This window comes from Podarcis bocagei, assembly GCF_964188305.1.
Source record: "Podarcis bocagei genome assembly, chromosome: 11".
Taxonomy (NCBI): Eukaryota; Metazoa; Chordata; class Lepidosauria; order Squamata; family Lacertidae; genus Podarcis; species Podarcis bocagei.
Window position 1 is genome coordinate 20,262,317 of NC_138136.1, and position 243,793 is coordinate 20,506,109.

Below are 243,793 nucleotides of genomic sequence, written 5' to 3' on the forward strand. Positions count from 1 at the left end.
AATAATAATTAACAATACAGTAAAGTGGTAACATATGATTATGTTGTACATCAAATTAGGTCATCTACCTCAATGCCCTAACAGAACTACAATTCCCAGAGATCCCTGGGGAGAGGGATTGATTGTTAAACCACACAGGAAATTGTTAGCTCAGTGAGTCTCCTAACAACCCTCAGGGCACTTAACCAACTACAGTTCCCAGAATTCTTGGGAGGAATCCATGACTGTATAAAGTGATACGATGTTGCTTTAAATGTATAACACAGATAGGGCCTGAGATAGGTCCAATAATTTCAGTAGGCCTACTCTGAGTGACACTTAGTAGAACACCATATTTTCAATGAAAGTGCAGTTTATAAATATTTAAATAATAATATAATAAAGCAGAAACATACTTACCTGGTGTCTAAATGCTGTAAAGTAGGCACCAGGTGCATCTTCTCAGAAAGTGTTGTAGTGGCATCCCTCAGAAAGCCCTTTCCTTGGTGGTTTCTGCAAGGAAAACACTGGGACCTAATTTGAACAGTATAATGTCTGGCATCTGGTGGGTGAGGCTTTTGTGTTAGTCTCTGGAATCGGCCCCTGCTTTCGGGTGTTCAGCTAAGTTCTATTAGAGAGTACAATTATCATTCTTGCCTCGTGGTGTTGTTTTAGTTTCTCTCAGATAGTACATTATTGTGTTACAGTTTTCTTTATTATTATTATTAAAGCTTCGTTTGACAGTTACCCCCCCCCATCCTCCACAACAGTTTCATAATCTACGTACAATAAGGGAAACACTTGGAGCAAGGCCTCAGTTGAAGATCATAAAACAGTGGTAGGCTGATGAGGGGTTTGTGGGATGTGCTGGTGAGCTGGTGAGAGAGCTATAGGTGGGTGAGCTGCATTTTGTTGAAACGAGACCAAAGGCTGGTTGAGAGCAGCTGGCAGCCATGGCTATAGGACTAGGACCAAGGAGGTCACAGAGATCCTCATGGGATGCATAGAGAAGAGATACCAGTCCCAGTGGCTCCAAATGTTTTTAGTGGCGGAAATCAAATGTCACAATGCCAAAACACTTGTGCTTCATTACTTAAGCTTCATCATTGCTATGTTGTTGTCGTCGTCATTTCTTGCCTGAATTAATTACCACAACTGGTATTGGCAGTTTTTCCAGAGACTCATCAGAAAGATGTGGCCTTTGATGTAACCAGAAGTGAAAGCACTGCAGCCAATAACAAATGGTCACAGTGCTGGACCAAGAGGATTATGGCAGTTTTGTCTGAGAGGCTTTACATCTGTCCATTATAGGGTTGACATAAACCCTCTTTTTCATGGGTATGTAAAATGAGAGTCGTTGTAACGATCCATAGTTAAAAGTCGGCAGATGTGTCCTCCTTTTTGCTCTTCAGAATATGGCAACCCTAATTTACAGCTTCATTACCAAATAAGAAACCTGACCCGGTGGCACTCAATGAATCAATTTCAGAATCAAAGCAAAGGAATGGCAAAAGAATTCTCAATAAAACTGAAATGTGTTTTCATGGCAGTCAGCCAACAATAACTCTTTGTTTGTTTTACCTGTTCTCTTTGTTCAGGGGCTGTTTATAGGTTTTTCTTCTTTGTAGAAAAATAATTATTACGTAGGTGGAAACGCTACTCTAAAAGAGCATGCTTTTCGGCAAATGTCAAAGCAGAAGTTACCAAAGTGTGACTTACAAATTCTGTGTGAATGACAAAGTACAGGAGAGAGTAGCTAATTAAGAAGTGAGGATAACACAAATCAATTTTCTCCCATTTATTTGGTGGCCTTATAGTCCTTTGTCATATTTCCTGGTGCTGCATTGATACGATTTTGCTTTAAACAAAAAAATAATCAGCTACTTGAGTCTATTTCCCTACGCTCATTAACTATATAATATATACTCACTGGATCATGGACAGGAAGCCTGTGCCCCACCCCCGACGTTATTCCCCATCAGTCCCAGCCAGCATGGCCCAATGGTCAGGGATGAAGGAAGTTGAAATCTAGCAACTTCTAGAGGGTCACAAGTTCCTCTCCCTGCACTAGATTTAATAATATGCATGATGATCCATATGTGTGTACAGTGGTACCTCAGGTTAAGTATTTAATTCATTCCGGAGGTCTGTACTTAACCTGAAACTGTACTTAACCTGAAGCACCACTTTAGCTAATGGGGCCGCGCCGCCGGAGCACAATTTCTGTTCTCATCCTGAAGTAAAGTTCTTAACCTGAAGCAATATTTCTGGGTTAATGGAGTCTGTAACCTGAAGCGTATATAACCTGAAGCATATGTAACCCGAGGTATACCACTGTGTGTGTGTGTGTGTGTGTGTGTGTGTATTGGTTTAAAATACAAACATACAACAAAGGTAAGTATTTCAGAGTTAAATACAAAAAGAAAAGAAAAGAAAAGAAAAGAAAAGAAAAGAAAAGAAAAGAAAAGAAAAGAAAAGAAAAGAAAGGGGGGGATGAAAATTTTGAAGCAAAGACAAAGAATTGATTAAAAGGGGGGAAAAGACCAAAGATTTATATGACATTATATCTAGCAAAAAAAAAATTTTTTTTGCAAAAAACTTCCAATCTTTCTCGTTACACTTTTTCTGTTGTCATGGTATTATCGTGCAGTTTTGTTTTATATCCTTTTTCATACATTCCACTAGGATCCATATTTTAAGGGTTTGCTTAATGATCCAAACCGTCGTGTGTGCTTTTGTAGTTGTTGTCACAATGGCGACAAAGCTGTGCAGTTTTGCCTCATTTCCTATTAGCCAAATTCAAGCCATAGGCTTGTAACCAGTGGCATGTAGTGAGGTTTTTTGTAGGGGAAGTTAGGGCCAGAGTCATCAGCTTGTGAGGGCAATTGGGTGAGGGTCTGACGTCGCACACGTGAGCATCCCACCTACCACCCTAAGCTGGGCAGAAGCTTCCTGGGCTTTGGGAAGGAGGTGCCAGGCCTCTGGCAGAATGCTGGAGCCCTGCTGCCTCCTTCCCAAAGCCAGACGGGCATTGGAAAGGTGGCAGGAGGGCTCTTGGACCCTTTAGGGAACTAGCCTACTCCTTCTAGTCCACTGAGGGCAGGAAATCACAAAGGCAAAAGGGCTACTTAGAGATGCCATTCAGGCCTATATCAACTCCTCCACACGTTCATTAAATGTTAGAAGGTAAGAGTGGGGCGATGCCTGCCGCCCCCAGTCTCAGTATTAATATGCTTGTTGGCTCCACCCCTCTGACCTGTGTGTGTTAACTAGGACTTCCGCAATGGGAATCTGGAATCGTATTGAATTTGCAGTCGCATGGAGGAGACTATGTGCATACAGCTGTATGGAGACTTCTAATGTCTACAAATCAAACTGCTTAAAATAATAGAGTAAACTTTTATTTTAAAAGCAGATAAAGGTCCTGGTTGTATTTTTTTAAAAAAAAAATACTTCACAGATTGCTTCCAGATTAAATTAGTTTCGCTCAGACTCCCACCAAAATCAATGGAACAAGTTCATCACAACTCAAGCGCCATTGATTTGGGTTAGTCAGTCAAGACTGTGCAATCGGCTATTAGGAGACCTTCCGGTTAATACTGAAATAAGTCCACCTGGATATGTTTCAAGCAGTTCTCTATTCAGAAATGTGCAATCTGTCATCTTCCCCATCTGCACACCTGGGAATCTTTTCCCAGCTGCTACCTTACCTGATTTTGTTTTGTGTCTTTCATAGCTGATCTTGGAGACCTGATCTCAGTGTTTTCTCAAGACGTTTCAAGCACGCTGCCTGAGTGACTTTTGGACTTCCCAGCTTTGTGCACCCATCTATGCATCACATCATCTCCTCCTTTCATACAGATCACAAGGAAGGTTAGGTATTCTATATCAACATCTCACTCATCAACCATTTCCTCTAATTTCTTCTTTCTTTCTCTCAATTTAGTTTACCAGCTTCCCCTAATTTCCGAATATGGTGAAGTATCTCTGTGCAATTTTTCTTGGCTGAAGGTTGTCTCCTCTCTCTCTCTCTCTCTCTCTCTCTCTCTCTCTCTCTCTCTCTCCACTGCTAATGGAAAGTCCTATCCCTGAGAAACTGTTGGAGAAATTCTCATTCCTCTAAAGAAAGTTGGTGAACTGCTCTTCCCAATTTCTCTGCATCCAAATAGGGATTTTAAGACTCCATTGCCACCCAGCTCTAAAACCAACTGAGGCTTACACATAAAAGTTGCATATACTTGTGCTTTAGCAAATTTTCAAGCACTTTGCCAGCTAGTCTCACCTAAAGCCAATGGAACGTCTGCTCTGAGTTTGTGTAAAAAGTGCTGCTCTAGCCAACTTTAATATTTTGGAGATGTGTGCCAAGTTATTGGGGTTATAACATCATCAGTCATATCACCTGTTGCTTCAGTTCTGTTTATTAAAGAAACTGCACAATGCCAACTGAAGGGTAGCAAAGGAAAGCGGCAAAATAGTACACCAAAAGTCATTGACAGTCTATATGGGGTGGGGAAGGAGCTACATTTTAGCATACTTTGTTTCTGGCAAAGGTTAACACTTCTCTCAGTTTTACAAAGTGCTGAACTGCTGAATAGATCCAGCCATTGTCTCAAAGAATACTGAACTGAATATTAAATGCAAGATCTAAGACCGAGCATCAAAAGGCAGAAGCGTAACCAAACATTTCAAACTAGGACACGGGAGTCTCTAGAGTTCTATGCGACTGTTTGATTTCACAACAACATGAACCTGATCCTTTGAACATTTGCTACAGAAAAAAATATATATTAATGGGTCCCTTTGAAAGTGTGACTATAATTTGCTCCTAATTGTCTTTTTAATTGAATTACCATAGGCCAGCCAAATAGAATTGTATTTTAATACCATATCATCAAAATTGCTATTTGGAAAGAGGCGCTGATTGGAAGCAGTTGGCATGGTCCAGAGGTTAATCCTGGTGGCCTCCGACTGTTTGTGTGGTTGAACTGACAACCAGACTGCCCTATGCTATATATGCATATATGCCTATTTATTTAGGGGGAGACTGCATGCTGTGTTCCTTTGCAGTGTGGTGTAGTGGTTAAGAGTGATGGACTCGTAATCTGGTGAACCGGGTTCGCGTCTCCGCTCCTCCACATGCAGCTGCTGGGTGACCTTGGGCCAGTCACACTTCTCTGAAGTCTCTCAGCCCCACTCACCTCACAGAGTGTTTGTTGTGGGGGAGGAAGGGAAAGGAGATTGAGACTCCTTCGGGTAGTGATAAAGCGGGATATCAAATCCAAATCTTCTTCTTCTCAAGTCCATTTTGAGAGTTATACATTATGTGAAGACACAAGAGAGGACTTTGCCCCCTTGTTATGGAATACCCTCCCATCAGTGGTTCAGCAGGTGAAAAACTGGGTGCTTACAATGGTGTTTGGGTCACATTGAATCTGTCCAGTAATTGTCTAGAACCTGTCTAGTAATTGATTATGGTTATGTTTTGTTGTACTGTATTCACTCACTGGCCCTGATATCACTTGATATAAAAATGGAAATATTTCATTAAGTAAATTAATGCACCTTGAAAGAGCAAGAGAGCAGGCGCCATTCAGCCCAAGTGAAACACTTTCAAGCACCAGTGAATTCAATGGGAGAGAATTATGTGCGTAACATTGCCATTTACAGTGGTGCCCCGCAAGACGAATGCCTCGCAAGACGAAAAACTTGCTAGACGAAAGGATTTTTCGGTTTTGCGTTGCTTCGCTAGACGAATTTCCCTATGGGCTTGCTTCGCAAGACGAAAACGTCTTGCGCTTTTTTTTAAAGCCGCTTGAAGAGGCGCAGTTGCGACGGACCGTGCTTCGCAAGACGAAAAACATCGCAAGACGAAAAGACTCGCGGAACGAATTACTTTCGTCTTGCGAGACACCACTGTAAATGCATGGGACTTAAAAAGTGTTACATTTTCTCTGAATTGTACCTGAGGCCTTCTTTCTTATACTTACTCCACAATGCAGATTCATAAGGCTCCTTGTCAAGAGATGGATCAGAGTCGTCCCCTCTCCTCCTAGTTGTTGGATTCGATTCTAAAAGGATTTGGGAGGGAGGGAGGGAAGATAGGCCCCTGTATCTGCCTTCTCCTCTCACTTAGCATGCAGACTGTGTTGCACGTTGTTATGAAGTGTTAAGTAGAGGGTGCTATACTTTCTATGTGCAAAGAAGCAACATTGCATCGTACATCTGCCGGTTTGTAGCTACCGAGGACTTTTAATGATTGATGAGAACTTTGCCCTAGTTTCTGTTTGGAGAGGCTATCTTTGAACCAGGGGGAGAAGCACAAAGAGAAGAGACTTGCATAGTAGGCCAGTCTCCCCTAATCCCCTTCCCCAAGACTCCTCAAGGAAGCAAAACAAGGAGTCGCTTGTAAACCTTCCAATGACAAGCCTGTTGTTTAATGTATTCAGTTACTTATTAGTAGACCAATATAAATCTAGCAGAACTGTGTGCAAAGTCAGCAGGGGGCCCTGAATCCTGATGTTATTTTTTCCCCTACGACTGAATAAATGATTCCTACCACAAGCTTCAGAAACTCATCCTCATTAGTATGTATGAAATGAGCGGAATAAGAACCAGGAGATTGATATTGTTCTATATTCAATTTAATTAATAAGGAGACGGTGCTGATTTCTGGGGGTGAAAGAGCCAGTGTCCATGGATTCCTCTACATCTTTCATTGTAATTAGTGATATAAATCTAACACAGCATGGAGACTTTAAAAGGTGCCCTTATCATTCACATTGTCCCAATATTCATTAGCTGGGCATTTTCAACCACCTCCTTCTTATTATGTGACACCATCACTCGGTGAAGTAGAGTTTTCATTACGAACCCCTTGCTTCTAGGAGTTTAAAACTCTCCGCAGGAACATTTTAGGACACAAGCAGACTACCAAGAAGTATTTTTTAATGGGATACATTCTTTGAAGAATCATTGCCTCGGCTTTTCTAAATTCCAGAGAAATAACAAGGAAAGGGGCAAAAGAAGAAAGAGATATAAGCCATTCCTATGAGTGGCTTTACAGTTGTTCTGTTTTATAATTCATAGATGAAGAAATCAACTGGTCTGAACGCTGCTGGTGCTTTTTACATTACTTAGAACCACCAGCTTAAACACACAGTGGTTCATAGCTGGGCTCATGATATTTATTTGCTATTTGTTAAGCTCAAAACAGCTACGTCATTGACCCTGCGCAGTTGCCCCACATCCTTCACAAGACACAATCCAAAATCAATGGGATGTTTTCTCTCTGTTTATCAAGGTGCACAGTTACACTCCAGCACTGCAAAACCTGCCCAGAAAAGCTCCCTATTTAGCAAGGGTGTAATGGACAGTGGGAATCAATCTGTTACGTGAGGGTAGGAGAAAGAGGAAAGAAGGAGATAGCACCGATATAGGGTGGGGTCCGCAACAAAGCACTTTGCTGGGGAGCACCCAAGCCTGGAGTGACAGTGCCCTTCAAAGTGAGCCATGACTAAGGTGGTTTTGCATCCTACTTTACAGAGGGAAGTCTTTTATTTGAAGTCAGTCTCTTAAGGGGCTGACCAGTCTAAATTTAAAGATAAAAACCGTAACAAGGGGAAATCAGAGACCTTGAAGCTGCCAATCAACAATGAGCCCCTGAACAGCAGACCTGAACAGGCACCCAGCTCATTGCCTGCTCACAGCTTCCCCCACTGTGGTTTCGATTTCATTTCTATTTAAATCACAGTATTCTTTTTTTCACAGCTATGTATATATGCATAGTTGTGCCCTCTTTTGTACTATTTTAATAGGTTTTAACAAACAATACGAGGGAAAAAATATCTAGCGAAAAGAGACAAACCGAGTAGCAGGGCAGGAAGCAGACTATTAACTTAATAAGAAATAGCTGACACATAGGAAGACAGCCAAATTTCACAAGAAGGCATGGACAGTTTTGCATATCTGAGTTCAAGGTGTATAAAATGAAGTCCCACAAGATGGTGTAGAATTGTTCTGGGTTCTCCATATCCCTAGCAACACACAGTTTATATGTTGTTGTTTTCAGAGATAGCCACATATTTTTATACCACAGGGAAAGCTGTAAATCTTGTAATGTTTTCTGTGCTATTGAGATCCCAGCTGTGGCCAACATCCAGGTTTAAAGTTCCTTAGATCAAAAAAGTTTTCATTTGGTCATCCCAATAGCTCAACAGAGAGAATAGTAGAGAGGCTTGGATAGGATGTTTCAATATACTTTGTAGGTAAAAAGGTAAAGGACCCCTGGACGGTTAAGTCCAGTCAAAGGCGACTGTGGGGTTGCGGCCCTCATCTTGGTTTCAGGCTGAGGGGGCTGGTGTTTGTCTACAGACAGCTTTCCAGGTCATGTGGCCAGCATGACTAAACCACTTCTGCCGCAACGGAACACCGTGATGGAAACCAGAGCGCACGGAAACACTGTTTATCATCCCGCCACAGTGATACCTATTTATTTACTTGCACTGGCGTGCTTTCAAACTGCTAGGTTGTCAGGAGCCAGGACAGAGCAACAGGAGCTCATCCCGTCATGGGGATTCAAACCGCTGACCTTTCAACCAGCAAGCCCAAGAGGCTCAGTGGTTTAGATGACAGCGTCACCCACGTCCCTAACATACTATATATTTCCTGATAACACCACAGTCTCTTTAGCCCTTTCTTATGGTGATGTGCAAGTGGTCACCCTAGCCAGGAGACAGAGTACTGGTCACGCCGCATCTTCTGTGTGTTATATGAGCAACAAATAAAGCATGCAGAAAACATTCATCCATTTTACAGGTGGGGAATGGTAAAGGTAAAGGGACCCCCAACCATTAGGTCCAGTCGTGGCCGACTCTGGGGTTGCGGCGCTCATCTCGCTTTATTGGCCAAGGGAGCTGGCATACAGCTTCCTGGTCATGTGGCCAGCATGACTAAGCTGCTTCTGGCGAACCAGAGCAGCGCACGGAAACGCCGTTTACCTTCCAGCCGGAGCAGTACCTATTTATCTACTTGCACTTTCACGTGCTTTCGAACTGCTAGGTTGGCAGGAGCAGGGACCAAGCAACGGGAGCTCACCCCATCACGGGGATTCAAACCGCCGACCTTCTGATCAGCAAGTCATAGGCTCTGTGGTTTAACCCACAGCGCCACCCATGTCCCTAGTGGGGAATGGAGCATGACATAAAAGCCTTAGAGAGGATCACTGCAGCCTTCTCTGTTTCTCTCCAACACCAAAACAGACTCATACAACCACACAAGACACACAGCTATTTTCTTCCATTCTCTGAATACTAGATGCTGAGGCCAATCGAAAGGGAAGGGCTTGCCCTGAGCCCCACTTGAAATCTTTCCATGGGTGTTTGGCTGGACTCTATCGCAAACAGAGTGCTGCACCAGAAGAGTCAAGTAACTTGTCCATGGCCACAAATTCGGTCCAAAGTCAGATGCGTGAATTCCAGAACACCAAACATTTCCTTGACTCCTACAGCACAACACAACATCTCCTTCATGGAAGGGAAACAATGAAGCTGAGACATTAGATTAGTAGCATGTCCAGGAAGCTGAGTGTACTAGGCAGAGCTGTGATCAAAATCCTGAGCCAATCTTTTGATTCCCACCCCTTCTAAAGGACCTTTGGGGATACTCTAGGGGTTTGAGGTTTTAATAGCTTTCCGCCACAAATAATAATTTTTATTAATAATGATGATAATAATTTTCTTATTTATACCCCGCCCATCTGGCTGGGTTGCCCCAGCTACTCTGGGAGGCTTCCAACACATACGAAAACATAACAAAGTGCCAAACATTAAAAACTTTCTGACTGGCCTGCCTGCAGATGTCTTCTAAAAGTTGTCTAGTTCTTTGACATCTGATGGGAGGGCATTCCACAGGGATGGCGCTACTGTCGAGAAGGCCCTCTGCCTGGTTCCCTGTAACTTCACTTCTTGCAGTGATGGAACCGCCTGAAGGCCCTCAGAGCTGGACCACAATAGGGATAGAGATGTTCCTTCATGTATACAGGGCCAAGGTCATTTAAGCCTTTAAAGGTTGCCACCAATACTCGGAGCCAGTGTAGATCCTTTAGGACCAGTGTTATATGGCCCCGGCAGCCACTCCCAGTCACCAGTCTAGTAGCCACTGGTCAGTTTCCTCCTGTTCCATATTTCCACGAGCCATATGCAAGAACAGAACAACTTCCAAGGAAGGTCACAGAAGGAGGAGAAAGCCACTCTTTCCATATATAATTCATATGTCTAAAGGCCAATCACCAATCATATAAGTGATGCCGTTCCAAACAATGCATTTTCAGAATTAATAAAACATGTCACTCACTCTGCAGTACAGCTATGGATAAGAAGCAATCAAAAATACATTTTATCTCCAATACCACAGCGAAAGACAGTTCTATATTCAGTGAAGAGTGCATAGAGAGCATCTAAGAGCCCAGTAGTTAGTTCTGTTGCTAGATCACAGCAGTAGCCAGAAGGCAGCATCAGTTACTGAACTTCAAGGTGGTATACAAAAAGATAAAATGCAAAAGACTACAGACTCAGTAAACTAAAAGCAAGGAGGAATCCATTTCTAAAATTGTTTTAGGAATGTGTGTTCAGATCTGCTTTTGCGTCACCAATATGCACAGAAGCCTCTTTTGCCACACAGGAGCAAAAGAGTATAAGCCATTTGAGGCTTCAACTAACTATGAGTAAGACTCAACTGGAACTGTGGCATTCACTCACTGGATTCACTCAAGTCCCTATCATTGCTTTAAGAAGTATCATCGGTAGAACAGGGCTGCAGGTACGTACCTTTAGCCCCACCAGCAAGGTCCTACAAATGTTATGGGCCCCTCACATGGTCAAAGTTAGCATCCATGGATAAACAAGGCTTCCCACTGCAGAGGTTATCTGCAACTGTGAATGCAGGAAGATAAGGTTTCTCAATTATGGGAGGAGCTTCCATGGAAACGTAAGATTTGCTTTAATCATGGCAGGAGCTGGGAGGAGTCACATGGCCCCATATGCAGCACTAAACATAACCCACACACACATACACACACCCTGCTCTACCCATGTTGTCTTTTAAGGGTGATAACACCAAATGAAGGCTTGAGATTAATGATGACTTCATTAATTTGAGCATCATTTCATGTTTTAAAATGTGCTGCTTATCAACTCACATTCTACTGATGGTTGTGGAAGGTTAACCCAAGTCGCGATTATTGCTCAATGAAAACGTTTATTGTGGAAGGGTCTTCAGAAATGTGGTACGCTCCCTGACAATACATGAAGGTCTTCTGTAAAGCAATCTGCCTAGGAAAAGAAATGCATAAGATACTACTGTACTTATTTAAATGTTGCTGAGAAACAGGAGTGTTGTGACTGTGAAATACTTATATTCATATTATGTGAAGCATATGTGCTTTCTCCATATGCCGTTTGAGTCTTTGGTTTTATGCTTAACACCGAAAGTGATTCGTTAACTGGAAACTTGTTGCACTCTCTCCAAACTCTTTGTCATATCTTCCAACGCGTGCCCAGTTACGCCTTTATTTCGCAGCAGGTCATAAAGTGTGCTTGACATTTAATTTCTTCTGCAAAAGCATTCAGGGTGGATTGCACTTCATGGAAAAACTCCATCACTTTCCCCGTTTTTATACCATTAAGATCTACTGAGTGATCTCCACTAAAATGGATGGCAGAGCACTGGGCCTCTCTAAAACCAAATGACATTTGTAAGGAATATACAGGGGTCATTGTTGTTTTTATTTGATACTTCTGCAAAGTGTTTCAATGCAGTATTTTCTTCCTTTGTTAGTTTCCTTTGTGTCTCTGCTATCTCTGTTCCATGCTAGTTGAGTGTTGCTGTGCTTTCTTGCTATTTCCTGAGTTCTAATCTCAGCCGCCTCCCCTCAATTGAAGAGACTCTTTCTTGAATTATCTCTCTTATTCCTCTTTCCTTCTTATTCTCCCCTGCCCCAATTTCTTTCTCTTATTTCCATCAAGAAGGTGATGAAAAATAACATCACAGTGTGAGTTTCAGTGTCATGAACTAAAGGTGCTGAAGATGGAAGGAAACCTTATCCACTTTCTTTCAACTACCGTACTGAATTATTATTACTATTATTATCATCATCACCACCAACACCACCACTACTACACCCCACATTTCTATTCTCTTATATTGTTTATGAAGCTACATAAACAATATTGCAATGTGTACACCACTTTCCTAAGCAGTGAAAAATTCAAGGGGCATATTTGAGTTATCTAGGTTTGGAAGGTGGTATCACCAGAGACTTAAGATATTTTAGTTACAGATAGGTAGCCATGTTGGTCTGTCATAGTCAAAATAAAAAAATTCCTTCCAGTAGCACCTTAAAGACCAACTAAGTTAGTTCTTGGTATGAGCTTTCGTGTGCATGCACACTTCTTCAGATACACTGAAACAGAAGTTGCCAGATCCTTCTATATAGTGAGAAGGTGGGGAGGGGTAACCTCTCCTGGACAATGACAGTTCTCTTTCTCAAGCTCTGGGAGGAAGACCTTTCATTACCTACAGACAGCCACCCAATCTTAAACAACTCCTAACCCACAATAATACCACAACCAGACTTAACACGGACACTGGCACCAGAGCCTGCAATAAACCCAGATGCCAACTTTGCTGCCACATACACCCGGACAACACCATTACTGGCCCCAACAACATCACACATACCATCTTGGGACTATTTAACTGCTCATCGTCTAACATTGTGTATGCCATCAAATGCCAACAGTGTCCTTCAGCTCTCTATATTGGACAAACAGGCCAAACCTTACGCCAAAGAATAAACGGACATAAATCTGACATCAAGAATCACAAAACAGAGAAACCAGTAGGAGAACACTTCAATCTCCCAGGACATTCTATACAAGATCTCAAAGTAGCTGTTTTACTACAAAGGAATTTCAGAAATAGACTGGAAAGAGAAGTTGCTGAATTGCAACTCATTACCAAACTTAAAACCATGGAGAGACCTGGTCTGAACAAAGACATTGGATTCTTATCTCATTATACATGACTAAGCCATTTTTCACCTTCTCACCCCTTGCCTTTTCCTGGAAGACCTATTGCAGTCGTTAAGAGTCGTCAACAGGCTCATCTCAGCTATCTGCCAATCTCCCATTCCCACCACCCTTCTGAGTAATACCCCTCCCCACCTTCTCACTATATAGAAGGATCTGGCAACTTCTGTTTCACTGTATCTGAAGAAGTGTGCATGCACACGAAAGCTCATACCAAGAACCAACTTAGTTGGTCTTTAAGGTGCTACTGGAAGGAATTTTTTTATTTAAGATATTTTGTCATATTTGAATTTATTTACAAATATACAGATTGATCATAGGTGGAGGCAGAACTTAAACACTGTAGTAGACAGCCCAATTTACTACCCCACACCAGCCCTCCAGAGAGATCTTACAGAGTCCCAGCTTGACTTCTCTGCATCCCTCTCAAAAACTCCTGCCTGTGTCCTTCATCCCGTTTAAGTGAAACATACCTGTCAGGTGCTGTTGCGGTTGCTCGAGAGTAACCAGGCAGGACTCTGACCTGTCTTTTACAGGCTTTATTTTGGTGCAAACTATTTACAGTGAAGAGCATCATGAGTTCATGTCTGGCTCAATCGCTAGCAGAATCCGGGAGTGGTCTGTTTTTGTACCTCCCCCAACATAAAAGTTTCGTCACCCACAGCCTTTTCAGCCCCTCCCTGTGCCTCAAACTACTGCGCATGATGGGCGATGGCAGGGGTGTGCTTCCCTCCTCTCCAGCTTGCTCAGGCGCGGTGTTAAGGCTCTTACTAGCATTCTCCGGTCCTTGCACCTCTTCTCCACTGGAGGTGGGATTTTCCTCCTCGCCGGAAGAGGAGCTGCTTTGCAAGATTTTCGGAGGCTCCCTGTAACACAACTGCCCCTCTATCTCTCACCTCTGAGCTGATGGCAGTTCCCTGACAATACCCACAGCCTTAGATTGGATCATCCTAAATCAGATTGGTGGGAGAAATGCACGTTCTCATTCAGGATCTTCTAAGTAATTCCTAGCCATTCAAAAAGCACCCACAGGCCATTTATCCAGCAGTATCTCTCAGAATAACCTAGACAGCATCTTAAAAAGCAGAGACATCACCTTGCCAACAAAGGTCCGTATAGTTAAAGCTATGGTTTTCCCAGTAGTGATGTATGGAAGTGAGAGCTGGACCATAGAGGACTTCCGGGTTGGCGCGATTTGGAAATGGCGGATTCCCTCCGAGCTGCGGAGGGAATCGGCTCAACCGAGGACGGGTCTTTGCCGCGCCGGCGACGCGGGGACCCTTAAAAACCGCAGGCGCGGAAGCCTGCGGACTGAAGACTCGGCGGGTGCCTTAAGCGCCCCCCCGATCCACGAAGAGCCTTTTTAAAGGCTGCGGAGAGGATACGGAGGGCGGCGTGGCACTGAGAGTCGATCGCTACCTCGGTGGAGTGAAGCCGCGAGCCATGACCAGAGAGCGCTGACTTCCTTCCTTGAAATTTGGACTGAAAAGAAAGAACCCGTGAGTAAGACGGAACTGGATCTTAAAAACATTACCCTGAATTGGAGACGACCGGGGGGGGTGCTAAAAGGAAGTCCGCACCCCCCCCCTTGCAGACGATCTAAGCAACGACAAAGTGCTAAGCTGGAGAGCCTACCCTTGGAGGGGTGAGTTAAAAAGGACACTAACTTCCAAGATTTAGTTAAAAGAAATTTTGAGCTGGAGAGTGGAGACTGGGAAGCCTTCTTTTTGCTTTAAACAACCCCCCCTCCCGGGCCCGGGAGCGTCCTGTCTCTGTGCCTGTGTAAGAGCTGCGGAGTTTGACAGCTGTCAAAGCTGTCAAGCGGGCAGTTTAGAGTGGAAAAATTGCTATTTAAGATCCCTCTGGACTAAGATGAGCTACAATTGAACCAAGATTGTTGGAAACAAAGTAATAAAAATAAGTTAAAGGATTGTTGGAGAAAAGACTAATAAGTAACCAGATTCCCCCTAGGGGGAATTCTGTGAAACTACAATGGATACAATGGCTGTGGATGGAAAGTTACTAGTGGAAATCGAAAGGATGTTTCAATTGGTGGGAATTCTACAAGAGCAGAGCTTAGCTATGAATAAACAACTTATGACCTTGACTTCTGGAACAGGCAGCTCTGCTGTATGTATTGAGGACCTGAATGAGAAAGAATCCACAGCTGAATGGGAACTGATATCTGAAGAGGTGGAAGAGACTAAACAAGAAAAAGAGAAAGTAAAGCTGGGAAGTAATAACCAAAAGCCGACATCTGTGGAATACAAGCAAGGAGATTTTTGGATTACATCTACCACAAGTCTGCGAAAGATGAAGAAGATGAAGGAGGAGGCCCCGGGAGTCTATGGAACACAGGAACTTAAAACAAAGAAATATGATTGGGGCCTCCATTCTGACTTTGACTTTGAAGATGCAGGATTTGTGGAAACTTTTCAGCAGTGGCTTTCAAATGTCCTTGTGGGAAGAGAATATGGTTTGATGGCGAAAGAACTTTTTCCAGACTTGATGACCGACATAAAGGACTACCAACAAGACCGGCGGAGAGGGACTGAAAGAGACTTGAAAGCCTCGGACGTGAGGAACCCAGGCTAAGAACTGCTATTCTGGATATGTATTGGGAAGGGACAAAAACCAGGGATGGGAGGGAGGGAAGAAGAGAATCTTAAAAACACTCAAGACCTTTAGGTTTAGTTAATATGACTTTTAATTAAGACAAAATGAGAAATCGACGGAAGAGAACTTGAGTCCAACTTAGGAAAAATCTATATTTTCTTTATAAAAAAGGTAATAAGATGGTTAAGAGGAGAAACACCAAATTGCTGACACAATCTTGGGAATTGGGATGCACGAGGGGGGGTGGGGGGAAGTCTGGGAATAGGGTTAGGAAACTAGGATTTTCGGAATTTATACATGTTCTTGTCTTGTGTCTTTTTTGTGTGTGTTTTGTCTTTATAAAAGTGGAAAAACCAATAAAAATTTAAAAAAAGAGAGAGAGCTGGACCATAAAGAAGGCTGATCGCTGAAGAATTGATGCTTTTGAATTATGGTGCTGGAGGAGACTCTTGAGAGTCCTATGGACTGCAAGAAGATCAAACCTATCCATTCTGAAGGAAATCAGCCCTGAGTGCTCACTGGAAGGACAGATCCTGAAGCTGAGACTCCAGTACTTTGGCCACCTCATGAGAAGAGAAGACTCCCTGGAAAAGACCCTGATGTTGGGAAAGATGGAGGGCACAAGGAGAAGGGGACAACAGAGGACGAGATGGTTGGATAGTGTTCTCGAAGCTGCCAGCATGAGTTTGACTAAACTGCGGGGGGCAGTGGAAGACAGGAGTGCCTGGAGTGCTCTGGTCCATGGGGTCACGAAGAGTCGGACACCACTAAACGACTAAACAACAACAAATCTCTCAGAATAGACGTGCCTGGCAACTGAAGATTGCCACTGATGAACATTTGCAGTGATTCTGGTCTCCTTAATCCTCTCCTGCCCAACCCCCCCACCCCATGCTGATTTCTTTGCAAGATTTATATCCCTCCCCTTTGTCATTTCATTTCACTTTTCATTTCCACTTTTCATTTGTATACTGCCTTTCTACATTACTATACACTGTTTACAGCAACAAAATATACAACAAAGAACACGCACCTTATAATAATCTGATCCAACGCAAAAAGACGTAATAAAACATAACTTAGTATTCAATACTCGATTGGAATATAATAGAATATGGAATATAATAGAACACAATAAAATCCATTCTCAAAACATTAGCAAATAATAATTCAACAGAAATTCACTCTCAACAATTACAATAAATAATGACTAAACTATGATCAATAAAAATAACTGCAAGTCACAATGCATAACATACCACAATACATACAAAACCATGTATAAGGGTCAAATTGAGAAACAAAGGGAAGCTAACAATGGAGAATGGTAGCTTTCCATACCTGAACATAGGCGCCGACTCCATGGGGCTTGAGGGGGCCCGAGCCCCCTCAAAAATTCGTTTGGGGGGGCTCAGCCCCCCCAATAATCTCGGGCGGCGGTGGGCGCGTCGGCGGCTTTTATAGGGCGCCCGGCGCGCACCAGCTCGATAACGGGCACCGGCGCGGCGGGGGGCGCCGGGCCGGGGGAGGAGGGCGGCCGGCCTGTCTCCTTGGCAACCCCATTGAGCAGCGCCGGCTCCCCCGGGAGGGCCATCCCCCCGCGCCGCCGATCGCCAACACCGCCGACGCTGTGGCTGCCCGAGCCTGAGCCTGAGCCTGAGCCCGACCCGGAGCCCGAGCCCGACCCGGAGCCCGAGCCTGAGCCCGAGCCCAAGCCCGTCAGTCAGTCAGTCAGGAAGGAAGGAGAAATGGGGAGGGAGACGAGGGAGGAAAATTGCGCGCAGGGTGAAGAAAGGAGAAGGGCGAACGAGACGAGCTTCCAACCCAAAAAAGGGCTGGAAGACTGGGAGGATGAAGGATCGGGAAAGAAAGCGACGCCTTCCCCGCCCGCGACGTCGCCCGCTTGTCATTGGCAGCGCAGCGGGCGCCCAGAGGGGCTGGGCACCGGCGCAGGGCCGCTCCACAGCCGCGGAGGACAGTTGCGCGGCTAGCAAGGTGTGCCGCGTAGAGCGCGGCCCTTGTGTGGCCCGGTGGCCAGGCAAGCTTGGGCGGGGACCCCCATGCAAATCTAAGACGGGAGAAGAGGGCAGAGCAAAGGGGGTCCCTTCCCCAACCTCCGGCTCTGAGACTTCCCTGAGCCCCAGAAAAGCGAAAGGATTTTCTCTTCTTTTTTTATAAATATTTTATTAAGGTTTCAAATACAAAGTTAGAAACATACACTGAAGAAAAAAGTAAAAGAACAAGAAAAAGAAAAAAAGAAAAAGAAGAAAAGAAAACCAACCATTCAACACATTTTTTATATAACTAACTGGACTTCCTCGCATCTCCCTTACCCTGCATTCTTTATAATAAAGATATCAGCAAATTATTACCTTGTTTCGTACCTTATTTTGTACTTTTCAAATACTATACCTCTAAATTTAACATACTTTTCATCAGTTACTTATATCTTAAATTAAACATAGTATTACCTTAGATTTTGACCTTTTCTTACTTAAAATATAATTTCCTGTTTCCCAAATCTAATTGCTGAAGCTATAGTTTCCGAATCGTGTAAATTTTTAACATTCATACAACTTATATTGTTTTTGTAAATAGTCCTTAAATTTTTCCCAGTCCTCTTCCGTTGTTTCTTCTCCCAAATCTCGGATTCTGCCAGTCATTTCAGCCAGTTCCATGTAGTCCATCAATTGCGTCTGCCACTCTTCCAGTGTGGGCAAATCTTGTGTCTTCCAATATTTTGCGATAAGTATTCTTGCTGCTGTAGTTGCATACATAAAGAAAGTTCTATCCTTCTTTAACACTTTCTGGCCAACAATGCCCAAGAGGAAGGCCTCTGGTTTCTTGGGAAAGGTATACTTAAATACCTTTTTTAACTCATTATAGATCATTTCCCAGAAGGCCTTCACTTTTGGACAAGTCCACCAGAGGTGAAAGAATGTCCCTTCAGCCTCCTTACATTTCCAACATTTATTATCAGACAGGTGATATATTTTTGCAAGCTTGACTGGGGTCATGTACCACCTATAAATCATTTTCATAATATTTTCCTTCAAGGCATTACATGCCGTGAATTTCATTCCGGTGGTCCATAACCTTTCCCAGTCCTCAAACATGATGTTATACCCAATATCCTGAGCCCATTTTATCATGGCTGATTTGACTGTCTCATCCTGAGTGATTTTCTCTTCAACCTGCCCTCCATCCTCTTGCAGAAAACTCTTTGTCTGCCCTGCCCGTATCTCGTTTTTGCTTTTTAATTCCACACACGCACCCTTCGGACTTCGTGGCAATCGGGCGCGCGGGTGCGTTTCCTAAGAGAGTGAGGACCCCCGCCTCCTCCCCACCTGCTCCCTTGCCAGCCAGCCAGCCGCGCGCCCTAGCCGGAGAGCCCCGGCTGTCCCCGTCGTGCAATCGGCTGGATCTCCCTTCAGCAGGCCGTGCTCACAACTCGGCCCAGGGACCCCCAGCAGCGGATCTCCGGCTCAGCTGAAGAATCCGGCAACAAGCCCCCTCCTCCCCAATCGCTCCGCCGAAATACGCTCCAAAACCCCCCAGATAGGCCGCCGGCTGCCAAGTCTAGTGGCGCCCTGAGCGAGGGTCTCTCCCCAACACCGCCACCTCGAACTGCGTTCTCCCGGCTACCCGAGCGAACCAGCGGCAGGACCCCGGTATGGGCCCCCCCAATATTTTTTATAAGTCGGCGCCCCTGTACCTGAATGCTCCTGAGATGGCCACAGGACAGGTAACAATGAATCAAAAGCATAAAACAACTTACAGTGTTACCTCAGGTTACATTTGCTTCAGGTTACATACGCTTCAGGTTACAGACTCCGCTAACCCAGAAATAGTGCTTCAGGTTAAGAACTTTGCTTCAGGATGAGACCAGAAATCGTGCTCCGGCGGCATGGCAGCAGGAGGAGTCCCCATTACCTAAAGTGGTGATTCAGGTTAAGAACAGTTTCAGGTTAAGAACGGACCTCCGGAACGAATTAAGTACTTAACTTGAGGTACCACTGTATAGGGTTCAATCTAAGCAATACTACTACTACTGCAGGAACAACAACATACAGGCAAATGTTTCATAACTCAAGAGGCCTGGAGGAAAAGGAAGTTTTCAGCTGACACCGAAAGATGGGAAAGCCAACGTTAGGTTGAGGATCATGAATTGGTCTCAGTGGCAAACAACAAATCAGGGCAGGTCTTTTAAGGGCGGGTGTTATATGGTCCTTTACAGACAGCCCCATTACTTCTAGAAAGAGCAATTAAATATGCATATAAATCAACCATAATTCACAATAAAAGTACACTCAGCAATGTGTAACAATTCTAAACATTATAAACAGCTTAGGACTCTCTCTCTTTTCAGTTTCTCAGACAGTAAGAGCAGTTTTTACTTAATCTGGCTAAGTTTGGTTCCATGGTTTTAAATAGGACCTGCTCTCGTTTTGATTCTGTAATGGCATTTACAGCCATCTTATTATCATGCAGACCTCTTGCAATCCTCTCTATTCAATTATAATAATTCCACATACTCTTGGCTCCCCACAGCTGGATTTAAAATGCTGGTTGCTATTTTGAGATGCGAAATCAGTAATGGTCTCCTTGGATCATGTTAGAGATGCTATTATCATAAACACATTTCTCTGCCACCTTCTTTCCTCAGATGAAATCTTTATTGATTCCTTGATTTGACAAAGTCCCACACAGACAGCTTTGTTCGAAGGCACAACCAAGGAACCTACGCAGCTCACGGTGTAGGCACATTCTTACAAAGTGTTTCCTTCCTAAAACTCTGCTCATATTTGATCCACGTTATGGTAAGCTGTGGCAGGTAAGGGATGTGGGTGGCGCTGTGGGTTAAAACCACAGAGCCTAGGACTTGCTGATCAGAAGGTCGGCGGTTCGAATCCCCACAACGGGGTGAGCTCCCGTTGCTCAGTCCCTGCTCCTGCCAACCTAGCAGTTCGAAAGCACGTCAAAGTGCAAGTAGATCAATAGGTCCCACTCCGGCAGGAAGGTAAACGGCGTTTCCGTGCGCTGCTCTGGTTCACCAGAAGCGGCTTAGTCATGCTGGCCACATGACCCGAAAAACTGTCTGCAGACAAATGTCGGCTCCCTCGACCAGTAAAGCAAGATGAGCGCTGCCACCCCAGAGTCGTCTGCGACTGGACCTAATGGTCAGGGGTCCCTTTACCTTTATTTTATGGTAAGCTATGGTTTTCAGCACCAGCCTACCCATGAGGCAAGGTGAAGTGACCACCTCACAGAGGCACAAAGTTGAAGAAAATATTGAAGAAACAATGTCAGAGGTTTTTGCCCAAGGCTAGTTTCCTTGCCGTCTAGAAATGCTTTTCCAAGTTCCTTTACGGGGCTTGTTGGGAAATGAAGTCAAAACATGAAAAAGAAAGAAAGACAGCAATGCCCATCAACTTTGGGGGGGGGCTCAAATATTTTATTGGGGGCAAAGGGACCTGTGCCCCTAGGAGTTCGCGCCTATGCCACCTCAAGCGGCCACCTCAGGCAGGCTCCATACAGACAGCAGATCCTAATGCTGATCTTTATTCCCCCTTTGTTCTTAATGTAGATCTGCACTCACTCCTTTTTCCCTGGTGGGGAGGGAGGTGCCATTTTGTAGTTCATCTTAAGTGCCAAATTGTCTTGGGCCAGCCCAGGTGATTTTGTATATAAAAAAACACCCCTAACAGTTTATGCAATATACCGTATTGGCCCAAATATACGCCGCACCGAAATATAAGCTGCACCTTTAAAACTGGAGGGGGAGAGGGGAAAAAGAAAAAATACCTGAATATAAGCAGCTCCCTTCCTTGCTGCTCCTGGCTGCATACTGGGTGGGGAGACATACAGCGTTGCCAGCAGCCTTTCCCCTTCCTTCCTCGCTCTCTCCCTTCCCGGCCTTGGGGGAGAGGATGGGGAACTACACACGGGGCAGGTGCCATTTTGCCGCGCTCCTGGTGCTGTGTGCCCTGCGCTCTTGGCTGCACACCATAAGGTTGCGAATATAAGCCGCACTTTAATTTTTCACAGTTGGAATTTGGGGGGGAAGTGAGGCTTATATTCAGGCCAATATGGTAATTTAGTTTTCTCATTCTAAAAGGCTGTAGAATTGAACATAAAAATGCTGAATGAAGAGAGTACACATATAATGAAATAGCTGGGCAATAGCATACCACTTACTCAAGTACATCCCATGAGAGATGGGGAAGCCAGTTACATTGGTACAGTGGTACCTCGGGTTACAGACGCTTCAGGTTACAGGCTCCGCTAACCCAGAAAGAGTACCTCGGGTTAAGAACTTTGCTTCAGGATGAGAACAGAAATTGTGCTCCGGCGGCGCGGCAGCAGCGGGAGGCCCCATTAGCTAAAGTGGTGCTTCAGGTTAAGAACAGTTTCAGGTTAAGTACAGACCTCTGGAACGAATTAAGTACTTAACCCAAGGTACCACTGTATTATTTTTCAAAACTCCCACTAATTTGTTACTCCAGATTCTAATTTGCTCCAATAGCTATTTTCCGACAAGATTTTAGATGAGCAGGCCGGAATGCCTCATTAGAAGATGGGATCTTATGAACATACACAAGGGAATTTATAGCCTACATGCCAGTATTTCCAATTCCAAGACCTAGAATTCATATACCATATATTAGATGAGGTTTTTTGACTCAAAAATCATGTCAAAAAACTGGGGTTGTCCTATATACGGATAGTAGGGGGGGGGGAGCTGTGTGCCAACAGCCAGCTGGCTGGCAGCCCACACTCTAGGGAGCTCCCCACCCTCAGTGGCATGGGGGGGGGAGCGGCTGCCCACTTTGCCAACTCCCAGCAAAGGCACTGCTGGGGTGATGGCACATGTGCAATTCCCCCTTTAAAAAGCTGGACAACTTTGGGCCATCTCCCCTCATTTTCTTTAAATTTAGTCCCCAATTTAGTCTTCTACATGGGGGCGTCTTATACACGGAAAAATACGGTAACTCAGGAAGTTAAATCCAATTTAACTGTGAGAAAGAGTATCTTACAAGTACACTTTCGGATCTATTGTAAAGGTGAGTTCATTCACATTGGTGAACTGTTGTCGCAAGATCTGATAAGATTTGAAGAAAATTTCTAGCCTAAAATGAAAAAATGAATGTGGCTAGTCCTCCTCAAATGCAGAACTCATCTCCCTCTCTTTTTCCTACATGAATGCATAATGCTGCAAAATGCCTTAGCACAAATACTTGAATGTGTATTTACACAAGTCTAGAAGTGGAAAAAAGTTTGTTGCATTTCCTGGGCAAGCGTTGGAGCTCATCTATTCCATGCTAGAAGCTGCTTATTTCCAAATCTGGTGAACATCCTGTGGTATAACTGGTTCTTATATAAGTAAATTCCTGCTCCATGCAATTCCAGGAACACAGCCTTGTAGAGGAAGCAGTGTCTGATTTTGCTCATCCCCAGATTTTGTTGCCAGTTCCCTGCAACAAATTTGTGTGAACGCAGCAACACATTTTCCAGCCAATTTACGCAAATCGCTCCACCAGGGAGTGGCAGCTGTATCTGGTTATGCACCAGGTCAGATGTTACTTCCTTTCCATGGCTGCAGCTCCAGGAATGAAAGGGCCAATCCATGTGGAAGAAATTCACTCTCACATCTGAAATGGCCATAAACCAACTTTGGTGGAACTCCTACAGATTATGTACTTCTTTGAATTGCACCCTGCCCTTCCTCTGAGCAGCATTTCAGCCTCACAGCAACCCTGAGAAGCAGATGAGGCTGAGAGGCAGTGACTTCCCAAAGGCCCCAGTGAGTTTCGCAGCGGACTGGGGCTTTTAACTTGGGTTTGCTACATTCCAGTCCTGCACTCTGTCCACAACACCATATTAGCTCTAAGTGGTTTGGGAATTATGCCCTGAGATACTGATAATATTTCTTTTCTGTTGGAAGGAATGCAACATTAATATTATTGATGGTAACATTCTTCCCATAAGTACTGGGATTTTCAGAATTGCTTTGCATTTTCTCCCTAGTGGTAATAATCTTAATTTTCTTCAGGTGTTAATGCCTGAACAGCCAATTCCCAAAACAGGAGGTATTTAGGCGCACAGCCCTGCCCGCAATGTTCTCTGGTGCTCTTCAAAGCACACTTGAGTGAATGTGCTGAGAATCCTCCACACTGCAGACCCAGGATAGCATGTGAATATTCATAGAATGTATGTCTAACAAACCATGCTTGGAGTAAATATAGGAGAGTAAACTGGCTGCAACAAAATCATAGCTGAAACCAGTTAGAATTCACAAGACAAGCAGAAGTGAAGCTTGGCATATTAAAGAGTAAATATGCTTGGGTCAGACACCAGACCATTAGTGAAAGAATGGATGAAGATCGGTTTTTAGCATCAAATATGCTTAGGTCAGGCCATTAGATAAAGAGTCGCTGACAAATGTCAAGATTAATACAAAATCTAGAGATGGCGCAATGTGTTGTGTTATGGAAAATGTAGCAACGGCAGGACAAGAAGCAAGTCCCGTGACCCCAAAATTTTGGAACTCCGCCAAACGGATGCCAACGTTTTGTGCTAGTTTTATGCCATTTGTGCCGCAAACCCCACATTTTGTGCCACACCCCAAACTGAGTAATTAACACTCAAACCAGGGTCACAAGTTAATGCTCAAAAACTCAACCTTGTCCAATTGACTCTGAAGCTATCAGAAAGTTATCATCAGGGGAGGTTGAAGGAAACAGTCAGAAAAGAGACTTCCAAAAGTGAATGAGGAAAGCCAATGTGGATGAAATAATAATAATAATAATAATAATAATAATAATAATAATAATAATTTATTATTTATACCCCTCCCATCTGGCTGGGTTTCTGGATGAAAGGCTGTTGTCTCATGGACCTAAGAGAGGGATGAAAGAGGAGGAAGCAGAGCAACACCACCTGGAAAAGGACACTTGACGTACGTGTGGGTTTTTGTGTCAGTGTCATTTGTGCAGGTTCTCTTGGCCCCCTCCACCTCTTCTCCCCTTTTGTCTTTCTAATGTAACCCTAATGTCTCAACAAATGAAACTGACCTATGGAAAATGTAACTTGAAAAAAGAGACATTGTGCATACCTTTGTAAACCAAGAAAACTTCAATAAAATATTATTTAAAAAGAAAAGGACACTTGAGGCAGTCAGATGCCACCCCTACTTGCAAGCTAAGATATCATTACACATAAGAACAAATATCTTCATATATGGCCCTTATTATTTTTCGCATTGTAGATGTACATTAATAAAGCTTTAAAATGGTTTGAATTTGCGCTTATCTATCTCTACCTGTTTCAGCTGGTTGGCGGACACCTATGGATTCAGAAATGCATGCCTTCAAGCAGGGTGATAAGCTCCCTACAAAAAGGTGCTGGGGTCAAATTTTAAATAATTTCACCGCAAAATCCTGCAACGTGAACAGGAACCCGACACTGTTAGTTCCCCCCAACACAGTCACACTTAGAAACCCCCTTCAGACCTCCTGGCTCAGTGCAGGGTGGTTGAAGTTGGGGTTTGAATGTGCAGACCTGCTTCTCCCATCATGACTTCAGGCAATGATGCCTGAGTAGGACTTCAATGTAAGGGAGAAAAATCACTAACTTTCCCCCCTCCTGCTCAGAAATTAAAATTTAAAGTGCTAAATATCTCTTAGGTGAACCTTCAAGCCAAAAGAATTTAGGCATGAGAATTCAGTTTTATTAATAAGATAAATATTTTCTGAAGTTTTTTTAAAACCCCACTCTCCTTTATAATTGTATTGGTGGGAGAGTCTCTTAGATAGGTCAAAATGTCTTTAAGAAAACATGCCATTGGGAAATAGCTAGCTGCTGTAAATTGATGTTATCTACACTTATATCAACAGAGCTCTGTGATTTGTTCCAGATGAGGATCTGAGCCCAGATATATGTAGGATTACTTCTAACAATTTCTCATCTACATGAAACTACTAGGTGAGTTCATCTGGGGATTTGAATGATACTTGGCTCCATTTCTCCTTTGTTTCTCATCCCGCTGAGGCAGTGGATACCTTGAAAAAGGTGCCTGCGGTCAGTAGAGAGATAAACTGAAACTTGGTCCAGATAAGACTTCTGTCAGTTAGACGCTTGCAACCCATTCCTAGAAAACCGTGAACATTCCCTTTTTGGGAGAAAAGTGTCCCCTGTCCTGTTCGGACTTCAAACGGGGGCGTCTTTTTTATTTTATTTTTTTAAGTATTTGAGCTCATCCTCATCCTCCTCAAAACTGCATGGGTTGATGGTGGGTCCAGTAGGAGGAGAGCCAAGAATGAGAGCGAGAATTATCACGGGATAAAGCCAGAGATTGAAGTGGAGTTGGAAGGAGGAATTTGAGAGAGTTTTGTGCCGGTGGATTGCAGAAAGCGAGAGAAGGGGGTTGGAGTGTACAGGCCTGCTACACTGGTCTCAGGTTTTGCACAGGCAGGGGGTGGCAGATGGGTTGGAGAGTGAGGAGGGTTGCACAGCCATGGTGAAGAGTAGGAGGAAAGAGAGTTTTTGAGCAGGCAGAGGTAGATGGGTCAGAGATGGAGACTCAGAATCAGAGAGCAAGAGAGAGGGAGTTTGCACGGTCCTGTTCCCCCCCCCCCCATTAAATAAACCGCTGTACAGTGGTACCTCAGGTTAAGAATTTAATTCATTCCGGAGGTCTGTTCTTAACCTGACACTGTTCTTAACCTGAAGCACCATTTTAACTAACGGGGCCTCCTGCTGCCGCCGCACCACCGAAGCACGATTTTTGTTCTCATCCTGAAGCAAAATTCTTAACCCGAGGTACTATTTCTGGGTTAGCGGAGTCTGTAACCTGAAGCGTCTGTAACCTGAAGCGTTTGTAACCTGAGGTACCACTGTAAACCCAATGTGTCATTGTAATGGATTGCTTTGAAGTTATTTTTGGACCAGGTAAAGTAATTTTTAGCCCCTCAATACCAATCCCGTATTTCGGCCAATCTGTCCTTTATTTTGCCTGACCAAAGGGGGCAACCCTAGCTGGCTGGTGGCACAGCTGGGGCCTTAGAGATAGGACATGGCCTCAGCCTTTCCCACTGTGCTAAGGCCCTAATCATGTCTCCAAGCTCCTATTACCATGGAGGGCAAAACATACAGACATAATACACAGGCCTGTATGCTTTCCCCTTCTTCAGTTAATAGCAGCTTTGTTGGGCGGGGGTGTGGCGTCAGGAGTGTGTCACAGACCCCTCTCTCCCCGCAACACAAGCCCAGTCCAAATCTCCACCTCAAACAAACACACCTCCTTTGAGAAGCTATAAATAATGTTGGCCGATCTAATCATAGATCTCCCATGTAGCTCTTAGTATATGCTGGCTTTGGTATCTATTGCTTTAGTATTTATTGCTTTTTGCATGAATTATTAATTGTTTTATTACTATTTACAGTGGTACCTCAAGTTAAAAACTTAATTCATTCTGGAGGTCCATTCTTAACCTGAAACTGTTCTTAACCTGAGGTACCACTTTAGCTAATGGGGCCTCCCGCAGCCGCCGTGCAATTTCTGTTCTCATCCTGAAGCAAAGTTCTTAACCCGAGGTACTATTTCTGGGTTAGCGGAGTCTTTAACCTGAAGCGTCTGTAACCTGAAGGCTCTGAAACCCGAGGTACCACTGTAATTCTACTTTGTAATCCCCCTTGGGAACCTTGTACAGAATGACAGGGCAGAAATTAGACAGACAGATAACAAGGATCGTAGTGATGATCATGTAACACAAATGTCCTTAAATCACAATTTCTCTCTCTCTCTCTCTCCTGTTGCTTAACTAGGACTTAGAACTTCCACAAGATGTCAGATGATGGGATCATAGCAGTATGTGATGGTCATTAAAACAATGTTTTGACCTCTAGAGACACCTATTAGCTTCAACTCTTTGTGCCCGAAATGTTTCCACGTGGATCTGCTCCATTTAATTGCACTTCAAAAATTAGATGTTGATTTCTATCATGTGCTCCAGGCCTTCTTATAAGCGTATCTGACAAGCTTGTGTGCTAGTAAACACTTGTGAACATCTGTTGATTTAAATCTGGCAAACATGCCCCTTGGTAGGCAGCGATGCACTCTGCATGAAGTGTTCTCCTTTGGCCCTTCTCCCTTTCCATTACTTCTTTCAGCCAAAGTAAACAGAGCTGGCACAGCAAAGCCATGCTGGGGAAGCAGTCTGCACTGGCATGGATCCTGAATGCCGTCCTACCTTTTCTGTATAGCCCCTCTGAACCCTCATCCACGAACCAGCCTGCCCTGTCTAAAACAAAGGGAACAAATGACGATCACGAAATGGTCTTAATATAAATATTTGTTCCCTGGTTTGAAGTTTATAATAAGTAAAGCTCATCAAATAGAAAATACAATTTTTTTTCTCAAGAAAGTCATTTTTGAAGGTCTGGAAAATAATTACTCTCTTACAAAGATAAGAAGCTTCCAGAGGAAATTTTTTTTATATATAAAACCAGCCCTTCTTTTAGAATGCATTAGGAGACAGCAGCTCACTATTCGATCAGCAGATAATGAATCCTGATAATTACCATTTCTAGCAGAAATAACTGGGCAAACATTTAACATCGCGAGTCAATACCAAAATCGTTGCTTGACTAAGGAGGCTGTGAGAGCTGTGACAGAATAAGAATGTCTATGGAAATATCATTCTTTTGGGAAGATTTGCTTCTAGGAAGATTGCCCTGCGCTTGGATTTTTACAGGCCCTGAACCGTTTCTATCTGACCTACAAACATGGCCCCACTGCTGATCTTCCACATGGCGAAATCAGATTTTCTAACATCCCAAAGCAGCCCTGTTTAGGGAAGTTTTTAATGTTTGATCTTTTATTGTGTTTTTAATATTCTGTTAGGAGCCGCCCAGGAATCAGGACCATAGTGAGAGGCAAAAGGTTTAAGCGCACCCCACTCCCATGCTTGGGTCCCATTCCAGATTGGGGCAGGATCTGTACTCTTAAGGGCACAGATATAGAGCTAACACATTGTCTGGTTTGGTCCTTAGGTCCAAATGCTGACTTTAATGATGCTGGAAAGATCTTGGGCAAGATAATGACAGTGTCGGTTCTTCTCCTCTAATAGTTATAGTAACACTAAAGGGTTGCTGTGAGGCTCCATGAGATAAAGAACTCCAGCTACAAGAGCATTATTATACTTTCCCAGAATGTGTACTTTATACAAGACAAATACACACTTCCAGGTGGTTGCTCTGCTGGTGCACCAGAAACAGCATGCGCCAACAGAGCAACCACCTGGAAGTGTATATTTGTCTTGTATAAAGTATACAGTATATGTTTGCTGATCCATTTTTTTTATCCGACGGCTGGTAGAACTATCAGAATTGGGGGGGGGGGGGTGATCAGCGTTAAGGCTCAATATGTCTAGGATGCAGTGGTAATAAGTGTAGTTGTGACTTAGGAAATGCACATTGCCTTAGATTTATAACAATTGTGGAAATACTTTATATGTGCTTTTATTGCTAAATTGCTGTAAGGTGTTTCATAGGCTGTGATTCATAAATGGAATGAAATAAATAAATAAATAAATGCTTCTGCCTAGTTGGACACTGGCTTCTGCTAATCACAAATAAAGATGAGTTCACAATATTCAGTGGTTGGCATTCAACTGACTTCGTTGAATACCAATCCATACCCTCCAAGTGTCCCGGAATTATAGTCGCGGAATAACGAAAGCCATCCTAGATTCTGATTTGGTCCCAGAATGTCCTCATTTCTCCAGCGCCAGCACCACTGATCTCAGGAAGGAGGACGAGCCGTTGCATGTTCTGGGAAGCAGCGGCCGTGAGGGAGCACCCCATGGCCTCTCCATGGCCGCTGCTGCCAGCCTCCTCCCTTGGGCAGCTTGTAGTGGCTGCTGGAGAGCGGATCATGAGGAGAAGAGTGCCACCACCGAGGCACATGATGTGCTGGCTCTGAGGGGCAGGCAGAGGGCAGGGCTGCCCTGGGCAGGAATAAGGGGGGAGTGGATTGGAGTGCAATGAGTCTTGATATATATATATATATATATATATATTTAAAAAGCTTTGTGAGTCCGCATCTAATTCTGCCTCTTTCTAAAAGTGGGTAATGGTGGCAGTGCTTGACCTTCCTCTGATAGGAAATGCTCTGTGTGGGGTGGGGGGATGCTGACAAAAAGTGGGGGACCGAGGAGGGTCAGTTCGGAAGGGAGTGAAAAAAGTCTCTATTTTCATCTGCGGAATATTGGGGGATATGCTCAACATCACCCTAAGTCAGTGGTGTCCAAACTTTTTTCAAAGAGGGCCAGATTTGAAGGGCCGTGAGGGCCAACCAGAAGGCTGCCAAAGTTGCTAACCTTTTTTTTAGGATTGAAGTTGTTGAGAGTTTTTGGGGGGGTTTTACCCCAGGAAATAAACTGCGACAGGGGCCGGATTACACTGACCAGCGGGCCGGATTAGGCCCCCGAATCGGACTTTGGACATGCCTGCCCTAATTGCTATCCATGCTGAAGCTCAAGCTCTGCCAAAAGGACATTTCTGGACCACCTCTGTTTTGGGGTGGAATTGATTAAATAACAGGTTCAATCCCTGTATGGGGCAGCTACATATCCCTGCTTTGCAATGGGTTGAACTAAATGATCCTCAGGGTCCCTCTCAACTCTATAATTCTATGATGATTCTATGAAATTCAGGTTGCTCCACAGAGGCGCTTCTCCAAAAGCATGGGTGTCTTGCGATAAGCAAAGCAGCCTGGAAAGTGTGGGATAATACGTGCTTTGACACAACCTCCTCCAACCTCCCAACAGACAAAAAAGAATAAATGCTCATTCAACACCCAGTGTTTTCTTTTTTTCCCCTTCAAATTTTTTTATCAAGTTTCACAAAATTATACACAAACAAGACACACAAACAAACAAACAAAAATTATATCCTTATTAAAATTACTTTTATTGACATTGTTAAGTGACTTCCTCGCTTCCCCTTGGTTGAATTTCCATGCATATCCTTATAACAGCTTTCCAAATCATAATTCTTATAAACTTAACTTAGTCCATTAACATCCTTATAACTTTTCAATTCGAAATTGTGCATGTTAAACATCACTTAACTTATATAAATTCCTAAGCCAATCTGTTGCCTGCAAGGTATTTCCAATTAGTTTAACTTTACAAATTTAGCTACGTAATCGTTAAATTTTGTCCATTCTTCCTGATACTCCTCCTCCTTCTGGTCGCGGACTCTTCCGGTTAGGTCGGCTAGCTTCTGAGAGCAAGTACCTCTAGGTGGGGACCCTCAGGCAGGTGGTAACAATTAGGGCCCCAAATGTGCTGGGGCTGGCTGGTTGCAAACATCCTCCAGCCCCTATAAATCTTCAAGTTAACCTTCAAGTTTATTAGACTTATTGTTTGACGTCCTGTAACTTATGCCAAGGAAGAAGCCAATAAAGCTCAATGCCTGTGTGTAATTGGTTAGTAGCCTGAAGGGAGGAATGGGGGTGACAAGCCCCACCCTGCATAATCAATCACAAGATACAGCACATACACCCCATTTGAATGGCAATGCCCATCAACTGTCAGGGAACGGCAGCCCCCTCAAATATTTTATTGGGGGGCAAAAGGGACATTGGCCCCTAGGAGTTGGCTCCTCTGCTTCTCAGTCAGCAAGCACAGGATTGCAGCCTCAGAAAGACGACAAGAGAGCTGAAATGTAAGAGAAAAGATTTAAAAAAAAATAAGGTCGTGTATTGGTTCTCAGACGCTGAAAATGTGATGGCATTGTGATTGGTGAACAAAAAAAGGTGAGTAAAGTTTAGTCTCAATTGTGGGTTGGAGCAGAATGGAACATTTTAATGGGAAAGTTGGAGAGGAAAAATGATTCAGTGCAAGTTTGGAGAGCCAGAGATAAAAGAAAGGGATAGAAAATGGATGAGGAGCGGATTATAAAAGTGCCTTAGCAATATAACCTCTCCAGGAATAATATTTTTCAGGAAATAAGGAAATAGTTCTTTCAGTTGGGGTTTCTTTTTCGGTGTGGGGTTTTTTTTTGTGCTTTCTTCTGAAATACTCCTAAAAGCTGGTCTATATTGAAGAGGACTGTCTGTTAAAAAAAAATCCTACTGAACCTGATTTTACCAAGGCAAAGAGAGCAAAGGGTAAGTCAAGCTTCCAACATTTCAAAAACATGTTTGTAAAAGGTATGCAAAGGGTCAATATTTAAATACCTGTGCACTGTTGCCCTATGTTCATTTTGGTGCCTTGGAAGAATTAAAAGTTCATGGTAAGACAAACAACACCATATTCATCAGTTTCCTCCAATTTCTCACCCAGCCATCGCCTCTAGTTTCATTCTCTTAGAAATGGCTTTAAGCATCGGAGAAATAACTACCCAAGATAAAGAACCGACCACCAAACTCTGGGTTTCCCTTCCTTCTGTGAAATTAATGAGGGCTACATGAGTGTCATAAGTGGCCATCGAAGGTTCCCCAACTCTGCTCTGTTTGAATAGCAGCAATGCATGTGGCAAGTAAACGTTATGGTTGGAATATTTATTTGTTTAAGTAATGTTTACAGTACTCCACTTTTGGTAGGGGTCATTGGGGGGCAGTTTTTGGAATTCATGGAAAAGGTGTCAAGAGCAGAGTATTTAAAGGAGTATTGATAGGTCTGACAGAGGCACAAAAGCATCAACACTGGCCAAAAGGCAAGAGCTGGGAACTGTAGATAAACTGGGTCCTCCCTTAAAGAGTATTGCAGTGAGACCTGGAAACCGACATCCTGTGTTGTGGGTGGGTATGATTGGTCAGCCACAACACCCGATTGGTAGGTCCCTCGAAGCTGGGTGCAATCTGGCCAATGGGACGCAGTCCAAATGGTTTGAGGGACCTATTTATACCCATGCATGTGACCCAGAGCTTCCTCTTTTGGCGCATGGATTCGGAACACTTGCCCACCTCTTCCTACTTTTAGGCCTTTGCGCTTGACCTTGCTATGCTGTTGTGTGTCATCTGTCATTGGGACAGGGGCAGGGCAGGAATTTTCCGCACTTGGCTGATTGGCTGTTGCCATTTGGGATTTGGTGTAGCAAATCGTCACAACTTGATGGGAGAACGCTCTCACCATCCCTATGTGAAGGGTATTCCATTAAAGGAATCCAGGGACTCAGTGGTTTGGTCAACCCCTGAGAGGGGTGTGTGCCCGTGCCTGAGTCCAGGGGGGACATTTGGGTGGTGGAGATAGCCTGTTCCTGGCTTTCTGCTTATCCAGGTGTTCACCCTTGGCTGACCTATGCTGGAACCCTGGGTCAGCGCTACCTGCATGGCAGGGAGCTAGTCGAACCAGAGCCTATGCAACCAGTCACTTTCTGTAATCAATAAAGTTGTGGCCGAAATTCTGCCAAAAACCAAAACAAAAATTTGTGTCAAGTATGAATTTATTTAGGGGGGAGGTTTCTGGGTCTGAACATTCAAATGACAAGGAATTAGAGGACAAAACAAGGGTCAGAAGGAATATCCCCAAGCTAACTACAGATCCATACAAGATTTTATAGGCTGAGCACATTCTAGCTGTAGGGATGAATAATAGAATCATAGACTCACAGAATTGTGGAGTTGGAAGGGATCTCAAGGGTCATCTAGTCGAACCCCCTGCAAAGCAAGAATCTCAGCTCAAGCATCCATGACAGATGGCCACCCAACCTCTGCTTAAAAACCTTCAAGGAAGGAGAGTTCACAACTTCTCGTGGGAGTCTGTTCCACTGTCGAACAGCTCTTACTGTCAGAAAGTTTTTCCTGATGTTTAGTTGAAATCTCTTTTCTTGTAACTTGAAGCTATTGGTTTGAGTCCTACCCTCAGAGCAGGAGAAAACAAGCTTGCTGCATCTTCCATGTGCCAGCCCTTGAGATATTTGAATTTGAATAGTAGACCATCGCTGTTTAAGTAGCTAAAGAAGAAAAAGATATGATGAAATTAGCGCATGCTAAATTTTTGCTCCGAGTCCCCCCCAAAAGGGGAATGCGAAAAGCTTTTCAAACTAAAATTGTCTCTGTGCATTCCCAACCCACCCGCCACATCTAAGTGCTCTTGCTAACAAAATGCATCCGTCCTCAACAACAATTATCCTTTTTTTGTAACTTCTGTTTAAAATTTCCAATCAAAAGTAATATAAACAGTATATGCGTTCTCAGCTCCTTTGGTTGGCAAATTACATTGCGTACATATTGAGTTTAAAGTGTCTCGAGGAGAAAACATTTGCTTGATCCAAGAAGAAAGCTTTTCCTTGTAATCTAACATACTAGGAAGTGAATGAATTTGTGTGTAGTTTAGATTGGGAAATCAAAGCAACTCCAAATTCCAGCAGCCCTTTCATTATCTAAAAGTAAAAGGCAGACAAACAGCACCATGTAATTATTTTAATGTTAATGCCATGCTTCGTGTAGCCACACAGTAAATCTCCCGAATGTACTCAATCTTTTCACTTATCTGGATCCGAAAATATAAATCATCTGAAGGCAATTGTACTTGTGAATGAATCCACTGGAAAATAGGTACCTTCCAAGCTGAAATGAATTGGTGGCTTGGAACACAGGTCAGCCAAGAATGGCAAGATGAGAAATGCTACTCAAAACACGGGGAGAGCCTTTGCCCATATTACACATCTGAAGGCACCAGGGAAATGAGGAAAGTCACAAAACTAAAGGGCTTTTCTTTCTTTCTTTCTTTCTTTCTTTCTTTCTTTCTTTCTTTCTTTCTTTCTTTTTCTAAAAAAGGTACTCTGATTTATATCGTCTCCTTCCATCCCAATATCATTTTAAATTTTCCCCAATGAAAATTTCATATCAAAAGTGAATAGTGCCAAAAGGAATAAGGCGAAGGATTTAACGAAGTACAGTAGAATGATTGTTGAATACAAAGGACAACAGAGTGCTGAGGAGCTATTCATGGGACAGTGATACAGTGAGCGCCCTGTTTGGAAACACTTGCACATTAGTGCAAGCAAAACAGGAGGGAGATGGTCTGCTTTTGTCCCATATGAATTCAGGTTATAGTTGAGCTCCTTCCCAGGACTTTAGAGGTTATGTTTTCTATCCCAATTTAAAATCGTTGAGAAGTCTCCATGTGTTGCTCTGAACTGAGTTTCTTTCACTGTCGTTTGAATTGCTCCATCCTTGTCAGTGATGCTTTGTTTTAAGCTGGGGACACCAGCTAACAAATGGGTTCCAACGCAGTCCTGCTCCAGAGTTTCTGCTCCCCATAATTTCTACAGTTTAACTAGCTAAGAGGCATGGGTCCCAAGCACATGCATGTTTACTGAGAGGTAACTCCCACTTAGTTCAATGGGGCTTACTAGTACCAAGTAAGTGTGTGTAAGATTTCGGTCCAAGGATTACCGTATTTTTCGCTCTATAAGATGTACCAGACCATAAGACACACCTAGTTTTTGGAGGAGGAAAACAAGAAAAAAAATATTCTGAATCTCAGAAGCCAGAACATCAAGAGGGATCGCTGTGCAGTGAAAGCAGCAATCCCTCTTGCTCTTCTGGCTTCTGGGATAGCTGCGCAGCCTGCATTCACTCCATAAGACGCACACACATTTCCCCTTACTTTTTAGGAGGGGGAAAGTGAGTCTTATAGAGCAAAAAATACGGTAATCAAAAATTAAAGAAGGAATGGGAATGCATAGATGAATACATGGTAAAACGATGTTCCAAAAGTAATTCATTGATATGTTTAGACTGAAATCCACAAAGTTAAGAGCAGAAAAAAGGGTACGAGACTTCATGGTTAACACTAAAAATTATACTGCTTAAACACGATTTAAAGGATACCGTATTAAAGTGAATGATGCCAATCATGGGTGGAGGGAAGTCACAGGGAAATAAATAATCATATTTGGATATATGTATATAGAATGTAATGTTACGGTTTTCTTTTGACTGTATCACTATAGCTGTGTAAGAATGAAATAAAATAAAAAAATTAAAAAATAAATAATGGGTCTAAGGACTGTAGTACAAAACACATGTAAGTGGCAATTCTACAAATTATCATCATCATCATCATCATCATCATCATCATCATCATCATCATAGATTTGTTAATCACCTTCTAAACCAGCAACTCAGGGTGATTTACTCCTAAAATCATTAAAAACAGTTAGAAACACAGCAGGAACAATAAATGCATTTAAAATAAACCAAAACCCTAACAAGTAGACACTCATGGTAAATACCCATTTATCCAGCTCAGAAAACTTGTCGAAACAAAAGTGTCCTTGTATACATCTCCAAACAATGGATAAAACAAACACCATTAGATGTACTGCTGGATAAGTGTTTAATGGTTTTTACATTTGTTTTTTTAAAAAGCATTTAAAATTTTGTTGCAAAAACCAAAAGTGTACTCAATTGTTTCTGAAAAATGCAGATAGTGCGCCCTCTCATATCGCCACAGGAATGCTGTTCCACAGAACAAGAGCATCCACACTGCGAGTCCTGGTCTAAGTTACATACCCAGCAATAAGTCCATTAAACTCAGCAGAGCCGACTTCCAAGTAAATATGCATTTCGTTGTCACTAGGCAGAAAGTCACACAGAGCTTAGCAAGGCTTACTTGTGAGCGAACATGCTTAGCATTGCACTGCACAGCTGCAATCCTATCACACTGTTTTAACCCACTGTGCAGAGTGAGAATTACTGCGGGTGGCACTGTGGGTTAAACCATAGAGCCTAGGAGTTGCCGATCAGAAGGTCGGCAGTTCGAATCCCTGCGACGGAGTGAGCTCCCATTGCTCAGGCCCTGCTCCTGCCAACCTAGCAGTTCAAAAGCACGTCAAGTGCAAGTAGATAAATTGGTACCACTCCAGCAGGAAGGTAAACGGCGTTTTCATGCGCTGCTCTGGTTCGCCAGAAGCGGCTTAGTCATGCTGGCCACATGACCCGGAAGCTCCCTCGACCAATAAAGCGAGATGAGCGCTGCACCCCAGAGTCAGTCACGACTGGACCTAATGGTCAGGGGTCCCTTTACCTTTAAACATGCATCAAGGTTGGTGTCTACCGTAGTAACCATTGAAAACTGGGATACCTAAAAGGTTGTCCCATATCCCTTCCGTTGCTTCACTGTGTTCTGAAGAAGAGGCTATCAGGAAGTCCATCTTACACAATGTTGAAATGGAGACTTTAATGAGGTGGCACCTATGCTTTGTACCTCCCCTCCTATTATATATTAGACAGGTGCCATCTCTATTGCCTTTTTGGCACTTGTTAAAAAAGTTCCTCTTTCAACAAGCCTTCTAAGACCTTTATCCCAGTTAGTATCCAGATTTGAACTGATTTTATGCATGTGCTGTTGTTGTTTTTATTTTATTTTTTAAACTGTATATGTGTGTGTGTGTGTGTGTGTGTGTGTGGCTGTTTTATATTCATTATTATACTGTATTTTGAATTTGAAGCCGCTCTGAGCCCAGCCTTGGCTGGGGAGGGCGGGGTATAAATAAAAATTTATTATTATTATTATTATTATTAATTGTCTCAGGGTGCCTCATGGCAAATGGTTCACAAATGAAATAAATAATATACATTTGGATAAAATTCACACACATATATATGGGTTGCCATATTTCGAAAAGTGAAAATTCGGGCACAAAAGTTGTTGAGCTTATTTTTAAGAAAATTTGCCAAATTCTACACTTCCGACATAGGTCTGGATTTTCCCGGACATTACAGAGATCTCTGCCCCGACCTTGTTTCCGATAGCCAAATCCTGGCTATGTCCGGAAAGTTCCAGACGTATGACGACCCTAATATATTATCACATAATTGCAAAGTTGGAAGGGAACACACAGGAATGGATGACCTGTGTGGTCCCTTCCAACTTTGGAGTTATATGATTCTGGTATATACTTGTATATTATCCAAATGTATATATGGATACAATATAATAAAGCAGAATGGGGAAATAGATCAAACTCCCTACTACAAATACAGCATTTGGTATAATTTCCCACGACATGAAAACATAATCTGCAATGTTGCTTTTGCAGTGTTTTGTGCCATGAAATGATGTTGTGATGTTTGTCTTTTTTTCTGCATTGTATTTGTGTCACCAGCACTACATCTCATGCTAACAGTAATGCTGTTGTTGTTGAAGCAAATTGTATGAGTGCGCTATAATACATGTAGATTCACCGAGGTTTGAAAAGGGCAAGTTAAACCCGTGCTTTGAATCAGCAGATAGATTTATTCGCCTCGGAAATCAGAGAAGCAGATCCAAATCAGAAAAAGAGGTGAAATATAACTCTTCATTCATTACTTTGGCAGCTAGCACAATTGCCCAGTAAAGAGCCCTTAGATCCAAGACAGTTGGTTTCCTCATAGCCTGTAATGCAATTTCATGTAATCACAGAGACCCAAAACCAAACGGTTTTAAAAGATACCTGAATGTGTAGTGCAGCTGCATTTGGGAAATCCTAAGCAAGCTGCCTAACAAGAATGGGTACATAAGAGGGGAGGAGGGACTTGTGTTTTGAAATTATATGCATGTATGTGGTACCAACACAAAACTTGCAGTACCCAGTGGCGTAGCGTGGGGGGTGCCAGGGGTGCCGGCCGCACCGGGCGCAACATTTGGGGGGGGGCGCGTTTGGCCGGCCCTCCTCGAGGAAGCAGGAACCCCACTGTCCTCGGACCTCCTCCGAAGCCTGGTGGTGGGGCGGAGAGACCTTCTCCTCGCACCAGCCTTCGGAAGGCTGCTCCGAAGCCTGGCGGTGCGGCGGGGAGACCTTCTCCCTGCGCTAGCCTTCGGATGGCTGTCCTGAAGACTTGTGGTGGGAGCAGTGGCGTAGCATGGGGGGTGCAGGGGGCGCAACATTGGGGGGGCGCGGAAGAGACTCAAGTGCTAAAATCCACGGGTTAGGGGGCGCAAATTACTTGCCTTGCCCCGGGTGCTGAGAACCCACGCTACGCCACTGGCAGTACCGAGTGCTCCTTTTTAGGATACCAGCCAGCCATTTCTTTTCCCAGGATATGCAATTCCATCCCACATTCCCCCTAGTTTTCCATTGCCCCACACCAGTTTATCAGCATTCTGTGCCCACTGAGCATGCTAAGAGTGTTTCCATCATGACAGGATTGGGGGGGCAGAAGTTTAGGGTCCCACTGTGCAGGAAGCATAGGTGCCAACTCTCTGCGGCCCCGGGTACCTGAGCACCCATAAAATTCCCCAGGGAGGGGGCCGGGCACCCACAAATTTTGGTGCCAGGGCCATGCACCCATGGTTGCGGGGCCTAGTTGGCACTCCTAGCAGGAAGGTACCAAATACAGCAGGGCTGACTGACCATTGAAGAAATTGAAATGATGTGTATTACAGTGGTACCTCGGGTTACATACGCTTCAGGTTACACACTCCACTAACCCAGAAATAGTGCTTCAGGTTAAGAACTTTGCTTCAGGATAAGAACAGAAATCGGGCTCCGGCAGCACAGCGGCAGCGGGAGGCCCCATTAGCTAAAGTGGTGCTTCAGGTTAAGAACAGTTTCAGGTTAAGAACGGACCTCCGGAATGAATTAAGTACTTAACCCGAGGTACCACTGTACTATCTAGAGAATGATATTACTATTAAGCCCATAATCTAAAATTTCCAAATTCCATCACTGCATGCTCACTTCTCATTGGATAGTTTTTTTGGGGGGGGTCCCCTCACCCTCAACATTTTGTATTTCTGCAAACCTTTGGATTTCTCAGACCTGTTGCTATCTCCCTCTTGTGCATGGCTGGCACTGTTTCAGTGACATGATCCACCCTCAAATGAGTTTGCCAATACAGTGGTACCTCGGGTTAAGTACTTAATCTGTTCCGGAGGTCCGTTCTTAACCTGAAACTGTTCTTAACTTGAAGCACCACTTTAGCTAATGGGGCCTCCTGCTGCTGCCGCTGCGCCGCCGCTACACGATTTCTGTTCTCATCCTGAAGCAAAGTTCTTAACCCGAGGTACTATTTCTGGGTTAGCGGAGTCTGTAACCTGAAGCGTATGTAACCTGAAGAGTATGTAACCCGAGGTACCACTGTAATCGAGTCTCTTAAAAATAGAACACAATCGCCAGCTCCTCCCTCTTTCCCTGTATAGAGCTCAGTGTGTGATGGAGTCCAGTCAGTGACTGCTTAATCTAATGCTCATTTCTCAGTTCATGTTTATTACATGGCACAGCTGCTGAGGAGGCGGGCTGACGAATTGAACTTTTACAGAAGACCTTTTGGGGTGTTCTTAATGCCACGGGAAGCCATGGGGATGAGCATGTTAGCTCCACCCCTATGGCTGTGCCAGTCACTCTGCCATTTGTGAAGGGTCTGAAGCTGTACTTGTGGAGAGACGTACAGGAAGCTCCCCGCTTCAGGCAGTTGCCCTCCAAAAGCTTGAAGGCAGGTGGAGTAGCAACGGGAGTGTGAGAATAATGCACTCATCCCTGTGGCCCATGCCCGTATGTTTACTGCACATTTAAGTAGAGGGCGATCGCCTTGCACTTTGTTGAGAACCAAAATAGCATCCCCACAACTCTCCCCCCCCCCCCCCGCTTTCAATGGCACGCACAAATCGAGGCTGGAGAGGCAGGGAAACAGCATGCCTCTGGGAATCTGACGCTCATCAAAGCAACCGCTTCATGCCGAAGCTTGCAAATGTGGGTTGACTTGCAGTCCAGGTTTACGAGCAATCATATGAAGATGTTAGCAAGAAGCCAATGTAATTTTGGGCTGGGCTAGTCTCTCCCTCCCTCCCACTTGAAGCTGAGGCTCCAATACTTTGGCCACCTCATGAGAAGAGAAGACTCCCTGGAAAAGACCCTGATGTTAGGAAAGATGGAGGGCCCAAGGAGAAGGGGAAGACAGAGGACGAGATGGTTGGATGGTGTTCTCAAAGCTACCAGCATGAGTTTGACCAAACTGCGGGAGGCAGTGGAAGACAGGAGTGCCTGGCATACTCTGGCCCATGGGGTCATGAGGAGTTGGACACAACTAAACGACTAAACAACAACAGTCTCTCCCTCCCTCCCACTTGAATAATATAGGGGAGGCATTTGCCCCACAAAATCAATCACAAAATGTCGTGCTGACACACCATTTGAATGGTAATGCCCATAAACTTGGGGGGGGGCTATAAAAATTGGGGTAGTGAAAGGACCTCAGCCCCTAGGAGTTGGCTGCTATGCTAACAACAACAACCATTTTATTATTTATACCCCGCCTCTCTGGTTGGGTTTCCCCAGCCACTCTGGGCGGCTTATAGAGTTGTCATGAGGGTAAGGGAGGTCAAATCCTGCATGTCACCTTGAGTTCCTTGAAGTGAAGGGGGAATACATATGTAGAAAATAAATTGCTGATCCAGTCCCACTGTGGCTGCATGAATGGATCCTTATTCATAGAAGGGACAGTGAAGGTCATATGGTCCAACTTGCTTCTCACAGTGCATCTGTAATGCAGGATGCAACCAAACCCTAACAGATGGCCTTAACAGAAGATGCTTAGAGACCTTCAGATGACTTCCTGGCCAATTAAACACCCAGAATATCAAGGCTTGGCCAATAAAATCTATATACCATCAGTGCACGAACGTTTCCTTGTCTTTCTTTCTTTCTTCAGTTTAAAAGGTGTTTGCAAGTCCTTGCCCTCTCTCTTCAACTCCACGGATCTGGGAAACAATGAGAAGGAAAGTTTTATTCATATTAAAAGAAGAATAAGGGAGGAGCGGGGGGGGGGAGAAACCACCTCCCCTAACTTTCCAAAAAGTCAGTGTGTCTAACATTCAAATATAGCCACCGAGCAAACAAGACAGCTTAATTGTTTGCTTCTCTAAGGGAAGGAGCTAAACCCGGAATTAATTTGGCTCAGCTTGTGAAGCAATCCGTTTGCTCTGCTTAATTCTGGCAATTAAAGAAGTTTTCTCAGACACAATTAACATGCAAATCAGCCGCGGAATGAGGGGTGCGCGGAGGGGATGCGGGGGGCAGGCTGGGGGGAAACAAGGAGTAAGCTAAGGCGATTGGCCGCGTGGGGGGGGGGGAGACTCCTTCCTCGTGCACTGCGCCGCCTTGGCCGCTGGGGGCGCTGGTGGCCCTCTCCTAGTTATCTAAGTAGCAGCATTAGGATTAGCGGCAGCCAGTCGCTTTCCCAGGCGGGAGGGGCCTGGGAAGCAGGAGGATTAATTTATTAGCGCTGCTACTGCTCTTCCCTGGGCTGATTGGCTCCGAGACAGGGACGGATTAACCCAGCCAGTAGCTCTCGGGCTGGGATTTGGGGGAAAGGGAGGGCGGGAGAGGAAGAAAGGCGAGCGGATGGGAAGGACCGTGCCAAAGATCTCCCCCGAGGTAGCATCGCAACGCGCTGCCCAGCCCGGGGGATGTCCGATTAGCATTCTCCGCGCACGCAGCTCCAGCAATTTATTTGTTTTCGCCCGGAGCCCTGGAAACTCGAGCAAAGCGGGACGGGCGCGCAGGTTGCATGCGAGAGCATGCGCGCATCCCGAGGAGGGACCGGGCTCGTCTCCGCACCCGCTGCAAGGCGCCTAGGTTTTAGGAGGGTTTAGTCAGAGGCGGGGAACTGGGCCAATGCCCAGTTGCAGCCGGAGCCCTGTTACCTTAACGGGCCCGATCCTGTTACCCAAAAACAAGGAGTGGTGATAGCGCGCTGTTCTTGCAACGCTTTGGAGTGGGATCGCGGTGGGCGACCAAACTTTTCGTAAATTTGATCAGCCCTTGCTCCGCTGTGACTTTCTTCTTTAGAAAAGGGGGGAAAGGGGAAAAACTTTACTGGTGAAGCGTCCCCTTCTGGCCAAAGAGACGAACAGCAAGAAGCGAATCCCCAGCTGTTACACGACTCCTCTCCCTTAGCTATAGACCCCTAGCCGTTACGCAGAAGGGAAATACTGTGCGCGCTGTAAAACTCAGAGCCATTCGGGAGGCGTGCTGGCTTAAGGATCGCCGGCCTCGCCTGGCATTTCGGCTGCTGCGGTTCCGTCTCCCGGTAACGCTCCCTTTTCTTTCGTACACAGGCACACATGGGCCCGCTTTATTAATTCCTTCCCCATTTTTTCTTTTCTCCAGGGCTACAAAAAGAATCCATATTATGCAGTCCTTCTTTCCACGCCCCCCCCCCAGCAAAGCTATGTTGGTCTCCTCTTTCGCCGTCTTTACGGGCAGAATCCGTGGAAGTTTGATCCGAATCATAAAAACTAAATAAACTACAGGGCGATTAGACAAGGGCAGCTGGACTGTCAAGTCAACTTAAATGGCTTGGTCTCACAAGGTGTCACAAGACGCTTGCTAATTTTGCTGCTTAGGAAAGGACACTAAGGTTGGGGAAGAAAGAGAAACGACTTTTTTTGCTAACTTTGGGCATGGTTCCCATATCTATCCACCTATATATTTTAACACAGGCATTGTTTTTTTTTTCTTTGCCAAGATAAAGTTCGAGGAAGAAGGAATATGGGTACAACGTTGAAGTAGATCCCCAAGAGTTTGATTTTAAACACACACATACGCTTTCTATATTGGAAAAACTAAAATCTCCTTATTGTGGGTAAGTCCAAAAAGGACAGATCAGAATACAGACGAGAGGTGGCTTTGGTTTGAAGTCCTGCCCCCATTATTGATTAGAGTGCAGCTGTTGTCAATGAGGACATTAGCGCGTTTGTGGGGGTGAAAGATTCTGGAAGTAGGTGGCAATCCTCTTTAAAAAAAACTTATGCTAGGCTCGTTCCAAAAGATTATTCTTAAATTGTGAGCAGAGTTCCTTTTGCGCACGCCTTCCGCTGGCAACGCTTTGTTGCAGTGGGAAAATCATCCCCGGTATCGCCGTTTGAATAAGGAGGACTTAACACATCGCTTTAAAGTTTAAACTTTTCAATTTTTAAAAAATCGATGAACAAATCCTTTCTCGCAGCTCGTCTCTGGTAGTGTTTCTTCGCAGGCTTTCTTCCTCCTCTTCTTTTCAAACAAATCTCTTTTTTTATTTAATTAGGCAGAAGAAACTTTCTCCATGTTCCCGGGTTTCCCATCAGAATCCCCATCAGTTACATCGAATGTATGCACAGAAGAGAGCGCGGAATAAAGGGAGGGCTCCCGATTTCTCTTTTTTCTGTGGGTGTGTTGGCACTTTGCCCGCACCCACCCACCCTTCCCCCATTCCCTCCTCGCCCCCCCCCCACAAAAAACCCACACACACATTCATGGGCTGGCTGTTTGAGAAGTGGGTGAAGGTGGATGTCATGCTCGGGGCAGTCCGTTTCCGCGGAATCCAGCCCGGGATTTGACTCCACCTCCAGCCAAGCTGCTTCCCAGTGACAGAAGAGTTGGGACGGAGACTCGCAGTGGGAAGAGAGGCAGGGCGCGGGGAGATCGGGAGAGAAAGAGAGAGAGCGAGAGAGGCTGCTGCGAAGTCCTCCCCAAACACACACTTCAATGACCAGGCGAGCTGGGGCGAAGCGCGCTCTCCTGCCGGGGCACAAGCAGCTCTGCCTGCCGACGAGGAGTTCCCCCCAAGACGCCTCGCCCGCCGGGAGCACTTTTTCGGAGGGGCAGCGCAAGACCCTGAAAGGACTTCTCCTCTCCCACGACCCGTCGGAAGGGGACTTACTGGAGTGGCAGCGCGAGTGGCCTCGGGAAGAGGAGTAACCGGAGCTCTTTGATTTCCCCCTCCCCACACCCAACCCTTTCCCCCTTTCCCCCCACCCTCCGTGGAGATGGACACATCGCAGCCCCCAAAGTCGAAATATTGAATCTTTCCCACCCCACCACCCAAAACCTCCACACGCCGCCGCCCCACGCGCGCACACATACACACACACGCCCCGCTCCCCCTAGGACGCACGCCGGTAATAATGACAAAGGATTGCAAAGGCGAGAGTGGATCGAGTTTCGCGGAGCGATCCCCTTAAATGGATTACTAAATGGGACACTCCATCAGCTAGTCCTGTCCTCGTAAGCCTCCCAGATACATGCACCGACGAGGTACGTGAACTCCTTTTTCCGCTCTCTTCTCTCTTCCCCCCCCCCCCATCCCCATGCACTGCGCTGCTGCTTCTCTGCGCTCCGGGATATGCACGAGGGCATTGTTCCGGGCTGCGTTTGCAAGCGCGGGGAGCTTGCAGCGCCAGGTCCTGCAGGACAGCAGAAGGATGGTGAAGCGGTGGCGGCTGCAGAGCCAGGAGACGGCGAGGACTGCTCGGGCACGCTCCATGCTGGAGCCACTTTCTCTCCCCTGACCCGGGTCCGTGTTAGTGTGTGTGTGTGTGCACGCGCGCAGCACAGTTTCCCGGGGAGGGGAGAACGCCTGATTTCTCTTGCCCTGCTCTTAATCTTGCACGAACTGGGCGCGTTTGTTTTGTTGCAAAAGCGCCCTCCCTCCGCCCCGCGCCCTCGCTTTCGCGGTTCGGGGACACTTTGCCCGGGAGCTGCCCGCTTGCTTGGCCGCCGCGGGGAGGGGCGGCTGCCGGGCTGTGAAGCCGCGCCACACACACACACACCCCGCCTCGGTGGCAGGCAGTGCAGCCGCGCCGCTCCGAGCCCGGCTTTTCCCCGTCGCTCCGCACGAGGCTTCCTTGGGGGGCGAGCGGGATGGGCGTGGAGTCTTTGTTTCGGAGACAATGTGACGGCGGAGGAGAAGCGGCGGCGAGCGGCGAGGGCAGGTGGGCTGGCGAAGCCGTCGGGCCAGGAGGGAAACTTGGGGCTGAGGGAGAGGCGGACCCCCTTGTCCCCCCCACCCCCGAGCTCGCCTTCCCCTACCGGGGCCAACGCCTCTCCTCCGCCCTCGGCGCAGTGACCGGTGCCCACCCTGGTCCCTTGGGGGGGGAGCAGCGTGTGTGACGGCGCCGCCCGTCTCCGGCTTTGTTTGCAAGATTGGGGACGGGGCTTGGCGCGGGCGGAGGGCTGCTGCTCCTCTCTCTTCCCCCTGTTGCACCCCGCGGTTGAGGGGAGGGGCAGCTGTCGAGTCGGTTTCTCTCTGGAGAACTGACGGGAGAAAGCGAAGCAGGAGAGGCGTTTGGTGTCTGGGGGGAGAGCGGAGCCTCTTCGGAGCCGCGCAGGGCAAGGTTCCTGCCGCCGTTGCTCCCTTTTTTCTGAGGGGGGGGAAGAGGAGCAGGAGTGGCGCGGTCGCGGGTTCCTCTCTCTCGCCTCAAGTCCCTCCTGCAGCCTCCGCGGAAGGGAGGAGTTAATAACGGGGCTCCTTCCCTTTCTCTTGCCGCTTGTGTGTGTGCAGGCAACTCCTGGGGGGCCGAGGTACCTCTGCTCCCTCCCCCAAATACAATATCTGAGGGGGCCGCCGCCTCCCCAAGTTGATGGGCATCGCCATGCAAACATGTCTTGTGATCAATTATGCGAGGCGAAGCTAAACTGCCCCCCCCCAATATTTTATTTAAGTTGGCACCCGTGTGGTTTTCTGTGTGCGCACCTCCTTCACCCCCTTATGGTGGTCACTCCCTTGACCACCGAAAGCATGGGAGATTTCTCTAGACCTAGAAGTGGAGAGGACAATGGGGCTTACATGACACCTTCGAGGGGAACTTAGGAAGGTGTAGCTGAAGGTTTCTTGCCCCTTGCTCTGGGCAAAAGAGGGGAGAGGACGCTCCCGTGTGATCCTGCACAGGTATTAATGAACATTACCTGAGGGGGAATGCTAGAGAAGGAGAAAGGGAAGCGCTAGAGAAAGGGCCAGGCAACGTGGTCCCTTGCAAAACAGAACTCCTTGTGCTATTAAGTCCTTTGTATATTATAGTATTGTATATTATAGTATTGGGAGACTGACCTGTTCCTGAGGCACTGGGGTGACATGTTAATAAGTTATTGTGATGCATATTGTGAAGCCATGGGCACTTCTGTGCATACCACCCTCTGCTTGGCTAGCAGGGATTAATTTGAGCCAGGGATTAGCTGACAAACCCTTTTTCAACGTATTACTTTCTGTAATAGTGAAGGGGTGTGCCTTTGAGCATGTGCGGAGTGTCTTTGCCTCGCCACTTTAATAACCACAGCCAGCTCCCCTGTTTGGGGTTAAGGGAATAGGATTTGGGGGGCACACAGTAGTACAGTTTCTATGCAGCCCCCCGAAACCAAGTACCTCTTATTTTAGAAACTATAATTGCCCCCCAAACATCATGTTTCAGTTGTTCTCCCCTAACTTCCCTTTGACACTAGGGAATGGTGTGAACGTGGAAAGTCCTTGGGCAGAAATTTTTGTTCCCTCAAAACTGCTGACTGGATGAAGATAATGCCCAAAGACTGGAGAAGAAAGGAGTCAATGGGAGTTCCCCACTCACTGGGGAAGGAGGTGCAGCTCATGGGAAGCTGCTAGGCCCCCTCCCAGCACTGCCCAGACTTCTTTGGAATAATAATAAAAAAGAGGTCAGTGGGAGATTCTCTCAGTATTACCACCTTAAGTCAGCCCAGCAACTGAAGGGAGAGCAGAGGCTGTTGGCTGGTGCTGGTGGTGTGTTAGCTGTTAAGGTGTGCTGGCTACATGAGCCTGGAAAGCTCTGGGCTGAGAGTAATGTGCATTAAGTGCTCTGGCTGTGAATTTGCATGAGTGAAAGTAGGAAGCCTACAAATCCCCATGTGTTGTTTTCCCTGCCTGCTGGTCTGTTGGAGAAGTGGAGCAGAACTGAGGCAGCTCAGGGGAGTTGTGGGGGGGGGGGAGGCTGGGAACTGCTGGCTTGGTTTCCCTGGAGCATCATTCGGCAGAACAGCTCGCAGCAATCTAGGCAAAGGGTTCTGGATCCAGACCCTGGGAAATCCAGTTTGGGTATTGTCGGGTTCCAGGAACTATTGCTGGAACAAGTTTCAAGGTTTTCTTAGAGAAGGGGGGCGGGGACTTGTAGAGATGATGGCTGGTTCACACAGTGTTTTGTTTTGCAGAAGTTTCATGGAAAGAGAAGTGAAAATCTGCTTGGTTGTGGTGACTGAAAAGCAGAGTTCAAGGCTGAATGTAAAAATAAATAAATCACAATCTCTCTTGAGTTTTCATTCAGTTTTCAAAGTGAAAAATGGAGTGCTGTGGTTTATGGATATAGTTATCTGGGACCAGTGAATTTCTGTAGCTGGCTTCGTTGTGCAATGCTTATTGTTTTCTTAGCATTTGTGTTCCTAAACCCTGTATGCATATTTTTGTATATCTGCTCCCATTTTTGTGAAGGAAACTATTATTTCCCCAGGAGTGGGTTCTTATAAATATAATTGAAAACCTGTAGATTTAAGATTGTTCAAATAGGAAACAATCAGTTTGGTTTGTTTGTGATGGGAATATTTTGTCATCCACAACACAATGGAAGTTAAATCATCATGAATGCATCAAGCAATTTCTATTAAACCGAAGTTACCAACACACATCATAATTCAGAACCAAGGTTAATTATTAACCTAACATTAAATAAAAGTGGCAGAATTCTGTCTCCAACTATTGTTCTTTTATATTCTACTATTTTTGTGAAAGACAATGTTGTTTTTGTATTGTGACCTTTGTTTTAAAAAGCAGACGAACCAGTTGAGACTGTTGGAATGTCACGTTTTTGGTCTTGATTCTGCCATCCTTGTTTCCTGGACTTACTGCTTTTCTAGGAATATATTTCTGTAGGGTAGAGGGAGGTGTTTTAAGAAAGCTTGCAGGATGGCTCTGTTGATACCTAGAAATATTACTTTCCAAAACCCCACAGAGTTTGTAGTTTTTTTCTGCTTTAATTAACTGCTCCACAGAGCATATCCTATCCATGTGTACTCGGAAGAAAGATCTACTGAGTTTAGTGGGACTCTCAGGCTGCAATTCTAAAAAGACTTACCATGGAAGCAAGTCCCATGGAAATCAATAAGGTTTACTTATGAGTAGAAATGCATAGGATTTCATTGTGTCGCTTCACAATGTTTACTGAAAAAGTGGAGAATAGGGAAGAACTAGGCTCATTAGACCTTTATTTTTAAGTAACAACTGCATATATTGTTCAGTGCATGAGATGACTGGGACTTTTCTTTAAGTGAAAGTACACTGCCGAGATATTTCTCTATGTGATATAATTTCTCATGGTATTGGCATGATCCCATTTAAACACTGATAGTTTATAAAACTTAATCTGGATCTTCCGGACAACTATATATAGGCCTTCGTCCTTTCTTACTTGGGAAAATCTACTGACTTTAATAAGAGCTTAACATAAGGAGGAACTGAAAACTGGTACATGCTGTCTGCAAATGCTGAAACACTGTATAGAGGGGAGGGGAGTGGCTGCAGGGAATACAATAGATAGGAGATAGATGGTTGGTTGGTTTGTTCGTTTGCTTTATACAAAAAGTCAAAGATTATCTGAACCATGAGTAAAAAGAATCCAATTTTCACATATGTTCCCCATACTTTCCATTAGTTAACATCATAGTGCTTATTTTTCTGATAATTAAAGAGACCTACTTCATGTGCTAAACCAAGCTTCCTGAAAGGGAAAGTAACTGGGCACTCAAATGGATAAAGGACACTTCTACTTAACATCCCCAGCTATTTCATGGTAACAAAAGCAGATGCTAGAGCCATAGCCCTTTTCCACAGGTTGTAATTTGAGGAGTGAAGCTAGTGCAGCTGGAGTCTGGAAAAAAGGGCAGCAGGGGTTAAGGGCAAGGAACTGCTTTCATTGATAAAAAAGAGAGCAAATTAATGATCTGTGATAAATCCAAAATAGAACTGTGCTCGTTAAAAGGAAGTCGGCAGTTGTAAACTTGTTTGTGTGCTTGTTTGGTAAAGGAAAGGGGAGATTTGTCACCTCCACAAGAGCAAGAAGAACTAAACATAAATGCATATGAAAGGCGCTCACATGGTTTAAGGCAATAAAGGCATAAAAGGATTAAATTGACCTCACCTAAAAAATGCATTGCATCTTTGCTTATTTGCAAGAATACATTGCTGTGCTATCTAGAGCAGTGTTTCCCAACCTTTTTTGGGCAAAGGCACACTTGTTTCATGAAAAAAATATTGAGGCACACCACCATTACAGCCCCGTGACGTCAGCGCGCAGCGTCACGCCGGGAGGGACATGAATTGCTAGCAAATTACATAATCACCTCCTTGAGGGCTGGCTCATCTTCTCCGAAGGCAGAACCCCATTAATTAACAGCACAGACTCACACCATAGCCAAGACGAGGGGGGAAAACCTCAGTCATGCACAGTCATGCACGTGTGGGGGCTAAATGAGGACGAAGACCGGGCAGAGAGCAGGGTTCAAATCACCCCACCTGGCCAGGACAATCCCTGGGTGCTCCCTTGGGCCACTCGCCTGACCCACCTCGCAGGGCTGTTGTTGCGAGGATAACACGGGGAGAACCACGCGCGCCCCCGGGAGCTCCTTGGAGGAGAAAGCGGGCGATGAATGCAATGCACGAAATATATGAGAGGCGACCAGGTTTTGCAGGTGAGGGGGCCCCGCCAGCCTCCGCTTCCAACACCCGGCGCAACGACGCTGAAGTTTCCCCCCGGGCTCGGCTCGGGGAGCAGCGCTGCTCCCCCCCGGCTCCCCTTCGCCCTCCCGGCTCTCTTTGCCGCCCACTGGGGACCCCCCTCACCTGCCAAGTCCGGAGCGCCGGTGGAAGTTGCATGCATGCATGCAGGGCGCCGTGTTGCCATTGCATTGCACTGCACTCCATGCAACGCCTGCACGCATGCATTGCCTTGCACGCCCGCCAAGGGGTCTCCCCACGGTCCGATGCGTCCCCTCCGGCGCGGATGCAGCATTGCAAAAATAAAAAACCCCCGACGCAGCCCTACCTGGGGGGCAGCCTCCGCCTCCCCGCCTCCGCGGGGATCCCCAGGCTCCATCCTGCCGCCCAATCTCCGCGGGGGCACAGGCAGGCTGCGCGGGGTCTGCGCGGAAGAGCCCCTGCCCGCCCGCCCGCCCGCCGCCGCTGCGCTCATTCCATGGCCGGGAGAAGAGCGCTTCAAACAAAACGCCCGGCCCGCCAGGCCACGCTGGGAAACGTAGTTCGCGCACCCCGCGCGGGCGCGGAGCCCAAGGGCGAGGGGACTACGGATCCCGGCAGCCCCCGCGCCGGGGACGGAGGGGGAGAGGCCGGGTGCAGGGATGGAGGGACGGGTGGGTGAGCGAGTGAGTGGCAGCCGCCAAGCCTTGGCCGAGAGCCAGGAAGGGCCTCCCCGGAGGAGGAGGAGGAGGAGGAGGGAGGCGCAGAGCGGGAGGGAGGGAGGGAACCCCAGGGGTCATCTAGTGACGGCGCCCCAATCGAAAATTTGACTTTTAAAAAAAAAAATCTTTCGGATTTTTTAATTTTTCCCGCGGCACACCAGGCAACATCTCGCGGCACACTAGTGTGCCGCGGAACAGTGGTTGGGAAACACTGATCTAGAGGAATGTCCGGTGTGTTCTGTAGAAATCTATCACTCATTAACCTGACAGGTTACAGACCAAGAGCAGTTAGACAATGGGATTTCAAGTGCACTCACCAACGTTTTAAATTCTTGAGGCGGATTATATGCTGTTAGAGGGAGGAGAACATGGCATAGGAACAAAAGTGGTGCCTTTATTACCTCTTTTTCTATATGACATAATTCAATATCTCAAAGACCAAAACAGATGGGATTATTCAACAAAGTTAATTTGGTTGAAATAAGACAAAATCTGCACAATTTAGGGCTTCAGTAAATGCATTCATATACAGTCTTACCTTGGATCTCAAACGCCTTGACTCCCGAACAATCGAGACCCGGAAATGAGTGTTCTGGTTTTTTAACATTCTTTTGGAAGCCAAACGTCCGACGGGGTTTCTGCGGCTTCTGATTGGCTACAGGAGCGTCCTGCAGCCAGTAATAAGCTGTGCTTTGGTTTTCAAACGTTTTGGAAGTCGAATTAAATTCCAGAACAGATTCCATTCTACTTCCAAGGTAGAAACAATGGGGAACCTGTTGCCTTTCAGATAACTTGCATCATCCTTGACTGTAGGCCGGTCCAGCAACACCAGGAGGACCATAGGTTCCTCATCCCTGACATATGTTGAGTCAGAGAATGCTGATATTTAGTGGATCATATCATGGAGAAGAAGAAGAAGAAGAAGAAGAAGAAGAAGAAGAAGAAGAAGAAGAAGAAGAGTTTGGATTTGATATCCCGCCTTTCACTCCCCTTCAGGAGTCTCAAAGCGGCTAACATTCTCCTTTCCCTTCCTCCCCTACAACAAACACTCTGTGAGGTGAGTGGGGCTGAGAGACTTCAGAGAAGTGTGACTAGCCCAAGGTCACCCAGCAGCTGCATGTGGAGGAGCGGAGACGCGAACGCGGTTCCCCAGATTACGAGACTACCGCTCTTAACCACTACACCACACTGGAGGAAAAACTGACAACTCGTATATTCTGAGTATTCCAACCCCAATGCAATCTTGGTAAAAGTAACCACATAGTTAATTAAAACCAACCAGGCATGAGTAAAACATGTTAAGTAACCTATTGGATATGATCTCAGCCAAAGAAGGACTTCTAATGTAAATGCCCTTCTCTGTGGAGTGGACGACTTCACAATTATTTGCAGCTCAGGACATAGTTTCCGCCTCATCACCTGGCTAGGGAAACGTAACTTTTGCTGTTCATGGCACTAATGTAATTCAGAAAATTGGTAGCCTTTTCAGAACATAGAACGTAACTTTTTCTGTAGCTGAAAAAACCTTAAGAAGAGGGAATGACAAAGGCTCAATTTGTGGGTGTCTGCATACTCATGTAATTATTTAGTCAAGTCTACACTGACAAGACTTGTCATTGTCATTGGTGAGATTGATGCTCAACCCAGAACACTGATTACAGAAGATCTCGCCCAACTTTTAATTCGACTCTTTTCTCCAGACTTTACATCTGCATCTTCTTCCAAGTGGTTTCCAGTGTTTCCTCCATCCCAGAGAAGCAAGCCAGAAGCTAGTATTTCTTCTGTAATGTCTTAATTGGTGGTCGTGAAGTGCCTCTTGTAATTAACTAAGTACATTTCAAAGCATCACAGTTAGATGGGTAAGAGATATACAGCGATCAGGTCACCTGACAGAGAGGATGCTGCTGTCTGTGGGTTGGCAGCTGCTGTTTTCACTCCACGGTCGCAATAGGACAGTAGCAACAGGAATCCGGTTTGTAAGCCTAGAACTTGTAGCTGCCTGGATTCTGTCTTTAATATGTTTTTATTCCAATGTGTTTTCAACGCCTTGCTTTCAACACTTTTACCAGTTCTTAGCTGGTACCATTTTCCATATCCATCCTGAAACCTCAACTTGGCAGGTTCTAAAATAGTGACCCATGTGCCTTGCCTTTTTGTGTGTGCAGTTAAATGCCACAAAGCAAATGTGGTGTTATTTTGTCAATGAGCCCTTTCCCAAAGCAATTTGCAACTAAACTTGCAATCCCAAGCACAATTATGAGAGAGCAAGTTTTAATTATCTCCTGTGAAGTCGTGCTTGTGCAGAACATCCCTGCTATCTTCTCTCCCATATGCCCCCCAACTGCTGCTGGGATTCACCCAAGCCTCTGCAGCAAATTCTGGGGGGTGGTAGGAGAATAATCTATTCTTGGAGAATAATCCATTCTTAAGGAAATCAGCCCTGAGTGCTTACTGGAAGGACAGATCCTGAAGCTGAGGCTCCAGTACTTTGGCCACCTCATGAGAAGACTTGACTCCCTGGAAAAGACCCTGATGTTGGGAAAGATGGCGGGCACAAGGAGAAGGGGATGACAGAGGACGAGATGGTTGGACAGTGTTCTCGAAGCTGCTAACAACATGAGTTTGACCAAACTGTGGGAGGCGTGCTCTGGTCCATGGGGTCACGAAGAGTCAGACACGACTAAACAACAACAGCAACAAAGGAGAAGAAGAGTAGGATAGTGCCATTGTGTGAACTTAAGTTATTCTGAGAGCACAATGACTTTGTTGGATGCAAACCCATGAGCAATTATACTTAAGATAGCACTTGACTGGTCACTGCCCATAATCATAAACATTTGGTTTGAATATTGCACCTAAATATGCTATTAGCCTGTCTCCCCTAGCCTCAGACTAAGGTTTTGAACTGAGGAGTTGCATGGCCAGTGGCTTACATCATGACTACTGCAGACTCGCCCATTTGGTACTGACTAAGCTCAGCAGTGTGTGGCATTTGTGGATTTCTAATAGCTTCCATTGCCTGGTAAGCAATGGACTATTGCATCTTTGTGGACAAGCATGGGATAAAAAACAAACGGCATTGTCGGTAGCTAAGAAAGTTCATGTGTTGTGATCTCACCTTGGGACACTGGAGAAGATTCTAATCACATTGGTAGTGCTCAGAGTTGGCTTTATGCAAACTTTTCACAGGCTGGCTATTTGATGTCAATTCAGTTAGCATAACTAAATTTGCTCAATTGATAGGTCGACTTAATGCTTCATAAAATAAGCTAAAATAACTGGCTTTAAGAAGAGTTAGTACAGTCAATTTCAGAGGGACTAACTTGGCTTAAATCCAAGAACTTTGGCAGCTTGTGCTGAAAGATAGGTCATGAGTACTTAATTACTTGATCCGGAATTTGTCCTGAACCATGAATTAACACCTCTACTTTTATTATGGTTAAGCCAGTCTTGAGGTGAGAAAATGAGACAAATTTATGGAATCTTGAATGAGAATTTCCAGTAGTTTTGTTTTGGTTTTTAATCTATTTGCATAGAGTTCTGTGTAGTTATCCAGTGGAATCCTGCCCAACTTTTGTGAGTTATTACATTTAACTCCTTAAATACAATGATACCCTCTTCTGAATTATCTGTAGTGTACAGTGGTACCTTGGTTTACAACCATAATCTATTCCGGAGGTCCGGTTGTAAACCAAAACAGGTTGTAACCCAAGATGTGCTTTCGCCAATGGGGCCTCCAAAAAAATGAGTTGTAATCCAAAAAAAGGGACACGCACTTCCGGGTTTGACATGGTTGTAATCCAAAACGGTTGCAAACCAAGGTACCACTGTACTAGACGAATACTAGTATGTTGCTATTTTATTTATATCCTCCCTTGAAGCCAAAGTTGACACCCAAAGCAAACATTTGTTACAGTCACAGAGCTATAGTATGAGCCTGATAGATTGGCGCCTGAACTGCAGGGGACACAGCCTCATGATTTGAGTACTTACCAATATTTTGAATGCCAGTGAGAATAGTAACATAGCAGTCAAGGAAAAGCATTTTCCCTTCCATCTAGTTTTCTGCAGGGTTTTTGTTCTGTAGGAAGAAGCAAGCATTCAGGAACTCCCACGATTGAAGTAGTAACAGACCAGAGTTAGATTTTCCACCTCAATTAAACCAAGCCATTAAACAGTGGTTCTAAGCTTCCAAAACCTGCTGTGGGAAACTGAAAATTACATTGGTGGAATTAAACATTTTAAATATTTAGGCTGCCAGAGAATAGCTTATTTTAAATAAATATATATAGAAACTGTTTACTATTCATGACAGTTAAGAAGCATAAAAGCAGCTAATGTTAAATAGAGAGGCATAGGATGAACGGGAAGAAATTGTACAGCAAACAAACAAACAAATCTCACCTCACTGCATATCAGTAAATGCATGTAATCGATAACAAAAAATGAAGTTTCTAAGTAAAATATATTCATGTCTAAAATTTGATTCAAGGTTTAATCAAAAGGGACGCGGGTGGTGCTGTGGGTTAAACCACAGAGCCTAGGACTTGCTGATCAGAAAGTCAGCGGTTTGAATCCCCGCAACAGGATGAGCTCCCGTTGCTCAGTCCCTGCTCCTGAGCCAACCTAGCAGTTCGAAAGTACCTCAGAGTGCAAGTAGATAAATAGGTACCGCTCCAGCGGAAAGGTAAACGGCGTTTCCGTGCGCTGCTCTGGTTCGCCAGAAGCGACTTAGTCATGCTGGCCACATGACCTGGAAGCTGTCTGTGGACAAATGCCGGCTCCCTCGGCCTATAGAGCGAGATGAGCGTGCAACCCCAGAGTCGGTCATGACTGGACCTAATGGTCAGGATTCCCTTTACCCTTAAAGTTTAATCAGCTCTTATGTTAAGCGTATTGGGATGCTGCCATATGGAATCATGTTATGTTATTTTGTTTCTGAATGTTACCAACTCCACGAAAGTATTTGTTCAGTGTATAAAAAGACTACAAGTTCCTTTTTGTCTGAATGGGCTTTTCAAAATAAAATCCCAAAGTGTATCTGTAGAGACTGAAGCATGGATGGAAAATGATAAGCCAGCTATTAACAGAACTGCCAGTTGCCGCATCTCAAGAGGGAAGACATATGGTAACTCACTACGTTCAGTACTGACCTTTCCCTTTAAAAGTATTTTTTTTTAATAATAGCAATTACTATATACAGTGTTTTAGTGCAGAGACTTGGAATTCGCTGTGAATATATTGGTCCTCACAATTCTATTCTGTAGCTACCGAGCAAAACATGTACAGAAAGGAATCAGGCATACTATGTTGAAATCTGTGGTATTTTTATTTTTGCCTACATCCTAGACTGCAGGATGAAGCTGTTGGCAAAAGTTGTTTGGGGGGGGCGGGGAAATACTCCATTACGCCTATGGATTCTATATCCAGCTGCCTTCAATGGAAACCAAATACTCATGGCATCAGGAGCAAATGGATGATTTTATGACATGGAATTCAGCCATAGTCTGGGCCCAGCGTATAAAAGCTAGACATTTTCCTGGAGTGGGATTGTGATTGCCATATTGATTATGCACTTTCCCCTCCCAGTATTTATACCATGTGCTTTTTGTCAATATTGCTTAGCCACAAAAACCTCACAAGAATCTTTCAGTAATTAAAAGGAGAGCATCTCCTTATGCAGCTAGTGAAAGTGAAGTCTTGTTTCTGACTCTCTAGCAAAATCTACATCTTAACTCCAGGAAAAGTTTCTGGTAAAATAGCAGATAATCTCTTTTAAGTAGCCAACCGTGCTTCATTATAGAGGATTTCTCTCTCTCGCTACTTGAATGGGATACATGTTTTCAGGAAAAGAGAAAAGAGGAAGCAGATAATTTGCTGCATTTTATGAGTTTTTTAATAAAATGAAAACCATTGATACCTGTCAACATCTTCTGTTTAGTGCCAGTCTGACATGGTTCTGTGCTAATTCCTTTCCCATTCTTGAGTTATGGCCTAGCTTGACACTGTCCTTGGCCTCTTCATCTATTAATCATGGAAGCTGCTTTCTTATTCGGTTGCCATAGTTTCAGTGCCTCAGATAGTGTTGGGGTGCCTTGGGAAAGGCTTGAGATATACTAGGACTTGCAAGCCTTGCAGTTATTCTGGCACTTGCATAGCTCTGAAAGAACAGAAAACAGCTCCAACATAATTTCAACATAAGAGGAAACTTCTGGATGTGTCTCTCTGGACCTTGTTATGTTCACACCCAGCTGATATTTTCTCCAGGATTTTCTTCTTCCTGGGGAAAAAAACACACCCAAGAACTTGCAGTTCAGAGACTAATGGCTGCTTTTATCTACTGCAAGGAAAGGAAAGGGTTTTCTGTTGATGAATGGTTGAGAAAATTAGGGCATTTGGCAATACAGGTAATTTTTTGGTTCTTAGCTGCACATGGCATGATGTTATGTTTTTGATAAAGCCATATTTTGTACTTGCCATTCTCAAGCTGATATTAACTTTTCTTTAATTGTGATTGCAAGCTGATGAACTTTTGTGTCTGAAAACTAGCTATTTCATGTGTTGAGCTTGAAATAAAGGAAAACTGAAGTTTGGTTATCCAAAGAACCATAGCCATTTCACGTTGATTGGAAACATTACCTGTTCATCCATCCACCCTTTTCAGTGTTTTTGTTCTCAAGTTTTACACTTAAATGTTTATAAATGCAGAGTTATGTCTTCCTAGGAAAATATATACATGCGAGAACAATGACTAGCTTCTCAGAAAAAATGCTAATCAACTTGAGGGACTAAAACACAAGGCAGTCATCCCTGAACTTAGAGCAAGCAGCAGATTTTCTTGATGCAAATTTCAGTAGAAGTCAAATCACACTGGACAATAGCAATTCCATGAGTTTCTACACATAGCCGATCCGGTCATGTAGAAAGCAGGGTGGTGAGATCCAATTCTGGCAGCAAAAGGGATTCTGTCCACCTTCTCCTTCCATACATAGCTTGCCTCTCTGCAGAGCCTCCCTTTGAACACCTTGCTCTTCAGCAAGGTCCCAGTATCAGAAGTGAACTTGGCAGGATTAAAAGTGCTGGTAGGGTGAGGAGTTATGTGGAGGTAAGTAGCAGGTCCAGGGAGGGTATATTGTCATGCTCCTTTTATTGTTAAAATTGGACCACCACCCCCACAACTCTGTATGAAATGGGCCTGTCTAACTTCACCTTGATTACACCATAATCATAGAATTGTAGAGTTGGAAGGGACCCCAAGGGCCATCGAGTCTAATCCCCTGCAATACAGGACAACATGGGGCTTGAACTCACAACCCTGAAATTTAGAGTCTCTTTCTCTACCGCAGACATAGGCAAACCCTGGCCCTCCAGATGTTTGAGACTACAATTCCCACCATCCATAGCTAACAGGACCAGTGGTCAGGGATGATGGGAATTGTAGTCCCAAACGTCTGGAGGGCCAGAGTTTGCCTATGCCTGCTCTACCAACTGAGCTGATAAAACATTCACAGTGCAGTCCTATGTGCGCCTTCTCTGAAGGAATCTCCATTGAGTTCAATGAAACTTGCTTCCAAGCAAGTGTCCATAGGATTGTTGGCTAAATTTTAATATCACGAAGGGTGGTGCGTGTACGGCATCCTTCTACATAAGGTTTTTCAAAAATATTGTAGAGTTTTGTCACTGGAGAAGTTGTGGTGGACCTGCTCTTCTCATTGGAGTGTTAGCATGAGCAGGTTCCGGTTTAGGGTAGTCACCCAGATGCAAAAGAGGACAGGGCACCTGTAGAGAGGCAGTGTGGTTTAGTGGTTAGAGTGTCAGACTGGGCCGTGAAGCTCTTTGGGTGACCTTGAGCCAGTCATTACCTCCCAGCCTAACCTACCTCACATGGTGGTTGTGCGGATTAAATGAGAAGTGGGAGAAGCATGTGCACTTACCTTGAGCTCCTTGGAGAAAAAGATGGGATATCAATGCAATGCAGTGTAATAAAAATAGTTGAATAGAAGACACGATTTCAACAGGTATAGCTTCAGCAGGCTACATCTGAATTTTTCACACAGTGGTGTAGAAAGTGGAAGAGTCCTGTCTTCTTTTTCACCTGCCACTCCAGTTCACTGTGGGATTGTAATCGACTTCCCCCAGAGACAAATGCATTCATTTATTTTTAAAAACCATTTGTTGGCTACTTTCCCCAGCATTCAGAGTGCCATACCATAACAAAACAAATTCAACAAAATGAGCAAGCAAACCGAAATCAGCAGATCAAGCCAACTGAATCAGAGGCCAAATGGAATAGATGCATTTTTTGCACCACTCCCAAGACCAATAGAGAAAGGGGGATTTGGGCTATTGGGGCAGGGAGTCCAGAGGTGCTTGATGTAAGAACTGCTTCTCACCAGAACCGTTCTTGCATTCCACGGAGTTGGACTTTGAAGCACAGTCTGAGGATGATCTAAGCTAGTACAGGAGGAATATAAGGAAAGATTCCCTCTCTGAAACATGTGGGACCCAGCTATGAACTTTTCCAGCAGCTTCAATAAGATTAATTTGATAAATTTTAAGAAGCATTTAATGTTCAAGAAAATAACATTGGGGGAAAACAGTTTTATATTAAGCAAACCATTTTAGTCAAAGCTATACCAGGGGATTATGTGCTGCTTGTAAGTTTGTCAGATGTGGAACCTGTCTGAAGACATAGTGACATTTGAAATTATAAATAAGCTACTTTTCATTCAGGGATGAATATCAGAACTTCAAGCATGTCATTTCAGCAGCCTGAATAACACGCTTTTGCAGACTATCAACTATTGCCTCCTCTGAAGTAGTTTCTGATTGAGGTTTCATAACATGAAATAGATAAAAGGATAAGTGTTTATATGATGCTAGATGTGTCAAGTTTCTGGGGATCAGGAGCTCTAGTTGTAAACCTTTGCTCTTGTGATGGCACAGGAGTTTGGAAATGAAATATATTGTTGTGCCCCAATCTCCAAGCGGTGCGAGATTCTGGGGTTCCAGGCACTTATCTGGGGTTCATGTGTCTTTAGGATATATGGTTTATTTATGCAGGTATACAACCTGAGCCCATGATGGAGGGGTTCACAGCATTAACACCCAAAAAGGGCCTTGTTTCTCCCATAGCCACAGTCTTGGATTCATACAGAAGTCAAATATTGCTCTCGGACGTTGCTCTGACTTCAGCTTGCTGCTTTCCTTCTAACTCACATCGCTGCCACTCTAAACTAAGGCTTTGACCTTCTAACCATATCTCAGTTGAGGGAGGGATTACACCCATTTACTGTTTCAAACAGAGCTCCCTTTTCTTTGTTCTATTAATGGCCCATCACCCAGGCAATCACCTCAACACCACAATGCTAACCTGTCTTATATTTTAACACCTGTTAGATCCAGGGATTAGAAAAATCTTGCATACAGCCTACTTCCCCCTGCTCCAACTCATAACAACCATATATTTTTTCCTAAGGGCATCACAACGAGATTCTGGAATCATTTCTCACTAAGTAAAGAGCATGTCAGTTAATCTATATAATCTTGTGATGGCTCAGTTGTTTGACAGTGACAATAGATGTCCTGATCACAGTACAATACTCATTTGGGTGGAAGCTGGTTTGTTTCAAGGGAAAAGTGATACTAGGGAAGGCATATCATAGACCCAAGGGATGCAGGTGGCGCTGTGGGTTAAACCACAGAGCCTAGGACTTGCCGATCAGAGGGTTGGCAGTTCAAATCCCCACGACGGGGTGAGCTCCCGTTGCTCAGTCCCTGCTCCTGCCAACCTAGTGAGGCATCTGTTTACAATAGCAGTTCGAAAGCACATCAAAGTGCAAGTAGATAAATAGGTACTGCTCCGGCAGGAAGGTAAATGGCGTTTCCGTGCGCTGCTCTGGTTCGCCAGAAGCGGCTTAGTCACACTGGCCACATGACCCAGAAGCTGTACGCCAGCTCCCTTGGCCAATAAAGCGAGATGAGCGCCGCAACCCCAGAGTTGGTCACGACTGGACCTAATGGTCAGGGGTCCCTTTACCTTTTATCATAGATCCAAGGCTGAAAAGGTATCTTAAACAAATTCATTTGTGTTCCCAGAAGTTGTTCTGGGTTAGTCAAGTTAGATAGGGACACAACCAAGCTCTTTTAAGACAGTTCGCATCTCTTGTATAAAAGGTAGCGCATAATGTGGGGTTTAACATTTATGTTTAACCTGGTGTTTTCCAGTTATGATTTATCTGCAAAAGAAGATTAAGGACTTGATTATATTACTACCAAAAAATGGGGATCCAAGACTATTTAAATATTTTAAAATCCAGTTAAAAAACTTTTTAAAATGACGCTTTTAGGCACATGCATTGGGCATTCTGTGGTGTGGTTGCTCTAGAGTGTAGCACAAAGTAAGCACAGGCGGCAGCCATTTTGCATGGGGGTTCTGTTCCTGGCCCCCACGTGCATTGTTGGAGTGCGCATAAGCCTGCTCCATCCTGCCCTCTTCTGGCTCCCCAACAACCCGTGTACCAGTTGGATGCATGGCAAATGGTCTCTGTCTGTATTGCATAACAATCATATGTATGATATTAGCAAATCGTGTTTTTTTGTTAGTATTATTTGGTGACTTTGGCTCATACCACAACATGTAATCTAGATTTTGGGCTTTGTGTATTTGTGGCTGTGATGCCTTGGTCACATAGCTGTCAACTTACAGATTTGAAAATAAGGGACCAGCAGCCTCGAAAATAAGGAATCAGCAGCCAAAATAAGGGATTTTCCGGGCACAGGTATGTTCGACTTCTGAGCCCCTCCGAGCCAAAGGCAGAAAGCCCAGCCAGCAGCCAAACGAAGCCTCAAGCGGTGGTTAACACAGCGCAGCAACCCGGCAAAGGGGATGCAGCAAGGAAAACCACCGTCACCTCTTCACTGGGAAGCGCTGAGCAAAGGCGAGTCCCCAGGCAACGCGGCCGGGCGCAAGGCATGCAAGCTCCACCCCCCAGTCGTTCTTAGACTCCTTATTGGGTGAGCAGCCAAGCAACACAGTTGGAGCCTCCCTCCTCCCTGGCCAGCAGGGAGGGAGGGAGAGGAGCTGCTTCCTTTGAAACCTGGAAAATTTAAGGGACATCATCAATCCGGGACAGCGGCAGGACACGGCGCTGGGATAAGGGAGTTTCCCGCCAAATAAGGGACGGTTGACATCTATGCTTGGACAGCATAAAGTTTCTGAACCCTTTCTAGTTCTTTAAGATGCTGTTGAACTTAGGCCTCCAGGTCTGCAAGGCAAGCAAGGTCTGTCAAGTCCTTGACTCAACCTCACAATCTTACTTCTGGCCACAACATATTTGCATATGTAAATTTATTTAAATATTTACACACTTTTAGATTTTCCACTGTCTAGCATTTAGGCTGGCCTAAGATTAAACCGTTGTGTAAGCTCAAACCTGGTTGAATCATTGTAAAATCAGTCAGTTGAGACATATAGCATATGTTGTATGTTGTACATTATGATGGGATGAGATTATGGCCAGGATCAACAAGACAAAGCCAGAAGAAAGTATCACAGTTAAATTGTTTCATGTGCAGACGTAGTTGGAACCTGCCAAAAGAGGATTCTACTTTGGCTAACTTCCAATATAGAACTATTCTACAGGTTGAATTAAAGACTTCAGACATGTCCACATCCATCCGTATAGTACATAGAGTTAAGGATTTTAAGTGTACTCCTTTTCAGGAATGAATTTGCCCATTTTTAATGTTTTTATTTGCCTATTTTGAGTATATATAGACACAATCTCAGGTGAGGACTGTACCGTTTCACCTATGTTTAAATTGGCCCTGTACCTCTTGTAAGTGTGCACAAAATTTAATGAACTTTTCAGAGGAATATAACACAAGTATATATATTTTTTACAAATGCAAAGCAACCTTATCATGTATATTTATTCAGAAATATACTTCCCGGAAAATGTGCCTATGATATTGCAGTTTGGAGATGTTATTATCGAACTGTCTCAGTATTTGATTCACTTCGCTTTCCATTTGTTCTTCAAAACATTACTTACTTGAAATGCATTTCATATCACTTGAAGAACAGATTTCTTAATAAATGTGCAATGCATCATATTAAAACCATTTTTACATTAGGATTTTTAAAAGATGATGATCATGTATCTTAAATAAAGCTCTGGTTGTATTCAGCTCACTGGTGGTGTAGTAGAATAATTTGTACTTATTAATTATAAATGGTGAGCTTTTGCAGTTCAGACTTATTGATCTTTAACCATCTTAATGAGAAATTACCTAAATTAAATTGATTTAATATTCGCGGTAATGTGTTCTAGGAAAGTGATAATGTAACATAACTCCAGAACTGTATCCCATCGAGCAAAAATGGCCTTTCATGCAAATAAATTCTTACTGTATTTTTTCAGGCAGGGATTCGAATAAAACGAGAAAATAAATCTAGTTCTTAGAACAGCAATAAAAAGATATAATATTTTTGGTGTATCTCTTTGGGTCTAGGTCTGAGCTAGAGAAATGGGAAATCTACAAATTACTGTGGGTTGGATCTATTCTAGACTAACAGAGCAATCCAAACCACCCCACTTTTTACCTGACCCAAGACTATGTTTGGATTAGATGGATGCGTCCCCCTTTCCAGCTCAGCCACTTTCCCACCAGCCATGACTGAGCTCCCTCTTCCATGCACACCAAATGTGTGAGCAGGAACCATTGGAAAGCCCCAAAAATGATGTACTCTGAGGGTGGGGAGCAAGTAGGGCTGAGATGGTCCAACTCCTTTCACGCAATGACACCAGGCACAATTTTGGGCCTGTTGCTATGCCTTTGGAGCCAATTGTCCTGCCCACTTTCTGCAGCAGATGACATGAGCACAGTAGGGCTATGGATGTGGCAGTGGCTTTGCCGCTCTGCCAAACCACGCTAGCAGGAGGGGGTAGTTTGGGTTGTTGAAGTGAGAATGGCAAAAACACACCTAAGAAGCTTAGATCATATATATGACTAACACCCTTCTTTGGAAATTAAACCCATGTCCAGACTTTTAACATTCAAAAACTTTACTTGCAGAAACATAATATTTATAGCCACACACTTCTCCAAACATGGTAGTACAGTCTCTTCTTCTAGCTTATGAACAACTGTATTTTATTTTCTTTCCAGAGCTCAGCACTCAGCCATCTCTCTCTCAGTTAGGCTATGTCTTTCAGCTCCTGTAACAGATTTCCACTTTTGCCTTCTCCTGCAGCTCTGTTCTTTCTTTCAGAGCGCAGAAGAAGCATTCAACTTAGCAGTGTTCACTGTGGAGTCTAAAACACAGTCATCTTGCACCACATAAAATGGAGTTTCTCCTTAACTAGATACCTCACACGAGACCAACGTTAGCTAATCGCATGAGAACTACTAGAGAACTCTCTAGAATTCAGTTACCAACCAATCGAATTTAAATACATAGTAATGCATACAAGCATTTACAAGTTCAGTGAATAAAATTACTGTACTTAATGGTTGTGGCTTTCCTTAGTTAATCATAAGTCTAATCGGTTTCAGTGGGAACTAAGTTCAACTAACTTAGCCTGGATTTACCCATGTGTTGCCAAACTATTTGCCAAGGTAAGATGAGTGTGGGGTGTGGAGGGGATATTTATAGGCAATAATTGGTGGGCGAGAGAAGGAATTCTTTATATTTTTGGCACTTGCTGATCTGCACCCTTAAACTGTCTCCGTGGGCTAATTTTGAGCCCAGATGGGGGGAAATATTAAAAATGGACAGGAGAACTTGTAAGGGTGAAATAGCATGCTGGGGAAAAGGTTATGCATCTCTTCCTGACTTCAAAGTCTCCTCTGCAGATACCTCTCTTCTGTCACTATATTTGTGTTACCAGGTAAGTTCATGATTTGACGCTCCATGTTTGTCTCAGAATATGAAGTTCTGTCCAAGGCTAGCATTAAAATTCCATCAGGTTTTTTCTTCCCCAAAACAAGGGCTGTTGCACAAGTCCTTTTAAAAGCTGTTCTGGCAGTGGGAAAAGCTGTTGCATAAGCTCTTGCAGTCATTTTATTATCTGCAAGGTGTTTCCTTTTTGTTTTGATGAAGGGGAAGTTGAGCGTGTTTGGCTGCGTAACTTTTACATCCTTAGAGGAAACATGTGATATAAGGTGTTGTCTTCTTCACCTTTCACCTTACTCTCAACATAAAGCCCAGACATATTGCCAGAACATTTCCTTTCCCATGATCACGTTGTTCTTTGGTAAAAAGGGGAGTTCCAAAATCCATCATTAAACAACCTGAAGGTTTTCTGAAGATCGAATGGGATAACTCGCAAATAACTTGGATAACTCTCTTGGATCTGGCAACTTTGTGAAGGGGACAGGAAGTTCAAATCCTTTCAGCTTCCTGTTTCTCCCATGTAGAACTTTACTCCCACGTGAAACTTTCTACTTCTCAGCTAGAACTTTAACATTTCCCCTGCCTGGGAAACACAAAATACTTTCAATGTCACAGTAACCCGAACAAGTTTGGAAAATACAGAAAGGCAGATGACCAGGAAGCCCCATAATCACATCTAAGACTTAGGCTTCACACAAACATAGTTTTATTTTAGAATTGAGAGAGACTGAGTACTTGCTTTTTCTACCTAATCCACACACAATCTAGACCTACTGCATATTTTTTTGCCCCAGAAAATACATATTGAGATACTGCATTACCGCTCAGTGTGTCCATTTGAAAACACATGGAAGTTGTCCCAGCAGTTGCGGGGGGTGTATTCATACCTGCTCACTGATGTTGTGGGTGGGCATATTCCAAGATCACAATCTCCATTTCCCCCTTCATTACATGTGCAGGGCAGAAAAGCCACAGATAACAGAATTGGGGGGAGTGTTTTCAAACATCAAGTAACCGCACCACAGGTGAATAGCAGGATCTAGAACGTATCTAGACTGAAAGCAAAATTTTCATCCCCCCCCCAAATGAATTAGAGTGTGCACAGGCTTTGTTGTTGCACTCTTGCACCTATGTTTTTGACAGACGAAAAGTCAGAGTTTGTTCATCACTTTTATCTTCTTGCCAGGAAAAGCTTCACTTCTACTTTCCTATGTGCCCAGCAGCTGTTTAGGGAAGTTTTTAATGTTTGATGTTTTACTGTGCATTACATTTGAATGTGTTGGAAGCAGCCCAGAGTGGCTGGGGCAACCCAGTCAGATGGGCGACATATAAATTTGTATTATTATTATTATTATTATTATTATTATTATTATTATTATTATTATTATTATTATTATTTCAGTGAAAGAAGAGAGTCCTGTTGAAGTTGCAAGTCCATAATAAGTTTAGACAGGAAAAGCAGATGGATTTCTTTAGTTTAAAACTCCAACCAGTGGCGTAGCGTGGGGGGTGCAAGGGGTGCAAGCCGCACCGGGCGCAACATCTGGGGGGGGCGCGCTCGCTGCCTCCGGAGTCGCCGAAGAGCCTCGGGCGCAGGCTGTAGCAGAGCCGCATGTCTCGCGGCGCCCAGCTGAAGGCGCCTGGCAGGCAGCGGCTCTCAGCGCTCGCTGCGGAGGACGCGCCAGGCAGCCCCTCCTCACAGCCCCGCCGCTGCAGCTGCTGGGCCGTTGCATTTTCCTCGCCTCTCTGCCCCCCTCCTCCTCCGGGCAAGCGGCGTCGTTTGGGCAGCAGCGCCAGCGGCAACTCGCAGGTTAGGGGTTGGGGGGGCGCAAATTACGTGCCTTGCCCCGGGTTAGGGGGCGCAAATTACTTGCGTTGCCCCGGGTGCTGACAACTCACGCTACGCCGCTGACTCCAACCATATAGCTGAGACAAGTTTTGCACATAAAATGTATTTAGCCCTTTAATAATAAGACTGCATTCTCAGACTCAGAGAGTATTACTTCATCTTTAGCAAGCGCTTTAAATTTGTTACTGCCATATATTTTTGCAATAGATATTTTTATCCATTCTCGTATGAGTGAAGTGCTGAAGGTGACATCACTTGCGAAAATATAAATAGCACCTCGCCCAAGTGTTGTTTGTGCTAGAGAAATTGCAATACTTCAAGCTGGCTCCTTATTGTGGGTGACATGGCACTGAAAATTGATGTGGGTTTTATACTGAGACAGTGATGGACAGTGTGGGATTTATAAGGAGCCTTGACATCAGCTACACAGATAAAATGCATGCTGTAATGTAACTGCTATGACAGCTATTTGTTGGAGCTCCTCCTGCCCTATCAGCCTGCCCAGACACTACAGTCAGCAGCATAGAGTGGGGGTGCCATTGTGCCACCAGCAAACATAGCTCATGTGGTGACATGGGGCAGGGCCTTTTTTGTTGTGGCGCCTTAGCTGTGGAACTTCACTAGCCACCCAGATGTGTAGATAATGAAATCTTCATTGGCCAAGTAGAAACCGATCTGTACACCTGGCCCATTTAAATGTGTTGTGGGAGGGGGGTTATTGGTTTGTTGTTGTTCTTATTTTTACTATGTATTTTGCGGTTTTTATATTGTCAATTTTTTGGTGAACAGCCCTGAGAGCTGCGGATGAAGAAATTGAAGAAATAAAAATAATAGTGAAAAAGTAAATTCTGGGGAAATTACCAAAGAGAGGATCTCAGCCTTTCCTTATTTTACGCTTCTCTGTTTTACTATGGTTGTGTTTTAATTGTTGTCCGTGCTATGAGATGCATTTATATTATGTTGGAAAGCATTCTGTGATAGGTTGCATGATGAAGAGAAGTGAATAAAATTTCTAAATAGATAAATATTATTAAGGGGCCTGTGACACGCAGAAGGGCGATGTGCTGTGAGTTGCTGTGCTGGGTTAGCAGGACTTGAGACTGGTCACAAGGGTCGTGGTTTTGCTGGAAGTTGTAGCTCTGTGAAGGCTAAACTGCAGTTACCAGACTTCGGGGTGTGTGCTTTAAATGTATAGAAGTTGTGTCCCCCTGTGTAATTTCAAGTGCTAGCAAAAGTGACTCATTTTAGTATGTGTGAACTTGAGTAGATACTTCTGTAAAGGTAAAGGGACCCCTGACCATTAGGTCCAGTCGTGGCTGACTCTGGGGTTGCGGCGCTCATCTCGCTTTATTGGCCGAGGAAGCCGGTGTACAGCTTCCGGGTCATGTGGCCAGCATGACTAAGCCACTTCTGGAGAACCAGAGCAGCGCACGGAAACGCCGTTTACCTTCCTGCCAGAGCGGTACCTATTTATCTACTTGCACTTTGACGTGCTTTCGAACTGCTAGGTTGGCAGGAGCAGGGACCGAGCAACGGGAGCTCACCCCGTCGCGGGGATTCAAACTGCCGACCTTGTGATCGGCAAGTTCTAGGCTCTGTGGTTTAACCCACAGTGCCACTGTAGCTTTAATGATTACATGGGGAGAAGGATGAGTTCTCTGCTCTTATTAGTATCCCTCCCCCCAAGTTGGTTGAGGCAATCACAATATACAATACAAATTGTACCATTCAATACAATATTGTATTGTACAATACAATAAGATACAAAGATTTCTGCTATACATTGCAATCCTGTACGCACTTACCTAGGAGTAAGCCCCATTTAATTCAATGGGTCTTCCTTCTGAGTAAACATGTATAGAGTGGCATGCTTGAGATTTAAAAATATATTTTTATAGCAGGCTTCTGGAATTTTGTTCAGGGAGCATTGTCCCATAAAAGGACATGCAAATAATCATCTTAATGTATCTGCATAAATGCCTCAGATTCTATGGCATCATGTCCAGTTTTTGCATAAAACTTCCTTTATATCCTACTTTTTTCCCATTTTCCCTTTCTTTCTCTAGTCTGCCCTCTCGTGATAATCAATCTCATTGCAACTACTCTTACCAGCCAGCTGTTTAGTGAAGCAGCTGAAATAAGGAAACTGCTAAAAAGTGGGGCTTTTGCAATATGTAATTGTGATGTTTATGATATTGAAAGCACTTTACAGTTTTTTGAGCAAAATGTTAGGCTATGCATGTGTTCACATGCACAAAATAGAAGCTTTTATTGCCTATTATAACTTTCACGTGATTCTCTCACAATAACACTACTGTAATAGTAATACTGCACAGAATATTTTCAAATACTATTTCTTCTGTAATTCTAACGAAAAACAGAAGATTAAATTCAGTCAAATTCAAAATAGTTTTCCATTAAAGAATGATAGCAAGAGAAAGCTTGCACAGCCTTCAAATAACAATCCTTTTGGTAGACCTAAGGGTGAAAGTATCTTCTCTAGCATCCTGAACAGTTTATGGGGGCAGAGGGAACCCAATTTTCCCTCTTACTCAAATGTGCTGTAGCTTTCAAGGCTGGAAGAACTAAAAATTTCGCTTGTAACCAGCATTCAAAATTTGCCAGGCACATTTTGCACCTGGCTATCAACAACTTAAGGATGTGGATGGCGTTGTGGGTTAAACCACAGAGCCTAGGACTTGCCGATCAGAAGGTCGTTGGTTCAAATCCCTGCAACGGAGTGAGCTCCCATTGCTCAGTCCCTGCTCCTGCCAACCTAGCAGTTCGAAAGCACATCAAAGTGTAAGTAGATAAATAGGTACCACTCTTGTGGGAAGGTAAACAGCGTTTCCGTGCGCTGCTCTGGTTCGCCAGAAGCAGCTTAGTCACGCTGGCCACGCTAAGGAGGAAGAGAGCTGCGTGTTATCAGCGTACAGAAGGATCTCTGCTCCAAAACGCCTAATGACTGCTTTTAGTGGCTTCATGTTAAATAGCGTTGGAAGCAGAATACTGCCCTGTGCAACTCCATAGCACAGATGCTGGGAGGACAATGAGCATTCCACCCACATGTTCTTAGGTCTCAGCTGCACAGCTAAGACCAGAACATTAGTAGTATAGTGCCCCCAATACCACACGGTCAGTTCAGGAAGATATCATGGTCAATGGTTTCAAACGCCACTGAGAGATCAGGTAAGAGTAACAGGATTGTGTTCTCATCCCTCTTTCAGCAAAGGCCATCCATCCATCATGTTGGCCAAGGTTGATTCAGTTCCAAAACCACCCAGTGGATTAAAGAGATAATCTGTGTCATCCAGGAACACTTGTTCCTGGAATTGTTTTTGATTGTATGCTATATGGAACTGTTTTTACGCTTTTCTCATTTTATGGTTGCAGTTGCTAATTTGTTTTCTAATAGCATATTTTATTGTTTCAACCCACTCTGGGACCTTATGGTAAAGGTCAGATAAGAAATGTAATAAAGAAATAAAGAATGCTGGTGGATAATTGAAACCATCATTTGACAACTGCTAATTAGGAAAAGCTACTCTTGTGCAGGTCAGTGGAAAGAGCTGTATTTGGAACTCAACAAGAGAGAGACAAGTTAAAATCTCTGTTTGGCTCAGTGACCGTGGACCGATCTTCTTTTCAACCTATCCAGCCTCATAGGGTTAGTTATGAAAACAAACAAGAGGAAAATTATAAAACATTTTGTGAAAATTACCTATGGAAAATAATCTTGAAGCATTTTCTGGTTATACTTACTGGGGTTTTTTTGTGAGAGACTCTACTGATATTGGAAGATTATTTGCAGATGTTTCTTTAAACTGTTGTGTGCTTGGGGCAGCTTTGCATTAAAGGATGGTATCACAGTTATGCCAACCCCACGAGAGCTTTTATTGTGCCCCAGAGCAAATACATATATTTGGATCTGTTTCTGAAAATCGGGCTAGTTTCTTCACTCTGTCCTTCTACCTGCCTGGAAACCAGACTTTCCAGTCAAGCAGTTCATTTGTTTACATCTGAAAGATGTGTTAATTAATAATCTCAGCACATAAGAAATCTTAAGAACAGTAATTATACAGTCTGCAACATGTCCCTGTGCCAACAAAAGCCTTTCTAACCCTCTACTCTGTAGCCATAGGCAACCCTAGTGTGTCCTGTTGAACCACTTGGTAACGTCACTAGCCTAGGAAGTGAGAGGCATCAGATGAAGATGTAAGTTGACAACAGATTGGGTACAAGAAATACATGAAGTCCAAATATCACCAATATCAGCCACTATCTCCCTTATCATACACCAAGCCTGTCTTTCAGACCTTGCAATTGCTCAGAGATGTTGTAACAAATAGGGAAGAATCATAAATCAGTGAAAGAACATACACAGAAGGTCTCACGTTCAACTGATGGCCTCTCCAATGAAAAGAATCAGCAGGTGATGGGAAAGATGTGGGATTGGAGAGCTGCCACCAATCAAAATAGACTAAGCTATATGAGCAAATAGCCTTGGCACCTTCCTATGTTCCAGAATGGCTATATAGATTATATATTTTATTTAAATAAAATTAAGAGCCTGGGGCCTTCAGATCTTCAAAGGCACCTTGGCATCAAGCAGTGTTCATCTTCTTTGGCCATCACTCGTAGCTGAATAAGATTGTCTTCCATGAACACAGTCTTAACTGAGTCCGTAAGTGATTGTGGAGGCCAATTCTGGATCCACAAGTCCTTTCACAGTGGAGACATAGGTTTCCAGGTGGGAGTTGATCATGGTGAGGGTTTGCCAAACGTGCCTTCCTCTTGGTACGTTTTCCCCTTTTGCCCTGAGTTCAAGCGTCTTCAAAGTCCCCAACACCTTTGGTAAAGGCTATTTCCAATTGGAGACCTTGCAGGCCAGTGTTTCCGATGTGTCGGTGATAATACTACATTTTTAAAGATTTGTCTTGAGAGTCTTTAAACCTCTTTTGTCGACCAGCAACATTACGCTTTCCATTTTTAAGTTTGGAATAGAGTAGTTGCTTTGGAAGATGATAATCAGGCATCTGAACATGACCAGTCCAACGAAGTTGATGTTGAAGAATCATTGCTTCGACACTGGTGATTGCTTCTTCCAGTACACTGGCATTAGTTCGCCTGTCTTCCCAAGTGATGTATTAAAAATTTCAGAGACACCGTTGATGGAATCTTTCAAGGATATGGCATTTATAAGTTGCCCATGTTTCACAAGCATACAGTAAGGTTGGTAGTACAATAGCTTGGTAAACAAGCATTTTGGTTTCCCTGCGAATGTCCCGGTCCTCAAACACTCTGCAGTTCAATTAGGAGAAGGCTGCACTTGCAGAGCTTAGGCAATGCTGGATTTCGGCATCAGTGTCTGCCCTTGTGGAAATAAAACTGCCCAGGTAGGAAAAGTGATTGACACTTTCCAACGTTACACCATTGAGTTGGATTTGTGGCGCTGCAGAGGGGTTGTTTTGTGCTCGTTGGTGCAGCATTTTGGTTTCTTCCCAGGGACACCAATGAAGATCTTCAAAGGCACCTTGACACCAAGCAATGTAGAAGCGATAGTGTGTTCAGGAGTTGAACTGAGAGCCAGTATGTGGTGTATTGGCTTCTGTATCAGACCAGGATTCAAATTTTCACTTAGCCATGGACTAAGAGTGGGGAGATCCATGTTCAAATCCCCATTTAGCTGTGAAGCTCACTGGGTGACTGTAACTAAAGGAGTAGAGTCTTAAACCATTGATAGCACACACTTTCCAAAGGATGTTTAGAATTCTACAGTGCAGTCTAGACGTCTATCACTGGCCTGCATGTCTATGGTTCTAGTGAGAGGCAGGAGGTGACACAGCAAGGTTGCATTTAGAGTTTCCTTCACCCTTCTCCATTTCAGTGGCTGCAGCTTGGAGGAGACAGGTCCAGGAATTAGTACAATTGACGCATCTTATCACACATAAGCGTTTAACAGTTGTTCTTGGGAAGATGCCGGTGGGATACTTGGGTTGAAGATGTTAGTTGGCAGATGACTTGCATGCCCATGTCATCTAGTTTGAATTTAGGATTTAGACTTAAAGTTCAAAGAATCCTAACCATTATTTTAGCCATCTTCTTTTGGCTTTGCCCTCTTATTAATCACCTAATGGCTTTTAATGCTGAGAGTTACTGGAGGCTGATGGAAAGATGTATTTCCACAGAAGAGTTATATTTTTAATAATAGAAATTCGGTACTGTACTAAAGAGTCAAACTGGATTGAATCCAAGTCTTTAACTGGTCTGTAGGAAGCAGATGTACATTTCATAATAATTTCTTTCCAGGAATAGTAAAAGCAAGAAATAGATTTTGATTTATTTATTTTTTTACTCTCTTGTTCACTGCAGTGAATATATTGCTGTTGCCCGTCTAGACAAGTTAGCATTTTTATGCTGACTTGGTTGTTTCTGTTCTCAGATGTACAGAGAACTAGAAATCTGGCATTTTTCTTGATTTTTTTTTTTTTTTAGCCTACTGTTGTAACAACATTGTAACCACAGTTTCCAAAGCAAAACTACAATTGAATTATGACCATAAATATTTAGCTTCTTGTACTGAACATAGAAGTATAAATCCAGCATTTTGGGGATAGATTGTTATTTTTTGCAAAGTAACTGTTGCCTTTACTGTAGCAACACTGTGACCACGGTTTCCACTGCAAAACTACAATGGAATTATGACCTTACATATTTAGGTTCTGTATTGACTTCTCCAGAAAAAAAAAGATTAAACTCTGCTTTGATATTAAGAACAAAATGTTAATGTTACTCTTATGACTGTAATTTGTTGATAACAAGTTGCAGATTCCCCACCCACCTTTTTCTAAAAATGAGGGGCAGTTTTTCAACATCCTGAACTAATACAAACTGGGCTTTAAAATGCTGAATGTCTTGGACTGTGTCCCAAGATGGAACTTTTGCATCAAACAAACTCTCTTTTCATTTCCTGGGGTTCTTTGTAAATGTTTTTTAGGATCGGTCAAGAGCAAGTGCTAAAACCTGGCTTGGCTTACGATGTGTGTACCGTGTGCCAGATTCTGATCTGATTGCAGGCTGTTTGTGTCTGTAAATCACAAAGCCATATATAATCTATATGCATGCGCAAGAGTCCATACATATTTTATAAAGGGGGTGTGGGGTGTTTGTGACCCATGCCTGAATTGGTGTATTCATGCAGCAGTGCTCTGTGGAACGTGACAGCATTCAGAATGTAAGGACCTTGTCTTTCCCCAGTCTGGGCCAGTCTCCCCATCTCTCCCCCTATCCTGTGGAAAGCTGCCCCGATTAAAAGAGCCAGAACATTCTCAATTGCTAGCATTGTATGCTATTAAACCCATTGTTTTGTCCTTCCACTAAGAAGCCAAATCTAGTTTTATAGGACAACGTGTGGCTGAATTTTCACTTCATTAGAACAGATTTCCCTGCTGCCCTGTTTATTGCTGCTGCTGTGCAATTTGCATCTTTTAAGACTTTGATCTTAATATTTAGCAGAGGCTGGAGACATCGTGTTTATGTGCTAGTGCGTTGTCGTAACAAAAAAGTGCAGTCCTACAACCAACCCCGCATGTTTTAAGTTTTACTGAAATGGACTGTGTTTAAACAGAAGCTGGAATGCAACTGATGCTAGGAACACCTTTCTTTCCCATTCTGATTGTGACTTTTTGGTCTTGTGTGGAGTACCAGGGTGGTCTAGGTGGAAGGCTGCTGACGAGTATTTGTTGCATGTGTGTGGCATCCGGGAGGGGACTGACTACTAATTTGTTAGCACCACAATTGGCTTCATTGTAAGCCCCATTATAAATGCAGCAGCTCATTAAGTCCTCTGCTGAGATCCAGCCCAAACAATATTTTTGGGATGAAATCGTACGTGGTCAGCAGCTTGCTGTAATTTTTTAACTACACCGCAAACCTTGTAAAGATGTCTGTGTGATAAATAGGGGTTATTAGGCACCTGTGCCCAACTCACCTGCACTTTGCCCACTAATCCATCTCCCTGGGATTTCTTATAATGTTCTAACCCTCTCACAGATGCAAATGTCACCCATTAAAACAAAAAGAAATTGCACTACCTGAGAAATGATTCCTCCTTTGTCATGAAGATGCAGGGATATTTCCTCTCAAATTCTCTGGACCCAAATTTCATGATGAAATTTTAATCCTGTTACACCAAGCTTAACATCTGCCATTTTGGGACTTGAAAGACAGTGCCTGGTTGAAAACAATTTTCTCTCCATTTCCTTAAATAGTTACACACAGACGTGGTTGATGGAAGTCCTAGGCTTATAGCCAAAATGTTGTATAAGATGAGAAGAGATGTTATGTTTTGTTTGGAAAATATATATTAAAAACACTAATTAAAATATATTTTTAAAAAAATAGTTACACACACACTGGTCAGTATTTAACTTTGCTGGTGCTCTACTTAATGGACCGGGGGTAATGCCACCATGCCAGCCGACAAATCGAGCTATCACCACCTCTTCCTTTTGTGCTGCCTACAACAAAGAGAACAAGGGCTTCTTGGCCATATGAGTCACTGTCTCCCTGGACTATTGCAAGGATGAAGCCAAATACACAAACGGCTAGCTGAGAATGCTCCCACCATTCCTTTCTTCCATCTCCTTTTCTTTCATCAGCCCCAGACAAGGGCAAAGAGCTATTGCAGGATGCAGTGTAGAGGCACATGGAGAGGCTTGGCAACTGGAATCTGTGTGCAGGTCAGGCAGCGAGCCAGGCATGGCCTGGGGAACATCAGTTTGCAGCTTTCACCGACAGGTAACGACTAGTATGGTGCAAGTACAGATCTTGCTCTTTCCACAGGCAGTAACGGAAATGGCACACTTTCCCGTGGAAGTAAAAGGGTCAGTTTGAACATTGCAGCAACTGTATGTGTTTGCAGCAACAAAGTGACCTGTCTGGGATGCAAACCTGGGCAGCGTGTATGGAGGTCCTGAGCTGCCCAGACAACAAGACTTTGGGACTAAAACTCCCATCATCCCTAGCTAACAGGACCAGTGGTCAGGGATGATGGGAATGGTGTTGTAAATAAAAATATGCTCTTTTCCCTTATGGGGTATCCAAGAGCCCATATAGAGGCACATGGAAAGGCTTGGCAACTGGAATCTGTGTGCAGGTCAGGCAGCGAGCCAGGCATGGCCTGCGGAACGTCAGTTTGCAGCTTTCACCGACAGGTAGCTACTAGTATGGTGCAAGTACAGATCTTGCTCTTTCCACTGTCTTCGCCTCGCTGATGTGGTCCAAAGGAAAGGAAAGCAATACATTTGGCACCAGCTTGGCTACAGGACTTGCTGGAAGGAGGCATACAAGATGCCATCCAAACCACCTTAGTGACTCCACTCTGGATTTGTGTAGGGTTTACTCTTTAGCTTTTTCTTCTCCCGAAGATGTCTCACAAGGCAACGGGGGTATGGATTGTTCCTCAGGGCTTACCCCCGAAGCCTTTCTCATGCATGTGTATGTCCTCAAGGCAGGGGACAGAGTTTAGCTTCTAGGTGGGTTACCTTCCGAGGTTGACGAGATCCATCTGCCCATAGCGTAGCCCCCTATGGAGGTCACCAATGCAATTCATGGTGTAGGCATACAGTGTAAAGGATGTCGCTTTACAACATTGTTGGTCCATGTGCAGACCATATGGATGCAGTGTTCCATATGCTGCATACCAGTGTTTCATGTGGTGTCTGCGCTAGTATACATCCTGCACATGTATGGGTCAGACAATGAGCTAGGAGTCTTTTCAATATTATATACACAGAGTGAAACAACAATACAGTACTGGCAAGTGACTTAAAGTGGTTTTCATGCCTTTCAGGAACTGCCACACTTATTTAGAGCCTAAGACTTCATGGAGTTAAAACAGAAAACCATGGTTTGACATTACAAGCACAAGAAATCTCAGGCTTGCTGCTTCATTTGTCTCCTTCGTCTGTGCATGAGGGGAAGATACTTGTTTGTTGCTTTAGCAGAACCTAGGAATTTGTCTGCAGTAAATCTTAGTTTGCTGCTGAATAGGAACCTGGGAAAATGTAGCTGGTCCACAAACTGTCACCAAAAGCATTTCATGGTGTACATAATGATAATGATAATAATAATACTGAATCATAGCTTGTCTGCAAACAGGGATCTCACACTAGGTTTTGATCCCGGTTCTGTGTAAATGATGCTTTGTTCAAATCATAGTTCTCCAAGTTTGGATAAAACAGAAGCTGCAAACCGCTATCAGAAGCTTCCATCTCCTACCCTTGTGAGTGAAGTCATGAGAAAGGAGACACAAGTCTGAGGCGTGTGTCTGATTGTGCTTCTAATGGGAAACCATGGTCTGCCACTATGTATGAATGCACTCTTAAGTCTCATTGATTGTAATGGAACTTTTGACTATGTATTCATATAATCACAGCTTTATCAGTGCAACCCTGCTATTTTAAAGTGAATGTGATGATTTCCATTGAAAACAGTGGTAGTTGGAGTGTATTCTTGTTTTCATTAGACAGGTCCACTCATGATGTACTTTTCTAATTCTATAGCAAAACAGATGCATTTCTAAAAAATGAAAAATAAACATCTGGCAAACTGATTGAATGGAAAAACACAGTAATGCTACCTTAAGTTCTTTTTAGGTTGGCAGATCTGACAGGGAGAAGATTGAGAGAACCCAGGAGCCACATTGGTAACAAAATCCTGCCAGTCTTGCTTTCCTCTGTGCAGCAAAATATTATTAGCGAAGGCAATTTTTGACCTGGTGCTTATTTTAGATCCCAGTCCTGGAACAATAAAGCTCTAATAGTATCAAGTAACATTTCAAATGAAAATTATTTCTGTGACCTTTCTGCAATCCATCTGAAGATTGCTGACATTGTAAAAATTTATAGCCAACCTTCCTATCTCATTGTAGTTCATTGCTGTTTCACTTGCTGTGTGATGGTGGTGACAACAATATATGGAATTGGCATTAGGAATCTACCGCTAGAAGCGGATATGAAAATACATCCAGAAAAGGTGTTAAAACGAAAGATGGATGTGTGTTATCCTGTAGCATCTGATTACTTCCCAGCATCTCATTAACATTCAGCGTGTGTCAAAACTGATACAGACCTTGTAAAGCAAAATGGAAATGTGGGTAGATAATCTCTCTTTGTATGGATTAGATAGAAGTATGTGGCTTAATTATATGTAAGCAATTTATATGCAGCATGTCATGCAGGAAAGAGATGGACTTGTAAAAACCTAGTGGAGTTATATCATTTGCATGAAATCCCACCTCTAGAATGCGGTTGTGTATCCTTCTGAGGTCTCCCATTGCTTGGTGTCTTCTCAGCAGCCTATTTGATCAGAGAAGCGACTTACCACAGGTAGGCTTATACCTTTTTTAAGTAGGCCAAGGCTGAAGCTTATACATGTGTACTCATTGGGCTTCAAGGGGTATACTCTCTGTCAAGTGTGTATAGGGTTGCAAGTAGTTGTTTAAAATGTTGTAAGCTTTCTGACTGCATGTTCATTACTGGCCACATAGATATTCGCTGTTCAAAGCGATACCAACAAAAAAACACCCCAGTAGCAGTCTTCAAAGTACAATTGAATAGAATATTGAAAGAGACCATCAAATCCAATCAAATCAGTGGCTTTTAATGGCGAACCTCTGAATGTGCGTGCCATCTGTACTTTCAGATACTACTGTGAAACAGATTTAGAAAATGAAATGTGCAGAACTGAGGTCATGAATTGAAATGTCATGATTTGAAATATAGGTGAAGGCATAGCTACATACCTTTACAGAAAACAAAACGCCTTGGAATGCAATGAATATTTATTGATACTTGAGACCATTTCCCCTTTGGAATGTCTGAGTAGGCCTTTTCAGAATATTTCCATGCATACAGCAACGAGGATGATAGCCACCTTCAAATATCGAAAGGGCTGTCACATGGAGGTTGGAGTAAGCTTGTTTTCTCCTACTCTGGAGGCTAGGATCCAAACCAATGAATTCAAGTTGCAAGAAAGGAGATTCCAACTAAATATGTTTGACAGTGGAACAGACTCCCACCACAAGAGGTGGTGGAATCTCCTTCGTTGGAGGCTTTTAAGCAAAGGTTAGATGGCCTTCTGCCAAGTATGATTTAGTTGAGACTCCTGCCTCGCAGGGGGTTGGACTAGATGACCCCCAGGGTTCCTTCCAACTCTACAATTGTATGATTCACATTCAGGGATTCCTCTTTCATTTTCATCTTTCTATTTATAGCACCTCCATTCTGGAAACTGTCTCCCAGAAGATACATTTGTACAAGTACTAATTAGTTATTAAGTCCTTCCACTGAACCTACCTAGTGTTGATCTTATTCAGATTCTCATTTTTTAACCTAATAGTAACAACATAATATACTATGGTGATTAATGTATTCCTTTGTTCTCCCTCCGGTTTCTTTATCTGTTTATTATCCTGAAAACCCTTTGGATCAGGAAGAATCACAGCTACAGTGGTGCCTCGCAAGACGAAAATAATCCGTTCCGCGAGTCTCTTTGTCTAGCGGTTTTTTCGTCTTGCGAAGCAACCCTATTAGCGGATTAGTGGTTTAGCGGATTAGCGGCTATTAAAGGCTTAGCGGCTTAGCAGCTAAAAGGCTATTAGCGGCTTAGCGGCTTAGGAAAAGGGGGGGAAGCGGGGAAAAATTGGAACACTCGCAAGACGTTTTCGTCTTGCAAAGCAAGCCCATAGGGAGATTCATCTTGCGAAGCAGCTCAAAAACGGAAAACCCTTTCGTCTAGCAGGTTTTCCGTCTTGCGAGGCATTCGTCTTGCGGGGCACCACTGTATTGCATTCATATATGCCGTTCCAACACCTCAGTACAAAAGACAACAATATCCCTGTTTCAAAGACATGATTATTAGTTGCAATACCAGTAGAACTTCAGATCATATCACAGCTTCACTTGACTCCACTTAAATCCGTGCTCATGTGTCAGCAGTATTCAAATGCTACTTAACTGTGTCAGTAGAGCAACTTCGGTTAGGGTGTCAGGTAAAAAAAATAAAACCAGGAAAGTGTTGAAATTATGTCAAAACTTAAGTTGCATGCCTGTAGGTTCTTGCATTTTCTGGCCATGACTCCCTTTTGCAAAGGTACTCTGAAACTTATCTAGAAAAAATATTTATTTAGTTCACCTGCCAATAAGCATCTCTTGAGCAATAAATGTTTGCCAGGAGATTACACCTTTGTTTCATCACTCCTTGATTGTCGGATACAAGACTGTTGTAGAGATCTGAGGCTCTAGTGAGCCAAACCCTTTGTGAAACTTAAGTGTTTTAATACCGGCATAGTTTGATAACATAGAACATATCTCTCCCCCCCCTTCAAAGTATTGTTTGTGAGTCAGCTGCTGGAAGTGCAGTAGAGAAAATGCTCTGTTTGCCTTTTAGAAAGCCATTTCATTAAACAGGTGCAAACTCAACATACCAAGCAAAAATAAAATAAGTGGAATAAATAGCTTTCATTTCACTTTCTATTGGGAATTACATTATGATGGGTTGGATCTGGCGTAATAGTACAGTACATCATATACTCAAAGTGTGGCTTACTTCAGTGAGACATTGAGTCAGTGCAGCTAGCTTCTGAATAGACGTCTATAGGATTTAATTCAGGGGGTCCAAGTGGGCAGTCCTGAGCTCTATCAGGATTCCTAATCATGGAACTTGCCTCATGCTGTCATGTTCAGTGGTCCATGAATGGCTTGCTTTGATATACTAATGGAAGGACCTGTGTTCATGCACCATCACTCTCCCCAGCTGAAACCTAAATTTCTGCATTTAGTTAAAATTGAAATCACATTCATTTCATTGGCACTACAGCCATTTTACTCTGGATCTAACCCAGTCACTACTGCTGCAGTTACCACCATAACTAGCTCTACATTTTTATATAGTATGCTACACATTGTACATAAAATATTGGCGTATTTTATTTCTAGAGGGCTCATTCATATTTACTAGGGGATAATATACATGCTTACTTAGGAATAAAAGGTAAAGGTAAAGGGACCCCTGACCATTTGGTCCAGTCGTGACCGACTCTGGGGTTGCGGCGCTCATCTCGCTTTATTGGCCGAGGGAGCTGGCATACAGCTTCCGGGTCATGTGGCCAGCATGACTAAGCCGCTTCTGGCGAACCAGAGCAGCGCATGGAAACGCTGTTTACCTTCCCACCGGAGCGGTACCTATTTATCTACTTGCACTTTGACATGCTTTCGAACTGCTAGGTTGGCAGGAGCAGGGACCGAGCAACAGGAACTCACCCCATCACAGGGATTCGAACCGTTGATCTTCTGATCAGCAAGTCCTAGGCTCTTTGGTTTAACCCACAGCGCCACCCGTGTCCCTATTTAGGAATAAGTTCTACTAAATCCATTGGGGTTTAATCTCAATCCCCATCCCCAGTACAGGGACAGGGAACCTATGGCTCTCCAGATGTTGTTGGACATCCTGAGCATTGGCCATGTTGCTTGGACCTGATGGGAGTTGTTTACTAACAGTTTGGAGGCTACAAGTTAGCCATTCCTTCTGTAATCCCTAAAAATGCTTTTTCATTGAAGACTTCTGCGGACACACACACAGGATTGTTCTCTTAAGTGTGTTCAAAGGCTGCCCACTTGGTAAGTTAGAGGTCACCCACAGAGGGTGACAGTAAGGTTGGCAACTTGCTTTCTATAACAGCTCAACGATGGGCAGGACTTAAGCTGTCGGCATGGAAGCTGCAGTATTTACAATAGTTTTGCCTGCTGAAGGGATGGCATTATGCAGGTGGTAGTGGCACAGGAACAACAACAACAACAAAATTGGCAATTGCATGCAAGGTCAGGGTTGATAATGATGTAGCAAGAAAGGAGTAATGGCTAGTCGAATTTTCAGATAAGCTATGACTGTGTTAGCTCATGAGAAGCACTTCAGAAGAAGCGGGGCTTGTGTTGTGGTTTGAAGGAAAGGATTCAGTCTGCAGTCCTGTGTACACTTTGAATATGGTGAAAACTATTTCCACATAATCGTGAAAAGGATCAGACAGCATGGTGGCATAATGTTGTATTTTAGATTGGAACCCACTCTGCGACCTTAGGGTAAAGGGCAGGTAATTTTCTTTTCTTTTCTTTTCTTTTCTTTTCTTTTCTTTTCTTTTCTTTTCTTTTTTCTTTTCTTTTCTTTTCTTTTCTTTCTATTAAATAGAAAGATGAGGCTCTTCCAAAAATGAGGAGGAGCATATAGTACAAAATGTAAAACGGGATTTTAAACAAGGCTTAGTAAACCGCCGTATGGATCTCTTTGTGTACCTGTGTTACTGAACATATTTTTTGAGTCAGGTGGGATCGGATACTTGGTAGACCCCACACGATCATCTCTCATGAGCCAGGGTGCAAAATGCAGATACTTCATAAGCAGGTAACATAGGAAAGTGTGGGATCGTGCAGTCAGTGCCTATACTCAATCCTGGCTCTGTCATCATGAGATATATCAGCAGCTCTACATGACCCCCTTGGTGACTGCATGAGACCCACAAGTTTATCGAGCTGTAAATTTACTTGGGACTGTGCTTCTCTGAACTTAGTGACACTTATTTTTGAGTAAATACCTATTTGAGTGGGCTGTACATGATACGTGTGTTTTTCCGTATGCATGGTGCTCCTCTACCACTCACATGATACACAAAGAACATGTATCTGCTGATACCTGGTTAGCCAATGAAAAAGAAGCTTTCATGTAACATGCTGTCACATCTACTTTTAAGCATGTTAAGCCAAAATCACAGTCGCCAGAGTTAACTCAGTGCACTATATGTATGAAGACATTGCAGTTGCAGCCATATTAAATTTATATCCAGAACTAACTCTAGTTACTATTGTAGTTCATCCTACTGCTTTACAGGCTACAAAATGCAGTTTTCATACATGACAAAAATAGGAGACCCTAGTTTGGTAAGGTAATACTTTTTATTGGACCAGTCTGACTTGGTAAAAGAATACAAGATTTGGTGTTACTGTGTGTATTCTATTCCACCACAGTGAGAAACGTAGAGATCTAACGCAAGTGATCCCTTGAAGAATAGTCAACAGATTATATTATATGAACGATATTATGCCCGGTAGTATTGCACTTTATTTCACAAGCACCAAATGGAATGTTTGACCTTGTACAGTTAGTAAAGCTTTCACTGCCATAGTCAATGAAAGCAGTTGGAGTCACCCTCCAGGTTTTCAGAATCCAAGTCTGTTGGAGCACCTTTTTTTATTACTATTATTTTAACGAAGTAATAATAAATATAAATATAAAAATGTGCACCCCACCACCGAGACCATTCCATTGTAATTAGCCAACCTCCCAAAATTTCAACACCTCTTTCTGTTTTAACAGTACAAATTCTACAAATACCTTCCATATCTCCTCAAAATCGTTTCTCCTGCATATTCCCTGTCTTACCTTAATAGCACATGTTAATTTATCATTAATAGTATATCCCACACCTCTTTATACCTTTCTTCCATTTTATATTCACCTTGCCCCTTCCACTTCCTAGCTATCATAACTCATGAAGCTGTCAATAAATTTGCGAGCAAGTCCTTCTTAGCCTGCAAACCCTATGGAGCATCTTTTATGGCACTCGGCTTATTAGAACACATTTTAAAAAATGAAATTGAGGTAAGATTCAAGACGTTATTGGGCACCGGCATGTATGGGATCATAACCAGGGATAAAGAAGCCTTGAGAACAGTGATGGACCAGACTGAAGATCAGTACAGGGAGAAAAAAGGATGCCATCAATGGTAGCAGGCAGATGGTTTGATTGACTTGGCAGTTGATTTTTCTCCTGTTCTCGATGAGGTTCCACTTCTCCTGAAATCGCCAGAGTATCGCTTGGGGCTCGTTAGGAAGGCTTAGAGGATGCATAAATTAGTGAAGTACGCAATAACTTGATCATTTCTCTTAAAGAAGAACAAAACAGACACAGGAGATTCCTGACTCTATCCTGATAAAAACAACAGGGAATTCTAGGAGTTAAACTTTGTTGCAACGTTTAGGAAAATTAATTTTCAATATGCATTTATTTATTTCATCAACAGTGTGTGTGCGTGTGTGTGTGTGTGTGTGTGTGACTGCTGTATTGGCAACAGTGCACAGTTTTATGATGTTTTGTTGTTTAAGATCGTGCCTGCTTGTGTTTTTTTGGATGATGTATTTTAATTTGTTTTATTGAATGCCGTTTTTATTATGCCATAAGCCACCCTGAAGGCGTACAGCAGGGTAAAAATCCTAAAACAAATAAGCTGGAAACAGTTTCCATAGATTTGGAAATATATATGTATTGGGGGGGGGGGGAGAAGAGCAAAAAATATTATCATTTGTAGTAATACTCACCTATGGTTGCTCCAGAGTAGAAACCTAGTGGTGATTTATATTGGCGGTGAAACCTTCCAGAGCTACACATGATTCTTGCACTGTTTCCCATGTGGAAAGAAAGAATCCTCAAAAATTCACTTAAAATACACTTTTCTTGTTCCAACACACAAGCCAGTGAACTGATTTATGGGAATATTTAGAAGGAAAGCCCCCAAAGGCATGAGGATAGTTGAATGGAATTTTTGCCGCATCTCAAAAGAATGATCACTGATTCAAGAAAAAGAATGTAAAGAGATGAGGGTGACTCAGTAGCTATACCATACTTTGGCAGCAGGGTGAGGGAGGGAGAGTAACAGTTTTAAAATTATCTGACACCTGCTCTTGTCTGAAAAGGCAGCAGAAGATGGAGCAAAGATGTAAGGATAAAAAAATGTTTCCATGTTTAGTTTACACAGTAAGCAAGTTCAAAAAAAGCTGAAACTTCACAGTCAGAAGTTTATGAAGAAGGCACAGCGGGATGGTAACAGAATCTAGTCCCCATACCCCTTTCCAAGCAGCTCATCTGTGACATTTCGTATTTGCTTTAGGTGCTGCTGTATATTTAATGTCCCCACCCCAGCCCCCGCTGCATGGAGTTGGAGACACATTTAGCAAATATTCACGTTAAACCAGTTATTAAGGATAGTTGCCCTGAGCCGACTTCCCCTCAAAATATCACCAGTAACTTGAGAGGAGTGAAAACGCCAACCAAATTAACACTAATATGCACAGTCTGTCTTAAACTCCCAAATTGCCTAAATAACTTACCTAGTAGCACCCAGGGGAGCTCTCATTCAACCAAGCTAAGGCAGAGTGAATAGTCCTCCCAGCCATGTTTCTGCTGTAACCAATTCTGGATGCTTGAATGACAAAGCAAGCAAATGCAAAACGCTCTGAAAGCAAACATTTAACATACCAGACATGGCTTGGATTCGAAGGTTTGTTCTGCAAACCAATTCCCCCTGTCCGTTGTAGTCCCTGCATCCTGTCTCATCTTGTTCAGAGGGTCCCCAAACCTCAGATTTGAGGCTGTGAATACACCATACATTTAAAGTTCACACACACCTCAAATTCTGGAAATGGTAGTGTAAATCTCACAGAGCTGTGATTCCCAGCACACCCTGACAAACAACAGTTCCCAGCATTTGGCGGATGGGTGTGTGTGCGCGCATTAAGTGTTTGGTGCGGATACAACCCTATATTGGCTTCAGATTGAAACCTGATGAGAGACAGGGAGAACACAACCTTCTAAATTCTCCTGAACGTCTTAATGGCTTTTGATACCATCAACCATGGTATCTTACTGGACCAATTCTGTGGGACAGGAGCTGGGGGGAATATTTTAATAAAATGCACCCCCACCTACTTGCTTATGGCAGGGGTGATCAAACTTTTTACAAAGAGGGCCGGATTTGATGAAGTGAACATGCGTGAGGGCTGACCAAAGTTGTTGAGCTTTTTTTTAGGATTGAAGAGTTTAGTTTATGACCTTTTTATGTGATTTTTTTGGATTAATCAGCACAAAATTGCTCACCTTTTGTTGGGAAAAGTCACAGAATACTGAACTGCCTTTTGGATCAGATCACAGGCAGCAGGTAGCCAGTGTGGTGTAGTGGTTAAGAGCAGTGGACTCGTAATCTGGGGAACCGGGTTCGCGTCTCCGCTCCTCCACATGCAGCTGCTGGGTGACCTTGGGCTAGTCACACTTCTGTGAAGTCTCTCAGCCCCACTCACCTCACAGAGTGTTTGTTGTGGGGGAGGAAGGGAAAGGAGAATGTTAGCCGCTTTGAGACTCCTGAAGGGGAGTGATAAAGCAGGATATCAAATCCAAACTCTTCTTCATAAGGGGAAGAAAAAAAAATCACAGGCAGCACAGAGCAAGATGAGCGGCTGGCAGGAGTCACAGATGACCAACGGGAGGCAGCGCGAGCCAAATGGCGGGTCAAAAGCCGGCTGCCAGTGCGATACAGCCGACGGCTGGGATACAAAGGATGCATGCAAGAGCTGACGGGAGGGCAGGACCTAGAGCCGCATGCAGGGCACATGCACGAGTCGCCCAACAAAGAGCCGGGCACATGTGCAAGCAGACAAGTGGACGGCTCCAGGAGCTGCATGGCGAGCGGCGGAAAGAGCCAACCGGTGAGCGGGTGAGCAAGCCCCAGTGCTTGTGGGGCCAGATTAAAGCAACCGGCAGGCCGGATTTGGCCCTCAGGCCGGACTTTGGACATGCCTGCTCTATGGCAATTAAGATGTGGTGTTCTCAGGCTCCTGTTCTGTTGAATTGGGCTGCCATGTTTCAAACAGTGATATGAAGCTGCTGTGAGAAGTCATCCGTATGCTGAAGCCTCCCAGCTCTATCTCCCAGTGCAAGCGTTGGGCCGATGCCTGGATGCTGTAATGGGATGAATGAGGGTCTGTAAACCAGAACTGAATCTTGATAAAGATGGAGGCTCCGGAGGTTGTTGGTTCCCAGGTTAAGGATTTAGGTAGGCATCCTGCCCTAGATGTGGTTGTGTACTGCCTTTAGGACCAAGTACACAGTCCTGGGGTTCTCCTAGATTCAGACTGGCTGCAGAAGACTCCGCTGCGATGGGATGGAGTGGTTCTGGTCGCTAACTTGCTGTCACTTGTCCTGGACAGAGTTGGCCACAATAGTCCATGTTGGTAACCATGCTGGCTAGACTACTGAAGGGTGCTCTGTGTGGAACTTCCCTTAAGATGTTGTGGAAGCTGGAGCTGGAGCAGAATCCAGCAGCTATGTTATGTTGCCTGCAGCTTCTACAACATCTTAAGGGAAGTTCCATGTTGGGAACATAATATAGGAACCATATAACATGGTCCTAAAGGAACTGCACTGGCTGTCAGTATGTTTCCATTCCAGTGCCAATGTGTTAATGGTGACATTTAAATGTCTGAATGATTTTGGACCTCAATCCTTGAAAATATGCCCTTGCTCAGGTGTTAAGATTTGCTCTCCTTTGTTGTCCCTCCAGTGGGAGCCATGCGTTATGTGGAAGCACAGGAGAGGGCAAGGGCTTTCTCTGCTATTGTGCTCCAGGTATAGAATGCCCTCCCTTTGAAGGCCCGCTTGATGCCAGTGATGTTCTCTTTCCAGTGCCAAGTTAAGACACGGTACAGGTCATTTACTTGGTACAGGTCATTGCTGCTTCATCTCTAGTCTGCCTGTGTTTGTTTTGCTGCTAATTGTCTTGGTTTTATGCTGGTTATGATCATTGTTACATGCAATGTAAGGCGTCGTCAAGTCAGTGGTTTTATGGGAAACATGAAACTTTCTCCCTGGGATCATTTGGAATTTTGCAGGATGCTTTTAAAACTGTTCGTTGTGTTTGATATTATGCTGCTTTTTACCAACTCTATTTTTATTCTTTAATTTGTTTTTAAATGTTCCATTTTTTTGCTGGGTTTTTATAAGGACACATCTGGGACAGACATGGAAGAAAGATGGTTTAAAAATAGAACGCTTAAAAATAAATGAAATATGAAGAAAAATGGAATATGTAGTCCAAACTACACCAGTCTTCTTTTATCAACTATCTTTTACACAAGAAAACCCATTGGTGTTTAACTCATTAGTTAGCGTGCTTCGGATATTTACTGCTATCACCAATTGGCTAGGAACACGACTGAGTTAAAATTCAAACTTGACATGCCTTAGAAAACATTGCCAGCACAATAGGGAGCAGAATGTATAGATGATATGACTGGAGCCATAGTCCTATGAAGATAAACAGAGATTGTAGACTCTGCTGACTGCATGCGATAGGAGGAAATACCCTAGATTAAGCAGCTGTTTGGATTAACTTTTCCTTATCACAGGGTACGACAGCAGGTACTCTGGAAAAGGATCTTGACTTTGTTTATCAGCAAGTGCTTTCGTGCCATGTTGAAAACACGTTCAGAATGAAAGGAACAAGGGGAACAAAACAGCTTTCAGGTGTCTGCGTGTCATTTTGTTGGCTGATAGTAAAATAAAATGAAAAAAGTTTAAATAGAGTGCTTTAAATCACCACAAGTGGGAGGAAAGGTGAACAGGAAAGCCAGGTACAAGAGGCTAGTTACTTACCTGCTATCTCAGCCAACTTATCATGCAGAGTGGCTTTTGCAAGGGAGATTGTTCTCTTTGATGGAACGCATCTAGCTTTTGTCAGTATTTTTCTACAGTATTGTCTTCTGAAAAAGCAGTCAATTAAATAAGCATTTGCCAGCAATGATTTAAGAAGTTGGTGTGCATGTTTCCTCTCCTGAGCTGTCAGTGGTGTGACAGGGGGAAAGGGGGAGATTCTCAGCGACAGCCTCTTAATAAGAATGCATTTATATAGTGATTTCAAGTGTTCAAAGCGCTCCATGTGCATTAGCTAGTCACCGTCTTTACAGGAAAGGAAAACTAGTGGGTTGGATTGAGACAATGAAGTTTTTGAATCATAGAATTGTAGAGTTGGAAGGGATCCTGAGGATCATCTAGTCCAACCCCCTGCGGGGCATGAATATGCAGCTGTCCCATACAGGGATTGAACCAGCAACCTTGGCGTTATCAGTACCATACTCTAACCAATGTTGAGGTTTTACTGTGTTTTTAATATTTTGTTGGGAGCTGCCCAAATTGGCTTGGGCAACCCAGTCAGATGGATGGCATATAAATAACAAAATTATTATTATTATTATTATTATTATTATTATTATTATTATTATTATTATTAGCAGGATTTGGGTGTCACAAAAGGCCTCTGCTGGCTTCTTGGTGGGGCCTCTGGAACAGTGTAGGGTGGGTCAAAGGGGCCCGCAGCAAGATGGGTAAATGTTAACAATTTGGCAGGCCTTCCTCACACAGGTAGAATTGCTTTTCTGCTTGCACAAGGCATCTTTGGATCCAAGCTAATGTTATCACCCCTATTGCAGATGAGGAAACTGAGACTGAGAGTGACCACCTTGTGAGTTTATGCCACAGGTGAGATTTGAACTGAGGAATTCCTGATTTGTATCCCAGTCTCTTAGCCACTTTGCTACATTCCAGCTCTTATGCTCTTAAGATTCTTGTGTGCTGTCTGTCTCTAGCAGTTTGAGGATGATATCGACAGTGAAATGTGTCCAGAGGAGGGCAACAAAGATGGGGAGGCCTGTGGAAATTAAATGCTGTTAGGAAAGTCGGAAATAGGGAATATTTGAACTGAAGAAGAGACAATTTAAGAGGCGGTATGATTTGAAGTGTTGTTCCATAGATGGTGCAGCAACTATGTTCTCTTTTGCACCAGTGAGTAGGACTAAAACCAATGGGTTAAAATCATCATCATAATTTTATTATTTGTACTTCATCCATCTGACTGGGTTGTAAAACTACAAGAAAAGGGATTTAATCTCAACTTCCTGGTTGGCAGGGGAACAGGTGGCCTAGAAGGCAATGAGATCTTCTTTCTTAGAGTTTAAAACAGAGCTTGGGTGACCACCAGAGATGTTCCGATACTGGATTGCATTGGCAAGAGTTGTACTAGATCACCTTTGTGGTCCCTTCCAACTCTTGATTCTTTCTAGACCAAATTTCAAATGCCAATTGATTGTGTCCTGCTAAGCTCTGTTCTCTGCCCATTCTGTGTGGATGGCCTATAGCAGTGATACTGTGAACTTTCTCTGGGTTGAGATTGTTGCTCTCTCCCTGGCATTGAAGACAGCACTGGAAACTGATTGCAAGAGGCCTGCCATAGAACACAGCTAAGCGAAGATCAAACCTATCCATTCTGAAGGAAATCAACCCTGAGTGCTCACTGGAAGGACAGATCCTGAAGCTGAGGCTCCAATACTTTGGCCACCTCATGAGAAGAGAAGACTCTCTGGAAAAGACCCTGATGTTGGGAAAGATGGAGGGCCCAAGGAGAAGGGGACGACAGAGGATGAGATGGTTGGACAGTGTTCTCGAAGCTACCAACATGAGTTTGACGAAGCTGTGGGAAGCAGTGGAAGACAGGAGTGCCTGGCATGCTCTGGTCCATGGAGTCGGACACAGATCACAGATTTCCTACCTAACTTGTTTGGTCTCCCTGTCTTTGGATCTTTACTTAAAAGAAGCCGCTAAGAACCCTTCCAAACTGAATCAAAGCAGAAGTTCTGGAGACAGGTGAGGCTGATCCCATGCCATCCCTTGTTCTAAGGTTGCAGACTTACCTTAGAGTAAGCCTCATTGAACATAATGGAACCTACTCCTAAGTAAACATGTAAGGGAATACACTGTAAAGCTGCTATTGACGTCTTGGGGAAGGAGCAGAGACAGGTGTTGTTGTTTTTTACTTAGTCTAATTGCAATTAGCAAGCTGGCATGGGGAAAAGAGATACCTTCCTCTCCTAGTATGATGCTCTGATCCAATTTGGAGCTCTCCCCTAGTATCTTTTTCTAAAGAAAAATCAAAACAGCAGGACATCTGGCCACAGACTTTCCACCTAGCCTATAGCTGAGATAAGGCATGTGTGGTGATTCATAGTATGCATACAGATGCCTTGGGAGTGAGAATATTGCAAGCCAGTTAGAAGAAAATTCGAGATTATTTGGTGGCTAAGATACTAAGACTTTGTAGATTAGATTTCCTTTCTAGCAGCGACCACCTGTGTAAACTAGGGTGGATCACCTTGGCTTCAGTCCAGCAGAGGCTTATGCAGTTGTTAGCAGAGTACTTTATTTTACTCCCCTCTATTCTTCTATTACAGCAGTAAAGTTAAATACGTTTTTGTTAATACGTAAACATCAGGTTGTTAAGTCCATTGTTCAAGTTGTAAAAAAGAGATATGCACTACTTAGAAGCTGGCGGGTGAATGCGTGATTGCAAAAGTAATTAGGTGTCCTTAATGAACAATAGCCATATAAGAAGAATGCAGAGGTGCATATATAAAGTAGCGCACAAGTTTTTACATTTATGTGATGGTGCAGTATATATAATTGCAGGTGGGTGGTCTGGAAGCGTCTTATGTTGATCAGTCTTTATGGGGGGGAAGACGAGAGATCAATGGGAGTGCCTTAGAAGCTACTCTGTGCTTTCTGAAGAAGGATACAAGTATTGATCAGATTCCATTCTTGCAGCGGTATCGGGTAGAGCAGTTCTTTTATAAAAGTAATTTGCCCTGCATAAGTGGAAAACAAAACTGCAACTATTTCACTCACAATCCACATGCAGCATGCTACATGATTGGGATTAAATGGAATTCATGTGTTCAGAACCTTAACAGAGCAAATATTAGCCATGGTTCTCTGCAGCAAGGAAGGATGTTTTTTATGTAGTAAATATAGTCTTAGATATGAACTTGCCCAGGTTCTGACACCAAATTAACATTTTAGTTCACTCTTATCTACTTCCCTCCACGTCCCAATCATATTCTCCCCAGAGGCATTTCTTTTTCCCATGGTCTGCTATCTTCCTCATGCCTTCCTTACCCATATTGAATGTCATTAGAATTAATGTTCTTCATAGAATTGTAGAGAATCCTGCCCACAGATGTCCCTGAGTAGGCTCGAACCACCAACCTTCTGTTTAACAGCTAGATGCACTGACCCATTGTGTCACCACGAATCTCCTTCCTTCCTTCTTATTCCTGGGCTCCCCGTTGGCCTTCCAAGCTGGCAGGCCTACCGTCCCCTTATTTGCACTCCAAATCTTAGAGAAAGAGGGAGATCAAACAGTATTAATAGAGGAGCAAAGAAATTTCTCGACTTGTATTTCTAACAGGATCTTGCTGAATTTATGGAAGCTATTGTCTGAAAATGGTGTTGTCTGCTGTTCTCAAGGAATTAGGGACTCTGGTCATTGGAAGTGACTATAATGGAAGACTGTTCTTACACAAAATGACAGGACTTCTCATGGCATTTCCAAATGCCACCAAACATGGAAGCCCCATCTCCTCCCCAAAAGAAAAATCATGATTGTACCTTTGGTCACCGGCACTGGAGATAATCTTATTTATTTACTTATTTCATGGAATTTATGCACTGTTTGATTGTAACAAAAAACAAAAAACACCTCAAAGCAGTTTACAAAATCGAAAAAAATCCACAAACCCACTTTAAAAAAATTAAATACTGTACTAAAACAGATTAAAATTACCTCAACCTTCTGACCATCTGGCTAGTCTTGTCTAATCTTGCACCTATCAGTTAATAGATCTATCTGTGGTTAATTTTAATTTGCTTTTCCACCCCATTTTTCGATTATCTAAATCCTGCCTGATACACAGCAGTTTTAGCTTGCTTGATCTCTTAAGAAGGCAAAGAAAAATCCATGGCACCTCTGACTGAGATGGTACTATGAAATATTGTTTTTATCTGCTCTGTCTCTCTCTGTTTTGCTCATCCTATTCCTGCCAACATTGTAGCAATAAATCATGTCATATAATCGGACAGTTGAAACTTTCTGACCCGAGAGGAATTATTACTCTGACATGACTAAAGTGTTTGGCAAAACTCCCGTTGCCGTGAATGGAGCCATCTTTTCTCCTCCAAACAAGGCTTTTTTTTAAAAAAAGAGATTTATTCAAAACTATTGCTTTATCAAGAGGTTTGTCTTCTGGATAGCATGAGTTGCTACACAACTTTCAGTCTTTTATTTTATCTAACCATTGACGTAAGAAAGAACACAGCTGGAAGTGGCATATTGATTTTCGTTGAAACCAAAGATAGCATCAGAATGAAATGCTAGATGTAATTTCATGATTGAAAATAATCCTATAAAAATGAGGAGAGAGGACTATGCAGCAACGTGAGAGGAGAAATGTGGGGAAGTAATCTTCTTTCCCCTTCTTTTGCTGAACAAATTTCATGGGAATTTCACTAAACATGGCTAAAGGAAGGAAAGCCTTTCAGTATGTTAACAAGGTATGCACCTACAAAACAGCTCTGAAGGAGAAAAGAGGTTTTACTCCATAAAGGTGCTCCAGTTACAGCAGACACTTAGTCAAACCTGTCATCACTTCCATTGCCTTTGAAAGGGAACAATTTATAGCCCATTTGCTAAAAGATGGAGATGTATGCCTCTCTTTTGTTTTGTCTACCCAACTTTTCTTGAAATGCTGTCTACCTGAAACTTATCTCCTTTCACTGTCTTAATATACGAGAGCTCACTTTTACTAGCTTGCTCTAACATGCCTATCATTAATTACAAGCAGAGAGAAGAAGCATGTAAACAGAAATGAGCCGAAGTTATAATATTTGTGGTTTCCATAAACCTTTAATCTTGGAAGGTTAAAAGATTAAAAACACAGAACTAAGCTGAATACTTCTTCAGGGCGGGTTTTTTTTCGGGGGGGGAGGGGGAGGGAGGAGAGAATATGTCCACATTTTGACCGTGCAGCTCTGAGCGAAACTATTTAAACTGTGTGGGTGATAACCAATTAGAGTTCTTGGTGCTTTAGCACTAGGCATCCACACACAGAAGATGAAGAGAGTCAATTTTTTTTTGCTGCTTCTCCCTCTTGTAGCACCCTCCAGTGGCGTAGCGTGGGGGGTGCAGGGGGGGCCCGGCCGCACCGGGCGCAACATCTGGGGGTTAGGGTTAGGGGGCGCAAATCCACGGGTTAGGGGGCGCAAATCCATGGGTTAGGGGGCACAAATTACTTGCCTTGCCCCGGGTGCTGACAACCCACGCTACGCCACTGGCACCCTCTAAATCTGTTCTGTCCCCCAACCCTCCATAACACTTATTTTTTAAAGGAAAATTGGGGCTGCCAGGGAAGGGAGAATTGTTAAAAATGGTCTTCCCTCTTCCATGATCAGTTGCCTCCCATTGGATCAAAAGACCCTCCAAGGACACTGGTTGGTTATTAATGGTGGCACGAGTGGCGCTGTGGTCTAAACCACTGAGCCTCTTGGGCTTGCCGATCGGAAGGTCGGCGGTTCGAATCCCCGCGACGGAGTGAGCTCCCATTGCTATGTCCCAGCTCCTGCCAACCTAGCAGTTCAAAAGCACGCCAGTGCAAGTAGATAAGTAGGTACTACTGCGGCAGGAAGGTAAACTGCATTTCCGTGCATTCTGGTTTCCATCACGGTGTCCTGTTGTGCCAGAAGCGATTTAGTCATACTGGCCACATGACCCGGAAAGCTGTCTGTGGACAAACGCTGGCTCCCTCGGCCTGAAAGCAAGATGAGCACCGCAACCCCATAGTCACATTTGACTGGACTTAACTGTCCAGGGGTCCTTTACCTTTACCTTACCTTTCATCATTGTTTGTAGGATTTTGTTTTTGTTCATTTTTGTTCCTCATTCGAGAAAAGAAGACAGTTGAGGCGAAAAGCAGGAATGTTAAGATAGGGGTAATGAATGTGGATTATTTTTAGGAGAAATAAAAAATATGCAAGCAGGAACTAATTAGGTGTTGCTGCAGTTCTGCTGTTTCCTTCTTAGTAGGAATGTCAGATTAACATTTTGAAAACAGGGGAATTTTAAAAATAAGGTGCACATAACAATCTATACTAAAGTAAGTGGAGTAACTACCGAAAGACACTAAGTGGGGAATTCAGGACCAAACCACGGATGTCATTCAACTATGGGATTACTTAGAATAGACCCATTGAAATTAATGAACATTACTAAGTTACGTCTTTAATTTCAGTGCGTCTACTTGGAGGAAAATTGAGTTGAATACCTCCCATGTGTTTTATTGGGACCCTGTGAGGAAAATTTTTACACTTTCTAAAGACTCAACTTGTGGTGGTGTAAAATTCTGACCCTAAATGTTTTTAGCTCCTCTTTGCCTATTTTCACCAGTTATGAAATGGTTTGAGAGGAGAACTAGACCGGTAGTTTATTCTGTTTGCTCCTTCTCGTCTTTCCTTACGGATTCACATATTGTGGAGAAAGGGGAGAGCAATGGGTGCCAGTGGTGAGGTGAGGAAGGTAACCAAAATGCCTGAGGATTTAGGCTAGACTATATCTGAAGGGTTTTTTATGGGTTAATGTTTTGGAAGCAGAACCCAAATCATATATTTTTCCACATCAGTGTACAAAATGAAAACAGGATAAGCATTTGAAGAACAGAAGTTTGCTTTCATTGTTTTTGAAGTTTGCTAAACATTCCTTGGGCATTTACTTTGAACCTCAAAGTTTGGAGTAACTCATCTTAATAGACATTTTAATAGACTGCACCAGCATTTCTCAACTGTTTTCCCAACTGTGGGCCCCTTCCGACCCTGTTTCCTTCCTGTGCCCTCCCCATCCTACCAGTAGAAAGGTAGCTATTTAAATGTTTTGTTTGTAAATAGAACATGTTTTATTTATAATTTTTATATTCTGTACAAAAAAACAATTACATAAAAATTTATACTTTTAAGTATTTCTCGATCAATGTGACCTTTGTGCTTGATGACCAGAAACAAGCTTTTTTATATCCAGTTCTTTTGCTTTGAGAGGGACGCAGGTGGCGCTGTGGGTTAAACCACAGAGCCTAGGACTTGCCGATCAGAAGGTCGGTGGTTCGAATCCCCACGACGGGGTTAGCTCCCATTGCTCGGTCTCTGCTCCTGCCAACCTAGCAGTTCGAAAGCACGTCAAAGTGCAAGTAGATAAACAGGTATCACTCTGGCGGGAAGGTAAACGGCGTTTCCGTGCGCTGCTCTGCTTTGCCAGAAGCGGCTTAGTCATGCTGGCCACATGACCTGGAAGCTGTACGCCGGCTCCCTCAGCCAAAAAAGCGAGATGAGCGCCGCAACCCCAGAGTCGGCCACGACTGGACCTAATGGTCAGGGGTCCCTTTACCTTTACCCTTTTTTGCTTTGAGGGATAACCAAAGATCACCTCTGCCCATTATGTTAAGGCGATTCCACGTTAGGCTGAGTAACCATTGCATGCAGCAACGCATGTCCTTTTGCAGTAATTCTTGCACAAAGAAACAGCACCCTGCACACTAACACTGCTGCAGCCATGCACCTTGCCTGTGACAAACAACATGCAAACAGCTTGGCCACAGGCCACGTGGTGCTCTATCCACTGAGAAGCACAGGAACTTCTCTGTTAACTCTAATTCTCTGTTTTCTATTTTCTTCACTTTTCTGTTTTCTTTTCTAGGTCACGTCTCTGTTTTCTTCACTTCTCACTTCCCTCTGTGACCCCCTAGTCTCATGCCATCCCCTGTCCCCCCCCCCCTTAGGTGATTTTCACTTGTGGTTCCCTTTGGAATATCCTGGTTGGGAAACACTGGGACTACATTGTCTTGATTTAGAGAAAAAATATTAGACGGATTTTGAGAAGAAAATTGATCAGATCAGTACACTGGTACTTCGGGTTAAGTACTTAATTCGTTCCGGAGGTCTGTTCTTAACCTGAAACTGTTCTTAACCTGAAGCACCATTTTAGCTAATGAGACCTTCTGCTGCTGCCGCGACACCAGAGCACAATTTCTGTTCTCATCCTGAAGCAAAGTTCTTAACCCGAGGTACTATTTCTGGGTTAACAGAGTCTGTAACCTGAAGCGTATGTAACCTGAAGCGCCTGTAACCCGAGGTACCGCTGTACATCAACTGTGAACCGTGCAAGTGACGCAACTGTTGCTTGTTCTGAAATTATGATTGCAGCATCCTACATGTAGCAAGTCATGAAAGACCATCCCGCTTTTGTGCCTGCCCGATATATATGGCTCAGATTTATTTCCTCAGAATAATATGTACAAACACAATGGAGTGCAAACACATTTTTCTAGTTGTAGAACTGGTACGTCATACTGAGCAAGGTATTAATTCCTCCATTAAGGCTAGTCGGTAATGCTAGGATGTAGTTCAAGGGTTTGTGAGGTTTGCTGTTTTGAATCAACATTCTTAAGGGTATTCATATGGACCAAGCCCCTTCTTCAGTTGACCAAAGTGGAAAGTTCCTTCTTATAGCCAGTTATCTAATCTAAGATTCATTAGAGGATAGATAAGGTAGTGTACTTACAAGTCACTGTCGGAGTGAAATGTTTAATCTCTCATAGCTATAGTAAACATTCTGATATTGACTCCACTTTAGTATTGGAAATTGTGTTTGCAAAGGGATTCTGCCCTGGATTTAGAGACAAAATGGGTAAATAGTAGCCTTCGGCCTGCAAGAGACTGAACAGACACAAATGAAAAATTAGGATACTGCATTATTATTATTATTATTATTATTATTTCTTAAATTGCACTTTTCTTAAGTGACTTATAAAAAGGCTGCAATTGTGGCATCTTTTTAAGTGGGTGGGAAGTGTTGAACCTGCCTTTTATAGGTGTATATGTGGTTTTAGGATACAGATTGATAGCTACTGCTTTTAATCTTTGTATTATTTGTAAGTCATTTTGAATTTTTGAAATAAAAGCAACTAGTAAGTGCAATAAACAACAACAACATGCTACATTCTCATATGTTTAAACATTGAGGAAACCTTACAGTGGCCAGGAAAATAAAAATGGGAAGTTGATAGCTGACCTGGAAGACAGGGTCTGCTTTGCCGCCATCTCTTTCTAGAAGACAGTGAACTGACGCAAGTTGAGCAAACTCCAATGGCATCTTTCTCCTAGACCAGGCATGGCCCTCCAGCTGTTTTCGGACTACAACTCCCATCATCCCAAGCTAACAGGACCAGTGGTAAGGGATGATGGGAACTGTAGTCCCAAAACAGATGAAGGGCCAAGTTTGGCCATGCCAGTCTAGACCTTACATGCATGGTTCAGAAGCAGAGACAGCAGTGTAAAGTGGGATCATTAAAACCCAAAGAAGAATCATAGAATTGTAGAGTTGGAAGGTACCCTGAGGATCATCTAGTCCAGGCCCTTGCAATGAAGGAATTTCAGGTAAACCACCCATGGCAGATGGGCATCCAACCTCTGCTTAAAAACCACCTTCCAAGGGAGTCCATTCCACCACCAAACAGCTCTTACCATTAGAAAGTTCTCTCTGATGTCTAGTCTGAATCTCCTTTCTTCTAATTGAATCCATTGGTTCGGGTCCTACCTCCGGAGCAGGAGAAAACAATCTTGCTCCATCTTCCATGTCACAGCCCTTTAGATATTTGAATATGGCTATCATATCTTCTCTCAGTCTCCTCTTATCCAGGCTAAACATACCCAACTCCCTCAGCCATTCCTCTTAAGGCTTTGTTTCCGGACCCTTGATCACCCTTTTCTGCACACATTCTAGCTTGTCAATATCCTTCTTAAATTGTGGCATCAAGAACTGGACACGTGTGGTCTGACCAAGGCAGAATAGAATGATATTATTACTTCCCTTGATCTGAACACTCTACTTCGGTTGATGCAGAATTAGCCTTTTTTTACTGCTGCACCTCACACTGTTAAGCCTGTGGTCTACTAAGACTCTCTAGATCCTTTTCACATGTACTTCTGGCAAGCCATGCGTCCCCCGTCTTATATTTGTGCCTAAGTGCAGAACCTTACATTTCTCCCTATTGATATTGATTCTGTTAGTTTGGGCCCAGTTCTCAAATCGGTTAAGATCATCCTGAATCCTAATTCTGTCTTCTGCGCCATTGCATTACTGGCAGCCTCCTTTTAGTTCCGGCCTATATCGGCAAAGTCTCCCTTAGCTTAGAAAAACAACAGAAGGATTGTGGACATGGGCAAAGAATGGAAGCGAAGAGGTACAAAATAATAGTTGTCTTCCACTGACGCATCATCATCAGTGTACCATGCAGGGGGTCTATAGTGGGTAGTTAAATATATAGGTAAGTATCTGCTATTCCCATATCAGAGCCAGTCATATGGTTTTGTGGCACGAACCTAGCATCACTACCAGCTTGACACTCAAAGCTGAGGCTGACTCATAAGATTGCTTCCGAGGTGGTAATGCCCACACCAACTGATTTAGTAATTAATTCTCATGTGTGGGAGCCATTTATATGAAACGGAATATAGATGTTTGAAATATTTTGCTGCTATTACTTAAGTACTACGGCTAATTATTGTTGTTGTTGTTCCAATTAATAATTATGCTGCTGCTAAGCAGCCCCCATGTGGAAAACAGAAAAGCTAATGTGACAGGGTGTGCTGGTTCATGCAAATGGTTCCCTGGTGAAAATAAGGTAGTAAAATAATCATGCCTCAGCTTTTACCATTTTGGAAATAAATTACCCATTAGCCCGTCCTGTTTATTGAGATCAGTTGGTATCCAAAGCAGGGGAGTGAGCACTGGAGGTAACCAGTTAGTTGCAAAATGAGTGCCATCTGTAAGAATGGGGGCATCGCTTTCCTTGGCTAGTCAATGCCTTCCTTGGGGAATGTGGGGTGCAGCTGATTCTTTTTTCAGCTGCTGCACACAAAAAACCCCCACAGCCCTGATGTTTGATATGGCTGTTTCAGTAAGGCACCAAAATGCTTGAAAATACAGTGGTACCTCAGGTTAAGAACCTGGAGGTCCATTCTTAACCTGAAACTGTTCTTAATCTGTGTTTTTTTTTAATTCAAAATTATAACAAGACATATTATCCAAAAACATATCATCCTTACTCCCCCCCATTTTTCCTCCCCCCCCCCCACAAAACCCCACCCCTCAACTTCCCTCAGTTCCAGTCTTTGGTTTCTCTAAAAATGCTGAAACTGTTCTTAATCTGAAGAACCACTTTAGCTAATGGGGCCTCCCACTGCCGCTGCGCTATTTCTGTTCTCATCCTGAAGCAAAGTTCTTAACCTGAGGTACTATTCCTGGGTTAGCGGAGTCTGTAACCTAAAGCGTCTGTAACCTGAAGTGTCTGTAACCTGAGGTACCACTGTACGTTTTTGATTGCCATACAGGCTGTTGAACAGATCCAGGCACATGTGGACAGTGCTGGTTTTCTGTGTTCCTGAAATGTTGGTTCTGGCATTATGCCTGCACCGTAGCTTTGGCAGAAGATCCCTGCCTGAAGAGTCATGGTGTAAATTATACCTTGCTTATCCTGCTGGTCCTTTCGGCTGCCTTTGATAGTGCTGATTGCGAAGTGTTGGCTTTGTAACTGTATGATTTGACAGACATTCCCAGGAGCACTCTCAAGTGGTTTTACTTGTTCTCAGCTGCAGGAGTAAGAATTATAGGAAACTGCACATCATTTCCTAAAGAGGTACTCTGTGCAATTCTGATGGCTTCCATTGAATCCTCTCCTGTGCAGTGCAATCCTATTCATGTTTACTCAGAAGTCCAACTATTCTTCTACCCAGTGCTATTTCTCTAGAAAAGGACCTGCCAGAATTCACCTTGAAGGCCTCCTTTGTTCTATTATAATGGCAATGGTGCCCACCTGAGAGGTGCTAGAACTGAGTTCCAGCTGAAAAAAGAGCCCTGCTTCTTCTACCTAGTACACAGGATTGCACCTTTTGGACTCAGCAGTGGCTAGCCTTTTTTAGTGTCAGAATTTAGCCCACACACATTGGAAATGAATAGCCTCTCTACAAATAACTACTTCCATGTTAGAAATTAGGAGAAAGTTCTTCCTGTCTACAAGGAACAAATTCTCAGTGGCTTAGACCAATGAAATCTCCTGGTTTTAGAAAGTAAGCAGTGAAGCCAATTCCCATATCTAAGCTCAGTCCGGAGAAGTCTGAAGTAATAATGGTCAGTAGACTCTGAAACTTTTGACTGGCAATGAACGTCTGCCACTGCTAGAGATTAGACTCCACTGTTTCATCACACTGACAACTCTGGTGTGCTCTTTGTAGACCCATCAAACTTCAATGAACAATAGCGACAGAGCTTTTATCACATTCACCTGGAGAGAAATTTGGACCTAGTCTGTGACCCTAATTCATGCCTTCATAACCAGGAGGCTGGGCTAGGTTTGATTTGTTCTTGTTAATTGCAGTGAGTCTTGAATTAAGTGGCTCACTTCCTAATTACAGCAGTGTTTCACAGATGGAAATTACTTGTACAGTAGATGCTTTCTGGACACTTCAAGGAATGTGAGTTTTTTCCTCTCTGGCTGTAAAGTACATTTCAGCCTTTGACATTTACCAGGAACACACTCTTGATGGTTCCATCTGTGTTCCTCAGATGAATAAAGAGTATAAATAGAAGACTTCTGGCTGTGTCACAGCTACAGAACTTCATTTCCCACAAAGGTCCACCATGGCCCAACCTGAAAATGTTTTGGAAACAGTGCAAGAAGTTTAACAGGTAGCAGAATTAGATTGACACTTTCCCGTATCACTTGTTTGGGGCTGTAAGAATCTTAACGCACAATCAGGAACCTGCACATTTTGCAAGGCCATAGTTTTCGTCACTTTTCAAATTGCCACAATAAGCAATGGCCAGGCCACGATCCCACACCCCCCCCCACTCTGCCTAGCTTTTCTGTCAGGGCAAAAATTATTCCAACCTCCCGCTAATTTTGTGCTGTACAGTTGTAATATGACTTTTCCAGTGCCCCACCAGGACTATTATATATTATTTGAGGGAGAGTGTTGGAGGGGGAAAAGTTTCGCATTTACCTCCGGGGTTGCGCGAAGGGAAGAAGAAGAAGAAGAAGAAGAAGAAGAAGAAGAAGAAGAAGAAGAAGAAGAAGAAGAAGAAGAAGAAAGCCTTTGCTTTTTACCTCTTCTGGAAAATACTTCCCCTTTCCTTCAGCATGTTTGGCACGGAGAGGTATTGTTACATACTGTCAATCTCTATTTGCTGAAATACCTCCATTACAATTGACATAAAAGCTGCTCCTGGCGTTGAGCCAAGGAAGTAGCATGGCTCCAAACCCACATTTGGCTTCCAGAATGTCGCATATTCCTTTCTTGTCATGTATGCTAATGGGCTGCTCTTCTTCTTCCCTCTAATAATAGCCCCTGGGATTTGAACTTGGAGTCAGCAAAGAACAGGCTTTGTGAGGCACAAAAGAACACCAGGTTTTTCTCACACCATGCCTGTATGTATGTATATAGAAAGCTCTCCAGCCATTCAGTAGCTGCCTGCATTGTGCAGTTACTGTTTCACTGCCGGGAGCATCTTGCTGTTGACAGTGTAATACCTTGAAGGAAACAGAGCCTCACAGAGCTTTTTAAGAGGAGATGTCTTTGGGACCTTGCCAGAGGTGGTCTCTGTGTGTGCGTGTGTTTCTTCTATCTCTCTTTTCTTTCTTTAAAAAAACACATTTTAAATAACCAGCAAATGTTTTAGTTCGCCTGTCAACATTTGTTCCTGGCATTGTTTAAAATAAATGTCCTCACAACGTATTTGGCAGTCAGGGGTATGTGTGAAATAAATGGGGGGGGGTGTGTGTTTCAAGGCGACCTTATTGTAACTTGGAGTGAGTGCACATTCATCGTCTCGCATTTTGCAATAAATGGAGCTGACTTGCATGAAAGGTGGAATCTTAGGACAATGTTCCCTTTTCCTTCACTAGTCAAATCACACATGCCCCTCTTTCTGCTGACAGTCAATAGGTTCTGATTTAGAAACTGCAGCACAGGAAACACAGAGGTCCTGGGGAAGAACTCTGTTTCCCCAGGGATTAACAAGGTATCCAGCTATTAAATTATAAATAAGATTTTTTTAGGGGGGGGGGATGTTGCAGGATTTGATCCACAAGTTAAAAAAGGTAAAGGGACACCTGACCATTAGGTCCAGTTGCGGACGACTCTGGGGTTGCGACGCTCATCCCGCTTTATTGGCCAAGGGAGCCGGCGTACAGCTTCCGGGTCATGTGGCCAGCATGACTAAGCCACTTCTGGCGAACCAAAGCAGCGCACAGAAATGCCGTTTACCTTCCCGCCGGAGTGGTACCTATTTATCTACTTGCACTTTGAGGTGCTTTCAAACTGCTAGGTTGGCAGGAACAGGGACCGAGCAAAGGGAGCTCACCCCGTCGCAGGGATTCGAACCGCCGACCTTCTGATCAGCAAGTCCTAGGCTCTGTGGTTTAACCCACAGCGCCACCCACGCCCCTTGATCCACAAGTTACTCAGTAGTAAATTTTGTTCTTGTCAGTAAAATTGCATTTTCTGTGGCAGGCTGAGCTTTTCATGCACATATAGCCACATTTTGAATAGCAGCATCATGTGCAGGGAAGTTTTTAACGTTCAATGTTTTATTATGTTTTTATATCTGTTGGAAGCTGCCCAGAGTGGCTGGGACAATCCAGTCAGATGGGCGGGGCACAGATAATAAAATTATTATTATTATTATTATTACTACACTGAACTTGGATGTTTTTGTTGCAAGACCGAAGGAGTGGTTTTTAAATGTTCTGTGACTTTACCATATAATGAGCACAGAGTTATTCTGTAAGATACTTCATGTGGGATACCCTCTCAGAAGCATCTTTGCTAATATTGTGTTGTGGTGAATTCTTCAGAATAAGTTTTTATGAAGCAGGCTGAATTTTTAGCGCTGTACACGTCAATTCCTACTGGAATGCAACCCATAACATGCAGATACAGCATGTTAATACTTGTAAAGGTAAAAGCCACCCCAGTGATGCAAAATGGTGTTCTATTGAAACTTGGTTAAAAATTAATTGATGTCGGGAGGTGAACAATAATGTGAGAAATAATAAAATCCTGTGGGCAATAAGTAATCACTTTCAAAAGCTATGTATCAATTTCACTTTTTTTCCTGTCAGAAAACCCCCAAAGCATTTCGCGTGTGGTGCTGATTACAACTCTCATCCAAAAAGCAAGGATAAGTTTTAAAATTCCTGTAATAAAAGTCGGGCTAGATTTGAAACAAGGCACAATATGTTTCATTTCTGAAATATAAATTATTATTTCTAAGGGCATAAAACTGTTTACAAAGGGACTTAAAACTTTGCAGTGCAGTTGGCCCTGGGTTATTTATTTTAAAAAATCAAAATCAAAACCTTAACAGATTTTGTTAATTTTTTGGAAGAGAGTTGCGTTTGCAGGCTGCCAAAGTTTTTCAGTCCAGTGCACTTTGGAACAGCTGAGATATGATGTTAAAACTTCCTGAAAACCATTGGTTTATGATGGAAGCATGGAGAACATTAATCTCTGCAGCTGTGTAAAAAATGAAAGTACATTGAGGTTTGATTATTCTTTTCTTTAAAGTTCCCACAGCACATGGAACGTGTGTACTTTTATACTTTTGTGTGTTTTGCTTCTGTTGCCATTGTAACGCTCAAGAGCAAAACATCTCCCTAATGCATACACTTTCTATTTAAGAATGTTTTCAAATAAATGATCCACAGCATCCTTTTCAGACTGTTGCATTGATTGAAAAGGACTATTCCTCTAGAGTTGCTGTATCACAGGCAGTGCTGTAGAAAGATAGAATTGATCATTTTGGTATGCATTGTGAGGAACAGTGTCTTTCAAAAATGAGGCCATGATTTGTGGCTACAAAATGCAGGTGCTTGCTCTGAAATTTCACCTGAAGAAGGTTGGCAGGGAGTAAACCCCACAGACTCAGTTTGTATGATAGGACTTTGGAGCCTTAAATCTTGACTGCAATCTTATCATTAACCTTTCCCAAGTCAAAATGGATGTGCACTGTGCATATAGTGAAACTGAAAGTGAGTTGTTTAAAAGTGTTTAAAAAGAAAGAAAGAAGCCACTACTGAGAACCTCTGTTCTATGCAATATTCTTCTTCTGAAATAAACAGCTCTTCCTTTAAATAAGAGGCATCTGCAACCCACATCTGATTCACAGCCCAGTCCTCAGTTGAAGCAAATGGAGTTGGAAAGCTCTGATACTCGGGATGGAACAGACCGCTTCTACAACTCTTCTTCAAATTTAACTCTCAGTAAAGTCAATAGGGATTACATATGGCCAACAGCTGCCATACTGAGTTATTTTAGGTGGTATAATCTTCCTTAGAGCTGGGTCTCTATTGCTTTCTCCCAATACGTATACAGTGTCAAGCACACAGCTGACACACCATAAATAATAAAGACACCAAAATTATAACCAATAGTAACTTGTATGTCACAGTAGGGCTAGATATGCTTTAGTGTAATCCTTTGGTGCAGTGTTTCCCCAGCTTGGGTCTCCAGCTGTTTTTGGACTACAACTCCCATCATTCTTAGCTAGCAAGATCAGTGGTCAGGGATGATGCAAATTGCAGTTCAAAACCCAGCTTTAATGCATGTGGCATTATGTTTTCTGAAATAATTTTCAAATAAAAGGCTCAGCCATCTATGTAAGGAACACTTAATGTAGTGTAAGCTACTATGTGATGAAGCTGTCCAGGCATCAGCATTAGGCAGAGACTGAACCATCAATTTTTAGGGTAGATATGATCACAGGATCATAAGAGAAGGCTCTCACAATGCTTTGGTGTTATTATCTGAAAAACTGAGGACACAAAGGCGAGTCTCCACCAGCCCTTGGCTGCAAACTAGCCACAGGTTCCCTTTTAAAAAATGTAACGTCAATTTTGTTTTAGACTGTTAACAGTTGCTGTATCGACTTGGTTGCTTGCCTATCTTTTGATTATGATTAGAGGATTAGAAGGTATGGAGCCAATAAAGTAAAAGCATGCCAGTGCAAGTAGATAAATAGGTACCACTGTGGCAGGAAGGTAAACAGCGTTTCTGTGCGCTCTGGTTTCCATCATGGTGTCCTGTTGTGCTGGAAGCAGTTTAGTCATGCTGGCCACATGACCCGAAAAGCTGTTTATGGACAAACACTAACTCCCTTGGCCTGAAAGCGAGATGAGCACCACACCCCATAGTCGCCTTTGACTGGACATCCAGGGTCCTTTACCTTTACCTTTAGTTTAGCATTATGTCCAACTCCTAACTGGTTAATCTTAACTTGATATCAGCCATCCCTGACCATTATCCATGCTGACTGGGGCTGGTGGCAGTTGTAGTCGGACAATGAGGGCACCTCATTGGTTATTATTTTACCTATAACAGGAGTGACCAATGGATTTCTTTAACACACACTGTTTCACAAGCTCCCATGGGATTTTCAAGCAGCCAAAATTAGAATTGCAGAGCATGTTGATTCACTAACCACGTGGCAAACAGGTGGTGAAGATGAATGAGAAAGGACCGTTACCCCATAATCCAGGATGATCATATGGACACATACCCCTGTTCACCAATCAAATGTCATTTTGTCATATGCATAACAGGTGGTTAAGAAACATCCAGGGCACAAAATCATAGTAAGCTATTCGGGCCAATTTTGGAAATGCAATTCTTCTACAAAGCATATTACTTGGAGATATATACCAATGGTGTTTGACTAAGACATGCTTCAGTATATGCATAAAATCACAAACCCTCATCCTTCTCAACTGCTGAAGATTTTAAAGAAAAATGAGTGACATGGCCATAGCATACTTTAACGCTTTCTCTGGTGTTCTAAGACAATGTGTGTTTTTTAGCAAAAGGATTAGAATAGTTTGCTAAAGTAAATGTTCTAGTGTCAAGGGGCTTTTCAGAGACAGCAGCAAAGTTTTGTATATATACTCACACAACAATATGATCCTAGGAGATTTAGTGCTGGAATAAACACACACACACACACACACACACACCATACCAGAAAAAAAATTACTCTTACTGTAACAAAGAACAAGTTTTTCCACTTTCCTCTACTGGAAAAAAGCAAAATAATGAAAACATCAATTATGTTAATTATGTACCCATACCGCTGTGTGCTAGCTCCTGGTGTCTCCTGAATATGTAGCAACTTTTTTGATTATTTTCTTTTCTGACAATTTTTTCCCCTGTTTACCTGGCAGAAGACTATGCTGGAAACTGAATTTCACAACTGTGCCAGCATGTACCAGTTTCTAATAATCTTTTGAAGGCGAGATACTGTTTCTCTGCCTGACTGTTCGTGTCCAAATAAGCACATCTGATTTTCTAACCTTAAAGAAACAAATATTTTGGCACTGATGTTTCACAAATACTTGGGGCATGCAGACCATGAAGCAGATCCCACACATACTGCTTGCAAACCTATTTTGTTCACCTCTGCTAGTATGGAACTCCTCATTTACCTACTGTAAAAATGATTGCCCCAACTTTTGTCCATCAAATGTTGTTGGCGGGAAGCGGAATAGTTGTGTGGGAGGAGGGAAATTCATTACAACAGTTTATATCTCCCCTCTCATTGGTTGGGTTTAGGTAAATACGCTTCTCATTTAGATTCTAATTCTTGATTCTTCACTTCTAAAAACATTAACTTAGAAGTTCCATTCATTTTAATACCAGTTACATCCAAGCAAAGTCACATTAAGCTCCCCAAATACGTAACCAGTAGATCTGACTGGTGGGCAGACTGCAGCATTCATCTCAAGCTTTTGGGTCAGGATACAGTTCTAGGTCAAGGGACGTGGGTGGTGCTGTGGGTTAAACCACAGAGCCTAGGACTTGCCGATCAGAAGGTCGGCGGTTCGAATCCCAGTGACAGGATGAGCTCCCGTTGCTCGGTCCCTGCTCCTGCCAACCTAGCAGTTCGAAAGCACACAGTGCAAGTAGATAAATAGGTACCGCTCCGGCAGGAAGGTAAACGGCATTTCCGTGCGCTGCTGTGGTTCGCCAGAAGCGGCTTAGTCATGCTGGCCCCATGACCCGGAAGCTGTACGCCGGCTCCCTCGGCCAATAAAGTGAGATGAGCACTGCAACCCCAGAGTCAGTCATGACTGGACCTAATGGTCAGGGGTCCCTTTACCTTTACTTACACTTCTAGGTCAAATCCTGGCGAAAGGTGCACTGCAACAGCAAATTACAAACACATGTTTTTAAATTAAGAAGGTGGAGCCCAGATTTGCAAAGTTTGACCTGCAAACTGTATGCATCATCGAATGGGAATAGACTGATGGTTCTCCTTCCAGTATGTGTCAGTTGTGCATTTGTTCAAAAGTACATCTGTTCTGTGCAATCTTTGGTATTTTTTTTTTAATGCACAACACTAATCACATTTAAATTTTCTCTCTGAAATATGTGTATTGCTTGTTCTCCTAAAATATGCATTTATTTGTACATATGTAGCTTGCTGTCCAAAAGGAAACTGCATTCTCATCTGCATGTTAAGTCTGTGAAGTGCAAATTAGGTCAGTAAGCTTGGAAATACAGACCATGTGAAATTCTCTGGCATCCAGACTAACAAAGCAGCTTATCTGAATAAAGTACCTGAGCCAATTATCTGTAGTCCTTGCATGTTGCTGAAGTAACTGCCAAGAAGATACTAGGCATCAACCGTTCGGGAGAAGTGATGCATCAGCTGTCATATTTAGGGTACCCAATTAAAGGGGCCTTGGTGGAAGTCTCTGTCCAGAAGCCAAATGCAGCGGCAGATGTGCCATAAAACTTTCTGCAGTGGCCTGAGGATGGCCACCTCAATGATCAATGTCTTGGAGAGGCCATAATCTTTGGCACGACCCTTAAAAAGTTTCAGCCCTCCACCAGGAGATACACTCAGTGCCTGAACCAAAGTCCACTTACACCTGAATCAATAATGCAGTGGCCATTAACCCAGATTGCTGTCTGCTTGAGTTGGTTCATTACACCTTAGCTATAGTGCCTGTAAAGGGAGGGTGTGGCTCTGTGACTGAGCCCACAAAATTATTACTGATTCTTACTTTCAGGTATTAATCATAAACGTAAAATAACTTGCTTGAACAGACAGCATAAAGGTCTTTTGGGCACCAGGTTAAGATGGTCCTATTTGCTCAGGCATCTGAGATAAAAATTTTAGTCAGAATTTATTCTCTTCCTTAGTTTTAAGTTTTTCAGCTTGACTTCTTATCACTCTTGTTTTAAATATTGGCTTTTGTGTTTCTTAAATATCATAATGATGCTGTATGAATTCTTTTCACATTTTTGTACACAGTCGGAATCTTCTGAAGAAGGGCAGTTAAGAAATATTTTACACAAATAAATAAAAGTTCATCTTAATTTCTAAAAGGCGCATGGAAATAGCGTTCTTTGATTATTATTATTTTTTGCTGCATACATGGCCACTAGGTCTGGTTTTTGACATGTTCATTGATTTACTTACCCAGTTATGGTTCTGATGACAACTGTTCAGAATAATGAGCCAATAGCATTCTTCTTGGTATTTATGTAGACCTTGTCAGCAGACCTAATTTGTATAGTACTTTATGACTAGTTAATTACCTTTACCTAGGGACCCCTGACTGTTAGGTCCAGTTGCAGACGACTCTGGGGTTGCGGCGCTCATCTTGCTTTACTGGCCGAGTGAGCGGGTGTACAGCTTCCAGGTCATGTGGCCAGCATGACTAAGTCGCTTCTGGCGAACCAGAGTAGCACATGGAAACGCTGTTTGCCTTCCCGCCGGAGTGGTACCTATTTATCTACTTGCATTTTTGACGTGCTTTCGAACTGCTAGGTTGGCAGGAGCAGGGACCGAACAAAGGGAGCTCACCCCATCGTGGGAATTCAAACTGCTGACCTTCTGATCGGCAAGTCCTAGGCTCTGTGGTTTAACCCACAGCGCCACCCGCGTTAGCAATTTGCAAAATATGGTAATGAGTTGGCATTTTTCAGATAAATGAATCATGGTGTTTATATAGTGAATATCTTACTATGAAACCTGTTTCATGATGGAATACAGGCACACAAACCTTACTAGTAACGAGTGCCAGTTCAATGGGTTGAACTCCGGATTGAGGTATATTCATATTTTATTTTTAAATGATACTGTTCATTCTTGGCAGTAGAATTGTGTTACAGACTTTACAGAAGCAGCAGGCAAAAAGGAATGTCTTCATTGTAAGCCTAACCAAAATGAATATGAGTTTTGCTAAGCCATCTTATAGCTAAGATCAAGTGCAGTTTTTTAGTGCAGTAATGGACCCAAAATCTTTGAGACGGTCTAGCTCAAATTCCAACTAAATTTCCACAGCTCTAGATGGATAGGAAGCTATATTAGGGATTGAAATCTCAACACACTTCTGAAAACACTTTTAGTTTATAAATGAATGATTCAAAGGAGCAGATGTCTTTGGAAATAGAACTGTGTGCCTTTTCTAAGTTCATGGTTATATGACGCTGCCTCATTAGATGGTGACGCTGTTCTCATCAAATTGTACTCATGTCTTTAAAAACATTCACAAGCGTGAAAATTATGTAAGGGGGTGTTTTATTTAAAACAGAGTATTTTGAAAGATAGTTCTTTAGTTTCATTTATCTTTTCTAGTTACACATCCAGCAATAGGTAAAAAACAACAACCAAGCACTGATGCACTTGAGATCCTTTATTTAAAGGCTAGAAACATGGAAGACACTTTTTTTTTTAATAGCCCCATGCAAATGGAATGAACAGATGTTGCTTCATTGCACTCCTAACAGTAATGTCTTTTAGTGGTGAACTATAATGTCTGGCGTGGTGAGAAGGTCACTCTTTACAGTTCTTTAGCAGTGCCCAGCCAATTTGAAGAAAACAGTTGGAGAGGCTACAATCCTATTCAGTGTATAGGAGCAAATAGCAAGGATTCTTTTTCCAACTGCAAACTGTAGGCACAGGTCCCCTATCAAGATCAAGGCAAATGGGAATCTTTTGAGGGCCACATTCAGCCTGTGGTCCAGAGCTTCCCCATCTCTGCTATGGGAATAAGCTTTTGGGCAGGCTGTAGTGAGACTTACTTCTGAGTAAACAGGCATAGGATTGTGCCGTGAATAAATGAATGCCGCTAAATTGGGAGCGTGTCACTAGTTCTGTGTGACAGCCATATACGGAGTGCATAAAACACGTATCATCAGTGCAAGGATTTTCACTCGCACAACAGAACTCCCTTTGCATTCACTAAATCTGTTCTGGGTTTTCACCCAATCCTCCGTAATAGATTTTGGAAAAGCAGTAATACTTGCAATGATGAAGCAAGTTAGTTGGATACCACCCCCTGGGTTGTATACAACTATGTTCTATTTGGGGTAGACCCATTGAAATTAATGAGCCTGAGTTAGTCATGTCCATTAATTTCAGTGGATCTACTCTGAATATGATTAACATTAGCAACAACCTCCTGGTTTTGCTCCCTAAAAGCATGTCATGGGGCACAAGAGCTGGGCTGGGCTGGGGTTTGTGGCTAACAAACTGAACACAACTCCAACAAAAGCAATTGTTGTTTCTATTGTCTGCTTACTTGAATTTACCCTGAGAAACTATACCGGGGAAGGCTGTGTTAAAACTCATATTTCAATATTTGTTGTTAAGCTCATAATGGAAACCTACAAAATAATAAGAGATTGGAATGAGGTCTGCCTTTGTCTTTTAAAAAAGTGCAGCGGGCGTCTTTCACAATAGTCCACTTTCTCAATATGATTTTCTATACTTCCCCAAACACGCATTGCAATCAAGAAAGGGCTGTGACTTGGGGAAAGTGAAGTGGCAGATGTTACAAATGAGTTTTTTGTCACTGCATTCATTTCCAGTCAGGCAGAAAACTGTGGCACCACACCTTCTCCCTGTGAGATGAGGGCTGCATATTCAGCTCCTGCCGTGAAGAGCTGTGTTCAGAGAAAGGGAATGAAGAAAGGGAGGCGTGGAGATTGAAAAAATGAGGAAAGAGGAGGGAGGCAGCTACATTCAGTGCTTTGTGGAGAATGAGACCTGAACTCAACTGCCCTAGTTTGCACCATTTGTTCCCCTTGGGCCCCTGGGAAATATGCACACCAGACAAGTAAGGATACCTTTTCTGCCACTGACGGTTGCCCAGGTAGGAACATAGGAAACTTCCTTGAACAGAGTCAGACCACTGAGCCTTCCCTAAAGTGATTCCCCCCAGCAAAGTGAAGCAAAAGGGAGACTCTTCACACTGTGAAAAGAATGGGAACCCTGGTTTGGTGGAACTACAAATGATAGCACACCCAAAAGGGACATTCTGCACAGCATAGCGGGGCTGTGTATGTTATGTGACCTTGTATCATATAGAGGAGACATGTCTGTTTTAAGGGATTTCCAGGTTAAAGATGAAGAACCGTAAGTTTGCCCCACAACAGTTGGGAACTGGGCAGTATAAGTGGGCGTAAAGGTCAGCTGCTCACAGTCGTCTTCACCTTGTGTAGGCGTAATGTATTTCTATTTAATTTATAGTATTTATTTCAAAATGTGCATCTATACATATAAATCAGCATGTACTATTTTCGTACAAATTGGTGTTTTGCCCTCCTTTTTGTGTCATCTTAATTTGGGACCAAGGCTTGCAGAAGAAGCAAAACCCAAAATAAGTGTGATACAAGTGGATGAACTGTATTCAACACACAACCTGTAAGCTGCTTTCCACTTCCCAGTCCTCTTCAGAAGGCATTGACTTGAGGGAGGAGAAAGCGTTGTTATCATTATAGACATGCTGCCAAAATGATTTACCTTATGGATGCGTACTAGGCATATTAGATATAACCGTAGGAAACCTGCAGCTGACGACGGGGCTGTGGTTCCGAGGTGATGGAGAAGTTATTTCATAAATCCTTTCCCTTCCATTCTAAATTGCCAAATGTTGACCTTCAGTGTGACTTTTATGATAGCACAATCTGAATATGTATCGTCTGGAGCAAATCTCATGAGGCTTCTTAAAAATTCATATGAATATTTCATGCAGACATGCTTGAACAAAATGAATTTTCTATGTAGAACAGGGGAGGAGAGATGGCAGCTCTTGTTTCTCATTCTGTGCTGTACAGGGGATTACAGAGTAGAATATTATTGTGGGCTAGCAAGATTTCCCCCTCCACCCATGTGTTTATTTCTGATCTTATACTCGTGGCAAAGACCTCTGCCATGAGCTGTGGAATGTCTTATTAAACCTACCCAGTTCAATCAGCTAATCAAATAGGTTTCTAATTTGGCTGCCACCTAGGTGCATGGCGTGCGATGTTAAGCTCACCAAAAGCAAATCTATCTGCCTACTGTCTGCAGAGTGTTGAAGCAAACAAATGGGTAGGGGAGCTAACACTTTATAGAAGTTCCAAATTGCCTAGCTATCATATGATAATTGGATTCACCACGTGAAAAAAGAAAAGATTGCCGATGGCTTCCAGCTAGGTGACTGTTGCATTTTATGTGGCATCAACGCACAGCACTTGTTAAAAGGGTGCTGTGTATTTATGTTGGCAGGCACCCGGAATACGGATGCAATTCCTGAGTTTTTCGTTCTGGCAGGAGGCTGTCACACCCACAGTATGAAACGTCCTTGCTAACAACTTTCTGGTGTCAACTCAAAAGCTCAGCTTTTCCTTCAGGCTAGGGACCCACACAATCCCAGTGTGGGAAACAATATTAGGAACTTTCCAGGCAAGGTCTGTCAAACATGGGCAGTTGAGCAGACACAGCACCTCAGCTCTGCTTCCCTTTGGTACTTTGCATGCTGATTGCAGCACCTGGGCTTGATGAGGCAACTGACCCTCACCTGTTCCAAGCCTACTGCAGCTGAGGAATCACACCTCTCTTTCCAAAGCTAGCAAGCCTCCAGCTAGTGAGCTGGGCTGTGGGCCCCTGCCTGCTGCTCCCTACACCTCAGAGCCTGCCAGAGTCAGGGCAGGGGCCCCTCTGGCTCTGGCGATGGGTCCTGCTGCTCTGGTTCCTGTGCCATGACCCCCATCCCCTCATCATCCTGTGAGTACTTCCTTCTCCATCCCTCTTGCCCTGGTGTGCCCCAGTCCCGGCTAGACCCCTTGCTGGGATCCTCTTCCTCCTCCCTGTTGTCCTGCCAGTTCATGACACCCAGCCAGGTGGGTGGCATATAAATAAGTTTGTTGTTGTTGTTAAATGCTCGGGTGAGAAGTTGTGTTTTTTTCCTGGCTGGTGGTGGTGCTCCTGCTGTTGGACTTCCATTTCCAGCCAACGTGTCCAAAGGTCACAAATGATGGGTGTTGTGAGAAATTTGATTATAATCGGAATATTGTTTTTTTGAATAATGATATTGGAAAACTGCTACATTTAGTTACAAGGAAATTCAGATGGAAGAGATTAGAGGAAGTCAAGCAATATGTTTATGAGGTTGGAAGTTTAATTAATTAATTTTTATTCTCTGTGTGTCTGTGGTTATATCTTTTGTTATTATTCGTTATATTCGTTTTATTTCTTTTTTCTTTTTCTTTTCTTTTTGTTTCATTGGTTTTATAGTATGTGTTGTATTTGTATGAAACATAATAAATATTATTGGGGGGGACGGACAAATGGTGGCTGTTGTAGCTCAACACTATCTAGAAGGGCACAGGTTCCCTATCCCTGCTTCAGGACTTTAGGATATTGCGGACAACTACAAGTCAGGTGTTACTATTAATAACAATAGTAATTTTATTGTTGTACCCTGCCCATCTGCCTGCCCTAGCCACTCTGGGCAGCTTCCAACACATATAAAAACATAATGTAACATCAAACCTTTTAAACCTCCTGCCTTCAGATGTCTTCTAAAAGTTGTACAATGATTGATCTCCTTGACATCTGACAGGAGGACGTTCTATAGCGAGGTTGCCACTGTTGAGTAGGCCCTCTGCCTGCTGCCGTCTGCTGTACTATTTGGAACCTTGTGTTAAGGTTCTGGAGTTTTAATTACATTTTATTGTATGCTGTTTTAATATGAGTATTCTGTCCACCTTTTTGGGACCCTTATAGATGAAGAGTGGTTTAGAAATAAATACCACATACAAAAGACTGGCTCCTTAATATGACACTGCTCTAAAGCAGTGTTAAATGCTCCGCTCTGTTTTAAATTTTAATAGAGAATCCCAGTTGCAAAGTGCTGGGCTTCCTGAAATTTCAGCAGCAACAATCAAAACTCCATATCTCTCACAAGCTTCAGCTGAAGTGAATATTAAGGGGCAGCTGTGGCTCTTGAGAGCAGGCATGCTCCTCAGTGTCAGAAGCCAAATGAAGGCCATGTACTAAACATGGGACTTGGAGGAAATGAAAGCATGTACTAAACATGGGACTTGGAGGAAGATCTGCCATGTGAACAGCTATGGCAAGCCTTAGACATGCACTGCCCCCACCTTTTTCACAACAGAGGAGGCATGAAAATCCAACCATGGTTCCTTGGAGTGGAGTGGAGTGGAGTGGAGTGCAGTGGTCTCGGATTATGGGTTTATTCACTAGCTAGTTTCAACTAGCTACAGTTTCTAATGTGTGGCTATCACGGGAAGCTCAGTTTGGTGAAAAATAAAGGCTGCAAGGGAGGCTGGTGTAGACTTGTTCAGACCAGGAAACTATGATTTGGGGTTTATATCTGAGTTAAGCCAAAGGAGTCTCAGTCCAAGATAAGTCTAGGAGCAAACCTATGGACACGAAAAGGGTGGGTGGGTTAGATATGAATCCCAAATGGGTACAGCCAAACAGCTGGAATTCTCACCATGGGGAATTTTTCCCATTCCTGTTGCCAACAAGCGTTGGGGGGAAAGATAACACAGGGATGAGCCAGCATTTCATGCTTCAAATTTACACAGTGGACGCAGCCAAACAGCTGGAAATCTGGTGTTGGAAAACCATGGGAAAGCAAGGTTACAAAGCTGGACCGCTGAGGGGGGGGGGAAGCAGAGCTGGAATCATGAAATCAGCTAGGTGGTAATTTTTATATGCACCCTCTTGGGCAAACAGTCAGGTTTCAGTAGAATATTTCTGTAGAGTAAGTTTGCTGATACCTTTTCTTATTATTTTGGAACCATAGCAGAGTCAAGATCTGAACACTTCCCTTTTCTATCCTCCAGATTATATTTTTTTCTTGTTGGAAAAGTGTTTGTAGCCTCTTTGTTCTGGAAGCACCGTGGGTGTCTCTTATTTTTATATCAACAATTTACGCCTACCCCTCATTCTCTCAAATATGTCTTTCAAGGAGGATTAGCTAGCTGTCAATAGAGTGCTTAGATTAGTCAACAAAGTGACTACACCAAAATAACATGTTGAAAACTAATTGCTAAGCTGAGTTTCAGCAATGATTTCCACCCTACACCTAGTGTAGGTGTAATCTCTTATAGTAGGTGTAATCAAGACAGGTGTAATCAGCTAACAAGTATAATTTCAGTGTTCAGTCAATAGACCAATTAATTAATTTGGAAACATATACTACAGAAAAACAAACAGCACGAAACAAAATTAGGACCAGAGCCTCATTGCAGTCCAAGGGAGTTGCTGCTAAAAATGTCTTTTCATGGCAACTAATTCTTACTTAGCTTGTGATACTTAGAAATGCTAGCATCATGAAACTCAACTATTGTTATGAATCTCCCTGCCCCCTTTGGAAATTGCCCATGTGGAGCTGTGATGTGCAGAGAACAAAATAGAGGGAGATAAATTCCATGCTTTAAAGCCTTGTAAATTTGGGGGCCATGTGTAGAGAATTGGCATATGGAAAGCAGTTTCAACAGCTTGCTCTGGCCTTTAAATTCCGATGTGGTGTTCTTATTAGTTCCACTTCTGTGAAGGACCTGCATGTAGACTCCGTTCCAGTAGACCAGGAAGAACCCTGATATATCAGTCTCGGAACCGAGTACAGTGGTACCTCAGGTTAAGTACTTAATTCGTTCCAGAGGTCCGTTCTTAACCTGAAACTGTTCTTAACCTGAAGCACCACTTTAGCTAATGGGGGCTGCCGCTGCGCCGCCAGAGCACAATTTCTGTTCTCATCCTGAAGCAAAGTTCTTAACCTGAAGCACTATTTCTGGGTTAGCGGAGTCTGTAACCTGAAGCGTATGTAACCCGAGGTACCACTGTACCCTTTAACAGCAAATTTATTCCAGTGTTACATTCAGAGTAGAATACAGTGGTACCTCGGGTTACATACACTTCAGGTTAAGAACAGACCTCCAGAATGAATTAAGTTCTTAACCTGAGGTACCACTGTATACTAGATCAGGCAAACAATGGGTGCGCTGAAACACCCATCTAAGGATCACACATTACTGAAGACTTCCCTTACTATATTCACACATTCTTAAGTCCTCCTGTGTTTAAGGTAGAGTTGTCAACTTATCTGTTGAAAAGCACCATTTCCTCATCGTTTGATCCCAAGCAGCCCTGCTACTTAATCCTGCCTCCCAGTCCATCCTTTAATCTTGACTCGCTTATCAGATCTGACTACTAGTGGTTCCTGACTTCCAGCTCCTGGATCTCCTTGGGCACCTGCCCACGGCTGCCCGGCTCTGACGGCTACGACAGTTGCTTGAGCTGCATGCGTGCTGCAATCTGTTTGTTGCTTTGCTTTGCTTTGCCAAAAAAAAGGTTGACCTCGAGTTGTTACATTTAAATAAGGTAGCATAAGCAACTTTCCCTTTCCTTCTTTAGAAGGTGCATGTCCTCTGTTCCAGTCTCTAAGGAGTCCTCACAGGGTGTGTCTACCGTGCGAGCTTATAATAGCGTTAGAGTTCCCAGAAAAAAAGCAAAATTTAAATAGCTGAGTTTGTCCTTCTGTATGTTACCTAGGAACATTCTGCCAACTCACTGGGGTGACATTCACTGATGTTCTTTGTGAGACTCCTTGCCTGTTGTTGAAAGGGCAAGGGAATATTTTCTGCAGGGGAAAATAATGTCATTGACTTGTTCTTCCAATTATTCCGTGTATTTGAAGCTTTTCCTTACTAAAAAGGTAAGCTCATCCATCATTGCCAATTCGTGTATTCAGATGCTGCTCACTGCCGCAGACTTAGGCTCTTAACCAGACCTTTCCAAAGTGGAGATTGCCATTAATAATGCACCTAGACATATCTTTATTCCTAGCTTCCCTTAAGGCACATTTGCTCACGCTATCGTTTAGGGTGAAATTGCATGGGTTAATAAGCAGTTGAGTAATTCAGTGTTTCCCAACCACTGTTCCGTGGCACACTAGTGTGCCGCGAGATGTTGCCTGGTGTGCCGCGAGATGTTGCCTGGAGGGAGGCGGGCGAGTCGGGCGGCGAGAGGCGGGGCGGCGGTGGCGAGGAGAGGCCGCCCAGCGTGGGGCTCTCGCCGTCTGCCTGCCTGGCTGCCTGCGAGCTCGGCGGGCAGCGCCTCCGTCCGCAGCGCCCGCCTCGCGGCTCTCATTCCCTGCCCCTGCCAAAGCTCACCCAGCCAAGCCGCGCTCTCCTTCCTGCCTCGCTTTGCTGCCTCCTCCCCCCCCACCCCCAAAGCTTGGAGGTTCCCCGGCAAGGGGGAGGGAAAAAAATTGAAACTTACACTTTCGTGCGTCCCTCCCGGCGTGACGCTGCGCGCTGACGTCACGGGGCTGTAATGGTGGTGTGCCTCGAGATTTTTTTCATCAAACAAGTGTGCCTTTGCCCAAAAAAGGTTGGGAAACACTGGAGTAATTCCAGGTCTCTGTCTGTGAGGTTGCATGCTAGATCACCTTGTGTGTAAAAGGTTTGCAGCCATTCATGTGTGGTGACTGGGAGAGGGAGCAACTCTCCCCTTTTGCCAGCACTGCCACTTGCCAGGATGGTGGAGAACAACACAGATTTGTTTTCTGTCGCTCCAAGAGGGTAGGATGGGCCTGTGCCATTGGGATTGTATTAGACTAAGCACTAGGGAGGGACACGAGTGGCGCTGTGGGTTAAACCACAGAGCTTAGGACTTGCTGATCAGAAGGTTGGTGGTTCGAATCCCCGCAGCGGGGTGAGCTCCCATTGCTTGGTCCCAGCTCCTGCCAACCTAGCAGTTCGAAAGCACGTCAAAGTGCAAGTAGATAAATAGGTACCGCTCCAGCGGGAAGGTAAACGGCATTTCTGTGTGCTGCTCTGGTTTGCCAGAAGCGGTTTAGTCATGCTGGCCACATGACCCGGAAGCTGTACACCGGCTCCCTCGGCCAATAAATCGAGATGAGCGCCGCAACCCCAGGTCACGACTGGACCTAATGGTCAGGGGTCCCTTTACCTTTTAAGCACTAGGGATAACTTTCTTGACTGCAAGAGCTGTGTGACAGTGGAGCAGACTGCCTTAGAAAGTAGCAGGCTGTCCTTCATGAGATGTTTTTAAGCAGAGGCTGGATGGTCATGTGTCAGAGATGCTTCAGTACAGTGGTAGCTTGGTTTTAGAGCGTCTCGGAAGTTGAATGTTTCGGTTGTTGAACGCTGAAAATCCAGAAGTAAATGCTTCCATTTTCTAACGCGCCTCGGAAGTTGAACGGCTTCGCTGTGTGTTTTTCAGTTTTCTCCATTGAAATTGAAACTCTCCCTTTGCGCCGCAGTTTTTGAACGTTTTGGAAGCTGAACGGTCTTCTGGAACAGATCGAAAACCGAAGCGCAACTGTAGTGGATTTCCTGCATTTGTGGAGGCTTGGACCACATGACCTTTGAGATCCTTTTACGTTCTCACTTTTGTCATTACTCTCAACTTACATGCATGTACAGATTGCCTTACGGCTTCCTTTCATTCAAGTGACAATGCCACTTTTCATTATTTTCTGTTATTGCTACTCCTCGGAATAGATACTACGCACTAAACAAATTTCACAACTTTGGAAGGGAACATTTTTTGTTAAAAACAATTCTTCAAGAACAGTTTGCTTGGCCGACCAGGAGTTACATAAATTACCCTGATAAATTGTCTTGCTTTCCACAGGAATGTCATATATATCTATTTTCATGTAGGTGTCCTACATGAAGCTTGCCTTTGCGCCTAGCTTTTCTGAGCAACTTTCAATAGCATGTGAGCCTGAAGTTTACTTTTGTCATTGGCAAGATTGCCACTACTTGAGTAGATTTTGGGTCTGCCCTCTCAAAATGTTGCCATCATTCCTATGAGAAAAAATGCAAGGCCAGGGTGTGTATTGGGCGAGTGATTGGCTTAATCAAGCTGTGATTTACATTTCAAAATTGGATTGTTAGCATAGCTTTGATCAGCTTTTTTATTTTTTCTTTGGACTGTGGTGGTAATGCATGGAAAGTTTCAATCACTTGTAAGCTAACACTGATTATTTTTGAAATGCGTGCTACAGAAAGTTATTTCTTTCAAGCTAAATCAAGCAAGCTGATGAGCCAGTTTTCTGAATAAACTGCACTAACATAAGCCAACATTAGGTATCCGTAATTGCAACAAGATGGGCTCTGTGCTGTAATTACTCAACAATTGACTTAAATGTGAAGATTTGCATTTCTCTGTTTGTTCATTACATTATATTCATTTTTAATGGAAATCCAAAGTACTCTTCTAAAAACAAAACAAAATCAAGAGCTATCGCATTTCTGGAATTTAACTTTGAGAAATTGAATATAGCTTTAAAAATGGCCAAAACATGTAAAATGTTTTTTGGCTATGTTCCCAAAGTGTGCATGTGCCAGACCCATGTGCAAACTCTTTGTTTTTCACAAATGGTGTTTCCAGAAAAGTTTCCCCATAGAACCTCCAAATTGTTTATGGTACGGAAATTCAGTAATTTCTTAATTTGCTGGAGAGGAGCCATTATTATAAAATGAGAGGTACTGAGACAAACAAGTATGGAACTAGCAGCTTCCAGCCTGCAAGCAATTTTTCCTAACCCCAAATATATCGAGGACTAGTTGTGCTACACAAATGATAAAAGAAACTCGGAACATGCTCAGAGGCACTAGCTTGATGGTTGAATCCTGCCACCTAAGAGTCCTAAAATAAAACTCAGGCTCTGGAGATAATAGCTAGATATGCAGAACTACCAACATGAATACCGGAAGGCTTGTGCTGACCAGCTGGGAGGACATTGGCCTGAAGTGTTTAATACACTAAAGAGATTATAATGAGAACAGAGCCTGAAAGATATAGCAAGTTTCTGTTTCCCTGCTTTGCTCTTATTTAAAACAAATGAGATATGATAGCCATAGTTATGTTTTATGTATATCTTTGAAGCACGCACACAAGCAACATTTTTTTTTTTCATGTTCTAAAGGAGAACATAGAAGGTCATTTGACTAGTACAGATATTTTCCAGGCAAATTTAGCACTGGGAAGACTTAATGTTGTTGTAGTGTGTCTGTTTTATGTAAAGAAGCCTGAGATGAAACAGCCAAGCATGTATTTAAGATGGTGTTATTTCCCTTGTCAAAAGGCTGTGATTGCTGCCGCCATTGTTCCTTCATTCCATTCAGAATCTTGACAGAGGTTTATTGAAGCCCGCAAATAATCAATAGGCCTATTTTTATCTCTTAAACCAGCAAGTCTCCCCACCCCCAAGGTAATGAAGACATCATTGCAAGAGCTAAATAAGCTGTTCTAAAGTTGTGTCTTATTGTGTTATGCGCTTTCTTGTTAAGCAAGGGGAATTATTTTCAATGTGGCTCTGGTACTAATATTAGATATTTTAGTAACCTCTCCAAGGGTAGGGAAATTGCAACTGTTTTCTGGCACTCCTTTAAGCACAGAGAGCTTGTTACCTGGTGCTTTGGGGTGAAGGAGACGTTTGCAATTAGTGACCATGATGAGCACTGTACACACCACCAATGGACTTCACATTTGTTTGCGGGATCTGTTTGCAAATAGTAGTTAAAATACAATGGCAATTACATCTGGTGAAATCTCACTTCCCAGCGATAATGGTCCCTGTTAGATTATATTCTTGATTCGTGTCGCTTGCAATTCAGCCGTGCTTCTTCAAGCAACTGTAACAAGCTAATACGCTTCCTCTAACATTTATACCCCTTGATTATAAAAGGCTGGTAGATTACCCCTCCCGGCAGCACCTCCAATTAAGGTCCAGTCAGTAGAAATGAGCCCTGTTTTTCAAACGCTTTCCATGGGGCAGTTGTACGGATGTGGAATTTCGACCCTCTTCTTACTTTCATTCTGTTCCAGACACAAAATATGCAAGGCGCAAAATATACAAAATGTTTACTTTGGAAGGAACATCCTTACTGGGCAGCCGCCTGAGGCTAACATGTCTGACACCTTTTAGTGCTTTATGTATAATGATGCAAGGTGTGAATGCATCAGAGCATCCTTTTGTCTTGAGAGGTCATTGTGGTATCTTAGTAACCTGATGCCTACCTCTGGATCTTACCAACACTGAAAGTGATACCCAGCCTTTCCATACACTGCACTGAAAGTGTGTGTGTGTGTGTGTGTGTGTGTGTGTGTGTGTGTAGGATGAGCTCATGTATCAATGCCAGTACTCACATGGTTCTCCGCCCCACCCCCCAAGGCAGCCAGGATACTACAGTGGTACCTCAAGTTACAGACGCTTCAGGTTACAGACGCTTCAGGTTACAGACTCCGCTAACTCAGAAATAGTACCTCGGGTTAAGAACTTTGCTTCAGGATGAGAACAGAAATTGTGCGGCGGTGGCGCAGCGGCAGAGGGAGGCCCCATTAACTAAAGTGGTATCTCAGGTTAAGAACAGTTTCAGGTTAAGAACAGACCTCCGGAACGAATTAAGTTCTTAACCCAAGGCACCACTGTACAAAGATAATACAGTAATCATAGAATCTTACGAGTTGGAAGGAACCCATCGGTCATCTAGTCCAGCCGCCTAGAAGGAGAGTCCACAACCTCCCGAGGGAGACAGGTGGTGAGTTACTGTAAGTTCAGGGTAACTCCTTTAAAATATATCAGCGCATGTTTTCATGGTGGAAAAGAAAGTACAATTATTTGTGTGACAGCAGATTGAGAAACCTACCAAGTGGAGGTGAAGTGGCAGGCATGCAATGCTGGCAGAAAGCCCAGGAGTACAAAAAATTAGCAATGGTGCTTAAGTTGCTAGACTGTAAGAATGGCGTTCATAAAGCCAGAGTCTGAGGGCAGAACAAATGTGTATATGCATATTAATTTCTCTTCTGGCTCATGCCTTTGTAAATTTTGTCCCCGTTAGAAACACAGTTTATTGTTGGCCTTGAGGCACATGGCTGCTGAACCTCTTTCCAAGCCTTCTCTTTCCCATATATATATATATATATATATATTTGCTTTCGTAGATTTTCACAGGTACAGGAATGCAGGTTTTGGTGTCTTCGGGTGTCTTCCCGTGTAAGAGTTGGGGTGTCTAGGCGACGTTTCGACGAGGTCTCACTCGTCATCTTCAGGCTGGTGCTTTCGGCTTCTTGTTACTAGAACAGAGCAGGATCTCAGTGTTTGAGTTCCTATAAATACTGTTGAGGGGGTGTGGTGTATAGCCTCCAACGTTCTGGGCAGAGAGGAAGTTCCCAGGTTAGTGTGCCTTTTCTTCTTTTGTTCATTAATTACTTGAGGGATATCTTGAGTGAAATATATATATATTCCTGCTTTGGGTGTCTTTTTACCCTGGAATTCAACAACTGCACTGGCCTCTTGTTCAGGTTTAGCATAAAGTGAACAAGCTTCTAACAGTAGTTTATCATTATGTCGGAATCCAGACAAACTATAGTTAGACATAACTGTAGTTTAAAGAAGCTATTCAACATCAAACAGTTTTGCAATCTTGGCTTCTTTCATTAAACCATAGTTAGGATCAACAACAGGTTTACGTATAACAATAAACCACAGTCAGTGCTTTTTTCAATAAAAATAGGTGCTAGAACTCACCATGAAGTTGTTACAGTAAGTCTGGGCGACTTGGGGCAGCTGTGAACAGATGCCAGTTTGACAGCAGCCAAAGGTGCTAAAAACTACGGCAAGCTGTCTCCCTTGCTGGTTTGGGGATTGTTCCTGGTTTTGGTGAAGAAGAAAAGGAGTTTGGATTTGATATCCCACTTTATCACTACCCGAAGGAGTCTCAAAGCGGCTAACATTCTCCTTTCCCTTTCCTCCCCCACAACAAACACTCTGTGAGGTGAGTGGGGCGGAGAGACTTCAGAGAAGTGTGACTAGCCCAAGGTCACCCAGCAGCTGCATGTGGAGGAGCGGGGAAGCGAACCCGGTTCACCAGATTACGAGTCCACCGCTCTTAACCACTACACCACACTGGCTCTCAAACACTGGTGCAGGTCAAATAAATGTGCCTCGCCTCCCTCGTTCTCTTCGATTCAGGCGGATGGCTAGGGCAGCTTGCACTAACACATATATGTGCAATGGTAGAGGCCTGGTTGGAAAGCTCAAAGTCCGCCACTGCTACACAGGAGATGGAGTAAAGGAAATACAAATTGGCCCTGCCCCTGCCCCCTAGCTAGGAGCTAGGTGGAGTCATAGATCTAAAAAATAATGTTGACTCGCACACACTGGCCAGCTTACATTTTGACTTGAAATGTTTGTTTTGGGCTTCTCAGAAGTATGTAAAGGCAAGAAGCGGGTGGAGGGATTGCCGGCTCACGATGGTGCCTACCTGAGAGGTGCCAGAACTGCTCTCCGACACGCTCTGGTTGCATAAAAGTATTGTTGTTGTTTAGTCGTTTAGTCGTGTCCGACTCTTCGTGACCCCATGGACCAGAGCACGCCAAGCACTCCTGTCTTCCACTGCCTCCCGCAGTTTGGTCCAACTCATGCTGGTAGCTTCGAGAACACTGTCCAACCACCTCGTCCTCTGTTGCCCCCTTCTCCTTATGCCCTCCATCTTTCCCAACATCAGGGTCTTTTCCAGGGAGTCTTCTCTTCTCATGAGGTGGCCAAAGTATTGGAGCCTCAACTTCACAATCTGTCCTTCCAGTGAGCACACAGGGCTGATTTCCTTAAGAATGGAGAGGTTTGATCTTCTTGTAGTCCATGGGACTCTCAAGAGTCTCCCCCAGCACCATAATTCAAAAGCATAAAAGTATGGACCATGGTTATTTGAAAATGGAAATTCAAGCTTCCAATCTTGTAGCTATACTAGAGCGGAAGGAACGAAACAAGCATGATGCACATGCACGTAACACTAAATCATTGTTTAGCATTCTATCCAAACCAGGTCACTATGTCATATGTTGGAATTATGCGGAGAAGTCTGAAAGATATAAATTAATTCACCCCGTTGACTTTTCCTGGCACTTGAAATATTTGACTCATTGAGTTAATTCTAGTCTCTGCTTCTGCAGCGCCTAGTTGATCTCCAGCAGCAGATTTCATGCGGTTCCTCGGCATAAGGAAGTTGAAACATCTAAGAAATCTGGATTCAAAGCTGTATCGTGATGACAATAGAAAGAAACAAGTCTTGGAACTTTATGAGTGGCAGAATAAAGTGTGTGCTGCAGATGATGTGAGTTAGAAATCAAAAGCTTTCAAGTTGCATCTTCCCCTTAAGGTAGAAACTTCAGTCACTGTTTGAAAAGTGAAGCACAGACATTAAAACAAATGCGGTCCACAAATCTGCGACGATGGCAGCGCTTAGAAATAACGGGCATATGGCCACTGTGTTTTATTCAGCACAACTGGTTCTATATATTGTAAAAAGAAGGCTCAGAACAGCAGGATAAAGAAATTCAAACATTTGCTTGTTTCCAGCCTTTCATTGCCTGATAATTTGCAAAGAGCGAGGTTTTTTTCCGTCTTGTAGTTAATGCCTGTGAGAAGAGATATGTCATTTGGACGCATTATGATTATAACTTTTTAGTTAAAATCTGATTCATTTAACACCTTAATAACTGCAATTTATTATGGTGTAACCAACCCTCTTTGGGTCTGTGAATTCATTATGGCAACGCAACCGTTCAATCCAGTAATCTGTTCTGTTTATCTTCGGCAAGAGAGGAGATACAGTTAAGGATTTTACATCCATTGCAACCATTTGCAAATGTTTTGCAAAATTGCTAGGAGAAGGGGTCAGAGTTCAATAATAAGACATGTGTGTCTGTTCTCTTATGCTCTTTCTCTTTCTCCAAAGATCACGTTGGGTCAATTGTGCTTTATCTAGGATAGTGTAGATGTTCTCACACCACTCTGGGATCATCCAAACTGTCTCTCCCTGCGGGTCAGTAGTTCTGCATGATTACTGCAAAGCTCAGTGAATGGTGGAGTACATACCTTGCATTACATCCCAGGCTCAGTTCCTACTATTTACAGAATCTCAGATGACCTGAGATGTTAGGCAACCACAGGCAATCTCAGTGGAGAGCACTGGCCTGCATGGATCTTTAATCTAACTTGGTATAGGACAACTTTATATGTTCATAAACATTGCATGATGGGAGTTCCCACAGGGTGCAAAGAATCCTAGAGTTATAAGGGACCCCAAGCGTTATCTAGTCCAACCCTCTTCAATGCAGGAATCTCAACACACAGCCTCCCATTCATCTGAAAACCGTACTGGACCCTGCTCAGCTTAGCTTTGCAAATGGCATGTCAGATTCCAGAGAGCTGCTTTCAAAACTTGCTGTCTATTAGAGCAGACAGTATTGAGCCAGAGGGGACACTGTCTTGACTTTGTGTAAGGCAACTCTTTATAGCTTCACTGCTTTTATGCATCTACAGTTCCAGGTAAAAATGTGACACAACTGGCCTAGAACATTGAATTGAAAGTGTCCTGGCATGGGACATTCATCTATTCTGAGCACTGACCGGGGTGGGGAGGAATACCACCAACACTGCAGGTGCCACAGCAGATCAAGTAGACACAAATATTGGGTCTTCTGAGGCAACACATAATGAAATGGTTACATCTGCTTTTATCTTTTTTGCTGTAGGAACACTTAGGCAGCGGTTCTCAACCTGTGGATCCCTGGATGTTGTTTGACTACAACTCCCATCATCCCTGAGCTCTGGCCTTGCTAGCTAGGTGATGGGAGTTGTAGTTCAACAACATCTGGGGACCCACAGGTTGAGAAAGGCTGACTTAGAGTGATCCCCTTGCTGTTCAAACACTGTTGTGTGGGCACCACACTCAAGTTGACCATTAATAGCCATTCCTTCGGAACTTGCTTTCATTGCCACGGTGCTTGATTTGGGCCATCAACAAAAATATCAGAAGATGCTGCAGTCGCTGGGGTTGTTGTCTGGGACGTGGTCCCAACCCATCTCAACTCATGTCACAAAACTACTTTTTCAGTTGGATAGCACTGGGCCCTATGATTGTGCATCTAACCGGAAACACCAGTCATGAGATCACATCCAAATAAATTATTGTTGAGTCTGACCAGTAATGAGATAAAGCTACAAAGAACTGCTTGGTTGGCAGACTAGAGCATCTGATAAATCTGGAGCTATGTGGAATTACGAGAGTGCTCTAGTGACCAGGTCCCTGTAGAGCCAGCCAGTTCATGTTTTTTCTTAGTCTACCATTCCAACCTTCTTTGTCCCTTTTAATAGGTACGTCCAAAGTCCAGTTGCAGTATACATATGCAAACAAACAGGGCCTTCTCCACACAAAATGAGGGGTTTTGGTTGATCTAGGTTAAGGATCTTTTACCATAATTTTTAATTGGATTCAGCATTGTTTACTTGTTTCACCGTTGCCATGCATTGCTCACTAAAGATACCAGCTGTTCCTGAGAGACATACTATGCTAGGATATATTTTGCTTTATTTAGAAAATGTGTCAGATAAGAATGGAAATGACTTAAGGGACAAATTAAAGATTCTGCTTCCCAGCAAAAAATAACAGTGCACATTTCCCACAAAAAAAAATGAGTCTAAAGATGACTAGGGATTTACTGGTACTTTGACACATTTATAGTATGAACTTTCAACTTCCCAAATTTGCATTGTTGACACAGGAACTAAATCTAATATAAAGTAGTACCTTCTTTGGGTTGGGTTACATGCATGACTGATGCACAAAAACAGATTGCCAACCTCATGCTTCCTGCTGAGGAACAAAGATAACATGTGTTTTGTCAGCAAGCAAAATTTAGCAAGGAAATTGTATTTCATAGAAATCAACACTCTCGATAATGTCAATAGGAGTTCACTGAAAAACGTGAAGAATAGTTGAAGGCAGTGTTTGCATTGGCCTATGTGACACTGTCTTAGTATCTGAAACATGGCACTGTCAGGTAGAAGTTAGAACTCAGGGAGCTAAGAAATCTGGACTATTGATTCTGACTGCAACCTTCATTGTAAATGGGATGCAAGAACCTTCTTGACTTCACCTGTATTGTATAGAAATACAGGGGCAATGCTGACAGGAAAATGGTCTCTTTGCCCTTCTACCAGCTGATATTGTAAAGGGTACACACCTGAGAAAGAGTATTTTTGCACAGGATCCGAAACTTCAGATCATCCATTTCTTAGGATATTGATGGGAGAAATATGTGCTGCAATATTTTTTTGCTTTGAGTTACATTTTGACATCGGTTGTCAAAAGCTGCAGGCCATGAATCTCTGTCAGCCTTTACATTTCCTGCTTGAAACTATATTTGTTCAAAGAAACCATTAAGCATACCACATATCTTGCATATTTGATTCCTGGAACAAGGAATAAAATAAGAAGAGGATCAGCACGAACTGTACTATCTACTAACCCTCCTAAAATATCTAAGACTATATAACAGAACCTCTCTTCTCCTTTCTGTATGGCTACGTATGCAGACGAGGATTAATCAATGTTCTGTGTGATTTAAGAGGTATAAATATTAGAGGAACTGTTATAGGTCTTTGAGCTCAATTAGACAAGATGATGGGAAATCCATGATTGGATTTCCCGTGTGTATGTTAAATTATAAGAAACTAAGAGGGCACCCTGAATCACCTTGGAGCCTCAGTGCTGTGGAAGGAAGGGTTTAACCCTTCCCTCTTCATCACTTCTTGAGTCACAATCCTCCCAGGTGTGAATTACCTATATGAGCCCATGTGTTTTCCCCTCATGGGCAAATAGTTTTTGCTGGTGGGATCATAATTTATAGGGGAAATGGCATGAGGAGAAATAGCTAAATCGCCTATCCAAGTACGATAGTCCTCACATGATTCACACCCACTATCAGGAGCTGCTCTGAATTTTTTAAAAAATGAATGTTCAGACCATAAATTCCCTACGGTCCCATCTGATTTTTAACTAGGGTATTCACTTGAAGTTGAATATTCAGCCCAAGATACTTGAGACAAGAAAACCATCCAGTAGGAGTCACGGCTGAGGTGATTTGCTTTCTGGAAGTTTCTATACACCGTATTTGGCATGCTGTAACTACTATTTGCAACTGATTCAGTAAACTAGCTTCCAAGCACCATGGGTTCCTTCTGTGCCCATGGACATTCACTGCAACATCTCCTGCACCCCTAAAACCCAGGTAACAGGTGGCAGAAAACTGGAGCTGCTAATGTGTTTCTGTTTTGTTGAGATAGGTATGGTTTTTAGAAGTCAGATATTGGGGACTGGCAGGGCTGTAACGAGAGTGCGGTGGAGGCAGGGGGGGCCAGAGGCTGACCCAGGAGAGGGGACCAGTGGTTTATGGGGTTTTGTGCCACCCAAGGGGCAGAAGCCCACGGTGGAGGAAGGGGAAGGGTTGGAGCAGTCAAGAGATGCAGGAGTGGGGCGAGATGTGTGAGAAGCAGAGGGAGAGGCCATTAAGGCAGCCGAATCCTCACTTTCTCCTAGTACCAGGAGGGTCTTGAAGAGGCAAGCACAGTGGCAACTTCAGTGTAGAAGAAGTCTCTGCTTGTGTGCCCACACTTCGTCAGGCGAGGGGTGTGTGCTTTGCCCAGGCACGAACCTTTAGAAGTTACTGCCGGCTACCTAGATGCTAGAAGCTTGTGTGTGTGTCTTCTGTGTGCCTTAGAAGCTGCCGTGTGTGCTTTTGTCAGTTACAACTATTGGCTGTGCTCTTTTATCGGAGACATACCTTAGATATTCTTCAAATAACTTGGCTATTGCTAGAATTACTGTTTTTGGAGTTATTTAGACTCACTGTAAAAGAGTAGAGGCCCCATTGCTTGAAGCGCAGAGTAAACAGCCTCAGGCTGTCGATGTTAGACAATGGTTGTTTGGACATTCATTACGATAAACCTTGGTTTACCATGACAAGAATGAGCCAAAGTGAGTTTTTTTATATTAACCTCACTTTTACATATTAACCTCACTTTAGATTCAGGTAGGTAGCCGTGTTGGACTGATGCAGTCGAAATAAAAAAAATAAAAATTTGTCCAGGAGCACCTTAGAGACCAACTAAGTTGGTTCTGGGTATAGGCTTTTGTGTGTATCTGAAGAAGTGTGCATGCACACAAAAGCTTATACCCAGAACAAACTTAATTGGTCTTTAAGGTGCTACTGGACAATTTTTAAATTTATTTTAACCTCTCTTTAACTTTCTTCTACAAACTCAAATCTATCATTAGGCCATCGTTTATCATGATCTCCGAATTCAGCCATTGTTTAAAGGAACACTTGATTTAAAGGAGGTGTTTGATTTTCATATCAACAAAAGTACTACCTCACTAACTGTATCCAATATTTACTCTAAAGCTGTAATGCTTCCCGTCAGGAACAGGGGGTGTAGGGCTGGGGGGGGGGGTCCATTGGCTGCATTCAGTGGGAAGTGTTTGGACAGATCTAGGGAATCGGTTCCCAAGTGTGTTTACCTAGAAAGCCCTTACATTTTGTGGTAGTTCTCATGCTTCTGGAGCCTTGTGTACAACATTCCATGGCACCATGCATGGGAGTGTTCTGGCAGAGATAAGTATTGCAGCTGTCCTTGCACCTGTCTAAGTGTTCCCTTTTGCAAAGAGGAGCACTGAATCACCATTTGATCCAGATGGATGTGTTGGCCCACGGTCCATCTTCGACAGCTGGATAAGATTTTTTTTTACAGTCTCCCCGCCGAAAACCATTTCTCCCTGGTGGAAAAATATATTTATGGAGGAAAAGCCTGCTATTTATTTTTAAGAGAAGTGTTATAAAATTATGATTGGGTTAGTGCAATCCGTAGAAACTATTATCTTGCAAAACACCAGAGGCTATCCAATGAAACTGGTTTACAATAGGCTCCAAACGAAAGGGCGTATTCTTCGTTTAATGCACAATTAACGTGCACAGTTTGTTGCTATACGATGTGGTGGTGGTGGTCAATAGCTTAGAAAGCTCTTTTTTTAAAAAAAATGATTAGACAATCATGTGGACAGTAACTCTTGTCAGTAAGTTTTGACCGTAGTGGGTGAAATGGAATAGCCATATTCAGGACAGTGTGCTTTGCTCCAGATTCTAAAAACCAGTTATAGGAGATAGCACCAGTCCTGCTTTGCTTTGCTGCTGCTGTTGTCATTAAGCTGTTCACAGCGAGAGTGAGTTCTAGACTAGATGCAGCCAACACAGTCTTCTTACTTAAATTCTCTCCACGTCACAAGGAACACTCAGTATAAACACGCACAATGTTTTATTTACAACAATTCTAGACTGTCAAGAAAACAGACAATTTCTTTATAAACTCTAATAATTTTTAAATACATGAAAGGAAGAGCATAGAAACTACCAGAAAGCTGTCTAACCCAGTTCTTAAACCTACTAAAGACTGCAATCCTAAACCCTCTGAAAACACAATCCTCTACATACCTTGGATTGAACATATTGGAACTTCGTTGTATGCATAGGGTTGTGTTGCGCAGTTCTGTGCTCACTTTAGCCCCAGAAAAGTCAACGTGACTTACTTTTTGAGTAGGCACGTACAGTGGTGCCTTTGGTTGCGCCGCCACCGCACGATTTCTGTTCTCATCCTGAAGCAAAGTTCTTAACCCGAAGTACTATTTCTGGGTTAGCGGAGTCTGTAACCTGAAGTGTCTGTAACCTGAAGCATATGTAACCCGAGGTACCACTGTATAGGATTGCAGTATAAACATTCTCTCAACTGCCTGAAACCGCTAGCAGGTTGTTTTTCTTTTTTTAAAAAAAAAAAAAATCCAAATTATTTTTTTTCCTCAATTCCTAAAGAAAAATATGCAAAAGTTTTTTGTTTGTTTGTTTGTTTTTATTTTGTTTTTATTATTTTATAAGATATTTATTAAAGTTTTTAAAATATTGCAATAAAAATGAAAAGGAAAAAAAAAATAAAAATACAAGAGAAAAAAATACAAAATAAAAACAGTTAAAAACACCTTGATTTTCCATTGCATATTTTTCTTACACTTATTTCCCCGGACCTCCTCATACCTCCCTTTTTTGTATTCCACTTCAATTTATTAGTTCTGCAAATCCTTACCATTAAGCTTTTAACCATTTATAAACCTTTTTTCATGTTTCTTAAAGCATTACAGCTAGAAACCACTTAATTTCTATCCAACATCATTCTAACATTCATTAATTTTACAATATTTCTGTAAATAGTCTTTGAATTTCTTCCAATCTTCTTTCACCAACTCTTCTCCCTGGTCTCGGATTCTGCCAGTCATTTCTGCCAATTCCATGTAGTCCATCACCTTCATCTGCCATTCTTCCAGAGTGGGTAAATCTTGTGTCTTCCAATACTTTGCGATGAGTATTCTTGCTGCTGTTGTAGCATACATAAAAAAAAAGTACTATCCTTTTTTGGCACCAATTGGCCGACTATGCCCAGGAGAAAGGCCTCTGGTTTCTTCAGGAAGGTATATTTAAATACCTTTTTCAATTCATTGTTGTTTGTTTGTTTTTAACAGAGTAGCTGCCTTGTACCAACTGATAGATTCACATTTTCCAAAGGAATGATAACAACCTTGAATAATACCTTTGATCTTTACCAGAGTTTACTTCTGTTGGCTGGGCGTTACCATCTGGCTAGTTATGCTCCAACAGGTGTGCATGCATTTCATTAGGAACCAGCTTTATTACGCTTGTAAGTCCCAACCATTTACAGTGCAAACATCTGCAGAGAGTGAGCTCCCATGCAAAGACCCATTCCCTACATGTGTTCATGGTGTCTGCATGGGGACCAGGAGAGAGGCTAATTGGCACATGTGATGTTGGAAGTGTGACAGTCATACCTCGTGTTGCGTTAGGTTCATGTTGCGTCTTTTCGGTTGGCAAACCCGGAAGTGTATACTTCCGGGTTTCGCTGCATGTGCAGAAGCGTTCTATGTGCTTTGCACATGCGCAGAAGCACTGTATCATGCTCCACGCTTGCATAGAAGCGCCGCTCTAGTGGCGGACTTTTTGGGGTGCAAACGGCACCCCAGAACGGATTGTGTCCGCAACTAGAGGTACCACTGTAGTTGCTTGCACACTGCGAATTCGTGAGTAAAATGTTTGAATAGGGCTGACAAGTGACTTCAAATCTAGATTAAAAGCATTAAAATTTACTGTGTTTACAGAATGCAATATGTTTCAACTATGTATACAAAACCCCCAAGGATTTACCCAAATGCCTGTCTTCTGCCCTCTTTTTTTTCTTGAAAAGCACCTGTACTTTACATCGAAATATCACTTCCAGTATTCAAGCCAAAGGGTGGTATTCAATTGTGTTTTACACAGAGTAGACACATTAGAATTGGTGGATAAGTCTTTAAGTCCGGTCCATTCGTTTCAGTTGATCCTATTTTAAGATAAAGTCGGTAGGAAGCTGCTGCAATCTGATGAGGAGGGTAATATAGCAGAAATGGATTTCTTTTGTACAGAACACCATTAGCAAGTCACTTTGCACTTTCCTGAGACTATCACCAAGATGGTTCTGGAACAGTGGAATGGGCCTAGGTCACCTGCGGCTTTCAGAGAATACTGTGATAATAGTAGAATAGTGCCTTATAGAGAATAGTAGAGTGTTAGAAGGGAATCTAAAGGGAATTGGTGGCTTTTTAGATGTTACTAGACTAGAACTCCCATCACTGTTTACCGTTGGCTATGGTCTTAACACCTGGAGGGCCACAGGTTCTTCTACCTCTGAGCTTTTTTCATCTAAACACCTGCTCTCTCTAGTCACTTTACAGGAATGCCACCCAAGCCCAGTAGGCCCGGGTGTATCTGAAATTATGCTAAGCTGAAGGCAGCTGGCAAACTGTGAAGAGTTTGATCTGTTTTCCGTTTCTCACACTTACATAAAGAAAGACTCCTGCTGGAGCTCCTTCGCACTTTACAGTTTTAAATGCACACTTAAAACATCCTAGGTGCACAACTAGAAACATTAATGGAAGAGGCATGTTTGCAGACACAAATGTTGTACTCCTCAGGGAGCTTTGATTGGCTGTGGCTCCTGGAAAAGTGTCTGTTGTTGTTGTTGTTTAGTCGTATAGTCATGTCCGACTCTTTGTGACCCCATGGACCAGAGCACGCCAGGCACTCCTGTCTTCCACTGCCTCCTGCAGTTTGGTCAAACTCATACTGATAGCTTCGAGAACACTGTCCAACCATCTCGTCCTCTGTCGTCCCCTTCTCCTTGGGCCCTCCATCTTTCCCAACATGAGGGTCTTTTCCAGGGAGTCTTCTCTTCTCATGAGGTGGCCAAAGTATTGGATCTTCAGCTTCAGGATCTGTCCTTCCAGTGAGCACTCAGGGCTGATTTCCTTCAGAATGGATAGGTTTGATCTTCTTGCAGTCCATGGGACTCTCAAGAGTCTCCTCCAGCACCATAATTCAAAAGCATCAATTCTTCGGCGATCAGCCTTATTTATGGTCCAGCTCTCACTTCCATACATCACTACGGGGAAAACCATGGCTTTAACTATATGGACCTTTGTTGGCAAGGTGATGTCTCTGCTTTTTAAGATGCTGTCTAGGTTTGTCATTGCTTTTCTCCCAAGAATTTCGTGGCTGCTGTCACCATCTGCAGTGATCATGGAGCCAAAGAAAGTAAAATCTGTCACTGCCTCCATTTCTTCCCCTTCTATTTGCCAGAAGGTGAAGGGACCAGTGGCCATGATCTTCGTTTTTTTGATGTTGAGCTTCAAACCATATTTTGTGTCTGTAGTTAGCGGCAAATCTGGGTTTGCCGCGGTATAATATGCAAATACACCTGAAACTACATAATGTGTGAAATAAAGGTAAAGGTACCCCTGCCCGTACTGGCCAGTCTTGACAGACTCTAGGGTTGTGCGCCCATCTCACTCAAGAGGCCGGGGGCCAGCACTGTCCGGAGACACTTCCGGGTCACGTGGCCAGCATGACAAGCTGCATCTGGCGAGCCAGAGCCGCACACGGAGACGCCGTTTACCTTCCTGCTAGTAAGCGGTCCCTATTTATCTACTTGCACCCGGAGGTGCTTTCGAACTGCTAGGTTGTCAGGCGCTGGGACTGAACAACAGGAGTGCACCCCACCGCGGGGATTCAAACCGCCGACCTTTTGATCCGGCAAGCCCTAGGTGCTGAGGCTTTTACCCACAGCGCCACCCGCATCCCTGACAATGTGTGAAATAGTTCTTAGTTAAATGATACTAAGAGAAAGGGCAAACTAAGCACACTATGTAATGCAAGTAATTACTTTAGTTGGAAGCTCCTTTTCAACATGTTTGCACAAAACTGCAGAAAGTTGAGCAAGGAGAACGGAGCAGGATATATCGCACACAACTGGTTTTTCTTTATAAATCCCTAAAGTGGAGAGGCCAAGATTTATCTGCTCTGTTTCAAAGCTTCTCCTCATAGAACGCGCATAGTTAGGTAGTTGATGGTGTGGTGACAGGGAGCAGCATAAAGCATCCATTTTTCTCCTATAGAGCCTTGCCATGAGCCATGCTCAGTTTGAAAGATCAGCCTCGTCCTATGGGTGAAAAAGCTCAACAGCTTCATGCAGTTCTCCTAGGTAAGCTGGTGTCCTTCTGTATTTCATAGCTGCAGGTTTGTCCAAAGTGCTTAGGGATTGAGGGGAAATGGTTGGTACTGTACTTAATTGAATTATCCTGAAATGGACTCACAGAGGTTGAAGAAAAAGGTTGACACCGAATATGAAACTTAAATCTAAAAATTTCATCTTCAAAGGCCCCTGTGTGAGGGGCAGGGTAGAGAGTATCTCTCAGGGTGGGAGGTTGGGGAAAACTTGGTGAGAGCTGGTAGGATTCACTCTTCTGTGTGTGGAATAAAGGTTAAGATTTAATTTGGATGGAGGGCGCCATAATTTCCTTTCCTTCTTTCTCTTCTTCTTTCCTTCTTTCATTCATTTCCTTCTTTTTGTTTTTTTCTATTTTTCTCTTCTAGATTAGTGTGATTTTTATCATGTTTTATGTTGAAAACGTTTAATAAAACTTGGTGTTTTTCTCAAAAATGCCATCTTCGGCTCCTCTTAAGAACCATTATTATTTAAATGCATTTCAGCTCTTCCTTTTTATTTTGTACCTGTTTAATACGGTGCAGTTACATTTTAACTTTGATGAAACACTAGAGGACCCTACTGCGCATTTACAGACACTTCAAAGTCCAATTTTAACATGTGTGGCTAAGTTACATAAGCACATAAGGGGAGCCTTTTGGATCAGGCCAATGGCGCATCTAGTCCAGCTTCCTATGCTCACAAGAGGTCAACCAGAAGCCTGCAAGCAGGACCCGAGTGCAACAACACTCTGCCCACCAGTGGTTCCCAATAACTGGTATTCAGAGGCTAGGACGCGGGTGGCGCTCTGGTCTAAACCACTGAGACTCTTGGACTTGCCAATCGGAAGGTCGGCAGTTCGAATCCCCGTGACGGGATGAGATCCTGTTGCTCTGTCCCAGCTCCTGCCAACCTAGCAGCTTGAAAGCATACCAACACAAATAAATAAATAGGTACCACTGCGGTGGGAAGGTAAAGGTGTTTCTGTGCACTCTGGCACTCATCACAGTGTCTCGTTGCACCAGAAGCGGTTGTCATTCTGGCCACATGACCCGGAAAACTGTCTGCGGACAAACGCCGGCTCCCGTGGCCTGAAAGCAAGATGAGCGCCGCAACCGCATATTTGCCTTTGACTGGACTTAACCGTCCAGGGGTCCTTTACCTTTTATTCAGAGGCAGACTGCTTCTAACAGTGAAGGGATATAGCTCTCTCTTTATAGCTGCGGCCTCTGCGGATATTTATAATCCTCTTTTAAAGCCATCCAAGTTGGTGGCTGTCACTGCCTTGTGTGGGAGCAAGTGCCATGCTTTTAACTATGTGCTTCATGAATAACTTCCTTTTATCTGTCCTAAATATCCCAGCATTCAGCTTCATTGGAGGTCTAGTATTATCCGGGTTCGACCAGCTGATCTCACAATTCTAGAGAATCTAATAGATTGCTACACCCACCATACATGTGTGCATGAAGTGTATCGAGTCCACCACAGTGGTCTGCATGTTAGGGACCTATCCCTCCCTAGCCAAATCGGCAACAGACGCTAAATATCCCCAAGTACAGTGGTACCTCGGGTTAAGTACTTAATTCGTTCCAGAGGTCCATTCTTAACCTGAAATTGTTCTTAACCTGAAGCACCGTGTAATGTGTATGGGTTGCTCTTGCGTAAGTTGCCGCCACTCCTGGCTATGTTGCCTGGTTAAACCTTTCTGTCTGGACAGCCCTTCACTTTGTGGCTCCCTTAGTCGCTAGCAGAATCCGTCAGTGGGCGTTTCTTAAACCTTTTCCAACATAAAAGTTGTTTGACCCCAAGTCTCCTCCTACTCTCCCTGCGCGGAAGTCTTCTGCGCAGGGTGGGCGTGGGTAGCGGAGGACCCGTGCTCTCCCCGCTGGTGTCCGGTGAAGAGTCCTGGAGCCCTCTCGCCGATTCCCCCATCTGCCCCCCTTTATCCCTGGTGTTGCGCTGATTTGCTTCCCCATCTGCTGAGCTGCCTCTCTCCCTGCTGGGCCCTTCTCCAGCATCATTTGAGAGCCTTCCCTCCGCCTCTAGCTCCGATGTCAGTTCCCTGACACACCGCTTTAGCTAATGGGGCTTCCCACTGCCGCTGCACCGCTACTGCACGATTTCTGTTCTCATCCTGAAGCAAAGTTCTTAGCCTGCGGTACTATTTCTGGGTTAGCGGAGTCTGTAACCTGAAGCGTATGTAACCCAAGGTACCACTGTATTGTGTGGCCTGTTTTCATTTTGTATGCTGCTTAAGGTAGATATTTGGCAGAATGTGGGGTTAGAAGTTTTATAAACAAGTGTCTTTCTCGTGTAGAATATGACACCCCAGCAGTTTTTCTTCTGTATTTTCGTGTGTGTGTGTGTGTGTGTTTTCAGATTAAAGTTTTACAATCACATAGCCAACATGCAACATAAAAACAGATTCCAAAGAATGTCCTGGACTTTCCCTCCTCCCCTTGGTGGGTCCTACTGTTAAATCATTTACTCCTGCATTTATTAATTTATTTATTTGATAATCAAATCTTTTACATCTGCATTATGTCCAAAATTCACCACTAAGTGTTATTCCAGTAACACAAGTGTTATTCCAATCCTACAAAAAAAAAATAGCTGTTTACAATGATTTTTAATATAAATTATAAATTTTCCCCAATCCTTATTACAATTTTGGTCTTCCTGATTTCTGATTCTTCCGGTCATTTTTGCCATTTCGGCATAATCCATCAACTTAATCTGCCATTCTTTTCTGGTAGGGACTTTATCTTCTTTCCATCTCTGGGCCAATAACATCTATGCAGCTGTGGTCGCATACATAAATAGTCTTTTCTGCTCCCTTGGGATTTCAGCGCCTAGGATTCCTAAAATAAAGGCTTTGGGGTGGTTTTTTTAAAGAAAAGGTTATTTTAAACATTTTTTCAACTCGTATCATTTTTCTTCTGTATGTTCATAGCTGGTGCTACTAGCTGGTGTGGGTGTCATTGATTCTAGTGTAGCTTACACCAAAGTTTATTGGATTGTAGTTAAATAAGGTTTACTCAGAGTAGATCCATTGAAAGTAATAGACCTAAATTAGTCACGTCTATTTATTTCAAAGTGTTTACTCTGAGCAGGACTAGCATTGGACACAGCCCATTGGCTCAGAGATTGATGCTCAATTTCAGAGATAACATATAAAATCAGACTTTTAAAAAGCTGTATGTTCAAATAAAAATAAGCACGTAGCAGGCACAGTAATTTATCTTGCCTTTCTGAGGTTCCCAGTGGCATACTTTGGAACAGCTGTCCCACCTCCTTGATTGTAATAGAATGTAGTGTTTTGTTTTAAAAGTATATATCTGGATCTCAAAATTAATTACTTCAGTGTTTCCAACTGGATAAATGATTAAGAACCAATTGTGAAATTACACTCTGAAACGAAACACTCAGGGCTTGTTAATGCTTTTCTTGGCATGAGGAAAGGACATATAGGTCTCTAATATTAAATGGTGTTTCAAAAGGGCGAGTTAGCACTTTGTTTGCCAAATGGACTTTCAAAAGCCGTCTTTGGTTACAAAGCTTGACTGTCTTTGTGTAAATCATGGAGCGGCTACAGTAAAATAGCTTTGTTCGAAAAGATAATCTTTGGCAGGCAGCATCAAAGGTTTGAAATTCTGGAAAGGGTGAAAAGAAATCCCTGCTTTTACACTGATTTATCCTGTAGGTCAGCAGCACCTCTGTGAAATTTGCCTGGGAATTATGGGATATTTGCTGTGTTGGGGGGATCCCCATGCTTACACTGAATCAAAAGTTTTCTGCTTTTTAAAATTATTTTTATTTAACAATGAAAAAGAAGAAGACGACATGCCTAGAATCCAGCAGGTGGGAGGCGAGAGTGAAGTTGCTGCTTTTAGGGAGTGAAATTTGCCTGGGAATTATGGGATATTTGCTGTGTTGGGGGGGGACCCCCACCCTTTCACTGAATCAAAACTTTTCTGCTTTTTAAAATTATTTTTATTTAACAATGAAAAAGAAGAAGAAGACATGCCTAGAATCCAGCAGGTGGGAGGCAAGAGTGAAGTTACTGCTTTTAGGGAGTTTTACTGCAATTTGGAGCATTGGTTTTTATAGTATCTAAATTTATGAGTTCATATTTTTATGGTATAGTCTCATGACACATTCACTGTGCTCCATCATGCCCTGTTCCCCGTGTTGCTGTTCTTGATTTACAACTCGTGTGACTATGAATCATTCTCCTGGAAGGTCCCTTAATCCCTTGATAAACCTAAATAATGTGTAGTGTTTTTAATTTATGAGCTGAGCCATCTTATACCTAGAAGAAGGAGCATTTGCCTAAAACTTTGGTCAGCGATCCGTGGATTTAGATGTGTCTCATCTAAGTGCTATATAACACTGCGCACTCACAAGATTGTATATGTGACCTGCACATGGAAGGAACAAAGCGTAGTCTCTTTCTAAAATGCATTTATTACATATTACATTTATTTCCAACCTTCCTTCCATGTTGGACCACAGGGCGTCATACATAAGAGTTCCCTGTCTGTTTCCTGCCCAGACCCAGACCCAGTTTAAACTTTAGCAGCATTGCTGCAGTATGTGCCTTCAGGAGATAATCTAAGCTCCTGCCATCTAGTTTTCTGTGTAGACGGCTTTTTGGTTTGTATGGGGAAACATTTATTTTTGTTTGTTTGACCCATTTTATACGCTGCTTAACACCGTAGTCTCTAAGGTGTGCATTCAGTGAGGTTTCAAAACAGATACAGAAGATGAAATAAGATTTAATTCACCATAAAATTGTGTGAACCCTACTCCTGCCAACCTAGCAGTTCAAAAGCACGTCAAAGTGCAAGTAGATAAATAGGTACCGCTCTGGCGGGAAGGTAAACGGTGTTTCCGTGTGCTGCTCTGGTTCACCAGAAGCGGCTTAGTCATGCTGGCCATGTGACCCGGAAGCTGTACGCCGGATCCCTCGGCCAATAAAGCGAGATGAGCGCCGCAACCCCAGAGTCGGTCATGACTGGACCTAATGGTCAGGGGTCCTTTACCTTTACTTAGCAGAGTGAAATGGCACAGCGGTTTAAGTCAAATGTTGCCCTGCCTCTCAAGAGCCAGGGCTGTGTAGTGGTTAAAGTGTTGGAGGAGCATGGTTCGAATTCCAACTCAGCCATGAAGCTCACAGAGTGTCCCTTGGGCCAGCTACTCACTCTTGGTCCTTCCTACCTCACAGGATTGTTGTAAGGGTAAAATGGGGATGGCGAGGAAAGGTGGGGCGTCAATGTCATAACTATTCAATCAAAGCCAATATAGTCATGATTTACGCACTTAAGTTCATCAAAACCAATATAATTAAAACCCAGTTCTTAGGGAGAACTAGGTGTCAGAGGACAAAAGGTGATATTTTTTGAGCAGAGCAAAAACCAGCAGCGAGGAGAGGAAGCGAAAGTACTCACTGATAGCTTGCAGCATCTTCAAGTCTTTTTTTATTTTTTAAGATGTTGGTGCCACTATATGTTAGAGCCCAATGAGGCCTGCTGTCAGGGTGGTTTTCTTCTTCTGAAATGAACATATTTATTATTTTATAGTGGATGCCTTGAAGGGCAGGAGAGCCCCCTTTGTTCCTTGTAGGCTGTCCAAGGCCTATTTTTGTTTGTAGTAGCTAAATGCGAGTTGATGGAAAGCTCTTATGCCCTCGTTTGTCTTTCACAGGGTGAATTGAAGATATAGTCTCCCAGCAGAACTACTATGAGGTCAGAAGCCTTGCTGCTATATTTCACACTGCTACACTTTGCTGGGGCTGATTTCCCAGAAGATCCTGAACCAATCAGTATTTCGCATGGCAACTGTGAGTATGAAAGGCAGGGAAACTGCGCTTAGATTTCTTGTCCCCCAAGTTTCAAGTCATGGCTTATTGGTCAGTGAGATTTAAATTTGTGAGCTCTTGTTTCCTGCTGCGTCTCCTTAGACCTATCTTTCCTTTATCCCAGACCCTCCAAGTGTCCCTATTTTCCAGCAACATTCCCAGATTTACAGAAGCCATCCAGGCTTTTTTTATTTGCTCCCAAAATGTCCCGCTCTTCCTTAGGACATCCCTGTTTTCATCGGAGTAATGTTGGCGGGTATGGAGTTATCCGACCCCCGAACCATCTGAAGGCAGCCCTGTATAGGGAAGCTTTTTAATGTTTAGTGTTTTATTTTGTGTTTATATATGTTGGAAGCCGCTCAGAGTGGCTGGGGCAACCCAGTCAAATGGTGGGGAATAAATAATAACATTATTATTATCACAGTCGTACCTTGGATCTCAAATGCCTTGGCTTCCGAACAAATCAGCTCCCGAACGATCGAAACCCGGATGTGAGTGTTCTGGTTTTCGAACAATTTTCGGAAGCCAAACATCCAACGCAGCTTCCAATTGACTGCAGAAGCTTCCTGCAGCCAATCAGAAGCCGCGTGTTGGTTTCCAAATGTTTTAGAAGTCGAACGGACTTCTGGAATGGATTCTGTTCAACTTCCAAGGTACGACTGTTGTTGTTGTTGTTGTTGTTATTGAATGGTGTGTCCCTATTTTCACTGGAGAAAATGTTGGAGGGTTTTCACTTCCGCATCCTAACACTATCCTTTTGCTACAAACCAGTAAACAAAAACTTGCTTTGTTGTAGTCTTTGAATGCAAGAGAGCGAGATCCCACACCTGCTTTTGGTCATATCTCAACCCACTGTCCTCTTCAACCTGGTACCTCTCTTCTTCAACAACAAAATGCCACTTTTCATGAAACGGCTCAACCAACAATCTGTGAAATAATATTTCTATGAATGTCCTTTCAGTAGTGCTCAAACCAGAATTAGCCACGTCTTAGTATGAGTAATTAGATGTACCACAGACAAATCCTTAACAAGATAACCAAATTCTGGGGGAAACACATCATTTAGCACAGAAATGATGATGCATATGCTAAATTGCTGTGTGCTCGCGCATGTGTACTCCATTTTTGCAGTTGTAATGTAAAACAGAATTTAGAAAGAAATAGTTTCCATTCTAGACCAGCTCTTAGTGGCAGCCTGTCTGGAAGCAGATTAGCATAATATTCTCTTGCCCATCAGGATTTAGATGTGTAAATGAGGAAACCTTTCACAGTATCTGGCTGTACAATGCCAGTCAAAAGTGGTTCTAGTAAAAAATTCCCTTTTAGTTTCTACAGTGTACTGAAGTGCTTTGAGCCACATCACCAAATCTATAACTTGTAGTATTTGAGCAATATTAGCTCCATCCAAATGGGATAACAAATGGGGAGCCAAAAGTCTTCATTGCTTTGATAAACCTAAACTAATGGAAGAAAAGGTACAAGAAGAATCCAGGGAACATGGAAGCCTATATTTGTTTCTTCTTGGCTACATGCATACAAACTGTATACTCAACCAGTTCTGAAGAAACAGCTGCAGTCTAAAGCCAAGGAGGTCCAAAATTAGGCTATTTCTTTGCCAGTATGCAAGAACTGCATAATTTGCACATGAAGTTAAGTTTCCACTCTAGAGTTATACTTGTTGATCATCAGTTTCACATCTCTGTACTACAGTGTATATTTATGTAGCTGTTTTTAAATCTCCTGTTGGGTTACCTGGAACAATTAAACCCACCAATCAGACTTAGCCTTTGGTACCATCTGGGTGTGTCTCAAACTGCCAGATAATATAAATTTCTCTCAGTGCTACCCCTGTAACTGAACAATGGATTCAGCATTCAAGACAATTAGGATGTAGTGAGTTCCTACCTTCACTGTTTGTCAAAATTATAGGTAAGTGGATTAGAGGTATAATCTAGCTATGGCAATAGGCCAAAATGCTGACACCTTCGTCCTAGAGTCCATTAAAATCACTATGGCTTATTTCCTGGAAGATATATTTAGGTTTACAATATAATTTCATTTTCATGGTGTAATTGACAGTGTCCGCTTCCCAAATTAGAATCGGAAATAACAATTCTTTTGTCATATTGTCTGGTCATCCTGAAATATTTCATAGCAGAGGAATGGGCACGCATACATCCATCCATCCACTCAGTTATAACATGCCAGGCAGACAGTCCACATGGAGGTAGACTCCACAAAAGAAAAGAAAAAAGATTTTACAAACTAGGTTCCATGTGAAGTGCCTGCACTGCATTTTATTTTATTTTATTTTATTTTATTTTATTTTATTTTATTTTATTTATTTATATATATATTTTTGCAACAGAGGACACAGGGAACTCTTCAGTCATGTAAAGAGGTCACCAGCCCAGTAAGGGACTTTATAACACAATTTGAGAATCCCTGATTTTGAAGGTGTTAGGGTTCATCCAGTGGTCCACACATTTTTTTTGCCAATTAATTTTTATTAATTTTTTGAATTTATAACCCACCAATGCCAAATTAAAACTAATTTGATACTTCTTCTTTTTTCAAAAACTGGCTTTCCACTCTCTCTCTCAGATATTTCCATTTCTTCCCCTTTTGCATGCTGCTTATTTTACAGATTTGACATCCTTTTTTTTTAGCAAATTCCTCAATCCTCAGCTGTCCCTTTACCAACTCCTGCAAATAGCTAAAACAAAATTATATCAAATAACAACAAGGTTATATATTAATTCAAAGGTTATAGTTATTTAAATCTTCCATTCTTCTTTCTAACTTGCATGCAACTACATTTTCTATCTCCAGTAGTTTCCATTCTCTGCCTGCTTGCGCAATCATCATTAGCGGTCCACACATTTTGACTACCTTAGTAACCATCTAGAATGTGTGATCACTGCTGATCCTGCACTGCATTGTGGGATGGAAGGGATTTCGCTTGACATCATGCTGAGCTGCATGGGCATTCGGAAGCAGGGGACGTTTATCTGCTTCCAAAGCAAAGTGCAACTTAAGGGAAGAGACCCTGCCTTTCTAACAAGTTCTGGGACACAGGAGAAGGGGGTTCCAGTGAGGTCCCAAACAACATTAAATTAAGTCAAATCTCTAGCCCATTTCTCTCTGCGTTGGAAAAGGGACTCACCAGAGCAAAAGCTACTGTGACCAGTGGCAACCTAGAAGATGTATTTGTGAAGCTCTGGATGCTTTGTGTACTGTACTGCAGAATTTATATTTCAAGGGCAAGAAACAGAGCTACCAGATTGCTAGAGGGTTTGTTCAATCCCCTGAACCGCATCACTCACACCGACCTCATTCATCTCTGCATTTGCTATTATGGATTAGTGGCAGTCATCACAGCAGCGCAGTGTGGCTTGTGCATCTCCCTCACCCCCAGAAGATTGTATTTTTTTCTATAGTATAATCACCGAAAGATGTGTGAAATTAGCAGTTGATTAGAGTATTATGGTTTTCAAGTCGGCTCCTTCCCATAAAAGTCTCGCTAGTCCATTCTGAAGCCGCCATCTCTGATGCTTCAGAATAAAATTAGGTAAAATAAGAGAATGCAATCTACTTTCCATAAACAACCTCATAAGACTGTCTGCAAAGAAAATAAAAAGCAGATGCTTTTGTAGATGCAAAGCTCAATTAATGGCTCCCCTCTGTTCCTAAAAATAAGCACAATTAGAATGTTACCCTCGTCATGTGGGCAGCCCGTAGATCTGCCAGTTTGGTATCTTTCAGTACTTTGTTATAATCACTAGACAGCGTGGCTACTGCTGTAATTGCTGGCCTTCTATAAAACACTGTTATGCTGTGGGATCATCTTTGGCAGGCAGAATCCAGCTATTTAAAACTGCAAAGAGTGAATATAAACCCAGGTGTAAATGTTGGATTGCCTATTAACTTCTAGCAATTAAATGCTCTTCTTGAGGGCGGGGGGAGGATAACAATTTTTAAAATTGTGAAGAGTATAACATCCCTTTTGTGACAACGAAGAAGCTGATCCTGTTGAGCAGGGTTATTTGTTGCATGGATGATTAACCCTATATGCCGAGAGAAAGAAATCGGGGCAGGAATTCTGGATCCTTCATTTGAGGATAGACCATCTGAACAGCTGTTTACATGCTTTCACTGAGTGTCTCTCGACTTTTCTTCTTTCAACTCCTCTCTGCTTCTTACAGATACAAAACAGTATCCGGTGTTTGTGGGTCACAAGCCAGGACATAACGCCCCACAGAGGCACAAACTGGACGTCCAGTTGCTCATGATAATGGACAGAACCCTCTACATTGCTGCTAGGTCAGTCCTTGTTCTTTTCTCTTCCGAACTCTTCTCAACCACGCAGAACTCTTCTTTTTGGATTATTTCATAGCTCAAAGTGAGAGTGACATGAGAAGGGAACATGAGGCCTTCCACAGTTGTGTTAATTGTCCATTGCAAATGAATCACCCCATACATCAGTTTCAAACCTTGTTTTTTGCAAGCTTAGCTCCAACTCGGGAATCGTCGTAGCTGTTTCTCCCTGCTGATGTTTCACCCCAGACTGTAATACAGTCATGGGGAAAAGAAAGTGCACTGTCTTTGTGGTTTTACATATCGGGACATAATAACAATCATCTGTTCCTTATCAGGTCTCAAAATTAGGTAAATACAATCTCAGATGAACCACATCAAATGACATATTGCACTGTGTCAAATGATTATTATTCTGTCCTGATATGTAAAACCACAGAATTCAAAGAGGGTGCACTTTCTTTTCCCCATGACTGTATGTACCACAGCCTCATAGAGACAGGAAAAATTTCCCATCGGAACCAGATATTCATGTGGGCAAACCCTAGAGGTTTGCAACATCTGTATCATTGGGAGTCACCATGTGAGAAGCTCTTCTGTATGGTGCAGTGGGGAAATGATAGATCTCCACAAGGAAGTGTCTACCTCAGGGGTCATGTAAGTTAGAGACTTCCTCCATCATACCCTATCGGTAGACAAAAGACTAAAGAAGGGCCACAGATCTAGATATCTATGAATGCCAGCTACTGGGGACCACAAATGGGAAAGGGCTACTGTGTTCGTGTCTTGCTTGTGGGCTCCTGATAGGCCTCTGTGGGAACAGCATGGTCTTTGGTCTGAACCAGCAGGGATCTCCATACATTCTGAAAGATAAGCCGTTCATATCGATGGAACCCACTCACTAGGCCCAGCCTTGAGCAGTAGACCCAATATTATTGGTGCATGGTCTAATGGGTAGGGGGGGGAGCAAAAGAAAAGGGTATATTTATATTTAAATTGAACTTTGTAGCACATAGAAACATGGAAGTCATCAATAGATGAACCATAGTCTTCATAGGGAAAGAATGTTCCTTCAACAACAACGAAAATGGCAGTTATGTGGGAGGCAACAAATGACTTGGCTGGCCTCCATCCCTCCTCAACGTTTCCCTTTGGCTTTTTAAAAAAACGCAGCCTCAAGAGCTTGGTACCCCAGTTGGAATTTATTTGTATTCCGAGAGTTGTGTTATATGTCCAGTTAGGGCTTAATGCTGTAAAGTCCTGCTGGCTGATGCCTTCAGCATTTTTTACCAGAGCAATTCATAATATACAGTAGCTGTTCCACACTTGGGAATGTTGGAATCATTATGTTTTTAAAAGAGTTTTTGATTTAAAGTACACAACTAATTGCCTGTTTTGGAGAATAAACAAGAATAATCCATGTTGCATGAGTACATATTTGAAGCAGAATTAAAATTTAATGTCATTGGGATACTAAGCATATTTTATGGTAAAGCAAAGAGACCAGGAGAGAGAACGGAGGGGGAAAGATGTGTTTACACTTCATTTCTTTCAAAGGATTTGGCCAAGTTTAATGTTAATTATTATTATGGGACCTAGCTGCTGAGCCAGCTTCCTTCTTTGTGGTCTTTTTGGAAGCAGCAGTGAGCAAAGTTTTAAAGCTCTTAGTAGAAAAGTCACAATTAAGGGCAAGGTCTTATTTAGCAGCACGAAGTCCAACGGGGGCTTGTGGTGCAGGCTGGGCGTCTTGCTTTAGTAGGAGCCAATTTTTGAAAGTATCAACTTATTAGCACTCTTGCTCTGTGTACCAGTTGAGTTGTGTGAGTTGGCCCGAAGTGTTCTCTCAAATTCTTGAGTGCCTGCATAAGGTCTAGTTTACGTGACCATCTGGACGAGTGGCAAGCACTTCAAATAGCTGTGTTCATTGGCTTTCTGCCCAAGGGGAGCTGCTTGGGCATAGGCTTCTCAGCATATGTGTAGCATTTCATGGCTAATCCGCACTGGGGTTGCATGGAAACACCCCATGCATATTTTCCTCCTGTGACCAGTTTACCATGGACAAGGGAGGCAAATGATTTCAATAGGGTTTTTAGCAGCCAATACATACCCCAAAGTCATGTGAACTGGCATTGGTGGATAGCAATGAAGATTGCTACCTCTTTGAGAATGCTAAACATTTGCCCGTTGGGATATGTTAATGCATACTTGATTACACAAAAATTTAAAAGGGCTTTCTAATTAGAAACAAGTTGGGCCAACTTACAATTAGTCAGGTGGCAACTTCAGATGCAATTAGCAAATTAGTTACTCCAGAGCGTCCTGTTAGAAACTATAGGCGTAGCCCACAACTTCAGTAAGTGAACAGTGAAATGCTTCAAGGATGTTGTCATGGTCAAGGCCTGCAAATGTCTCTTTCTGTGTGTGTGTGTGTGTGTGTGTGTGTGTGTGTGTGTGTGTGTGTATGTTTATTTGTGCATTCTTATCCCATTTTCCTCCAAGGAGCTCGGGCTGGCATACACAGCTGTTCCCCTCTCCATTTTATCTTCACGGCATGCTGTTATGCCATAGTTTATCAGGAGAAGTCTTGAAAATGGATAGTAGTGATAATGGCAAGGAGGCTGTGGGCCTAATCAGGGAGGGAACCCCACAGAGACTATGATGTCCACAGGCCTTCCAAAATCTGGAGCCTTCATTGCATTACAATGTTATCTTTCTCTGCTCCAAAGATATGCAAAAACTGTTTTATTCCAAATGTCACTTAAAAGTTTCTTGCTGAGCTAGGAATCTGTGTGACAAGTAAAAATTCAGAGCCTACATCACTTTTATATTTAGGTGAAAACCTGGAAAGTGAATAATTTAATCATAATGCAGAGTCACTACCAGGAAATAGTACAAGGAGATTGTTCCTTGGCTCTTGGCTTTTGAACTGTGGGACTTCACAAGGCCCCATAAACATCTCCTATGCTATACATCTATACTGGGAACTGTCATCTGGGCATTTGGTACATAGTATGTTGATACCCAGGGACGCGGGTGGCGCTGTGGGTTAAACAACAGAGCCTAGGACTTGCCGATCAGAAGGTTGGCAGTTTGAATCCCCACAATGGGGTGAGCTCCTGTTGCTCGGTCCCTGCTCCTGTTAACCTAGCAGTTCAAAAGCACGTCAAAGTGCAAATAGATAAATAGGTACTACTCCGGCGTTTCCCTGTGCTGCTCTGGTTCGCCAGAAGTAGCTTAGTCATGCTGGCCACATGACCCAGAAGCTGTACACCGGCTCCCTCAGCCAGTAAAGCAAGATGAGCACCTCAACCCCAGAGTCGGCCACAACTGGACCTAATGGTCAGGGGTCCCTTTACCTTTTTTATGTTGATACCCAGCTCTATCTCCCCTTTTCATTGACATCAGGAGAGGCCATGAAGGTGCTGCATAGGTGTCTGGGGCCAGTGATGAACTGGATGGGGACCAATTAACTGAGTCTGAAACCCAGTAAAATGGAAGTGCTGCAAATGGGTGATTCCCGTGCCAAGGAATTAGGTATAGAATCTGTTCTGAGAGGGATTGTACTCCTACTGAAGGAACAGGTCATAGTGTGCGAATGCTCTGGAATTCCAGGCTTCTCACTGGCTTCTGTGGCTAGCAGTACTTTTGCGCAGCTTAGGCTGGTTTGCCAGCTAAGGCCATTTCTAGACTGGGATCGCCTGGCCTCATTAGTTCTATGTTCTAGTGATCTCCCACTTTGACTTCTGTAACGTGTTCTACATGGAGCTGTCCTTGGAGATAGTCCAGAGACTGCAGCTAGTGCAGCTGCTAAGTTGGTAAGTGGGGCAGCCTGATAGGACCACGTGTTACTGGTTCCAAAAGCACTGGTGGTTGCCAGGTGTTAGCACTGCCATAACAAGCCCTAAATGGCTTGGAACCCAAGATCCTAAAAGAGATGTCTTTCCCAGCACCAACTATCTCAGACCCTATGATCTGGTGCTAAGGTCAGGGGCTTCCCAGTTGGTGTTGTCCCATGACCACCTTTTAAGTGGTCTTTGTGGAATGCCCTCTCTAGTCAGGTGTCTATTGCCATCATTATTTGCTTTGAGGAGGAAGTTGAAAACATTTGTGTTTGTTGTGGTACTTGATGGCTGAAGAATACTGTTTTTGGCAACTCTGAGCTCACTAGGAGCCACAGGTGAGAGCTGAGTGCAGGGTGGGGACCAAAGGTCTGACAAACAACCCCAAAGGAGCACGATGTGTACCACTCCCTAAAATAATAATTAGTGTGAATGAAAATTTGTACCTACAGCTCTGCATCTCCTTTGGCAGTTGTGGTATAACCCCAAGCACAGTGGCAAATATGAATCCAATCAGAGGTGTTTATCAAGCAGCTTTGTGAATGCATTAATTGAGTTTCTTCTTGGCATAGATCCCTGAGCTACAATATCAGATGTTCCTTTCCACAGTGTTGTTTCCCCCCCCCCCCCAGTTGTCTAAATATAGCAATGTTAAGTATACATTTGTACCCAATTACCTAAAAACAATAAAAACAAATGACTAACATTTGTTGTGGCATCTCAGAAGTACTCCGTGTTTACTTGGGAGCTAATTCTTGGATTTCAGATAAAAGCATTAGTGGTTGGTTGGTTGGTTGGTTGGTTGGTGGGTGGTGGTTGTTGTTGTTGTTGTTGTTGTTGAAGAAGAAATCACAAGTATGCCATGTTCATTGTTGCCAAAAGAAGAAGGGGATGCTGGGATAGGAACACAGGAACCTGCCTTACACCAAGTCAGACCATTAGTTCACCAAGTTTGCATTGTCCACACAGACTGTCAGTTGTTCTTCAGGATTTCAGATGGAGTCTCTTCCAGGTCTATCTGAAAATGCTGGGGATTGAACTTTGAACCTCTTCTGTATGTGACACAGAAGCTCATTGGCTCATTGTCATTGAACCACAGCCCTTCCACATACCAATTGAGGTTTTACTTGGATGGTTATGAACTCCATTTGATTATAGGAAGGACGCTGAACAATGTAGGGGCCGAGGCACAATCCACACCACTGTAATTAGTGGGAATTAATAAATCAATAAATCAGTGGGGAGCGCATTGCATTCCAGATCTTTACATAGAGCAAAGTGGCATATTTACATAGAGCAAAATGGTCACTTAGAGTTGTTTCCAGGTTTGTGTGGGATCCCAGCATGCACCACGCCACTGGGACCTTGCTCCCCACCCATTGCAATAGGTGGCTGGTGGCCCCAGCTCCTCTCCTTTGCCCTCCATCCTCAAAGTCAGCTTTGGACAGGCAGGCAGGTAAAAAACTTGGGACTCTGCATGGAAAGCAGATAACTCTCCTACTAAATGATGATAACACTTAAAAACATGTCAAGTGGTAGCTGAGGCTCCAGTTTCCTCCAAATCCATGCCTTGCTGTTTCATGCAAAATAAAGGTTTTTTACCTTCACAGCGAAGCTACCTCCCCATACGTGGAAGGGACATTGTGCTGCTGTTGCAGGACTGGGACTAGCACCATTAAAGAGCTAAGAATAAAACCTGGAGAGGCTCTTACACCCACTACTAGCTCAAAGAAATTTCAGTTAGTGTGTCTTTCTCTGAGCTGGTAACAAGTACTAATAGTTCCCACATGGGCTCTTTTAAAGTGCCAGTGATTCCTTGGAGCACTTGACGTCATCAAATTGTCAGCTGCAAAAGGCCTTGGATGGTTAGCCTTATATACAGCTATTAAGAGCTGAACTCTCGAGGGCCAAGCAGCAGTCTCTATATATTCTGTATGCTTTGTATCTCTTAATTCACCAAGCAGGGATGTTTGATTGGCATGGTGATGTGAGGCAGCCGTTGAAGAGAGCAGGATGAGGAGGGACGAGCAAAGTCTGAATCATTTTGACAACATTTCTTTTCACACCTTTACCAAAGGAGTAGTTTCTTTGCTGCTTCCTCTCCTCCTGTGACTTTTACGCAAACATTTAACTTTGGGGGTGGAGGGTGTTAAATCAAAGGGTTATATCCATCTTTGCAAGTGTAGAGGTCCGCTCAGGCAGTGTGGCTTCCCCTTCCTCTCATCTACCTCCCCAAACAGGACTGGCCTAACCATGAGGCAATGTGAGGCAACCGCCTCAGGTGGCAAGATCTGTCTTCCAAGGAACACATCAGGCGCTTCTGCTGCCGCGGTGTTCCTCAGCAGCCCTCCCCCAATGCTATCTTCAGAGCAGCCCCCTTGAGAATAGGAGAAACTGCTGGTCTCCTCCCACCCTTATGGAGGAAATGATGGAGGCTGCCCTCTGGGGTCTCCTAAGGCTTTGCATCCACCTGGTGTGATTCAGAGCACACCCACCCACCCCATGATGGCCTTTGACTTCCAGTTCAACCGTCTGGGAAGGTTGATTTGATCACTACCCCCACCACCCCCTTTCTGCCGTTCCTGGTTTAACTCTTCATTCGCTCCTTCTTCCCTGGCTGGTGGGAGGCATCATTTTGTGGTTCGCCTCAGATGCCAAAATGTCTTGGGCCAGCCCTGCCCCCCCCCCGAATCTCCAAACCCTCTGGGAAGATTGGTTCAGGGAAGAGGGGGGTGAAGTTACATTGCATCAACAGAAGTCTTGTTTCACGAGCGGAATAACAGCGTTGGATGCAACCCAAATATTTGGATCCTGGCCTCTTTCTACTTGCACGTGACGCAAGGCTAAAAGTCGCCCCAGCCACCCTGGGCGGCTTCCAACACACATTTAAAACATAATAAAGCATCGCATCAAGCACAAAAATACAGTGGTACCTCAGGTTAAGTACTTAATTTGTTCCGGAGGTCCGTACTTAACCTGAAACTGTTCTTAACCTGAAGCACCACTTTAGCTAATGGGGCCTCCTGCTGTCGCCACGCTGCCAGAGCATGATTTGTGTTCTCATCCTGAAGCAAAGTTCTTAACCTGAAGCACGATTTCTGGGTTAGCAGTCTGTAACCTGAAGCATATGTAACCTGAGGTACCACTGTACAGTATACTTGAAAAACACATTATAATAAAAAGAGAGGTAGGGAAGCAGGGGGTAAAAACAAAGGTGTTCGATTAAATACATGATCACATATGGCACTTGACCCTCTCCCGTTACACTTTTGTGTCATCCCTCACAGATATTTGAGGATTTATTTATTTTTTTATTTATTTTGCACACACCTGAATGAACCCTTTGCAATTATGCCACACATAAAGGCTGCAGTTGGTGGCCGAGGGTCAGTTGGCACCAGCAATATTTAACTTTCTTCCCCTTACCCAGTTGCGCCATGGTAACCATCTGCAGTGCTGGAGGTGGGGGAAAACGGAAGTGCTAGGATTGTCTATTTGTGTAAAGAATAACTTAATTAGCAAGAGCTATACAAATCCTCCAAGTAGGAGTTTGGGGAAGGGGGGAGGCGCTAGGCGGCAGCAGGGAAAATAGAACAGCAAAGTCACTTATTGTTAGCGGTTTAGCAAAGCCTAACTAGTACTTGACAGTTCTTTCAATATTTGCCATTGTGTGAGCAGCTGTGGTTTAAATAACACATATGGAAATGGTTTCGAGTTATCTGGAAATCTGCTTTTGTACATTCAGATTGCTCCAGGAGTTGGCCTCTGCTTTCTCCAAGGGTTGATTGGCAAACCAGTCACTAAGTCATTAGAAGGAGCCAGAGTTAGAATAGAGCTTAGCAACCCAAGCCTGTTTTCAAATCTTTCTGCTTTCATTTTTGCTGGCAATTAACATATACAGAGCTGTGCTAAAAGAGGGCAAGTGGAACATTTCTGAAACGTTGCCAGTGCATAATAATCGCTTGTTCATTTACAATTCAGATTTATTTATTTTTAATTTATTTTCGGCCTGCTTTTGCATAGCAGCACAATTGTGAAAAATCTATTGGGCGGGGAGGGGAAAGCCACGCTGCTGTGTCACCCATGAAGCTGAAATCAAACAAATAGGCAATTCTGCTCTGGTATTGACCTCCAATCGCAGCTCCCTCAATGAAGTCAAGCAAATAACAAGCCGGCGCATTAAAGCTACCTTATAAATAAATGGCATGTTCTACTGAAGATGGAATGTCTGAAAAGAAACACATACACCAACTCCTTCCACGGTTTGGCATCTTGCAAAGCAAACAGCCTCTGGTGCAGTGGCAGGCAGCAAAATCATGAAAGCCTGGTTCTGTTAACAATACTGCCCCTATTCTCCCACGTGGGAAGAATTTTGCTTATTATTCTTTGCAGCGACGAGGGTTCTGTGTCTGCTTAGTTAGAGGCTAACCTTGTTTCCCTCCCGGTCTGTTAAAACTAAGCAAATCTTGACAGCAGAGATTTCAAAAATGGAAGTTCTGTGTGTGTATACTACTCTCAGCAGGTTTCCACGGGTCCTTTAAAAGCAGATCATTTAATTTCAACAGCAATTCTTCCTGTAGTGGAGAAGGGGGTTGGGAAATAGAGAGAAGGTTATGTTAAAGGGGGTAGAAGGAGAAATGAAATTATGGCTTTTTTTTTTTTTTAATGTCTCCAACTGCCCTATTCTTTGCTCCCAATTCAGAGCAGATGCTTCAAGGTTTGATTAGACTGAGTGTTTTGCTTTCCTATCTCCAAGTTGAAAATGCCCTTGTAGTCTGTTGAGCACAGAAGGGGAATGTGTAGAAATATCTCACTTGCACTTCTTGGCCCTATTCTATGTTTCCAAGGAGAAACTGGCAGAATTATTTTTTTTTAAAGAACCTAGTTCTCAGCAAAACAAGAATGAACACGAGCAACTTAGGTAAAGCAATGTTGTCCTCTCTCTGCCAGAGGGTAAATGCTGAAACTCAATTTGGTCATCAAGTGCAGCGAAATTAACAGGGCTTTTGGGAACTGTGTGGTTATTGTCAAACCGTTTCCCTTCATACTTTCTGTCAAAACATCTTTGCTGTGGTTGGGAAAATAGCCTTGAAACAATGAAGAAAGCCTAGCCGCCTTAAAATCTTAAATGGTATCCCTAAAATCCATATGGTATCCTGAGAACCTGACAAAAGATGTTCAATCAGCTAAACAAGGAGATATAAAAGAACACACCTGAACAAAACTTATTTGGGGATATTTGGGGTCGGCTTTTTTTTCAGCCAGAACTCACAGAACTCAGTTTTGGCTCCTCTCAGGTGGACGCCATTGCCATTCTAAGAGAACAAGGGAGGTGTTCATGGTGAGTTCCGACACCTCTTTTTCTAGATAAATAGCACTGGACGTGGTATTCTGTCCAAAGCCCTTCATAGTAAAGGTAAAGGGACCCCTGACCATTAGGTCCAGTGGTGGCCAACTCTGGGGTTGTGGTGCTCATCTCGCTTTACTGGCCAAGGGAGCCAACGTACAGCTTCCGGGTCATGTGGTCAGCATGACTAAGCCACTTCTGGCGAACCAGAGTAGCACACAGAAACGCTGTTTACCTTCCCGCCAGAGTGGTACCTATTTATCTACTTGCACTTTGACGTGCTTTCGAACTGCTAGGTTGGCAGGAGCAGGGACCGAGCAATGGGAGCTCACCCCGTGGAGGGGATTCGAGCTGCTGACCTTCTGATCAGCAAGCCCTAGGCTCTGTGGTTTAACCCGCAGCGCCACCCGCGTCCCTTTAAGCCCTTCATACACAAGGGTTATTTTTCACAAAATTGTAAGATCCTCATGGGCTGTGTATCTATTACAATAATCATAGCCATCACTTGCGAATCTGAGGCCCACAAGCTTACAGGCTCCTGTTATGATCAGCATAGGGATATGGGGATCTCAGGTCTTTGTTTAGTTTGTTTTTCACTAGAACCCCCCAAGGTCCACCAGCTGGAGAAGCATGCAAAAATGGGCTTGCGAGGCTAGCCAGGAGGAACAGACCTATACTTAGAATCACAGAATAAGGTTCATCTGAACACCCTGTTTCCAGTATGAGAAGTAAACTCCCAGTCATTTCACATGATAGTCAGCTCCTTGTTTTCATATAAATGTCCCTTTTTTCAGCAGCATCCCTGTTGTGATTGTGGGAGTGGGAAGCCTTCACCATTCTAATTCGCAAAATATATAAGTGAAACAGCTGTTCATCTTGAGTTGATGACCTTTAAGTTTCCTTTCCTTTCCTTCATAAAACATATGAATCAGAAGGTGTATCTCCTAGCTTTCTTTGGAGTTGTCCCCAGGGTCCTGTCTCCCCACCCCCATATAAGGGCAATGATTTATCTGATTGCAAACGACTCTTTTTGTGACAATGTCTGAGTTTATTTTGGCATTCATTCTTTCCCCTTTGTTTACAGGGACCATATTTATACTGTTGATATGGATGCATCACATACAGAAGAAATTTATTTTAGCAAAGTAAGTAGCATTCTGTCATTCTCCCACCAAGGACACGGGAAGAAACTGGGGGATAGATTAGAAAAGGAACTTAGCTCCGCTTCTTTCCAACATTGCTCTTAAAATTGCACTGATCAAGGTGGATGGTGCATATTAATCACATAGAGGGAAGCTGGAAGATCTGCCATGTCCCCAGTGAACTTCTGATAAGTGGCTTAGCTGAGATGATAAGTAATCTGCATTGTAATGTCCATCAAATGTCTTACTTGGATCCTGAAGCTTTGTTGAACAGCTAATACCATAGTAATTGGCTATAAGACCCTTTTAATAAGCAAACTCTGCTTACCTATTTAATGAATTTACCATATTTAATGAATATGGTTTTATGTCCAATACCATACCCTCCAACATTTATCCAATGAAAACAGGGACGTCCTAATTGATTATTACTTTATTATTTTATACTCTGCCCATCTGACTGGGTTGTCCCAGTCACTCTGGGAGGCTTCCGACATATATAAAAACATAATAAAATATTAAATTTTTTAAAAACAAACAAACAATCTTCCCTATACTGGGCTGCCTTCAGAGGTCTTCTAAAGGTTGTATAGTTACGTATCTCCTTGGCTTGGTGGGTCACATAATTCCATAACTTCCAGCATTTCTCTGATGAAAATAGGGATGTCCTACCATACCTTTCAACATTTCCCCAATAAAAATAAGGAGGTTCTAAGGAAGGTTATAACATTCTGGGATCAAATCAGAAACCAGGATGACATCTGTAAATCTGGGACTGTCCCTGTAAAACAGGCACTTGGAGGATCTGCAATCAAGCAGATTTTTTGTAAAGTTTATTTATTTATTATTACTACTTCATTTTATAATGTATATAATCAAGCAGATATATACTAAGCAAAACATAGAGGGCTTTTTTCTAATTGGCTTATAAGGACATCTACATCGCACCCAAGGTAAATTAAGATGGAAATTGAAGTATTTTTCCTGTCCCTCGTTAAGTAGGCCATAAGTGACGTGTGATAAGAAAGAGCTGTACGTAGGTATCAGAGTTGGGAGAAAAAGGCTTGTCTCACTTCTTTGTGTGCATCTGGCACCCTGGGAATGATGACTAACATCATGTTCAAGAGTGGAGCTAAAATTACAGGCTAAACTAACAGACCTGAGAAGCAGTTGGGAAAATGGTGATGCAACTTCAGTGAAAAAAAACATGTTTTGCTTTATAAAGATACTTCACAACTGAGTAACAGAGCTATATGTTAGGTGGAAATATTGTCCGCAATATTTGCATAACTGTTGGTATTTTAAGACATGCATTATGTGATTTAAGGTACCCAGACAGTATATCTTTCAGTGGCTCCAGTTATCAACATTTCCCTCCCCTTTGAGTTCAAGTAATTTAAAACGGGTCTGCTTATTAGCCAAAATCTAGTTTATAGAGCAACAAATAAGCGAGTTTGACATTTGTTTTCAGCCAGAGGAGTTCAAAGAGAATGGTTTTTGCAAGTAAAAGCTTCTGAAGCTCAACAGGAACATAGGAAGCTATCTTATACCAATGCACACCATCAATCAATCCAGCTGAGTATTGTTTGTACTCACTATTTAGCAGCTATTTAGAGTTTTAAAACAGAAGCCTGTCCCAGCCCTATGTGGCAATGTGCGATCTTCCACCCGCAAAGCATGGACTCTTCCACTGAGAGAGAGAACCCTCCCAGTTTGTGAGTTAGTTTTGAGTAAGGCAGGTTGCTTGAATCAGATCTCATTGTTTCTCTGTCGTGGGTTTAGGTAGATGCCAGAGTCCATCTTTGGTTTAAAATTCAGTAGAGTCATAGCTTTGGCATTTGTAGAAGATGGGCTGAAATAAGTGAAGGTTGCCCCTCCTGTTTATTGCTGCTGGTTTGATTTTAATTGACATTTTAATCGAAGTTGTAAGTTCATCTGCTGTTTTATATAGCAATATCTTTTATGTAACCCACCCAACGATCATTAGTGAAAGTCTGGATACATATACTTTAGGGCTGCCATATGTTTAGAATTTCCTGGGATTTGCCCTTTGGAAATGGTTTTCGGGCAGAATTAACTAACATCGGTTAAAATGTCCGGATTTTCACTTTTTAAAACATGGCAACCCTAATTTATGTAAACATTGCAAACTGTGACTAAAAAGTTCAAAATTAGAAGACAAGGCAACAGTCAAATGTGTAAGCAATTTTATTTCATTGCAGATAAAACAGATTTTGTTATAGATGTACACACATTTATTGCAAATAAAACACAGATTTTCACACACACATATACAAATACTTCTATATGTAAATAGTCTATATTAACAAGGAAAACAAGAATATGTAACCATTTGTTAATGTTTTCCTCTCACCAAATTTGCTTGTTTTCAGTGAGGTGTTTTCAGTTTGCCAGGTACCATTCAAAGCTTTGCAGGCGTTCTGCATCTGTGGTGTTCCATTGTTATGGTAAATTAACCATAGTCAAAGTGCAGAAAGCTTTCAATAAGCTTATATTAAGAAGTAGTTTTCCTTAGGGAACTCTTACTTTTGAAATCAAACACAACAACCTCTGGGCTCTTAATTGATTTCTTCCTTGATCCTTGCAGAAATTGACGTGGAAATCCAGGCAGCTCGATGTAGACACATGCAGAATGAAGGGAAAACATAAGGTAGGTAATTTTCATTTCTCTGGCAGCTGCCAGTTTTGTTTAGTTTCTTGACTGCTATCTCAGACCACTCTCTGTGATGTGGATCATGCCATTCAGCTAGTAATTGCTTCCACACACACACACACACACACACACACACCAGCCCATCGGCTTATTGAAGACTTTAATTTGCAAAAATAGTTTGCTTCCAATGTGATGAAACATTATGACAGCAGACACAGCAACATCGTAAAATGCTTAAGAGCACTGGGATTGGGATTCAGCAAGGTGCACTGACATCATTCAATGCTATATTGAGGAGCTAAGCACAACTATCCAATTTCCATTGGTTGCTGGCATAATAGTGTGTCTAATATATGTGGCCTTTTTTCTGGGCATAGGGAGGCAGAAATGATCCTAGACAAATGTTATAGTAATGCAAGATATGATTAACTGTGGATAAACCTAAATGAAGTATAGTTGGCTCCATTTTTTCCATTACATCCTGAGCTCTCTTTACTAAGCTGATACTTACTAGCAGTGTCATTTACTATAGTGTAGGAAAGTGAAGTACCGAGGTCCTATTCTTGAATCAAAGACTAGCATTAAGATTCACTCCATCTAATGAACATCAGCAAAGAGGAGCAATATGATGGCCTCAGGTCCTAACAGCCAGTTTGTTTGGTTAAACAATCGTTTGGTTAAGCCCGTTTGTACTGGTCAAACAGATGTTTTTATTTGACTGTTGTAGCCATTTTGCAAGGAAACCTGAAAGTGTTAAGAAGAATATTTGCAACGTGTTTGCTGAAATAATATTTGTGCTCTTCTTATTTTTTGCAGGATGAATGTCATAATTTTATTAAGGTTCTTCTAAAAAGAGATGATGATACATTATTTATTTGTGGGACAAATGCCTTCAGTCCCTCCTGCAGAAATTATAAGGTATGCATTGCATTTTTTAAAGAATGCATTAATGACTGGAAAGATTTCACCATAAATTATTATAATGGCTTGAAATCTATTGGTATCAGCAGAATTACATTTGACTAAAATGCATTCAGCATTTTTTTGTGTGGCAAGGCATCCCTCCTAGTCTTTGGTCTTCCCCAATACCAAGAATAAAAGACATGACAACCAATATTTGGGTGAAATCAGGCCACAACTTTATTGACAACAGATGTAAGAGGTTTGGCATAGGCACTGGGTAGATCCCATCCCTTCTGGCCGGCCTGCCAGCCTGCCAGAAGAACTTGAGTTTTGGGGTCAACCGGAAATGAAGGAATCCTTGACCTACATCAAGGGGTAATTCCCCCCCCCCCAGATTGTACCTGTGCTGTGGCCCTGCACCCCCACCTGGGCGACTGGCAAAAGCATCTCCCCTGGATCCCTTTACCAGGATACGCCACTTCAGAGGGGCCAGGCAGAGGCTGTAACCTCTTCTCCAACCAAGACTACGCCTGTCCGATTCCTGAACCGCCAAAGTTGTGACAATTGCTATGAGGTTTGCGAAAAGCAGAGCACTGAAGCCAATTTGCCAACTGGGGAAATTCCAGCCTGGCCCCAAATACGGCGACCGACTGTGCCATAGCAAGACTGAGGAGAACAACACGCAACAGCAATACAGTGGTAGTGGTACCTTGGGTTAAGAACTTCATTTGTTCCAGAGGTCCGTTCTTAACCTGAAACTGTTCTTAACCTGAGGTACCACTTTAGCTAATGGGGCCTCCCGCTACCGCCGCACGATTTCTGTTCTCATCCTGAAGCAAAGTTCTTAACCCGAGGTACTATTTCTGGGTTAGCAGTCTGTAACCTGAAGCATCTGTAACCTGAAGCGTCTGTACCCCAGGTAACCACTGTATATAAAGGATGGGAGGGTGGAATAAGATCTAACAAATGGTGGCTGTAGAGCAAGTCACGTGCCTATGTAATATAAGCCTGCCTCCTGGTGACCCATGCTCATTTGCGATTCGCTGATTAGACAAGCGGGCAGGACCAAATACCCAAGCAGCCCAGAGGCTTCCTTTGCTGCCTGGGAAACAGCTACCGGTGCTTCCCACATTGGATCCCAGCGCATGGAGAAATGCCAGCCCCCAATGGCAACCACCAGGGAGGGTGAGCTGCAGGCTAGGTAAAGCAACAGAAGACTGCCTTGTGAGATGATTCCCTTTATCTGCTCTAGTTTGACCTCCCTCATCCTGAAGTTGGGTTTCCACTTGCTATTGTGCTGAGAGCTTTTAGACATACACAGATCCGTTGCTCACACAGCTGCTTCCCTGAGATTGAATGGGAAAGCCTTCGCTCACGTGGAGCTCCATGTGTGTATCGGAACCCTACAGAGTTTTGGATTGCAGAATGTAGGTTTAATCCCTGTCTGAAATTAAGGTGCGCCTGAAGCAATTTAGGTATCTTTCGCAATCCTCTTGAATCAGTATTTATTACTGCGTAAGCCCGATAATACTTTGTACTCACTTGGAAGACTATCTTACCGCTTCGTACAGTCAAGTTATTCCCTCGGTGGTTGTTAATTAAAATGTTCAACTCTGACAGACCTGAAAGGAGATGCCTGAAGCTAAGGATTTGTAGCCATCTCAAGCATATGGAAGTAGGAGCCTGGCTGTGGTGTTATACCCAGCCCCGCCGTTGCGAATATAGGCAGCAAAGAGGTTGGTACAGCAGGAAACTGGCTCACCGAAGAGTGAAGTGGTCAGCACTGATCAGCTGCTGCTGTTCAGCTACTCAGATCTTCTCAGAAGAAAGCAAGTTTTGGCACCAAAGTTCATTTCCCTTCTTACCTGAGCACTGCAGTGACTCTTGGTGCACAGAAATTCAATTCGTAGCTTTTGCATTCACTCATCATTTTGGTCCTAGGTGTTCAATCCTGGAAGGAACCCTCTTTGCAGTCACTGCAATTTTTTTTTGCTGCTTTAGATCTGGCTGTTAGAAACTGAGACGCAGTGAAAAGCACAGTGTGCTTATAATTTCTCTTATTTGCAAGGCCCCTCTCCAGCTCCTCTCCTGAGAGCGGAGAAGGCTTACTCATATATACTATTAGCCAACCTGGCTGGTGAGCACCAACATGATTATAGGGCTGCTGAGAAAGAAGAATGAAGGCACATTCTGCAGAAACCCAAGATCTGCAGATATAGAAGAAGATTGTAGAGAAAAAAACTGAAGGCAACAAAAAACCCTAGAACAACTCAGTGAGGCCTGGGCCTGCTCAGATATCACAGAATGTTGAATGACCAGAGAACAGGACAAAAAAATTGGAGGGGTGAGGAGGATAGAACAGATTATTTTGAAAGAAAGAATGGCTGGCTAGCGCTTTGAGCAGGAGTTCTTGACACTCTTGCTGCTATAGCTAGGTTGTTATAAATGGAAGAGAAGAACAACTATAGTAGCAACCAGAGCTCTAGGATTTATAGTAGGATCTTGGATGTCATCTGCTTGCTTCAGACATGTTAACTTAGCAACGGTGAAAGCTTTCACCAGCTTTCTGTGCTGACAAATCTAAGCTGTGCCTCATAAAATCCTCAATTACTGCTATAGTTCAAATCCGCATGCATGGGGTTTATGGAGGAGCGAATGAAAATACTACATTGTGGGGGGGCGGGTATCTAGCGAGCAAATGTGAGGCTACAGCCCAGTTAAATAACTTCAGTCAATAACATTTTTAATCAGTTAATCTGTTCATTAAAATTGTATATTCACAATACTTTGGAAATGATTTTAAAAGTGCAACATTGACGCACTCGATACTGCATCCATCTCCCCACTAGAGAAACCCTAGATGTGATCTGTCTTAAATAATTTAATCATAGAATTGTAGAGGTGGAAGGGATCCCTGGGTTATCTAGTCCAACCCCCTGAAATGCAGGAATCTCAACTAAAGCATCCATGACAGATGGCCATCCAGCCTTGCTAAAAAAAAACTTCCAAAGAAGTTCACCCCCTTCCAAGGGAGTCCGTCCCACTGTCCCAACAGCTCTGACTATCAGAAAGTTATTCCTGATGTTTAGTCGGAATCTCTGTTCTAATATGAAGCCATTGGTTTGGGTCGTAGCCTCCAGAGCAGGAGAAAACAAGCTTGCTCCATCTTCCCTGTGATAGTTGAAGATGGCTATCATATGTCCTCTCAGTTTCCTATTTACCAACTCCCTCAATCCTTCCTCATCAGGCTTGGTTGCCAAACCCTTTGTCATCATGGTTGCCTTCCTCTATACACATTCCAGCTTGTCATTATCCTCCTTAAACTGTGGTACCCAGCAATGGACACAGTATCCCAGGTGTGGTCTGACCAAGGCAGAATAGTGCAGTGCTGTGAGTTTCTTTGATCAGGACACACTTCTTCTGTTGATGCAGCCTAGAATAGCATTTGGTGTTTCACTGCTGCATCACACTGTCGACTCATGTTAAGCTTATGAGCTATTAAGACCCCTAGATCCTTTTCACATGTACTACTGGCAAGACAGGTGTCCCCCATCTTATATTTGTGCAGCTGCTTATTCCTACCAAACCTTACATTTGTCCCCAATGAAATCCATTAGGTTGGTTTTGGTCCAGTTCTCCAATCTGTAAAAAGAGGAAGGGTTGTACCCTTATCAAGCCTCAGTAAGATAGAACTCTTAAGTAGGTATGATTCTTTGCATTCTAAGAGGCTGTGATTCTTATGGGCATATGGAGTACAGATTATTGGGTATGCAAAGTGTACCTAGTCCCTGTCTTCTGCAATATGCATCCCTTGTAAGAGATGATTGAAAATGGTCTTGTTGGGAAGATGGTTTTTTCATCTGGATAAATGGCATACTGCAGTTCATACTGACTACTCTGCCACATCATACATCTCACCATACAACATCTTTGCTGACTTCATATTTACCATACCCAACATATAGCTAATATTCTTTGGCTTCCAGTACCACATCAAGCTGATGTAACTTCAATCCTGAGGTTCTCTCAGTGTGAATCAAAGGAATGTGTAGGGAATTCAGAGGAGACACTTAAGCTTCTCCTTTGTATCCTCTTAAAAATGTATCTTGGGGTAGGAATTATAATTCCAAAACCAATACACATCTTGCCACATTGCCGATTATCTGTAGTTTATCATTGTGGCAACTCTACATTCCCCCAAGACCCTGATTGCTCTGACACTCTCAAGCACTTCATGGTTCCATAGATGCTCATTCCCTTCCTTCCAGCAAACCAAAGAACAGAGTAGAAGGCTACAAGCTTAAGTCTCTGTCTTACATGTAGAGAGACAGTTATTTTTCTTGAATTTGGGGAGTCATGCAGCGATATAGTTTGGGAAACTGTGCTTTAGTCCTCACTGTAATAAATGTGACAGACAAACCTCAAGGAGTCTTCCAGCTGGGAAGCCATATTTCTTGCGCAAATACAGATATAGATATTGTGGAATCATGTGGGGAATATAAATGGCCTTCTTTTATTATTTCTACAGATGTTTCATTCCCAATGATATATGGGCCCAGTTTGGTTTCCACACCTGTTGCAGTGCTGTCAGAAAGCCTGCACTCAATAACATTTCAGGGCCCTTCAGAAGGTCATTGGAGCACCTGGGCTCAGCAGTGTTAGAGCGCTTGACGTGCGCTGGCCTGATGCTACTGTCGTCCCTTGGGCATTGGAAGCGAAAGTGCAGATGGGCCCAGAACATTGTACTCCAAGCAGAACTCCTTTCCTTTTTACAATTATTTTAAACGCTTTTCCATCCTAGGATAAACACAACTGATTCCCTTCAGAAGGTCTAGAGAGGAGGAGATAAAAGACAGGAAACAAATGATGACAAATCACCCATTGCTTTGAAATAGGCCTCTCAATTCATGGGACTGGAAGTTGATTGGATGCGACTGGTGGTGCTTAGATGGCTGATTATCCACACTAGCGTTTCAAACTCTGTATCTTATGCTTGAAGTACCGTAAATTGAATTTGCTAGGTAGATCCAAGAACCCACATAAAACAAAAGTCACTGCTGAGTAATCCTGAGATACATGAATCTTAGGCCTATAGGCTCTGTCCTTTTCCCTGTAGCTTCTGCTATAAACCTGCTGAACTTCTGCTTTGTGTTGAGCTGGTTATTTGTATAATTATGGCTACCCTATGGAGAATTAGTTTCCCAAGGGTTACACTTAAGGCTGAGATTTACAAGTACTTCACAGATTAATTCTTGACAGGCAGAAAGAGGATTTATGCATGACACCGACTCCAACCAAAATATCAAATGTCTTTCCGAAAGGGAAATTGCAAAAAAAGAAAAGAAAAGCATGATTCTGGTTAAAAATAGTATGAGGAAAAGAGGCTCTTTTGCAGTAAAAAAAAATAAAAATGCAAGCAGTGCTCCACATGATTGCAAACTGAAAAAGTAGGTTAATATCATAATTTAGCTGTGTTCTTAAAACACAGTAAAAATGTCTGCAGATAAAGGAAGCAAAGGAACTCGAAAGGAACCCCATGAGTGTTCATTTAGTATGTTTTATTTGCTTCTAAAGGGATTCTGCTATTTTGTTTTTCAGATGGATACTTTGGAGTTTCTGGGAGATGAGTTCAGTGGAATGGCCAGGTGTCCTTATGATGCAAAGCATGCCAACGTTGCGTTGTTTGCAGGTAATAAAGGAACAGAAAAAATAACACACTGTATTACAGTTTTGTGCTTACTTTAGTACAGTTATGATGCACACCCACAAGGTGTAGTTACAGGTAGGTAGCCATGTTGGTCTGCCATAGTCGAAACAAAATTTTAAAAATCCTTCAATAGCACCTTAGAGACCAATTAAGTTTGTTATTGGTATGAGCTTTCGTGTGCATGCACACTTCTTCAGATACCAAGGTGGTGAGTTTATGAACAATCACCTATAGTAGAGGTCAGGAGGAAATAATTAGCTTCCGACGTATCACGTAGCTTGGGACTAATGAATGGATGGTGACCTATTCAGACCTCTCTGTTTTGCAAGGCATTATCTGCACTTGTATGTATAAAAGGAAATAGTGTTCTCTTTATGTAAATATTTTTTTATTTTACGATTTCAGCTTCAACATTTTGCATCAAGAAGAAAAAATAATTTTTTAAAAGTAAAAGTAATAATATAACATTCACTTTTTGGGGGGAGGTTCTCTTTAACCTCCTGACTTCCCTCCGTTTACTTTCCTGGTTCATAAATATATACATTTTCTGCATAATTATACTTAAGCCTCATTTTCTTATCCTCATATTGTAACTACGTGCCATCAAACTTTAGTATTTCAATTCAGGTTTCCTTTCATAGATTTTATCTCATTTTAAACTACTTGCAAGTGTTTAATCAAAGCCTGCCAACGTTTCTACTTGTTTACAATATTTTGTACATATACAATAAATGTTTGCCATTCTTTTTTAAATTTCTCATTATCATTGTCTCTGAGCTTTTCTGTGAGTTTAGCCATTTCAGCATAGTCCATCAGTTTCAGTTGCCATTCTTCTATTGTTGGTATCGTGTCTTCCTTCCATCTTGGGGCTAGTAGAATCCGGGTTGCTGATGTTGCATACACGAACAATTTCTTATTTTCTTTCGGTATTTGAAAAATAGGAAATAGTGTTCTGATAGAACACAAAGTCAGGGTGAGGCAGAACATCTTTTCACATCCTGCCTTCTGAAAGCCCATGATAAAACAAAAGATTTCACATGAACTGTAGTAATAACCGTTCATTATGTATGGTTCCACACTTTGTGGGCTAAAATAGAAAGGAGAAAAAAAGGACAAACCTGGTGTGATTCAGCTTCCTGATGTTTTGTTACCAGCTGTGGCAAGGGAGGGGACTGAACCGGAGTCTCTGGGTTTAATCATGATTTATTATGCATGCAACGAAATGCAATTAACTCTTCTTTTTGCAGTAGTTTAAAAATTGAGTGCTTATTAGAGGGGTTAATTTGGGCCATTGATTATAGAATGGCATTTTGGAAATTTGTGCCTTATAGATTTTAGATTAAATTGTCTCATTACCGAAATTGTGTTAGCATGGACCCCAATGATCCCATTTCAAATTTAGCTGTAAAATATGCAGTAGTATTGTGGAAACCACCTGGGAAAACCTTTGGGATGTTTTCCCCCCCAGCAGGTGCCTAGTTCCAGAAGAAGCAGGGTGTCTAACTACTATCTCCCCCACTCCCTATTAAAAATGTACTCGATTGCATAATAGACTAACCTGTGCTAATTCACAAAACAGAAAATCCTGAATATTTGAAATCATCCAACTTTTACTCCAATCTGGATTCTTGATTACTTACCTGCATACAGTATTGGTGTTGCTGGTAGACGGTAATTTTTTTAGTGGCATTGTTGTAGAACATATCTTGATACTTATTCCTGCAGAGGCTGTGTCCAAAACAGTACGATTGCCACATGTTCATGCAGTCCTGCTCAATGTAATCATATGTGCATTTACTTTGGAGCAAGTTCCACTGCATCTAATGGGCCTTACACGCTAGGATTTCTGTTAAGTTGTGGGCGAACATATCAGACGACACAGCGATTCTTCCAAAGCAGCTCTTTATTTGTAAACTGGAACAGAACTAAGCTGAGGAGCTCAGCCAGCCTGCTTATATAGAGCTCCAGAACAATGTAACTGTTGCCATTTTCTAAAACTATCCAATCACTGAATGTCACTTTTCGATGCTTCATTTGCATAACTATCTACAGTATCCCCCTGCTGGCCCAGGGTGAGAACTTCAGTCCATAACAATTTCAGCCTTCATTTCATTTCTAAACTATTTTTTAACCAGAGCAAATCTGTAAATGTTTCTGCACCCTCTTTTCAGAACTGCGGCAGTGCATGATTTATTTCTCCTGATAAAGTCTGAATATGTTTCAAACCTATTAGTTTGAAAGGATGCCAGTGCAAGTAGATAAATAGGTACCACAGTGGCGGGAAGGTAAACGGCATTTCTGTCCACTCTGGTTTCCGTCACAGTGTTCCGTTGCACCAGAGTGGACTTTAGTCATACTGGCCACATGACCCAGAAAGCTGCCTGTGGACAAACGCTGGCTCCCTCGGCCTGAAAGCGAGATGAGCGCCACAACCCCAGAGTCATCTGTGACTGGACTTAACTGTCAGCGGTCCTTTACCTTTTTTATGTTTGATTGCACATCTGTTTGAACACACACACTCATGTCAGGGGATATAAAGTGTATTCTTCTGGAAATTATTTCAAAATGCCATATTGGTTGCACAAAAGGTCCAGTCAGATACCACATTCTTTTATGCAGTGACTCAGTCGGTAGAGCATGAGATTCTTAATCTCACGGTTGTGGGGGTTGAATTAGATGACCCTCGTGGTCCTTTTTGGATTGTTTTTGATGGCCTGTTTCAATGATTCCTGAGGAAAGATAAATGAACTCTTCTTTCACACTCTTTCTCTCTGTTGTTTTCTGTCTCTGTCTCTCTCTCTCTCTCTCCTTCTTCTTCTTCTCCGATTCCCGCCTCTGAAGAGGGAAAACTGTATTCCGCCACTGTGACAGACTTCCTTGCAATAGATGCGGTCATTTACCGGAGCCTTGGAGACAGCCCAACTCTGCGGACAGTCAAACATGATTCAAAATGGTTAAAAGGTACGTAAACAGAAGCAGGGAGAGGAAGGGCAGCACTTTTGATTACAGTCTTAGGCTCCTGACAGACCTTGCTGTGTTGTTTTGCTTTATATTTACTGCGCTGTTTTGCAGTCCAGTCCTTTAGTGATTGTTACAAATAAAAGATGTTCAAAGCACATGTCGGTTGTACTTCATTTCAGCAAGGGCTTCTGTCAGGTAGAGGGCACTAAATTGCCTTCTTTACTGGTACATTTATTTCACTCTCCCCACCCCCCTGAGTTGCTAGATATTGATAGAGCCACCAAGAATAGGTTGCATCCAATTTACTTTTTTAAAGCCTGGCTATTTCACCATGCTATGGAAAAGATAGAGATTTGGAGCAGGTAAGGAGCATTTTGAAGCCGTGGTGGCGCCATCAGCCCTTCCCTCCAATTGGGCTAAGTAACTATCAACGCTTTATGAGGTGTAAAGAATTTGTTCTGTGGTCTTAAGATCCATCAATAAAAATAAAATAACAGAACTTCCATTTCATTGTCATGAAGTGCTGAATGGGTGCTGCTGAATTAGGCAATTTGTATGTTCTAAATAGCCTCATTGTTAAGAATGTTGCCATTCATTCTTTTCCAATGGCCTTATGAATGGGTGACACATTCTGAGATAGTGAAAAGGGGGCTTTTGCTTGTAGACAGAAATGCAAGAGGAGGGGGACGGAGAGGGAGAGCAGTGTGAAAATGATTCTGTTATATCCAATCTTTCTTTGAAAATTATTGTATTTTTTATAATTAGCAAGCATTTTACTACTTCTCCATGTGACTATAGGCAATGCTGTTAATTCTCTGTGGAAGAAATACCGCCGCTTCCCCAGATTTTGTATTCAGAGTAAATTAACGCAAATGGCAAATGGAAGACTTGTATCCCCAGTTTATTGCTATGCATGATTTTTCCTGCCTTCAGGGTTCTTTTCCTCAAGGCAGAGGAAAAGGGAGTGGAACAATGAGACCCTGGGATAGGAGAAATGAGCTGGGGAAAATGCTTGGGGACCAACATTAGGGCCCTGAAGCCCCAGGTATCAACCAAGGGCACCATTGTTTCAGAACCTTCAGTAGTTCTCCATGTATATAAGAACTGGGGAGGAAGGTATCTTGTAAATATGTGAGTTTGGTTATCAAATTCCCAGCAATTTTCCGGTTTCCTTTCTTACGGTCACTTCAAAAAAAATGTTATCCATGATTGGTTTGGTCTGGCTTTGTGGTTTTATTAAGTTGCTCCAAGGCTTTGGACCCCACATCTCCCTATTCGTTAACATGTCCAACCGGTCAGTCACGATCTACTGGTCAATCGTGGAGTGTTCCTGGTCGATTGTAGGATCCTTAGCGATCGGCAGCCAAGAAAAAAGCTCAACCACTCTGGGCAATAACAATGGGTAGATCACTGCCAGTTTTATTATACTGGGAGTAGATCACAGTCTCCAGAGAGTTGGACGTGCCTGCTATAGGGGAATAGTCTTCCTGCTTAAACAGGAGTTAAAAACCCACACCAAATTGATGTGTTTTGCTCATAGTTCCTTGTTGATTTGTACGCTTTGTCTTTCTTGCAGAGCCTTACTTTGTCCATGCAGTGGATTATGGCAACTATATCTACTTCTTCTTTCGAGAAATAGCCGTGGAGTATCACAGCATGGGGAAGGTAAGGGGCAAAAATATATTGTAGGCCATTGTGAGTTAGGAATGACCTTGAAATGAGAGCTATAAATCATAATGGCAAGGTCATTGTTTTGAGAGGATGCTGCCGTTGCTGCTGCTGCCAAAGGTTGGTTGGAATACAGCACTGCACTCTGCCTTGGATATAAAACACTCTGGCTTCGGATGGCAACAAGAGGCACAGGGCTTTTCTTCTTCTCCTCCCCATTAAGCAGGAAAGCATATGGCAAATTGATTTAATTCAGAGCTCCAAATAATCATTACAAGCCTGACTTTAAAGCAAGGAAGCAGCTGCATTTGGAGAACAGCAGAAGTAAATGGGAAGGAAATTTCAGCCTTGCTATATCATAAAAGCACAATGGAAGCCTTATTGACAAGAAATATATATTTTATATAAATAAAAAAGCGCAATAAATGTATTAAAAAGCTTGCAAGGTTAAAAAGGAGACAGACATAAATAAAGTCCTGATGACGCTTGCATACTTTAAAGAAATGCTTGGGATAGAGAAGGCTAGTGGTTTAAGCTGCGTGGATTGCAGATGTAGAATGTGCTTTTGTTTGTCGAAAGAGAAAGCTGAGTGGTCTGCATAGAAATGAGTTTTATACAAGCTGAGAACAGTTCTCCTGAAGGATTTATGGCTGTGTATGAAATGTCACCGGCTTATCTTTCATAGTACAGAGTTCCAAAGCCGAATTTTCTTCTGTTTGCTATTTGTCACAGATTATGGAAAACATGGGATCAAATCAAGAGACAAGTGTTGCCATTTCTGTCTTTTTATATATATTTTTTAAAAATAGGGAGGTGGGTAGAAACAGAACTTCAGCAAAGTCTTTTTGATGAATAAATAGTTCAGTTTCTTTCTTCCCCCTCCCTGCACCTTCCCCAACTCTAGGTAGTTTTCCCCAGAGTAGCTCGTGTGTGCAAGAATGACATGGGTGGATCCCAACGAGTGCTAGAAAAACAATGGACTTCCTTCCTGAAGGCAAGGCTGAACTGCTCTGTTCCTGGCGATTCACACTTCTATTTCAACATACTGCAGGCAGTTACAGATGTTATCCATATCAATGGTCGCAATATTGTCTTGGCCACCTTCTCCACCCCTTACAACAGGTAATTAACTAGTATCATTCTTGCTTGCAAGTTTTTGCTCCTGAATCCTACAAGCTTTTTGAGTCTTCTGCCAGAACTATGGAAGCTAGGAAGGGTGGCTGTGAATGCAAAGTAGAGCAAGTTGTAAAAAGTCTTGTACTCTATAGTTTCCCAGTGTATTTGCCTATTTAATTATTTAAGCTGTTTCTATACCACTTAACTATCAAAATTTCATCACTGGGAAAAGTCTGCAGCCTGGTTCAGACACAATGGCAAAGTATTTTCCTGCTATATTAACAGGTTCTATGTGTTTTAATCCTCCTGCTACCACCCTTCCTCTCTTTCACATGTTACAGGAGGAAACCGATAGCATCTGTTTTTCATTTTTAACTAACTGCAGTTTCCAGTAATGTCTAAACTCTGGGAATTGTGATTTATTAAAGTATAAATGATGACAGCAAGCTAGATTCAGAGATTCTGGATTGATTCTGGTTGTTCAACTGACAGGAGTTTAACCAAGCCATAGTTTGTTGAGCTCTGATGTTGTGGGGAATGTGGTTTGCTGAAAACCCAAATCAAGGGCATTCAGTGTCCTCCTCCTGGACTATAAAAGAGGACCAGCGGGGAGCATGTGAGCCTGAAAATTGTGGAGACTCATTCACATAATGGAAACCATATTTTTTTTAAAAAAAGTACACGTGAACCAGGTCTTTGAGAATTCTATCTCATCTTTTTGCATTTTTGTGACGGCTTCATAAAATTGGCACAATTTTCTCAGTGGTTTTGGAGAATCCAAAGGATATCATTCCCATTACATTCCCATGTTTTCCCATTGTCTTGTCAATTCTCCAAGTGCTCATTTTTAACATGGGGTGGAATCGCAGTACAATTTTTGGAGGTGTAGACCAGCTTAGCCCTTCTGCAGACTAGATGAACCTTGGGGTCCCTTCCAACTCTATGATTCTAGGAGTGTTCAGCGACACACACAGTGATCTGACTGGTCCTTTCACCACTCTTTTCTGCTTGCATCTTGCATTACATGACTGGGCCTTTGCCATTATCTTTTCTGCAACATGAGCCCCTCATCAATTTTAAAAGCTATAGGTCAACATCCAACATTGCGCGTACAGACTTCCCCTTTCTCTCCCTCCACCAAAGCCAGTGTGCCCCCCAATGTATTCAGTAGGGTCCCTCAACCATCCCGAGTAGATAAGGGGGAAGAGAGAGGCATCCAGCTGGAGGTTAAATCTGGCCTGTACACCCACTGTGTACATTCCACAGACAGACAGACAGACGGATGCTGATGGATTTTACCAATACAGTGGAACCTTGACTCACAACCACAATCTGTTCCAGAGGCCCGTCCTTATGGCGAAGCGGTCGCTGGGAGAGGCGTCGTTGTGCACAGGTGTGGGCGGCAGTTGCCCGCTCCTGCACAGGCACGAACAGCGGCAAACCCGCCGGTTACTTCCAGGTTTGCCATGGTCGCAACTTGGAACGTCCATGAGTGGAGGCAGTTGTAAGAGGTTCTACTGTATCTCTTTTTTCAAGGAAGCTTAATAGCGTGCGCACTCACACATTTCTTTAGAAAAGCATTGTACTGCAATCACTCATAAGCCACTTTCAGGGTGGGAAAGGTTGCACTTTGGTACATGCGGTTGCGTGATCCGCTTTAAAAGAAGCCATGAGAAAGAGCAGTGAGCATCAGTGCAAGTGTCATCAGAGGCAGATTGAGGGGAGCAGGGCGGGTTTGGTCGCACTGGACGCAGAGCTTTGGGGGCATAGTAGGGAATACCACAACTATAATTTAGAATGGAGTGCAAGAGGCAGGGAGGGCACACAGGGCACCACTGAAATGTCATCCCCCAAGCTGTGCCACTGAATGTCATATACCAGGGGTCAGCAAACGTTTTCAGCAGGGGGCCGGTGCACTGTCCCTCAGACCTTGTTGGGGGCCAGACTATATATTTTTTTTTGGGGGGGGAATGAACAAATCCCTATGTAAGACAGAGTTGTTCCGCCTGGCCTTTGGCTTGGAATCAGCTTGATTCCCTCCCCCTCTTTCCTTTTTCCTTTCTCCTTCTGTGATGGAATTCCTATTTGGGGACTTCCCTGGCTTTTTTCTGGCCCACGTAGGACCAGTCTGGATAGTTGGCCTTGGTGAAGACTTGATGTTTTCATCCCCAAAAAAGTTTCTGATTTGAGTTTCTACTGAAATGAGGCTGCATTTTAATGTTGTATTTTAATCTTGTTTTTAAGTTGTATTTCAATAAATTGTTTTATATCTGGTGTTAGCCACCCTGAGCCCGGTCTTGACTGGGGAGGGCGGCGTATAAGTAAAATTTATTATTATATGTCCCACAAATAACCCAGAGATGCATTTGAAATAAAAGCACACATTCTACTCATGTAAAAACACACAGATTCCCGGACCGCCCCTAGGCCGGATTTAGAATGCTGACTTGGCCTGGCCAGTCATTATGGGGTACTCATGGGCAAATTATTATTATTTATTATTATTATTATTATTATTATTATTATTATTATTATTCTCTGCCTTTCCCCCTGACGGAACTCAAAGCAGCTTACATATAAAAATGAAAACCGCTAAGAACATAGGGGGGTGGATAATTAAAAAGCAATTAAAACTATATAAAACTGAATGGCTTGGGCCGTTGACATGATCACCCCTGAATGCCCTCTCCCACTTTGTGGCACCTGCTTGGCTCTCTGGTATACTCCAGAGCTTAAGGCATGGAAACAAGCTAGGAGACGACTCAAACGTGGGGAGAGGAGAGATCTGGTTGAATGCAAGTCTATCTAGTCGCAGTAAAGGCAGCCAAGAAGTCATACTTTGCTGCCTCCATTGCATCCTCACTATACCGTCCAGCAGAGCTTTTCCTGGGTAGTGTGGGGCCTCTTACAGTCTGGTCCGAAGCAGGCGGTAGAACTGACAGTAGCTCGCTGGGACTTGTTTGCAAAGCCTTTTGAAGACAAAATTGCTTGCATCCCACAGCAGATGACTCTCAAAGGGCTTTCCGACAACTAGCCCTGTTGTGTTGGATGAGTTTCAGTTAGGAAGGCTCATTCAGCCCAGTGGGAAAGGACAGCTAAAGGGTTCTAGTGAGCAAGCACCCATTGTTCACTGAGCCACTTTGGCATGACGCTTCCACTCATGGCAGCATCTCTTGATCAGCAGGATCAATAGAGGTGGCAAGAGTGGAAGCGAAGCATATGTGACTCCCGTATCCCCTTTCCCTGTTGCCTGACGTGTGGAAAGGCGCCCTCCTCAATCTGTGCACGTTGTACGAGCTGCATCGGGAGTCCACACATTTCGCACCAGGAGGCATGTTCCAGTTTTGCCCTTGGTGAGATTAAGCGGAGGATTCCTAACTCACTTGCTTCTGCTGTGACTGGGTGAAACAGTCCTCAGAAATGCATTGGGGAATGCCTTCTACTCAAGCCTTGTTTTGAAATGAATAGGGCTCATGAAACAGAACGGAACAGCACTGCTGAGTAACTCCGAAGCATTTCGACAGGACAGATCCCTAACAGATTGTACTCCCTGTGATTCAGAGGGAAATAAAGAGTGCCTGCATGCCAAGTAGGAATAATTCTGTCTCATGATAGATTTGAGTTTCCTTTCTGTGAATGGATCCCTCTTCCTTTTCCCTTGTAAGGCACCCAGCTCAGCAGATGGCCTGAGCATGGCGAAGTCCTTTCCTTTCTGCTGCAATACGAGTCATAAATAACAGCAACAGGGCCCATTATTCCGACACCCATAGTTTTTTAGGTCAGCTAATAAAAGACTTTTACAGCATTCACCTCATCTGTTAAGAATTTGTAAGTGCTGGTATATTACCACACACTTTCAGTAATTTATGGGAACATGCTAAGATCTCCAGTTGCTAAGGTCTCCAGGAAACTTTGGCAAATATGCTAATTAAAGTAAAATTGCTCCTGTGACAACTGGGGACTGTTTCCTTTCCCATGCTTTCTATTAGAAGGGGCATTTGATGGAAGAGGGAGAGCCTGAGTTCATGCATTCAAGCTCTGCGTTGGCTACCTGGAGTCAAAGGCTAAGCTCAGCACTGTCAAAGGCAGGCCTCCTGCTGCTCGAAAAAAACGAGGAGAAGGGGCAAGGCAGCGAGGCATAATAGCTACTATTGACAACCAAATTAGAACAGCTGCTTTGGGAATGATTCAGCCATGAACTGAAAATACAGCCAACGCGAGAAGTAAACACGTTTTATTTGCAAGAAAATCAGTGTTGAGAATAACATGTGTGTAGCCAAAGGGGGGTGGGGGTGGGGAGAGGAAGCATTAAAAAAAAAGAAAGAACCCTAAGTAGGTTGAAGTCTAACTTTCTCCTGCATTTTCCTAACTGTGTCCTTGGCAACAATTAAATGTTCACAGTGTAAACTTTCATTAGCTCTGTTATTCCTTCAGGGCACCCCACCAGCCCGTTTTCCTTTCCCTTCAGCTATTATTGGGACGCTTCCAGCCTGCCACTGTTTTTGAGTGGGGTTCTAGAACATAACCAGAAAATTTAGGTTGTCCCGTTATAGTTGATTGGGAGGGAAGTCTTGTTCAACAAACCTCACTTTCGAAGGAAAGAGTAAACAGGTGGGTCTTACGTAGCTGACAAAAGATGTAAAGTGTTGGTGCCAGGCACACCTCTTTAGAAAGAGAGTTTCACAGTTTTGGGGCCAACACAGAGAAGACCCTGTCATAAGCCACTGCTCCCCGAGTCCCTGAGGGAGTAGCACTACCAACGAGGCTTCATCCACTGATCATAATACCCCAATTAGCACATATGGTAGGAAGTGCTCCAGATATCTGGGGCCCAAAGGACTTTATACATTAATGAAGACAGCACGAATTGGGCTCGGAAATGGATAGAGCAAATGTTTCAGGACGGGTATCGCAAGAGTCCCTAGGGCCATTCTGAATCCCATTCTAGCTGTTACATTCTGCACCATTTGCAGCATCCAGACCATTTTGAAGGGCAGCCCCACACAGAACACATTGCAGCAGTCCAGTGTGGAGGTTCCCAGAGCATGGAGTACCATGGCCAAGTTGTCTCTGTCCAGGAGGTTTTGTGGTTTGCGCACTAGATGTAGCTGGAAGTAGGTTCTCCTAGCCACCAAGGCCACATTGTCATTGAATCCAGGATTGACTGCACACCTGCTGCTTCAAGGGGAGTCCAACCCTGTCCAGAGGAGGCCATACTATGTTCTCTGGCTGCAGCAGAACAAACATTTGCTTAGGTTGCCTCAGTTAAAGCAGCTTCATCTAACTGGGAATTGGGAACAGACCACATCAATTTTGGTCCTTTAGCAGTACGGACACTTCCTGAAGTTGGACCGAGCTGCCTAATTCTTAACAGCCATTCTATAAACACAAGCTGGAAGCAGGTTCTGCGTGAACCTGCTTCTTAGTAATACATGAAGCAGTCTTAGGCCGCTGGCATGCTGCATTGTGGATGTGGAGCACATTGGAGTGAGTGACACTGTTTTTGCTCTCTGGTCTGATCATAGAATTGCAGAGTTGGAAGGGACCCTGAGGATCATCTAGTCCAACCCCCTGTGGGGCATGAATATGCAGGGATTGAACCTGCAACCTTGGCATTATCAGCACCACGCTCTCACCAACTGAGCTATCCAGCTATGCATATACCTGGCACGACGCAGGCACAGTTATAAGCACTGCAGTTTTGCCTGTGTGGGTCGGTCACTAACTCGCTCACTGAGAGAAAGCCACCGTTCCGCTAATAAGTTTTACGTCTGAGTTTAGGCAGCACCCTAACATAGAGTAGGGTTATAATTAAGTCTAATACAGCTCCACAAATAATGGAAAGCACAATCATGAGTTATTTCTCAGCCGATGAGTTTATACGGCAACCCAAAACTTGACTGAATGTATACAAGCAACCCTGAGATAAGAAAATGCCACCTTCATTTTTCACTAATTTTCATTCTGTGTATTTCCACTTTTGGATAATCAAACCATCTACTTAGCATTCCGTTTTAGCTTTCTCATGTAGCAGCGTCTTTTATATCGCTTCACATCCAAAAGCCAAATTCCGATGGTTGGATGTAGGATAATAACTCGCCACCTTAAATTGGGATTATGACTCAGCCAGATGGTGCTTTGCTATCTGATCAGAAATCATATCGCTTAAGTCAGACACAAATGTACTACGGTAGATCATGTGTAAACAACAAAGGCAGAACAATGAATAAATCATACCTGAAAGTCATTGACTAAGGGAAACATCCGAGCCCTTCCAAAAGTGTTTGTGTAAGACTGTAATTATATTTAGTGATTGCTACTATTAGGTTACATGTAAATAGTCTGGAAATTCAAATTTAAACTTTAGCGGGTGTAAGGCAAAGCTGCATTTCCTTCTGCAAACTCTTTATAGTTGACCGAGTTAAGCAAATTCCTGCTCATAGGAACTCAGCCAGAAACATACAGGGAAATCAAATGATTTTTCAGAACCGCAACGGATGGGTAGGTATTTTTGCTGACCTTTTGGGTTGAGCGATGCGCATCAGTATGCAAAATGTATCCACTCTGGGCATCTGAATGGTTTCTAGGACGCAGCTAAAGATTTTGCAGGGCCTGGAAGATTTGACATCAAAAACGTGTTACAAATGTACAGTTTGTATCCAGAAAATGTGCTGTGATTTTGATAACCCAGTAATTTCTTCATACCACAAGTTGTCAGAACTGTGTCATTTAATCTTTTAGGAAATTCGAAATTAATGTAATATGCTGTTTTATTAAAAAATCTTTTTGGAGGCAAGCCATACTGACAGGAGCAGGCTGCCCAGTGGAGCATCTCAAATGTCTGTATGGGGGCAATTTTTTATTGTCAGTACCCAGAGGTTGGAAGGTTCAGAACGGAATGGCCTTTGACAGGAAAGCTTCTATGCAGCATGTTTCTGAGATGGAAAAAAAAGAATGCATAACTTCAGAATGAGTAACTATTTCTGGAAATGTCACATTGCAGCATCCCTGGCTCTGCTGTCTGCGCTTACGATATTCTTGACATTGCCAATGTATTTACTGGGAGATTCAAAGAACAGAAGTCTCCAGATTCAATATGGACACCAGTTCCTGATGAACGAGTGCCCAAGCCCAGGTACTTTTCTTTGCTAAGTTTTCTGCAGTGAAGGGGCTGGGAATTTGATCATTGGTTTCGTATGCATGAACTGAGTGAGGTACAGAGGCAAATGCAGAGAAGATGGAAGCATAACTCCATATAAACCAAACGGGTTCATATTCCCCCACTCTCTGTAATGAGTTTGGTCATGGAGGAATGGGGAAAATTATTTTAGGAGGCGGTCAACCACTCTGTTCCATTCTTTCCCAGAGAGCAAAGGAGAGTTAAACAGATTCCTCCGGAAAAAAGGTCTGGTTAAGAATGTGACTATTGTGCCACAAAAAAAGATGGTGGCAAATGCTCCCATGTGACCTGGCATTCTCTGTCATTCTCAGAGAGAATGAGAAGAGAGCAGGCAGTGATAGGTTAACTCATCCACTGATAAGACATGAGGGCTACCAACTGAGCTGTCAAAGGATCACGCCTCTGGCCAGAAGATGGCTGATTATCCTTCATACCATCGTCTCCCCCAATGAACTCTCTGTGCCAGTGAGCTGGAGGGTAGTGTAGGAGGCACATGGTTCATTGGGTCTGGGAGGGGGGTCCCATCTCTGATTCTGCGGGTCTTGATGCTGTGGGATTCCTCAGGTTCACAGTGTCCCTCATCACCAGCATTGGGCTCAGAGTCAGATACCTGATCCATCTCCTCAGTCACTGGATTGTTCCTTCTCTCTGGAAGGGACATAGGGGCCCTCACAAGGTGTGGTAAATCCATTGCTGCCTGCTTTCTTTCTGACTAAACAAAACTGAGCCCCTGCAGTAAATGAAATTTCCCATTTATATAGCAAGGTAAGGGAAACAGGATGTGAAAGTAAAGGAAGATGTTGGTTTAAAAGAATTTATTTTTTAATCCCTGATCTCCTGAGAAAATGCTTTTTCCACACCCCCTTTTTACTTCTAACGGTATTCACATTTCATTTCAGTTTTGTCCCTAACCACCCCTGTACTAAACTTTGCACATTGCTCATGCATATACACTTCCTCCACCCAAAATTACAGGCATGGTTTCACACACACACACACACACACACACACACACACAGAGAGAGAGAGAGGGGGGGGGCGGGTGGCTGTCAAATAATGCTCCATTGGCTCAATTGCAGCAATGCAGTCATACAAGTTTGTAATTGGCTCATAGCAATGGCTAATGGAACCATCTTTGCAGTTGCTCAGTCTGTGTGTGTCTATCATTGTGCTGTGTGGACTTGCAGTGTCTCCTTTGGGAGTTCAAAGTCTGGACAAGCACAGCTACATTAGACAAGAAGGAATTGTGCAGAAGGGAACTGTTGGGGTAGGGCATACTCAGCAAAAGAAAGTAGATCTTTCTGTTGCCAATATATGACTGTTCTGGCCCAGTTTCCATGAGAGTACTGGGGAGATTCCAGGAATAAACTGAGCACATTTGTATTCCAGTTATCGAAGACAGATAACACTGTGTCTTATTAAAGGACTCTGCAGACTCATGCTGAAAAGGCTTGGGTTTTCATATTTGTCAAAAATAAAATGTTCTTGGGAGCCATAGCAAAGAGGATGTTTACTCTAATGCTGGCTGGATTCACCCTTCAAGCTGTGTTTCTAAGCAGCTTTTTTCACAGTTTCAGAAAAATGTAACATTTCCCTTGCAAATTAAATAAAGTGCTCTTAATTCCAAGAAAGAGAGTGTTGGAAAAGAAAATCTGGAGCACGCCTAAGGAGTGAGCAGAATCTTGCCAAGCTGTGTATGTGTTTATTGGGCTCCATGTGGATGGATGAACTGTGAACTTGCATTTTACAAACTTCATAATCTGCTTAGGAAATTTATGTGTGCTAATGGCCATAAATCAGGTTTTCCCACAACGCAGAACTGAGTGCTGAATTCTACTCTCGCACTGTGGAATGACTAGGCCCAGAGGAAATCTAAGAGTGCTTCAGTTGGTGCCATTATGCATTGTTCAGTTTCTACAAAGCCTCTGGCACACTCTCACTTAATAACAGGTGCTTAGGAAAACAGTTTATGTAGAATATTTGCACAAAAGCGATAAATAATCACATTCCCTCCCACCCTGTTTTTGATTTAGGCCGGGTTCTTGTGCTGGCTCAACATCACTTGAAAAGTACATGTCTTCCAATGAATTTCCAGATGACACTCTGAACTTCATCAAAACACATTCTCTCATGGATGAAGCTGTTCCATCCATTGTCAACAAGCCATGGTTTCTGCGGACGATGGTCAGGTAAATAAATATATTCCATTCCGTTTCCTTTCATGTCTGCCTGTCCAAATTTGGTAATGAACTCTGATGTTGATCTTTTGAATGTCCATACATTAAAGCCAAGCATCTATGTAGGAGGTGCTTTGGAAACTAGTTAAAAACCGGAAATAGAGGACAATAAATAATTGGACAGGGTTGACAATGGAAAGAGCTTACAGGTGCATCCCCAAATATTTGTACTAAGAGCAATGTTTATTTTAAATCTTCTTTTAAAAATAATCATCATCTGGAGACAGAGAGAGGTAGAAATGGGGAAATTACTATGCCTGTAGATAATCAGATTATTTAGGATGCTGACATCCCAGCGAGACTCAGAAAGGCTCCAGTAAGGCTAGCCATATTTGGAAACCGAATGCTAGAGTGGATGGACCTTTGGTGTAATCCAATAAGGCAATTGTTGCATTCTAATGGGTTAGGGCAGAGACAAGAATGTTCCTGCAGAACTACTTTTTAATCTTACATTTATATCTAACCTTTCTTCTATAAAATCATAAAACTGTAGAGTTGGAAGGGTCATCTAATCCAACCCCCTGCAATTCTGGTATATATAGCCATCCCATATAGGGATTGAACCTGCAACCTTGGTGTTATCAGCACCACGCTCTGACCAAGTGAGCCATCATTAAACCCAAGGGTAGCATACATCCATCTCCCGGAAGATCTCCAATCCAGGCTCTGACCAGACATGCTCAGTTTCAACAAGGTCATAAGTTCATGTCCCTCCAGCCGATATCCTGGGACCGTCTGGGTATCATAGAACTTTAATGAATGGAAACTTGTTACTCATTCCATCCAGGTTACCCTCAGTCTATGTTAGAGAGGAAGCGCCAACTTACACATTTACTTTTAAGAGTCAGCATTTTAAATACTTTTGATTTAGCTGCAAGGTACATTCACCGGTTATGAAAGCTGTCTGCTAGGATGTTTTCAGGATATGCTGATGTCTGTCAGGATATGTTATGGAAAGCGTTAATGCTTACACAAGTGTTTAAAGAGAACTATTCATATCCAAATAATCCCATGGCTCAACTTAAGAAGAAACAGTGAGAAGTTATTTTTCTCCAGAAGGATACACAAGTCAGCTACCTTCAGAAACACATTTCTAGGGACTGGAATATGCATCTGAAGATTTCTGAGCTTTGTGTCACAGGCATATTTGTACAATAATTTTATTCACAGACATGTTGACATGTATGATGGTGTTTGTATGTTGTAAATGTTTAGTTGTACATGTTTCAGGAATAAACGGATAGTTTTGTACATGGATGTAGGACCACATACAAAAATAGGATACAGAATTCAGTAACCATGCAAAAAGCTCTCAATGAATTGTTTTATATTATGATAGCTTATGGCTTTAGGTAACAGATTTGAACTAAACTAAATGGAGAATCAGAGAGTGAAATGCTGTGAACTCTACACTCCCAATGTATGGATCTCCCTGTGTGCTTGCCTAAAAGTTGCTGAATAATTCTAGCTTTCAAAGTGGCCTTGTTGTTTTAGCCATATTGGCCCACCCTAGGCATGATCATGTCCTGTGTGGAAATAATTTGGACCTGTCTATTTTAAGTGGGAAATTGTGTTTACATATGAATAGATAAGCTCTGCTTATAAACATACTAAATACTGACCTATAAAGTGAAAGAAAGGGAAAAAAAGATAAAGCAAATGACAGCCTATTGGGATAATTAAAACTGCAATGTTGTTCCAGATACCGCCTGACCAAAATTGCTGTAGATAATGCTGCTGGGCCAAATCGGAATCACACTGTGGTTTTCCTTGGATCAGAGAAGGGAATCATTTTGAAGTTCTTGGTCAGGACAGGAAACAGTGGTTTTTTAAATGACAGTCTTTTCCTGGAGGAGATGAGCATTTACAATTCTGAAAAGTACGTATCGTTGGTTCTCTTTCCTATATGTGTTAGTCTCACACACAGTGCAGGCCAATGGGGGTGGGGAGCCAAGGAAACTGGTGGGTTTTTTTATTAGTATTGAATGTGGAAAATATGTTGTTGTTTTCGGGAATTTTAATTTCCCCATTTAAAAAATGGCTGTGGTCAACACATCACAGCAAATAATTATACCTCCACACACACACACACAAACATACATACATACATACACACACAAACGATATAGTAAACACATTATTTTGGGTTTTGCAACTATAGGCCTCTTCAGGCATTCAGGCAGCATGTTAAATTAATGTGTAAGGGAGTTACGGGGATGACTGCAGTAGCCCTGTCACCACTGTTCCCATTGCCATTCTGGTCACCTTCCAACCTCTCCTGTGCTCATAGTAACTCTATGAACGCTCAAATACACTTAAATGTGTCTCTGTAAGTTGGCAAAAGGGTGGCGGTGCGGGTTAAACCACAGAGCCTAGGACTTGCTGATCAGAAGGTTGGCGGTTTGAATCCCCGCGACGGGGTGAGCTCCCGTTGCTTGGTCCCTGCTCCTGTCAACCTAGCAGTTCGAAAGCACATCAAAATGCAAGCAGATAAATAGGTACCGCTCTGGCGGGAAGGTAAATGGCGTTTCCATGCGGCTTAGTCATGCTGGCCACATGAGCCGGAAGCTGTATGCCGGCTCCCTCGGCCAATAAAGTGAGATGAGCGCCGCAACCCCAGAGTCATCCACAACTGGACCTAATGGTCAGGGGTCCTTTACCTTTAAGTTGGCAAACAACACCCCCTCCACATAAACACACATACGTAATGGATGAAATATGGGAAGATAGCGAGGAGTGGGGTTAGATTGTTTTCCATATGCACTCCACAGCCTTATCATCCCTGGATGTGCTTCCCAGGAGGCAAAAGTAAAACTTCCCTGTCACTCTATGCTGAGTCACCCTGCCTCCCAGTCTCTTAAGAAGGCTCTGCAAATTAGGATATTAATTTAAGTGATAATATGATTTAGGGAGCAAACCAGACTCCTGGCAGGCAGCAGCAAGGTTTAATGGAGAGGCTGAGTGACTACTAAGTCCAGAGCACAGCTGGATTAGGAGGGAAGGCAGGCCATGGAAATCCTGGTGGTTTTTCCGTCACACCAGTTCCACACTGGCACAGGAGAGAGGCCTAGATTGAGCATGTTGCTGGTAGCCAGACCTGCTTGTGGTCCAGTGGAAACTTGACCAGCCCAGCTCTCTTCCGGCCTTCTAGATAGCCTGTTTCAGGAGCATCTGCTGGCTACTACCAGCAGGGATACTACTGGTGCTGGCTTCAGTTAATCCTGTCTGAGAAATGTTTCTGTTGTAAAGAAATTGTCTTTCTGATTTCACTGAGCTGATCAAACGGCCTTTCTCTCCCCCTCCAAATCAGGTGCAGCTATGATGGGGTGGAAGACAAGAGAATTATAGGGATGCAGCTGGATAAGCAAAGCAGTGCCCTCTATGTAGCATTCTCTAACTGTTTAATCAGGGTTCCCCTCGGAAGGTGTGAGCGTCACGGCAAGTGCAAAAAGTAGGTACTTCTTCACGTGTGTCCTCTCAACTGCTCACTCCGTTCTCAAACACACAAAAGTATTGATTCGTTGATACTGACATTGAGCTACTGATCGCAAAGAACTCCATATCTGTCTCCTCTATTAAGGGCCTGCATAGCATCTAGGGACCCGTATTGTGGCTGGATGAAGGAAAATGGGGCATGCATGCAGCTGTTACCCGGAACAACGTAAGTTATAATTCGCATTGAGAGGTACTTTAACCTGCAGTAACAATATTGCTCAAATAGGCTTTTGAAGAGAGTTCTGATGAAAACCAGCAGGCAGCCAATAAACATTTGTTTTCTTTCTATTCTCTATGCTTCCATGGTACTATTGTAGGCAGATTTATTTCTGACTAGGATTGGAGCTACATGGACATGCAACATGGAGAGACCACCAGAAAACATTTCTGTGTTCTTTTCACCTCTTCGTTGGGTAACATTTAGGATAACTTGCCATTCTGAGATGCCATGGTGTTGTGGTTTCATGGCACAGCAGTATTGCACAATTCAGAAAATCTGAGAATTATATACCGCTCTAAACCCGCCCCGAGGCCTGCGGGTATAGGGTGGTATAGAAAGTCAATAGTAATAATAATAATAAATAAATTATTTAATAATTAAATTAATTGATACGTGCTTCCTTACAGCACAATACCATATCAAATTACCAAACACATACCTGCTCACGTTCTAAGTTAAGAAGGCCATTGTAAAAAAAAAGCCTCGACTGCAGATTCCTTATCACATTTTTATGAAGCTGGTGATGTACTAACTCAGAACAGGGGTGCCTAAGCCACCTTTTTGTAATAGATTCATATATCCAAGGAGGACTTTCATGGGCAGATAGCAAACCTTTCCGCATAAGCTTAACACTGTGTTTGCCACTCTGAATGACCATTTCCTGTTTGGTGTTTTTAGATTCATACACTATGAAATGAGCCCCAGACATTCTCCAGGTTGTTGGGGGGGGTTGGGGGGGGGGGTAACAGTGCATCTTTCATGCCAATATATATTCCTTAAGTTTCAGTTAAATGCCATGGCATGATCACACCAGAAGTCTAGGCACAGAAACGATCTGTCCTGACATGTGTCCATGTTGCAAAACAGTACTGGTTCCATATTGGTTGTCACGTAAAGATAAGGGCGAGAAGGAATACTTAGGGGTCTCGTTAGGAATCCTCATCTGCTTGCATTGTGCAAGTATTAGAAGAATAAGCGGGTTTTGTCTGTTTCTTCCTTTCACTTCTAGGCTCAATGTGTTGAGGCCTGTGAGTGCAGTAATTCTCACCAGCCTGTTTCTTTCTTTTGTTTAGACTTGCATTTGAGCAGGACATTGAGCATGGCAATACCGATGGCCTGGGAGACTGCCAAAGTAAGCACAACTGTTTCTGCTCTTTCATTTTATCCTACATTAGAGAATCTCTGTAGATGCTTGGGTGCTGCCTGCTCAGTATCAGCAAAGTTAAAGATAGAAAATCATGACAATGGCGAAAACAGTGTTTTAACAACAGGCTTTAAAGAAAAGGCAAGAGAAGCATTCAAGGAAGTTTGTTGTACAACAACACCACCTATTTAAATCGCAATTGTGTTGGAAGTAAAACCTAGCTCCGAAGAAAATGTAATTACAAATTCCACCTAGGTTGTGTAAGAGGAGTGTTTTTGAATGCTGAGTTGGTGCCTAGGGTAACAAAGAAATCAGCCACGGGGCACGTTTTTTGAATTTTTCCTCCTACACAAGACATTTGTGTCCCTTCCAGCAATTTTTTGGTTCACAGATTGGCAACATTCACCACAGACGCAGAGGTGGGATATTCTAGCAGGTGATGCTCTAGAGAGAATAAAATCCTAGCAACAACAATCAGCTGCTGCTTCCATATTTTCTTTTTTAAAAAAATAACCATTCTATCCTAGCAATAGTAACATAAACACAAAGCCAATTAGATTTGGCTATGAGCCCGGCACCACCATAAGGCATACTTGGATAGCTGCCAGGGCCCAAGTGCCGTGGGAGGGATCACTCCTGACACCTACTCTGGGCCACATTACCAAAACAAAAAAACCCTGTTTGTTTGTTTGTTTGAGCATTGGTGTCAAGTGGCTTCGAACAACCATCTTGGATTTACTCCCAATTCCCCTAAATTAAGTAATATTGAAACATGGGTGGAAATACAGGCACTGCCTATCAAACCATATTGACAACCCTCTTTTCCTCCCCAATGATCGAAAGTGACACACAAACATTTGGACATTTCTTGGGCAAATTCAAAACCTGGGAGCAGATGTTAGGGGGTGGGGCGGGGGCAGCGTTGTAGTGTACCTCAGGAACTTTTTGCAGAGTGATACCGTCAAGTGCTGGAGCCCCCTGGCCCTCTGTCTGTCAGGTGAATGAAGTTTGTTTGCGACAAAATAACACAGAGGAAATCAGAAGATGAGGGACACAATCAAGCAGAGTCTGGATACTTCTTTCCTTTGATGGGGATACCTACTTTTCTTTGCATTTCTAATTAGAATCTAAGGTTGCAGTTCAGCTGGCTGAAGACCTTTTGTTACAGCTCAATGTGTTTTACAAGTTGAACCTTTGCAGTTCGAAATAAGCACCGCTGCAGTTCAGTTGAGCTTATTCCTAGGAAGCTATGCATGCAATTGCAGTCATTGGGAGTTATGCTGTGTACTCTTCAGAGTGTGGGTGCATGCAGACACATGCATATATTAATTGTGGATCGGCTGCCTGCATTTTTTGAATCCCCTTGGGGCTGTGGCTATGGGGGCTGTCACTTCAAAATATAAGAGTTTACTGGGGAGGGGGCTTTTAGATGGCGCTTCGCCACAGACCTCCTCAACTGTGGGGCTGGCCCTGTTTGGCCAAAGAGCAGCATCACTATTACTAGGACTAACAATATTTATAAGGTTGCCATATTCCCAGAAGTTGAAAATCCAGACTAAGTTATTTTGGGGCCTTTAAAAAAAATATCTCCCTACTTGCCATACATCCTGGTTTTCACGGATGTTTTGCCAGTTCAGCAAAAGCAGGAAAGAGAGTGAGGGAAGAAACTTTGGGGATTCATTTCAGACCCTCTACAAGACACTTTTTCATGTTAATGATGCTTGCATCTAAACATTTTGGCTCATCCCAATTTGGAAGCAAAAAGCATATTCTCAGTGTCTTGATTCCAGCTATAGATTTTTTAATGCAAATAAACATTTGCTTAAAGCGGCTTTAAACAAATGCATGTTTGCTTTACAAAAATGGAGCCAGATTTTGACTTGGACTACCTAACTACTCAGGAAAAAAGACACAGCCTGCAGTGTAGGCAATCCAAACTTTGGATTCAGCTATGTTTAAGTGAACAGAACTAGATATAGATCTGCCAGTCAGTAGTTGAAAAGGGAAGAGCAAGGAGCATCTTAACTTGAGTGTTAACTATTAATTGTTAGTGGTCTGTATTCCTGAAGCTGTCATGATCTATGTGAGGTGCTGGATCTAACTTGCTACGGTCTATCACCTGATAGTGTCCAAAACTTTGAATCAATTTATACACAAAGATTTAGAATGTGAACAGAGGTGAGAGCATGTATGTTTGAATACCTGTTTTTCATTGTGCATGTCCCAAAGTGATTTGTTCTTGAGCAGATTTGATAAAGCCCTTTTTAAAATGAAATCGAACCAACTGCACACTTTGAAAAGCACCAAATCAGTGCAAATGCAATTCATAAACCCTATGCTTACCACATAAACCCTACAAAGTTAGCTACACATAGCTGCATGTAGCGCCCCAAAGAGAGAGAAGGAATGTGTGCCCTTCAGATGTTGCTCACAGCATCCCTGGCCAATGGGCCATATTGGCTGGGAACAACAGGGATTGGAGTCCAGCAATTTCTGGAGGCTACCATATCGACCAGTCCTACCATAGTATATTCAGCAGAGTGAAATTTGGACAATTGAAGAAGGTGTGTGTGTGTGTGTGTGTGTGTGTGTGTGTGTGTGCGTGTGTGTGTGTGGATCCCTTAACACTTTCCCTCCTTGACTCTTTCCTTCTCCAAATTCCCTTCTGCAGACATTGAAATGCATGTTTTCCCTTGCATCTAACATATAATTCGTCTGTGATAGTCAGTGTTGTTGGACTCTTTAACTCCCATCAGCCCAGCCAGCATGACCAATGGGCGGGGATGATGGGAGTTGTAGTTCTGCAATATCTGGAGGGCAGCACGGTTGAAAGCTCTTGAGATAGCTCTTTGTTCTGATACCTTTAGCCAGCCTTGAGAGTTTCTTGTTCACAAAGAGCTACAGAAGGATCAGCAGCACTCTCGTTGAGTAAGAGGCAAATCAAGATAATGTAAAGCTATCAGAACAGAATGTACCCCCTGAGATGAAAAACACACACATGGCCAATTATTTAATGTTCAAAACTCATGAACTACATCCAAGATGTAACCTTCTTCTCCAACTCTTAAAATCAGCCTATCTGTGCTAACCTCAGGAGGAGCATTTAGAAGCTCATATGCCAGAAGTCTTTTAAGTTACTGCCTCAGTGCCTTGGTTTTACACAAAACAGCCGTATCCTAATTCCTTCAGCAGTGCTTAAGGATAATTCAAGGTGCATCCTCAACTCACCTTAAATATCCTTATCCTCATAACTTTAATTGCTTTTAATTGGCTAAAAGAGAAAGAGGGGGAAATATGTATAATTTAACAGAGAAAGGAAAAAAACCGTGGCGTGCATTTTAAATACTTCTAGCTCATCCTAAATATGCCTACTTGGAAGTAAATTCCAGGAAATTTACTCAAAGAGGGTAATGGTGGTGGTGGTGATTTATAATTTTACCCTGCCCTTCCTCCAAGAGGAGCCCAGACACTGAATTCTTGGATCCTGAACATAGTTATCTCAAAGGAAATTTCACCCCCAAAAAAGGACTTCAGGGGGTGCAAAGTTGCAATCATAAAAACAGTGAAGCTTGCACCTTTATGAGTAAATGTACTGAGGTGAATGTGCCTTGAATTTACAAGCCATTAGGGCTGAGACCTACATTCTTGAATTACTAAGAACAAAACATCATACTTCATAGTTGGCTTAACTTGGAAGTTATGTTCCTGTGCTGACACCTAAAATCAAAATCGTGTACAGTCATACCTTGGTTCTCGAACAGAATGCATTCCGGGAGTCCATTCGACTCCCAGAACCTTTCAAAAACCAAGGTGCGGCTTCCGATTGGATGCAGGATTGTCCGCACCAGATGTTTGGCTTCCAAAACTTGTTCGAAAACCGGAATACTCACTTCCAGGTTTCAATCGTTTGGGAGCCGATTTGTTCGGGAGCCAAGGCGTTTGAGATCCAAGGTACGACTGTATAGTCTAAACCCATTGGGTTCAGTGGCAGGTAGTGACGGTGAACTTTGGTATTATGGCATCCTGTTCAAGGCCAAAATTTGCCCATCCCTCCCAAGTCCTTGCACTGCCTTTCCAAAGCCAAGTAAGGAAGTGCCCAGTAAGGAGACACAAGGGCTCTGGCAGGGTCCTAGAGCCCTCCCCTTCTACCCAAAGCTGGGACAGTGCTAACTAGGGCTCAAAGACCCTGTCAGAGTCCTCACACCTCTTTCCCAAATCCCTGCGCCTCACTTAACCCAGGTTTTTAAGGCCACTTACCCAGCTTTGAGGTGATGCCCCCATGGCTCTGTGCAACGTGCATGTGCACCACTCGCACATCACTAAATCCATCCCTGTGGGTGGGATTGCAAAGGCATTTCCCCTGGAATCTAGCTCCATTTTTAGTTGTTTGTTTGTATACCTCTCTTCCTCCGAAGATCACAGGGCAGCTCACAACATAAAAATACATGATGAGAAAACGAAATACATAATATAATAAAATGAAAACAAAAACAAACAAATAACCTCCCCTCCCACAGAATTTAAAATCAACCACATTCACAGTTGTACCTTGGTTCTCGAACGCCTTGCAACTCGAACATTTTGGCTCCCAAAGGCTGTAAACCTGGAAGTGAGTGTTCCGGTTTGCAAAAGTTTCTTGGAAGCCGAACGTCTGATGTGGCTTCCACAACTTCCAATTGAGTGCAGGAAGCTCCTGCAGCCAATTGGAAGCCGTGCCTTGGTTTTCAAACGTTTTCGGAATTGATTCTGTTCAAGAACCAAGGTACAACTGTAGATTGAGTACTATATGGGTTAAAACCTAGTACAGTTAGATAAGTGCCAAACAGCCAGCATGTTTGTATGTATCTCTTCTCGTCAATGTCAGTTGATGAAATAAATATATATAGACCCATATAAACTACTGATTGGGTCCTATTGTACATGACTGAGTCATGCAGTCCTGCTGCATTTGCCACCTTGTTTATAACTTGCAATCCAGTTTGCTTTCCATGCATAAGCTTTTCTCTCTTCCACATCAATCTGTTCAAAGGCAAGGAATCTTGGAGCCTTTCTGCCAGCTTGAGAAAGTTTTAGTCATACCCCCTGGACAGGCAGGCTTCCATGCATAGGAATGATCCCAGGCTACAACTGAATACATAATAGGGCCATCTCTGTGTATGAATTTGATCGCACCCATCTCTCCTCCAACGTGAAACTTATCCCATAGTTCACAACGAGAACATGATAATTTCCTGGTAATTCGCAATTGGGAATTGGGGACCATGGCATCTTTCATCGCATTCCTCACTCTCATTTGGCACATAAATCTGAACAGTGAGTGCACGCCAGATTTATTCTTTATGAATTCCACCAAAACTGAATGTAAGACTACTAAAGAGCATTTGAAATTCAACCATCTAGATATACACCAACTAATTATTTTTAAGATGAATTTCTTACCGCAGCATGACAGGTTCTGGTTTTGTCATGCTGGCTCAAAGGAGCTAGGACATGATAGTTAATTGGCAAAGTTTATTATAAAGGCACCAGTCTTGCACCCTGAGTGAGATCGACCCTTTTGCATACAGCTAGTTATATGCTCAAGCCTGGGTCCCAGTTGTTTTGAAAGCCTAGGTGGCCCACCAATATGCAGCACACAAACCTATCTTTATTTTTGTTGCCAATCCTGTCGTTCCCTTTATTCCGATCATGATTCGCTCATATGGTTTGGCACATTACTTGTTCACTTTCTTCTTAAACTAAGCTTTGGGGTTCATGCACACTTCCTTTTGTGCCTCTGCTTTTCCCCAGAGAAAACTGCTCTTTAGTGCTCAGTCAGAGCAAACAGCAATTCAGGACTGACATTTCCTCCAGTTGAGCACTAAAGAATGGAATTTCCTTGGGAAAGGAACAGGGCAAGGGGGAAATTGCTTGGACCCATGCTTTCTATTTATGGGACAAGCGGAAATGTGCCCTGGGTTATACAAAGAGAACTGCATGGCTACAGGAATTATCGTTACTAGTCAAGATCTCTTGATAATAAATAAACTCTGCAAACCAATCTCTAATTGGTTACCCATATGCATTTGGTTGGGGTTTTTTATTTTCTGTTTTAAAAAAAATTCCCCACTCTTGAGGTTGAAATCTCTCAGAAAAACCAGCAATTTTATAATCAAAACTACAGTGTACAATAGCTGTGCAGTACCAAAGAGAGTGTTTAAATATTGATCCAAGAAGATTATGCCACGGCTTGAATGTAGACCTTCCTTTGCACTCTCCGAAGGCACTTTCACTTGACCATAGGGAAGGTTGTTCCTGGTTTTCCTATGAGCCCCCCCAAATCCCTTCCCCAAAGGTGGTTGAGATGTCATTCTTCTCACCTGCCTCCCCATGCACAAATAGAACTCCTATCTCCTTTTGGCATCCAGGAACCCCATGTTTCTCTATGCAAGAATAAAAAACAAGTTTTTACTTAAGGCAAGATTCAACTATCAATATGATAAAACCATATGAGAGAATCAGCACAAATAGAGAGTGACACTATACACATGAATAGCAGTAAGGATGTATGTGAGGTTTTGTGGATAGACAACTTAGAACGATATTAGAAATAATTTTTTCCCCTTTCCCCTCCCTCTCCTTTCTCTTTTTTTTTCCAGATTCGTTCGTAGCACTGAATGGTAAGGAAGTTCCCCTTCCACATTGTTTTAATACCTGTCTGTGCAGATCAATTTTGGAGGAATCATATATTTTACAATTTTGTCAAATATTTCCATGTTTTTATTGTTTTAATATTTTGCCCTTATTTACTTTTCTTCATAGACATTTCAACTACTTCATCAGATCATGAAATGTCTTACACTACAGTGTATGGTCAGTTTTGGAGTTTTGTTTTGGTTTTTTTTTAAATTACTCTTCCTCAAATCCTTGTGGTAGTAGTTCGTAGTTTCCATTCCAAAGTAGATGTAGTCCATTTCATTTTGGGGCCTAGTTCACTAAACTGATACAAGATTCATTTATCTTACTCTAGCACAGTTATTTCAGTCTTTCCTCATCCACAGAAACCCTTGAAATAAGCTTAATGCGAGCTAAAGCCAAATGTCATGTAAATTCACATGCTTAAACTATTCACATGCAGAACTTTGGAAAAGGAAATTATAGGAGAGAGGAACAACTCCTAGGCAAAAGGGTATTAAAACCTGAAGTATATTTTTGTGCATAAAGTGACCAAGCTTCGTAGTCAAGTTTATGCCATCTAGTATGAAGAGCATCATGGTTATGTACTCAATAGAAATTGAGATATGTAACATTTGGTCCAAAAGGTTGTAGGGTGGTATTCAGTTTAAGCCCTGCTCAGAGGAGACCTATTTAAATTAATGGACCTATGTTAATCACGATCATTAACTCCAGTGAGTCTATTCTGAGTAAGACTAGTTTTGAATATCACCCATATTATACAAAATCAAAGTGCGCAGACAGTTAAAGCATGGCTAAATTGGGAAGGGCACATCAGGCCTCCATCCCAAAATGAAGCACTGGCAACAAATTTTGTATCTCCTGCTCAAGGAAGGAAGGCTGAAGAGTGGGAAGTCCTGACTTAAATACTCAGCTACCAGATGATGATGATGATAAAAATAAATATGCTGCTCATCTGACTGGGTTGCCCCGTCTACTCTAGGCGGCTCCCAACCAAAAACAGTAAAAACACAATAAAACATCAGACACTAAGAACTTCCCTGAACCTTCAGCCTTCAGATGTCTTTTAAAAATCACACAGCTGTTTATCTGTTTGACATCTTCCACAGAGAAGGAACAACTACCAAAAAGGCCCTCTGCCTGGTTCTGTGGTTGGCCAAGAGAGCCAAAGAAATCCAGCTGAAGTTCTCCATTGTGTTGGGGCAAATTTGCCCTCAACGTATGGACAACAGTTGTCATTTTTCAGCCATGAAAAGCACAAGAAGTAGATGCTGCATTGGCAAACATATGGTCCCAAGCCCATGTTTGCCAAGGGAGCAAAAATATATCAGTGGGCAACACTATCAGTAGAGGATCAATGGGCAGAAATATGGGGTGCTTAATCTTCTCCTCAGTCACTGGTTCTCTCTCTCTCTCTCTCTCTCTCTCTCACACACACACACACACACACACACCATATTCTGACCCTGGAAGTGCACCTGGCTGGGGGCAGGGAGATAACAAACTGGGGAAAATTCACAGAGAAGAATTGGAATAGCAGATGAGGAATTCTTACGTTACGAAAGAAACATGATGTTTCTTTCTTAGATTCCACTTCTGCCCTTACTGTGTAGCAGATGAAGCAGAACTTGACTTTCAAAATGCACATGTACCTAACAGAATCAAAAATCTTTTACACATAAATAATTGTAAGAGTCAGCCCTTTTATTAGTAAAGCAAACCAATGTTATTTTTTCCTAAACTTGTTTTCCATCTGGGGTTATAATATTTGCAAACAACATTTGTGTCCTAGTATAATAATGAAAACACAGGAAGACCCATGGGGAGATATCTGACCTTTGTTTTGCATGGGGAGGCAGTATTTCATTTTAATACGGAACTTCCACTCTGTAAATGAGGAGAGAAAATGTTTTTCATGTTATACATCCAAACGCATAGCATCAACTGAAGCATTATCAGAAACGATGTTGGGTTTTGGAAAGGAGAAAGGCACATGATCTCCCCTATCATAGCGTTGACAAGAATCAAAATTATAATTTAAGTACTACCCCATAGCTTTTAAAGTCTTTGCCTTACATCAACCAAAGCAATAAGCATTGACACTTATGGCCTGGCAAATTTTCCTACCTGATACTAAAACATGTTTTGATAGAGGCTGCTTTCTGCTGAAATATATTTCCTTGGGTGGAAATCCCCCACATTTAAATGAAATTCCATTAGAAGGACCGAAGTTTAAGCAGTACTTGGAGGAAACAGGCAATGTAATATTCTGTTGTGCATAATAGGCAAGCTTCCGGATTGTCAAAAAGATGCTCTTCAGTTCCAGGGAAATCATTATTGTGATCAGACTAATATTTTGTAACTGAGAGGAATGCAACATTTCCTCCCATACGGCATATTGGTTGCTATTGTGATTGCTGTGTGCAGTGTGGCAGAGTGAGTGTCAAGGCACCCACAGATTTGATTTTATTTTAATTGACAATGTAATTAATGGCAAAGGGGGACGCGGGTGGCGCTGTGGGTTAAACCACTGTACCACTTGGGCTTGCCGACCGAAAGGTTAGCGGTTCAAATCCCCGCGATGGGGGTGAGCTCCCGTTGTTCGGTCCCTGCTCCTGCCCACCTAGCAGTTCGAAAGCACGCAGTGCAAGTAGATAAAAAGGTACCACTCCAGCGGGAAGGTAAATGGCATTTCGGTGCACTGCTCTGGTTCGCCAGAAGCGGCTTAGTCATGCTGCCCACATGACCCGGAAAAACTGTCTGTGGAAGCAGACAAACGCCAGCTCCCTCAGTCTGTAAAGTGAGATGAGTGCCACAACCCTAGAGTCGTCCGCGACTGGACTTAATTGTCAGGGGTCCCTTTACCTTTAATTAACAGCAAACAATAAAACACCCCATCCCATGGGCCTGCACCCTGCAGCGGTATGTGATGATATATAATGCTGATAGAAATCACCCCACCCAAATAAAGCTCTGGTGGAATAGATGTTCCACTGGCAATGTCTTGCCAGTCAATCAGGGGGAAATGGAGCATGGATAGGCCTCATCCAGAGCTCCTTTGCTTCCCGAGCACTCCCACGGAGTGCTGCATCCACCATGGGGGATGGCGTAGTTAATTTCTTCACATTGTAGTCAATAGTAAGAAAACGTAGGAGCATTCTGCTCTGCCTACGGCAAAGTGGTAGATGTGCTTGTTTCATCAGCGGATCTGCACCCTGCCACTTCCGAAAATGCACAGTAGGATATCTCTGTGGGTGACAGAGGAAGATGCCTAATATGCTCCCAATTGGCAAGAAAATGAATGGTTTTCTTCACTTCCTTGCTGCTTTTTATTTTTATTTTTTTGCCAGTTCAGTCTCTGGGTTGTTGTTTTTTCCCTCTCTTATCTGCCGTGACAGATAAACTCCTGCAATAATTTACATAACAGGTGATAAAATTGAAAAAGACTTAAGCATCTGACCTTTTCATGCACAATTGTTTCCCATATCCAAAATAATCATACCAACCATGTCAAGCACCTGTTCTGCCAAAAAGTCAAATACACACGGCACAGGGAAAGGGGAGAACAAAACAGGCTTTCTTCCTGTAAAATTTTACAGTCTTAGAGAATGAGGCCCTCATTTTGCTGCTGCCACATCCTGTCTCCCTTTGTGGTGTTGCTTTAACTTTCCCCATTCATTGTCTTACTAGGTTGTTCTCTAGTCGCATAACTGAAGAGTGTGTAGAGCATTTTAATATCTGCCGTCTCTTAGAACAAATGCTAGTGTGCATTGATAACCCGTCTTAACATTTTCAAGATCCTTTCCGTGAAGTCTTCTGGTTGCATCCAATTTCTTCTTTGTATACTGTTATTACAATGACAAAAGTTTTACAAATCGTGAATGTGGTATCTTGGCAAGATGCGTATTTTTTAAATCAGGCTCAATTTTAAAACCCGAAAGAATTACAGTTTTAAAATTGAAGCTGAAAAAACTGGTTTGAAAAATAATGCTATGCTGGTGGTGATTCAAGCACACTGTTTAGTAAGCTTTCAAAATATAGTAAAAAAAAAACTATTTTTGCAGAATATATTTTTCCTTCTGAGAAATTAAACGGAAGGCATCTTCTGTATTTGATTGTATATATCTGGTTTTCCTGTAGTCTAGATATTACACAGGTGGGTGTTTTGTTTTTGCTTTTTAAAAAAAGAATACTAAGGACTCCACGCTATCGTGACCATAACCTCAAGAATTCCCATTGCCTTCAATTTACAGTTTTGCAGTGAGCCATTCTGCTATCTAAAAGAATGGCAACACATTCTAAAGAACAGGAAAGCACAGCTTAGTAAAGATATATACTTTTCATATACGGGACCAAATAAGAATTCACATAACTGTCCTAGGAAATACAGTTGTCTGAGATCCTTGGGAAACCAAACTCTCTGCCTTGTCGGCAGTTATCTCAATGGATCATTGAACTGGCTTAGCAAATGTCGGTTCTTCATCTCCTGTATCAGAATGCAGATAGACAATGAATGTGGCACAACTTTGGGCTAGGCTAGAGCTCCAAGGGGGTAAGTATTGGCAAAAGAGGTTGTTTGCTGTCCCAGCTAGCAAGTCCAAAGTGTAACCAGCTAGAAATTTCAAGACCTGGTGGGAAAGAATAGTATGCTCTGGGTTTTTTTTTGGCATTTGTTCATCTCTCAAACCGAGATGAAAGAGAATTTATCTTGATTACATGTAGCAAATCATTTCTCAGTGTGCAGTAGACTAACATATTAGTAACGGAGTGAATAGGCTGCTTTTTGACATTTCAGTGAAACACTTTCTTGCCCTACTACCATCTGGTACTCATTAATTATTATTTTTTTAACATGGTTACAGCTTTCCATTATCAATGAGTTCTCCACATAGTTGAAGCATATGGTTTGGGAACACTTACTGCAGAGAATGTGTCCCCTGGGCAAATATTTTCCCTAGATTACCGTATTAAGAAAAGGTTTTCCTTAACCATACGTACAGCTTAACCATAAAATGGCCCCTCTGAACGCATCTAAACTGAAAAGTATCTGTACTGGGATGTGGGTGGAAAATGCATATTAAATCAAAGCATGAAATGCAACTGCTATTTAGCAATGGTTCCTTCTAGTCCTAATGCCTTTAGATACAACTAATTGCTTTATTGTGCTGAGAACTGCATTCCTGGTCAAGTTGAACAAGTTTTTGTGATGTACAAAAGTAAACAGAAGGTTGGGCTGCCCAGGGGAGGAGATATATCAGTAGTCCTCTAATTGCAGGGAATGAGCATGAAAAACTCGAGATATAAATTTCCATGGCTATTCACTGCCTCAGTGTTTGGGGGGGGGGGCGGTTACTGCTTATAGATGACCATGTTGCTAGGGAGTATCTCTTTTATTTTATTTTTTGCAGCAGTCCCAATTACAGAAGCCAAATATGTTTCCACTGATTTTATCTGCATTCAAAGCAAGCAGTGTATGAAAAATGCTGATATCAAGATCTCCAGAGATTTTCCTTCTCTGTAGACACGTTTAGGCACCCTGCTATATTCCCAAATGCCAAGAAAACAAATGGGCGGGGTCCCCCCCCCTCCTCCACCCCACTCCAATTAAAGGAATTATTATTTTCAAAGAATATAAATTTTAAAGAATTCTTTTGGAAATCCTTAAGGCAACTCCTAAGTTTTCGTTATTAATGGGCACTGGTGGAACTGCACTCCCTGTCATGATAGATAAAGAATAATGCAGTGCCCATGTCAGTGCAATTCTCCAGCCTAGGGTACATTCCTATAAATTAATCATGTTAATGATTAGCTGTTGCAACTGATAGCTCCAGCCACAGTAAAACACTGTGAATCTGACCTGCTTTCCTGCAAACTAGTTACAAGTACGAGAGCATAATATATAAGGGGTGGCATGAGTTCCTAAGCCACCTTGCAGCCTTCATGTGGCTGAGAACAACAACTCCCACCTCTCTCATTCTGCTGCATTGAGTAGTCCCTACTCAAGGCAAACACATCCTCCGAGTCTTCTCCTTCCCCTGCTGACTCTCCCTACTCCTTTTCTTCTCCCCACACAGTATATAGCCTTCCCCACCAGATGTTTTGAGCCCGTGGTGCTCCTGGCTGTGCTACCACTTCTTGATCATCCCTTAGCATAGGTGTGAGGAACTGGATCTGGTCAGTGGGCTTGATCCTTATACACACACACACACCTGTGGACCAAGTTTGCATGTCAACAGCAATGATGAACGTGGCTTGGCTGAAACAGCCTCGCAGGCCAAAAATTCCCCATGGGCTGGAAATTCCCTTTGCCTGCCTCAGAGGCAGGTTCTGTTGGCCCAAGTGACTTGGGGATGGGAATTCTGCCTGTCCTGTACAAAGGCTTATGATCCCCAAACAGTTTCCCGCCAGGCTGTGGTCCAGGACCCATGTGCTTCTGGAATTCCATGTAGCTTTGATGGCTAGGATAATCTTTTTTTCAATTGCATGACCTTTTGAGTTCCCTGTTCCAGCCTCCTGGAAAGTTAGGAACCTGCTCTTTTGTACATGCCAGTGTAAGTTCTCAGATTGGCTGCTGCCGTGTACTCTAAATGGAAGGGTGCCTTGGAAAGCCTGCAGGAAGATTTAATGGGTACAAATGCATCTGTTTACTTTCTAGTATGAGTGGCCAAGAGAGGAGACTTAATTCCAAAATTCCAGAAGGAGTATTATCTAGTTATTGCTTGGTGACAACCAGACCCATAGCAAATCACTGGAATCTCCTATATCCCATCACAGATTTTTCCGAGATCTTTTGGAGCAATCTTCCTCCACATTTCATTCGTTTTTGAAGTGAGACTGTTTGGCAACAGAGAGCACAAAAAATACCTCCCAGTCTCTTTCTGAGTCCTTGGAGAGCTGCTGTTAGAGTGAAGCACACTGGGCTAAGTGAGCAAAATACTATGGCCTGATATAAGGAAACCTCCTTTGCAACACTAGAATTCATATCCTAGAAAGGCTTGTGACAACACTTCATTTTTGCTTTCAATAAGAGACTGGTAAAATCTCTTTTTTATGGTTTGTCTTCATCTTTTTCTGCTTTTGCATTTGATTATTTCTCTCTCTCTCTCTTTTCAAATTATCCAACCACCATGGCTGGTGTTTTGCTTTTCATAAATAAAGTTCCATTGTGGAAACTGCAGGAGACACAAATCACAAAGATCTCCTTAACCTTGGCAGCAATTTTCAGCTAATCCTCCTTGCTCAATGATTAGCTTTTGCCATCCTGGTGTCCTCCACATATTTTGGACTATGTTTCCCATCAGCGCCAGCTGGAGGAAACCAGGTTGGCAAAGGCTGCTGTAGATAATCCTGCCACTCTTCTCAGGTGTTGGATCACACCTTGCTGAAAATACATGTGCAACTCTTTGACTTTTAATGTATGTCAGTTGTTTTCAACCAGTGTGCCTGGGCACCTTGGGGTGTCTTGACTGATGGTCAGGGGTGCTGCAGGCAACACTGGCCTCTGTCCCTCTTTCCTTCCCTCCCTCCCCTGATGCCCTCTTGTGTCTCTTCCTCCCAAAGGCTTGCACAGCTGTTTGTTGCAGCAGCCCTGGCTACAAACTCCCCAGGCAAATGGTGCCTCTGGGGCTGGCCAGGGGGTGCTGGTTGCCAGGAGCTGAGGTGACTCAGAGACCAGGGGTTGCTGCGGCAGCTGCCCAGAGGACTCCCAAGGAGGAGGGGAGAGGAGAGGCAGCTGAGGGAACACTCCACAGGGGAGCATGTTTGAAAAAGGGTGAGAGGCTGCCAGCTCTGCAGGCAAGGGGTGAGACAACTGGGCTCCTGAGCCCCACAGGGGTGCCGCAAAAAGAATGTAGTTGGTTAAGGGATCTGTGGACTCAGAAAGGTGTATGTTCTTTCATTGACCCTGAAGGTTCAAATAATGCACATCCTTCAAGGAAATGCCTTTGGAAATGTTGCTTGATGTCAGGCTTCTTCTGCTCCCTTTCCCTAACTATATTTATGATGCAAACAGGACACTCCAGTTCCCTTGTTCCCAGCACTACCACTTCAGACTCTCCAGCCCAACAGGGCTATGACGCTAGGGGCCGCATGCTCGATTGGAAGGATCCGGTTGGCTCGTCTGAAAACACAAACCCCTATGTGGCCGTCTCATCCCATAATCACCAGGACAAGAAGGGTAAGGCCTTGGAAATCATTCTTCCTGTGGTGGCGAGGGAGGGGAGCGGCTGCAGTGTAACTGCTTCCAGCTGGAGCGCAGCAACTTGCAATAAAAACTCTGGCCCTGTAATTAAAAGCTTATCACACACACAGGCAGAAAGCAAAATAATAAAATTTTAAAATTGGGTTTCGGCTGCCCAGTGACTCAAGAAAACCATACAGAACAAATGTGGGGGTGTGCTGGAGAACAAGACTGGGGAGTTTTAAGCTAGATGAGATGATGGTGATAGGAGATGACCTATGTGCTTTACATTATTCACCATTCCGCACTTCCAACAGAGTGTATGGAAGTACTTTTGATGTTTAATTCATTTAAGCTGCATGTTCAAGCCACTTAGTAGTGTTACGGAAAATCCATTGAAATAAAGGACACATTCCACCTGGAAGTTCCCCTGTACAAGCCCAGTTGACATTAATAACAGCCTGCAGTGTTCCCATTCATGTTGATAAAGTTTCCTGGTGGATTGTGCTTGAAGAAACAGGGCATACTGAGCCACAAATAGCTGTGGCAGGAACGGTTGATGCCATTGTAATTGTCCTTTCTTTTCTCTTATCATTAAAAAGGTACCCATATTGTCAACATTTTGCTGTTTGGTAGCTCAAATATTAGTTGTTGTTTTTTTAAGTGCAGCTTTACAGCGGGACAAGTGCCAGGTTTCTAAGTTCTTCGCTAGAAGTCCCACCCGCCGTTGTGCACTCTCTCAGGCAGCTAATCATAAGGCTGCAGTCTTTATTCCATTTTCTAATTAAACATTAGAGTGAGGGCGTGTGTCCACAATTCCAATTTATAGCCCCCCATAATTGAAACGGCACATCTTTGAAGCAGGGGCGATTAGGCACTTCCTATGATATCCATCTTTTGCCAGTTGCTGCAACCTTGGATTGGCTATTTTCGCATGCAGTGTGATCGCAATCACAGATGCTCAAATCTTGAAAGTCGTCTGGTCCAGCTTTTCTAATGCTTCTCAACAGGGAGCTTCAGCTTCATCTGTTCTGTCTGTACTTTTGTAACACTCAGTACCTTTCATTTCAGTGAGAGTTCCCTACACTACTCTGGTTGAAGTGGCTTGAGCTCCCAGCTTAAATGAATTAAGCAACTAGGTTCTTTAATCTTCTCAGCTGGGGGGAAATGCTTTCTTTAAGGTAGACTTTAGGACAGAATCCACTACAACGCTGATGTCATGCAGCTTCCCTTAATTTCAATAGGAATCCCACAGGCAAAGAATAGGGTTACACAGCTGTAGTGCTCAGATGACAGCTTTTCGGCGAGGAAAGAGCACTTTGGGTCAAATTTTCCTCTAGTTTAAATTAAGGCAATAAGTTTTTCTGCAGTTTGGGGTGCAGTTCTGTCCCACTTACCTGGAAGCCTAAGTTTCATTGCCCTAAATGAGGCTTGCTTCTGAGTAGACACATCTGGTAGCAGGCATTGACATCTGTGTAGACATTGCATGGTACATCCATTGATTATCAACGAACAGTGATGTCTACTCAGACATAAGCATCATGGAGATCAATGGGGCTTACTCCTAGGTAAGTGTGTAAGGGTGTTGCTAATTTTAAGCACAGAGGAAAAAGTTAATTGGTGAATGAAAGGCTCCATTGTTCATTCTTGAAGCCCTTTTAGTTAAGGTCAGTTACTCTAATGGGCACTTTGGTTTATCCAAGTGTAAGTTGTTAGGTAGGGACGCGGGTGGCACTGTGGGTTAAACCACAGAGCCTAGGACTTGCCGACCAGAAGTTCGAATCCCCGTGACGGGGTGAGCTCCCGTTGCTCGGTCCCTGCTCCTGCCAACCTAGCAGTTTGAAAGCATGTCAGAGTGCAAGTAGATAAATAGGTATGCCAAAGTGCAAGTAGATAAATAGGTAACCAGCGTTTCCGTGTGTTGCTCTGGTTCGCCAGAAGCGGCTTAGTCATGCTGTCCACATGACCCGGAAGCTGTACACCGGCTCCCTCGGCCAATAAAGCAAGATGAGCGCCGCAACCCCAGAGTCGGCCACGACTGAACCTAATGGTCAGGGGTCACTTTACCTTTTACCTAAGTTGTTAAGTAGTTCCTTCAGTATCTCAAGAACAGCATATAGATGTTGTATTTATTTGTTTGAAAGAGGTATACACCACTCTTCAGCAAATCTTCCAGGGAGGCATACAAAACAGAATTTAAAAAAACACACAGTAAAAGGACTAAAATAATAAAATTGTCTTTGCCTGGTGCTGAATGTTAATGTCAGGCAAGCTTCCCCGAGGTCCCACTATGGAATGGGATGTCACCAGGCACATTATCTCAAATGTTGGAAGCACCTGAAAGGAATGTCTTTGAAGATTACCTCAATACACAGGCATGTTTGTAATGAAAGAGATGTCCCTCTGTTCCCAAGCTATATGGAGTTTTATACAAGCACTTTGAATTGTGCTCATAAATAGACTAGAAGCAAGTGAAATGCTTTTGAGAACTGGTGAGGTATGTTCCACCAACTACTCTCCGTCAAGCCCCTTTTTTTGGAACTTCGGTTTCTGAAAGTAATTCAAAGACAGCTCTACATACAACACATTAGTCAATCCTAGTTGTTCCTAGAGAATTGAAAACACGAGTGGGGCAGATTTTAGTCGTATGGATATTTATTTATTTATGGGCATTCGGTTAAAAGGTGGGATGATGATGATAATAATATACATATTTTTCAAGCAGCTGATAAATCTCTAGTTTAAAAAAAGATCTTTCAGAGTTGGTAGAGTGCACTTGTTCTTTGTGGTTTTTGAGACTGCACAGCAGTTGACTGAATGGGCAAGCAGACCTACTTAAGTCATATTGCAATCTCCTTCCAAATTTCAAGGCAGCCCCCAGCGTAAAGCTGACGGGCTATGATTGTTTTCACTTGAATTCTCCTAATGATGAGCTTACCAGAGAGACTTTATTAGCACTTGAACGTGCGTATTTAAATATGGATTCTTAGGGGCATAATTAGGAATATGATCAAAGCTGGAAGCAGTCTATACACGTTAAAGAGGGTGAAAAAACAATGGTGGCAGAGGTGACTGCATGGTTGTTTACCATTATCACATATCTGTGTGCTGTCTCTCCTTCCCTTGCCCCCTTCAAGCCAAGCTGGCACATAAAAAAAAACCTACTGATATTCCAATTATTATTATATGAGGGCAAAGGAAAGAGTTGTTATGCAATTTTTTTTTTGAAAGAGAGCATTATGCTTAATCTTTCCTATGTTCACTTTGGTTGTGGATTTATTTTCCTTCACAAAAGTTTTCTTCCTGCCTTATATTTTTATTTGACAACATGCTTTCTCAGTTTGTTTGGGGGTGTTTTTTTTGGTGGTTCTGTTGTACCTGTGGAAGGTGCTTTTGCGCTCTCTCTCTTTCCCTCCTACCCAAAAACCGGACTTGCCTTTTTAATTGTACTAATTCTTAAGCCACTTGCTGCTTGGTTTTCAATGCCACTGACGCCTCGATGATGTCACATCCATATGTTCCGCTTTTAATTCAGCGCAAACATCTTGAGGGAATCATCTTGAGAAGAGATGCAAGAAATGGGGAGGGGGGATAATTAAATGGGTTGACTCATGGGAATGTGACATTTGTGTGCACCGCAGCTTTGGTAGCTAAATATACTCCGGAACTGCTGTTTGGAGAAACCTCACAATTCCTGCCAAGATCAAAATGTGGATTGCAGTGCCTAGCAAAGAGGCTGTGTGCATTGCCTGCCTTCTGGCCTTATGCATTTTGGCCATTGAAAAATATATTCCATTTGGGATGAGGGAAGGGAATTCGACGACAACAACCAACAGTTCTTCTCCACCTTTGCTTGGCAAAAATTTGCAGCTTTTTCTTTTTGCTCCCTCTTTTTTGCATCCCTGCACAAATACCTTTCCGGAGTATGTTTCTGTTTTCTTTCCTTTCTTGCTGTGTTTGCAGTGTTAATTTAATTCTGTGTGTTTCTCACCTTTTTACAAAAACCAGTATTTCTCACATTGCAATCTAACCTTCCCTTCTGCTGCCATTGTACATAGTCTCTCCCCTGCCCTCTCCCATGGTAGAAAATCCTTTCTGTGGAATGTTCCAAGGCTGTACCCTCTTTACTATAAAGTAGTATTACAGTGCTGTGTTTAGAGATCTCCTACTAACCAAAAGAATATAAACAAAGAAAATGGAGTAATTTTCTCTAGCAATAACAGGGCCTTGCCTCCTTCATTGCTCCCCCACCCTTCTTTTCTGCCTCTTTTCTTCTTTAGAAATTCCCAATAAATTTCAAGTCTCAGATTCATTTTGTCAAAACAACTGTTCTGTTTTAACTCTGTCATTAGCTGTCTAGAACCTCTCAAGCTATCCCTTTTTAAGTTAAAGTGTTGAAAACTAAACACAGATGTGGCTTTCACTTCATTGTTTTTGCTAAAGTTGTTGCATTGTTCATGTCATTCAAAAGTGGGGGCAGAATGGTTTGTTCCATTTAACTCGTGAGTTGCTTTTTTTTAGCGGTACGTGCGTCACTTTTCTTTGCTCACAGTACTCCGTTAAGGAAAACCTCTCTCTGGTAAAGTGATCCTGGGCAGCCTTGTTTCTCTTGAAAACGCAGCGTTAATCATTCCTCAACTTACAATTCCTTAGAAAACGAGAGAACAGTGCTTCAGAATAAATGATGCACTCCGAGTCTGTTCCCACGTTCAGCTCTGCCAACTCATTTCCACAAACTGCTATTTATGCGAGTTGTTTACCCTCTTGAGCAGTATGATGTTGGAGTCCCAGACTCACGCAATCCCATGATTCCAACTCCCATCAAGCGAAAAATGTTCACAGGAGTAAGTTCACGGCTGAGCAGTGATTTGTGAAAAGGAGCACGCGGCCAAATGGGGAAGATGATTCTCTGTTTATGGCCACAATTACACTGTGAGCTGCCTTGAGGGCCCCGGAGAGCTGAGAAGTCAGTTATAAATATACAAACAACCATAAATATTACAGAGCCTGCATCAAATTTAGAAAGCTACTGATTGAAAAAGATTAGTCAGAGACGTACAGTTTGTTTTAATAATATTGACAAAACTAACATCAAAGGCAACTAGAAACCACATTTATTTCAGCATGCACTGCTCATTACAAAAACCTGGCTTATTTGCATCTCAAAAAAATAGAGGGGGTGTTGCAACTCACCATCTAACTGGGTTTCAGTGACGCTATATTGCTGGAAAATTTAAAAAAAATCTGCAGTGAATGGTTAATTCAGATGCTATATTCCTCACACAGAGGCCCTAAAAGTGCTCCTTTGTAGTGGCACACCAAATAGGAGGCCAAATCTTTGTGATCAATCTGTTAAGTAGATTGCCCTGAGCTTATGGACCTTTCCCCTGCTGCCCATCGGTAGTGTAGGACACTGTGGTAGAATCCCACACACACCATCGTTTTCTGTGACTTCTACCCTGCGTTGGTGTAGTGTCGAATCAGCCCTAAGTTCCATGGTGCCATCAGTAAGTAAACGTAAAGGAAATAGGCAGTATCACTTACAGTGTTTCTACTGTTCAAACCATAATTTAATCAGTGTTGATGGACTGCTAGATAGCACTCAGAAGACACCCCAAAAGCCCAATTACTTAGTAATTACTAAATAGAGTCAAGGACTTTGAAAGAAAAGGCTGTAAATTACCTGTCGTTGTTTTTTAAAAGTTGTTGTATTCTTCTGCTGGCAAAGAATCCTTCACTAGGTTTCCACCAAAATGGACTTGGAAGTGTCCTCCTCAGCTGAATACCCTACGGCCCACTGAGGCTCTGGGTGTAAATGATGAATGGGCAAATGATGTTGAAAAGCTGTGTCACTTCAAGTAGCAGCTGCATAATCAGTTCCATCTTTTGGGGCCAGGAAGGAGCTCTGTGCCTAAGACACATATGGCTGGAGCCACTCTCATTTTAGTAAACCATTCTGACAACCGACATCAAAAGCAAACCCTTGAAAACGCGACATTAAAGAAAAAGGCAGATTCTCTCCTTTGTTGAGCTGGTTTTATGGCAGTGTATTTCTCACGCTTCGGGTGATGGGGTTTCCAAATAGCACAACATGGCAGAATTAGCCCCTGTCTGTCTCCATTTCCGCTGTTTTCCTCACATCTGGCAGAGGTCTGCGACAAAAAGTAAAAAATTTTGTAATTGTAATCTGAGTAGTATTTCATACATGCAGGAATTTTATTTATTTATTTGCTTTCTGTGAGGAACCTCATTTTTTAATACATTACAAAAGTTCTGTATCCTCATTTAGATCCCAATAAAAATACTTCCCACATTTGAAGTCTGACCTGTATAAAGCCCTATAGATTATGCCCCCTTAAGATACTCTTTGATGAATAACAATCAAATTATTGAAAGCATCCTTGTTTATAAAATACTTATTATTCATGCGTGTCATAAAAGGAATTTTTCAAAATTACACTGGAGATTTAAAGATAGTTTTAAAATGAAAAGTTTCTATGAGTTGATAGGAAAGGGATTAAAGTGAAATAATGAGAAACCGATGAAAAATGAGATGGAAGCAGTGTCCTTCCAGAGTGTGCACAGAATAGTTGCATGAGAAGTTTTGTTAAGAGATAAAGAGGAAGAGCACTAAGTATCAGAGTATTGAAGAGTGACAGTTATCAAAAGCCAAAAAGGACTATCGCGTTGCCACACTATGAGTCAAAGCTCATTCCTTCGTAGGAACTGATCCCGATTCAAAGTGTGCAAAGCAGTAAACGTAGGTCATAATGTTGAGTGTGTGTATGGTAGCAGAACATACAATGTTGTTTAACCACCACTGAATCACCATCTTGCCCCATGGTTAGTAGATTTTTCACAACACAAAACTGATTCCCAGAAGCAGATTTATTCCATTGATCCAGGGCTGGCTTCATGATATGTAAATGCATGCGAAGTCAGGGCTGTAACTTTTTTTATATATAAAACAAAGAAATATGCCTTTGTGATCTATCAAAGCAATATGTGCACCTAGGTGCACAGATTCATCTAGCTAAACCAGGCATGAATCTCAAATTTGCAGGTCAGTTTCGTGCATCTTTTTTTTCCTTTTTCACTCTGGCAACTTGTCAAAGGCGAGCACAGAGCATCTAGAAAACAGCTCAAATACTTGCCTCAGTGACTGACACTTCAGATGTTTGATTCAAGTCCCAGCAGCTGGGCAGTGTTTTCATAAAAAATGGTCCTGCTTAATGTCCTTTGAGCTTTGAGCAAAATGGCAAGGAAATATGAGGCAGGCAAACAAGGGCTGGAGCGATTGAGCCGTCTTTGGTGACTGAGCAAGGTTGTCTGCTGTTTGAAATAAAAGGAGCAGGGCCTTTACTAAGCAGCCATTTATCCTCTTCCTCCAGCCAGTCTCCCAAATTACTCTGGAGATAGGCTAAACTCGAAGGTATTCTGAAGTGTGTGCTTTGCCTCTAAATGTGCTTGCTTCCCATAGGAGGTCCTCACCCCCCAAAATATTATCAGCTTGCACCTGCTTATTTATTTTTATTAATATACCGTACTTTTTGCTCTATAAGACGCACCAGACCACAAGACGCACCTAGTTTTTGGAGGAGGAAAACAAGAAAAAAAATATTCTGAATCTCAGAAGCCAGAACAGCAAGAGGGATCGCTGTGCAGTGAAAGCAGCAATCCCTCTTGCTGTTCTGGCTTCTGTGATAGCTGCACAGCCATAAGACACACACACATTTCCCCTTACTTTTTAGGAAGGAAAAAGTGAGTCATATAGAGCAAAAAATATAGAGCATATAGAGTCATATAGAGCAAAAAAAACAGCAAGAGGGATCGCTGCGCAGTGAAAGCAGCAATCCCTCTTGCTGTTCTGGCTTCTGGGATAGATGTGCAGCCTGCATTCGCTCCATAAGACGCACACACATTCCCCCTTACTTTTTAGGAGAGAAAAAGTGAGTCATATAGAGCAAAAAATATGGTATTTCTGTTCCACGCTTTACTAAAATGGCCACAGGCTAGTCTACAAAAAAGGTAATATAAAACAAAACACACTGTAAGCAAAACAATTTTTTTTAAAACACCCCACATAAATTACATCATAATATACTTTGCAGCATCATAAAAATGACTTAACCCATTAGCCTATAAAAGCCTATCCAAAAAGGTGAGACTTAGGGTCAGGCCAGCTGCTTTGTAGATTGGGTTCTAGGAGATGTAGTTAACCCTTTCCTTCCCAAAGCTGCCATCAGCTTGGAAGGGGGAAGAACAGTATCTATACTGGTTTCTCCCAACCAACTATCCATTGAGGTGTTAGCATATTCAGACGGGCAATTTACATTTAGGAAACGACATTGGAGGAAGCAGTTAAAAGTCTTTCTTCCCAAGCAACCTGTCCTCATCTCATGTGGCTTCTGACTGGCAGAACAAATCGGTGATGCCATGTACCAAGTCTAGTTTGACTCTTAGTCAGTGTGGCGCCAAATGCGAACCATGGCATTCAGTGATTCGGTTCCATGTGTTTAAATTCCATTTATTTCAAGGACAGAAAATTCCATAAACACTTAATTCAAAGAGAGCTTCACCTTGAGTGACTTGTATCCATACTGAATTAATATTCATCCCATGGAGCCCAGCAACAAATAATTGTTTAGCCATCCCAGCTTATGCTACTAGCAACACCATGGCACATGTACAAATCTGGGGAGAGGAAATAATTTCCTTGTTCGTATTTAAAACCCTTTAAAGGCTGTAACAACATGAAAAGAATCACTGAGCATATTTATGCTGTTAAATTACTGCTGGTTTACACTTAAATGGAAATATTCTTATGGCTATTTGAATAATTCATCTTTCTTGTTAGCTTTTTATGGAATGTGTTTAGCCTCAATGATTGCATTACTTAATCAGTGCTTGTAATAATTTTATGACAACCTAAATTCTGGTGGCCCCCAATTAAGACCCATCATTTTCTGTAAATTCTAAGTGCAGTGTCAGAATTTAGCATTGTTGTAGGACACCTGAAGTCTCAAGACATCACCTGATTAAGGTTCTCTAGAGGGCAAAATTGGATTTCTTCACCAGTTCTTAGATCCTTCCATACAAAATAAGCCAGTGAAATCTGTTTGCAAGTTATCAGTTTTTATTCTGTGTTTTTAGCAATGATGGGCAAGCGTGGAATTGCTTAACTGAGCAGGCAATTGCTTCGGAAATAAGAGTAACAGGCTCCACCCCTTCTTGCCCTGTATGCTTTATCCTGTGTTGTTTCTCACAAAATTTAAATGGGGATGGCACGTTTGCCCACTTGAGAACTACACTAGAATATATTTACAGCCTGATCCTAGCAAACAAACATTAAGACTGCAACTGCCCTGTATCACATTATTAACCCGTTAATATGAGTGAATACAGACGACTGTGCAAGTAACCACTTAGTAAGCTGGGCACCTGCATCGCCCTGCCTAGTGGTAAGGAGAATTTCAAGTGCAGAAATAAAAGGTTTTCCTCACCCCTTAGCAGGAAAAAAGCATCAGCAAGATAAAGCAGGAGACCAGTTTACCAAATGGCCATGTTGTGGTAAGGCATGTTGTGGTATGTCATCACTTGCCAAATAGCTGTGTAGTCTCTATAGTCACTTGATGTCTGTTATTCATGCTAAAGGTTTTCCTACCATCGTGGAGCAATCAATGGCATCGTAATGATATTGCACTGGCATCATTCCCGTTAGATTTAGGATTAGGAAGGAGACTCAGAAAACACCAATAGGACCCCATCATCTCGCAAAATGTAAGCCCATTTTTCATTCCAAAATGCATAGCAAGTTATTAAAGAATGGGGAGATTATTATTTTTTTATCCTCCCTACGTCAAGGCCGAGGCTGACCCCAATGCAACCAAAACGTGCTGTAGATTCTAATCCTTGCGCTCTCGTTCTTGGCATTCTCACTCATCAGGGCCAACAAACATTGTGTTGCGGACAAGTTATGCCCCTTCCCCCAAGGGGCAGGATCTTGTCCCCTGACCTAATACTGCATCTTTGAAACACAGGATGTGGTCAGAAATAAGCAGGTGCCTCTGCTCCTTACCTCCAACTTGGACCTGGTGTAGCTGGAAGCATACAGACTGTCTTTACCTCTTCATCTGTGAGGCAGCTGGAGCGGCAAATACTCCACAGGGAAGTGCCCCTCAGTGCCTGCTACCCGTCTGCAGATTGGCGCCAAATAGGAGCAGTGGAGATGCACCAATTTAATCTTCCTCTGGCAGGCATTTTGCAGCTCCCAGCTTCCTGACAGGTACAAAAACAAGGTGGATTTGTAGCTGGTTGGCTGACCAAACCCAAAGACTGCTCACTAATGGTCCCTCGCCATCCTGGGGAAAAAGTGACTAGTGGTGTGCCACAGGCCCTATTGTTGTTCAACGTCTTTATAACCAACTTGGATGAAGAAACTGGGGGGATGCTCATCAAATTTGTGGATGACACCAAACTAGGAGGAGTATCTAATGCTGCAGAAGATAGAACCTGGATTCAAGATTAGCAAAACATATCGGAGACTGGGCCAAAACTAACAAAATGAATTTCAGTAGGGACAAGTGTAAGGTTCTGTACTGAGGCAGGAATAACCAGCAGCATAAATATAAGGTGGGGACACCTGGCTTAACAGTAGTACATGTGAAAAGGATCAAAGGGTCTTAGTAGACCACAAGCTTAGCATGAGTCAACAGTGTGATGCAGCAGTGAAAAAAGCTAATGCTATTATGGGCTGCATTAACAGAAGTAGAGTGTCCCAATCAAGGAAAGTTATAGTACCACTCTACTTTGCCTTGGTCAGACCACATGTGGAGTACTGTGTCCAGTTCTGGGTGCCGCCCTGACAAGCTGCAAAGTGTGCAGAGGAGGACAGCTAAGATGCTGGTCTGAAAACCAAGCCTTATGAGGGAATTGGATATGTTTAGCCTGGTAAAGAGGAGACTGAGAGAAGATATGGGTAGTCAACTTCAAATATCTAAAGAGCTTGCAGATGGAGGAAGCTTGTTTTCTCCTGCTCTGGAGGCTAGGAGAAAGGCAATTCCAACTATACATCAGGAAATACTTTCTCACAGTAAGTGTTGTTCAACAGTGGAACAGACTCCCATGAGAGGTGGTGGCCTCTCCTTCCTTGGAGGTTTTTAAGCAGAGGTTGGATGGCCATCTGTGATGTCTGATCTATTTGAGATTCCTGCATCACAGGGGCTTGGACTAGATAACCCTCAGGGTCCCTTCCAACTCTACAGCAGGGATGAGAAACCTGTGGCCCTCCAAATGCTGTTGAGCTACAGTTCCCATAAGCCCTGACCTCTGGCCATGCTGAACGGAGCAGAAGGCAGTTGGGAGTCCAAGCACAGTTTCTCCATTCCTCTATAGCTTGAAGCCAAATATATTCGTTTGGCACTCAGCAAGTGTAGAACTAAAGCAGATTATAGGCGTGCACCCATGTTTGGGCTGGGGAGGCAGTGGGGAGCATCCTTTCCCCCCTGTAGCTGCAGTGCTGAGAGGAAGCCTTGGCTCATCTCACACACCAGAGCATGGCTGATGGCAAGGGAGCTGAGCAAGATAGCTAAACCCTGCCACTCTTTAAACATAATGTTTCAGCCTCAGACCTTTTTTTTAAGGCCTGCAAACAGCACTCTTCTCATGGTGAATGCACGTTGGGGGAAAGCAGGGTTGTGGCAGTAGGCCTCAGTAGCAACCTAGACACCTTCACACAGCATTTTGTATGCTCCCTAGGATCATACGAGCTGTATGTGGATGGCAAAAGGGTCAGAGGGTCAACAGAGCATAGGCTCTGCTTCCAGCCTATGCATATTCATTTCAACATATGAAAACAAACTCTGCATGCTTGCACTTAGGGCAGATCCATACCATATGTTAAATGTACATCCAACACACATGCATGCAACTTCCCCCAAAGAATCCTGGGAACTGCAGTTTGTTTTGGGTACTATACATTGCGTTTCTGTGAGTAGGAAACTGCAGCTTCCAGGATTTTGTGGGGTAAACTAAGAGGTTAAGGAGGTCAGGACCACCAACGCAATTCTTCTATGCCTGTTGATCCTGTCTCCTGTCCATAGGTTGCGGTCATGGCTTACCACCACAGTATCACCCCCTCCTAGATGTTCAGTGTACACACATTCATACTGTGAACAGTGTCAAATGCTACTCTTTAGCTAAAGTACTCAAAAGTCTACTACACATATTAATCTCCTACTTAGACCTCTGTAGTCCAGGATACTTTAGTGCCAGGTTATAGAATGGGCTCCCAATATTTTATTGCCCATTTTGGTTCACTTTCTCTTTGGACCCATTCCAAGAGCTTCAAATGTGTGGGGGGTGGGGATGCCTAAGATAAAATAGCTTATACATATCCATGTCATTAGCTAATCCAGTAGCACAATACCAACAAAAGCCTTGGCAAATTTTGTTCCTCTAGCCCCTTTCCAATTCATATATACCATCCAATCAGGCTTTGTTCCAGTGATGGCCATGGTTCAAAGTATTTGCCAAACACAAACATCTCATTAAGCAAGCCAACAGCAGTGTTATTGACGGACACTAGATGCAGGAAAGGCATTTGAGCAATCTGCTAGCAAAACGCTGGAAATTTAATTTCTGGCTTCGTCTTCTAGCTGCTACTCTATTGTTGTTCTAGGCCTATAGACTCTGTCAGCATGGCACAAAGCAATTGTATCTTTCGCCACTAACCTTTTAAAGGTCTCCCGAGATTTAAGGGATCACAACACAGATTAAACGTACACAGAACAGCACACTCCTACCAAGACAACACCCAGGGTTTTTCTCCATAAAACATTCATGCCCTTTCAGAGCCATAGTGCAAAATTTGCAGAGGCATTTCCAAGGGCGTTTTCCTGTGTTTGTTTCAATATGGGCATCGGAAGAGATGCCTTAGGCACAGTCTCAGCAAGACTCAAGATTGATTTTTCATGTTAGTAGTCCTCTTTGAGTTGTATACTCCTGGATACAGCTTTCACCCTGCTTCATAAAAAAACCCTCCCGTGCTTAATCTTAAAATTATTTTTTATTATTATTATTATTATTATTATTATTATTATTATTATTATTATTTATACCCCGCCCATCTGGCTGAGTTTCCCCAGCCACTCTGGGCGGCTCCCAATCAAGTGTTAAAAACAATACAGCATTACATATTAAAAACTTCCCTGAACAGGGCTGCCTTCAGATGTCTTCTGAATGTCAGATAGTTGTTTATCTCTTTGAAATCTGATGAGAGGGTGTTCCACAGGGTGGGCGCCACTACTGAGAAGGCCCTCTGCCTGGTTCCTTGTAGCCTCACTTCTCGCAATGAGGGAACCACCAGAAGGGCCTTGGTGCTGGATCTCAGTGTCCGGGTAGAACGATGGGGGGGGGGGAGACGCTCCTTCAGGTATACAGGACCAGGGCCGTTTAGGGCTTTAAAGGTCAGCACCAACACTTTGAATTGTGCTCGGAAACGTACTGGGAGCCAATGTAGGTCTTTCAGAACTGGTGTTATGTGGTCCCGGCGGCCACTCCCAGTCACCAGTCTAGCTGCCGCATTCTGGATTAACTGCAAATTAATTAAATTTGCAATTAATTAAAACTAAATACTTTATGTGGATTCTTTGAAACAATGGCCCCACCTTTTTTCCAACTTGTCATTGCATTAGTCCGTGATTAACTAGTGAAAATGACTTCATAGGATTTCCAGAATTAAAGAACCCTAGTCAACTTCCTTGCCCCAAGGCAACTTACCCTGTTGGTGGGGGTGGGGCAGGTGTCAACAGGCAGGGCCCCAGGTATCCCGCCTTTCATGTCAGCACAATAGTGGTGGTTTAAGGGACTTGTTGCATTAAGACCCTAATGTGCCATATGCATAAGACAGACAATATGTAAATGCAGAGTTTGTTGCCAGTTAAGAGGGCTCAAAATATATGCTGGGTGACACTGAGAGTTAAAGTTTCACAAAATGCTGTTTCTTCGTTGCTATTTAAAAACTGATTAGCCATATTCCCATTCTTAATTTTGTAGCGATTGTGAGTGGGAATCAACCCACACACACAAGAGAGGTACATATGAGTCTCTTCATATGAATCTAAGCATGCAGAAGTCCTGGTGTGTTCGCTGGGACTTACCTTTAGATTTGCATGCATCTGGTTGAAGTCCAAGGGTGTCAGTGGAAGCTTAGGGTGCATACTTCAGCAATAGTGTGGGGGCTGCACCTGTTATTGAAAATTTAAATTCCTCAGGTTAACCTTAACATAGCTAATCATATACTTCATTATTTATTATTATTACCACATTGTACTTCCAACACATATTAAAATACTTTTTTAAAAAATAATAGTTATATATTTACTCAGAAGCAAGCTCCACTGAGTTCAAGAGGGGCTTACTCCCAGGTAAATGGGTTCAGGATTTGCATCCAGTTTGACAATGAACTGAATTGAAACAGGAGCAAATGAGTTAACCCACGGGGCTCTTTGATCCCATTAATAAGTTGTATATTTACAAGGCTTATATCTCAGGATAAATGCTTAGGCCAAGAAGATGTGCAATGTAAGAGCAGGTAACACTGCTGATTCTGTAACGCACGTGCATTGTACTTCCAGATTAAATTTTGGGGGGGTTCACTGAAATTATTCAAGGTCATGGAGTTGTTTTAAGAGAAGGGATGCATAATGCCCTTACATTCCTGCCCCATCCACTACCCTCCACCCAGCAAAATCTGTTCCCTGGATTTACTTCAGGCTTCAGATTCTATCTTGGAGATAAATTCATCCAACAAGAGAGCGTGTCTTTTATTATAATATTGCCTCAGAGAAGCAAGTTAACCTCCCGGCAACCCTGTTTGCTATCTGTCTCCAAATACACAATAAATACTCTCAGTGGCACGTTCTGCGTATTTGATTTTCCACCGCTAGACTGCATCAATCTCTCATCATTAACTCCTATAAATCACACTTTTTGAAATGGAGGGGACTAATTCCAAGAGCCAAGGTCTGCCTTTCAGTGGGTTTTTTGACAGCTTATTAGCACTTTCCCAAGAATCTCAGAGGATGTTCTTCATGGGGCAAATGCCTATTAATTAGCTACCTGAGATATTTAATCCAAGGGTTGGGTAATTAGTTCAACCTGTTCGCATTTTGCTTGGCTTAGTGTAATATAGGAGGGACAATAAATATATTTTAAATATGTTTATTAATTGCACTCTCCCTGCCCTTACACAACTATGAGTGCCGTGTGGATTCCGAGTCCACAGTGTCATCTCATAAGCAGGGGACAGAGGCAGGCATGAACTGACACTGTCATGTTAAACCAGGGTGATTTGTATCATCCGCTGAACTTTGGTTCCCTGTTCATGATAAAACACCGGACATTTGGTTCACACCTTCCTTCCATCCAATTTCATGCTGGGCCATGCACTACGGGGAACTGTACACACTAAAAACACACCCAAAGCACGTTCTTCTCCTTAAAGAATTCTGGGCCCTGTAGTTCACTCACCAAGTTACAATTCCCAGCTATCCTTCACAAACTACAGGGCCCAGAATTCTTGTGAGGGAAAGAATGTGTTTTGAGTTTGCATTTTAAAGGTACACAGTGTGTGTACAGCCACTTATCCGTTCACAGCAGTTCCCTATTCAATTTTTAAAAGGCTGTTGGGATTAAATAAGTGTCAGGCACTCTTAAGTTAAACCAAAAGAGAGAAGCAGAAATACTTGCTACTTTCCCTTAGGGGTTGTTGGCTTGAGATGCCTCCATTGGTTTTAGAAAGCTGCAGCAAAGGAGCTCTTTGCGAGTTCCTGCTCATGTGACAGTTGCCCTGTGCAGGTGGGTGACAGACAGGAGAGGAGCAAAGAAGGACTAAAAAATTTCCAGGAACCCAGAATTCACAATAGCATTTCTTACATTTGCAACAGGGCCTTGGTGGCAACATCCCATTTGTTTTGTGCCATCAGAGAAATAATGTGCCTTGAAATGGGACCCATGAAGATGAGATATAGGCTGCAATTAGTCAGGAACCCTGCAGTAAGCTATATTCTCATAAGCATATAGAAATCTAATGTATCCCAGCTGCTTTGAGCTTTTCCCAAAGTAAGCAGCTGGATGTGTTTTAGCTCATCCCAGGCATAGCAGAAAGGTCCTAAAATGTATATAAAGATCTAACAGAACCTACAGCATGGGATTAAGAGTCGAAAAGGCATTTGCATCTTAAGCAACAAAGCATCCTCCAGTGTAATTCTGTAAAAGAACAAGCTAGATGGTTTATGTATCCCCGAATATGTTTCGAAGCCTGCACAATTTCTTTTCACTTAAGCATTTCTTGGTTTTAACTTCCATTGCACATAACAAGACTCAAATCTGTTTTAAATCCACACATTTAGGAAGTCCCAGCCTAGCAGGGGAACGGCAGGGAGACTTGGAAGTGATATTCAAGTTTCCTGACATGAAATAATCTTAGGAACACATGGTGCTGAAGGCAGCACTGAACGCTACATTCACTGAGTTTCAGAAATGATATGATAGCAATTACAGCTCCACTATAGGGATGAATGGCGCCAGACAATAACATTTGGGGTGATACCCAACGTTAGCCATACTCGATGAGTAGGCCTGATGGAATGAAGTCCACTGACAATCAGTGGGGCTACTTGTGAGTATGACTGGATATCACCCATAATTCCAAAGGTGTTCCCCACAAAAAAGGAGTAACTGCTGAAACAGCAAAGCTAGCAGTTAATAATAATAATAATAATAATAATAATAATAATAATTATTATTATTATTATTATTATTATTATTATTATTATTATTATTTTATTTATATCCTGCCCTTCCCAGCCAGAACCAGGCTCAGGGTGGCTAACATCAATATATATAATACATTAAGACATAAAATTCAGCAATCGACTGAAATACAGCTTATAATCGGATTAAAATCAAAATAAGATCAGATGGCTACCTGCAAATAAAATAAGAGAACTTAATGATGACTGTTTTATGGAAAAATGGAAGCTTTCTTTGGACTATTTAAAGAAATATAATATGATGAATTTGCAAACAGGATTTGAACTATGAGCAACAGAAATAGAGAGTATCATATTAGGGTTATGGTATAAAATAGAGAAGATAGGGTACAGCAAATAGATAGAATGAAAAAACACCATGGAAAATGGGACGGGCAGCTCATAAAAGAAAAAAATAATTATGTATTGGAATTACATGTGAAATTTGTGGAAATTTAATAAAATAAATTAATATCTATCTATCTATCTATCTATCTATAAATAGGAGTAGTGGAAATTAAATGTTGCCCATGTGCAAAAGAGGCTTAAATTTTGCAAATTCTGGAAACAGTGGAAGTGGATGTGGGCGACTTCCCACCCAACCACAGTGGGCACAATTTCAATATGAGAATCTCAAAATAGCCGCCACGCTTGCTGCGTTTACAACTCATGGCTTGCCTCCTTACCGCAGCACATTTAGTCATTGAAACTTTATATCCCAATTAGCAGTTTCCTCTTCATCCCTTCCAATGATCACATCATATTTCTTTTGCCGAGCCTTGCTCCCATTTCCATCTATGCCAATATTTGTGTGTGTGTGTGTCCGGGGGGGGGGAGGAGGGAGAGAGAGAGAGACGGCATTATTGCATTGCCATCTGGTCCACATTATATTAGAAAACAAGAAGACGATGACAGATTCCCGCTGAGGAAACCACACTGCGCTCTCGGTTTCCAATTCACTGCGGCCACTGGGTTGCTGCATCTCTGAAGACTATTAAAAAGTTCGCTTTTTAAGTAAACGGTGTGGGTTTTTGACAACAGGCGCCTTTTGGCAAGACGTTTTGCTGGCAGGTTTTGCGCTTTGTGCTAAAGGTGATCAAAAACATCCTGCCAGGATGGAACATAGAGGAGCAACATCCAGTGGCCATCATGATCCTGAAATTCAAATTCAGTTGTGTCCCTAATTTCCATAGAATAGCCTTCCCCAAAGTGGTGCCCTCCAAATCTTTTGGTGCACAGTTGCTATCTGGGGTACACCAGATTGGTGAAGCCTCCCTTAGATGAACCCTGTTTTCTGCCTCTGAAGAATCACCCTTCTTGCTTTGACATTTTTGAAGACACAGATGACCTGCAACCCAAATGCTGCAGTGTCCTCACCTCCTAGTGGGTCATTCCTGGGCAGGTCATCCCACAAATCTACACCATTTTACAGAAATCTGTAAGTCAGGAGTGGACAGAAGGAATGGGAGAATTTTTGGTAGATCTCTGGGTGATTAGCAGTAGATTGGCAACAGTTTCTAACTCCTGTTTAACAAGAGGAACAACAACAAAAGTTAAGACACCACTTGAAGGCTCCAAAATGACCTCAATCAGGTTCCTAAAGAGAAGAAAGCTTGGTGCAATCAGGAGTGAACTTTGGTGTTCAGTTCTTGTTCTGAAAACAGATCACTAGATTCGGGATGTGTTCACCGGTACACTGTTCTTTCAGGCTAACTGTGACTCTGCTTGCAATGCACGCTAAGCCAAGCCTTGGCTTATAGTAAGAGCATCCAAGCTACAGGAGAAGAGCTCTCAGACCTGCTGGTTGCTCCCTGCATCCTTTCTGCTGTTGTACCATGCTGAGCTAAATCAAGGTTTGGATTAGCATGTCATCCAGCCTTGTTAAGCTCTCTCCTCCCCAACTACAAGCTAAAACCAAGAACAAACCTCGGTTACAGCTTTAGGTTACTGAAGAGAGAGCTTAACCATGAATCCAGTTGGGACGACACACTAAGCCAAACTTGAGCATGTCGCTGCAGCAAAAAGGACCGGGGAGGAGGTCTCAGGCTGTATTTTGCTCTGGGTTCCAGGTAGTAGGTGTTAGGGTTCTATTATAAAGCAGAGAAGATCTGACAAGCCTGAAGTCTGCCCACTGTAGGCTGTAAGAAGCTCAAATAACACTTAGTATTCTGTTGCTACACAGCATGCTCAATTCTCATTGGGATGCTTTATATAGAGCTTTTAGCTCTATACATATTGCATTCTTGTTTTTTTAAGGTATGTTGTACTTCAGCAAACCTCAAGGTTTTCCCTGGAGTGCTAAGACATACATGCACCGTTCAAACCATGCTCAGGGCAGCTTACAACATGAAATGAATTACATAATTACAAGCATAACAAAAGTAGTCATAAGCAATAAATAAAACATCAAGAAGTACGCAGCCAAATGGAACAATTTCCATACAGATCATAAGAATATCTAAAATAAAGTTGCAAAAAAATTACCGTATTTTTTGCTCTATAAGACTCACTTTTTCCCTCCTAAAAAGTAAGGGGAAATGTGTGTGCGTCTTATGGAGCGAATGCAGGCTGCGCAGCTATCCCAGAAGCCAGAACAGCAAGAGGGATCACTGCTTTCACTGTGCAGTGATCCCTCTTGCTGTTCTGGCTTCTGAGATTCAGAATATATTTTTCCTTGTTTTCCTCCTCCAAAAACTAGGTGTATCTTGTGGTCTGGTGCGTCTTATAGAGCGAAAAATACGATAATAGCAATAATAGGAATCACAGCCCTCTAATAAGAAACCCTAAACAACACCCCAGCTCAAGAGTTTGTTTAACAGGCTCAGCTTTTGTAGCTGGAGTCAGTCAGGGCCTTGTCAGACCTGGTGGGAAAAGGCCTGCAAGGCAGGGAGAAGGTCTTCCAGGACTCTCAGCCAAGATGTTGGCCTCATTTTGGCTCCCATTTCTTTCAGCACCCCTCAGCTTAGTTTGCTGTTAAGAAGGAGTGGCATTGGAATTGCCTCTCCTAAACTTCTGAAAGTGAGCACACATGTGGCCCAAAGCAGTGGTGGAAGGGGAGGTGTGTCTTCATATAGAAAACATCAGTGGGTGGTTTTTGAGTTGCTGCTATCCCGTTACAGGTATGGCCAGATCCACTGTGAGATTTAACAATCCAATAAACATTCTTAACTTGTAAAAGAAGGGAAGTGTTATGATCAGTTTACAGCTGCACACACACCCTGCTTCAATGTGCCTACATCACATAGTCTGTGGAATAGGAAATTGATGCAGCATATGGCAGGAATATGTAAAGTCTTCAGCATTAAGTCATGGCCAGAAGGGGAGGCATCCCTGATGTGAGATGGTTATAAGACTACAAGGACGTCCCTATCTTCATCTGTGAAATGTTAAAGGGAGGCAGTAATGCCACAAAGACAGGCCTGTTTTTTTCTGTGCACCAACGAATGAACCGTAGCAAAGAATTTGACTCGGGGTCCAGACTTGCTTATCCCATCTAACCTACTCCAGAATCTATTTTTAGAGAGCACAGACACTAAGGCTTCCTTTGGTGTTTTGCCATCTCGAGCTGTGATTACAGACAAGACAAACTCAGGCTTGTAACATGTTGAGACTATTTTGGTCTCCCAGACTGCATGTGATAAAAAAAGGGGGGTGGGGAGGAAGACAGCCTTTTTGTAAAGAACCACAATCATTGGAGCCTCTTTTCTACAGATGCATGCTTTGCAGTGCATTTGATGGCATTTTCCGAGCAAAAATAGCCAGAGAAATTATACAGTGGTGCCCCGCAAGACGAATGCCTCGCAAGATGGAAAACCCGCTAGACGAAAGGGTTTTCCGTTTTGGAGGTGCTTCGCAAAACGAATTTCCTATGGGCTTGCTTCGCAAGACGAAAATGTCTTGCGAGTTCCTGCGGGGTTTTTTTTCCTTTTTGCCCCCTTTTTCCCAAGCTGCTAAGCCGCTTATCAGCTGATCCTAAGCCGCTTAACAGCTGATCCGCTAAGCCGCTTATCAGCTGATCCGCTAAGCCGCTAATAGCGCTAATCCGCTAAGACGCTAATGGGCTTGCTTCGCAAGACAAAAAAACCGCAAGACGAAGAGACTCGCGGAACGGATTCTTTTCGTCTTGCGAGGCACCACTGTACTAAGTTTAGCCACGGACAGAGCTGCCTAGTTGGGTGTTGTCCTTTATTGTTCGGCACCAGTTTATTCCCATGGGATTGATAACACTCGCTACTTAGAACCAACCTGTGCAGGCTTTTAGGGTTGTCGATCAGCTACACATACCACAGAAATCAACTCTGGAATTGTGCACAATTTGCAACAGAGCACAGTAAGTCCATAGGCAGAGGACGTTTCATCCCCTCGCCGTAGTTGAGGGGGAAGGGGGCAGATCTGGGGGGCTTTGTCGTGGGGGCAGGGTTGCCATTGAGCAGCAAAATGTCTTGGGGCAGCACTGGCACCGGGTCGCCACTTCATAGACTGCTTCAAAGGCTCCAAACACCCAGCTTGGGAACTTCAGAAACCAACTTCAGAAAACAGCCTTTTCAGGTGTAAGTGGGGTGTGTGTATAGCTTGAACATAATGGCCTGGGGTACAAATGGGGGAGGCCAGGAGGCCAAGATCAACCTGCAAGAAGTTCTCCACCCCTGGCATATACATTAAAGAGGAGAAAGAGGAATAGAATTTTTTCTGTAACCTTTTTTACATGCAGAGAAGTTTTGACATGAAAGCCCCATGAAACTAGCTCTCCCCCAGGTCTATTATGCAGTGGGAAATGGCCGTGAAGCAACTGAGGGCGTTAACATTTGCTTTCCAAGGGAGAAATTCTCCTTGCTGCTCATTCCTTATATGAAATTATTAATTGCTCGTCACAATGCAATCATTTCCATGCAAAACTAATTTCACAACTGGATTTTATAATTTCAGAAAGCATTTGAGTTCCTGCTATGAATGCAAATATACCATAAATGCATACACACTATTATTTAAAAAAGGACAGCAAATCTATCACAGCTGAGCAATAATTCTAGAGGACTGCTTATCAATGCTTTCCATGAGGCTCAATTTCTGCTGCCGTATTCTTTGGAGATAGTTTGCATGCAAACGACGTTAAAATACGATTGCAATTTATTCTACAAATGATCTGTATCTTCCATAAAGCCTTGTCATGCAGTAAAACCAGTCCCATTCGATCTCTGCTGCAATAATGGTACTTTTACATTTAACTATAATAACTTGGGATTGGGTTCAGATGGTCTCCAAAATTTGATAGGGATTCACCACTTTTAAAAGCAAGATTTCAGTATTTGGCTGTGATCTGACTTTTAGACCATAGATGAATACAAGGGGGAGGGAAACAGGTCTGGTTCCTCATTACATAAACCTGGTTCATCATCTATTCATCTTCAGAAAGCTCTGAAACAGTGTGACAGAGACCAAATGTGAGTCTCACCATAACAGAGATAACCTCCTGTGTGAGTACTGCATGTGAACACATCATCACTTAACAGCCCAGTTTGCACCATCCGCCCTATTTTTCAGCGGGAGAGAAATTGCATGTATCACATCTCTATATACATGTGCACTCAGAGGACCCAGACTGCAGGCTAGCTAAGGCTGAGAAAGAGGAACTTGTCTACTGCTTGGCCCCGCAATTTTGGCAGCATCCCCAGTTAAATGTATAAAGCAGGGAATAATGTTTTTGCATTGGAGGAGACCGTACAGGAATAGTCCTTCACCTGTGTAGCATGACCTTGGTCCAGAAAGAGCTTCAAGGTTTTTTTCCCTACATTTTTATTTGTTTCCCCCTTCATTTCCCCTTGCAAGTGTTGTTGTGTATGTGTGAGCAGGTCTAAAGGCTTTGGTGCACAGCAAGCTATACAACTGGGGGAAAATATTTATTTCTGCATTTTCTCCCTTAATATTCTGTATGGTAGTTGGTGGGTACATTCAAATCATTTATTTTTTATTTATTTTTTGTACGCTTAAAAGGATTAACTGTGCTAAAAATGCCAGCTGCTGCAGGGAGATTTCCTAGGAGCTGCAATATACCATAAAATGGCAAGGTTTCTGCAGAAGCAGGAAGGAAGATCTCTGGAAATAAAGATTGGCATGACTCTCTGCAAAGAGAGATACACATTGAGGATGTTTCATTTGCTTTTCAAATTTTGCCTGGAAAATACCACTTGGAATAGGAATGAGGGTTGAGTTTTCTCGGTCTTCCTTAAGAGACCAGACCAAAACGTACGTGAGTGCTCAACTAGATGTGATGCAGACAACCAACCCATAATAGGGGTTCCCCCCTCAAGAGCCAAAGAACGATATAACTCATTCGGGGCTTCTGCTCCAAACTCCATGTGCCATATGGCAAACCACTTTTGACCTATCTCAAAAATAGCCTCAGTTGGTCTTTGGGTTGTGACCAGTTACTGCAGGAGCACTCAATATTGGGACCATCCCGAGTCACTCGTCGCCACATCTTTAAGAGTTGTTTTTAAAATGCAGGAGTTGTGTCTACAGCAGGGTTTCTCAAACTTGGGTCTCCAGCTGTTTTTGGACTACATTTCCCATCATCCCTGACCACTGGCCATACTATCTAGGGATGATGGGAGTTGTAGTCCAACAACAGCTGGAGACCCAAGTTACGGAAACCCTGATCTAGAGAATGTCTTTAAATGGATTAACACTGACCGTAACCATTTCTCCCCCTGTGCTTCTCTGCTTACCTCTTTATGATATTTGTTGCAGGAGTGATTCGGGAGAGTTATCTCAAAGGGCACGACCAACTGGTGCCGGTCACCCTCCTGGCCATTGCAGTCATTCTTGCCTTTGTCATGGGGGCTGTCTTCTCGGGGATCATAGTGTACTGCATCTGCGACCATCGGCGCAGAGACGTGACCATCGTGCAGAGGAAGGAGAAGGAGCTGACCCAATCCCGCCGGGGCTCCATGAGCAGCGTCACCAAGCTCAGTGGCCTCTTTGGGGACACTCAGTCCAAAGAGCCAAAGCCGGAAGCCATCCTCACCCCGCTGATGCACAACGGCAAGCTTGCTACGCCGGGCAGCACCGCCAAGATGCTCATCAAAGCCGACCAGCATCACTTGGACTTGGCCGCTCTGCCAACTCCAGAGTCGACCCCGACGCTGCAGCAGAAGAGGAAGCCCAGCCGCGGCAGCAGAGACTGGGAGAGGAACCAGAACCTCATCAACGCCTGCACAAAAGACATCCCCCCTATGGCCTCCCCCGTGATCCCCACGGACCTCCCTCTCAGGGCTTCTCCCAGCCACATCCCCAGCGTCGTCGTCCTGCCCATTTCTCAGCAAGGCTACCAGCACGAGTACGTCGACCAGCCCAAAATGAGCGACATGGCGCAGATGGCGATGGAGGACCAAAACGCCACCCTCGAGTACAAAACCATCAAGGAGCATCTCAGCGGCAAAAGCCCCAACCACGGGGTGAACCTGGTGGAGAACCTGGATAGCATGCCGCCCAAAGTACCCCAGAGGGAAGCCTCCCTGGGGCCTCCGGGGGCCTCCCTCGCCCAGGGCGGCCTGGGCAAACGACTGGAAATGCATTCTTCCGCTTATAACGTGGACTACAAGAGAAACTACGCCACGAACTCGCTTACGAGAAACCACCAGGCCTCCACCCTCAAAAGGAATAACACTAATTCTTCAAATTCTTCCCACCTCTCGAGAAATCAGAGCTTTGGCAGGGGGGACAACCCCCCTCCTGCCCCACAGAGGGTGGACTCTATACAGGTCCACGCCGCTCAGGGTCAGACCGTGACTGTATCTAGGCAGCCCAGCCTCACGACATACAACTCGCTGACAAGATCAGGGTTGAAACGCACACCGTCGTTAAAACCAGACGTACCCCCCAAGCCCTCCTTCTCCCCTCTTTCCACGTCCATGAAGCCTAACGATGCATGTACATAATCACCGTGGGGTGGGGGGGGACAGCAGGTGACCAGAGTACGCCATTACAAAGGCAGTGTTTAGCAACGGCAATGCTCTTTTTCAACTGACCAGGAAGCTGCCTGACCCTGTGGATGCATTGCTCTCTGGGGAAAGTGGAATATTTTTTATTTTTTAAGGGAGGGGGGGTAAACAATCGGGTCATGCAATACATGGTTTGCAACTGTAGGACCCACCCCCACGATGCAACAGCTCTTTTACTCAAAAGACTAACCACAAAACATTGAGCCAAAAGCACACACGAGAATGATGACTGTGATAACTTCACTCGGAAACTGCACAAAGCGCAATTCCGGATCTGGGAACTTGAGTGCTTTGAAAGCCAAGACGGAAACGGGGGAAACGACAACCCCAAACAAAAGGAAAACGGAAAGGAAGGAAGGAATTCATTGATTAAGCTAACTCTTAACTGAACTGTGGCAGACATTTACTCTGTGCAGGTACTGTGAAATGCTCATCAGTGTTACAGCCATTTGGTTATAGCCGATTGCCATGTTGGGCAACCACTCTGTCCTAGGTTTCCACCCCTCTTCTCTTTTAATGAATAACATGTGACTGTTAACGCAAGTAACTCCTATTATTTATTGTTCATCCTTTTGTCTTTTTTTATTATTCCTAAGGAAATTACTTCTGCATATCATCATATGAGCAGCTCTCTCCAGAAGGAAAAAAAAGCAAAATACGTTGAAAATTATGCCTATTTAACGTGAAACCCATTAACTGGAGTAATTAAAACTCTTTTTATTTTTCCAATAAATTCACTGAGTTAAATAAGTTGAAGGTGGAATTTTGAACTTTTGTGTTTGGACTCTCTGATCTCTTTCTGGAAAACAAAAAAAGGGGAGTATTTATTTAAATGTCAGATAAGCTTGCCTTCCAGCCTCCGTGCCGGGCAGTAGTCAAAGAGAAACCACCCCGTTCAACAACAAGGTTCCTATCTTCCTACAGTAACTTCCTGCCGCAGCGTTGAAAGCTGCCCACCTTGGCCCCTCTGCTGTGAACGTGGTTTTGTCAATAGCTCATCATTTCTGTGAAGGCACCAGCTTTGTTTTCTGCCATCCCATTTCACCCTTGCATGTGAAATGGCAGACAAAAATCCACAAACGCCATGGACTCATCCATATGCTGGCTTCTGCTGTGCATAGCTCACGGTCTTAACCGCACAAGGGCAGGGAGGGGAGAGCGTTGTTTGTTGGTGGAAAACACATCTGTGAATACCCTACTTTCTTCCACATGTAAATTTGTGCCTTACACCCTTCAGTTGTGTATCTTTGTGAGCTGTCGTGTGTGCCCCTTTCCCTTTAGAATAAATCAGATATTTATTTATCTCCATCCTCAATTACTCCCCTGGAGAACATGCACGTTTCAAGGAAGAATATTGAGGTTACGGTAACAGCGACACTCCAGCTCATCAGAAGGCGAGGCAGTAACAGTGCACATCGCTTCAGTGTGACTTTTCTAGTTTTGGTTCTCAGACCACCCCTTGGGCAACGCTGGCAGTATCATCGCCATACTGCGGGCAGCCTTTTCCTTCTACCCAAATCTTTTCATATCCCTTCTGCATAGTGATGTAGTCTTACTCACAAACCAGCAAAGAAGTCATTAGAGGACTGTCATCAAAAGTCTGATGTGTCAACTGAAGGCAAGCACGAGGTGCTGTCTGGCAAAGCAAAACAAAAACAGACACCCTCTCACAGCGTTTATGTACAGCACATAAAATGAAATGGAAATTAATATAAGCAGGCTGGCTCCTGCTGGTTCCCAATAACAGCTACAGTAATGCAAACCCAAAAGGATGCTGCATAAGCCCTTTTTTATTTTTTAAAAAAGTGGAGGGGCTCCTACTTTGATTTAATTTGCTCCCATTTGTGGGGTTTGAAACGTGGGTGCACAGTGTGTGTGTGTGTGTGTGTGTGTGTGTGTGTGTGTGTGTGGTCTCACAATTTCTGGGTGGTTCATGCACAAGCATGTATTTTGTTTTTTAATAACTGTCAACATACTGTAGCAAAAAGTGGTGGGTGGGTGTGTTCTATATTGCCTGGATCGAATGTTTGAGAGGGAGGAGATAGTTATTTTGGTTTGGTTTTTTTCTTTTGCTTGGGGACGGACTTTTGTTTTGTTTTGTTTTTAAAAAGAGAAGGGTTTTTATACTTCACTTGGATTTATTTTGCTGGATTTGGGAAGGAGGGGGCGTTTTGCTTTTTAATGATAAAGAAAGGAAAACTTCTCAAGTTGGTTAGCACACAGGAGGTCGTTTAGAGAGCCTGGATGATCGAAACCAAAGTGTGTATACCAATGGTGCTTGCATACTCCCTGCTTTCAACTCTGCCTCTCTAACTAAACTGGTTCGTCCGCCATTCGTGAACTATGCTTACTGAAGTCAAAGCTGTGTTTCTTGTTGGGGTTTTCCGTTTGGCTTTGTTTCTTCATTTCTTCCTAAGCTGCAGGTGGCAGGGGACTCATCAGCAAAGAAAAGGAGCAATGCACTCTTTTCCTCCCCAAGCTCAACCCTCTGGAGTTGCGAAGGGCACAGTGGCCCCCTCCCTGCCTCTTAACAAAGCATTCTGTCATGATGTAGAAATGAATAATCACTGCAGCTTTGTACAGAGATCTCTGCCTTTGTAATATACACCCTGACAAAGACTGGGTTAACCTTGAGGTGCCCATTTTGTACTTGAGTGTGGTGTTTTTTTTCCTGTTCAGATCCTTCCCTTGCTCCCCCCACCTGACACCTCTCCCCACCCCCATTTTGCGTGAAGAGGTTCTTAGACCTAAGTGTGCCTTTGCTTTCCACTCTTGCTATACACTGGTTAGACGCAACCAATTCGGACTCTCATTTGTTGTAAAGTTGTAAAATATTGTGATGTCACCAAACTTCCCTTCATCTCCACATTCCCTTAACATCCGATTCACGATTAAATGTATGTTGTTTAAAAAAAAAGGAAAGCAAAAAATAAAAATAAAAATTAAGATTTTAAAAATAGAAAAAGGAAAAAATGGCAAGGTAAGGGGGGGGGGGAGTCTCTTGATGACATAAAGTAATAAAACCAGACTGTTCTACCTTCTATTTTGTCTCCTGGTTCTTCTTTCTTGATTAGTGCTAAATAATACAAAAATAGAAGGACAAACTGTTGTTGTTGTTGTTGTTGTTATTTAAGTGGATACCAACAGAATATAATTGGTGGCTCTCTGGGTTGCAGAAGAGCAGCTTGCAGCATAATACTTGGGTTTGCTACACTAGACAAAAAGTGGCTAGAACTAGATGCCAAGGTCGCACCACACACCTGCAGCTCCACAAGTCACAACCTCACACTAGTGTTAGGCAGCTGCACAAAATGCGAAGGCTGCACTGATTAGATAGGCAGCATGGCAAGACCACGGTGGGCCAGCCAGGGGTGGAGGAAGGGGTGTGTGGTGGGGGTGGGCCACCCTGGATGTCACCACTGGGGGGGGGCGACAAAAAGCTGGGTGACACTCACTGCAGGGCCTGTCCTGGGAGAGACACAGTGGCTTGGGCACGTACAGGCTCTGCGCTGCCCAAACGATCCGCCCGCTGCCTCCCCCTCAGCTGTAGGGCGGCTGAGTCACAGGAGGCAGGCAGGCAGGCTGGGGGCCCCGCGGTGCGCGCTACCCCTGGGCGTGCCACCCTAGCTTCCTCCACCACTGGGGCTAGCAGTGGCATTAAGCAAAACCCTGCCTCTGTTGACATGAAATGGGATCACCATTTCCACCCTTCAGACCCAATGCACAGGAAACACACTGAGACACACAGACTGGGCAACCACAGAACTGTGGGATTGTAGAGTTGGAAGGGACCCCGAGGGTCCTCTAGTCCACACGCCCCCTTGCAATGCAGGAATCTCAGCTCAAGCATCCTTGACAAGCGGCCACTGATAGAATTCGGAAGCACACAGCTGCCACCCCTGGGCCAACCAGGGACCACATGTTCATGGGTCGCACTAAAAAAATGGGCAGAGAAGAGGCACCTAAACAAAGCATTTAGGCTACCAAATTACTTGTACCGATGCAAATGCTCTAGTGCAGTGTGGTCACCTTCTGCAAACATCCATAGGGCCAGTTGCCATTGTGGTGCATCCATGTTCTGGGAGGCTCTTCCAAACCCATAGATGCACCAACCGGCCTTGAAAGACACAACTGGGAAAGTTTCGCAGGCTAGTAACTTTTGCAGACTTATTCGCAAGACTGATAAAAAAATAAATAAAAGCCATTGTGGTGGTGGTGAATGGAGGTTGTTTTACAAAATAAGGGACTCAACATTTTCCATAGGAACAGTAACAATGCATTAAAACTTACCCAATTAGACCAATCCTTAAATTTGTATGCCAAAAAGGTTCCCAAACCCTGCTACTAATCAGATATGGGGACATGCTATCCATGAATAAACAAAATTGCTGACTTCTTATCCGTTCCAGAAATGTGAACCACTTTTTAAATACCACATGAAGAACAGTGCTCTTATGATTTCATTTTGCTGGCCTGAGCCAAAGACCCAGAGAAGTACTCATGTTCACACACACAGAGCGGGGGGGGGGGAGTGTATGGAAGAACCCAGATTTCTAGATAAATCTGTAGAAGGAATGAGAAACCTCTGGCCCTCCAGATGTTATTGGACTATAATCCCCATCCCTTCTGAGCACGGGTCATGCTGGTTGGGTCTGATGGGAGATGCAGAGTCCAGCAACATGTAACAGACCACAGGTTCCCTAGCCTGGTAACTGCATCAACATTCTCTCCTGATAAAAAGTACACAACTGTTTTCTGGACTTGCTGTCGCTTTCCATTTTCAATGGCAGCTCTGCACAGGGCACAACTGTTCAAAACTCTCCCACCCCGCAAAGCTGCATATGCAAGTTCCCTTACTGAAATTGCATTCTGCATGAGCTCAATTGGCCAAAGGTTACATTTGGGGGAGGGGAGACCAAAAGTGGCATTCAGTTCTTAAAGACCTACTTGGTTCATGGTTTTATTCTTTGCCCACCATCTTGCTCTATGTGTACTGAGCTCATTTGTCATCATCATTGATGAGGTAGTTCTCTGCTGGCTCAGTTTTTGATCAGATTTCTGACATGTGAAGTAGCCCGTAAAGCCTTTAGCCAATACAACTCATAGATGACCTGGAATACAACTGACTAGCCGACATGCACTTGCCAGACTAGGCTGCAGTTTCAAGTGTACCATACACCCCCAAAACTGCAGTTGGGAATGGTAAGTGTACTTAATTATTTTGCTTAGCACCCTCTTTCCTCAGTGCCTCATAACCACCATCAATTAATTTATGTTCATAGTATTCCAAATTTTCAACACAGTCCCATAAATTCAAAATTGTGAGATTTAGGGAGAGAAAACTGTTGTGCCCATCTCAACAGGTGGAGTTAATGTTGCTTTAACACACAAGGCATTTCATCAAAGCACATATTTTCTTGTGTGTTATAAATGTTACTTTTTAGGCTTCCAAACTTGTACAACACTGCTGTGTCTGCTTTCGATACCCTTTTGTGCCATATCACCCATACCATCCCTTTAAGAGGAAGTTGTACTTCAGCTCTCTTCAGCTGCAACCTTTAGGTATTAAAACCAGTAGCCTTGGACACAGGTGCTCAGTTTGGGAAGTTTGGGACTTTAAATGCCAGCGCTCTCCTGCAGCACCGTGGGCAGAAGCCAACTATGACTGCATAAGCAGAGAAAGCTGCATAGACGTCCTTATGTGGCCCTTCTCAAGGTAAGCATCTCTGGCATAGATGTGCAGTCTTGCAAAAGGGACGTTGCTCCTGCCTTCTGTGCCAGTATTTAATGCCATCAGCTATGCAACACTTTGATTTCAGAGTCTTATGAGATGCAAGCATATCTATCCAAGTGGTAAATTCCTTTTGGTTGTCCTGTCAGGGCCAAATTCACCCTTAATTCAATATCCATTATCACTTGGAAGTCTTGTAGTCGCTGTATCATCTGTTCATCTGGATTTCAGATTAATTTCTCCAGACACTTTGGAACAAGAATGACTTTCAGATGCTCTCTGCTTACCAAACATACTGTTCCCTTTGTAACAGAGGAGGAGGACAGCCACGTTTTCGCTCTTACAGCATTTTTGAGCTGTTCTAGAAGTGGGATGATGACTTTTGCTTCAAGAAGAAAAGAGAGAGTCTTCCCCTGCCCCCCCCCCCAAGGTGGTTAAACAGTTTGAGTTGTTGCTTAGAGTATAATTCAGAAATGATGGCAATGAAGCCAATGTTGTTGAAAAGAGCAGCTCAGTACTGCCACGAAGACCAGCTTCGGATGGTACCAGATTACACGTCAGGCAGACATTCATTATATTGTGAAGACATGCAATCGGCCTATAATATAGTACATACTGCAGTGAAATTGTGAGTATGAGTTGTATCTGAAATGAAGTAGCTGCAGTTCATAACTGATGAGCCAACCAAAAACTTTCCTGCTGGTTTTAGTACGAAGGGCTGCTTGCCAGGAGCCAAGGAAGGCCGCACTGTTTTCTGACCTTCACAGTTCGAGGCAATATGCTTCTTGATTCTAGTTGCTGAGAATCGCAAGTAGGAAGAGAGTTGTTGCCCTCAGGTCCTGCTTGTGAGCTTCCCGAACACATGTGGTTGGCAGCCAAGAGAAGAGGATGCTGGACTCAATGGGACTTCGGCTTCCTATGTTCTTTACCTCTTCAAGTGGGTGAGACTGTGGAAGTACATAAAGGGACTGTTCATAAAACTGGTCAGTGTGGAGAGAGAGGACTCCAGCCAAAGGTGACAGAGAAGTAACCTCTGTTCTCTCACAGGGGCCATTCCCCATAGGCTTTGTGCGATGATAGATCAGCACAAATTACAGCATTCAGATTACTATCGCAGCATCTATTTCCTTTACCACACAAAGGAACCCTAAACAGAATTACCAACAGATTTGCTTAGTTCCAGTTTCAAGGAAAATAGAACGGACAGGCCCTAGCATTCTAGGTCATCTGCTTACAAGCATTGAGCACTACCCCGGGCAGCTGAGAAACTGCATTTCAATTCCCGCCCCCGCCCCCCCAAAAAAACCTCTGTAGTGACTGCACCTGGCATTCTGGGGCATTCTGGGAAATTAAAATGGCAACTTCCAGCCACTTTGGATCGGTGCTGTCACTGCCATGTAAGCATCAACCTCAAGAGAGGGTCTACCAAAGAACATTTTGCCGCAGGGCTCTCTGAGCCCTGGATCTCTTCCTGAAAGATGGAAATGTCTAAGCCGCAGCCCTGTGAAAAAATGCCAACTTCATGGTAAAAGCCAGCTTCCCTCTCCAACGATGATATCGAAAACATAGTAGAGGGCATTGCTATTGTCTTCAATTTAGCCTGCAAATGGTCTATAGGAAATGCCAGTAAGTGGAGGGATAAATGAGGAAGCAAAACAACATGCATGGTGAAATATGAAGCATCTCCCCTCTTGCTAAGCGCTGGGAGGATGTCAACACAAGGAATGAATTATTCAGCAATACTATGTCTAGTTAATTCTTCACCTTTGGATAGGTAGGGAGAAGGGGCTTGCAGGAGGAAAGCAGTGGGGCTTTGCACTTTTTAATCAATGCAATGGCATTAAGATTCATTGTATTAATGGTCATCATGATATCCTCATTTAGAATGTCATCATGAAATATGGAACTGCATTGCAAACCAGCATACATTTGCATAATATAGTATGCTATTAACAGACCAAGACAGCTTTTTTTTAATATAAAGAAATCCTAGCTCACTGGGTCTGTTTTTGGGACCCTTATCATTATGGGTATTTCTCCAATTATGAGTAATCATTTGGGATGGCAACATGATATGGCTTAGAGTAAATCAATGAAGTCATTTCTGGTCAGTGCAGCAGCAATTTGGGGATCCATCACAAGACAACAGATAAGCAACAGAAATGGCAGCTTGGTCCACTTTATTCCCAAAGGGTAATTGTGTTAATCTATTGCAACAAACACAACTAAGGGGGTCCTGTGGCACCTTAAAGCCTTGCAGATTTCTTGTGGCATAACCTTCCATAGACCACTATGTCAGCATTATCCTCAGTTGGCAGATACATATAATGTTTACATAATGTGATTCAATTCATTTAAGTATTAATCATTAGAGAATCATATGTTTGCAACCCACTACAGGGGTTAGGTTGGCACAGCAGAACTAGGGAAATTGTATTATTACCATTTACTGTTATTCTAAATTTTCCAACTCTGCATAGAAATGTCACAGACTTGCCAGGCCACTTACATTTATGGTCTTTAGGCCCTGCAGTTTGCAATTGTCACTTTATATTTACCAACTGAAAGTTGGTAAAGTGGGATCTAGCCCACAAAAGCTTCTGATGCAATCAGTATTTTAAATGTTCTTTTGGCTCATTTACACCTAGATACTGACGCAGGAAGTGAGCAGAAAGGTGTCTCCCGAGGATAGGCCAGAATTTAAGATGGAGCAATACAACTGCATTTCCTCCTAATGCTGGAACATGCCATTAGAATGTGACTCTATAAATACTTTTAGGCAAAGATACAGAAGATGCCAAAGTTGAACGCTCACAGTTTTAAGTCATTTCTCTTGCTTTCAAAGACAAAGGTAGCTATTTAGGGTCAGTGCCTGCAGTTTTCTGGTTATAATGGTGACAGGACAGTTTAGTGATCCCATTTTCTTAAAATGGCAGGTGTAGAACTGCTGGACATCAATTTAGTAATTCGTCCAGCTACTGGGATAGAGAAAAGTCTTGGATTCTGTTTTAGCATCTGTCTCACTTTGTTGCCCATGACAGTCCTGTTTATTTTGGGAGACACTTTAATTTCTTCTGGTGGAAACAATGTCCTTACTTCCCAGCATAAGAAAGAGTCTGCTTTTGGGGGTGGGTAATACGGTACATATATATTTCTTAATACATCATAATTTAAGAACAGGGTGAGCTAGAAATTCCAATGTATTAATCACATGGAAAGCTACGTCAGTTGCTTAAGAATGGTCATAGACTCATAAAATTGTACAGTTGGAAGGTCGTATCCGACTAAGCTGCATTGTTAATAATGGGGCTCTCCATCTTTCCAACTACAATTGGAAACCAACTAGAGTCAAAATCACAGCAGGCACAGGAATTCATCCAGCCCAATTTCCATTGACACATGCAAGAACATAAACGTTTTATTGCACAGTTTCCAGCAATTGCAATGGACCAAGAGACGTTCCCAGTGTAGTGCCATATTTAGGACGGTGTGGGTGGTTCCTCCACACAGGGAACTGAGCTGAGAGCACAAAAGAATAAGAAATTAAAAACCTATATCCATACAGGTACTTATACTGAGAAGATCCATTAAAAAAGCAACTGTACCAATAGGAATTATTGCAAAAATATGAAATATGAAGGGGCGGCACCACATTTTGTCCTCGATCAGGGCGCCATACCCCTGCCCAGTGGATTGTGCCCACTGTGTTTTGTGAAATGTTGCATGCATCATCCTGCTGAGCTGGTCCACTAAGATCATTAATCCCGTTTCCTTGCTTCGTTGTTGTTGTTTTGAAATGAAGTTACCTCTACTTCCAGACAAATATTAAAGCTATGATCACATGCTTTGTACAGAAAAAGAATGAAAGTGTTAGACTTCTCTTCATGAATAGAAACAGGTGAATAGTCATCTGCCCTTCTGACTTTGTAATTTATACAGTGTAAGTCAGTAGGGAAGGACTATAATTGGAGCTGAAGTAAGCGAGGTGAAAATTGCTAGGTAGCATGGCCATCTGCATCTCTTTAATTAGGCAAGTTCATTGCCATTATTCAGATTTCAGGTTAGCCACATCTTTGTCATGATTTATCCAGCAGCCTAGGAAAATTGTCCTGCATGGAGGTAACAATTAGTAAGAGGGCTAAGGCACTCAGCAACCAGCCGAAAGTTAATACTGTCCAGAGAGTAGAGACACAGTATGATTTACTGTGATCATTGTCGCATCTACTTAGTGTTTCATGACAAACTCTATTAAGCAGAACAGACTCACGGTTAATTCAATTAGATGAGTAAGTTCTTTTGTGGGCCAAGATGCATTTGGGAGTCCCAGCATCAGCGTGGAAAACGTGGCTGGCAACCTTTAGACCAGAACAATTGAAAAATAAACATTAAAAGCGGGGAAATCAATAATACGCTTTAGCTAGAGGCCATCAGAAGTAGAGCTGAATCCTGAAATAGAACGAAAGTATAATAAAGATGACTGTAATGTGGAACTGTAACAAGTATAAATAATCCGCAGTATCTGCAGTACCGAAAGGCCATTTACCACTGCATCAATATGCACAGTATGTTATATCAGACTCTTTCTACAGTATTCGCTGTGAAATGAACTGATGGGGGTGGTGCAACCAGATTGCTGATTTCTAAGTAGAATTTCTGCATCCACAGTGCATCTTTGAACAGCGAACTCCAGGTCTTCGATGATCCATCTCACATGGAATCATTTTGCTTTGTCTACATCCATGTAAAACTTTCTTTTTTTGTAATTCATCACTACGTTGGCAGGTGGTAGGTGTGGTAAAAGTGAACTGGTGTCAATTAAGCTTACCTATATTTCTGTGGCTTCATTAACACAGTGAAGCCATTTTGGAAGCCCCAGCTGAAATGTCTGCCGGACTGCTAAACCCTGCTAAGGCTTAGGAGGGGGAAATTGTAATAAAGTTTTCAAAACCCTGTTTGATAATATCCATACTCAAGTACAACACATTGTGTCTGATGAAATAATGCTCCCATGATCCTTTTGTATTTTTCTCATTGAATATTAAATACAAGCCTGTCTGAGTTTTGCCTCAAAAATGTAGAAATATCCGTTAAGATGGATGTATGTATTCTTGAGTTCTTGAAAGACACCACCTAATGGCTTTTTAAAAGCCTTTCAGGCTCAAATATTCAAGGTGGAAATCCAGAATTTAGACAAGCATAGACCAGATGTCTTATGCTTTAAGATTATCCAAGCTGCTGTCACCCAGATATTTTAGATTAGAAATCAAAATATCCCTATCAAGTCATGCTGGCTGGGGCTGATGTGGGCTAAAGTCCAAAATACCTAGGGACTGGGTGCCTTGAGAGCTCATCCTATGCCCCATGTAGGGCTGATACAATTCTCTATCACCAGTTGAGCAAATTCAGCCGGTTCACTGTTACGGTTTTTGAAACTTATCAATAAGTTCCAAAAGATATTCAGAGGTTTCATGTGCAGAACGTCAACATTAGGAAATCCTGAGCAGAGAAACCACTAAATCCCATAACGTTTCGGGATCAGAGACTTTGCAGCTGCCCTTAGATACTCACCATTAATAATAGAATTCATTTCAGACCCAGTAGGTTCACTGGGCAGGTTTTACACCCCAGGTGAAAGAGGAAGCAGGAAAAAAGGTCATGCATAGCAACAATCAGGAGAGTGCAATCTTCCTTTCCACCTCCTGACTTTACTGTAGATGAGAAGTTACATCTATGACCTCCAAGCACATAAAACAAAGGGTAAAGTTCAATGGCTCCATTATTTTATTCGTTCTTCTTCTTCTTTTTATAAGAGCAGTAAGAAATAAATGTGTATTTCTTTCTCAGCCTAAGCCTTGGTCCTGAAGTCCTGATGAAATTCTTCAGAGACAAATTTAAATTATTTCCCCCCAATGTTGCATTGGTTTGCGAACAGAAATAGTAGCTACGTTGTTGTTTTTTGAAAGAGGATGCAAGAGAGATAACAGGCTTTATTTAATATATGCACCAGAAATAGGGACATAATCTTATCATTTGTCACAAAATATAATCTAAAATGTTCAAGCTACTGATAAATGGAATCATCTTCATTGGTGCATCAAATTGGAGATTAAGCAGCCTATCATCTCCTCCTCATGTTGCACAGAATCACCTGGGAAGCAACATTTTATGAGATTGGATGGTTCAAATAATTTTGCAAAGAGCAGGAGACAAAGAATTCATTTTACACTAAACTGGTTTCCTTGGAAACAGGAAGAAAATACAACATGATGTCTTTTAGAGGTAGTTCAAGGACCTCTCTGGCTGACTTGTTGTGATACAGCACATTTCTGTCTAACTCTCTGTAGATCAAACAAGGACAGAACAAGTTTTGAAATACAATGCCACGTTATCTGCTGATAGCCTTCTCGTTGCACATTGTGCTTTTTTATTTAAAAAAAGTGCACAAACACTAATTTAGAAGCTACTTTTTTCTTTTAGGAAACAATTTGTATTCTGAATCCAAGAACTTGTCCACACAGGGCTATTTACTGTGAGTTTGAGGCCGAGTCCAAAATTTATGGGCATTGTTCACATTGCCCTCAAGCAAAGCCCATCACAAGACTTTTGTTGAGTGAATTTGGATTTCCAAAAGCTTGGGGAAATCTGAGAAGCAAAGTAAAAGAAAATCTGCTGCATTCTCCTAAGTTAAGGTGACATGTGAAAGTTCTATGCGATCTGAGTATAGAAGCCAACTTCTGAAGGCCAGGGTCCCTTCGGGGGGCCCAATAAAATATTTGAGGGGGCTGCCCCCCAAAGTTAATGGGCACTGCCATTCAACTGGTGTCTGTGCATGCCATCATGTGATTGGTTATGCAGGGTGTTATGTACTGAGTTGAATAGGATCCAAAAAGCAGCAGTCTGATTGGTCCTAGAACAATAGGATTCAGAATTTAGCAGTCTGATTGGTCTTAGAACAATGCAGCAGTATGATTGGTCCACAGGAGCCACCCAATCCAGCTCCAGGTGGAAGTGAATCCGCAACCTGATTGGCCTACAGAAGAATCCCAGAATTAGCCAATCACGTGCGACCCATTGTGTAAATAATGTATATAAAGCAGCTATTTTGGGGTAACTTTGATTCCTCACTACTATGAGCTGAATAAAGAGCGTGAAATCCACACTCGACTCCGGGTATATTTCACAGGGCAAGGCTTACTTGCTCATATTTTATTCAAGTTGGATCTGAGGGAAAGAGGGAGCAGAATCCAAAGTTTGTTTCCTTGCAGTTCCGTGCTATTTTAAGCACAGGGACAACAGAAATCCACATGCCTGCAATTGCTGCATGAATCACAGAAACCTGGTTGCAGGAGGTCTGATGCACCATGCAAACAGAGCAAAGTGGGAATGAAGTGATAATTAAGAGTGGACCGTACTACTCCCAACTGAATGTGCAGAATCACATTTAGAAAAACAAAACACAGAAACGTGTCCTAAGTTGCCAAAATGAATAACAAGAAGGAAACTAGAACAGCAGGAAGTCATCTGGGACACAATCTAGAAGGAATTGGGTTTGTTTTCTTTTAATTCGGGGGAGTGTTAGAAACAGCATCCCACCGGCAGTTTCAAGTTGTGCAGTCCATTGTACCACTTTAGTATTCCTATATCTCATTCTGCTGAATGTGTATACAAAGCCTCAGTTACAGAATCTGAAAGGTTTTTCAAGCTGTTGTAAAACTGCTTGTTCCCTCACCTCTCATTTATGTTCATTTCTGGCCAAATTGGTTGCAGGAAAATCAGGAAGCAATATAGATTTAACCTTCATTACTAGTCCATCACTCAATTATCCTCTTGTCCTATAATTGGGATGATTCAGAATGTGATTATCCAGTAGCGTTCAAAAGACCCGAGTCCCCACTCTACAGCCTAGAGTGGGAAATGTGTTGGAACTAACAAACCCACTTTATGTTTGGCAAGGGGGATGAATGAATAACTTTGTGGAGGGTTCAGGCATTTTCCTTACTTAATCCATTCCGATTAGGGAGGATCAAGGATCATTGCCATTCCAATTCTCTCATGGGTCAGCTGACTTTATTGAGAGGGGTGGTAGAAAAAGGAAAGTGTTTTACACCTGTTCTGCATTCCCATGCACCTTGAGCAAGTGTGCAGTAGGACTCATGGGAAAAGGAAATCTTACTTCCACTTCAAGTAACTTTCCAGCTGAACTTCTGGGCCACACACAGAAATAGTTTGTGCACAGAGACTCACTGTGGCGTTTGCCTCCTAGGTGGGTCATAAGGAAAGGGTTAAACGTGTGTGAAGGTGATTGGCCCATGGGAACCCAAAGGGAGGAGTTAGAGTTAGAGTTGGAGTTGTGTGGAAGTCAGTTGAGAGTTGGGAGTTGGAGAAGGAAGAGGGAGGATAAGTCTGTGGGTTGGTCGAGTTGTGTTGTGAGAGAGTGAGAGGAACTGTTAGGTGGAGTCAGATAGATAGTTGGGATAATCAGTTTGAAGTTGTTAGGAACGTATAAGACAGTAAAGAAACTGCCAAGAAAAATTAACTGAAACCATAAACTTGTTCCTGCATTTAAAAATAAACTTGATTATTTGTTAATGTTAACAACGGTCTGGACTCCGTGCGTACCCGAGAGAAACGGGTTGGTGGCAGCGAACAAAGCAATCACAGTGGTGGCACAGGGATCAATAGACCGTCAAACGTCCGAGGACCCTGTGTGATCGCCACACTCACGTTGTGTGAAGCTGCACTGACTGCTTGAAATCACTACAGAACAACATAGAGACAGACCTCTAAGAGAAAATACCCTTGAACTTGGACTCTCCTTCTAGATAAAAACTGGCCTTTTTCCAGTTCTATAACTGAGAATATAAGGTGTCCTCGTGACATCTATCAATTTGGCGCCACACATTCAGAAAATCACCGACTCCAGCATCTTAGAAACAGGAGCAACGTCAACCTTCCACACATACATGGCCAATTTTATTCTGTCCTTAAGACTCTGTTTCTATTCTATGTGTTTATTCTATTCTTGGACTCCATTCCTATTATATCTGTCCAACCCTCTCATCTCCATCTCTACGGGTTGGTTCAGCACCATCTGTGAGACTTAAGGGACAGTTGGAAAGGTGAGAGGGGAAAACCCTCAGCAAGAGATCAGTTCTGATTTTGGAAGGAAGCCTGGAGGGAAAGGAAGGAAGGAAGGGGTCCTTGAACTTTGATACCATTTCTTCCTTGCTCTCTGCATAGCAAGAATATTATCTCGCCACCTCGACTGATATGGCAGCTGTTTCTGTGTTACTAGGTTCTGGTTTTGTAGATGCTAAGCATTAAAATTGCATGTAAGCTTGCCACCTGTTCCCTATTTGAAGGAACAGTATTAAAATATAAATAGGTAAGGAACTACTTCTTGAAAGAAGTTCTAGAACTCCAGTCCCACCCTTCACCACCACCACCACCATTTTATTATTATTTATACCCCACCCATTTGACTAGGTTGCCCCAGCCACTCTGGGCAGCTTCCAACATAATATACATAACATATATATGTTATATATATATAATATAACATTAAACATTAGAAAACTTTCCTACACAGGGTTGCTTTCAGATATCTTCTAAAGGTTGTATAGTTACGTAACTCCATACCCTCCAACATTTCTCCAATGAAAATAGGGAATGTCCCAAGGAAAAGTGAGACATTTTTGGATCAATTCAGAAACCAGGATGGCTTCTGTAAATTCAGGACTGTCCTTATGAAATAGGAACATTTGGAAGGTCTAGAAGAAGGGCTATAATGTGATCTGGTGAAAGGCAGGTTTCGGGCCCTGAATTGTAGTAATCGTGCTTCACTAAAGTTTGCAAGGAAATATGATAGGCTTCCTGATTTGACAACATAGATATTGGTAGACATTGAATCAGCTACAGAAGACTAGTGTGTAGCTGAACAGATTGTAAATGATCGCATAAATAGGTTTCAATCTGAATTTGGATTTTTAAAGGGACTTTTTAAACATTAGGATTTAATCAAATTATTTTGTACATGAAGGGAACGCCCTTTGGTTCTCTTCAGTAAAGAACAGAAAGGAGAATGAGCATAAAGGCAAATGAAACAAAGTGTTTCCTTTTTCTTATTTCCATTTCTGTCTATATTCCTTTTTGAGTCATCCTCAAAAGCAAGTCCTACCAGGCTCTTCTTTAACATTCCCCTCTTGTGTGCAAAACACATGAAGCTGAGTGACAGAGCACTAAGTGGTCTTTTGGGCATTTCCTTTATAACAAACATGTCATTCTACATAACTAATATGACCTGGTAGGTTCTTCATTCATCTTTATTTTTTTTGCCTTTCAATACAAATCAACAATAAAGCTTCATCCAAGGATTAAAGGACCAGCTGCTTAAATCGAGGGAGAGGCTTTCAGTATCTTAATGCTAATTAGATGTTTCTCATAAAAGTGAAGGGGGGGTAGTCTTTCACTAGAGCTTATTTAAAATTAACACAAAGAGCTGGTACAATTAGAAAATAAACAAAGTTCCTTTATCAAGACACTGGGCAGATATGTGTTTTTTTTAATGTAAAAAATGAAGAATACATTTACAAGGTTCACCAGATAGCAGTTTTGAAAATATGTGATAATGATGCAAGCATGATGCTTTGCAAAAGCCTGCTGTATTGTCATAGGCATAAAGACATTTTAGTCTCACCGAGTACTTCTAGATGAGACCTTGAATTTGGTACATGATTGTGCAATTAGAAAAATAGTTAATAAGTCTGTACTCTTCCCCTTTAAAATGGAAGATTTCCTGAGTATCCCAGGGTGATTAACAGCACCATCTTGTACATGACTTCTTGAATGGAAGTCCTATCAGACAGGGATTAGAAGCACTACATTTTACAAGCCATTTTTCAAAGTTTCACATAGCCTAGCATATTGTTACATTACTACGCATCACCACTGAGAAATATGTTTCATAAGCAAACCAGGGTTCCATCTGCACTATACATTTAAAGTAGCATCATGCGACTTAAAACAGTCGTGACTTTTGCCTTATTATTAATATTATTATTATTTAAAATTGTATACCACCTTATAATCTCAGGGTGGTATATTTGTATACCACTTTATAATCTCAGAGCAGTTCAGACATAAAACTACAATAAAATACATAAAATAAACAACAACAACAACAACAACAACAACAACAACAACAACAACAACCCAATAATCCCCCCTCTTCCACAACACATTTAAAGGGGCATTAGATGTCATCAGCCAAAGGCCTGGTTAAATCACCCTAGGAACTAAAGTTTATTAAGAGTGCTGAGAGTTGTTCAGAGAACCCTATTTCAACTCAGAGAGCTACAATTCCTAGGGTTCCCTGAAGACAGGAAATGATGACCGAAGAAATTGTGAGGAGAACGGGAAACTCCCAACAAATCTCAGCACCCTTAACAAGCCACAGCTTCCAGGATTCTTCCATTGTTTAAAATAGAATGATACTGCTTTAAATGTGTAGTGTAGATGGGACCCAGGACAAAAGTATTGGGCTGAAAAGGAGGAGAGTATGGTTAGAGAAGGAAGTTCATTGAACTTGGTTTATTCACAACTATGAACATTAGCCAATATCTTTTATTGAGGCCACCTTGGGAGGGAAATGGCTCCCAATGTTTCCTCAGTGAGAACTTGCTGCTGTTACTGGCTCTTCAACGACCATATGCAGTATTTATTCTGCCGATGCCTTCAAAAAGACCTACTTGGCCATAAAGCATCCCATAAACCCTAAGATTTGTTGCTGCTTCTTTAAAGCAATCAGACCTATAGTCAAAATTGTTTCAGTACTGTCATTTGTGGCAATTCCAGATATATGATAACTCAGTGTACTAAAAGGACACTCGCATCTTCTAAGGCCCAGATCTCAGCAACCTGGCAATGATATATACTTTCATATGTATATCACATTCTGATAATACCCTGTTAGCCAATATGTAGATTAGGGAATCAGTTTTGCAAATCATGGTGGAAGTGGAAGATTAGGAAGGCTCCCAGATTTCATGCCAAACTCTTTCACTATGTTCCAATATAAAAGACCAGTCACACAAAATCTAGATCAAACATGACTGCCCCTCCTTGACAGATTTAAAAACCTGGATTAAGAACCTAGTTAATAATTGAGAACGTGTAAGCATAGGTTCTTCCACATGTAGTGGGAATGTGAAATTATCTGAAGATGTTAGATCTGGTTGATTAGACCAGGCGTAGGCAACCTTGGCCCTCCAGATGTTTGGAGACTACAATTCCCATCATCCCTGACCACTGGTCCTGTTAGCTAGGGATCATGGGAGTTGTAATCCCAAAACATCTGGAGGGCTGAGGTTGCCTATACCTGGGTTAGACATTGGCAGCATGCATCCTTTAGATCCAGCAGACATTTTGCTGCACTTTGAAACCAATGGAGTGATACATGAGTCAACATCCACTATAATTTCTTATTTACAGTTGGCAGCTAATCTAGAGCTTGCTAAAAACTGGACGTCCTCCCACTCAACCTCAGTTCTTCAGTGGATTGGCAAAGTGTGAGATGTTCTCATTGCTGCAAAGATTACACAACAAATTAAAATTAGCGCAACGAGAACAGCACAAGGCAATCCACATAATTGTTTTAGGACTGGGGAAACATTTTTGAAAGTATTTGCCTGATGCTGAAAGGACATTGAAGTAGGAACCAGGCAAATCTTCTTGTGTACAGGGGACTATTTTTCTTCCATTCATAGTTCTGTGGACCCCGACCTCTGTATTTTCTCAGGGGGGTTTTCCCACCCTTCTCCAACTGTTTTCCTCCTCATGGGTTTGAAACACTGCTCACACTGTACACATCAGTGCACTAAAGATTATCCACATTGCACAAGAACCAACTAAGGTCACACGCAAGTCAGCTTTAAAGTTGAAGGCAAGACCCAAGAGCACAGAGATTCAGTCACCGGAATTAAATAGGCTGGTATTATTTAGACCTTCAGAAACAGTGAACAGCAGGAAATCCTTATGTAGCCAGACAAAAAATATCAAAGTCTGAGTGTAAGGAAAGGGACGCAAAAATGTATGAAAGGCATGTCACATGGAATCCGCGTCTGCGTCAAATGTGACCTATACCTGTGTGTTTTGTTGATCCCTTCTTTCTTCCAAATAAAGGCACGCATTTAAAAACAATTACTACAAGTTAAATAGAAATAGAATATCTCTCACCATAGTGGGGACGACAATGAGTAGGTGGGCCTGTGGGCCTGCTCACTCTCCTGTCAAAATGCTAAGTGTTGATG

General features: G+C 43.0%; 1 protein-coding gene and 1 long non-coding RNA gene across 9 annotated transcripts; both read left to right on the forward strand.

The window, feature by feature from the left end:
- The first annotated feature begins 43,949 nt into the window (after positions 1-43,949).
- SEMA6A (semaphorin 6A) lies at positions 43,950-227,796 on the forward strand. Of its 8 annotated transcripts, none has more exons than XM_081213582.1 (20): positions 43,950-44,696; positions 140,984-141,119; positions 145,343-145,460; positions 155,725-155,785; positions 158,391-158,453; positions 159,273-159,374; positions 164,958-165,048; positions 167,908-168,027; positions 169,604-169,692; positions 170,600-170,817; positions 177,815-177,946; positions 180,025-180,180; positions 181,931-182,107; positions 183,539-183,679; positions 183,809-183,889; positions 185,017-185,075; positions 191,726-191,746; positions 191,889-191,939; positions 199,774-199,938; positions 223,503-227,796. In XM_081213582.1, exons 2-20 carry the CDS (start codon positions 141,020-141,022, stop codon positions 224,690-224,692), a joined length of 3,135 nt encoding a protein of 1,044 aa, XP_081069708.1. In that variant the 5' UTR covers positions 43,950-44,696; positions 140,984-141,019; the 3' UTR covers positions 224,693-227,796. The 8 variants fall into 8 exon arrangements, with proteins under 8 accessions (XP_081069708.1, XP_081069713.1, XP_081069714.1 ...); XM_081213584.1 differs by lacking the exon at positions 43,950-44,696 and adding an exon at positions 46,097-46,329; XM_081213583.1 differs by lacking the exon at positions 43,950-44,696 and adding an exon at positions 52,800-52,821.
- LOC308597848 lies at positions 220,463-222,641 on the forward strand. Its single transcript, XR_014013199.1, has 2 exons — positions 220,463-220,532; positions 220,902-222,641. It is a non-coding gene; the product is annotated as an uncharacterized lncRNA (long non-coding RNA).
- Positions 227,797-243,793: the final 15,997 nt, after the last annotated feature.

Excerpts from the sequence above, each read along its gene's own strand:
- SEMA6A (XM_081213582.1), top strand. The coding sequence starts at position 141,020 with ATGAGGTCAGAAGCCTTGCTGCTATATTTCACACTGCTACACTTTGCT. Across the intron at positions 165,049-167,907 it reads CAACGTTGCGTTGTTTGCAG|AGGGAAAACTGTATTCCGCC; the intron begins GTAATAAAGGAA and ends CCGCCTCTGAAG. Across the intron at positions 183,680-183,808 it reads CGTCACGGCAAGTGCAAAAA|GGCCTGCATAGCATCTAGGG; the intron begins GTAGGTACTTCT and ends TCCTCTATTAAG.